General features: G+C 39.0%; 5 protein-coding genes across 10 annotated transcripts; 1 reads left to right on the top strand and 4 right to left on the bottom strand.

Annotated features, from left to right (window-relative positions):
- Window positions 1–13033: 13033 nt before the first annotated feature.
- FGF23 (fibroblast growth factor 23) lies at window positions 13034–16625 on the bottom strand. Its single transcript, XM_042835050.1, has 3 exons — window positions 16349–16625; window positions 14125–14228; window positions 13034–13636 (listed from the first exon to the last, which is right to left on the bottom strand). The coding sequence occupies exons 1-3, from the start codon at window positions 16569–16571 to the stop codon at window positions 13199–13201; spliced, it is 765 nt and encodes a 254-aa protein (XP_042690984.1). The 5' UTR covers window positions 16572–16625; the 3' UTR covers window positions 13034–13198.
- Window positions 16626–36547: 19922 nt separating this feature from the next.
- Window positions 36548–39816, bottom strand: FGF6 (fibroblast growth factor 6). The gene is made up of 3 exons (XM_042835118.1): window positions 39477–39816; window positions 38396–38499; window positions 36548–36724 (listed from the first exon to the last, which is right to left on the bottom strand). The coding sequence occupies exons 1-3, from the start codon at window positions 39814–39816 to the stop codon at window positions 36548–36550; spliced, it is 621 nt and encodes a 206-aa protein (XP_042691052.1).
- A 24392-nt stretch (window positions 39817–64208) lies between these two features.
- Window positions 64209–89671, bottom strand: CUNH12orf4 (chromosome unknown C12orf4 homolog). Of its 3 annotated transcripts, none has more exons than XM_042834959.1 (14): window positions 89566–89671; window positions 86566–86760; window positions 86160–86305; window positions 84609–84790; window positions 81890–81989; window positions 81677–81798; window positions 80732–80838; window positions 79842–80039; window positions 76716–76844; window positions 75523–75591; window positions 73813–74015; window positions 66817–66874; window positions 65462–65529; window positions 64209–64460 (listed from the first exon to the last, which is right to left on the bottom strand). In XM_042834959.1, the coding sequence occupies exons 2-14, from the start codon at window positions 86741–86743 to the stop codon at window positions 64368–64370; spliced, it is 1653 nt and encodes a 550-aa protein (XP_042690893.1). In that variant the 5' UTR covers window positions 86744–86760; window positions 89566–89671; the 3' UTR covers window positions 64209–64367. The 3 variants fall into 3 exon arrangements, 2 of the variants coding, with proteins under 2 accessions (XP_042690893.1, XP_042690894.1); XR_006171480.1 differs by lacking the exon at window positions 64209–64460 and adding an exon at window positions 71041–71153 and having other exon boundaries at window positions 65490–65529; window positions 66817–70392; XM_042834960.1 differs by lacking the exons at window positions 64209–64460; window positions 65462–65529 and adding an exon at window positions 71041–71153.
- A 30-nt stretch (window positions 89672–89701) lies between these two features.
- RAD51AP1 (RAD51 associated protein 1) lies at window positions 89702–98591 on the top strand. Its single transcript, XM_042834962.1, has 8 exons — window positions 89702–89815; window positions 91258–91307; window positions 92698–92836; window positions 93363–93472; window positions 94481–94630; window positions 96033–96179; window positions 97158–97277; window positions 97993–98591. The coding sequence occupies exons 1-8, from the start codon at window positions 89796–89798 to the stop codon at window positions 98118–98120; spliced, it is 864 nt and encodes a 287-aa protein (XP_042690896.1). The 5' UTR covers window positions 89702–89795; the 3' UTR covers window positions 98121–98591.
- Window positions 98592–107526: 8935 nt separating this feature from the next.
- Window positions 107527–242995, bottom strand: FAR2 (fatty acyl-CoA reductase 2). 4 transcript variants are annotated; one of them, XM_042835031.1, is made up of 13 exons: window positions 242937–242995; window positions 200599–200774; window positions 192208–192442; window positions 145680–145855; window positions 142812–142991; window positions 137351–137528; window positions 136699–136743; window positions 134153–134271; window positions 131701–131768; window positions 125389–125560; window positions 118351–118480; window positions 115897–116024; window positions 107527–112852 (listed from the first exon to the last, which is right to left on the bottom strand). In XM_042835031.1, the coding sequence occupies exons 3-13, from the start codon at window positions 192394–192396 to the stop codon at window positions 112690–112692; spliced, it is 1548 nt and encodes a 515-aa protein (XP_042690965.1). In that variant the 5' UTR covers window positions 192397–192442; window positions 200599–200774; window positions 242937–242995; the 3' UTR covers window positions 107527–112689. The 4 variants fall into 4 exon arrangements, with proteins under 4 accessions (XP_042690965.1, XP_042690964.1, XP_042690967.1 ...); XM_042835030.1 differs by lacking the exon at window positions 242937–242995 and adding an exon at window positions 242474–242599; XM_042835033.1 differs by lacking the exon at window positions 200599–200774 and having other exon boundaries at window positions 242937–242993.
- Window positions 242996–288358: the final 45363 nt, after the last annotated feature.

Genomic DNA, 288358 nt, shown 5'->3' with positions numbered 1-288358 from the left:
TGAGCGTGTTGGCACAAAGTTGCCCTCCATATTGGAGGGCAGTGGCTTACCTTTCTAAACAGCTTGATGAAGTGAGCAGAAGTTGGCCTGGATGTCTAAGGGCTGTTGCGGCTTTGTTAATTAACATTCAGGAAGCATGAAAATTTACGGTAGGATAGAAGATAACTGTATTGATATCACACAGTCTTCACAGTGCTAGGGGCTGAAGGGGGACACTGTCTCTCCCCTCAGAGATTTTTAAAATACCAAGCTGTTTTAGTGGAGCAAGATGATGTGGAAATAACAGTAACAAACATTATTAACCCAGCTGCCTTTAGTGGAAATATGGGTGAGCCCATATCGCATGACTGTCTAGAGGCTGTTGAAACTGTATATTCTAGCCATTCGGACCTGAAGCAGGAACCACTGGAAGATGCCAAAGATTCCTGGTATACTGATGGAAGCAGTTTTGTCCGACAAGGGATTCGCAGAGCAGGTTATGCGGTGACAACTGTTGATGGGGTGGTGGAAGCCGAAGCCCTGCCCCAAATACCTCAGCTCAGAAGGCCAGGATAATAGCTCTAACCAGGGCTCTGGAATTGGCAAAGGGGAAAAGGATGAATATATGGACTAATTCAAAATATGTCTTTGGTGTCATCCATGTTATGGAGCTATATGGAAGGAAAAAAGACTATTGTCAGCTCAGGGAAAAGGGATCAGGCATGCTGAAGAGATGCTCAGAGGCAGTACAGCAGCCAGAAAAGGTTGCAATTATGCACTGTTGGTCGCATCAGAAGGGGAACGACCCTAAAGAAAGAGGAAGTACGTTGGCCAATTGTGAAGCTAAACAAGTGGCAGAGGGTGAGGTGTTGGAGGCCTCCTTGATCCCAGATGGTAAAATCCAAGTGGACAGTGAGCCAAGGTACTCAAAAGAGGATTGGAATTTAATAAATGACCTAGAAGAGCAGGTGAAAGAGGAGGGATGCGCTGTCACACCACCAGGGAAGATAGTTATACCAACAGCCATATTACGGGCCTTAGTAATGACAGAACATAGGAAGACCCATTGGGGAGCTGAAGCATTATATAAATTCCTTACCCAACAAGTGGTAGCTCGGAATATGTATACTACTGTTAAGCAAGTAACCCAACAGTGTGAAGTCTGTTTACAAAATAACACTAGGAAAGGTCGTAAGATTCAGCTAGGGCAAATAGGAAGAGGAAATTATCCAGGACAGCAATGACAGATGGATTTTTCTGAACTCCCAAGAAAAGGGGGGTATATAGCAGATATGTGTTAGTCCTAACAGACACCTCTTCAGAATGTCCTGAGGCATACCCTTGCCGAACGAATAAAGCTAGAGAAGTAACAAAAATTTTGTTACAAGAAATAATTCCAAGCTTTGGGGTGCCGGGGGTAATCTCATCAGATCGAGGTCCACATTTTATTGCTGAAGTAGTTCACCAAATTAGCACCTTATTGGGAATTGATTGGCAATTGCATACACATTATAGGCTGCAATCGAGTGGCCAGATGGAAAAGATGAACCATCAGATCAAGCTGCAAATAGTTAAACTCAGTCAAGAGGCCTGGATTCCGTGGCCACAGGCATTGCCCTGGGCACTTTTAAGAATTCGAACAAAACCCCAAGCGAATGAAGTCTGTACGAGATTCTTTATGGGCAGCCATATGCTGTACAGGAAGAGATTTCCATGCAAGTGGGGGACGAAACAATAAACCAATATTTGATCAGCTTAACAAAACAATTAAAGAAAATTGAAAGAGTGGTGTTTGGCACCAGAGCACAAGACCGAGATGGACCAATACATCAGTGATATATTGCCTGGCAACTATGTTTATGTTAAATCCCCATCAGATTCACCTCTGCAGCCGAATTGGGAAGGATCTTATCAAGTATTCCTGATGACTGATACAATGGTTAAGGTGGAAGGAGTGGTACTGTGGATACAGCACACCCGTTTGAAAAAGACTGTTCAACCACAGTGGATCACAGAAGAGAGAGGTCTACTTCGAGTGGTATTGAAAAACTGCAAAATGAATAGGAACTTCAAAGGACTTGTGGTGATGGTATTGAGCATATTCGTAAGAAGGGAAGCACAAGCGTTACATACTATAGATGTTCAAACCAATATGTGGATAACATAGGCAAATCAGACTAAACAAGACTCCTGTCTTGCATTGCAAATGGCATCTGATCCTTTCCAGACATACCCTATTGGGGTACCATAAGGTTTTCAATAGTCTGCATTTCAGGACTATGTAAATGACAGAATGGGATTAACTGGTAATCTCACAATTCTGTGTTAAAGGTTAAGGATAAAAACAGGATCCACGCTTTCCTGCCCTGCATGCAAAGCAGATACTGGGGTAGAGGACACTCTACGAATGGGTGTTATAGTCAGTAGTCTAAATGTTAGCCATACAAACCCGGAAGAATTAGACTTACTGGGGTCAGTGGTTCACGACTCCACTAACAGGAGGGAAATAGGGAATGGAAGCTGTTGCTTTCACTTTGGGGGTTAACGAGCAACAAATGCAGCCCTAATGGCCAAATACTGGAACAAGGATGAGCTGAAACTATGGAGCAACAACTCCTCATTTACGTATGTATCTGAGAGAGGCACCCCCGCAAGGTAGAAACAAACGACGTATGGGATAGTGGTCCACCTGTTGACTTTATCGGTATACCAGGCCACGCTCTATCTCCACATACTAAGAATATCCCAGGATAAGGAATCTCTTAAACAGCATGATCTGGGCTGGTGAGGGACCGCATCGATCAATGTAGGAGCATGCATCAATTAACAGAAACATGTAACAGCCAAATTACATTCTGGAATTACCCTATTAGGGTAATAACAGCCCTCCTTCTTCCAATACTTGCCTCAAAAAATGCTAAGGATTTAGAGAAGTTAGCATGTTGGACAGCAAAGGAGCTGAACCTCGCATCTGTAAGTAATACAGGATTAGTATATGATGTAGGTAATGTACGTCACGCAGTTCTACAGAGCAGAGCCGCTACTGATTTCTTTTACTACTTGCACAGGGCATGGTTATGAAGACTTTAGTGGGGTGTGTTACTTTAAGCTTTCAGACCATTCAGAGTCCATACATAAGAAATTGGAAAAGATAAAGGACAATATGAATCAGATACGAATTGGTACTGGCCCTATATTAGAGGGTCTGGAAGAGTTGTGGGAAAAGCTTACCAGTTGGTTACCTAATTTTTGCATGTTTAAAGCAACTCTTTGTAATTTGTATTATCATAATCATTTCGCTTGTCATAATGTGTGTTGCAATGAGATGTGTATTATGGCTTTGTAAAACATCAGGAACAGTTATAAGGAATGGAAAAGGCATAAGTTAAGATAGAAGGTGGAAAGTGGGAGCTATTTTAATGCCTCACTCTCCCGTAATGGAGTTATCTAGCAAAAGAATTTGCTAGGATAAAGAAAAGGGGGGAATTGAATTAAGGAATGACAGGTTATTGATTAGCTATTGTATTAGGGTGCAAGCTAAGCAGGAATTCGGAGAAAACAGGATAACGGACAGAGTGCTGTGGTAAACTGAATGGAAAGAATGGAAATATCAGGAGGAAGTGCTGAGGCATTGTCAGCAGGAACCAGTTGACTTCTGTTTGTTGAACACAAAACTTGGCTAAAGATGAAGACTTAAAGAGAGGAAGACAACTAACTTCATCCCCACAATCACCAGATGACCCCTGCTATGAACCACGCATGCATCAAGGGGATAAGCAGCATGCAGATGAGTTTCCAGAAAATTAATGAATATCTAATTAAATCCCAGGACATGTTTTGAATATGCATAGGGTTGCTTTACAAGTTTGTACCACTCTTGCTTTTTGGTGTGAGTGTTAGGAGGAATTATCCTCCATATACCCAATGGTACACGTCTCGTTGAATAAACATGCCTGCTTTATAACCTAACTCTGGGTTATAGAGTCTGATTCTGCAAATCAACTACTACTTTCGATGTAAGCTTCTCTATTCACTAAAAAGTAAATTGGTGATTTTGGAAGCCTCTGAAGTAAACTGTAAAAATTTTTTTGTGTAAATGTGCAGAGTTCTTATCTTAAGTCTTGGAATTGATGCTATGATTAAATCTCAGTTATGCTTCAGAATGTAGGGAGTTCATGCACAAGCTGTGTTTTAGGAAGCCAGGCTTAATTTGCAAAAGGTGACAGGAGAGCTAAGATGAGTACAAAGTTCCTTGCATGATAGCACACTTGTTCTTTAGTTTGGGCTCCACTAACATTGTCTGCTTGCAGGTCTGCTGTATGTCTAGCAGTCATCAGGAATGCTGTTTGGCAGAGTCCACTGGTAGTATCCTCTAAAGTGTCAGTTGTTTTTCAAGATATTTGCTTTATTCGCACAGTTCTCCATTGGGTTTATGTTTTCCAGACAGAGCCCTATTCTTGCAGTAGTGTTTTGGTTTGTTTCTTGTTGGCTATTTTTTTTTCCTCATTCATTTATTTATTTGCACAGTTTAGATTAGATGGTTTCTCTATCCAAGTTTTTGTTACTTCATGAGACAGCCTTGGATCCACAGTCCTCATGCCTGGCCTTGAAGTATTTCAAGTCCAGATGTGTTTGTCATGAAGGCCTTAGCAGTGAGCCTTGGACTTCTGTATACAGGGTAATCCCAGACAAATAGCAACAGCTTGGGCACAAGTCATCTGCATGGTATGTGAGCATGGTATTTGCCTGTTATCTGAGTATATGGCAAACCTGTGTGGATTATCTGTATGTGCATCACAAATTTAGCACTATTCATGCAAGTTTCATGTACTGAGATATCTGTAGTGTCACTTGCAGACATCTGTGGGATTCCCTAGCATGTAGAAAGCTGTATTTGAGTCTCTGAATGTCCTACCTGAATACTAGAAGCTTATAGTGCAGCTGTTGGGAGCACAGAGGATAAGAGCAGAGGCCTTAAGAATACAGACTCAGGGTGATACAGGGACCCAAGGATAAAAACATAAAGTGTGAGTAGACAATTACAAAAATACAAAGATTAGATTTTAAAACTGCCTTGAATTTGCATCCCAGATAGGCAAAAATTATGAGGAAGGTTTCTAGGCCCAGTTGGATGAATAATCATCTCAGAGTCACTAACAGTGAGAAGGCTGTATCATACATGAAGTTGTATCTTAGATATGAAATTATGAGAATTTCCATAATAGAACAAGTAACAAAAACGTCTTGAAATATGTATGTATTTAAATTAGAGAGCAAGGAAGGAAATTTTTTAACTGTTACAGGGTGTGGATGGAATAGCCATTAAGAAGTTTAAACCTTATTTCCAAAATGCATTATTTCATTTACAGTAGTATTGAGCACGAGGATAAATAAGGATGGGTAGTGGGAATGAGAATAGGAAACATACCACTTGTAAAGCAAAAAAAAAATTTGAATTTTATAAGCTATCATCAGGGGAAATGACTAATCTTTATTTCAGAATTCTGAAAGCACGTATAAAGTTACAGATCTGTATGCAAGTATTTTAAATATATCTGTCAAACTTAGTGTGGGACTGTATGACTAGAGAATAGGAAATATTTTATTTGAGAACAGAGGACAAAATAATCTTGCTGAACTGAACATTGATAACATTCAGAGCTTTAGAACAAATTCTGAAGAATATAATTACAGACAGAGAAATAAATGAAACCTGAAATATAACTAAATAAGGTTTTACCATAGGTAGTTCACACAGGTAAACTGATGGTTCTTTGATTAAATAATTTACGCCTAGGCAAAGGAACAGTGGTGGAATAAGAACCAAATGAATTTTAACTGAACACTTAATGCAATGCCATGATGGAAATCCTCAACTCGGCTGGAAAAGATGAATGTTACTAAGGAAAAAAATAATAATAATAATAAGTCATGCAAGCAATTTACACACATATAAGTAAGAAGTAGTGTTGGAGATCAAAGTTCTTCTTTGGGCATTTTTTTTTTTTTGTAATGACTTTGAAGAAAAAAATGTAGGAATGTGGAAATGTCAGAAGGCATCACCAACAACTAAGTTGGTCAAAATATCATGTAGAGGAGGAAATAATGAATTTGAGAATAGGATTAAAGGAATGGCATGAAACAAGCTTCTACAGACTGCAAGCTCATACACTTCAAAAGTAATGATGCTACAAGCTGAAAGTTGTTGAAAACAACAAAAGAGGGGAATAATTTGGGGTAGTATAGACCTTTGATGAGTAGTTGGTGGTGTTGCATTTAGATAAGCCAAATCCTGATAGGTGTCTCTGGTCGAGGTAAGGAGTCATTAATGCTATTATATGAGAGGTAATGAGATTGCGCCTGCAAAACTGCGTGTAAATTTTGTCACCTTTGAGGAGTGGGCAATACTTAACTTAGGAAAGCTGTTCTTTCTGAATTGTGCCTTCCTACACATTTTGCTAACTGTAAAAGCTAACAAGTGAAATTCTCTGTTGGGAAGGTAAATCATACGAGCCAAGTTGCCCAATGGGACTGTGAATGGCCCATCCCTGGAAGCATTCAAGGCCAGGTGGGATGGGACTTTGACCAACCTGGTAGAGGGAACTAGATGATCTTAATGGTCCCTTCCAACCCAAACCATTCTATGATTCTGTGATGTAAATTATATGGAATAAAGGGTAGATATCATCCTGATGTCAGCTGGAACGGAGTTAATTTTCTTCGTAGTGTCTGATATGATGCTGTAGGAGAAAAAAACAATGTTGATAACACACTGTTGTTTCTAATTGTTGCTGAGAAAAGCTGCACAGAGCCAAGGAGGTTCCAGTTTTTCAGCTTCTCATACTGTCTTGCCAGCTAGGGAGCTGAGGGATACAAGGAGCTGGGAGGAGAAAAACCAGAACAGCTTACCTAAACTGGTCAAAGGGATATTCCATTCCATATGACATCATGTAACAAAAATGTAAAACTAAGGGGTGTGCACTGCTGTATGAGTAGCAAGAGCGTTCAGAGGAGATTTAGATTTTTCTGTGGGACAGTATCAGTGAGTGGCAGAGAAAGTAAGAAGCAGCACACTCTGTTGAAGAATTCCTTTGCATCTTTCTTCTAAGTCCTATTACATATTAGAAGTCTGCTATAAGGTTTCCCCAGACCCTTCACTTCTCTTGGCTAAATAAGCCTTTCTCACGCCCTAAGCTGGACATCATTCATACTGCTGCTCAAGTATCATTCTTTATTGTCACTATTTACAGACACTTCTAGCAAAAAGTGACGTTTTTGGGGGTTTTTTTCCTACAATTTGTTTGGCCCTGAGATAGGGATGAAGGTTTTAGTTGCTTTTGTTTGCTTGTTTAGTTTTGTTTCATTTAAAGATATTTGCTTTTAGAAAAGCGCAGGAACAGTATAGATTTCCTTGATTGTCCTTTGCCAGTATCAGCCATGCTCTTGCCTTTGGTGCTGTACTAATCACAGGATCACAGAATTGTAGAAGTTGGAAAGAATTTCTAGAGATCATCAAGTCCAACTCCCCCTGCTAGATCAGGTTCCCAATAGCAGGTTACTCAGGAGGGTGTCCATGTCAGTCTTTCATATTCCCAGAGACAGATACTACACAACCTCTTTGGGCAGCCTATCCCAGTGGTCTGCCACTCTGACAGTGAAGTATTTCCCTGCATTAATATGGAACTTCCTGCGATCCAGTTTCTGCCTGTTGCCCCTTGTTCAACTGTTTGCTCGCCACTGAAGATCCTACTTTCACCATCTTGACTCCCGTGCTTTATGTGTTTGTAGACAGAGATGCAACCTCCTCTCAGCCTTATCTTCTTCAGGCTGAAGAGACCTAGCTCTCTCAATTTTTCCTCAGACAGGAGATGCTTCAGGCCCTTAATCACTTCTATCGCCCTCTTTCTAGAAGATCCCTGTCATTTGAACTGGAGAGTCCAAACTTGGACACATTATTCCAGATACAGCCTCACCAGGACAGAACAGAGGAGGAGGATCACTTCCCTCGACCTGCTGGCCACACTCCTTTGAGTGTACCCAGAATTGGCCTTCCTGGCCACAAGGGCACACTGCTGGCTCATGACCAACCTATTGTTCACCAGAATACCCAGCTCCTTCTCTGCAGAATTCCTCTCCAGTTGTCAGCTCCTAACCTGTACTGATGCATTATTCCTCCCCAGATGCAAGACTTTATACTTGCTCTTGTTGAATCTCATCAGGTTCCTCTCTACTCAACTCTCTAGTCTGTCCAGGTCTTGTTGAACAGCAGCACAGCCTTCTGTTGCATCAGGTACTACCCCCCCAGCTTTGCATCATAGTAAACTTTCTGAAGGTGTTCTTTATCACTTCATCCAGGTCATTGATGAAAATGTTGAACAAGGCTGGACCAAGCATCAATCCCTGGAGCATACCTCTAGCTACAGGCCTCCAACTGGACTCTGTGCTACTGATCACAACCCTCTGAGCTCTACCAGTCAGCCAGCTCTCAATCCATCTGTTCTATCCCTCATTTTCTAAGCTTACCTACAATGATGTTATGGGAAACAGTGTCAAAAGCCTTGCTGAAGTCCAGGTATGCAACATCCACCGCTCTCTCCTCACATACCTAGCTGGTCATGACATCATAGGAGGATATCAGTTTAGTAAAGCATGATTTTTCCCTTGTTGAATGCACGCTGGCTGCTACTGATAACCTTCTTTTCTTCACTAACTTGGAGATGATATTCAGAATAAACTGCTCCATCTGCTTTACTGGGAGTGGAGGTGAGGCTATCTGGCTTTCCTCCAGTCCCCAGGCACCTCTTCCATTCTCCATGATCTTTCATAGATTAGATAGAGGGTGGTTCAGAAATCACTTCTGCCAGCTCCTTCAGCCTTCGCGATTGCATCCTGTTGGGGTCCATGAATTTTTGTGTTGAGTTTACCTAGATGATGTCTGTTCAGGTCCTCCTCAATCAAGGGGAAGTCTTTCTTTCAACAGACTTTCTGTCTCGTCTCCAGGGCCTGGGATTCTCAAAAGTCAGTCTTAAAAGAAAAAAGGCATTCATTAGCTCTGCTTTCTCAGTGTCCTGTTAGTAGGGTACCTGCCTCATTCAGCTATGCACTCACATTTTCCCTAGTCTTCATTTTGCTACTGACATTACTGACATACTTTAAGAAGCCTTTGGTGTTGTCCCTGACCTCTCTGACCAGATTTAATTCCAAGTGGGCCTTATCTTTCCTTGTTGCATCCCTGCATGCGCTGACAGCATTCCTGTACTCATCCCAATTGGTCAGACCCCTTTTCTGCATTTCCTAAACTTTTTTCTTCTGTTTGAGATTTTTAATGAGCTCCTTGTGAATCCATATGGGGTCTCCTGCCAGCTTTGCCTGATTTCTTACTCTTAGGGATGCACCGATCTTGAGACTGGAAGAAGTGGTGCTTGAATGTCAAGCAGCTGTCTTGAGCTCCCCTACATTCCAGTGCTCTAATGCATGGGATGCATCCAAGTAGGTCATTGAAAAGGTCAGATCTTCTATGTTAACAAACAACACATCCCTAGTCTGTTCCCCTACTACCTGTGTCAAGAAGTTGTCATCCACACATTCCAGGCATCTCCAAGTCTGTTTCTTCTATGCTGCATGATTGCTCTGCAGCATGCTTCTTTTTATTTCCCTGTGCACAGCTTGAGTGTGCTCAAAAGTTCCCAAGTCAGTACCAAGATTTTAAATGCGGGAAACTAAGTGATAATACTGATTTTTGTATAATGCCTTGACATCTATGAGGTTTCACATATGTTTCAATCCATATTGCATATTTCTGTTGTGCTTCTTCCTCCTTTAAAGGCCATAGATCTAATATTATAGCAATGGGAGGAGAGGGGGATCTTGGAGGAGAGAGAACCCCACCTACCTGATTTCTCCCACTGAAGTCCATTATCTTCATACCATCAAATGCAGCAGTACTAAGTGGTACTTAGTAACATGATGTTTCTCTTGGTAATGAAACCATGGAAGATGCGAAAGATGCTACCGATGGCTTTCATTAACACTGACTGTACTGTACTGAGCACCGTAGGTTACCCATGGTGAGGGAACACTGCAAGGAAATAATCTGTCAGACCCAAGAGCACTTAGTCATTTTGAAGATCTCTGTTAGGTCTTTGTAGGCCTGGGGACCACCATGGGAAAGAAATGTTCTGCAATTTATTTAATCCATGATGTGCCTGCTGCAAAACAAAGCCTGAGTACAGCAATACGAATAGTGTTGGAATACAGCAGTAAAATAAATAGCAGCAACAGTAATTTGCCTAATCCTAAGACCTTGAAGCCAGAATCACTTTTCCTAGCAAGACTGAACTGCTAGACCAGTAGTTTTCCGTTGCTATTTTGTTGATGCCAGTAGATATGACAATCCCTTCCAAATCTGTTTATACCTACTAAGGCTTTGTTTTTCTCATCATATTTCACCTAGTTTTCACAGTTGTGGTGCATGAAACAGCCAGGAACCCTCAATTTTTAAAGCTGAGAATCACAGAGGATAGTAGGACAGACATTTTCAGGAACAAGTAGTACTGTTTGTTCATGCAAGTTCTTCTTGAACAGTAGGCCCAAATGAACAACATAAAATCGACCATTTCTAGAGAAAGAAATATTTATTGGTTCTTTTATTTTAATAGTCACTATAATAGTCAGCACAATTCATTGTTATAAATATTTATAAATATTCTGTAGGACATAAAACCCACTCAAATAAATAAATAAATATTGCAATATTTAAAATGTAATGCTTTCTAACTAGCTGGTGATGGCCAGCATCTCCATTGAAGAAATAATTCTCCTGACACTTTTGATAAAGTTCTTTATAGTTGGAAACGTGTTTTTGATGCAAAATTTACTGTGCATTCATTCAACACACAAGGATTAAATCTCTGAGCAACACTTTTTGTCTTCTTATGCACTGATAGAGATATTATAGAGTTTTAACCTTAGAGATTTTTGTCATCAAAGCTTAATATGGATTGAGACAGAACTTCTCATGATTCAAACTTCCGTAGGTCTGTTGACTTTGTGTCCTAGAGAACTCTGTGGAGCACAGAAAAAAATTCTGCTTCTGTAACTGCAGTAAAAAGTTCTCAAGGAGAGAAAGCCAACAATGGTAAAGGAATTAAATAAAATTATTAAATAGAACATAAAATCATGTGTTCCCACTGTACAGGCAACAAGGTAAAAATTCTTGTGGTATTTTGAATAAGCAAGAAAACACATAGCTATCTCCCTGACCTGCAATTCCCCAATCCATTAGAATAACGTCTTTCCTTTAAAAACTAATTATAAACATGATAATAATAAATAATTTGTGAGACATAACACTTGATCCAATCCTAATCCTGTATGAATTAAGAACCACATTATCTGGCAAAACCTTCATTACAGCAGAATGAGATAGTGTGGTTATTCTAAAGTAACTACTTGGAGGTTGTAGATGAAAAGATATTTTATGTGTGTATATTTATATATGTTTGTGTAGATTATTTAAAATGCTGTCAGCAGGACAGACTTTGCAGTGAATATTCAGCAATTTCCATGAAAACAAACAGAGGGCCTTACTTTTGATATTGTAACACAATTCTGACTTCAGTGGCTTCAGTGAATTACTTCACTAAATAGTAGGAAGAGAAAGACTAGAATCTAGCCTGACATCTTATGGTGTGCTACTTCTATGAAAAAAGCTGGATGAAACACATCATTTTCAGACTGGTGTCAGGCTGTTAAATATGCTATTAAATAAAATGGAAGAAAGTGCACACACACAAAAAACACAAAGATATTTTCACATATCTGCCATGCTGGAATTTTCTCTATCTGTTGATTTCTAATGCTATTGATTTCTGCTGAAGTATATCAAGCACTTTTTCAGAATCACATATGTTTAAAATTCCAGGAATATATGACTACAAGCAGATGAGATAAAGGAGAAGAAGTGCTAAATATGTATACAATATTCAGAATCCTCTATGTAGCTCCATTAAAACCAGTGAAGCTATACTAAATTTAACCATTTTTCACCTAAATTGGAAGGAAAACTCAACTCTGCAAATATCTTATCTTACTTAAAGATTGGTAAACTTCAAATATATACATGGAATTTACAGTTTGGTAACTAACTTACCCACGACAAATGTCAATCTAGATGCCTAGATTTTGTCAACATTTAGAAATCTGATAATATTGAAGTCATTTCACTCTTACAGATATAAAGCATCTGATGTCTGCTTAGAATTAGATAAAAACTTTGATGTCAAACTTAGATGCTCCTTTTCTAAATACATGCTTAATTTTTTACTCATTAGATGTGAGTCTGCATTAACCGTTAGTAATTCGCCTATGAGGCATAATCCGAGGGGATTTTTTTTCTTGGAGAGCACTGGGCAAAATAAACTAGCCTATTTGGCATATACTGATCCTGGTACTTCCCTCTGGGTTAGAAACATGCAAAACTAATGAATGTTTCTATATTGCATTTCCATATTGTTTTGCTATAATTAAGTGAATAGAGAGATGTGACAGAGAACTTGAGAGAACGGTGAGACTCAAATACTCATTTTTCAAACCTCAGCTTGGATTCGATAGGTGTCAGAAATTACTGTCTACACAAGGCCATTTGATCCCTGTCAGCTACTCCAGTTTTCCTTATGCACTGCTTTTTTTTTGGTCACCAGAGTGGTCACTTTCTGACTCCTATGGGCACGAAAAGAGACGGAAGCTCCAATCTCAACACTTAAGAATATATATAGCAAGTTTTATGTGATGATATAACACACTGCTGGTCAGTTAGTCTGCTGTGCTTGCAAGTGAGCTAGTCTCTGCCTCTGCTGGAGTTTCTAATCCTAGAGGGCTCAAGTCTTCTTCCAGACACATCAGTAACATAACACTAGTTCATCATTACATTCAAGTGAATTCTGTTTTTCACTTAGGCATACTAAGGGTATTTCAGACCTTAAAATATTTAGTTTCTATTATACATTTTGAAAATGGATTGTCTTTTCAGTAAAGCAGAGTGCAACATCCTTTTTCAGTAAACCGTCATGCATAAGGACAAAATTTGAAATAATTTTTTTTTTTCCAATGTTCTTCGGGTTTCTAGCAGCCCACCCTGAGGGTTAGAAATCAGATTGAGTGTTTTAGGCACTTCTGTCTGTTATATTCATTCATGTCATCAATTTGCAAGTGGTTGCCATTATCTTGTAATGTAAAAGCGAGGACTAGCATATCTCCTGGCATCCATCATAGCGTGTGGGTCATCTGGGTTGACCACATCGTTCTGATTGACTCTCATGGGTTCTCTGGGCACATGGGAAAAGTCCATTTGCAGTTGCAGCTGAGACTCTAATGCAGAGACCTTTCTCTGTGGGACCAGGATCTGGTGAGGATCCATTGGATCAACATCTGCACTCCTAGTGTTTCTGTGGGGTTCAGGTGTGTTGAATCGAAACAAAGGGATTTCGTTTCTCCTGGACAAAAACTGGGAGTACGGTGGTGGATTCATACCAGGGACGAAAACTTGCTTACTTCTGCCTAAGCTAACCAGAAAGTGGTGCTTGGGAGATTGATACACATCATATCCATTTTCCAGTGTTCTTTGGTTGAACACGCAGTCCTCTTGGCTGAAATAATGCTTAGAGAAGAAAAAAAAAAAAAAGACAAATGTCAACAAAGGGATTTGGTGAAGGACAAACACCTGTTAAAGAAGAAAAGACAGATGAGATCCTGCAGAAGGTGTTTTCTGATCTTCCAGGTCTGCAACTCAGACAACTCATGTTAATCCAATATGGAATTTTCAACAGAGATGTTACTTAGCCAACACTGCTTTCATCAGAGGGCTACATTGTTTGAGCTACTGTGAATCTATACCACAGCAAGATTCAAGATCTCATTGGATCTCTTTCTGCTTTCATATATTCCAGAAGGAACTCAGATGTGCTCTTTATCAGCTCTACAATTCAGAACAATCAAAGAGGAGAGAAAGTTTAACATAAGTGGCAGGTTCTCAGCTTGCCAAAATCTACATCCTACTGCTGTAGTTGTACAGATTTGCCCTAGCTGAGGAAATGGGTTGTATGTAGCAGACTGTGCCTGTGCCTGTTATCTGTAAAAGTAACTCACCGATCCAAAAATGTCTCCTTTCACGTCCATGCATAGGTAGCGTCCACTCTTCACGCCTGTGATTATAACACAGCCAGCACCCTCAGACTTGATCATTAGAGCACCTGTTTGAGAAAGCAAATATGTCAAATCCAGAATCCCATTTGACACCACACTCTTGCCTTACTGGTCCACACACTGACTAGAAATGTCCGTTGATGGATTTGAACCCATCTTCTATGTCATTTAGGACTATTTGCACCCTAGATCACTTTCGATGTGGCTTTGTTTGATCCTTGAAAAGTTCCTAGAGTGGAGATGCCACTACATGTCTTGATGCCTTGTTCCAGTGCTGAACTAACATTCCAAACAATTTTTTTTTCTGACATCCCAATTGAAGACCCAAGCCCACTCTGGGACAGTTTTTCCTATGTTCTGTCCCTGGCCATGACTAGAGGGAGTTTGATTGCCTCATCTTTATGGCTGCCCTATGATATTCACTTTAAACTACATTTTACTACGTTAAATAAGCTTAGCTCCCTCAACCTTTTCCAAAATTGTTTGTGTTCAAGGCCACTGACTATCCTGAAAACTCTCTTTTAGAACAGTTCCAATTTCGCCACATCCATCTCAAAGAGTTTTTTATAGTACTCCAAGACCAGGTTTATTGGTACTAAGTAAAGGCTGAAAAGTAATTTTCCTTGATCTGTGGATCATGGTGGATGGCTTGCCATCTTCTTAAACAGAGTGTGTCCCCTGTAACCCTTAGTCTCTACCCAGGAGGGCTGTACACATCCAGCCTCCTCCCAGCCTGAGCAGCACTTTGGACTTTTTATTTACCTGGAATCTCGGTGGCAGTGGTAGTGTGGTGACCTGGCAGAAATTCAGTCATCCTCTCTTTCATGAACTCATTAACTGTTTGATTTCAACCCCTCCTGTGAGCATTTCAAATATATGTGGATTTTTTTTCATGACAGATATGGCAAAACATGATTTTTTACTGGCTGTTTTCTCTTTTGCATCTCCCTGATTATTGCCCAACATGCCTAAAAACATATTTTATAAAACCCATAGATATACAGGAAAAATAACACTAAGACAGAGCAGAAAATCCTACAAGTGTTTCATCAATTCCTTGAAAGAGAAATAGGGGAACTTGATTATTTTTTCTCTTTGATAAATTAAACTTCTAAAATTGTCTTTTGTTCCTTATATTATTTTGCACAAGTATCACAAGATGTGCTTATTAAATATAATTGTGTGGATGAAGGGCATGTTATGCAGTAGTAATAAAAATGACTTTATGATGCGTAGCTACTTGTGTGCATAGCTACTGCTAAAAGATAAGTAATTTTGGAATCCTATCTAAGAACTCTGTGTCCTAAAAAAATGGCTTACAACAAAACCAAGACAAATTACACCTTTTTATTTTTATTTCAATTATTTATTTCTTTATTTTTTAACTAGCTAATATGTTCAGGCAGGTATCCAGCAAAGAATTCCTGAATTTTCCATGAAAATAAACTATGATAGAACCTTCTAGTTACAAAAGGGAACAATTACTTCTGATGAACTCCAAAGTCTTAGCACTTCACTTATTACAGTCTGGACTTTCACAGTTTCCCCCCATTTTATCAACTGTTGCATGCTTAATTACCCACATTCTATGCACAACTGATTTTCTGCCATGCATCTGCATTAAATACACATATCTATAGATTCTCTTATAAACCAATTTTCAATAAAGAGTGGTACTGATACACTTGGAAGAAAATGACCTAATTTTAGTAGTTAGAATATCTCCACCCCAAAATATTTTATGACCATAATCAGGTTTTCACAACTGCTATGGTGATTTTTTTCAGCGCAATGCTATCACTGCAGTGGAAAGTAGCCCTTTGGGATATGTCATTATCAACTACTAATAAAAAATTCCACAAGAAACTGTGAGTAAAATCATGAAATGAAGGATAATCCAGGTAATTTTTACTTGCAGAGCATCACAGGAACCGCACAACTTTAGTTATCTTCAACAAAGATATTCCTCACCTGTTACATTTCTTTGAAGAAAATTATTTCTTAAACAAAATGAGTGTTATAATTGTGTTTTTGATTCCATAGCTCTGCTCCTCTCTTTGCTTTCCACCCAAGAAGATGGAATTTTCTACAGGTAGTGAGAAAGCAATATTCTAGTTAGCCCTCCCCTGCTCCCATGAAGACAGAGGGTCCGTAATAAGTTACTTACTGTAAATGGTTTGGTAAGGAACACCACTGATGTGGCCATCAGCATTGATTTGGAGATGGAAGCTGTTCCTCTCTGTAGAAGTGTACAAGTGCATCAGCTGATCTCCATTCCGCCAGCTGGGATTCAGCAGTGGAGAGGAGTTGGGGAAGCCAACTGCAGCCTTCAGGATACAGAGCACAAGCAGCATGTACTCCAGGCAGCTGCAGAGACTGGTGTGCGGCATGGTTCTCAGCTCTTAGTGGCTGTTCAGTATCTGAAACTTGATACTCCTTTTGCTTCTCACTTTCCCTTGTTTGTCTGCGTCTGGAGCAAGAATCCTCAGATAAGTTCCCTTCTTTGCAGGGGCTTATGAAGAGCAGGAAAAGTGACATCACACAGGAAAAAAAAACTTGTCCACATCCTTGATTTTTGTCAAAGCAACATTTTAAGTTTTCCAAAACCTCAGGGGAAGGAAAGCACGTAGGATCTCTGGGCAAGGTGTAGGGGGAAAAAATATAAGGTTTCTAAAGACAGCTCACGAAAGCTAATCATATGTTCAAGTGTTATCGGCAAACTTGTGACATCTGAAAATTTCCCATGCCTCTACTGTTAAATCCAGAAAGAGCAATCCACTGTAATTTCTGTGAAGAGAATGACCTGTTAAATGTATCTTTTTTCTTCTTCTTCTTCTCAGATTTAGATTTCTGCCTCCCCTCTTCATTTCTAAATTGCATTCTGATTTTTTGAAAACAGCAAATTAAAGCCAAAAACACAAATTAAAAAAAATTACAGATACATCACAATCTGAGAATAAGTTGTTCTGGGTCTGATTCCTTCATTACGGTGTGAGTTTAGCAGTGAGTTTGTTGGACTGATATCTGTGTTGCCTCATTTAAGCAAGTGAAACTTGATGTGCACACACCTCACTCCAGCTAAGCTCTCCCTTTTATTTCTCCTGTTTGAATCACTTAGATAATTTGGAGTTGACCAAACAGCTGAAGATCAGCTCCAGAACACTTAGAATCTGCAAGTTCCCTTGTTGCATGTTTGGTTAGCAGTCTTTTATTGAGCCACACAGATTAGCATGGCAAGAAGATCTAGGATCTGAATCAAAACTAAAATCATTCCTACTGTCACATTTCTATTGCTTCAGGTATAGCAAACAAGCTTGGAAAAGCTACAAAGGGATGTGAGTAAATTGAAAATTAATAAATGTAAAGTGATGTTAAAATTGTTCCAAGATACCTTATCTGCTTTTCGTTTGTCCTGTCAATGTACAAAAATTTCATCAACAACTTTTCTGACTTAAAACAATATTATTCTGATTATTGTATAAAAGTACTGTACTAATGGGATGCTGGCTATACAGATTAAACAACAGTAATAGGAATAGTTGTGAAAGTAGGCTGTGTTTAGCTGTTTGCTTGTTTGTTTCAGAAATGAGTATTTATGATGAAAAGAGTACTAAACAATAAATGAATCACTTTTTAAGAAGACACCTGGAGATTTTAAGTCTAGTGGTCCTGGATTCACAGGCAGAGATGTTAGTAGGTTACAGGCTTTAGTTAGACACTGCAAAATTCTTTGTTCTATCAATACCTGTGAAGCAGTGTCATCAGCACAGAAATATATTAAAACTTGATAAAACTATGACAGTTGACCTGATATTTTAAAGCTTAAAACTAGCAAAACTCTGCCAAATTCTTCTATTACACCTGTGTAAATCTAGAAACTTGCACCTGTGTAAATGACAACATTCTCCAGCCAAAGTGTATAAGGGTCAATCTGAGCAGATTGACAAAACTGTATTTACTGAGAAGCAATCTAGCCTACAGACATTTCACTGATTGTAGCATCTGAAACATTTTGCCACAATAATTTAAAAGCTATCTAAGAAGGAAAAAACCACCTTTTTTTCTTTTCTGTTTCCTTTTTTAAGTGTATCTATTTAGTTACAAAATTATTCACTATTTTTTTTTCTATCTGGTATCAAACATAAGCTTTTTTTTTTTTTTTTTTTTTTTCTTTTGCTCTCTTTCATTTGACTACTGTAGAAATGTGGATGTGAATATCTCAGAAGCAGTTACAAAGTTTCCACAAGAGGCACATATATTTTTTGTTATTTGTGAATGCAGTTTTTCTCATTCAATATTTCATATACATGATAAAGCCCTTCTGTACTTATCATTACACAGTGTTCTGAACTCTTTCTGAGATCTTAGCTGCATAGAAAGAGTTCTGTGGTGAAATTCAGGCCATTTCTTAGCGTGTGTCAGTTTTGAGAACCTATTTCTCTTTTTTTTTTTTTTTTTTTTGTTAATATCTCAAAGTAGTGAAGAGTACTTCCACGTGCTTAAATTCTTATGCATTTTCAGAAGATTTTCATTGTATCAGCAAAATTCCAGGCAGTTGAGTATAAGCTGCTGGGCTAAAACAAATATATTAAACTCTCTGCTGGAAAAAGAATAGTAATGTGGATTTTACCTTTTCACAAACATTTGTGTTCCGAAGTGCTGTGCTGAAACATGGAAATAGGCTAATCCCTGCTCTGAGGAACCTACACTTTTAAAAGGAATGGAAGTAAAGTGGATGCTCTGAAAATTGCACTGTGAGAACATTTGGAAGCTTGAAGTGTGCTGGTGGGGAAGGACAGGGCTGGCTTATGCCTTAGTAACTAACACAGAGGTTTCTACCATGAGGATGGCCACATTGCTGTGCCTTCCACTTCCCCCTGTAGGGATACCTGACAGCAGCTGGAGAGCAAACAGATACACAGCAACCTTCAAAGGGCTCCTCTGGGATACTCAGTAATTTAAGAGCTGGCATTCAGCTGTTTGTGAAGTATTTTGCCCCCAGGAGTACTGTTGACTTTCACTTCAATTTTTCGTAATACTGGAAACAAGATCAGTATAAATAGAAATGTGCCCTATGAGAATCCTTGCTTTCCTATGCCACTTTTCAGACTCCCAGAGATGAAGTAGAAAACTCAGCTTTATGAATGCTGCTTCTGACTTGCAACTACCTATTCTCTTGTAAAAACCTAAAGTGGTTGGTAGAACTCAAGATGAAGTACAATGTCATAAAGAGCAATTTGCTAGCATAGCAAACTTCCTGCTGTCTTTGAAGGGCATTTGTTTTCCAAATGTAATGCAAGTTTGTATTTGAGAAAAAAGAGAATGAATTGGATAATAATGATGTCCATGAAAAGCGTTTTGTTTCAGATGATCTGCCCGTTTGTAATGTACAATTTCTGTACAGAAAATATATATTAAAATCCAGTAAAATTATCAGTCATTTAGAGTAAAATATACTACAATCACATGTTGCAAAAATTTTAGTTGGAAATAAACTAAAAATTCTTCCCATGAAAGTGATAAACCACTGCAGCAAAAGCCTGAGTGATCTGATCCATCTTGGGAGTTTACCTTATTGTACTCTTGGGCTGCACTAGAAACATCCAGGGACCCCTTTCCATCTATATCTTTCAGTGTTTCCATGACACTGGTTAAAGAAATTTTGCTACTGCATTTATTGACAGTTTCAAATAAAATATTAGAATAATTCTCCATACTTAGAAAGAAAATGAGAATAGATAATAAACTGTGCTCTAACATAGTTTTAAACTTACTTTAGTCTTTTTGATTCACACATTTCACTCTGATGATTCTACAGTCTGGAAGAAGAGAGAGAAATATTTAGGCCAAAGAAATTAAGAGCAAAAAATGCGAAGCGGGAGAGAGGAAGAAAAATCAAAAGGCAAAATATGAAGACAAGGAAAGTAGAAAGGCTTTACGAGCTACTGCAAGACCAATGCACAGTTCTGGACTCTTCCAAAGCAACATAAAGGTCCAACTTTGTGAGCAGCAGGACAAGATAAACAGAAGTATATAATAATGGGGAAAATGGATATTGATAGCACATATGCAAGGAAAGATTAGGTTGGATGGAAACATGGAAAATAGGTGTCTCGAATGCTACTCTAGTCCAGATCTTACATCACATAATGGCTTTTCAGATATATTTGCACCTCTTTGCAGCCACAGTATTTCTTTGTGTTGCCTTCTCGCCCTGTCTGTTGCTGGTGAGAAGAATCTTGTATGACCCACAGTGCCCTTGGGTACAGAGGTTCATCAACTGCTGGGACACTGATCCTGCACCTGGCCCCTGGTGATCTTTGGCCATTTTCACAGCTGGCACAAATTGGTGTCAGCACAAGTTGGTGTCAGCCAGGAGTGGTTGGGAAATGCATTTTGTTTCAAGGAATAAAAGCAGGCTGATTTTATCATCTTTATTGAAGTTTTGGACTAATCAAATTGCTCAGTTTTCTAAAAACAAAGATTTGCTGGCTGACATGCCCTTTAAACAGAGAAATCCAACCTAAGGCGCCTTTTTTTTTTTTTTTTTTTTTTTTTTTTTTTTTTTTTTAAATATTCTTTACTGTTATCCATTCCTTTGCCCTAATCTACATTTTTACATGTCAGAGGCTGACTAACCCATGTATCTGTCCCAAACATGTCTCTGATACAGATGTTGCTTCAATACCACTTGTTCCATGGTTCATTCAGCCATATTCCTCCTCTTTGGTGGAAAGAGACACTTAAAAATGATAAAGATGAAACTTAAAAAATGATAGAGAACTTACATAAAGATGGAAATGAAGTTAATGTCTTCCTGACCTCTGATGATAAGCTCAACAGTAAGCTGAAATTGCATGGAATACAAACATACATTAAAAATGTAATACAAGAGAAATTTCACAGTCATACAAGTGGCTTTTAGATCTGCATGTTGGCTGTTACAGGATTATGGAAGATAACATAAAAATCTGCGGCACAGAATGTCTATACATTAGGTCAAGAATTCCAGAGCGTGACGCATATATGCCCCCTACGTGTCACTGTCATTGCAGAATATTGTTTTCTGGTGAGCTGCTATGGAAGGGCTGCAGCTGAAATTTGCACAAAACAACTGTTTTTCTTTTACTGGCACATCCAGTACTGTTGACCTGTATATCTAGGTAGTGTTGTCTAGAGAAGTGTAGTCTTAATCACTGAGGTTAGCTGCTTCAGAACTGTGCTGGCCAGAACTGCAGCGATAGATCACAAGGTACAGTGGGGTTTCAGGAGGTTCCTTTGCCAGGGGAACCCTGAGAAAGCAGAGCAGCTGGGCAGCTCTCGCGAGAGGCTGACAAAGCATGGGCATTGCCACGGCAGTGGAACAGCATCCACGCCCTTTGCCTTAGAGAAAGCTTCTGGGAGGGCAGTGACATGTCCAGGTACAGTGAGAAGGCAGTGCATGCAGAACCCACAGCATACTGCAGCAGCAGGTGTGGTAGCATGTGTGGCAGGACGTGGAAGTACAGTCCCTCCTCGCTCAGGAAACAAACTTACCTATGGGCAGTCTCCAAGACCACAGATTGACCATGGTCTCCAACAGGCAATGAGCTTGCCCCACAAAGACTGTGGTGACTCAGACAGAGTTCCTTCCCAAGAATGTGGCTGTTCAGGTCTCCGGCTGCAGGGAGTGCCTGAGCCTGCTGCTGCCTGGGGAGGGTAGCAGGAACTCCAATTGTGTGAGGTGTGAGCAGTTGGGAGATCTGCTTAGCATGGTTGCAGAGCTCCAGGAAGAGGGAGAGAGGTGAGCAGGAGATTGAGTGGTGGAGTAACTCCCAGGCATGCCAGAGAGAAATGTGCCAAGGAGACACATGCTTGAAAATGATGTACCACCTGCCCTATCACTGGCAGAGGGGGAGACCGGAGAGATGGGAAGAGTTGGCAGACAGTCCTAGCTTGGCATTGTGTGTGAACCCCTTCCCTACCGACTTTGTTTCCCCATATGCTCCCTGAGAAATAGGTTTGAGGCGCTGGAAATTGAAGAAGAGGTGAGCGAGGAGGCGTGGGAAGGCTTGTCTAAGACATTGCCAAGGGCGAGGCAGTCAACTGCATCTCCAGACATCCTCTGCCAAGAAAGAAAGAAGGGCCATTGTTGCAGGTGATTCCTTCCACATGGGAACAGAGGGCACCATATGCAGACCGGACCTGACTTGTAGGGACGTGTGCTGCCTCCCTGGGGCATGAGTCAAGGACATAACTCCCAGCTCTGGTTCACCCCTCTCATTACTACCCATTACTGATAGTTCAGGCAGGCAGTAGCTCAGATAAGCCTGCAAATTATCAAAAAAGACTTCAGGGCTTTAGGGCAGTTTGTGAGGGAGCGGGAGCACAACTGATATGTTCTTCTACCCCTTCTGGAGCAGCAAGAGACACACAGTGGGCTAGGAAAACCCAGGTAATGAATAAGTGGCTGAGAGACTGGTGTTGCCACAGGAACTTCAGGTTTTTTGACCATGGGACAATTTATTCAGCACCTGGTCTTAATGACTACAGATGGATGTCACTTGTTCTAAGGGGAAAACAGATCCCAGCCAAAGAGCTAGTGGGGCTCAGTGAGAGGGCTTAGGTAAGGGAAGCCTGCTGATGAGCCCTTCTTCATTTAGCTGCAGGAGGTGGTGCACTCACAGGCACTCCTCCTGATAGGAGATTTCAGCCACCTGACTATCTGCTGAGAAAAGCACACAGCGGCTGCAAAGAGATCCAGAAATCTTCTCGAGAATGTGCAAAGAGAGATGTTAACAAGTTGGAACTCAGGCAGAGAAGGTCCACCAGAACTGGACTGGAGAATGTTATGGAAGAGCAGGCTGTTGGATCTGGTATTGTTTATCTTGGAGAAGGCAGTGGGAGAAATAATCTAGATGGAGTTTCATTACTTGAAGAGCAAATACAGAAGAGGGAAATAATATTATTAGTATGTGAAAAATGGGTTGATGGCATATTTACCGCACCCCATTTGGAAGAAGTGTCCCAATACAGAATGTATGTTTAACGCATTTATTTACATTATCATTTTTTAGTGTCCCCTGCATAGAAAACACTGCACCGTGTCCTCTGTCATGTAAGAAGCTTGTGGCAGAGCTGAGCACTGATCCTTGATCTCCCAAATGCTGCTCCACATCTTGTAAACTGTTAACTACTACCTGTTCAATTACAAATCTCCAACATGAACCTTTTCCCAGAATTGTCTTTCTCCTCCATTTATGGAATCAGAACTGTGGATCGTACAGTATTGTAAAAATGCACAGTAATCTCTCATTCTAATGCTACTAATTTCTGAAGACGCATTGTTCTTTAGAGTTGTGGTAATGTATCTCAATCCAGTTTTTCCATTTGATTCTTGTATGATCATGCATGTGTAATTGTGAAGCATGGAGTATCTGCAAACTGCTTTTTCAGCATGAAGCACTAAATTCTTTGCCAAATACATCATCAAAATCTATTAAGTAGAAAAATTGTTTTCTCTGGAGCATTTGATCTAGAATCCTGCTAGGATATGACAATCTTTTAACAGAGAGAAGTACTTCTCTTTTCTGACAATCACTCACTGTAAGTCACTGTGAAAAACAGGTGTCAAGGAGAAGTGTGGACTGAGCCTGATCCTTAGCAGATGACCTGAGAGCTGAGGTGAAACATAATAAGAATAAATCACAAGTATCAGGTCAAGTCCTCACCAACCAGGAACAGTCCAGCAACAGTGGTCAAGATGGGGAGCAAGGCAGACACAGAAATGATGGTTGGGTCCACTCACAAAACAGCATCATGGTGGTAAGAAAGGTCTAGGGTCTAGTAAATAGGTGCATTTGCTCATCAGGATCAGGTCGATTGATGGCTAGGCAGGTCCATAGTTACAGAACTGAGCAGAAGCCAGGCTGTAAAGTCAGCCCATAGTTTAGGGGGTTCTATGGCTGAACTAGAAATGAACTAGAAAAGAATAGTATGTTGAGACAGCTCAGGAAGGGCGTGAACTAATATAGAGCCCCTGGCCATGGATATGGGAAGAAGTTTTAGGTAAGGCTGGTCAAGACCATTAACTGAGATTAAGAACTGATTGGCTGGTTGCAGCCAAAAGGTTGTGATCAACAGTTCTATGTCTGGGTGGAGGCCAGTCACAAGTGGTGTTCACCAGGGGTCAGACTTGGGACTGATTCTCTACAACATCTCTATCAATGACATAGATGATGGAATCAAGTGCACCCTCAACAAGTTTTCAGATGACACCAAGCTGAGTGGCGCAGTCACCTCATTGGAGGGAAGGGAAGCCATCCAGAGGGACCTGGACAGGCTGAATAAGTGGGACCATGTGAACCTAATGAAGTTCAGCAAGTCCAAATGCAACGTGTTGCACCTGGGCTGGGGGCAGTCCCAGATATTTATACAGACTGGAGGAAGATCTCTTTGAGAGCAGCCCTATAGAGAAGGACTTGGGGATCCTGGTGGATGAGAAGCTGTACATGAGCCAGCATGTGCACTTGCAGCCCAGAAGGCCAACTGTGTTCTGGGCTGGATTAAAAAAGAGGTGGCCAGCAGGGAGAGGGAGGTGATTGTCCCCTTCTACTCAGCTCTTGTGAGGCACCATCTGGAGTACTGCGTCCAGGCCTGGGGCCCCCAGCACAAGAAAGATGCAGAACTCTTGGAATGGTTCCAGAGGAGGGCCACTAAGATGATCAGAGGGCTGGAGCACCTCTCCTATGAAGAAAGGTTGAGAGAACTGGGCTTGTTTAGCTTGGAAAGGAGAAGGCTTTGTGGAGACCTCACTGTGGCCTTCCAGTACATAAAGGGAGCTTATAAACAGGATAGGGAACAACTGTTTACATGGGTGGATAGGGATAGGAGAAGGAGGAATGGTTTTAAACTAAGACAGGAGAGATGTAGGTTAGGAAGGTAGGAATTAGGATGAATTTTTTCACACACAGGGTGGTGACACACTGGAACACGTTGCCCAGAGACACTGTGGATGTCCCACCCCTGGAGGCATTCAAGGCCAGGCTGGATGTGGCTCTGGGCAGCCTGGTGTGGTGGTTGGCACTGCTGCAAACAGCAGGGGGGTTGAAACTAGATGATCATTGTGGTCCTTTTCAACCCAGGCCATTCATGATTAAGTCTAATTAATGTCTACAGTCTGGCAACATACTCCTCTCCCAGTGAGGCATACCTCACGCAGTCCTAGGCTCAGGAGTGGCTTAGTTGCTGAGGGTAATCAGTGGGCTTTTCTGCAGCACAGAGCCAGCAAAGGGACAGCATACCGAGAAGGGACATAGTGACTTAGGCCTGGGTGGTGGTGGCAGTAATGATGGAGTTTGGATTGCATTCAATGAGCCTGAGAGATCAGATGGGCCCAACGCATAAAATGGAATTCCTCTAAAGGGCTGGTGCTGTGAGGAGATCAGAGACGATGGAGGGTCTGGTACCTTGGGAGAGTTGTAAGATCAGAGGGCATCTCCATGGCACTTAGTTTGGGAAGGCCTAAGCTCAGGCTACAAAGTCAGTCCACTTAGTGATGCTCATCTCTTCAGCTTTCCTGTTGTGACGAGGTTGGAGATGAGATTTCTGATCCTGCCCATTTCACCAGGTAGTGAGACCATTGAGCAGGCAGACCCAGCCCAGTTCAGGCAACATACGCCAATAAGGCAACCTGGATGTGTACTGTTTGCCTGATTTTCTGAGTTTAGTTGGTCCGTGGCAGGCTCAGGGAACCTTGCTGCTTGGACAAGGTTTTTCTGATCTTTGAGAAACTGGATCAAGATCTCACCTTTGCTTTTTTTCTTATGGTTCTTAATAGATAGGCTCTTCAGAGCATCTGGTTACTCTGAGACTCACTGGCATGATATCAAGATTTAGTGAGAAGGAAAAATGCCTAGAAGTCAGCAAGGTTAGGTTCTTTGGGATTTCACAATTTGCATCTCAACTCTTGTCCTGCTCCTAAGATCAGCATTGGAAACCTGAGAAGAAACTCACAGAGGTTGCACTGAGGACTTAGATTAAATACAGGCAAGCCTGAAATGGTTTCCTACTTTCATTATAGCTCCATAAATAAGCTTGGGTAGGAGAGAGGTCATTCTGTCCTTTTGCTTTCAGACTGTTACAGAATCACTGAATGGTTGGGATTAGAAGAACTTCTGGATGTCATCTGGTCCAATCCCTGCTTAAGCTGGGGCACCTAAATCCAGGACTATGGTCAGGTGACTTTTGAAGATCTCCAAGGAGGTATACTCTACAGCTTCTCTGGACAAGAAATGCCAGCCTGTCACTTCCCAGTAGATTCACTTTTAAAGAAGAAAAAAATCATGTAAACTCTAAAATGTCTCACATATCTACGGTTTAAAATGATGAATTATTTTTCTTTTCATACAACACAGAAAATTTGTACATATTAAATGAAACTTTGTTTTCTGACATAAACTGTCTTGATCTAAAAAAGAAATAAGTGGAAACTGCTAACAAGTAAAATGATTTCAGGTATCACTTCTTTAGTGTCTTCATCTACATATTCTAAGGAAAGTAAATATCTTTTTGGCAAGTTTTTAACTGAAAGCCTGTTTTTATTCATTCAGAAAAGATCTCGTTTGGTTTTTTTTTAATGAGACTCTACTGCAGTACCTGCTGCTATTGTAGAAAAACTGGGCTGGCTCAGCAGTTTCGTAGACAGCTGGTAGTAACTTTTCTATGATGTTGTAATCTTTGCTGGTGAGATAAATCTCTGCTCAGCATATTTCTTAATTGTTGTCTTTTTAATATACTTATTCCTACATGTGTTAGTGACCCCTTTGGCATTTTTGCTTTGTTTCTTTCAAGTTGTGGTTTCTGCAGGCGGCACATTGCCCTCTGGCAGGGAGAGCACCTGCATTTTCCATGCAGTTCCTAGTGTTTCAAAAAGTACCACTGGTAGCAGATGAACAGCAGATAGTGTAATTTGTGATTATTTATGGTTCCACAGCTCTATGTGAAGTAATGTACTCAGTGGGATAAAGGAAGAAAATGATCTCTTAACATGATTTAAAATTGCTGTCTTCAGCAGCAAAAGACTGCTGCTTTCTGTTCTAATCCTCAAGGTGCTCTTTGCTACTAAATATTATTTCCTGCCATTGGTATCTTCTGAAACAGCAGGGGGAAACATTCAGCCTTTTCATTTTGTGTCTTTAAAACTGCTCCTTGTGGCATTGTCTTTGATGGATAGGATCAGACTTCACATTTGCAAAACCTTGTCAAATCATCAAGTTAGAAAATTTTGACAAAAAATAATTTTCACTGTTAATTACATGCCAAATGTTACTAAAAGTCACCATTCAATAACAGATCTGAAAGATAAATACTCTGTTCTATGGCATCCCAGTTAAAATTTTGACTTTTCTGTACATGTGTGCAACAGATGCTGACATGCTGACTGCCTTGAAGCCTAAATCCAGCTCCTGAGGTCCTAGCTACCTTTCCCTCTTGTGACTAGGGTCGTGTACAGAACTTAAATCTGCTTTCTAATGTCGAGCTGCTAAATAACAAATTAGCTATCAGAGGGCAATAATAATAACGGCCAATAAAAAAATGCAGTAATCAGTCTCAGAAGGTTAGACACTTTGCACCTATCTATCTCCAACACGGTAGGTGTTAATGTGGTATGTTGATTTTGGAAAACACTGCTTCTTCCTTATTCTCTGTAAGTGGTCTGGAGTTGCACCGAAGACAAGTAATTAATGTACCTTTGTCCTTCCCTAAATCTCATGTGCCTATAAATGAGATAGCTTTGCGTCCTGGAGTTGTCAAATAGTCAGGGAACTGAATCCTTCAGTTGATTTCTGCAGCAATCTGTGTTGGTAAGTTTCAGTAGAAAAGACATTTTCTGCTAGAGCACAGGCCAGATGTGGGTTATGCCTTCTTGTGATAAGGAGGATGCTGTCAGTTCTGAGTGTGCTTTCGAATTGCATTTTCACCCCTTCAAGTCAGTTTTCTGTGATCGACCCCTTTTGAGTGACCAGCCAGAGGTTAATGAATCATAAGGCTATCACAGAGGCAGTGTCTATAGAGAATTATTCCTGATGCAACCTTCTCTGGTTTTGAAATTCAAGAAAGAGTAGTGCTTTCTGCTTTCACATATACTGCTCACAGTACTTCTGTCAGCTCAGATCATTTCAGGAGCTACTGACAACCCAGGGCCATGAAGCTGATGAAGACAACACCCACAGATGGTGGGACATAAGAGAAGACGAAGCCAGACTGTGTGGACAGATTATGGGTCTTTGCCAGTGGCTTCAGGCCAGGGAACATGGAAGGTAGAATGACCTTCAGTCATGAGAGAAGAGACATGCTGGGAAACTCCTCTGTTCTTGTATGGTTGCAAGGAGAAATATTCCACAGGAGCAGTTGCCTTCTCAGTGACAGGTCAGAGAATAAGGATAGAAGTAAGAAGCTAGAGAGCAAACAGTACAAGGTCCTCTGTAAGGCACTTGATTAATTCTTCTGTTTAAATTGCATTTGCTCTAGTCTGTTAAGAGCAAACTGCATTTGTCTTTGTCCTTCCCTCACAAGCATCCCATGCTTTATAGTTTTGGGAACAGAACCCGAGGTGAGCAGCCAGAGTTCCTTGGGCAGAAATGTAGGTCAAAGTGGTAAGAAGAATAAGGTTACTGCGTCACAGTGTATCCATAGAGACAGATACAGTTCTAAATTCCAAATGACTGGGAGAAGTGAGAAAATTATGTGAATGGAGTAAAGCATAGCCATTTTTTTTCCTTCTATTCATAGAGATGTGGAGCCTAGTCATCGTTTTTTTTTTTTTCTTCTCACCAAAGTTCCCTGAAGATTATTTTCAGTAAGCTGGGAGCACACAATGAGAAGGGAGCACAGGATCAACCTCTTTCTTCCAGGACAAGGAGGCATTCATCTAGCTGTGCCTGGCTAGTGTTATATTTCAAAAGGTAAACTGTGATACAGAAGCAGAAACCAGTCTGTTTCCACACGTAGCCTTTTCCTAGCTTCTGCAGATATTCTCCTTACCAGGAGGATTATGTCTCTGTTTTGCTTGTTTGCCCTTGTCATTTCCAGTCACTGTATGTCAGTTTTGTCGCTTTTCCAGTTCCTGCTTTTGCCTAAAATTACTGCCCTTCAGAGCAGTAAACAAGGCACTACTACAGCAAACAGAAATGCTGGTTAATCCATCTGTGAAACTTAGTCCTTTCCTATGTGACGTTCAGTTCATATGCATAGCAACAATATGAAGAATTTATGATTATTTTTAAACAGAAAGAGCTACTGAAGGATAGTATAGACAGACAAAATATGAAATATAAATTCAGAGGATGGCATTTAGTCATTGCTAAAGTTTGCAGGCTCCTCAGAAGAGTCTTCCTGCAAGAAGAACCTTGGAGATCTGTCCAGTCTGCCATGCCATACTGATTATGGATTGATTAATAGTGTGCTTAAACCACAGAGTGAGCAGCAGATTCTCAGCTATTAGTTTTTAGTAATATCTCAGTGCTAGCTCTCAGACTGGGAGAAGTCTGTATTAATTTAACTAACTGAAGAAATGATTAAATGGCAACACAGAAGAGAGGGAGAGCAAAACTTACCACATCGCTGAAATATGGCAAAACTTACCAAACTACTGGAATGTGCCATTCCTTCTTCCTCCACCCCTCCCAGTTTTAGGGGATAGTGAGTGAAAAATCTTCAGATGGCTGCAGGAAGCTGCCCTCCAAAAGTAGTTCCGAGCAAGAAGAAAAAGTGATTTAATAAGAGAAAAACTATTATTCCATATTCAATGAAGAGGTTTACTCAAGAGCTTCAAAAATAGGAGAGTAGCACTAATACCTCCCTGAGTAAAAAGCACAGGAATTTAGACAGGTGAACATGACAGCTCATCTTCAAAAAAGATTACAGTTCTAATTTCCTTCTTTTCTGTGAAACTTAACAACAAACATAACTCCCTTATGTCTTTCCAGAGAAGAAGTCTGAAGAACAGAAAGGTCTACCACAGTTTTAAGGGTACCAATATGTTCTATGGATCTAGAGATTAATTAAAACAGCAATTTTTTTTTATTATTTTTTTTTTTTTTTTTAATATAGGAGCTGTGTAGCAAGGGGTTAAAAAATGTTAAAAAAGATCTGGAGTCAAAACACTACATATAAAAGTTTATTTTATGAATACATTAACCTATTGTGCACAGCACATGTATAAAAATAGACACAATTTCACAAACAACTGGACAGTTTTATGTTTCTTGTAAATTTACAGTCTTGGTTGTGAGCCTGTATTGAGTCCTAATATGAGGTATATTTTAATGATAAAAAATAATGTGAGAACGTTGGCACTATTTTACTGTGCAAAATCTTGGAATTGAAGTAATTAGTCAGGTATATATAAATTACTCTGCTTTTCCACTGTGTGTGTGGCTGTATCTTTACACGTCTAGAGAAAAGTGAATTTATTTTGATACAAATCATACTGATATCATTAAGCTTGTTAGTGTTCATTGATGGATAGACCTGCAGTTTGTTTAGATTACAGAAAGAGCTGTGTCTCTGGACCAACTGAACAAACTGGCTAACTTGGCTGCAAAAGGGCTGCAGAAAAATGTATAGAAGCTAAAGTGCTAAACCTGGTCTAAATTTGATAACAGTGCTAAAAGCATAAAGGCAGAGAGATGGCTGGGCAGTTATTCCTTATGCCTAGAGGTACTACCATACTATTTCATGAATAGCCTAGTGAGGGGAGAGCACAATGCTGTACATTGGGGAACAGAAAATTGGCTGAAAAATCTTCAAAAGTCAGTTATTAGTTGGAATATAATAGGGATGGATAGGTCAGTTACCAAAAGGTGTGAAGTATGTTGTCAATTCAGAAAAACGGGCACATGGAGAATATTGGCAGATTGATTTTACTAAATTGCTTTGTAATTCTTCAAGAATTTTTTTTCAAGAATTGCTTTAGCAATTCTTTCTAATTGCTTTAGAGGTCTGAAATATTGGTTAGTCATAGTGGATACATTTACTGGTTGGCCTTTCCATGTTGCACAAATAAAGCAGGGAAGTGGTGAAAATATTATTGAAATAATTTTTTTCCAAGATTTGGAATATGCATAGGAATGTCATCTGATAGAAGCACACATTTTGTAGTTGAAGTAGTTATTGAAATCAGTGAATTGCTAAACATTGCATGGAAGCTGCATGCTCCTAATAGACTCCAGTCTAGTGAGAAAGTGGAAAGAATGAATGAAATGCTCAAAACACACCTGAGCAAATATGTCAAGAGACCTGTATGGACTCCACTTGGGTTTTGCATTTAGTCTCGTTGAGAATTACAGTCCAGACTTGAGGCCTTAGCCCATACAAACTGATGTACAGATGACCATCTCAGACTCCTGAGTTACCAGGAGAGATGGAAAATGATACAAGAAACAGGGAGAAAATGATACAAGAAACTAGTTGCTCTCAGGAGAGTCTTGCAAGAGATAAATAAATATGTGGTCTTAAATAAATCTCTGAGTCTGGATTCCAACCAGGACACTGGTGTGTATCAAACCCTGGACTTCTGAAACATTGCAAGAGAAGTGTAAAGGACCCTTCCAAGTTTCCTCCTATAATGGAGTGAAACTGGAAGGAAAGGGATCCTGGATTAATTATTCTCAGATTAGGAAGGCATGGAAAGTTGAATCAACTACCTCACTATTGAAAGTTAAGATAATTAAGCAAGCATAATGTAAAAAGTAACACTGCTGGCGGGAATTAGCTCTGTAGGCTATGAAGGATGGAAATGTGAAGTACATTTACAAATAGTAGGGAAATTAGCTAATGTACTAATTCCTAACTGTTGCTGAATATGTACCCAGTTACCAAGAAACATGCAAACAGGGTATCCATTAGCAGGAGCATTATTACACCATACCAAGATCGGTAGAATTGGCAACAGCAACAGTCCAGTATATGTTGATATCGAATACAAAAATGAATCCAACACTAAAAATGCACAATTCCTATTCCTTATGGTCTTCTGTGGAGAGAACAGAAAAAATAGCACATGGTTTAGAGAAAACCAACAAATCAGGTCCAAATGTAGGAACAAAATGAATCATTCTATACATTCATCTTGCATTTTCACACAAGACTTAACTGAACAAGACACTAAAATGTGAGGAAGAGCACTTACAGTCACCTTTGGTTCTGGTGGTCCAACTGTATGCTTCATTACAGGAGCCAGTTAATAGCTGGTTTTAGGGGCCCTACAGGTAAGTCTTGGTTATATGAGGAAAATAAAGGTATGTTTGCTGGTAGACTAATGTCCCTCAATCAGGGTCAATTTTCCTGTGCACGTGGGGAAATATTCCCAGCAATGCAAATTCAGGACAACAGTGCAGTGGCTGGGATTTACCTAGAAACTGATTCTGATAGTTATTTTTATATGCTGCAATTATTGTTCTGGCTATTGCTGGAGATATACTAGATTGATATAGTGAAGGTTTTTGTGCATTATTTACAGACCCTCAGAGGAAAAGGAGGGATTGATACAAGTTGTGATGATATTGTTAAGCTGGCTGGTGTTCACTGATGGATAGCCCTGCAATTTGTTTAGATAACAGAAAGAGCTGTGTTTCTGGACCAAGAAGGATTTGAAGTTCTGCTGAGCCTTTGTGCCTAACAAACAGAAGTCCTGCTTGGAATCAGTTACTGAGTATGTAACATCCCCCTGGGAAATTTCCGCATATATAGCATACCTCTGGGAAAAGTTCTGCCTATGTAACACAAGTAATGCATACAAGCTGAAGATCTTTTTTGTAAGATCTATCCAGTGCTGATAATAAAATATTCCTGCTCTCTAACTTGAGTTTTAAGAGAGTTTTCTGATTGACTGATCTACAGTATCAATCTAAGATCGTATTAAAATGGCAGTAAAGATTGTTTTGTAACAGAGATGGATTAGGCCTTAAATTATCATGGGATCTCCCCATGGAAAAAGAAGCATTGAAAATGTGCAAAGTCTGAACCATGCAGGCCCGTAGGGGGAATTCATAGCAATGCTTTCAAAGATGTAGCTCATTTCATGACTTTGTGCTAATGCATGCTGAGATGCTTTGAAAGTGACCATTGAAAAAACCTGTCAATAATAGGTTTCTTATTTAACCCTCACTTGGAAAACTGATTCATTTTCATGAGTTTGACTTTACACAGTCACATATCCATGGAACTATTCTTTTCAAAAATGTCTTGCTTAAGAATTTGACAGATTATACCTGCATGCTCACTATAACCTTCATTTTTTGTAAACTCTGCTTGTGAATGGTATTTTTTCCTTCTGTGCCAGCTCAGCAAGTTTATCAGGAATAATCTGAGTGGCAGTTTTTCAGAGTCTCCTATCTACTCTGAGCTGCCTCTGGACTGCTTGCACATGCACAGCAATTTGTCAGTAAATGCCTTGACTCCTCTACTGAATGTAGTCAAGCATTCACTTAAGAAAAGTCTCTATCAAAGTATTCTATCCAGCTAGTTTATGACAGCACAGTGCTGCAATACTGCACTAGATGTATTTGAGGGGCTTGCTGCCAAACTTACACACCTGTCAATAGCATAATTTACTCTGATATTAATCAGGACTCCTGATATTGAAAACTTCTATGGTTTCAGTGTTGGCTTCAAGTGTTGATGTGGCTGGCATTGGTATGTAATATGAACAAAGCAATGGTGTGAAAAGAAACTCAGCAGGGTGAGTGGTTTAGGTTTCCAAATGTCCACCAAAACAGCATCTTGCAGGAGTATGCACTTCTTGAGTTTGGCCCAGAAGGATGCATTTGAAGAGACTTCTTGTGGTGTGTTTCTACAGTTTGTTCTTGTTGACCCATATGTATGAAACAGAGTCAGTGAGTCTGATTCTCATCTTTCATGCCAGCTGTCCCATTACTTAACAGTACTGGCAACAACAAATTACTCCAGACTATGTTGGCTTAAGAGGGAAAAGATTTCATTCTAACCTAATGATTCTGGTGTAATCAGAAACAAACATTTGTGTCAACATTTAGACAACGATTTCTTCTGTCCATACACTTCCTACTTTTTTCAAACTTCATTTCATAGACAACTAGGAATATAACACAAGAATACAGATTGCTAGATAACACTGCTGTAGTCTGCCTATCCACACCTTTAGGAAACAAATTCTAACTTAACAGATATCCTACAAACTTTTCCTTGACACAATCTGCCCTCTGCTTTTTCTCTTAAAATGCATTCATTTTTTCTAACACAAACTGCTGCACACATTGTGGATGAACAAAATGTGCCAATCTAGCTTCCCTCTACATACTGCCAGATCATGGGCTCATATAATTTCTTTTTTCTTCTCATTGAGGTATGATAGAAAAGAACCAACTATTCTTAAAGTAGTAAATAGAAGGGAATTCAAGACAGAGAAATTTCCTACAATAACCCTTTGCTTAATTCAAGAAAATAAATTCAAATTCAAGTGTAAGTCACACAAAACTAGCTGTAAAACTTTGTCGTATTCACAAAAGAATTGTTTTGACAGTTATTCAGAAAGTGTGGCTGTAAATGTACCTTTTGTAGGCATGCTTCTGCACCAATAAAATCTTCTGCACCTATAAAATGAGAGTCTGGTTTGGCTGGTTTACTCCATCTGAGAATCTGTCCCTAAACATTGTTTTTCATACATCTCAGAAGGCTCAAATTCATTATGAATAGACATCCCCTACAAATAGAATGGCATGTCAAGGCTGGACGTAGTTGCATTCTAGCTGGACATGGGAGATATTATATTGCACTCAGATGTTCACTTCTGCAGCAGCATGGTCCATCTATGATGAAAATGCTCATGCTCTGACATTGCACTGAATCTATTTTCAAATTTAGGAGCATATCATCAATACAAGAATCTCAAGGCTACTGGTAACCAGCAATTATAGTGACTATTGACTTAAGGCCTCTAAAAATACCCTTTCAAAAACACAGAGGGGTAGCTTCATTGGTAATATGGAAAAAGATTGTTAAGATACTTAAGAAAGGTTATGCACCATTTGTATAGCTTCTAGGAGAGATTTGGGAAAATTCCACATAGCTTGCCTTGTTATTTTTGAATATGATGATTTTCAAATGATGGAAATAGGAATTATTCCTATTATAAATAGGAATTTATTATTTACTATTATAAATTTCTGTGCAACTATCTGGGAAGATGGGCTTATGTAATTTCTTTCTTCTTCTGTCCTCATTGAGGTATGATAGAAAAGAGCCAATTATACTTGAAGTAGTAAACAGAAGGGAATTCAAGACAGAGAAATTTCCTACAATAACTCTTCGCTGGAAACTTCCACGAATTCCATACAATTTATACATTACATCCTGCAGTTCCATTTTAGTTCTTAAAGACAAAAAGATTAAACTGAAATTAAGAATGCTGCCATTAAGTATTTACTGTTCTATGTGTGTATGTACTTAAGAGCACCTAAGTGTCTAGAGACAGGACGCATCTAGAAATACATTATAAGTATATAATTATTTAGATATACACACACGTCCCGTGTCTATGTTTATATTGAAAGTGTACACTTCTGTATTGGAGGTAGGTCTAAACTTAAATAGCATACAAAATGCTAATTGGGTGGCACTCAATTTCCTCATGATCTCATGTATTTTGCATTTGGGATCAATTTCTGATTTATCCTGTGTTTCTTCCCAATGGAAATTTACTGTAGGTTTTCATTTAATCAGCAAGTTCATGTTAGGATAACCTGCAGAATCTTTTGTGAAACAGAGGAGCTCCAGGGACAGACAGTTTGCTTGTATGGAAATGCCTGTGGAATAAACACCAGCATAATCAAAATCGCGAGGACCTTATGAGACAGAACCCATGTGTACAAGAGGAGGTGCAGGCAGATATTCAGATGGAGCAAACTACTCGAATCTCTGATGAATCAGTCATCTGATGTTTTGGCACATGATATATAAACAGCTCTCAATTACAGTATATTATCTGAGGTAATCAATATTTATTTGTAAATAATAAACAATTGATTAGATAATTATCACAGAAATTCTACGTTTTTCAAATACTTGTTTTCCTCTGCACTCCAAGTTGTATTTTGTTTTGATCAGCAACAAAGGAGTCACACAGCCGTGTAAAATCTGCACAGAGTAGAGGAGAAGCAGAATACATATTCTATATGTTGAATCTAGTACCAAATATTTTCGTCCATATATATATCTATATTATTTTTCAGTGAACAGCATATATATTTTACCTGGGAAATTATTCCATACTTTACCTGGGAAATTATTCCAATGTGCAAAATGAAGCAGTTTGTCTTGGGCTTTAGATCTTCTCCTTTGATCCTGCTCATATTCTTGGTAAAAAGTGGGTCGCTGTCATAGCAGGAGAAACTTTATTTCCTTTCTTCACTCTGCCGTGTTTGCTGAGTGCTATATAAGCACCATGGTAAGCATTTGATTCATATGCATTGTAGTTGTTGGGCAGCAAGGTTTCTTTGAATTTGCACTCATCATGGAAAGCAGCCTATAGAATAGGAAGAGAGAGAAAAAAAAAAAAAAAGAAAAAAGCAGGTATAATTAATATTTCAGAAAGACTCAAATCACATATCTTGCTAATTTTTTTACAGATAGTGAGTTCATTATAAAGTGCAACTGGTGGTGCCATAGTGTCTATATCTAACAACAAATCTCCCCACTCTGTGCTTAATTTGTTGTTAAAAGAACTCGGATGTCACCTGTCTGGATAATGGACTGTGTTATCATGTCCTTTTATCCAATTGCTTTATTTCACACCTCCGCTCTGCAAGAGGCACTGTGATTTATTAAGTGAGACACTACCAGTGCTGTTCTACTTGAACATCTTTGTAATAAAATGATTCAGAGATTATTAGAGCTTAGCTTAAGACATCATGTGAATGCACACTTATTACAGCTTTTAAAAATATGTTTGAGACCGAGTAGAAACTAGAATATACAGATAGATAAGTGGGAGGATAGATAGATAGACAAATATCAAAAGAAGCTCTGGATCCAGATCATGAACTTTTTTAGAAAGTATCATTTAGCACAGCTATTGGTCTTCTGGAACTTCTATGTGCTTGAAATCAAAATTGAGCAAAATAATATTCTCAGATTGAAAACTTAAAATATCACGTTGTTTCTATTTCTGTGAGAAGGAATAAATAATAGCTACCGATCATTCATTATTTGGTATTTTATTAAGCAGTGAAATGGTTTGTATAGATTACAACTGTTTTAAAGGAACTGACTTCGTCGTTTCTTGATCAAAAATAAAATAAAATAAAATTTAAAAGCTTAACTCATTCAGCATCATTCATTACTTTGAGGTGGATTGGTTTTGCTCATTGCCCAGAGTCAGACTTTTTCAAACAAGTTTCCTGACAGACGTCTTTTCTACTAAATTTTGAGACTAAAGATTCAGGTATCAGAGATTAAACTGTATTTAAAAAGCACAGCTAGCACTTTCTAGATGAGAATGATGGTGATTATGTTTCAGTGTGACTTGTGTACCATAGTTAACAGCTATAACTCTTTCTCCACTCTTTGAGAATGATCTCAAAAAACATTCTTAAAATAGCCCCAGATGGATATGTGGGCTTTGTACAGTAGAATTCCCTATTCTTCCTGGTAAGGCTGTTTTGGTAGGAAGAGGAACACTGTCATGATTTTACTAACTACAGCTAGCATAGCTGTAGCATAGCTATACTAACTACAGCTAGCATAGCATAATTCTCTCTCCTACACATACATATACACACATCAGTGCACAGATTCACACACACACTTTACCTCTTAGGGTTTTTTCACAGCACACCTGTAAGCATAACGCACTGCTGGCATGAGTAGGATTCCCTGTTACTAGAAGTTGTTTGCAGTGCCAAGCCCTTAGAAGACACCACCTAATTGATCTGTCCTATTTGCAAAATACATTCAGCTTCCTAGGGCACTCTCTGTACAACCTACTGAAAAACTTTAACAGGCTCTTAACAGCTGCACCACTTGTTGTTCTGAATAACACTTATGACATTAGGCTGGGTTGCCTTATGTAGTTGGAGGGCAGTTTTCTCTGCTTGAAATCAGAGATTTCTCAGAGGAGGAAAAACAAACAAACAAACAACAAAAAAGTTTAAAGCTTTTGTTTAAAGCTTGAAACATTATTCGCATTTATACTCACAGTTCCATACAGCTTCCCCTTGTTGTTCATTCCAATGAAGAGAGCACTTTCCACACCAAACAGGCTTACAACACCTCTTTCTACAGTAGATATTTCAAAGAGGCCTAAAAAATAAGAAGTTCAATAGAAATGTTATCACAGAATTTATAGCTAATTAAAGACAATTCAGATATGATTGATTTATTTTAAATCCCTAGTGAACATACCTTATTTTTTATTATTATTATTTCCCTGACTGTGCATAATAGAAGTACAAATAGAAGTACACATAAATTATCCGGGTTTTTTTGTTGTTGTTGTTGGGGTTTTTTTTTTGTTTTTTTTGTTTTGTTTTGTTTTGTTTTGTTTTGTTTTGTTTTGTTTTGTTTTCTCCTACATACTGAAGGATCTTATAATGATTATTCTGGAATCATATTCTAGTCCTATAGAACCGATTTTGCTCACAGATCTGTCAAATTCTCAAATTCTCCTGGGCTAATATTTAAATTTCTTGCATCTGCTTAGTTTATAATTACAGAGGATGTTATTGATCTCTAGAGAAGTATGGCTTGTATTTGAAGCCCTTTGTGATAGCTACAAGATTTATAGCTACTGCTTTCAGGGACAAATTCAAACCCACAGGGCAAATGCTTTTCTTCTAATCTTACAGTTGCAGAACAGCAGCTATAAGAACAAGCAGATCAGTTGTAACTCTGTATCTCTTCAGTTACAGCGTTTCCCAAGACTAGGATTCCAAAATCATGCGAGCTCAGTGACAGTCTCCTGAATTCAAAAGGCAGATGAGAAGGTGAGTAGTGAGCAAATGCAGTAGAAAGCAAGTTTTCAACCTGGTTTGTCTTCTCTGGTCTGTGCAGTAAAGTACAGCAAAAATAAATTGTATCTAAATTTGTCTAAGCATTTGTAACATGTTTCAACATGGAGGATTCCAATGTCTATTGATCTCAGAGAATTTTAAAGGGCAACAGATGTAGCACAGATTAGTAATATCAAATAATAATATTTGCATTCTATGAATGGTAATTACAAGAGTTCACAGCAATTAAGTGACATATATTCTATTTCATTTCTGGATGCAACTCACTGTATTGGTTTTCATTGTGAACTCCATTTATCCTTCCATCTGGGAGGATTTGAAGATGAAACCCGATGCCCACGTTGCAGTAAAGCCTCCGCTGCCTCTTGATTCCTAGCAAATAGTCATTCTCCCAGTTCACATTTGACTTCTCCCCTGACATCTCAGAAATGGATCTGGATAACAGAGATTGCCATCCTCTTTCCAGCAATGTTCCATTAGTTCTGCTTACAACTGGGTGTGTTGAAGCAATCCCAGCTAGAAAACCCAACAGAATAAAAACAGTCAATGTCCAGTGAATGGTGGCTTCACAAGACATAGTGATGAGAAGTCTTTGTGCAGCGGTCATCTGGTCAACCTCCAGGGCACGTGGTCAGAATTAATGGCACTAAAAATACCGCCCCTCTTATTTTTCTCCCTTCAGCATGGTGGCATAGGCTTATTTTTGGAAAGCAAATGGAGAATGCTGACATGAAACTAAAGCCTAAGAGCCGTCAGGTTGGAAGCAGAGACAGGCCAACAGCACTCAGTTTGGTGGGGACCACGTTTTGGAGATCTTGCACTCCCATGGGTGGCCTCAGTATTGTTCGCTTGACCAATCTTTATAGTGCAGAGGCTGATGCTCCCCACATCATCACTGACATCAACAGAATACCAGAGGTAAGATTGCTATGGTGTAACACTAACCTGCTCTTCTTCTGGGATGGCTGAATTTTGATGAGTGCGGTCATCCAAGACCAGAGGAAGGAGTGAGGTTTCACTGGCTGCAAAAAGCAATGGAATCAAATTGTTTGGGCAGGCAGAGGTCTCGCAGGGACTTCCTTATTTAGAGAAGAGGATGTAAAAACAGTAATGGACCTCACCAGAGAGCAATGAAAACTTTCCAATTTCTTGCTTGGCAGCATGATCACTGTACATCAGAGTAGCTCAATATCTGGGGAGAAGTGGCATGATGTGGCTATTTCTGTTTTTATGCATACCCAGAGAATCCAAGGCACCCCTTACTGTAGTGGTCCAAGCACTAACAGCTTGTCTGTACCTCTGAAAGGACTGCTTGTGGCCCATTACATAGAGGTAAGCAAAGTGAAAGATAGGACTTGCTCCTGCCACTTTTATTCAAACATACTTATGTTTGCAGTGGCAATTCTACTGAGCCAGTAGTGCAGACAGGAGCATTGAACTTGAAGTTATAAGCAGAAGGGGGCATTGCTAATGTTGTTAAGTGTTTGTGTTTTTCACTGAGGTGAATTACAGGTGATCACATTTATTTGGGAATGATGTGTGCATTACACAGTGAATCTTGGATCTAATCTTTTGAATACTCATTCAGTTGTGCAATTATGAGGGCTGCTCTGAAAGTAATACTTCCTTTTTTATTATGTTGGCCCATGATGTCAGAGGTGGACAGTGGTGGTATGGCAGCACAGGTTGAACTTTCCCACCAATATTCCATTACATTTTGTTGCCATGTGACAGATGGCAGGAGAAAGGCAATCTGACAAAATGGCATCTGACATGGAACAGGTTGTCCAGAGATGTGGTGGATGCCCCAGTCTCTGTCTCTGGAGACAATCAAGTTCAGGGTGTCCCAGGCTGTGAGCAACCTGATTTAGCTGTAAATGGCTTTGTTCATTGCAGGGGAGTTGGACTGGATGACCTTTAAAGGTTCCTTCCAACTCAAATGATTTTACGATTCTGTGATTCTGTGATTCTACAGAATCACACATGAAGCATGTAACTGAATTCCTGCTTGCAGAAAAAAAATGCATCTATTGACATTCATTGATGCTTGCTGAACATTTGTGGAGACCAAACAGTGAATATTAACACAGTGAGGTGGTGTGTGGTGTGTTTCAGCAGTGGCAACAGTGATGTGAATGACAAACCATGTGCTGGAAAGCCATGCAGATATTGGCAAGCCCAGCATGTAGGTTCTTGTTCATTGTCGGTGAAAATGCACAACATATGATGGCGACCATGATGAAAAATAGTGTTTTGTATCAAATAGTGTTACTGTGCTTTCTGTATCTCTTGTAGTCTCCAAGAAAACAAATTGAAATCCTTCCTCTCAGAGCTACCTCAGCACATTTGTAAGACAAAGACTTTCATAATGCTTTAAAGAACTAGAGAGAAGGAAATGGCTATTCCTCCCTACTGTTTCACAGTCTCTTTTTGTCAAGATCAAGTGCTCTTTTTTTTTTTTGTAAATTATGAGCATCTTCATTTCCTCTTCTTAAGACTGTCTAACTTAATTGATTACATTTTGCGCTGATGCTGTTTTCATTCTTTGAATTCTATCAGGTGTCTCTGTACATTACAGCGGGGTAATTACAGGGGATTTGGACTAGATGACCTTTACAGGTCCCTTCCAACTCAAAAGATTCTATGATCAGTCATCCATCCTAATTGGTTTTATGGGGCTCATTAATACACTAGGTCAATAAAAACTACTGAGCTTTATGCAAATACTTTTGCTAATATATCTGGCATTTTTTCATAGCACAGAACGTGTGTCATTTGAGATGCCCCAGCATTAGTAATAAGAGTCCCTAGATGTACAATTGAAATGAGCACACCAGGTGTGACACTCAGTTTCACTTTGACAGGAGCGTAATATGAGGCACAAATCTAAGCACTGTGAGTGACAGGGAAGAGATGGCAACCTGGAAGGTGAGAAGTCGGAGTCAGTGATGTACAAAATACTGATTATGCTCTTGAGACGGGATTGTATCAAGCAGAATTTGAGAAACTCTCTGACTTGGTTGAAGCAAGTACTCAAGTTATCTTCTGCCTTTTGTTCACAATGAAAATCTTCATACCACTTTCTCTACCACTTTTTATTTTGTTTCATGATTTTTCAGCTATGCAAAGTTTGTATATAATTTTTAGCAAGGAGGGCCATTGTTTTTTTTTGCAGCCTTTCAGCACAGCTACAGAGCCTATGTGGGAGGTGAAAGCAAATGGGAAACAAGTCTCATGGCCACTGTTTCAGGGGCAGAATATTGACTTCCGATGTTGTTTTATAGTACAGTCTGAAGATCTGCTCATTCCCAAAGCGTGTGACTCCTATAAAGAAAAAGCTTAATCTCTCAGAGACATTACTGTCTTTAAAATTTGTATTGTAATATTTACTTCCAAGTGTTGCTTGCATTCCCCTAAGAAATTTTTGAAGCATAATTTTGCAGTTTACGCATTATTAGTATCCTACAAGCAGCAGAACATAGTGGACACAAGAGTATGCAGAGCTGGTTTTCATCCCAGATTTCCACCACTTTTGTCAGTTTTCTTATAGCAAGGCTAGTACGTAGACTAAAACAGCTTCTCTAAATTGTGCTGACATATCTGCCACCACAGATTCCCACCAAGCCACTCTGTTGGCCCAAATGAAAGGAGCACTTTGTGGGAAGTACCCTCCTGTGTCCTGGTACCTTTGATCTTCCTGAATTTCTCCCTGCAGTAGAACAGAGGAAAAAAGACAAAGACTGGTCATGGCATCTGAAAATCCCCTTGTGCTGATAACATCCCAAAATGTTGAAGGCAAGAAGGTGAGAGGGGCTAAAGTTTTGGGTTAAACACTGTTGTTAGATGATACTACAAAAAACTAGGATAAATTCTTTCGAGTCTCTAGGATGTATTGCTTTTGCATTTAGTCAGTCCAGTTGGGAAGCGACTACTGAGACCTGTTATGACCCAGAGTTGCTAGAGTGGGGCACAGCTTCCTACTTACAATTTCTTGCTAAGCATATGCAGCTGACAGAATACAGTACGGGGAGGATGAAGAAATTACCTGCACTTCTTCCACTTGATCCAGAAATTACACAATAGATAAAAATTTTGATTTCACTGGAATATCTGGCAGTCCTAAGACACGGAGTCTTGATACCTAGCTTAAGACAAAATGATGTGCAGTTGAGAACTGAAGTTTGCATCAGAACATTATGTTGTTCAGCAATTCTGAACTGGAACCAAAATGAGTCCATCCCATACATCTGCAGCCAGCAGGTTTCTGAATTCTGGTGTATTAGCAAAGAGATCCGAATAAGAATTTTTGTGTAAGTTCTAGAGCACCTGATTGCACTAGAAAAGCCTTATATAAAAAAAGATATTTCATTTTGGTTAAGCTTTGTCTTTTTAGTCTGTGAATTAATTATCTCCAGAAAACACACAGGCATCTTTCTGATTTTTCAGATATACATTGTTCTGGCATTGTGAGCCCAGCAAAATTTGGGAGGCATCAAGAAAGACAACAATAGCATTTACAGTAAAATAAATCCTGTGAAGTCCATGCTGGTAGAAATTTACCTCAGCACTCAATCTTTTCTTACTCAAAGTTTCAAGATCCAAGATTGCAGTAGTTGCCACCTAATTAAAGTAACAAGATTTCATTGTCAGTATTTTAGTGCAATATTAAAATAAGCCCCCTTTAGAACACAGCAGCACATATCCACTTTCAGATACTCCAGGAAAAGCCAAGCAGCTGAGCAGTAATGTGATACAGATGCAGAGTGTGTCTTTCAAAAATGCACGATGACCTAGGCTCCTAGGTTCCATTTTCAAATCTCTTAAACGTCTCTGCCTATTTTAAGGCCTGGGAAGAGCAGTCCCTCATTCAAAAGCAGAAAGTCATACTAAATCTGTTCTCTTTGCTGCGCCAAATATCCAGGCTCATGGTGGAAAAGAGGAGAAGGGGGTAGAAATCTGACTGTTGCGGCAGGGCAAGTATTGCGGGCTTTGAACAACTTCCACAAAATTCTCTTAACCCTGATATAAACATGGGGCCATATCATATCATCTTTAGGAAAATGGGGCTTTCTGCAGTTGAGTTGGCCAGCATGAAGAGATTTGTAACAAAAAAACTTTTACAGACAGAACATCTGAATGCTGTATGAAAGCAGGAGAAAAAATAATACAGCAGGGATTATGAAAATGGTCTATCTGAGTATGCAAGAAGTCAATTAACAGCAGTAAAACTAGTATGTTGTTGGCACTAAGATCAGAAGGCCTGCATTGGATTGGACCACAGTGCAGAAGACTTGAACATTGATCACAGTACAATAACAATATTTGTACTACCCTGCATTTGTTATTCCTCTTCTTGTTAGCCCACAAATGAAACAGATGTGTAAACAAACAGATACTACCAATTAATAAAAAAACAACGGACAGCAACCTTGCCTAAGATAGTTAGAGGCTGATGCGAACAAGTTTCTGAAGAAAAGTATTACCTCACTACCACTGCTGACTCCCTGAGCATATATAAAAGATGTGTTCAAAAACCAGATTATCATCACCACACAAAAAGAAACCAAGATATGTACTAAGGATGTAACAGCTGGCCTCCATCATCTTCCATGTCACAGATACCAACACTGGCCAGGCCACTTGGGCGCACAGGTCTTGGTGCATGTGAGACTATGGGTAAGAGAAAATAACTTAGTAAGCAGTTTAAAATGAACATCACCTTCCCGTTTCAAAACAAGGGCTCTAGCTTAGATTTCATGTGCTGATTTCCTCCAGGCAGGTACAAATGACAGAATACCTTCCTGACATTCTTTGGATGGAATTAATTAATAAATTAATTAGAACTTAATTTACGTTTAGTTTATTACATATATGGTCTTTCTTTACAATAGGAACAGGGACACTGCATAAGAAGGGACATTAGATGGCCCATTCAAGTAGCATCATTAATAGAAAAGCAGAAATGACATTTTTTAATTGGTGATTGTAGTGATGTTTTGACCGAGAGACTGACTGTGAAAATCATTCAGATAATTTACAGTAATCAGTGTTGGAGGTTAAAGACAATTTCTGCTACTTGTTAGGTGAATGTAACTTTCATGTTTTATGTTCCATTAGTTCAAACAAGGGCTTGCTTTCTCTTGCACATCAATTCTGTATCTCTTAGTCTGGATCTGGATATATCTCGGTCTGGATCCTCATGTGTCAAAGAAAAAGTCTTAATAATGAAGTTTTCATGCAGATGTGATTTCTTTCCTGTTTTTTGTTTTGTTTTGTTTTTGGGGGGGAGGTAGTGAGGGGATCATTTATTTATTTATTTATTTATTTATTTATGTATTTATGTATTTATTTATTTTTGCATGGTGGGCAACACTGAAAGTCTAAAGCTTGGAATTCAGCTTTGACAGCTGTTACACTTTGTTGCTTAATTTCACAAGGAAATGACCCTGTCTTTGACTTCTCCTGCATTCTTCCCCTACCCTCTTCCAATCCCCCTTGCTGTGTTAGTGAAGAAAAGAGGAGATAGGAAGATACTAGGCTGATCTAGCTGATCAGTGTCAGGAACAATGCATCCCAAGTCCTGACCATAGCTACCTGGGGTGGAAGTGATAGTCCTCAGATTCATGGTACCTAGGAAGTGTGGTTAGATCTTCAAATGAAATACAAGACTTACTCCAAAGTAGAACAGTATTTCTAGTATACATCTGGAACTGCATGTTGGTCCCCAGGAATGGAGGAAAAGTAACATCACTTCATAGTTTGACTATAATCACCATGTCTGAAGACATCAGAATATCATGAGGCAGATAGATGTGTAACCCTTGTCATGTTTCTCATTCACCGGAAAAAGGCAGAATGGGTTAAAGGAGAGTCTGAGTCATGGAAGTGGTCAATACCTCACTGCAAGAGGAGAGAAGAAAAGAGACCAGTCTTAAGAACAGTGTTTCAGAGCTATTTTGGCTGCACAACTGCTCTGTTCAGACACAGGTGGGAAGATGCCTACACATGTACTCTGAGGATCTAAGTTTGCAGTCAGCAAGTGCATGTTAATTTATACATTCAGGAAGCCCAAAAATTGAATCATCTTTCCAGACAGTTGATGTCCTCTCCAGGGTGAGCTGAAGCATTCTCAGGACTTCATCATCTTTGTCGAAAAGATGCATGTAACACATCGAGGCACACATCAACGCTAACATGAAACATCTAACAACTAACATTTACCTTGCAGATGAATCCCTCCCCTGTTGTCAGCAGTTTGATCAGGAATGCAGCAGCAGACGGGTTGCAAACAAAGGTATGTGAGCTGATCACCACCAGGCCAGGTTGTGTTAGATCCAGCTGCATCTGCAGTGATGGTATTTGCTTAGAAATCTCTTGCATTTCTCTCCCAACAGCATATATGTGTCTCTCAATTGAGCTCAGAAATATAATCACTAGACTATAATCTAAAGTCCTGCATACTTGTGTCAGAAGGGTGCCTTAGCCACAGGCTGCAGTATTCAGGATGCTCTGAGATGTTCAAAGGCCACATGCCTTTATTCTTTGCTACAACATTTGTACATTCCCAGCTAAATAAGGGTAGATGGACAGTTGTTGCAGCATCACATTAGCATTTTGCTTCCATCTAGATATATACTTAGAAATTTTTAGAGGGCATCAAAACCCCAAACTGAACTAAGCCACTCATGCAGGGCTTTGCCTGGCTTCTGCTATCAGCTGTATGTGTTTTCCATGATATTAAGTCTCCTAGGGCTACTTACCTAGCAGGAATTCAAGGACACAGATCTCATCAACCACATGCCACATGCTAGGTCATGGTTGTCAGAACTTTTGGCTTGCCTGGGCCACACTGAGTGAAGAGGAGTTGTCAAGCCACACACATGTAGACTGCTTCAAAAATAACACTGCCTAATTATTTCCATGGAAACTAAAACAGATACAGTGAGTACAGTAATAGTATTTGATATAATCAGTTTTCAACTACAAAATGTCAAAACGTTATTTTTCAACATAGTCACCACCACTAGCTATGCATTTTTGCCAGTGATGAACAAGAGGCTGCATGTCATGATCATCAAAACCTATACAAGTGGAGGTGACCCTTGGTCACTGTTTTCACTACTGAAATGCACCACTGTCACCTCACCTTGTTAACAATTTACAGTTTGGTCTCCACAAATGTTGAGCAGGTGTTGATGAATGTCAGTGGGTGCAAATTTTTCTGCATTAAGGAATTTAGTTCTGCACCTTTGCTTCATACACACATGAGACATTATTCTGTCAGAGAACCCCTCTGCTGCCATCTGTCACACAGCAACAAAACAGAATGGAATATTGGAAGGTTCAACCTCTGCTACTATCATGCCAGCATCCACCTCTGTTGTTATGGGCCAACATAATAAAACAAGAAGCATCAATTTCAGATAAGTTTTCATAAAATATATTATATGGTTAATGTATATAAGTAACAAAACTTACTGAAACTGTTAATATTTTTATTAAAACATTAAAAGAAAAAGAGCAAAAAAACCATAAAATTAGTGAGATATTTGATCTTGTTTTTGTGAAACTAATGAATCAGTCTGATTTGATGGCAGTGGCTGAAATTCTTATTGAGTTCTCAAAGTGTTCATCAGAGATTTTTGATGAAATTTTTCTGTTCCTGTGTTCATTCTTCAGAACAGTTGCTAACAAATATACGTACTGTGAGAAAGCAATGACATAAATAGTGTGACAAGAATGTGAATAATGTAAAACAAGAGATATTTTTATCTGGTAAGAGAAGTCTTATAAGTAAAGTACGTAGTATATAGTAAAGTATGTAGTAGAGAGACACGATCAATTTCCTTTGAGTTGAATATATGATTGCAACTCCGTTTGAAAATTTGCAGGTAATTTATTTATGTCAACTGAAAATAGAATCGCAAAAATAGGCCAAAAATTGATGATGATGATTTTTTTTCAGCAACCTTGAAACTTATTCTCAAATTCCTTGATCAGAATGGAAAGCACAATTGCATATGTTTTGCTGTTCACAAGACTGTGTTTAGCCAATGTATCAAAATGCACACAATCATCTGCCACCACTCGAGTTAGCACTGCACTGTGCCCTCCCCATGGGTGCATACTTAGGGCAAAAATTCTGAAATCAATCTGCAGCAGCTGGAGGACTCCAGCTCCCTGTCATTGCTCCTCGCATGACACTGGCAACTTTCTCAAACTAAGTCACCCTACCCACTGTCTTTAACTTGGGTGTTTATTTAGTTTCAACATTCTGAAGCGTTCATATCACGTTATTGCATGTACAGAAAGAGCAGCCATGTTATATCTCGTGCATGGAGGACATTTGAAATGTCAGTCTCCACTAAGCATCTGATTCTCTACACCTCTGACCGAGTCGCAGTCATAGGAACATTAACATTAAAAGGCACCTATGGAGTTCATTGAGTACAGCCTCCTGCTCTAAGCAGTACTAACACCATAGCAAGAGCAGGAGGGGTGATCAAATTCTCCACAATGCCAGGCAGCAGCAAGATGGGAAATAAGCAGCTGAAGAAATCACAACATGGGCTTGAAGGCCATACCGCTTCTAAAGGTAAACAATCTTTCCTTATAACATTCCTCATAAATATCCAAAGTTTGTCAAAAATGTCATAAAGCTTTAGGAGTCAAAATCCGATGGCTATCATCTTGAACTATTTGATGGCTCAAAATCAACATTTGTGCTGAAAGATGGAGCTGCTTATTAAGGCCTAGCAAGCAATGGAAATTTGCCAATTTGCTAACGGTCAGTCAAAAGTCTCAGTGATGAAGGTGATGGTGGAAATAATGAGGTAAAAAAAGCCAGTGTATGATCACTCTGGATTCTATCATGTGTGCTCAGAGAAACATTAGTGTAAATTAATGAATTGGAAAAGAATGAATACCTATGGCAATGTACTGTGTATGTACGCCTTAAGTGTTTAAATGTATAAAATGAATTCTGAGAGTACTTGCTTGTTTATCAAGTCACCCAGGATTGTGAGGGATAAAAGAATGACCACGCAGGAATTAGAGAGTTCTTTTCCCAGATTTTGAATGACATTAGGAATGGGAAGAATTCTTCCCAGGAAGTGAAAACGGAAAGAGAGGAAGATAAAAACTACATCATTTTGAAACAGAAACTGTGATGATGCAGTACTCAAAGATACTAAGGATTATGAAACAAAATCTGCAGTTACGTGTGGAAATTTATCTTAGAAATTGTGGGGAACAAAACAGATTTGCTAAAAGGCCACATTCTTGGTACTGCAGTGTGATGTAGTTGTTCTTCCTCACCGTATCTTCTCACTCAAGTTCAGTTCACTTTCAACCAGGATTCCCAACATCTTTCAAAGAGCACAGCTGCTTCCCCAGCCTGTACTGGTGCGTCACGTCTTGGAAGCGGCAAGGCTGTTTATTTTTTCATGCTGGATTGCATAAATGTTTTTCAGGTTTCATCTGAATGGCAATGCTATCTTCATTGTGTCAACTTTTCCTACGTTTTTTATCAATCTGATGCTAATAATGGATTCTTCTGTTCAAGCGGCATGGTGTTTGTACTCACTAAATGATTATTAATTGGGATTGTCCATGACTGTACTGTACAGTTGAACTGACTGAAGACAACTAAAGACAACGTGGGATTAATAAACTTAGAGTTTAAATCCAATTTATTACCATGGCCATTGTGTATTTTCATGAAGTTTCAAGTCTAGTTTTCAGAAGGAAAACCATCTTTGTGTCAAAATATCTTCCAATTACTGTGCATCAAGTCCTCAGAACTAGCACCATTTTTCAGTGGAGTCCGGGAGACAGTGAAGTGCTGGCTGTAAGTAACGAGTACATCAGTGCCCTCTTTCTAAATATCATGAAGCTTTACAATGTTTTCTGACTTAAGATTATCTCCTTGCCTGCCTTTAAATGGTCGTTTCTGACGCGAGTGGCTGTCATGGTTTTATGATTTTTGTTATCGGTGCTCCACATCATAACATCATGTAGTGCACTGGGAGTTAAAGAATTAATGCTCCAGTTGTGTGAACTACCAATATTTCTGGGTACCTGGCTCTCAGAAGAGAAATACAACTCTCAGAGGACTTTTTGTTTGTGTTTTCCATTCAGAGGGAAAGATAAAACTGCTTGCAAGTCATGAGATGTCCCTTTTTTTTCCCTTCTACTCATCTGCAGTGCATTCTCCCTAGCTGTCTTGCCTTCAGCATCAGAGTAAGGCCTTCAGTTTTGGAGTTTCTCTCTCATTTGTTTAGTTTATTAGTTTCAATCCCAATGAACTTCATTTCTGCTATTCTAATTAGTAAATAAACTTCTTCCCTCATATCACTGCAGCTGGGTTTTGTGGTTTTTTTTTTTTTTGTTTTTTTTTTTTTGTTATTATTATTTATTATTATTCCTTTCCCTCCCTTCCCCTTCTCCCCTCACTCTTTTTGTGTCAGTGTGCCTGCTGTGCTTCTGTCATGGACACAGATAGATCTAGAGATAACTGTGACAGTGGCAAATGTGAATGTAAAATTGATGCTTTATATTTGAGGCTGCAGCCACTTTGCTATTTCTTCCCTAGGAACAATAGTGTAAGGTATTTGTTGTGATGGTTTCTAACATATGGAAGACCAAGATCAGATCCCTAAAATACTCTGAAAGCCACTTATAGCTTTAACAGTGACTGTGGTTAAATATGAAAACTAAGATTTTATTCTATTAAAGAGACAAGAGTCTTATCTTTACCAAGTGATGTTATGGGAACATGTTCTATATCAGCCAGAAGCTCTTGTAGCTGTAAGACCTTCACTTATACACTTTTTGACAGCACAGTTAAGATTGTGTATATTCTTCATTCACGGAATTCTTCTTTGACACTGACAAGGTCAGGGCAGCTCCAGAAGATTAAACATTTGAAGAAGGTATAGGTGAGAAAAATGCAAGAGCTGAGTTAATTTATCTCCTCCAAAGACGAGTCTGACTTGGACAGTGTCAGGTTGTGATTGGAACACGAAACTATGAAATAAAACCACACATCTAGCTCATTTGTATAACAACTGTCCTCTTGTTATCCTTGTTGCTGCTATCATGCTCTTTTCCATACGTATGGCCCAGTACTCTGCCATTGATAATGTGCAACTATTCCAAGCATCCTTTAATATTGTATTCCTAGCAGGATTAAAGAACAGTTTGTTATGATGCGCACTGGACAGGCAGCATGGAGTGGTGTCAAGGCGAACATGCCTCCAGTGCAGAGCTTTGAAATTTCCTTTTTGACCAAGCAGGAAGTGAGCATATGTTCACAGCTGGAATGTGTGTTCAATTCACTTTAGTGAGGTTTCAGCACTGACCTTTTGTTGCATTCCTCCAGCAGCAGTAAAATGCTTCTTCTTAAGTAAACTGGCATATACCATGTGGAAGCTCAGCTGTCTCCTCTAGCCCAGCATTTCTCCCGATGTTACAAAATGTCTGAACACATGCAAATACTGTAACTTACTGTGAAATAACCTATCATGAAAATAGTGCTGTGACAAATAATTGTGCTCGTGGCACAATGAAATCCACCATGAGAAACCAATTTAAGAACTGGCCACAGAGATGAATGTTAATGCATCCTGGACTGCTATAATTTATGACTGTTTGGCTGACACATACAGGAGGTGAAAACCTCTTACTAATCTCCTGCTAACTCTTGTTGCCATCTCAAGCTTGACCCATCCCTACCTCTGTCTGGTTGCTTTGTGTTTGCCACCTTTGTTCTTGTCTTGCTTTGTTTTTCTAAGTGTCTGGCAGGTCTGTCTTGCGTATGATTCCACTGTAAAAATTGAGATGGTTTATGCAGCAAGAAGGTAATTGTGCAAGTACTTATTACTGGATAGAATGCTTCTTATTGAGAATAGTTGCACTTACAGATCTACCTGTGACAGCAAGCATCACCATTAGTGTGATCAGAACACAGGTGGCAATCCAATTGCGTCCTCGTATTTTTCCACGCACACTTTCCCAGATGACTTGGGATTCTTATTATCACCAATTTTGAGATGCATTCAACTTCATACGTGTGGACTTGGCAGAAAGTGCAGAAAATCCCATCTGAGATCCATCTTGCTTAAAATGCCCTAGCTTGAGTACTCAAAAATAGAGAGGTTAGTTGATATTAAGATAGACTGGGGAATGCTTTCCTTTATGTGCATGGCCTGAGGATTCTGAACATCACAACTGAATGTGTCTTTCACCCAGTGATGATCTGATCACCAGCCCATGCAGCATACAGTTTGCACTGACACATTCTTGCTGACTTCTCTTCTGAAAGCTGAAAATGTTGGTGAATGGCAAGGGACAAGGGAAAAAGGGCACTAGCAGGAAGTATCCGAGGGTACTGAGTCCACTGCCTTCCTCTGTTAACTATGTTGCTCTTGACTGAGTTTTCTCCTCGCTCTCATCAACTGAAATATCTTTACCTTCTGCTGCTCATTGCTGCTGCCTTTCACTCAAACACTGGTGGGTAAGTTAATACAAGGCAACTGAAATGTTCAACTAAGCCATCTCTTTCTGCCTACTGAGGTTCAGCGAGCATTTTGATTAACACTTTACCTACTGAACGTAGAGATGTGGGTGGAGGAAGAATTGCAGCTAGAGAATGAAGAGGGTCCAGAGCTCCTTCTAGTTTTCTAGTCTACCTAGCTCAAGCCTCCTCTCCACTTCTGAGAGTTTACTCCAGCCTGTGCCCACACACTGTACTAACAGCATGGTAGCACTTTCTCTAGGGCTGGATCCAGAGCTTTGTAGAGCTGTGCAGCACCACAGGAACATTAGTGATCCCAGAATGACAGCAGCCAGCGTAGTGACTGTGGACACATTGTCTACTTTAGTTACAGGGGAGCTCTCATGGGTGCCTCCAAAGTCCACAGTTTTTCCTGGATTCAGGCCCCTCTGTCAAGTCTGGATTTATAGCCCCCAAACATTTCTGGAGGCACTGAAGAGGAAGGAAGCAGTCAGCCTGGACTATTATTCCCTGGCAGAGATGTCCTACTTTTGTATATATACTTGTTTGTACTTAGTACTGTATCAGTCTCTTTGATGAGGCCCACTCTGGCCTGGAGATGTTCAAATCCAGCTTTCTCCAGAGAATGGCTTGACCACTGTCACGGTTTTATGATTTGTTGTTATTGGTATTGTACATCATAACATCATTTAGTGCACTGGAAGTTAAAGAATGCTCCAATTCTGTGGGCTGTCAATATTTCCAGGAACCTGGTTCTCAGAAAAGAAGAGCACCTGGATGACTTAATTGTTCTGTGTCCAATTTCCATTTGGAGGGGGGGAAAAAAACTGCTCACAAGTCACAAGATGCCCCCTTCTTTTACTGCTTGTCTCTGCTAAGCGTGCTCCCTAGCTGTCTTGCCTTCAGCATTAGAATAAAGCCTTCAGTTTTGAACACTCATAGAATCATAGAATCATAGAATATAGAATCGCAAGGTTGGAAACGACCTGCAAGATCATTTAGTCCAACCACCCTCCCATTCCCAGTACCACAAGCTACTAAATCATATCTCGTAGCTCCATTCTCATTTATTTGGTTTATTATCTTCAATCGCAATTAACTTTACTTCTGCTATTATAATTAGTAGATTAACTTTCCTCCTCAAATGATTGCTGCTGTTATTCGTTTGTTTTTTTTTTTAAGATTTATTTCCCTCTTTGTTCTCTTTCCCTCTTCATGCTCAACTCTGCCCTCTTCCCCCTTCCCCCTTCCCTTATTTGGGCTGGTGGGCCTGTGGCCTGCTGTCCCCTATCACAGACACAGATCTAGAGATAACTCCATGGCAAGCATCCAGGAAAAAGAATAGCAAAAAGAATAGAAGCTGAACTTGGCTGAAATCAGGGATAAAAGAAGTGCCACTCTTGTCACATGTCCCAAAAGCTGGGGAACCTGTGGATGCTGCACATCCTCGCTGCAAGGCAGATGTGTTCCCAGTGAAAGCCCTGCTCATGCACTTCAAAATATACCCAACATGGGCTAGAAGCATGACCAAATGCTGAGTCCATTGTGGATATGAGGACAACACCCTTGCCTGTCATCTCAGCCATGACAATCCCTGTTGCCATAAAATCTGATTATAAGCATAATTTTAAGTCTGAGCATGTAAGTCTAACTGCAGTCAGACAAATACTTGCTTTCTGAATCAGGATCCTACACACTTCTGCAGAGTTGCAGTCATACGTAAATCAGTTCTCCATCTCTTGGTATTTATTGTATGCAGTGGGCATGATCTATTTTAGCTGGAAGACAGATGACTTGTAAGTTACACATCAGCTGAGAAGGCTTTTAGGGATTCAAACTAGGGGGGTGTCAAAGGATTCTGGAGAGCTAGGGGTTGCTGAATCCAACCTGAAAGAACTGAGGCTGCTGCAGCTTCTGGTTCTCATGTCCAGTGAGGCTGTGTGTGCATTCCCAGTAGGCACTCATGCACTGTACACCTACATACATCTCTACACACCTGATCCTATCAATCAACAGAGGCAGAAAACAGTACTCGAGCAAACACAATCAACACAAATTGCCTCATCCTGTTACTTTCTCTGACCAGAATGGAAAATACATGTATGTATATATACGTAGTATGATACATATCCCTTCAGTAGTTGATGTTCTGTTACACAATCTGACTATCCAGTAACATCCTTAACAATCTTTGATCTCTCCAGTGGCTGATACTTGGACTTTAAAGCCACTGAGGTCTGCAAACTCACTTTGCTAGTACTCAGACTTCCTTGCACAGATACCCAAACACATGCACTACAGATCCCTCCAGTAACTGCACTTAGATGTTATAGCTCTTTTAACCCTGGGCCACTTGACAGTGGCTGGCATTTAGACCTCCATGCACACATACGCATGGAATAGAGAGCCCCTCACTCAGAAAAACTGTAACAGAGTTAAATGAGAAGAGAGAAGAGAATACAGAGTACAGGTGCAGGACGTGACCTGATGAGTGTACTGAACACAACGCTAATGCAAATGAAGCATGGAAGAATCTACTCATTTGTTTGCTTTTTCACGACATTTACGCTACCTACACCAATCCGCCGCCCAAAGGAGATTTGGGAAGTATGGGCTAGAATGGTGAGATGTACACATACACTTGTTGGGAAACCATGTGTCTATTGGAGCTTTAATTATGTTGTAACATTAATCTAACATTCTTTTGCTTTATGTCTCAATTTTGCAAGAATGTGTTTCAAAACCCATGGTTTTCAAATGAAATTGAAAGGGGAAATGTTGGCAAAAGATGCCATGAGGCACTGCTGACACTGAGGAAGTGAATCATTCTTCTGAGGCCCAGTTTGGATTTTGAGCTGTTAGATCTGGATGTTATATGCCTTTTCTACATTTTCTTTAGAAGAGCTGCAAACATTTGATGTCACAGAATCACAGAATTGTAGAGGTTGAAAGGAATCTCTAGGTACTATAACTCCAGCCCTGAACTTGTCTTAAGCATGTGGATGAATGGAGGAGACTAACTGCAAAATCAGCTCATGTAATTGTATCCAGCAAAGCTCCACTGAGTGAAGGCCTTGTGCTTTAGCTTCTCAATTTCTGTGATTTCTGAGTAAAAGGCCTTTAGGGAGGAAGAAGCTTAAACAGATTTTGTAGACACTGTCTGATAAGAGTTTTCTCATTCATCACATTGAAAGGCTTCCCTTAGCATTCCTTTAATCATCCTCTTGAACAGTGTTTTATTTTTATTTTTTTATTTTTTATTTTTATTTATTATTTTTTTATTTTAATTTTTATTATTTTTATTTTTATATTTTACTTTTTGTATTTATATTTTATTCTGTTGATCAGCAAAGAATTTTTTTACTTTCACAATATTTTTCTATTTGAGTGAACTGTAGTTAAGTTGGTAGCTCAGAGATAACAGTCATTGCAGAGCAACTGAGCAATCCAAGGTCAAATCTTGCAGTTTTCCAGAGATGGGAGAATGGCTGTTTTAATATGTTGGTCTGGCTGGAAGCCTCTTGCAAAGGTCTTGAAACGCACTGAATACTTACTTTATTGTTCTGGAGTATGTAATGCAGTCTACCATCATAGAACACAGTGCCCAGTAGACACTGCATTAAAACATTTAAAATAATCATCCAGCCAAAAGGGAAAAAGAAGCAATATTCCTTCTCACTCAAGGTGCCTGGTGGACTTGATATGCACCTAGGGCTGGAGAGAAGGCAGTGGGAATGATGAACATCCTCTTAAGTCTCACAAAGAGGAAAAGCTGCTTTATTCTCTGCATGACAGCTAGTACATTCCTAATGTGATTTATAACAGCCACACGATTTAAATCAATTTAAACATTTGTAGAGCCTGATACTGTTCCCTGGAAGTAAAGTTTTTCTCATCAATTACTTCTTGTCTTTCCATAATATGTCCTAATATTACATAGTGGATAGAATGTAGTTTCAGTGCCAAGCCCTGAAGTTTGCTGCCTGTCTTCTATGTGACTGTCTACCATATATATCATTCAATCAGTTGAGTCTTTCAGTTTTACTATTGACTTAGTAGAATAACCAGTGCTAGCCAATGCCAGGTGTTTTAGAAGGACTAGATAATTTGATACATGAAGAGTTCCACTTTCCTGGGTGTTAGGTACTTTAGAAACTGGGTGATTCCCCCCCAAAAAAACTGTGGTAACTAGGACACAAAGTTTTGTTCTCTGTACTGCCATGGTCACTTGTGTGCCATGGGCTAATCATCCAGAGCTTCACTGAGACCTGGTCATGCTGGAGAGTTGGGCAAAGAGAAACTGCCTGGGGTTCAACAAGGGCAAGTGCAGTATCCTAAACCTGGAGAAGAATAACTTGGTACAGGTTAGGGCCTGCGCTGTTGGAAAGGAGTTCTGCAGAGAATGACCTGGGTTTCCTGATGGACAACAGGTTGACCTGATCTTGTGGTCACAAAGGCCCTTCCCTCTAATCTGCACTGATGAGGCCACATCTGGAATACTGCATCGAGTTCTGGGATCTCCAGATCAAGAAAGGGAAATTCTAGAGAGTCCAGTGGAGAGTTACAAAGACGGTCAAAGGCCTGGAGCATCTCCCTTGTGAGGAAGCTGAGAGACTTGGATTGTTTAGCCTGGAGAAAACAGAGACCTTATTGATACATATAAATATCTACAGGGCAGTTGTCAAGTGGATGAAGCCAGGCTCTTATAACTGGTGCCCAGCAACATGACAAGGGACAAAGGGCACAAACTGGAACAGAAGGTGTTCCATCTCATTATAAGAAAAAAATTCTGTGAAGGTGGCAGCATGATAGAACAAGCTGCCCAGAGAGGGTATGGAGTCTCCTTCTCTTGATATATTCAAAACCTGCCTGGACGCTTTCCTTTGCCCTACTCTAGGGAGCCTGCTTTATCAGGGGCTTGGACAGATGATCTCCAGAGTGATCTCTAATCACCAAAATTTTGTGATTGTGAATGGAGCGCTACACCCATCACTTAGCTTTGCCCGCATGTCATCATCTTTGATGGGATTCATTACAGCAGTCAGCTACCAAGTGACTCACAGGCATAGGGACCCAAGACTTTGTCTTTCTTGAGAACTGTGTGTAATGCTCATTATTAAAGGCAGACCTGAATAATCAGTGGGTCAGAAGGGCACATCAACTTCCGTCTGCTGAAAAACATCAGAAATTGACACTGTGCCAAGGGAAGTAAAACATCCTTAAGTGTTATGCAGCACTTTCCTGAATTATTTTGAAGGCTTAGAAATCAAGTGAAACTTGCAGAGGTGAAGCAATTGCCAACAATATTTTTATCTGCAGTTTGTATGTCTTAACAGGAAGGCTCCATAAACAAAGCTGAGCAGGCTACTTATCAACACAAGAGTGGTACGTATCATTTTGCATTTAGTAACATCAGCTTGCAGGACTTACCCATGATTTATGGACTGCTTGAAAGAAAGAACCACTTCCACGGGCAGGAAAAATGACCAAAAATGGCTAAAAATATATCCAAAATAACAACTGGTTGTCAAACAGTGGTTTCCAAAAAGCTAGTCAACAGAAGCATTCACATACTCCCGTGTAGCTGGTCAAGCTCATGTCATCTGACCTACTGCAATTTCCGCTGTTTATTGGTGAACAAGAAAAGATTTACGTCTCAAAAAGGAGGGTTCTTTGGCTTGTGCTGGTAGAGATTTTGCTGCGGAAATAGGCAGGCAGAAAAGTGATAATATGGATGCACACAAGGAGGGGCAGGCCCTTGTTTGTGGAGTGATGCTATTTCTGCCTGGATTTGAAAGTGTTCATTGGAACAAAGTTGAAACAGTCACTATAAATTACTTGTATGAATGAGTACAGAGCATTTTGGAGAATTATAATTTATGCTGGGCAGATGCTGTTATGGTTCAGTTTAAGGCACTTAAAATAAGACTTTTGGGAGACTACCAAACCAGCTTCAAGTCTGGTAACAACTCAGCTCAAGACACTGAATTTATATGTACAGGTTCCATTACTGTGAGGAGGAGAACAGGCCTTGAACTACTATTGAAACCATTAGGTTCAAAGACGGTCTGGTGATAGTTAACACTGCAGCAAACAAAGCAATGTACGTTAGGAAAGAGATGATAATGCCATGTTCACATGACTCTCCTTGTCTGGACCCAAATCAACTCAACTAAAAGACTTGCTACCCAACACTTTGTCTTTCACAGTAAAAACATCTTGAAGGAATGGGTAATTCTTCATGGTAAGCTGATTTGTAAGCATTTAAAACTGGTCAGCATATCAAGTCAACTTGAAAAAAGATGTCTGTCTAGATTCAGCTGGTCACGCATGTCCTTTCCAATGACAGAACAGTAGGAGGGAGAAATCAATCCAATTCTTCCGAGAAATCATAAAGGCAGACATCAAGCTCTATTTTGGTCTCCACTAGGCAGCTTGAGAGTGCTTTATCAAACAATAGCAAAGCTGCAACCTCATGTCATTTTGTAAATTACACAGCGGATGTCCCTTCATTCACATAGAAATGCTTACACATTAAGAGACCGATTTCTAAGTTTTTTACTAATAATGCTTCCATAACTTTTATATATTTTTCTTTGCTCAGTTTTATCCCTGTACATCAAGTCCCTTCTTGGAACATGCAGTGAAAAATCATCTCCTGTTTAATCATGGCACCTACCATGGCTCTTCTGACAAGTTAAGGTATGGTTCAGTAGTCTGCTTTGAGTTCATTTATGGTTTAAAAAACTTCTATGACTTAAAAAGCTACTAGCTTTTCCTTTTTTTTTTTTTTTCTTTCTGTGTTACAGATAATATTTCATTCTAGCTGCTCATATTTATATGTATGCATTACAAATATGACACGAGAAACTTATTTTGTTCTGTGACTTTTTTTCCTTTAGAGGTACAAATACTTGTCCACACTGGAGAACACTACTCAGTCTTTCCCCAAAAGCACCTAAGATTGGTTGACAGCACTGTTTCACACCTATTCTGAAAGCCGAGAAACTGATAAGACAAGATCCATGCATCGTGTACTTCAGTCCATACTGCATTTCCCATTAAAAAAAAAAAAAAAATTCAGTGAAGAAAGTCCCCAGAGGAAGATTATCTCAACATAACTCTTGAGCTGGACTTGACTTGTTAGAGTAACAGGGCAGAACTTACTAGGCCTACTTCACATCTTATATCGACTAGTTTCAAAGGCTTTTATCTTTCAAAATCTTCACGGTGAATGCTGTTTTTAAAAATTATTGTTATATGCAAGATATTCCAGCAGATCTGTGAATTGAAATATAACTGAATCACTTATATTTTCCTAGGATCTGCACTAATCTTCAGGAATTAATCTTAAAAAGAGCTTTACATGTTTCTGATGGATTCCTCTATAGCCTAAAGTCACCACAGCAGCATGGACTGCACAGAGAAAGAAGTCAGTGCATTCCAAACAGGATATGAGATGCTGCAGTTTTGCTGTCCATGTTTAGCTGCTACTTATCTACAGAAATATTTGGGAATGTAAATTTTATTGGGGACGTAAAAGATCTGCTTATAGGTATTCATAAAAAAATGGCTGTCTGAGCTCATTCAGATTATCAGTTAAATTGTTTTTATTAGACACACTCCCAGCCTAGTTATGTGCTGAGTTTTTGATGTGAATCTTGACAAACACTGTCACTGTATAGTTTCCCATTAAGTACAGGAGCCCACCAATTTGAATACTTGCTCAACTTCTCCAAGATCAATGATTTTCAATTTATTTTTCTCTCTGTGGAGATGCTCTTCTACAACTTTATTTACTTTAAGAATATCGATGAAGGTAGCCCTTGGAGGTAGTCTCCAAGCACAGCAAATTTTGCATAGATACTTAGTTTATCACTGTCTTGCTTTTTCTGACTGACAGGAATGATCTCTCAATGCAGCTCCTCATGATGTATTCTTACTTTGTTCCCCCTACTTCTGAACTTTGTGGTAAGATTACAATTTCATGTTTAAACGTAATTTTAGTATAACGTCAAGCCCTCGCACTTACACAAGCAGAAACAAGGTTGTTTGTAATTGCAGTTAACAATACATTCTTCTAATTTTGTGGTCCCATGGGACTGCAATTTTGTGGTCGCTACTGAAACCTGCCACATCCAGAAAGCGGGATGAAATAACAAGTTTATTTTTGTACAACACTAATGGTCTTCCTGATACCACAGTGAAACAAAGACACAAGAAGACAGACATTCCTTTACATTTCTGACTTGGCCTGAATACCAGGCAACAGCATTGTATGTTTGGGTATAGTATAGACAAGAAACAGTACTATTAGTGACATTTAAGACCAATGCTCAAAATACTGTACAAGCATAAATTAAACTTTTCTCTGTCAAGGGGAAAAGCCAGGCATGGAACAAATGAACTGATCAGCTCAATGCTCACATAAATAACAGACCTGGATTAGCCGTGATTTCCTCCTTTAATTTATACTCTCTCTCCATAACTGCCTTCTGTAGCTTTGCTCATTTCTCATACAATGGGAAAAGTTGTGAAATAACATATTCCAGTTGCGCTTCATCAACTTATGTTCTGTTATGCAGAGTGGACTACTGTAGAAGGAAATACTCCAGATCCAATTTCTTATCTCTCTAGGCAGTGATAGCTCCTAACAGTGGAGCTTCTGTAATTACAACAGGGTAAAATCATTCTGGCGAGAACTGTACCTATAAATCTGTTATTGCTCTTCATAGCAAGAACAACTCACTGAATACAAGCCCAGCCACAAACACAATTCAAGACATTTTTTAAGGTATTCAGTAGTGTTAATCTATCAAGGAATGCTGATGTGCATGCACTAACAGAAAATCTGCCTATCAAGTTGTTTTCCTCTTAATATCAAACAGTTTCTTGCGGTGCAAATAGGATTTCTCACAAGGCTTTATTTAAATTGCATTTGTGGTACTACTGATCTGTACAGCTGCAGGATACAGATCAACCAGAAAGGGCAGTTTAGGTCATCTCAGTTCTGTATTCTGATTTTTTATAACAAATGAGACCTAAAGATCACTGTCAACACTTTCCTGTGAACAGGTAAGAACAGCAGCAATAACAGATTTATCAAGAATTCTCATGACAAATTTTGGCAGCTCAATACAATGTTTAAAAGGGACAATGTTCCATACAATTTTAAGCATAACTAATAGTTTCCCTGCACTTCCATCATTTTGCCTTTCCAAAACCTCACCACTAGATTTTTTTTTAATTTGTTTTTATTTTTTAATCAAAGACCAGTTGGTAATTAGGGTGAATTTTACATATTCATATTTCAATACTCCACTGAGAACTGAAATCACAGAGCTTCAAAAAATTAAAAACAGTAAGGCTTATCACAAAAGGTAATTTTTTTCTAAGAAATTTCTTGCATTTTTACAACAAAAATTACCAAATTAAGTAGCATTTCTTGGGATTTTGTCAAAATAGGAGAACATGGATGCAATTTTTGTTAACAGTTTGACAGTATAAGCCAGATGATTTGCTAAAGGATTTATGATGTTCTACAGGTTGTTCGCTGGTAGATAAACTGACTGGAGAGAAAAAAAAACAAACACCCAATTCCATAATCCAGACCTCTTTTATAACACAGAGTAAGTCTTAGAATTGATAAAACAAAGGAGTACTCTGCTGGCACATCTTTCAGAAACAGAACCATGGTTAGAGCACTTCCTTTTCTCACACTGGAGTTTGATTTCAGCTCCCAATCAGCAATGTAAAATGAGCTCAAATAGGATTAATCAAGCTCCTTCTAAATAAGCATACATCCTTATTTTCTAGAAAAGCAAATTAGGTCATTACTTGCATGACTTTTGTTTCGAAGCTGCTGGCACAGCAAATGAAAGCAGTTGATAGTTCAGCAATAGGCATCAGACAGGAGACTTCAGTACCACATGAAGGATTCAATAAAAATACCAAGCTAAGCTAATAAAATACTGAGCTAAGAATTTGTTACTTACACAGTGAATTTATAAATATCATGAACTGATCTATATTACTTCAGTTCTGTAAGGATTCTAAATTGCAACTTCTTCAGAGCAAAATTTTACCTTCTTCACATCTACAAAACTAAGATAGTAAGTCACACTGACAAAAGTCAATAATTTCAAATGTATTTACAGTTTTCAAATGCAGAATCTAACAATCCATAGAAAGAAAGACTGCATATTCAAAGTGAGCTCTATCAGGATTCCCAGTGATTTCCATAGAACAGAACTGTGGACTTCAGAAACCTACCTGAGACCTTCGCTACCTCAGCTGCCTTCTTGTGATGCTAACTCCTCTAGGAACCCTGTAAATATCAGCTTCAGACAGGATTTTCCCTGTGCCTAGTCTCTACTAGACTAGAATTTAAGAATTGCTTCCAGTCACTAGTGTTCAAAAATAAGTCAAAAAGCTTGAGTGTCCCAACATGGGTTAAAAGCAGCTTTTTCTGCAGGGAAGTAGGAGGTTACGAGATTGCTTATTTTTCAGTAAAAATTGAATCCTGTCATAAAGAAAATACCATAAAATAAAGAAGGAGTGATAATTTCAAGAAAGAAAAATTATAGATATATTGATTACTTTTTAATAATTCCAGTGATTTACAAAATGTCTTTCTTGCAGTGAGGGGCCCAAAACTGGACACAGAACTCCAGGTGTGGCCTCACCAGAGCTGAGTACAGGGAGAGAATCACTGCCCTATTCCTGCTGGCAACACCGTTCATGATGCAAGCCAGGATGCCATTGGCCTTGTTGGCCACCCAGGCACAGTGCTGGCTCATATTCAGCCAAGCATCGATCGATACCCTCAGGTCCATTTCCTCTACAATCAATTAGGGCTTCAAGCTGTGCCAGGGGAGATTTAGGCTGGATGTTAGGAAATACTACTTCTCTGGAAGAGTGGTCAGGCACTGGAATGAGCTGCCCAGGGAGGTGGTGAAGTCACTGCCCCTGCAGGTGTTCAAGGAACGTTTAGATTTCGTGTTGAGGGATAAGGTTTAGTGAGAACTATTGGTTGGACTGGATGATCTTGTAGGTCTTTTCCAACCTTGGTGTTTCTGTGATTCCATGAAAATGCAACAGGTTAAAGAGTTCTCTCTTGTTTTTTATTTTATAATGGTTAAGTGCTGAAATGAAGCAGTAAAACGCTTTATTTTGTGGTCACCTTTAAAAGACAACTCTGACAAATGATATCAAAATTATTCAAAGGAGATACCTGACATCATTTTTTCCTCCTTTAACTACCACTGAGAACACTTAGAATGCGTTTTTAAAATCATCACCTGTTCTGCCAAGAGGATCCTACTTCTTCCATAAGCCCTTATTCCTACTATCTATGAAAATTACTTCTGCAGATTCCATAAGACTAGCTGCATTTAATTTCTTTCAGAAAAAGATGAAGAATTCAATATTAATGCATGCTGAAAAAGAATGAAAGAGGTAAAAATGAAATGCTAACATCCAAATACAGGTAGCATTTTATCTTTTATTCTAATAACATTATTCTTGAAATTGCAACAAACTTCAATTCAGGATCATCAGGCTTCAGAGAAGTGAAATTCCAGTACCGATTCTCCAGAACCTTTTCTTCTGTCAACAGGATACAACCTACTTTCGCACAAAATTCAGTGCTTAGAGGTTAGAGTTAATGTAGAGGATACTCGGAAGATTTGGGGTAGCATGTTACTCAGCTGGTAAAACAATTCCTCAGAAATTGTCTGGGGAAAAAAAAGATAAAGTAGTAAGCTTCGTTTTTTTTGCTGTACTTTAGAAGAATGGAATCTCTCTAAACTTTATTTTTGACATTTTAGAGTATCATTTTTCAGAAGGCCAAAAAGATTTTTTATGTAATGCATGCTATAATTCCATTTAATTCAATAAAAAAATGGACCAAAATACTGTTCGTGTATTCATGTGACATATCTGTCCCCAGCAGATTTCTTGTTCCAAGTACTTCTGTCTAGAAGAATGAGAATAGTGCTCTTTGCTATATACAGGACTCCTGCTCCCTGAATTCCAGAATTATATTCTGCTTCATTTACTCTTATCTTCCTCTTGTTCCTTAGTTTATGACTCCTGAACAAATACATGCTATTTCTTTCCTAAGATAACACTGATTTTTTAGACAACTTTCAGCACCACTTTTCATAATGAAAACAAAACACAGAAAATCACCAGCAACAAACAACAAAAACACCTCAGTTGGCCATGCTTGGAAAGATTCCTGTTCCTGAAAATGAGTTTAAGCTCCAAATTAAATCATTTAGGAATCTTCATTACAATTCACTTCAAACATCTAGTCTAACGATTTTGTGGAAGCATAAATGAACTCTCTTCATTGCAATTTTCCAAGATGCTCAACAGTATGACTAACAAAAGCCTAACATTATATAATGCAAGGTTCATCTCATCAGAGAAAATAAGAGCAAATGATATCTTTTTCAAAGTTTATATATATTCACTATTTGGAAAAACAAATTTCCCAGTTTGAATTTTTAGTACTCCCAGGATATTCTAAAGGATACCCCAAAATATAAAACCCTTTTATTCCTATTTTGTAAGCAAGGAATCAAAACAACAATGGACTAGTTTAAACTCAAACAAACACAGCAAAAAACAAACAAACAGGACACAGCAAAGAAATCAAACCTAAGTATACTGACATTTAACTTCTTGTTTGTATCTAACCCAGGGGACTATTGAAACTTGTTTAACCCACCTGTGGTACCAAGAATTGTACAGTCCGAGAAATTCCTCCATCCCATGAGGCCATTTCCATCATGAAACCTAAAATCCAATATTCATAATACATAATTCATAATGGATTACTTATACATGCTTCCCTCTTAATTACACTCTTATCTAGCAATGAGGAGGTTAGGAAGTTTTCATATGCAGTTAGGATTTTAACTGCCTTTACTATTGTCATTGTTATTCATATTCATATCTGACCTGGCTAATCTACTTTGAAACCTTATTTAACTGGAAAATCTAACGAAGAATTGATCAGAAAATTTGTTGAAGAGCAAAAAAAAAACCACTTACAGTACAGAAACAGTGTTTATCAGCAGAAGTGAGAGGTTTCTCCAGACACGACTGCTATGTGTTCTTCCAATAGCTTGCTTTCACTTTAGAAATAACTCTTTCCTTTAGATCAGTTACGATCAACTGTATGCTCAACAGAAGTCTAACATTATACAATGTAAAGTTCATTTCATCAGAGAAAATAAGAGCCAATAATATCTTTTTCAAAGCTTATATATATTCACTATTTGGAAAGACAAACATGCCTGAACTAACTTACAAAGAAAGAACGTGGTGTTTATTGCTCAACTTAAGATTTTGATTTTACGCTAGCATTTCTTAACTGTAACTGATGAACTATAAGGTCCACAGGAATACATTGCTGACAGTTAAGGATTGGATTTGGAAAAATACTATATAATGAAAGTGATTACATGGATACTCCATTGTGAATCACTAAAGGTCACAACAGCACAAAGTTCCTAAAGTATGTAGTAGAGAGAACACTACACTACTTACACTTTAAATGCTCTAAATGATTGCTTGCTGTAAGTATTTAAGCACGGGACACAAGAATGCAATAAGTAATAATACAATTGGAATAGATAGGAAATAAATGCTAAATCTGATGACTTTCCAGCAAAGAGATGAGTTAGCACATAAACTAGCTTTAAAAAAAGAGTGTGGAGTTTACATTGTTTGAGGAAATTAACATAGATAAGACACTGGAAAGTATATTGACAACTGTCAGTTCCTGCCTTCCTTCAGAGATTGCTCAAAAGCAGTAAGGAGTTTTTCTTTCACTAAGTGCAACTCATAAAAATATTTTCAAAACATTTTCAGTCTTCATTCTAAGTGTGAGATTATTTCCTGATGCTTAAAATAGCCCAAGAGTAACATGGTAGTTAATAATCTCAAAGAAAAAATACCAGTATTTTAAGAAACAATAAGTTACTGAAACAACTTTTTTGGAGCAGTGGGAAATATACAGCTTGAGCTAAAATCACCAAATTCAACTCTAGAAGTGAGCTGCAGCATTCACTAACATACCTTTGACACATTTGAACACAAGTTCTGCCCTCTTTAAGCACCATGGAATGGTCATTTCCTAAAATTAAATGAATAATGAAAAGGCTCAACACAAATGGATCAACCAACAACAGCAGCAAGGAAATTCTTTAAAATAATAAATTGCCATAAAAGCATATTTTCCCATCAGGTATTCTAGCAGTATATATACATCAGAAATGAAAATTGTGACTGTCAGATTTGTGGTTCAGGTAGCAAAAAACAGGCTCCTGACCACAGCTTAACAGCAGTAACTGATGGTTACCAGGTATTCCTGATGATTCTGATTTAGGCTTATTGGCATACCCACATACCTCATGTAAAAACCTCCTCTCCTAAAGGTGATTTTTCTGAACAAAAAAAAGCTAACTTCATCTGATGATTTTCAGATTTAATCAGACAGCAATTTCTTACGTCAAGTTAACCAACAAGATAGGATATGAAAGCCCCACTGATAAAAGTTACTGTAATGTGTGGCCACGTGCACCAGTCTAAATCATTTAAGAAACAGTTTTACTATATACAACATTCTTTTCCTGTAAACCATAACATGAATTATACTAAGATGAATTTTCCTAGTTAGAGGCAGAAAGGCCGCCACAGTAAAGAGTCAGAACTTCTCAGAGAAAATGATGTCCATAATAAATAAGATCAATTTGTTCAGATGTGCTCTACAACTAAATCTCTCTCTCTATATGTCTTAATCACATAAACCTCTGCATCTCAAAGTGCTGCTTTTAGGTTATACAGCACATGAATCAAACAGAACAATGCAGACAATACTATTTTCATTTCTAATCTTTATGGAAAAAATAGTTGGCCTTTGTTACAAATTAACTGCCTATGTTTGCTTTCTGTCACAAGCAATGTAGGTGTTTACTGCTAGTTTTGATCACTGTTTTGGCTTGGTTTAAGAACAAATGTCTAAAAAGAAAGGTTCAGTTACTCTAAGAGCAATTCAGAAGTACATTATGTAATCAATAAAAGGACCTGGCCTAAAAAGGACCGATTGAGGCAGCAGGATATGACACTATTCCTTGGACTATTTCAGAGGAACATAGATGCTAAATCTTGTGGGCACTCAGGGAAATAATAGGTTGAACCTAGAACGTCACAGTATGCAAGCCACAAGAACAGACAATGACACAGTAGTGATTCAATTTCAATCCACCTTTAAAAACACGTTCTTGTAATTTTGGCATGTTAGAATTTTTCTCTATATGTAAATTAACAGCAGTGAAAACAAAGGATTGAGCGGGTACTAATTCACAGCACAGCACAAAGGATAGGAAAACATAAAAAAAACCATCACTTTTGATGAGCTTTCATTAGTAACATTCCAGCAAGTAAAAAAAAATGCCCGGGGGTTTTGGTTTGCTGTTTGAGACCACACACCACTCCGTTTTAAGATGAAAAGATCTGTTATCAGATTAACATCACTTCTGTTGGTAAAAATAAAAAAGGTCAACTTCATTGATTAGAAATACATGCTGCAAAGCTGCATCAACAGACTCTTCCCATGTGATTACCGCTTTTTTAAATTTATGAGCACATTTAAGTTTCTGCAGAAAGCCATGTCATAACCAAGTAATGAAAACACTAAATTCCAGAAACTTCTTGTGGAACAAAGCTTTCAGATCCTTTTTCAATGGTTAATTAATTAATGTGGTGAATTAGCAAGGTGTTTACTTGCAATACACAAAACCTTCACACTGTATGAGCAGCTATACACTTCAAGGTGGGAAACTGTAAGAGGTAAAAAATTAAAGGTTAATACACACACTGATAATCTGTCTCAGAGTTGTCCAACCTTTTGGCTTGCCTGAGGCACAATGAACTAAGAGGAACTGTCTTAGGCCACATATACAATATATAATATAGTTAATGTATAGAAGCAACAATTTTTTTTAATATATATCAACTCTGACATTTTTAATTTTATGCTTTTTTTTCTTGTAATTTCATTTCTTTTAGATCTTATCATAAAACATTTAACTTACTGTGCTACTTTCACATAAAAAAAGAAGTTGCCGTTTAATACGCAACTTAGTGAATTTATAGTTTCTGAGAAATGTGCATAAATGTAAGTATTACACACATTCTCTGTAAACTTGCTTTTAGCATGGCTGAATTAGTAAAATGACATATTTGTTTAGGCAAACATTACAAAAACATTAATCAAATACAAACCGTATGGTTTATTGAAAACATACTGCAAATTATATTGTTTGTGAGCTCTTGGAGATGTTGAAAATTACAAAGTTTGTTAGCACTGCACAAGTATTCTGGATATTTCTTCTCCAGCAATCACATTTACACAGTAAATTATTTTATGAAATAACACAAGCCCAATTTTAATAATTAAATAAGAAAACTTACATGCCCACTTAATAATAAAGGACATGCATCTTCACAGGCATACACATGTAGGTAAGCTGAAATACGTTGTAGTTTAACACAGAAGGCAACTAAACACCACACAGCTGTTCACTCATTCCACTCCCCTCCACCCTTGCTCCCATTAGTGAAATGGGAGGAGAGATGGGATCAAAATAGAACTCCTGTGTTGAAATAAAAACTATTTACTAAGACTAAACAGAAGGAAAGTAGGAACAAAAATGTGATGATAGTTATACATGTATCTCTCTGTGTGTATGCATATACAAAGAAATATTTGTAAATCCACAAAGCAATTAGTTACTACCCATCAAATGGAGTCCAGCTAATCCCCAAGCAGCAACTGGCCCCGGTCAACTCTCCACAGCTTTATAGCCTTCTGCATGGTGTCACGTGGTAGGGAATAAACCCTTGCCTAATTCAGCAGTAGATCTTTTGCCAAGCAGCCTGGCCTGGTCCCAATCATGGCCTTGTCAACCAGCAACATTCAAAACACTGGTGTGCTATTCACACTCTCTCAGCTGAAACCAGGACAAAATATTACTACTAGTAATCACTGCACTTTATTTGCCAAGTGGCACATGTGCATCTAATGTGTAACACATCTGGCTCAATTAAACTGAAATTTAATTGACACTGTGCAGCAGGCACAAGAAGCAGAGCTAGCCCTGCACTGCACTCTCCACAACATTTCATTGTCATCTACACAGTCTGTGCTCAAGAGAAGTGCAATCAGCTGTTTAAAAATATCACTAAAACTCACAGTAATGTTAAAGTTTATGATCTTGTTGGACTGCATTACCAGCTGTCCAGGGCTGTATGCAGCCCAGGGGTTCGATAATCTGCTCTACATGTAAAAATTACTGTTCACAAATACTTGCTACACAGCCTATTTGCCTTTTATTTTTACTTAAAAACAAACAAAAAAAGAAAAAAACCAAACGCTTTTGTCTTAACTCATAGAATCATTGAAGTTAGAAAAGATCTTTAAGGTCATTAAGTCCAATTGTCAATTCATCACAACCGTGCTTACTAAGCCACTCCACCACATCTCTGGACAGCCTGTTTCAATACCTCACGACTCTTTCTGAGAAGAAATTTTTTCCAAATACCCAACTGGTGCAACATGAGGCCATTACCTCTCATCCCGTTGCAAGTTACCTGGAAGAAAACAAATTCCCAGCTCACGACAGCTTTCTTTCAGGCAAGTGTAAAGAATGATGAGAAAGTCTTCCCTGAGCTTCCTCTATTCCACAGTGAACAATTCCAGTTCCCTCAGTCTCTCCTGTTAAGACTTGTGCTCCAGAGGCTTCAACAGCTTCACTGCCCTTCTTTGGATACAGTCCACGGTCTTTCTTGTAGTGAGGGTCCCCAAAACTGAACGCTGAACCAGTACTGAGTACAGAGGGGCGATGACCTCCCTAGTCCTGCTGACTACACTGTTTCTAACACAAGCCAGGTTGGCCTCCTTGGTCACCTTGGCATGCTGCTGGCTCATGTTCAGTCAGCTGATAAACAGCACCCGCATACACTTTTCCACCATGCAGCTTTGCAGCCCCAAGCCTTTTGCATGGGGCTTGTTGTGACCAAAAGGCAGGATCCAGGAAGTGGTCTTGTTGAACCTCATACAGTTGAGCCTCAGCTCACTGATCCATCCTATCCAGATCCTCCTGTAGGGCCTTCCTGACCTCAAACAGATTAACACTTACTCCCAGCTTGGTGTCATTTGCAGAATTATTAAGGCTGCACTCAATCCCTTTGTCCAGATCATCAATAAAAATATTAAGCAGGACTGGCCCCAGCACTGACCTGTTGACAGCTGGATTTAAGTCTATTCCTGGACCCAGCCATCCAAGCAGCTTTTTATGCAGTGAAGAGTGTATCTGTCTAAGCCATGAGCTGCCAGCTTCTTCAGAAGAATGCTGTGAGAGACAGTATCAAAGGCTTGACTGAAGCATATGTAGACTGCACGCAGAGGTGAAGGTCACCGAATCATAGAAGATCAGGTTGGTCAAGCAGGACCTACCTTTCGTGACTAGCCCTGATCCCCTGGTTATCCGGCACATGCACGACAGACAGCTGCCCAACAGACAGCTGCCCAACAGCCCTGAAGTGTCCTGTTTTCTTCTGTGTTTCTATACTGATGGCAGCATAAAATGGCCTGCATGTTGAAACTACCAAGGAGCTATGCCAGCTCTAGCCATGTCATTAGAACCATTTAATTCCTCAATTCGGTTTACATTAATTTCAGTGCAATTATCAGACATTAATACCTCTGCTGTCCTAAATTTGATCTCGTCTTCCCCAGATATTAAACTCAGTTTCCTTCCTTTGTTAAAATTAGTGACCAGAACAGAAAAGAAAAAAAAACAATCTTGAATTTCTTGCTATTCTAGACATAAGAAAAATTAAAAGAAAAATTAAAGAAAAATTAAAGAAAAATTTTTCTTTTTTTAAAGAAAAATTAAAGAAAAATTAAAGAAAAATTAAAGAAACCATAACCTTATCTTTTTCTTACAAAAAAAAAAAAAAAAAGAGTAGCTTTTTACAAAGTCCCAATAATAGTGAAATGTGATACACTCCTTACTTCCGTGATGTTATAAACATTACTCATCTACTCAACCAGCCATAAAAGAAAACCTTTCGGAAACACACAAAGCAAACTCGTGATGAATGTCTGTCACAGAGAAGGTGGCACATATCTCTACAGCTGTGCTCTTGGTTAACCACTTTACAAAAATTTTTTTTTTTTTTTTTTTTTTTTTTTAAATGTAGGTGTTAAATGTGGATTCAAAACTGGAGCTGCTGAAGGCACCAAGTTCACGTTAACCTTCAGAGACCTGTTATTCACTCAACAACAAGTCACAGATTTGTGAGTTTCAAATTCAGTCATCTACAAAGCACTGTAATAGGGTATATGCTGCTAACACAGTTCATTCAGTTCAGTCTGGGCTTAACACATGCTTTACCATACAGGCCACTTTCTGCTTAATTCATAAGTACTTAAAAAGTTTAATATCAAAGGTAAAGTGTTTTACCAAAACCTTTTGATAATCCAATGCCACACAAATAGATAATTCTTCAGTTTCACACATTCAGCAATAACACTTTCTGAAAGCACAGCAAACACATGGTCTTGTGTTCTGTTTGTATTTTAAAATACATACATATAAAGCAAGGTAAAAATAGCACAATTGAAGAAAGAAAAAGATGAATAGAGTCACACGGTGACTTGATTAAGAAATAAATGTCTACACATTTCTGAAATGCAGTAACTGTGTCCCAGTAATAACTCAGGCAGCTACCCCTAAAAAGGACACTAATACAAAGATGCAGAAGTGTATTTCTGATATAATATTATCTGTTACTAAGAGTTAACATGTATATAGAAGCATATCCTTTAGAATTTTCACTATTGGATATTTTTAACTTTTGCATTGCTTGAACTTTCACAAATCTTGCAAAAGGTATCTCAGTTTTGTATATGTTCAGATCAAATTTTGTTAAAAAAAAATAAAGAAATCAGCTATTCCATCTGTTGAAAACAATCCAAAGGTGAGCCTTTCTCTTGCTACGAGTCAAGCACTTTTACGGAAGGAATGGCAGTCTTAACATTTGTAAGGTTATTCAAAAAAACCCAAAACAATGATAATTATACATATACAAGGGTAACAGTAACGGCACCATTATCTTTTTTTCTCATTCCTTTAAGTTTCTAAACTTAACTTTTCTAAACTTCCTTAAACATAAGGAAGTGTGGCATGTAGCTGTACTGCCTGTCTGCTAGTTCTGTCCCCACCTCCATTTCCTTTCCTGCCAGCATCTTTTGAATCAGAGAAAAGAAACTGCCAATGGTATTAAACTATAATTTATACACTGTGAAAAAACACGTGAGAGACAAGTTCTATGAATTAGTGTCCCATGGAGGAAAGAATACGGAAGTTCAGTATATGAATCACGTGTTTATCAACAGTATCTTGCAGTATGCTGCTTCTTGACCAGGTGGTACACAGCGGGAACACAAAAGGTAAACAAGGGCAGAAATTGAAGGTATAGATGATTAGGCATGAAGAAGGTGACCAATCAGGGCAGAGGTGAAATCTGGTTACTGCTGCATAGGGCTGAGGTGATAAAGAATGGTGTTTAGGGATACAGAATTAAAAATTCTTTAAAAACCAAGCTAGTTCTACTGTTCCTAAAAAACTTAGTTTTAAGATTTTCTTGATGACAATTAAAATTGGGATCTGATATAACCAATGTATCTTGCAATTTCTAAGCAATAAGTGTTGCCAAACACGTGCCATTACTTCTCTCGTTAATACCTGTGCAGCCTTGCAATGAGCTGGATCAAGAAGGGGTGGGATTAAAAACAAAGAAGTTCAGCAAACCAAAATGCTTTTAACTGCTTCAGTTCCTTAACTCTGGTCACCATATAGATACTTGTGCTATTACAACGATGTGGCAGGAGACTGGGATAAACTTCCTCGTCTGTGTCAAACAGCATGAAATGTGCCTTTAAAAAAAACAAAAAACTGCAAACAACTGCACTCTAGAAGCCAAAAAGAGAACAAATTTACTTACTTCTGACATATCATGTACCAACAAGAGAGGAATACTAATGGTAGTAATGTCATGTGTGCAGCAAACTTTGAGAATGTTTCTAAGTCCCATGATTGCAGGATCCCGAGCAGTTATGTTTCCAGATCTTACATTATCATCCACACAAAGATGAAACGCAACATGAATTTCAGAAAGATTTGAATGGCGAGTGATGTAGAATTCTCCTGCAGAATAACATATAATAAAAAGGCAGAGTATCATGGCAGTGACCTATACTGAAACATACTTATTATGCAATGTAGGAGTAGAGTCAGCTAGTTAAGGCAAAAAGCCAATACCAGTAGACAACACAGATCAGAACACACACATAAGGAGAGAAATAAAAGAAATGAACTGGTCTAAAATCACGGAGTATCGCTGTTTTACGTTCATCCAGCACTCAATTTCCTGCTTTAATGAATTTCACTAGCATCACAGACACCCGGTGTAGTAAGATGTAATAGTGCCAGTACAGGCGGATATGATTTAAATATAGTATGAAACAGAAAAACAAACACAGAGGAGGTATAATACTCAAAATATATTATGTAAGCACTGAATTGCAGACAGATGTGGGAGGCGGAAATACCAAAAATGGATGGGTTAAAATAAAGGATACAAAAAGTCTATGGAAAAAGGGTAATTGGTTATATTACATACATGATACATACTAGAATGCAAAAGCATCAGTGGTTATTAGAATTTAAAATAATTTGCAGCAATGGGAAGATGAGTTACAGAGTTGGTTTTGAGAAGACACCTTGAGGGAAATTTTTCAAATCAGTTTTCATTTATCAAACACAAGCAGCAAGAGGCAGATAAATTCAGGTTTCTTCATGTTACCTTCTGTTGGAGAGCAAAATGTCTAAAGTGGAGTCAACAGAGAAGTAGGTATGTGATAGCCCTACTGTTTCAGTCAACAGATAAGCATCTTTCTTTAAACCTACTTTCACTGGCAAGTCAAGACTGCATCGGGATACTGGAGAATGGGTATATAGTCCTTGCTGAGAGCCAACGAGGAAGTAATCCCCAGCAGTGACCATCTAAGAATAATGATATACAAGTCACTGCAGCAAGATTTTACCAGGATATATCTGTTAAGGATCCAGAGTGGATTTATAATCCACTAACAAGACCTAAAACAACCATGAAAGCAATTTTAACAAGCCCTCATATTCACCTATGGGTTACGGTAGATTTATCTCCTTTCCTCTCAACTGTGCATTTTTCTTCAAGCTACTCTGCAGCCTTCTTTATTAAAAGCACAATATATTAGAAATCTATTTCCTCTTTCAGAGGAATGAATTCTTAAATTCAAAGATCAAAAATCAAATACCTTCTAAAATGCTTTACTGTACCTGAAAGAAAATAATTTGCTAGTATTTAAGCTCCATCTTTTTCCAGGATCCTCAGAGATAGCCTTTTCTCCCCTCAAATTCTGAAAACAAATTTTAAGCATAGAGAAGTTAAGTGATTTGCCCCAACGTCATATGATGTGGTAGCAAAGCTGGGAATAGAAACCAGATGTCCTGACACCCAGTTCTCTGCCTTAGCCACAAGAACGTCCTTCTCCTTTGATTGAGGTCAACTCAGGTTTAGTTTATAATTTATGTTCTGAGTTTAGAGCTAAAAATGTGCATCTATAAAACACAATTTGCTGTAAGAAGAGAGGGGAAATGCAATGGAACTCACCTTGTAAAATATTTGACTGGTTACGTTCAATATTCTTGGATTTATCTTCAATTCCACTATCTTTGCTTCCTGTATATAAATAAATAACACAAACATTAAATATATCATGTATTAATGTATTACCTGCTTTAGCATATAAAATGTATTGAGCTGATGTCTAGCTTAAATTTTCACCATAAAGTTAGAAAAAGTTGGGGGACAAACAGGAAGTGCTCTCACTGGCTTCAATAAATGCTGAACTGAATCCTGAAACAAATCATTAGCTTTCTTCCTCAATCACCCTATTCAGACAAAAAGAAATGTTCTCAAACATAACACTCAAAGTTAACCCCACAACTACATAGTACCTTGCTGTTGCTTTTTAATTACGCATCTATTTTTAAAAAATTTGTTCTTAATACTAAAAAATAAAATTTTAACAGAAACTTGCATGAATCATCACTATAAAAACAGCTTTCAGTATTTTCCTTAGGCTACAGCAATATGCAGGTCTCTAAGAGAACTTGTTTCTCTACTTGTACTCTTACGAATCTATTCACATTACTGATGTATTTAGCCATACAAGTAGTTGTCTGCAAAAAAAACAAAATTTCATGATGTACATGTTGTTAAAGCAGTGCTTGTACTCAGATGATTTCTCTGCCATTTGTAAATATAACTGCAAAGTAAACCATTATTAAGGATTTAGTCAGCATTAAAGAGAATACAAATTCAGTGGATGTACTGTTCAGTTTTAGCACTCATTTATGACGAGGGGAAAAAGTCAAAGCATGTATTTTACAATTTTTAAAGCTTTTCATTTACACAGAAAGAAAAAGAGTTAAGTTATTTATGGAAATAAATTCCATATTGTCATAGGCAGTTTAAATTGCAGAGGAAAACATAATGATCCTACACACTTTGCATATGGATTGTGATGTTAGGCTGATCACAGGTATGATTAGAACCTAGTGACTTTCTTTTTTTTTTTTAAAGGTGTGTATGTAATGACATCAAAAACATCTCATGGACCACATAGGCACGCAGTCTGTTAAGACAAAATTCCACAAAGATTTCTTAACTTATAAACCAGAATATTACATTTTATAGATAATCTAACAGAATAAGAGAAAAACTAAGGTGCCCATAACCACAAATATTCCACTGAGGACTATTATAGAGTAGTAAAGAAAGTAATTTTGGTTGTCACTGACCGTGATGCTTTTTTGACTTATTGCTACGCTGTGCTCTGGCCTTAAGTACAACCTTCTGGACAATTTCAAGTTGTTCTTGAATTCCAGGAAAATGAAAATCTGTGCATTCTTGGCAAACAGTTGCAAAATCTAGGAAAATAAAAGATTTAAATCAATGTCACAGGGCTATGCTAAGTAACATTACATAACTCATTTCTAGTGTTCAAGCAATGCTAGTTACAATGATAAATAAAAAATGAAAAATAAACCCAGACCAAAACAATATCACCAACAAAAAACAAAGCTTTTGAAACAAAAGAATTACTTCAAAAAACAACACTCTTACTGTTCAAATAAAATCATTTATATAAAAAATCCAAAAATAATAGCAGCAACATATGTTTTACTGTGCTTTAAAAACAACCCTTCAATCCGCGATGCTTTATTAAAACATGCACAGAGATCCCTCCAACAGCAACTACTGCTCTCCATTTTGTTTTGTAAAATGACTGCTGTTAATTAAATTCATAAACAGTTCATCTGGAAATTTGGAAATACTGTTCCTCTTCTGTTCCCAAAACTATTTTGGGAATATTTTCAGCTCTCTGAAAGCTAAAGAATACCACCAGCTGAGAAGAGCTGCAAATCCTTTCTCCCAATAAGAAAGTCTGATGTCAGACTTAGAAAAATTAAATTAATAATTAGGTTCATCACATACTGCCCCTGTAAATGGTAATCTAAGCTACAAATCCTAGTTTCTAGCCTTTTCTCCAAACAAGTTAATGACTGCCAGAAAAAGCTATCAGCAAGAAGCTCAGCTAAACAACTTTGACTTGCTTCCTTTTTTGAGGTACCTGCTCCAATCTTCTTTAAGTACGTAATACACTTTGATTATCTAAGGAGCTCCATATATTCCCATGAAGAGCTGTGACAGGAATTGGCAAGATATAAAGAAAATCTTAATATACCTTATGTACTGTCTCCAACATAAAGTGTATTTGAAATGCTTTACTAAATTCTGGTGTCCAAGATCATAGGAAGAAACAGCTCATATTCCAAAAGATTATTTTCTGGGTGCATCAAAATAAAATAACGCTAGGACTGAAACAACAACAACAGAAAGTCTCTCATACTTAAGCTGAAGTTAATTGTAGTCCACTGATTGAGTGTGCTATACGCACTTAAATCTGAGTCACAGAAGCCCTACAGATTCCTAATGTAAGAGGTTTGCACCACAGATACCGAGTAAGTAAAGAGACAACTACTACTCCTTACAACAAAAAGCTGAATGATATCAACATAGTGAAAGATCAGTTTTCCACGTGTAATAAGAATAATACCATCCTTTTCTAATCACACAGAGATTTGAGTCATTATAGCCCATCAAAACCAAAAGCTATTAGATTTGTGATCTTCTGGTTTAAAATAGAAGCAGAAAACCATTGATACACTTTTGTAACCCAGAAATGTAATGTACATACACCACTACCTTTCTATTTAAACAGCATCAATGTACTATGTAAAGGCCTTCTATATAGCATTTTTGCCCACATCGTGAACCTTCAAACCTCCCAGTACATTTATTTCTTAACAGGCCTTCTAGTAAGGAGAATGTTATCAGAGTAGTGCTCTTGTAACAAACAATTTAATAGTTTAAAAGGAAAGTTTCTTCTCAAATGTGCTTATCACTGATCTTCAATCAGTAATAATCACAGAGCATATAAAGAGATGTGGCCAAGCATCAGTTGCTGCCTCAAGTTGTTTGGGGTCTTAGCATAACCAGATGCTCGTTATTGATTTAAAGCAATATATTTGACTAGATTAGAGGAACAGAGACATGAAACATTCATTTCCGCAACATTTTTTAAAAGAATGGTAGTGCGAAAGCTATGGAAATTGCTTAAAGTTAACTTTGCCAAAGTTCCTTTGGATCTAAACGAAATCAAAACATACTAAGCATTATATTTCATAGATTGCTTGGCAGCCCCTTACTTTCTCCTCCTTTCTTCTCTGCTAAGGCTGCAGTACCTAATTTTGTAATTAGTGGCATTATTTAAATGCTGATATTCTCTTGATCACCCAAGATTTATGACAAAACAAATTTTTGCAATTTGTTAATAATTTAAATATGTAAGGACTAATAATAACAATAAAAAAAACTAAGGGAAAACAAGAGCAAGCATGAAATAATACTATGAGAATTAAGCAATTTGGAAATCATATACAGAACAAATCCATCTGGTATTTTTATGGGCACACTTTCCTCTTCTATTTTTTTGATTCCACAGTGTTTTCAGTTTGTATGAAAGCCTACTTTTTTCCTCCCTCCCTTTTCTCAAGAACAGACATGCTAGAAAAATGACAATTAGAATCATAGAATCACAAGGTTGGAAACGACCTATAAGATCATCTAGTCCAACCATCTCCTCATCACCATTGCCACCACTAGCACAAAATTAATACTGGCTACAAGTAAAAAGATGTTTCAAATATAAATTTTTTGGTTTTAAACTTCAAGGAGATGGGAAAGTCTATAATATGGTTCACAGAATGCTTGAGCAATCAAAACTGTAACAAGAACAAACAAGTGTTTAATTCATTTGCTTTCAAACATTCATCATCACCTATTATTGGTGCACTTAAAATGGCTATTAATCAAGCTTTCCAAGAGCAGGCAAATAATACTCCTATTGTTCCTTTTTAATGGAATTTATGGTACTGGAAATATTTAAAGCACATGGCATTTTATCACATTTACTCACCAATTTTAGAACTATTTAACTGTTGTATTTGCAAATATGTTTTGGTACGATAAGTTGACATAAGAGAGTTAGAAGACCCTACTGATCGTTAGCCAATCTACAGCAGGCAAATCAACATTAATGATTCTACTCTAACATCCTCCTAACTAAAAAGCAAAACCTAGGACAGAGATGAAGGAGTTAACAGCATATCAGAGTTCAAGCTACTCAGCAAAACTGTGTCCTATACTGCTTTTCCACTTGTTACTCTTTTGTAGTACCACACACAAAACACTCGGTTCTCTAGCAAATTAATTTGACTGCACTTTTAGTGGGAGAAGACAGCAAGTCTTTCAAGAGTCACATTGACTTTTAATGGCATGTTGCACTCCATTAGAGGACTCACCTCTTTTGATGCCGCTGTACGAACTGATACGGTTATCTACCAATAAAACGAGGCCACAGAGAGATGTTGAATAGAGAGACATTGCAGTTTGAAGTCTGTGAAGCTTTACTCCATTTCGATGATTACGTTTGTGTTTACAGAAATCCAGCATATCAGCCCTCAGTAATCTCAAATTATGCATGGTCTTCAACTGAGCTCCTGTATGGAATACAAACAATTTTAATACAAACAGTAAAGGATGAAACTCAGGATTGTTATCAAAATGCAATGAACCAAAATTTCCACCTAATTTTTGTGAGAAAGACCCATAAGAGAAACATAAACAATCATACACAAAGTTCTTAATCAAATGCATGATCTTATATGCATATCAGCAATTTTAAAAATAAAAATGCAATATTGTAACCAAAAAGGCATATTTATACCTGAAATGAGACTTGTTCCCTGTGATAAAGCTAGAAATGAAAACTATCTGGGAGCAGTTACAACAAACAGCTTAAAAACCTTCAATGCACAAGCAATAATAAAATAATTTTATTTTTTTTTTTAAATCAAACACCTATTATTCTAGGAATTGAATCAACACTCATATTTTTAATTGTTATGTGCTTTGATGTCACCATACTTTTTCTTTAAACTATTCACTTTAGCAGAGTGTATAAAAATTTGCTTTCAGAATGTTTTCCATTAAGTATTTTTCAGACAGCTAGACACTATTTAATATGGTTTATGATGTACTGCCTTTCTCTTACGTATGCAAACAACAAATACAAAACAATCCCAATCTGTATACAATACATTGACAATTAAATACTGTAAATAAGACATACACGTATAATTCTCTAGTCTGTTATTATGTTTTGGCTTTGCTGTCAGTTTGTTTTACTTACCCAAGTGAATAGTAAAACTTTCTTCTAAAAGTCTTTGCTCTTCGTAAATTCTCCCATTTCCTTCTACAGATTCTCTCAATTGACTGGGCTGAACCTTAATTTCATCGCTAAAATAATAAGAAACCTACTGAGAAGTTTATACTAGCTGCTGTACACCAACAATATTTCACAAATGCTATAAAAAAATTTCTCAGCCTGTGGAAATCAAGATACTAAACTTCTTTTGAATGAACTCTTCACATCTGAAGACCTGCACTCCTATCATGCTGCAATGAAGTCATCTGCTTGTCAGCAGGAAAAGAAAGCTTCACTATTAGATTTATATTATCAGTTTTCTTTGTAAAATATTTTGAGACTGAACGACAAAATGATGCAAAAGTGATGCAACAGATGGCAGCAGAGGGGCAGTCTAAATGGTGCCTGACATGGAAGTGTGTATGAAGAAGCATGTCATCCTCCATGTGGAAAAAAATGCACCTGTTGACATTCATTGCTGCTTACTGAAAGTTTATGGAGACTAAGCAGTGGACATTAGCACAATGAGGCAGTACACATTATGTTTCAACAGTGGTGACAGCAGCAGCATGTCACCCCCACTGGTGCAGATTTTTACAAAAGTGGCATGCATACTTTTGTTCATCAGTGGCAAAAATGCACAGCAATGACGGTGACTTCTGAAAAACAGGAGTTTTTTTTGTAGGTGAGAATTCATTCTATCAAATATAACTTCATGTGTATGCTGCTCCCGTGGAAATAAACAAGAGATATTATTTTCTGAAAGATCCATGTATAAGTATATGCATACATAAGCAACTATCTTTCTACCTCCAAGCTTCTAGTTGCCCTATTATAGACATCCTACTCATTACTTCCACATGCACTAGGGACCTACAGTTCTCAGAACTCAACACAGCCTGAGTGAACTGCCACAGGGGAATTAAATACCTGATTGAGCTGTTGTTGGGATTCTTCAGATCCTGATGAAGTTTTATCACCCATTCCTGATACTCCTGCTTCTGGATAGCAGTAGATTGTTTTAATTCATTGGTCCATTTGTTCTCTAAATCCTAACAAGAAGACAGTTATTTGAATGTTTTTAGTTTTCTTTTTAATGCAAATATATACGTGATGTTTTACAATTTGCTGAACTTAGTTTACCTGCTGAGATTCAAAATGCCGAGCTGCTAATGAATTTACATCTTGGTCTGTTAGAGATTTCCCTAGTTCCTGCATCACCTTATCCATTTCTGCTCCTTGTCTGAAAGGGAAGCAAATGCAGATTTATAACAAGTAACACTTTCAATAAACTAGCAGAGGAACAAGCACTGTTGTTGATACTGTCACTGATCAGTTCTATCAGTCAGGTAATCAGTGCTAATCACACAGGCCTAAGGTCGTCAGGGCAATCCCAAACGTAAGCACAGGCTGAGCAATGTGACTGTACTGAGAGCAGCCCTGTGGAGAAGGAATTGAGGGTATCAGTGGAAACAAAAATAAGCTGGTATTACGCACTGGCAGCCCAAAAAGTCAATTGTATCCTGCAACAAAAGATGAGTAGCTAGTGGGTTAAGGGAGGTGATCCACTCCGTCTATTCTGCTCTCATGAGATCCCACCTGCAGTACTGCATTCAGCCTGCAGCATGAGGAGGACACAGACCTGCTAGAACTCAAAAACAGTCAGAGGGGTGGAGCACCTGTCCTCCTTCAAGGAGACTATGAGAGATGGGGTTTTTCAGCCTTGAGAAGAGATGACCTTACAGAGACCTTATAGGGGTCTGCTAGTACTTAAAAGGATCTGCAAGAAATATGGAGAAAGACTCCTGAACAGGGAATAGAGAGACAGAAAAAGAGGTAAAGGTTTTACAAGTGTAGATTGAGATTTAAGGAATAAATTCTTTACTACAAGCATGGTGAAGCTTTGGAACAGTTTACCTAGAGAAGGTGTGGAAGTCTCCACTATGGAAGTATTTAAGGTCAGGCTGGATGGGACTTTAAGCAGTCCAGTGCACTGGAAGGTGCACCTGGTCACTGTCGGGGGAACTAGATGATACATAAGGTCCCTTCCAACCCAAACCATTCTATGACTTTACATAAAACTCAACATAGCTGAAAGATATGTCATGTAGTACTTTAACTACCTGCTTGTTTTGGAATCAGAATCCACACATTTCAAGTCTGCTTGTACATATGTCCAGTTTTTCCATACTAATATCTGGATCACTTTACTATCCTTATCATTAGGAAGGTTTTTACTAATACGTGGTCTGAACTAACTGCTGAAATTCAATTGTAGTGCTTCTTTTCTACTGTTCTACCAGGACACAGAAAAATCTGCAAGACTTATCAGCAGAAACAACACTTTACACAAGGGCAGGGGATCCAGAAGACAAGCATGACCCATATTGAAAAAATCCAATGAGGACTGTACTACAGTACAGTGAATTAAGTGCATTTTATAGTAGCTACTTCGGAGTCAGACACTTAATTCTAACAATTTTAGGGGGGTAGTTCTCTATTTAGTTAACTCTTTTCAGTTAACTATTTTATCCAAAAATAATGGAAAAGTCACTGGACATAAAAGAAAAAAAACTTTAGGTTAGGAGCATACATATTTTCAATTTAAAATAGCTATCATGTTTTGATTTGTTGGTTGTTTTTTTTTCCCAAATAAAAATTAATTGGACAGTCCAGAATATGTAAAATTTCCCAGCTAGCTACTATAATGCAGACATAACCATTGTTTTGAAATAAAATTTCTCAACCCTTTTGGCTTTGCTCCCTCACAAATACAAATGATGCAAACATGTAACCATCAGGAAGTAGGCTAAACACACTTATTTTTAATACCCAGATAAGTTTCCAGCTCTTGCTGTATTCAAAAATGGGCACTGGAGCTAATGAACATGATCCTGCTATCACTGTTCATCCAAATACCTCATCTCTCCCTCATCTTCCAAATTTCCTGGCTTCACTTTGTCTTTTGTATTCACCCTAGTCCTCAGAAATAAATAGATTTACTATAGCAAACTTAAGTTGATGGTCATGAATTCCAAACCACCTCCTGTGTAAACAGGTTACCTGCACTCATAGTTGAGCTGCTTGCAATTACTGCTATTAACACTAAGTGGTCTCTCTTCTTTATAAATAATCAAGACAATCTAAGAATCCACACACACACACAAAAAAATAATTTAAAATATATATATATATATATATGCTTACACACATTACTGGAAATTTTCACCCACAAATTAGAGATATGTAAGATTTATTCTCGAGGTACATTAAAAATAAACCAAAATGCTACATAAATAGCTATACATCATACAAAAGGAGCTTAAAACCAAAAATAGTGCTGCTTACAATGCTAAAACATACTGTTTCGAATATTTTGGTATTTCACAAGCATTGCCAGCATTTGTATCTAGCACTTACAACATCCCGCAGTGCATATTCTCCCCCCTGTGGGCAAAGCAGCCACCTGCAACTTCACAATCTTAGGGAAGTCGGGATCCCACACACACTCACATACTTTCTAGAGTTTCTGAATTGAAGTTCATTCAGTTCCATTCCTCCTTCTTTCATCTGGTGGAACTTCCAATTTCTCATTTAAATTACAAGGGCAAAGCACGGTACGTACTTATACTTCGTTTACCAGACATCCTAAGTTCTTATAATAGAACAAATGGGAATCAACACCATCAAACCTTATATTACTCAGATGACCTTTTCTAATTCTCAGTGACCAAGTAGAATGGAAGATAACTGACCCTAGTAATATAGGCTAAGTATTTATTACATACTTAAAGACAGAAACATAAATCTGGTGGTGTACACCCATATTTGGCATAACAATAAAATAAAACAAAAATAATACCTTTCCTGTAGTTTTTTCAATTCCACATCTCTTTCACTTATTAATTCTGAGATGCTAACAAAATAATTGTGTTCCAGGTTTAACAGGGTCTCAGAAGCTGGAGAATGTATCAGATCATGATAAACATCTGCAAAATCTTCATCCCAGCTGTTTTCTTCAGGTTTTGCATACTCTAACGTTGTCTAAAAATTATAAAAGATACATCCTTAAGGGTTCCAAATGATTTAAAATAAAGATGTCTTATAATGGTGGCACAAAACCAACTGGACATTCATTCTGATGTACATCCTTCAACATACATTAACTACCTCTTTCCTAATTTAAGTCATCTATACTCTGGCTTAACTATTATTATTTTCTCTCTTCCCATATACTCTCTTTTTGAAAGCAACCAACAGCAGAAGCATTTTGATTACAGAGAGGGATAATCAATTTTCAGCCACCAACCCATTGCAAAGAAGAAAATTTAGCACTTTTATTTTATAGTACCTTAAAATAATATCTGTACAATATTTCATCATTTGATGGATTTTAGATTGGGTTCAGAACATCGGCTATGAAAAGAAAAATGTTTTATTACAAAGGAGAACCAATTGTTGATATAATTAGAATGTGATCAACAATGATTTCAGAAAAGCAATTCTTACTGAATAACGAATGACCCAAACATGTCAATTCAGCAAGCTCTTCTACACTGAAACACTCTGTATATTTTTATATACCAGTTTAACCTGACAAATGTAGCTGATATATTGAATAATAAATTAAGGAATATCAAAAGACAATATAATTCTAATCCTCACACAGAGACAAGGTTTTGAATAGTCTGCCTAACCTATTCATTTCTTCAGAGAAAAGAGGGTAAACTCATTGTTTCATCACACCCCTATGCTCCCCAGTAAAAAAAATCCTTCTTAAATGTTCGGCTAATTTCATTTTGTTGGGATGTTCATTAAGGCAAACATTTTGTTTTGCCAATTTTCTTTATAACGGACATATATTCCAGCATTTTCCTGCAATATTCTTCACTCTTCCACAACAAGTTAGGCCCTCAAACTTTTCCACAATAGCTGCAGTTTCTGTCATGCTTTTTTCTCTCCACTAGGACTCCTCCAATTCCTCTGCATTCCTCTTTTTTGAAGTTTAAACACAAAACAAATAACTAAGAGTACAGTACTCATGTGAACTCAGAAAATGAGCTGAAAACCATATACCTCCTCCTTTGGAGTCCTCGTTGATATTTTTGCAATTTACTATCTTCTGATTTGGTTCTAACGCACTGTAACCCATACATCTACTTCTGTTTGACTGTAAATACCTGTCTTACCTTTCTATTTTGATTTTATAGCTCAACTAAATTTTTGCCAGTAATAACATAAATTCAGGAAAAACCTGATAAAGAACTTGCATGATCACTTCAGAATAAAAGGGAAAAATTACAAGAATTGATGAGTAAAAATGAATTTGTGTAATTCTGCACCTTTGCAGAAGTGATTATCTGCGTATACGTGCACATACACTCACAAAACAAGTTCCGAATATTAATCTTACCTCTTTATAAGCTTTAGCCCAAGTATCTGCCAGCTGGTTTATGTCTACTTCTCCTGACTTCACAGCTTCCAGAGCCATTTCAGCTTCTCTATCATAACCCTTTATAGTTTCATCTTCTATAAACTTATTAAGAGATTGCTTCAGGTCTTTTATAACAAGAAGAGAACATCAACAAAACCACATCAGTGGAGTATTAGTAATCAAGTAGGATACAAAGGTTTTTCTGAAAAGCTTTCATTTGGGCATCATACTTGCTCGTACTGACAGCCATAAATGTTTTGCTGTTCTTGTTTTTAATTAAAAAAAAAAAACACGACTTTTTTTTCAGTACTTGTTTCTTAAAGTATCTTGTAAAACATTTATGGACACTGATACTTGACATGAATTTTAAAAAAAAAGTTCTTACCATTTTCTACAAAGCATGGCAGATTGTGCAGAAGCATTAGACGCCCATGCAAATGACTAATATTCTCTTGCACAGGAAATTTGAGAGGCACTGTAAGCACAAAATGTTGATTTCCAGCATTGAGTGTGTACACATAGTCTCTCTCTCCAGCACAGGCCTTTCCTCTATTAGGCTTCATTTTCTTGAGTTCATTTCCTGCAGTAGCAATGAAAACAGCAATAATGACATTCTCATAAAACAAATAAATAAATGCAAATGTCTTCGTTAATAATTTACAATTTCTAGCAAGAAAACTTTTAATCCTGCATTTTTCATTGGTGTTCATTTCAGCTTTGGATTCCAAACACACAGGTAGAAGCTGTAAAATGAACACCAGTTTCCAGAACACTACGTTATTCCAAACTGGGATTGAGCGCATTATGGTACTTACTTTCAAGAATTACAGTATAAACTTTGTGACTAAAAGGCAGAAACGACAGAAGAAAAACACACAAAAAGCTATCTTTAACTGAGAAACTGTAAGTGCAGACAACTATGTCTCAAAAACAGAAATAGTTTGGAGTGCATTAGGATTTTATTGCCTCTTCTCTACCGGTGGTAGAGTTGTGGGGAGGGGAAGACAGCAGCAACTTCTGGAAGAAGCTTACTTACTTCTTTTGAAACTTGCCTAAGGATAAATTGGATTTATTTTTAAAGGAAACCATGAGAAGGAAAAAAAAAAAAAAAAAAAAAAAAAAAAGGAGAAAAGAAAAAAGCAAGAGAACTGTCTACAAGACAAAAATGAACAATGGGAGCTGTCTTGTGTCTTGGCGGTTTTTCTCTCCACAAGGTCTCCTTCATAGATTTACAGTTCTCTTTTTTGAGCATACCCTGCAATGTTGGGCATCTTATTCTAATGGGAACCTCCTCAGTGCTAAAAGCCACTGTCCAAGGAGAAGAAAAGCAGAAAACAAAAAGTTTATTCTCCACAGAAAAATTTATAGGATTAGTCTATAGGGTCATAAACAAGTCCACATGCTGGGAATCGATTAAACAAATGACTTTAATACTGTTTACTGTTTACTCGACAGGCTGGAGGGCTGGGCTCGGGTGAACCTAATGAGGTTCAACACGGCAAAGTGCAAGGTTTTGCATTTGGGCCGGAAGAACCCCAGGCACCCGTACAGGCTGGGAGGAGTGGTCCTTGAGAGCAGCTCGGCAGAGAAGGACCTGGGGGTCCTGATGGACGAGAGACTGAACATGAGCCAGCAGTGCGCTCTGGCAGCTCGAAAGGCAAATGGGATCCTGGGCTCCATCAGGAGAGGGGTGGTCAGCAGGGACAGGGAGGTGATCGTCCCTCTCTACTCGGCTCTTGTGAGGCCCCATCTGGAGTACTGTGTCCAGGTGTGGAGCCCTCAGTACAAGAAAGACATTGAGATTTTGGAAAGGGTCCAGAGGAGGGCGACTAAGATGATCAGGGGGCTGGAGCACCTCCCCTGTGAGGACAGGCTGAGGGAGTTGGGCTTGTTCAGCCTGGAGAAGAGAAGGCTGCGGGGTGACCTCATTGCAGCCTATCAATACCTGAAGGGAACCTACACCCACGAGGGGAGTAAACTCTTCAAAAGGGCTGACAACAGCAGGACTAGGGGAAATGGATCGAAGTTGAAGGAGGGAAGATTTAGGTTGGATGTTAGGGGGAAGTTCTATACAAGGAGAGTGGTTAGGCCCTGGAACGGGCTGCCCAGGGAGGTTGTGGATGCCCCGTCCTTGGATGTGTTTAAGGCCAGGTTGGACAGGGTCCTGGGCAACCTGATCTGAATGTGTGTGTTTGGTGGCCCTGCTAGGCAGGGGGGTTGGAACTACATGATCCTTGAGGTCCCTTCCAACCCGGGTGATTCTGTGATTCTGTGATTCTGTGAATACTGTTTACTCCACCTTGAATGCTGCATTCAATTCAGGAACTCCCAGCACAATAAAGACAGACACCTGTTAGAGCAAATCCAGAGGAAGGCCACAGAAATGATCAGTGAACTGGAGCTCCTTTCCTATGAAGACAGGCTGAGAGTTATTTTCTTGCCTGGAAAACAGAATGCTCCGGGAAGACGTTGCAGCACCCATCCAGTACTTAAAGGGAGCTAAAAGATAAGCTGGGGAAGGACTTTTTATCTGGAGTGATAAGACAAAGGGTAACAGTTTTAAAATAGGAGGTTGAGACACTGGAACAGGTTCCCCAGAGAAGCTATGGATGCTCAATTCCTTAAAGTATTGAAGGCCAGGTTGGATGGCACCTTAGGAAATCTGATTTAGTGGGAGGTGTCCAAACAGTTGGAAGTATCTGATCTTTAAGGTTCTTTTCAATCCAAACCATTCACTGATTCTGTAGAAAACTTAACACATAGTTGAAAGATATATCACCCTGTATTTTATCTACAAGTTCCATGTATGAACGAACATTCCAAGACAACCAAAACTAAATCGAGGCTGGCACATGTCCAGTTGCAGAGAGGGATCTGAACAGCACCACTTAGACATGCAAAAGCAACAAACATCTCTGTACCATTCCTCGAGTAAACTAACTTTAAGAGGGGAAGACAAAGGATGTGAAAAGTTTTCGATCGCCATGCAACAGCGCACTCAGTCTGCATTTGTGTCCTCAAACCCACTGCAGGCTCAAGGTTAACAGGCTCAGAGGAAAGGCAGCAGTAGCTGCGGTTACTGAAAATGCAGAAACAAAGTTGTTGACAGAAGGGAAGAGGAGAAGGGCCTGCAGTAACGTGTTCCCCGGGAGAACAAAGCCCCCCGCCCAGCTCCGAGGCAAGCTCGTTCAGTCACGAGACCGCAAGGCTCAGCTGCGGAGATACGGCACAGGAGGGGCGGCCCGGCCGACAGAGCAGACGAACGCCGCACCGGCTCCGGAGCGGTCTCACCAAGCCGAGGGGCGCTGGCCGACCGGTGACAGGGGCTGGGGCCGGCGCCCTCGTACGAAAGGCAGGAGTGACTTCCACCGCACTCATCTCTCACCTGGATTCCGGACGAGGTATTCGATTTTTCTGTCCGGGAAGCGCCGACGCCAGGACCTCCTCCCTTCCCTTCAATAGCTTCTCATCCGGAAACGCAGATTCGACGCCGTAGAACCGGCTGTCTCCGCTCCGCCTCTCTGTGGCGAATGTGCAATTCTGCTGGAATCAAAAGAGCGGAACAGTGTCGTCAACGGCGCGCGTCTTTCGCGGCCGTCGCCGGCTGCTGCGGCGATGGCGGGGATGGTGCGGAGGTGCGTGATGTAGCTCGGGTCGGGTCCGGTCGCGCCGCGCGGACGGGACGAGGGACATGAGCGCGTGTTGCGCGGTTCGGTGGCCGCCGTGCCTTCCGCTCCTCGGGGCGCGGAGGCGTTGGGAGTGTGCGCCGAACGGTGCCGAGCGGTTTTTCTTCGAAAGCGTCTGGTGCGCTGCATCTGCCTGTCGCTTGCGTGACGTCCACCCCGCTCTCCCCTGTTGTCAGTTCTGCTGGACCTGTTCTTGGAGGCGAGATCTTTTCTGTGGGCTGCTGCAGAGCGAGGCTTGTGGGCGGTTTGGCGACGTTTCTTCTCCAGCTGAAAGCACGGGGCTCTTCCTGCAGAAGGAAAACAAACAAACTGTAACACAACAAGTAGGCAGCAGCCGCCCTTATGTCCATCAGAGAGCTTGTGCGTGAAGGTGGTGGCCCTCAGGTGGGCTCTGAGAGGCAGTCGTAAACCTCATGCAAAGGGGCCCTCTGGGTACAGAAACACCTGCACTGGTAGCAGTGTGGCATGGTAAACCATGTAAAAACTGCATGGAAAACACACCTTGAGCATATGGAAGTGACCAAGGAATTGAATCTCGGAGAAGGTGTGTGTGTGTAAGAATACCGTGCTTCCATAAGGAGAACAACAAAAACACTTATTTAGGAGCTATTCAGGCAAGGAGATGAATGGATTGAGAGCAGTGCTGCGGAGGATTGGGAGTGTTTGTTGGTGAAAGACCCAACGCATGTCAACATTATGCAGTTCAGCCCAGAAAGCCAACTGTACCCTGGGCTGGGTCAAAAGAGGGGTGGCTAGCAGGGCAAGAAAGGTGATTGTTCCCCTGTGCTCTGCACTCATGAGGGCCTGCCTGGAAAACCATGCTGATGCTTAGGGCTCCCAGCAGGAGAAGGATGAAGAGCTGTTGAAGCAAGTCCAGATGAGGGCCGTGAAGATGAGCGGGTCTGGAGCACCTCTCTGTAAGGCATTTTCAGGGGGCTCAGCTTGTTCAGCCTGGGGGACAAGAAGACCCTATAGCAGCCTTCTAGTACCTAAAGGGAACCTACAACAAAACTGGAAAGGGACTCTCAGGAGGACAAGAAGAAACTATTTTAAACTTAATGAGGGTAGGTTTAGTTGAATATTAGGAAGAAATTCTTCACTACGAGGGTGGTGAGGCACTGAAACAGGTTACACAGAGAAGCCGAAGTATGCTAAATGGGCAGCCTGATCTAGTGGGGGTGTCCCTGCACTTGGAAGGGGAGGTTGGAACTATCACTTCCAACCAAGCTATTCTAATACTCTTAGTAACCATGTTTGCAATAGTTACAAGTTACACGTGTATTTGGACATACATTGCTTTTCTCCTTAACTACATGATTTAAACCAAATCAAGAATTAGCTAGTAAGGATTCTCAATATGAAAGGCTTAATACTGTGTTCTTTTGCTACAGGAACAGGAAAATTGTTAATTATTCAGAATTTGGGGATTTTGAAGATGGTGGTAAGTGATGTATTTCTGTACATAACTGAAATGCCAAGCACGAATGCCACAACCTAAAGCATCAGCAGAGTGGTCTTCTTTTTTGTGACTTAGTTAAGTGACAAGGCTATTAATGTTTTCAGTGGATGTAAACTGAGCACATTGTTAAAAATCTTGATTCAACAAGAATATGATTTCTGTAAGCCAGAGCATAACAACAGTTTGCCAGGGATCTGTTGAATGCGCTACGTCTTTTGATTGCAGGAAAATCTGTTTCTCTGTCTGCCTCAGTTTTCAGAGAGAGTTACTTGTTCCATGTCCTCCTTATGATCATTTCACAAGTCTGCATATCAGAATATGAAGGGAGTTATGTAGTTGGTTGTGCACAGATCTAACATTTCTCATGGAGGTCTGTGTCTTAAAGGATTTTGGATAAGGATTTAGCAATCAGATTTTGAATTCTATGGATAACAAAAATAGATTGCAGTCTATTTGTTGTCTTGACAGTCCTCCTTCTAAGCCCTAATGGGTATTGCATAATTTTCCTTTATGAATTTGGATTAACTTTTTTTTTTTTCTTTTTCCTGTGCTATTCGTCAGTTTTTGGTATCCATTGAACATTTTGAAGTGATAGGAAGGGGAAGGAAAAATTAAATGATCTTGAAGATCTCTTGTAAGTCATGTTAGTTAACGCAGAGTCTTAGTTTCGTGAGTTTAAATATGGTTCATAACTTTTCTTATTTTTTTTAAGTGACCACTTGTAATATTAAAAAAAAAAAGTTTTCTTCTGTCTCTTAGATTTTTTCTCTCAGAAGGGACTATGTATCTGTTCCATGGCATTTAGAAAACACATTGTTGTCTTGTTTCCTTATTTTACACTGAACTGCATTGTAATTGGTCAGAAGAAAGAAAGCTTTGATACCTTCAGATATTCTCAGAAAACCGGAGAATGTGTTTTGTATTTGGTGAGAGGCATTATGAGAAGGCTAGAAAATAGGAAGCAGTCTGCATTGCTTGTGAATGGGAGGCCATTAATGCAATTAATTTCCAAAACACCAAGACTCTAAAACTAATGAATGACAGCAATTGCTATTATAATTGATTATTATTATGTATTTCAAAAGGTGAAACTTGCAGCTGTTGAGAAACTCAATACTGAACCATTAGTCACATATTGTTAGTATAAATTGCCTTTAACACAGATGCATAAGAGGTCTTGTTATATTTTCATTTAAATTGCATTGAAGAACAGTAGATTTACACTTGTCTCTTTATTAACAGATTTAATTTCAGAAAGGTTGTGTATTCTGTATTTTCAGTACATGATGAGATTGAGTTGAGTGACTTCTTTTTGACCACATAGAATATACTGAAGAAAATTAATTAAAGCTTGTTAATATTTCTTACATAGATGAAGACTTTGCATGCATAGCTGCACCTTTAACAAAAAAATCCAGAACACAGCCTAAGGAACCAAAAAAGGAGACAAAGAAGAAGCAAAAGCCACGAAAAGAATCAACTCCATTGCAAAAAGAGTCACCTACTGGAAAGTAAGAAAAATTGAAATGTGGTTTACTGCATTTGTAATAGGAGCCTGGACTTACAAAACAGTATTTTTTCTTTTTTTTTCCTATCATTTTATGCATTTGAGAATGAAGACTCAAAGTGTTATTTTAAGAATTAGAATGTTAAGAAAGTACTTTTAAAGGAGAAAGTGTTGTTGTTGTTTTTTACCCTTTATCTTCGTTTAACACTCTGCACTCTGTATTTTCAGGGACAGTCTTTTGTGCATACACGATTTTTATGACTATTATTTTATAGAAGTGGAAGTCGAGATGGATGATGTTTGTCTTGTTTTCTCCTGTAATAATACTTTTAAATATATTGTGCTTTAAATATCAGTAGATACTTTCTTTGAGTCTTTTCTGGAATTAATTTGTGGCATGATGTTTGATAAAGTACATATTGAAATATTAATTTCTGTAGAAATATTGATATTTGAATCTTAGTAAGTCAGAAATAGGTTAGTGACTCTTGTCTTATTATACTTTCATTTTGAATGTTTGTTTTTTTCAGGACATCCTTGGATGATAGTTTCTGTGAAAGGGATTTGAACGTTACCTTGGCCTTGTCCATCAAAGAAAAATCAGCAAATATCCACGAAGTGCAAAATTCAGAAGAACAAGGTTATTGTACAGTTCAGTGCAATACTCTGTTTATATGTGCTGAACTCAACGTGACTTGTTTTATAAAAAAATAGATTGAAAGTCATGTTTTATTCAAGATGTCATGATAAGAAAATGTGAATTTCTAGGTGGTACCTGCCTTCTTATGTTAATAGCTTTTACTAGGAGAAAAATAACTTCTCTATAAGATCTTTTGAATAAGTTGTTTAGAGAGAGATGAAAATTTTATTTTCATTTCTTAATAACTTGCATTTTTATAATGTAATTTTCAAATACTGCTATTCTATATTTTTTGAATTTTATTTTCTGGATACCTAATAGAATAAGAATATTGAATCAGGAGATAGGAGACCTGTTTTTCCAACTGCAGTGTAGACAGTGAACTTTTAGGTGTTTTCATACTCCGTCTTTTCAGAAAAAGCATTTAAATTCACATTTAAATGCATTTTTCTCATTTTTCTTTCTCGTGTTTCCTGTTTTTCAATTATGTGGGGAAAAAGAAAGTGTCCATATTTTAAAATATGCTAAATGTTGAAGAATTTAAAGGTCCTAACATTGGAAAAAAAAAACCTACTGTGAATGAAATAGTTACAGATCACTAAATATTTTCTGGAAGAAACAGCAGACACAGTGTTTTTGGATGATGAGTTTATTTGCTTTTACAAGAAGCAACGCTTATCCTCAATTTTTTAATGTGTCTGGAACTTGTAAGCATCAGATTTGCTGTGCCACTGGAAACTTTTTCATGTTTCTCATTTTATTTTTGCTTTCTGTCCTTTAGTTAGTTTGATTACAGATAAACACTGATCAGTTTTACTACCAGAAAGTACAGTTTGATCAGTTAAAAAAGTGAGAATGTCATAAAAACAGGTACAGATAATATGCTTCTCTAATAGCGTACTTTAGAAAAACAAAAAAGAATTCAGAGCCTCAAGACTCAAATACCTGCTTCTCTTTGAGCAGAGTTACTGGGAATTTGGATTAATTAGACCACCTTCTGTTCTCTAGGTCTCAGTCAGGTTCTAGATGATGACATACCTATGAATGGCTGTAGGCAAAGGACAGCAGCATTTAAAGCTTTCTCTCATCAGAAGTTACTGACCATTGACAGTTGTGACAGAGAGCACGTTACTGACTCTGAACCAGTGACTGTACCAGGTAAGCTGTCAGTAAACACCCTCTGCTTAGATGTGTATTGAATGTGATTACTTACCCTCAGGTTATATGTTCATTGAAACACATACCACCTTTTTATCTTTCCTTCCTCTTTACTGAATTGTTTTAATGCTAGTGATATATGAAGCAGCACTTGGACACTAAATCTAGACACTGGGGCTTATTGATACACATTCCCTAAACTGGCAGAAATCATCCACTTCTCTGTATAAGCTACAGTATGTCAGAAAATCATTTTTCTACCCACGCTGTCTGGGGAAAAATGGTCTCTTGAAAGAGCTACTGTTCATTCATTCATTCATTGAAGAGTAAACTCTTCAAAAGGGCTGACAACAGCAGGACTAGGGGAAATGGATCCAAGTTGAAGGAGGGAAGATTTAGGTTGGATGTTAGGGGGAAGTTCTATACAAGGAGAGTGGTTAGGCCCTGGAACGGGCTGCCCAGGGAGGTTGTGGATGCCCCGTCCTTGGACGTGTTTAAGGCCAGGTTGGACGGGGTCCTGGGCAACCTGATCTGAATGTGTGTGTTTGGTGGCCCTGCTAGGCAGGGGGGTTGGAACTACATGATCCTTGAGGTCCCTTCCAACCCGGGTGATTCTGTGATTCTGTGATTCTTGCAGTTGTATTGCAGAAAAGTATCATATGTTCTTCATCACAGTTCTTTCAGTGTTGGCTTTATCTAAGCTTATTAAAGAACAAAGTAGCCTTCCTTCTTTCCATTATCAACTCTCAAAAAACCTTGCTGCAACTGGTTGTAGGTCAATAAGATTCAGGTAGGATCTAATTACTGAATGTCTGTAGGTCTCTCTCCCTCTTATTCCCCAGTAGTTGACATGTCTTTATCCAGACTTATCCATTACAGAAGGCTTACTGAAAATATTTCAAAAATTATCAGTTAAATAAAGTATTTGGAGAATAGTCCAGATATTCCTGCTTGGAAGTTATTCCTAAGATTCCTAAGATTCCTAGTGCATTTAAAAAAAAAAAAAACTTAAATAATAAATGTGTAAAATCTTTCCTGCAGCTGAAATTTGACATATTTTTCTTCTTCAAATATTTGTGAACAAAATTACGTGAAAATCAGAGGCTGTGACAGTTTACCTTTTTCATCTAGCACACGGGGATTTTTTTTAACTGATAATTAAAAACTGTTAATTGCATTTTGTACCAGTGTTGAAATATTGAAAAAAACAGGGAGAGAAATCTGTAAATGCAGAATATTTTATGACAGCTATTTCTTTCATGTTTCATCACATATATATATTTTACTATATTCTCAATATACCCTGATTCTTTACATTCAACATGAGATTAGAAGACTTTAGCTAGCATAACAGTAAATTCTATTTCCTCTAACAAGTTGAGATCCTTTTTCCTTGCTGTAGATGAGGAATCAGAAAAAGATTCAGATTATAGTGAAGGTAATGATGAAGACTGTGCTATGGAAAAGATGAAAATCAAAGGAAATAAAAAGGAAATAAAGAGGCAGACTGGAAAAGAAAAGACTCCTAAATCTGAGAATAATACTACTGGTAAGCTTCTACTATGAATTTGAAATGCACTTCTTTTAGTATAAAGGTTCCTTTTGTTTTAATCCGTACCTTTCACAAGAAATATTTCATGTTTTTTTGTTTTGATATTCATAATCATTTTTCTTATTTAAAAACCAAGTATCTTAAAAGGGACCTGCAGTGGCAGATAAATTAGGCTGACAAACTGACTCTACAGAGTTAAGGGAAGTGACAAAAAATCTGAAAGAAAAAAAGCTTTAAAATAAATAAACCCTGCTTACAATAAAAACAGACAAAACTGAATAGACAGAGTTCATTTCTTTTTTTAAAAAAAAACAACAGCGTTTAAGAAAAGGCTGAATAATATTGAGTGGTATGAGGACTTAAATACATATGTACAATTTCAGAGCCTGTTCTTGCAGTTGTTGTATGTCATTGCACATGTAAGTCTGTAAACCAAGAACAGCCAAACAAGGCTAGTGCTAAAAACTATTTGGAGAAAATGTTAAATATTCACGTCCTTCAGACTTGAATTTTTCTCTGTATTGCTAACACAATTTAGTTTTATCTAAAAAGTATAGGAAAATTCTTACTGTCATGTTAATCCTGTCTGACTTGGTAATGTGTTTCAATTTCAGGCATGAATTTACATAATTTAGTTTACATTTAGTTGTAATTGTGACAAGGAATGGTTTATTTTATGTAGCTGACAGAAGAACCTTCCCTCTTAGCAGTTCAGATCTGGAATATCCTTAACAAGAAATAGTTGCAGTGCTTATTAACAAACCAGGGTTGAAATTCCAGAGTATAATAAGTGTAACTCTTTAAATATATGTTGTTTGTTGGAAGACTTGATAGTCTATTAACATCTACATTCGTTTCACTCAGTTCAGAGAGGTCTTGCAGTAAAGAGATCTATCATCTTATACAGTGTAATGATTTCTCAGTAAAAATGTCTTTCCAAGCTTTTATTTTTATCTGTATTTACTCCTTCAAAAGTAATGAAAGTAAAATCTGAGCAAACACAAAAGAAGATGTCCACGTCTTCAGAACCAGTTGGAAGGCCTCTACATACATCAAGTCCTGTAACAAACAAGAAACCCAAATGGGTACCACCAGGTACATTAAAGTTTGTAACAGATAGATTTGTTGTCTTATGTTTTTAGAAATGCCCCCTAAAAGCGTGCAAACAAATAAACTGTATTTCAGAACAATGACTGCAGAGCATAGATAAATCGTAAGCAAGAGATTGTATTGTGTCCCTTTCTAGCTTATTAAGAGTTTTCTTTAGCTCTGGTATGTGCTTTGTTGTTTTGTATTCTAAAATAATATTAGGAATATGTTTGAGTGTTTTAACTGCTTTAGTAAGATTAATAGTTAGGAGTTTTAATGTTTTGGGATGTTTAAGCATAGTGCTGCTGACTCCTTATTTTCCTTCATATTCCTTTTCGGCACACATTTCTTTCCTCTTTGTCTCCTTTCTTTTCTCACTTGGCATTATGTTCCATTGTGTGATTGTCTGCCTGAAAATGCACAGTAGGATTTTACCAGTAGTTTTTCTGTGCCTGTCCAATGCCACGTGGTGCTATTGGTCTGATGCGTTACTGGTTACTTAAAAATGTGTGCTATGCCTGCTACTTTGGCTCCCAAATGGATTGGTTCCTCGTGAACATGCTGATTTTCTTGTACTTTCATGGTATATTATTCAGTTCTTCTTGCAGTGCCTTTAGAATACCTTTTTTTTTGCTCTGCTTTGAAAGCTATGAAAAGATTAGATTTATATTATTTTTTTTCTCTGTGTTCTTAAACCTTTTTGTTTTAATGTTATTTTCAGCTGCAACAGGAACAAGTAACAACTCTACGAAGTATGCTTCAGTTAAATCACCTACTCAGTGTCTTAGGCTTGGCCTTTCCAGACTAGCAAGAGTCAAACCTCTGCATCCCAATGCCACCAGCAGATAGGTGGTCAGTGACAAGGTGCCACATGAAGGCCTGTATTGAAGAAAGATTTGGGAATGTATTTTGTGTATAAATAGAGGCTGGAAAACCACTGGGCAACAAAAGCTTCACAACATCATTGGTTTTCTAGGATAGTTGTTTAGTACACTTCTAATATTACAGAGTTTTATTCTGTAAAATGCTAGGCATCCTTAAGTGCTACTGCATAATATTATTTAATCAAGGTCATCTGGGTCACCAACTCATTATGAATTATAATCAAAGATACAGGTTTATAATCTAATTCTCTGCTATGTGAACTCAGCATTAAGATAGTCTAACAGCACTATGTCAATTATGGAATTCACTATCTCAAATAGATTCTTTAATACAAGTGATGTTTTAAATGTATTTCTTGGAAGACTTAAGCCATCACTTTTATGCCCTCTTCTTCACTTTCAGAATTTGTTAATGTTTGCATGTCTTAAATGTGTTTTTAATTGCTTTTTAAATGTATTTCAGATAGAAATTGTATTTAAAATTTGTATTTTGAAAAAAAGTAAAATAAAATATATAGTCTAATGAATCTTAGTAATTGATTTTATTAATTTTGAAGTTAACTTCCAGATTTTGTCTACAGCCCTTCAAATGTGGGAATAACTTAGTGGACGTCAGTAAACATTAGTTAGGCTCAGAAAATTAGGATTTTGGCATGGACTCCTTAGTCTTTGTTGAAAACCATGATGTCTTGTGTGCATGTGGGATTCATAAAACTTGAAGTGACTGGTACTGAGTCGTGAGACTGATTTTTTTTTAGACAGTTTCCCACCTAAGCACATTATGCCATACACTACAGTTGGGCCTGTATTAATTAAAGGATTTCATCATAATTTGCATTCATGTAACTTATGATATCTGACTGCTTAACATATACAGTAGTGTTAAAAGAATGCATGATCCTGTTGCTCAAAGTAGTTATGCAGGCAAAAGCATGGTATTACCTAAGGTAAAAAAAATATATGGTATGACTAATTTTTAACTGCATAGTATATACATGATAAAACAACATAGTAATAAATACATGCATTACATTTAATATGCATTATGAAAATAATATTCATGTTGCCTTATGGAAGGAATGACAGAGTATTCATGGACCAAAGATTGTTTCTCAGAAACAGGGAGATTTGGGCATTGTTTAGTATAAACTCATTTTACCCAAACGGAATCACAAAGCCTTTAGTGAGTGGATGAAGTGGGTCTTACTGAACTGGGCTGAGTGAGTGTAGGGAAGGCACATGCCTTCTGTCTCTAGTACCTGCCTGCCTCATTTGTGAATTATCTTAGCTTGCTAAATTGACTCATGAAAAAAAAATCAACCCACCTTTACAGCAAATTGCCAGCTTGAAACAGCTTCCAAACAAAGGTGAAACAGAAGTACCCAAAGGAAAAGATAAGTGCCTAAGAATAACACTTGTGATAACTAGGAGGTCAGAGTTGTGTTATTCCTCTTTTTGTGTTTACTTAACCAGGCTTTTTCTGAGATGTGTGCTGATTAAGGAGCTGTAGCAGAACAGGAAGGAAACACAGAGAGCCTTGGGCCTTAGGGTGACTCAATGCAGCATCCCAATCCACTACCTTCCCTTTACGCGTCAGTCGTTTTCTTTCTACTTGGAGTAATCATGCTCAACAGTCCCCTATAGTGTCACAGTCGCCTGGTTTCCTTTTCTGCTGAAATAAATCTGTCAAGAATTATTTTGCTTTTCTACTTACTTTTCAGAGTAAGTACGCATTTCATGAGGTTAGATCTTTTCTTGCTGTAGGGAAATTTACATAACAATGATAAGTGTTTTCTCAGTGTGAAGCTTTTGGAAAATTCCTGCAGTTGGTAGATTTATTAAGCCCTATTTTCTCTGACTTTCCATTCATCCCATTTTTATTTTTTTTTCACAAAACATACATTTGAAATTTGTCTCACTCTGGTCTCAGTCTTGGCATCATCTTATTTTAAAAAATTACATGTCTGTCAAAATTGCTAAATCAAAATTCCACACAGGCAATTGGAAAAAAAAAAATCCTTTGAAAGGTTCTTGATTGTATCTTTCCATGCCACTCTATCCAACCTGAAGAAGCCAGGTCCTGCCAGTAGATGGGGTTATTTATATAAAAGCTTATTAAAGGGAATGCTCAGAAATGGCCAAATTACTTGCAATTGTTACAACAATATTTTAAACCATGCTACATAGGTATGTCCATGCATCATTTTTCCAGTTGTTGCACAGCAATGGGTTGTGGAATGCACTTGATTTGAATATCTGAAACTGTCAAAAAGATAACATATCTCTTAGCAAATCAGAGTTCACAGTCTGCAAATTTTAGATTAGAGCAAATTTTGCTCTTTTAGAACTGCATTATGTTATTAAAAAAGCAATAACAAAGCTGTTAAAGGAGAAATATTTTTAAATGTAGACTGTCAACTCCTTCAAAGTCAAAGCTGTCTTGAGTAGATAGCTTGTCTGATCTAGAGATCTCTTGCTTCAGAACAAGTCTTTTTTAGGTGTTGTTTGTGGCTCTGGATATACCACATTCCCAAAGATGGATTCAACAGTACACTCTGTGAAGTGGAATCAACGTAAGTGAACAGTCTTTGCATTGCTGTCTGCAGTTCCTGTTGTCATGAATCAGGGGAGTGTATGTTGGTCATACAGAACGAGGTTGCGTCACAGAAAAACTGCAGAATTTCACCAGCCTGGAAACACTGTACTCCAAATCTCATGCTCTAAGTCTCAATCCAGAACAAGAGCAAAAAAAAAAAATTTGAAAATACCTACAATTCTAGAATAAACGTATGTAATTGCCTTGAATATTTGTAAAGCATATAAAAAGATAGGTATTTCTGCATTAAGATCTGTGGGCAACAACATGGCAATTAATATTGATGCTTCTGCAGAGCAGTTCTTAAGTGCTGATTTAGCAGTACCTTTTAGTACTTCAGTTGTTCTGAAAGTATTTATTTCCATGAAAACTGCAACAGATACAAAGAGCACAATAACACTATTTGATAGAGCCAATTCTTAGCTACAAAACAGTACTTTTCAACATAGCCTTCACCACTGATTATATATTTTTGCTGGTGATAAACAACAGCCTGCATGCCAGACTCCTGAAAATCTGCACCACTGAAGATGAACTACTGTCACAATTGCTGAAACACCACCCACCATCTTACTGTGCTAACATCCACTGCTTGGTCTCCAAAAACATTCAGCAAGCGTCAGTGAATGTCAATGGATGCAATTCTTTTTTGCACAGAGGAATTCAGTGACACACCTTTACCAATCTAGTGGCATTCTATGATGGAGTGACAGAATCAATGGACAAAGGGCCTTTGACATGGTCTCACACCACATCCTTTACTCTCAATTGATAAATATGGGTTTGAAGGGTGGATTATTTGGTAGATAAACTGGTTGGATGGTTGCAACCAGAGGGTTGCTCCATGTACAGGTAGAGGCCAGTGATGAGTGGTGTCCCACAGGGGTCCATCTTGGGACTGATACTCTTTAGCATCTTTATCAATGACATATGTGCTGGGATCAAGTGCACCCTCAGCAAGTTTGCAGACAACACCAAGCTGAATGATGCGGATGATATAACGGAAGGAAAGGATGCCATCCAAAGGGACCTTGACAAACTCAAAAGGTATCGCAATCACAGGTATGTATACAAAGTGGGACTACAGCTATTTGAGAGTAGCCCTGCTGAGGACTTGGGAGGTCCTAGTGGATAAAAAACATAAGTCATCAGTGTGCACTTGCAGTCCAGAAGGCCAACTGTATCCTGTATCAAAAGAGTTGTGGCCAACAGGGCAAAGTGATTGTCCCTCTCTACTCTGCCCTTGTAGGCCCCTCCTGCAGTTGTGCATCTAGTTCTGGGGCCCCCAGCTCAGGAAAGATGTGGAGCTGTTAAGAATGGGCCCAGAGGAGGGCCACAAAGATGATCAAAGTGCTGGAGCACCTCTCCTCTGAAAGCAGGGGGAGCTTGGCTTGTTTGCCTGGGGAAAGTTCTAGGGACACTTCATTACACCCTTCCAGTATTTAAAGGGAAATTATAAACATGAGGGAAATGGTAAAGTGGTAAGTGGTAAGTGGTGATAGAACAAGGGAGAATGGGTTTAAACTAAAGGAGGGGAGATTTAGATTAGATACTGGGAAGTTTTTTCACTCAGAGCATGGTGAGGTGCCGCAACAGGCTGCCCAGAAAGGCAGTGGATGCTCTGTTCCTGGAGATGTTATGGCCAAGCTGAAAGGGCTTCAAAAAAACTTGACCTAGTGTTTGATCTAGAAACCTTGATCTAGTTGGCAACCTTGCCTATGGCAGAGTGATTGGAACTAGATGATATTTGAGGTCCCTTCTAACGCAGGCCATTCTATGATTCATACACACTTGTATGTCAGACTTCATTTTGTCAGACTTCCCCAATGCTGCCATCTGTCACGTGGCAACAAACTTTAACAGAATATTGCCTCTTCTCCCAGGCTCTACTGCCTACCACCTCTGCCCTCTACTGCCCTACCACCATCTGACTGTGATGCCATGATCCAACATAATAAAATAGAAGACATTACTTTTGGAATAGTCCTCATACATTAAGGTTTAGAATTTAGAGTTGATGTTCTTAATAACACGGAGTATTTAAAGAAAAATATTTAAACAGAATAGAAAGCAAGAGCAAGTCTTGGTCTTCCTGATTTGGAGGAACATCAAACCATGCTGAACAGGCTTGCAGCAGAAATGGGTATTGGGATATTCCAGCACCAGAATGAAATCTAAGCTTTTAGATCTGGCTTTCTCATTTGTGTTCACTGATTTTTAGCCTTGTTTAAGTACTCTGTTGCATATTCTACTTTCATTATCTGTACAGAACTAGCATTTATTTTCTGTAGGAGTTTTGCTCACTAATGAGTTTAAAAGAGTGCTAAGTATTTTGTCATTGTTGTCATTTTTGTATTTATGAGGTTTGCATGTTGCACTGAATTTGAATTTTTCTATGTTGTACAAAGTAGAGCTGAGATCATAGAATCATAGAACCATAGAATCATGGAATCACAAGGTTGGAAACAACTTGCAAGATCATCTAGTCCAACCATCTTCTCATTACCACAAACTAAACCATATCTCATAGCTCCTCATCCAGGCACCTCTTAGCTTGAACACTGCTAGGGACGGCGACTCCACCACCTCTCTGGGCAGCCATTCCAGTGTCTGACCACCCTCTGAGACAAAAACTTTTTCCTCATATCTAACCTGAACCTCCTCTGGTACAACTTGCAGGCATTTTCCTGGGTCTTGTTTGTTGCCTGGGAGAAGAGGCCAAACCCCTCCTCATCACAGCCTCCCCTCAGGAAGTTGTAGAGTAATGAGGTCTCCCCTGATCCTCCTCCAGACTAAGAATTGCTTGCGCTGCAGATCCCTCACCAGTATTGTTGCCCTTCTCTGGACACGTTCCAGGGCCTCCATGTCTTTCTTGTAGTGAGGGGCCCAAAACTGAGCACAGTACTCGAGGTGCGGCTTCACCAGTGCTGAGTAAAGGGGGATGATCACCTCCCTGCTCCTGCTGGCCACACTATTTCTAATGCAGGCCAGGATGCCATTGGCCCTCTTGGCCACCTGGTCACACTGTCAGCTCATGTTCAGCCGAGCATCAACCAACACCCCCAGGTCCCTTTCCTCTTCACAGTCATCCAGCCACTCAGCCCCAGGCCTATAGCGCTGAATGGGGTTACTGTGCCCAAACTGCAGGACCCAGCACTTGGCCTTGTTGAACCACATCCCATTCACCTCAGCCCAGCGATCCAGCTTATTGTGTGCTATTTGTGAGTCCATAATCATGGTAGTTCATATATGGAATGCAACCAGACTTACAGCATCAAATTGGGTATCACTTAGAATTGAAATTCAGATTCCCCCCAGTCTCTGATATCTGAGAACAAGATGGAATACAAAGGGGTTTATTTTCTGCAAAATCATGTTGCCCTTTACCACGACACATGTTGTCAACATCATTTGAAATGCAGCGTAATTCCTTCTACTCAAAATGTTAACAAACAAAATTGTTGTCTTAAGACAGTATTATCAATCTGATCTTTTCCCTTATGTTTCTCAATCCTCCATGTGTATGGGAAGCAGCATTTAAAAATATCAGCCTACTGTAGGTGAAAAAGTAGCATCACGGACCAGCAATTCTTAGTGAGCAATCATTTACATTCCCTTAGAATTATCTTGTAAAAAGGGCACAGTGGAAAAATATTTAGCTATCATTAAATAGTAGTCAAATACATGTATTGCTTGCATTATCTGTAATCCATGCCTTTGCAAAAAAAATCCCTTAATGGCTTCAATGACTTTTTGCTTGCAAATATTCAGAGATTACACCATGTTGGGCAGAAGTATTAATCTGCTTGAAGGTAGAAAGTTTTTTGCAGAGGAATCTGGATAGGCAAGATCAATGGGCCATATCAACAAGGATATGGCATTGAACAAAGCTACGTGCTGAGTGCTGCACTGGGATCGCAACAACCCCAGCAGTGATATAGGCTCAGGAAAGTATAGCTGGAAAACTGCTCTAACTTTATGTCATCCAGGCAGAGAAGTTAATATGAATTAACCTAAGCCTGCACAGCAAGTCTAAAGTTCATAAATTCAGGTTGTTTATCTACCATTTTAATTTCTTCTGGTCTCAACTGATTCTTTTTTCTGATAGTCTTATTTGGTGAGAGTGCATTTATTCAAGCAGAGAGGAATTTGCAAGACCTCGCAGTTTGCATGGACACTGGACACCTTGCTCAAAAGCCACTTTTATCACAATATTTTCTTTTTTTGAGAGAGAGTGCATACTGTAGTTGTTGTAATCTCTGATGCATATGCTGAGAGGGGAAGGATGACTGATTTGTGCACTTTTTGTGTTCTTGTTATATAAGAGCCGTATTTGCCTCAGACAGTTCTTGTCATCTCCAGGTAAAAACACTCTGACTTTAAAATCAAACATTGCCAAACACAGTGATTTGGAGGATGGCTAACTAAGCAGCGTGTATTCCTTCCTCACTGGGCTGATGAACATTTAATAGCTAGTAGTTATTTTATCTAATCTCTGTCATTGTCTCTGACATTGTCTTGTCTGTCTCTGTCATCTATCATAATGTTGAAGACTGCAGGTTAACCTTCAAGTCTTATTTTTTTAGAACAAATTTGAGCTTCTTGCTGATGGCTTTAATTCACTGATGCATCTTAATGGAAAATTGATTTTTTTTTCCCTAAAAATTGCATTTACATTAAAAAAAAAAAAAAAAAAAAACCAAAGAAAATTATATTTTAAGGAAAGATTTGATAACAAAATGAAAATGATATCTTTGACGTACGCCCTGAGTTTCATGATTTGAAATTACTTTCATTAAGAAAAGGCACATAATAATGCTATGATTTTATTGCAAAAACCTTTTTGCTATATTGCAAGGAAGTAAATTATTACTAGACAGTATTTCTTTTTTCTCTGCTCTTAATTTTCAAAACTAGTAGGGCTGAAAAACTTGTCTTTAATTTGTGCTCTAGAAAAAAATACAATAAAATAAACAAGCAACAAACAAACAAGCAAACTAATCTGCAATATCCACCTCTTTTCTCACTGGTCTAAGATCTAATAAAAATCTTGCAAAGCCTAGAGTAATAGCAGGATGCTGTTCTGCTGAAAGAGTATTGTTAGTAAGTCGATACCAAATACTAGTAAGAATGTCATTAACTTAAGAAGAATGATGACAATTTATGTTTAATTTGAATAGCAAATTCAAATTAATCCAATTCTGTTTGTATTCTAAATTATGTTAGACAAGATTGGAACAAGGCTACAGTGACTGCAGCAGTAGCAGGAAGCCTAGGCAAAGACACTTCTGCCTGGAGCTCTTCCATGCTAATGGAATGGTTTCCTTGTTCTTTTTCTCCTTGCCCCTACTTTTGCTTTAAGCTACATCTAAAAGTTGTGGACCATCAAGTGGATATTTAGGGCCTGAAAATGTCAACTCAGTTCACTTTCTTATCTTTACAGTAAAGCTGTGAAGAGCCAGCCAACTTTCCTTCTAATCTTGGCCTGCAGACACTCCAAGGCTCACTGAACTCTCCTCTCTTCCTCTTCTCAGATACAGATGTTCTTGTAATAAAGGAATGATATAATGTTTGGAGATGTGTGTGGGGTGAGGAGAGTGAAGCAACCGTGAAGAGAGAGTGAATAGAAGCTGCATAACTTTCAGAAGGATGTAAAAAATGTGAAACTGGGATAGCAAAGGTAGTGAATTTGGATAAAATACAAAAACAGCCAAACTTAGTATTGGCAAAGATGTGCCTTTGAGAAACGTAACAGCAAGGATTTGTCCTACGTCCTAGTTAGTCAAATTCCCTTGTCTGTAGCATTGGATTAGTCCAGCAGAATTTGTGGATCTACAGCTTCCGTGCATATAAACGCACAGACATATATATATGTGCATATCCACACACATTCAAAGACACTTCCACTCACACATTTTTGTATCTATTAAGCCTGTGTAGTTGACAAGACAATAGCTGTATTTGCCAGCACTTTATGTACTAAATGTTGCATAAGACCTCACTGTTCAAAAGAAATGGGGCAGCTGATGATGATCAGTGGACTGTTTGCATGACTGCCTATTTACATGATAGGACAAAAGGCTTCTCTTTCAGCATTACTGGTATGAGCCAAATACCACCTCAGTTTTCCAGTTGTTCTGGGATTTTATTTTTTCAGAGTTGGTCCAATTCATTCTTGTTTTGTTTTTATCTAGTTTTCAAATAAGATAATACATATCTATTTTTTCCCTTTTGGGAAAAATCTGAATGAAAATACATGTATGGTTTGGAAAAAGAGACCAACACAGTAAACATTCAACAATATGATAGTTGGAAAGGAGTCAGTGAAATGACTTCTGAGTAAAATAAAGTTGTTTTTTTTTTTTTACCTTGTAAAACTAGGGTCTTGGGGAATATTATCAGATGAAAACAGTAAATTTTGCAGGAAATTTGGTTGATTATTACCAATATGTTCTTGCTGAAGACCTGTCCCTATCACTTTCTGGGGAGTATTTAGTTCAGATGCTCCCATCCTGTTTGTGGGTATCTGGGTTAATGTCTCACGTCATTACTTTTTAAAAAGTAGAGATTTGTCTCCCCTGCTTATTATTTCCCCTGTCCTGGCCTGTGCAGGAGGTGCTTGTGCTGGCAGCTTCCTGTAGATGGGGCTGTGGTTGCACATAGGCTGGGACCCGGATGGCAGAGTGGTACAGATGAGATGCAGACATGAAGCTTGTGCTGAACTGCAAGTAACCAACTCCTTTAGCAACTGAGATAGACATATACCAAATAACCATAGTTTTAAAATATTCTGTTTTATTAAATGTTTAAAGTAACATAAATATCATATTAACAATTTTATGGCTGAAGTTTTCAGAATTTGTGAATTTACCCTTTTATCTGATCTGTGAGCTCAGAAGCTTACACCTTTACCTTAGAAATTTGTAAGCATGATTTATAAGATTTATAGTTGTCTCATAGCTAACAAAAGAATAGAAATAGCAGATAGAACCATATAAACTTTGGATAGCGGGAAAATATTTGTTTTACTAAGTAAAAGTGGAGTCTGCCAAGATTATTTAAGAACAAGAAACCTTTTATAAGCAGCTTCATGTTAATCTGAACAAAATCATTCAGTTCACAGTTTGATTTTTAGCAATAGAGAAAAATAGGATAGTACTTAATTATTCCCCAATTTTTTTTAAATTGTCTCAAGTAAGTCTGTAATTTCTTTATACCAATATTTAGCACCATATAGTGAAATATTCTTCCTTTTAATTTATGGTGAATATACAGTTTATTACTTACTCAGTACTAGAATAAAGGATCTAATTGTAATAAAAGTTTAAAAATTCACCTTTGTTTTCTGCAGTAGAATGTTAGTGCTGGAAGAGCAGCACCATGCTTTCAACCAAGAAGCTGTAGCATATTTACAAATAAAAGAATGCTCCTCCCCACCCCCCACCTTCTCCCAATTGCTCATACAATGTAATTATTTGATTATTTAATAGTACTACAGGTTAGATCTTCTTTACATTTGAAACGGATAGGTTTTCTTCTTTAATCTTAAACTGATTTAGAATAGAGCATATCAAAGAAGGGAGGCCTGTCATTTCAGTATAAACACCTCTATATTACCCTCTATGTGTGTTGCATGAGAAGACTTGTGTGGAAAGATGTAAACATGCACACACAGCTATAGTGATGTTTTCTTGTAAAATGTAAAATAACAAATCCATTGAGGAGGTGGGCAATGTGCCAACATTAAGTTGAATGTCAGTTGTCTGTTACCCATTTCTACTACAAAGAAATAATGTAGTTTTCTTAATAAAGTTATCGGGGTAAAGAAGGATAGAGGAGAGAAATTTTATTTTTCATAGCAGACATGCTGGAGATAAACAGCCTTGGTTGTCAGTCAAATTGCAGTTTCAATTCTGATTCAGTTAGGGATTTTTTGTTGTTGTTACAGCAATTCAATAAAAAGCAGAGATACTTCTTAATTGCAAGTTTGTACTCATTGTTCTTTGACAATGAAATGATATTTTCATACAGTTACAGCCTACAGAACAGTGTTTACAGAACATGAGTACACTGGGCTCAGCAGTGATACATGCTGTTTCTGTGGCAGCACTGAAGGCTTTCAGCACTGTGAGTGAGTAGCTACATTGCAGGTTCATAGAGTACAAACAGTCATAGATGACTCATCTCATTATGTAGTCTTGTGGCAGATTTTTTCTTTTCTGGCCATGCAGGATGGCCGCTAATACTATTCTCTATGCTGCCTGTTGGTTTCTGGGGAAAGAACTGAACAGGTCGTTAGGGAGCCTTTTAGTTTATCCATCTTATGAGAAGAAGCCAAACTGATCACAAAATGCTGATGGAACTCCTCCCCTGCCCATTGGGAGGCAGAGTCCTCTAGGTTTGGCAGCTCATGCTTCTCTGATTTCTTGCATCTCCCTTTCCTCACTGAGCAGGGGGCGCCATATCTAGCAATTCTGCTATGAGCACTGGCTGTAGAAATGCCCCTTGTAGCTTCTCCCTATCACTGACCATGCTACCTTGATAGAGTGAAAAAAAATCAAAAGCCTGAGTGAGTCCATTTTCAGTCATACAGTTAGTAAAGCCTCTAGCCTTCAGCCATGAGTAGTATTCATTTCTGATCTGTTCACATTAATTGGTGCGCAAATCAGATGTCATCGCAGGACCTCTGATTTAACTAAACAAAAGCCCTAGCTTGCTTTTCTTTTGAGAACAGATGGTGAGTATACATGAGAGAGAGACATGGAATAAGAAAAGAAAAAAGTTGTCAATCAGCATTTTATATATTCTCTGCAAGACTTGGATTTCTTCAGAGTACATATAAGTACACAGAGAAGTACAAGTAAAACATGTCAAAGGTAAGTCACTACTTGAGAACAAATTCTTTTGCTAGGTGCAGCTTTTCATGATTACTGTCAGAAATGGCAGACAAATGCCACTGCCACGTGTGAGTTTCTCCACTGGGATTTCTCTATCATTTTTCTATGTTGTGGTTCAGATGATCACCTGAAAATGTCACAATCCACAGGAAAAAAGATTCAAGTTTCACATGAGTTTATGTCTGTGTTAAAATAAGCTAACAGCTTGATCTCCCTCACAGGCAAGGCCAGAGCACTGGAACCAGCTTCTGGCAACATTGCATAGGCTATGAAAGGTCTCCAGAATAGCATACACCATCTGCAATTGCAATATTTCTGTAACATTCCAGCTGTTTTTCAAGGATGAGCAGCAGCTTTGCAGTAATGATATCTTCAGCAAAATGCTGAAGATTTAAAATGTGATACCACCAATGTTCTGAGTGAAGCCTGAAGTGTTCTTTTACACGTGGAGAAATCTGGTCCAAATGTACTCATAACGAGCAGTTACATATTAGACTTGTTGGAACAATACAGCCTATGCAAATAACTATGAATGCCTACAGGCATATCTGAAGGATGCATGGCATGACTAGCATTGGTGACGGGAAGGCAGGAAACTGTACTCATAGCCCAACAATAGCATGTCTGGTCTACATCAGCCATCTGCTGTAGGTGTAGCACATCTGCAGTATTTGACTTTTCTGTGAGACTCAGTATTTTTCTTACAATGAGTGCAGCTTAAGATCTACGATCCCCTTAGCTGTTGCTTCTCTTGATATGTAAGTCAGGCACTTAAAAAGACTTCTTGGAGATGAGCTAGAATTCTTACTTTTTTTTTTTTTTTAAATGAAGTTTGTTTCAAAACAGTCTGCAGTTTTGTTTTGTTCTGTTTTAAGCCTTTAGTGTAATTAGACTGGAAGCTGGTTGATGATCTGATTATTCACTTGAAGGAATGCAGTCTTTCTAGAGGTATCTCTGTAGTGACCTGCCTCGCTCTACTAAGGTAACCATAGTCCCAGTTAGTTAAGTACAATGCAGCTGACCTTCACCATATAAGCTGTTACAGAAGGAACATACATAAGGTATCTGGGCACCAGCTTGTAAACCTGGTCTTCTTGGCAGTGACATCTTACATAAGCACAATGCACAAAATGCACTGCCAACTTTCTAGCACTGAAAAACAGATAGCTAACAGTTTCATTTTGAAAGTACGTTTTCAAGTCAAGAGCTTAAAAAAATGGTATCTTTGTTAGCTGTGTGCTTAACCTAACTGAACACAGGTCAGAAGGAATGTAATAGGGGCCTTTGCTAGGGAATGCTGGAGTCCTGCCATTTTGGATACCAGGTTTCTGGCTAGGGCATGCTGCAGGCATCATTTGGCAGTTGCTTAAAACTAGACCCATGGGGCATACAAGCATATCTTATCTTGTAATTCCTTGCATCTTTACAGAGACTTCTGAATCAGCTTGGATGCTCAAATAAAAATACACTGTCATCATAACTTGTTCTTGCCTTTGCTACCAAAGCCTTTCGAAGAACGACAGTTTTGTAAATACTATTCTCAGCTCTCAGAAGAGCCACTATGTCATTTTATGAGATGTAGCATTAAGACAGCTAATGTGACACAAGTGTAGGCAAACTGGATGCTGCAGTTGTTTCAAAAACTAACTGTTTTGAAGTCTCATAATCTTATCATACTTATTCAGTGTAATCTGAATAAAATATATTCCAATACTACTTTTGATTTTAAAAATCTGATGGCATGAGTAAATTTGTTGCACTGAAACTGTCATTGCACCAGCTACTTTGAAGAAAGCTCTTTCTCCAATCTTTCCCATAGGAATTCATACTTCACTAGGTGAAACAAATATCTCCAATAGCCATGAGCTTTAATAAGATCCTTGAATTCCTTTCTAAACTGCAAAGTAGAACAATTACTTCCAGAGCACATGATGATTTTTACACAAAGTCAACCTTTGAAACCTTTCTTAACCTCAACAGAAATAAGTTTCAGACTCTCCTGACAAGTGGTAGCAGAATTGTCCTGATTGATTAGATTCCCACCATACATGTCTGTACGTATTTTTCACCAGCTGAAGTGATCAACTGTGAAGTGATTTAGCTGTAGTGAGATTCTGAAGGACAGTATCAGCTTGTTTTTGAGCTACAGGGAGGCAAATGGAATGGAGAAAAGGACCTACTTCTCAAAAACAATAATGAGTTTCAGAATTTTTCTTCAATCTTTTAGGTATTCTTCTCTTTATCCTCAGAGTAAATAGAGCATTTTTTCAAGCTGAAGAAATGTGCCAAGCAAAAGTGATAAATGCAAGAACAAAGCTGTTTAATGGAAGATAACTGCATCCTTAACCAGTGAGAGAAAAAACGCCTCTCCATAACAAAGCAGCATGTGAGTGAGTACAGTTAGCATAGGTACATAAATTCTCTTTGTGTCTTCAGTTATGGCTTGAAAGTATCAGTCCTCAGTAGGATTATAAGACAAGATCTGAAAACTGTTCAGTGTGTTCACTGGCCTAGTGTAACTGATGGTTTTCCCCTCTAGGTTTTGAAAAATGGAAAATGTAAAATTTTTGAATGAGAATAAAGGAATAAATAGCCTCTTAGGAAGACCTCTTAAAGGTTAATTTCCTTGACTGGTTCTTCTCTGATGGCATTATTTTCTTCCAAGGTTCTGCGCTTTAAATGTGCCCCTTTTATGGAGGAGGATGGGATTAAAATAGTCTAAAATAGGTAGTACATGGGAAGACTGCAACTTTGGTTAATCTTTACTCTTGCACAATGAACTTTCAATAAAAGATTCCATCTTCATCTCTTCCTAAAGCTTTATGGTTTTAAGAATCAGTCTGGTCCTATGGAATAAATACCACCATGTATTACAGCCTTGGTTAAAACTAAAAAGGTGAACACATATCAGTGCACAATAAATGCAGGTTGCAGTTGGAGGGAGTGGATTTTTCTGCTACTTTCAGATTTCGATGCCCATAGTTGCTGGTTAGAGGGGATTGGAGGTCCTTCTGGAAGAGGCTGGTGGTTGATGGACAGCTTCAGTGCCTGAGGGTGCTGGATGCCCTGAAGTAGGAAAGGAACTTGTAGCAGAGGCTCACCACAAAGTACCAGATGTTTCGAGCCATCTGTGACCTTGCGATGAAAATGCGCCAGATGATCACGAGGAGGGTGGTGTTAAATGCATACCGGATATTCCTCAGTCTGAGAAAAGACAGAGGCATGTTATGGAGGAAAACAGAAAGAAAAGCTTACCAGCTCAGTTAATTTGCTACCGATAATTTTCTAAGAAATCTTGTTTACAAGTGGCCTTTGGGCTTTTTGCCCCTCCTATATTAGTGAAAATATTAGGCCTAGATGTCCCTACCATCCCACAATCTGTGTTGAAGTTGCAGTGTAGTGAATAGTTAATATAATAGGTGGAATGTCTGTATTCTAAGTCTCTCTTGTTTCGTGTACTCTACTTTTAAACCAAAATAGGCTGAATTCATATTGAGAATTGGTTGTTTTTTTTTTTTAAATGATATTGTAGGGCATGTCAGTGCCTTCTTGATTTGGCATATTAGTTATTTTTGACTACGTAGGATTGGTGATAAGCTGGAGGAGTTTTACAGGAGCTGATGAATACAGTTCTCCTGTCTGAATGAAACTATGTTTTTCATGTTAGGAAATTACTCAGTAATCATAAAAGATCTTAACTTTTGCAGTACTTTAGCAGCTCGAGTACTACATTCGCCCCTGGGACCACCAGCAACACAGATCTGTTGGACTGGGTCCAAAAGAGGGTCATGAGGACGATCAGAGGGCTGGAACAACACCACTGTAAGAAGAGGCTAAGAGAGCTGGGGTTGTTCAGTACGGAGAAAAGGCTAACTGTGGTCTTCCCGTACCTAACGGGGGCCTACAGGACAGATGGGGACAGACTTTTCATCACAGCATGTAGAGATATAACAAGGGAGAGTGACTTTAAACTAAGAGAAGAGAGAATTAGATCAGATATTAGAAAGGAATTTTTTCTCAGAGAGTGGTGAGGCACTAGAACAGGCTGACCAGAGAAACTGTGGATGCCCCATCCCTGGAACTGTTCTGTGTCATGTTAGGTGGGACCCTAGGCAACCTAGTCTAGTGGGAGGTGTCCCTGCCCATGGCAGGGGCATTGGAACTAGATAATCTTTGAGGTCTCTTCCAACCCAAACAATTCTATGATTCTAACACCCTTTACTTTAGCAACAATCTGTTTTTTACTTCTCATAGTGCATAAGAATGGTTTTCTTAAATCAAGCTCCAAGAGAGCTTTTTGCTTGCACATCTTTGAGTAAAAGGGCTTGAGACGATGGGAAAAGCTTTGACTGAAAAGGAGAGGGACAATCTCCTATTGTTCTTTTAGGAGCTCTTAAAACTTCCAGGACTTGAAAATATAAGCTTTGCTCCAATTTTGGAGAAATTTTCTCATTCCGCATCACTCCCTCCTCCCAAAAATTTAGAATCTTCAACTTTAAATTAAATTCAAAATAACATAAACAAAGTTTTTATGCAATTCCTTTCAAATGCTAGGAGCTTCAAGGAGCTTCACAATATCTAAATCTACCCTTGTTTTTTCTACTTTAATTCTGAATTACCAGTATCTTCTGTATTCATTGATTATTCTTATTCATTGCAACTTGTTTATTTGGTCATCTTCTGGGAAGGCATACTGTTTAGTCCTTGCCTGTTAGTGCCATCACAAATTAGCCTCTCTTAAGTGCTGGGGAAGATCATGGAGCAGATCCTCCTGGAAGCTATGCTAAGGCATATAAAAGAAAGGGAGGTGATATGGAATAAAATGCATGGCTTCACTAAGGACAGGTCCTGCCTGACCAACTTTTTATGATGGTGTAACTGCATCAGTAGACAAGGAAAGACCATTCATGTCATCATGTCTAGGCTTTGGTAAGGCCTCTGACACAGTCCTCCATAATATCCTTCTCTCCACATTGGAAAGGCATGGATTTGATTGGTGGATTGCCTGATGGAAGAGGAACCAGTTGTGAGATCATACTTAGAAAGTATGATCAGTGGCTCAGTGTCTGGGTGGAGGTAGATGCAAGTGGTTTCTCTCAGGGGTCAGTACTGGGACCACTTCTTCATCAATTACATTGACAGTGGGATTGAGTGCACCTTCAGCAGGTTTTCAGATGACACCAAACCTTGTGGGGAGGTTGACATGCCCATGGGATGGGATGCCATTTAGAAACTCCTAGACAGGATTGTACAGTGGGCCCTGGTGAACATCATGACATTCAATAAATTCAAGTGGAATGTCTTACTCCTGGGTTGTGGCAAGCCCTGCTATCAGTACAAGCTAGGGGATGTAAGGATGGAGCACAGCCCTGCTGAAAAGAACTTGGGCATACTGGTGGATGGCAAGCTGGACATAAGCCAGCAATATGCCCTTGCAGCTTGGAAAACTGACCATATCCTGGGCTGCATTAAAAAAGCATGGTCAGCAGATCAAGGGAGGTGGTTCTGCCCCTTTACTCTGCACTGGTGAGACCTCACCTGGAGCACAGTGTCCAGATGTGGAATCCTCAACACAGGAGTTACATGGACCTGTAGGAGCTCATCCAGAGTAGGGCCACAAAAATGATCCAAGGGATGGAACACCTTCTCTATGAAGACAGGCTGAGAGAGCTGGGGCTGTTCAGCCTGGAGAAGAGAAAGCTCCAGGGGGACCTAATAGTGGACTTTCAATATCTAATGATGGAGTACAAGAAGGAAGGGACTCTGGACTCTTTACTAGAATCTGTTATGATAGGGCAAGGGGAAACAGTTTCAAACTAAAAGAGAGGAGATTTGGATTGGACTTGAAGAATTTTTTTTACAATAAGGGTGATGAGGCACTGGAATGACTTGTCCAGAAAAGTGATGGAAGCCCTGTTCTTGAAGACATTCAAAGTTAGGCTGGACGGGGCTCAGAGCAAGCTGATCTAGCTGTAGATGTCTCTGTTCATTGCAAGAGAGTTGGACCTGATGATCTTTAAAGGTCCATTCCACCTGAAAAAATTATGTGATTCTGTGATTCTTTTTTTTTTTTACAGGAATAAAAAACAAAGCATTGACAATGCTCTGCCATAAAAATAAATAAGCTACGCTACATTTATCTCCACCTTATTCAACAGTAACACACTGCAAGGTAAAATGAATGATTTTCCTCACAATTCATTTCAGATAGCCAGGAGCTCTGGTCCTTGTCATTGGATATTACTTACTTTCGTAAGTGCTGCTTTGCTGCGGGGATGCCAGACATGTCCTCATTTAGCAAATACTTCTTAGCACCTAGGCAATAGCTTTCAATATATTCTGACCAATGCAGCTGACGAACATCAAAGTTGTATAACTGGGATATAAAGACAAACAGCAGAAGTTAAATGCAAGTATTCAAAACAAGTTCACTTCAAGCACTGACACGATCCAGACCAAGCCATCATTAAGTTTTTAAAGCCACTATGTTTCAAAGAAGACATGGACACTTAAAAACTATATTTCGTAGCTGTCAATTAATGTTTTACCCAGACAGAAATTTCAGAAAAACAAGTAAAAATTCAGTGCTAACTGGCATAAAACAATGAAATCTTTTTCTTTCAGGTAGACACTTTACATAAATACATGTTAACGTGCACCAATCTCCACACAGAATCATGCAAGAAAAACGGCAGTCCACTCAAACAGATCTGAAAGCCTCCCTGCAGTTTTTTGGATTTTTTTTCTTTTTTTTTTTTTTTTTGGTGTCACTAGAGTTAATTGTGAATAAATGAACAGGACATTGAATCAATAGGTGCCTCTGCATCAATTGCAGCTCTGTGTTGTGCTGCATTTACTCTCATCAGCTAGACTGACAGAAATCCATGGAATGGGTTACTATGTTGTTTGGCATCAATAAATCTCATTGCAGAGCTATTTAGTTAATTTCAGCGCTGATACTGGAAAAATTGTTGGCAAGCTTTCAGGTTGTTGTCTGTCTATTAGGACAAAGAAATTATTTGTAAAGAGAAAGTGGTTTTGTTGGAGAGAGATTTTTTTTTTAATGGAGAAGTATTTCTTACATACAAAGCCCTAAAAGGGAAGATACGAAAAAAACAATCCTTTCTTTCACCTTCAAGGCAATCTGAGCCTGTTGGTTTGGTAAAGGAACTTTGATATTAGAACAGCAACAACTTGAGTGAACTGTGTATAATGCAGGTTATGCAGATCCCTGTGTGTCTGTCAGATATGTATAGGGAACTATAGTCTCCATAAAATACCTAACTTGAATACATTGCATGCAATATGGCAGTGGCAACACAGAATGTGGAGAATAATCCATAATCTCATAAGCAACTTGGGAAGTCTGAAACACTGTCTAACTTGCACTGAAGTCCTTGCTGCTGTGCCTTTTTGTTTATCTGCATCAATGCAAGCTTCTGAATTACCAGTTAGGCTCCCTCTACATCTGCTATAGTCACAGCAGTACCACTGCCCTTAGCCATTTGAATTTTCTGCATGCACTATCTGTACAGAGTAGGGAAGAAGCCTTTTGGCTCTTTTCTTGGGAATCTATGTGAGAATCTCATGTGTGACTGGTTTGATGTGAATGTCTAGAAAGCTCTTTGAAAGGAGATACTGAACAAAAGTGCATTCAGGCTTATCTAATCTCTGTATTCCTTCAGTCTTTCAGTTATAACCCCATTCCAAAGGAGTAGTATTTCAAACCTATAAAGACTACAGTAGAGCTTGACATCCTGGAAAGTAATTGCTGTCTGGGGACTTAAATCAAACAGGAACATTTTTCATATTGTTCATGCTAACTCACCATGTGTTAACTAAATTTACTCATGCAGTGCCATTAAGACCAATGTGGATAAAAATGCCAAAATCTTTCAAGTAGTTTCCTTCCAGGCCTCCTACCAAATTCTGTACTGCCAGAAGAGATGAGGGAGAAAATGATACCATAAAGGAGCTTCCTAGTTTTCCGAACATGAGACACTAAGAATAGGATGAGAAACTACTCAGAATGCTACAGTTATCCAATGAAAATTGTATTAAATTAACCACATATATTCGTATTACCACTGATGCTGTCTTTTTGGGGTCCCTGTATAGCACAATGGTTTATATAGACACATCCCCCATGAAAGGGGACGCCTGAAATTTTTAGGGCCCAGAGTTGTTATATGAAAACTAGAATTGACCATTTCTTCTTAGAAAGGGAAATATGTTTTTAAACAAAAAGGAATATATTTCCAACTCCACTAGCTATTCCAGTGTATGCAGCCAACTCAAGAGGGCTGAGTACAGCTGGGTCATTGGGGATATAAACTTATGTCCCCTTTGTGCAGGCTATTTTGTCTGTGGAAACAAATCTAGCTTATTTCTATGCCAAACAGAATAGAAGGTAAAGAGTTGCTATGTTAGCTGAAATGAACAGTGATTGATTTCTCTCAGAAGAAAGAGCAATACATCTCAGGAGAAAACATTCTCCTACATGGAAGTTCCTGATACCTTCCTAAATGGAAGGTTCCTGATAAGTTCTTGAATAAAACATGAAGAAATACTTTGTTTTTTTCAGGTTCAAGTCAGTTACACTAATCTAGGCAGATTCATTTGAGGACTCAACAATATAAAAAAATAATTGCTGCAGATGAACAGAAGTGGAGTTCAGCAGTCCTCACACATGACATACTCACCTTTTTGTCCTCTGTGTTAAGCTGACCCATTAACATATTCATATTATCTGAAGACCAATCCCAGGACTGGGTGGAGAAATACTGCAGGAGCATCATAGACTTGTGTAGTCGATTGATAATCTTCATCATTCTGAAAGAGAGGAGGAGGATCAGAGATGAAGAGAAAGTATGTCTTAATGCAAAAAACTGTACTTTTAGTCTAGGTGTTTCTTCCAGTCCAAGTGCATAAGACTTGCAGTGCTCAATGAGCCTTCCACTGGTATATACAAGGCTGAACACCAACTCAGCAAGATTCTAAAAACTGCTCCAGGGGAGGTCCTGAACCTATCTTTAATGTGAATGCAAACACACATTCTTCAGGACAAGACTGATTAATTTACAGATTTGAACTGAAGTCTGTATCCACTCTACATGGCATGCATATCCATGAACCACTACTAAGTCAGCACAGTAGACTTTGGAACCACAAAAGTATCTTTGTCTCATAAGATGGATACTTCTCTCTTTCTATCACAGAAGAGCTATTCTATTCTCATGTCTGACTTGGCCTGAAGTGAAGACTCTGATTTTGAATTTAGCTTATACTGAGTCACCTCTAATTCAAAGGTGACTGCTTTTGCAGCATGGACAAGTTATGAAGCCTATTACTAAAGTTCAGCATTCAGATAATGGCAATTTTTTTTTATCTTGGGTTTTCTTCCATCTCTCTGTTTTTCATAAAGGCCACAATTCTCCCTGTGTAATAAAGTGGCAATGTGGAGTGATTTTTATGTCCTTCCTTATGCAGGAAGTTCTAATAGCAGCAAACTCCTGGTGGATAAAAATTTTCATAGGCATTTTTGTGGTGAGGGAGAATGGGAGCACACAGATGAACTGTCTCAATGTCTTCGGGAGTCTGAGTGTCCTGGTAATGATGAAAGCCAGTTCAGGGCTGTTAGACAGGAACTTTGGAAATGAAAGTTCAGGTCTCTCAAGTTTCTTGGCTTTTTTTTCTTTTTTTCTTTTTTCATTTTTTAAATAATAAAAGGGAATGACTGTAATGGTGTCCTACCTCACAAGATTATTTGACAAGTGTCTCAGTGGTCATGAGTACAAAAGGCCTATAGGGGGCAGTTGCTTTAAAGTGCTGTGATGTTCAGTGCTTGATCTGTTTGGAGAGAACACCATGTTCTCTCAAACTGGGTAAGGGCAAGAGAAAGCATCAAAAGGCTGATTTCTGTGGAAAACAGAGCTGTTTTCATGAGGAATTTTGAGCTGCCCAGAGGGTAACAAAGTCACTGTGACAAATAAAAAGTGGCAGTCTGTGGAAGAATGGTGCCAGGCTGGCCTCTCCTCCTGCAGATGTGACTGCCACTTAGATAAGCATTAAGCACAGAAAAAAAGACGTGATTCTTCTCAATTCAGAGCAAAGCTGTGCAGCTTACTAAGCGTATTTAAAGCACACATAGAGACTCCTACTCAGAATTAAAGTGGCTTTCATTTTAGAGCAAAACATCAAATTAAGAGAACTTTCATTCTGAATAATTACATGCACATGGATTAAATGCAGTTTATTTAAACTACTTCAAAAGTGCTTCAAATTAATCTCTCTGCCTGTGTGAGCAACAACTGTGGGACAAAACTTTGAATATTTTAATGCCTTAAAAGGAACTCAGGAAACAAAGTATACGATTAGATTGCAAAAATCAGGAACTGACCCTTAAACTGTCTCTCAAAAAGCCATCAGTATCTTTAAAGTGCTTAGGGTTAATGAAATCTGTCAGAAAACAAGCAAAACAAAAAATCCACACACAAAAAAACCCAAACCAACAAAAAAAAAAAACCAACCAACCAACCAAACAAACAAACACAAAGAGAATCAACAGTGTGTCTCTACTTTTGTTTTGAAAATAGGCTGTTACACTGGAAAACAAATACCCTATTCATATGGCCTTCTGTCAATATGAGCCCTACCTATAGAACTACTCAGTGCAACTTATCTAAGCAGCTGAAAGTGTGCATCAAAGAGAGAAATGAAGATATCTAAACAGGCACATATAAAAACTCTGGTATATGCTAACTGGTTCATCTCAAATGTACTTACTAGTATTTACTAGTTTGGATTTAGCATTAGTGCAATGAAAAATATCAATTAAGCAGAAACACGAATTTCTGCAGGTTCTGAGCAGCTATAACAAAGACTCTTTTTAGAATATCTCCTTCTCCATTGTGAATGAAGTAAGAGGGAAAAAGAAAACAGTAGCACCTGTTACTGACAGCCTTATTAGTTACACTTAAAAAATGCACCTTGTCTTCTAGAAGGATGTTTAGAACAATGATTTCTTTATTTACTCCTGTACTGAGCCATGCATGAGCAGAGAGTCTTGGGTGCAACAGACTGCCCCAAGAGACTAGTAATGATATAAAACACATTATTACCTTGGCCATGGGTGGAAACGGAGCGGTAAGAGTAAGCTAAATAAGGCAGTTTTGCTAGACACCTGGCAATTTATATGAAGCGAACCAACATTTAAAGTAAAGCTCTAAGGAGTGGCAATATATAAAAGCTCAAGGCAGATAGAGATGGCTTTTGTACCTGCACTTTCCCAATTCTGGGAGACATAGTACTGCAGTCTATATTAGTGAAGCTCACAGGCTGTACCTGAATTGCAAAACCTTAACCAACTCCCTGATATTCTGTTGCATGTGATAATCCATCACTTTATGATGAGCTGAGTATGGATACAGTAGACAAATAAAGCCTGAATCTTGTTCTTGACAAAGAAGATTCTCCTGCTTGCAAATGTGGCATAACGTCATAAAGGTAATCCAAGAAAATGCCTTGAAGATGGCTTGTTCTTCTATATGTGGGAGTGATAAGTGACAAATAAATTAAGCTTAGGTGCTTTTTTGAATGAGCTGTTGCCATGCACTCTATCACACTGTTGTAGTATGTGGATGAGCTTAAGTAGCGCTGTAGAAAAAAAAAGGAGGATTATTATTAAAAAAAAAAAAAAAGAAAAAGAAATAGAAAAAAAGACTTGGTGACTTCACAGATTCATTGCTCAGTCATGTTTGCTCAGGTCACACATCTGAAAGTTCAGATCCTTCTCAGCATGCTGAAATCTAGTTGAAATTCAAAGCAGGTATTATGGCCAATGTCCACTGACTACCAATAACAATCAGATTTACGAAAAATGTCAATTATAAAATCAGTGCCAAGACTTCACTGCTGCCTGTTTCAGCAGAGTACGGAGACTCCAGCCTATTCCAGCTCAATTTTACTTCATTTCTTGGGCAATTCTTGCCTACTGGATAACTGGAGGATTTTTTTTAATTGACATGTTTCCCTCTGTAGCAGACCATCAGAAAAGAATCAGGGCAGTGCATCAGCCAGGGATTTCCCTGCAAACAGGTGAACCCAGTCTTCTAATAAGAGATGTATTCTCCTGGCTTGGGAAACTCTGAAATGTGTAAATCATAGAATCACAGAATCATAGGGGTTGGAAGATCACCTAGTCTAACTCCCATGCTAAAGCAGGTTCCCTAGAGTGGGTTGCACAGGAAAGCATCCAGGCGGGTTATGAATATCTCCAGATAAGGAGAGTCCACAACCTCTCCGGGCAACTTGTTCCAGTACTCTATCACTGTGAAGAGGTTCTTTCTCATGTTCAGATGTAGCTTCCTGTGTTTCAGTTTGTACTCATTGCCCCTTGTCCTGTTGCTGGACACCAATGAAAGGAGCCTGGCCCCACTGTTTTGACAAGACTTTTAGATATAAATATCAAAAGTCTAAGTATTAAGTATAAATATTTAAATATCTAAGTATTGGTGAGATCTCCTCTCACTCTTCTCCAGGCTGAACAGTCCCAGGTTTCTCAGTCCTTCCTCCTAAGAGGGATGTTCCGCAATCATATTTGTAGCTCTCCACTGGACAAGTTCCCCTGTCCTTCTTGAACTGGGGAGTCCAGTACTGGTCACAGTACTCCAGATTTAGCCTCAGCAGGGTAGATTAGAGTGGAAGAGAACCTCCATTGACCTGTTGGCCATTTTCAGTGCTCTTTTCAATGCACTCCAGGATATTATTGGCCTTCTTGACCACAAGGGCACAGTGCTGGCTCATGGCCAACCTGTTGTCCACCAGGACACCCAAGTCATTCTCTGCAGATCTCCTTTCCAGCAGGTGAACCCATAACCTGCACTGATGCAAGCAGTTATTCCTCCCCTGGTGTAGGACACTGCACTTGCCCTTGTTGAACCTCATAAGGTTTCCTCTCTGCCCAACTCTCAAGCCTGTCCAGATCTCGCTGAATGGATAGCGCAGCCTTCTGGTGTGTCAGCCACTCTTCTCAGCTTTGTATCATCAGCAAAGTTGTTGGGGGTGCACTCTATCCTTTCATCAGGGTCACAGATGAAGATGCTGAACAACACTAGAACCTATACTGACCCCTGGGGAACACCGCTAATTGCAGTCTTACTACTAGACTCTGCGCTGCTGATCACAAACCTTTGGGTTGTCAGTCAGTTAGTTCTCAATCCACCTCACTGTCTACTCATCTACCCCACAATTCCTAAGCTTACTTAAGAGAATGTTATGAGAGACAGTGCCAAAAGCCTTGTTGAAGGTACACTGCATCCACTTTTCTCCTCTCGTCTATGAAGCCAGTGATATATATAGAAAGCTACCAGATTGGTCAAGCATGGTGAATCCATGTGGATTATTCCTGATTACTTTTTTCCACTTTCTTTGAGATGACATCCAGAATAAGTTGTTCTATCACGTTCCCAGGGACAGTGGTGAGATGGACTGGCCTGTAGATTCATGGGTACTCTGTCTTCTCTTTTTCAAGACTGCAGCAACAATGACTTTCTTCCAGTATTCAGACATTTCCTCCATTCTCCAAGATTTTTCAAAGATAAGAGTAGTTCAGCAGTCACTTCTGTCAGTTTCCCCAGAACTTGTGGGTGCATCCCACTGGACCCCAGGGATTTGTGTGTGTCAAGTATGTAGAGCTGATCTCCAGTCAGATTCTTCTCAACCAAGGGGATTTTTTTTTTTTTTTTTGTCTAGACTCCCTCATTCTCTAGACCAGGGTCTGAGATTTCTGAGGGACAATCTTAGCAGTAAAGACTGAAGCAAAGATGATCAGCATCTCCATCTTCTCAGAATCACCTGTTAGTAGGACATCCCCCTCATTAAGCAGTGGACTCACATCTTCCCTAGTATTTCTGTTGCTATTCACGTACACAAAGAAGTCCTTCTTGTTGCCCTTGATCACTCTCGCCAGTTTTAATTCCAAGTGGGCTTTAGCCTTCTTTGTTGCATCCTTGCAGACCCAGACAATGATCCCATATTCTTTACAAATTCTTCCATGTTCTCTAAGCTTTCTTACATTTGAGGTTTTCCACGAGCTCCTTGCTCATCCGTGCAGGTCTCCTGCCACATTCACTTGATTTCTCAGGGATGCAAAGATCTTGAGCTTGAAGGAAACAGTGCTTCAATGTTACCCAACTCTCTTGGGCACCCTTACCTTCTATTGTTCTAACTCACGGGATACTTCCAGTTATCTTGAAGAGGTCAAAGTTGGCTCTTCTGAAGTACAACATTGCAATTCTACTTACTGCTTTGTTTCTTTCATGCAACATCTTGAACTCCACTGTCTCATAGTTGCTGCAGCCAAGGCTTTCCCCGAACTACATATCCCCAGCCAGTTCTTCTTTGTAAGAATAAAGCCTAACAGCAAAACTCTACTTGTTGGCTCCTCTACCACCTGGACCTGGAAGTTATCTTCACTTCAGGAGACTTCTGGATTGTTTGCAGCCAGCCATTGCTGTTTTCCTAGCAGATGTATGAGTGACCGAAGTCTCCCATCAGGATAAGAGCCTGAGAGTGCAGTGCTTCTTGTAGCTGAAGCAAGAAGGCCTTGTCAACAAGCTCCCCTTGGTCACATAGGCTGTAGTAGACCGCAACCAACAGATGTCCTTTATTGGACTAGTCTGTAATTTTTACTCACAAGCTATCATCATGATCATAGCTGTTTCTCAGAGGCAGCTCTTTGCAATTCATTCACTTCATAATATGGAGGGCAACTATCCTGCTCCTCCTGCCCTATTTCTTCTAAAAACTTTGTAGACCTCAGTTGTAGCATACCAATTTTGTGACTCATCCCACCATTTTCTTATGATTGCAATTAGTTTGTATTTTCTCATTGCATTATTCCAGCTCCTCCTGCTTATTTCCCATGCTTTGTGCATTGGTTTAAAGGCACTTCAGCTGCATTACCTTATTCGAGGAGCCTTTCCAGATTCCTGTGGGACATTTTGAGGTTTTCCCTTGTTACTTCCTAAAGCGTCAGCGTTGCTTGCCTCTCTTACTCAGAAGTACATCCCCTTCCTTCATCAAATCTAGTTTAAAGCTCTGCTAGTCAGTTCAGACAGCTTGCTACCCTGAACATTCTTTCCCAGCCTGGTCAATTTCATCCCATCCAACATTGACATGCCTGGTCTTTCAAAGGTACATCTAAGATCAAAGAATCCCAGGTCCTGAACAGGACACTATCCATGCAGACAACCCATTCAACATCTTTCCAAGGGACAAAAAGTGTGTGTTAATATTTTGCAGGACTTGAAGGAGTAGGAGCAGATAGTAATCCTCTGGCTTTATCAGACCTGGTAGTGTCTTCTTGATGTCACAAATGTGGGTGCCCAGTAGGCAACAAAACTCTCTACAGAGATTGTCTGAGTGGCACATGGGTGCTTCTCAGCAAGGAATCCTCAGTTACTATGCACTCTTCACCTTTTTTTGGTGATAGTGGTTCTAACTTTGGTCCTTGGTAGAACCAATTTAATGCAGTTGTCCTTTCTTGGGTCTAGAGCTCAGTTTAAAACCTGTGCTGTGCTCTGGGAACTGGAAAGGTTGGGAATGCTAGATTATCTTTTCTTTTTGAATAATCTCAAGACAAGGCCTAAATTGATGAAAGACCAGTTCTCAAAAGCTAGAGATCTGCTCTCTGTAACAGCAGTGCATGTGGAGATGGTTGAAGGAATGCAGATTCTTACCTGGGCTTTCTTCCTGTGAGCCTCATGTACAGGTCATAGAGTATGGCAGGAGCCTTGTGACTAACAGTTATCCAGTACTGGTTTATTAAGTAGTTGGATGTCAAGTGAGCGTTGGGTGTTCTGAAGGCCTGTTCCAGTGGATTTCTTTTGAATGTGGACATGACATACTGCTCTGTAAAAGAACAGGCATTTTACTTAAAAGCAGGTGCTCAGATGAGTAGGGCACAGTCATAATGACATGCTGCAATAAAGTCCAAATTATGGTGCTTCACGTGTTTAACCTGTAGTTCTGTGAACCGTGTAACCAGGATTTGGACACTATGATCCTATAGTGCCTTCTGGCATTAGTAGAACCACAGAATCATAGAACATCCTGAGTTGGAAGGGACCTACAAGGATCACTGGTTCCAAGTCTTAGCTCTACACAGAACTATCCAAAAATCAAACAGTATTTCTCAGAGCATTGTCCAAATGCTCCTTGAACTCCAGCAAGCTTGGTGCTCTGATCACTGTTCTGGGGAGCCTGTTCCAGTGCACAGTCACCCACTGTGTATTTGTTTTCCCTTACACTCTCCTGATGGCAGCTCCATACCATTCCCTCTAGACTCATCACTATCACTAGAGAGAAGACATAGGTGCCTGCCCCTTCAACTCCCCCTTATGAGGAAGCTGTAGGCTGTGATGAGGTCTCCCCTCAGTTTTCTCTTTTGTAGGCTGATCAAACCAAGGGACCTCAGCCACTCTTTAAATATCTTGTGCTCTAGACCATCTTTACAACCCTTCTTTGGATGCTCTCTAATACTTTTATGTCCTTCTTATATTGTGGCATTACACACTACTTGAGATGAGGTCACTCCAGTGCAAAGTAGAGATAAATCCCTGTATTGCTTATTTAGAAAATACGCTGCATTTAGACTTACCACTGGCAAACCTAAACTTTCCTATCAAAACACAACAATTTAATGGAAGAAAAGCAGGCAGTTGAAATGCCTTAAAGCATTTCAAACCAAGAAGCTACATTTCTGATTTTGCTTGTAGCAGACATAAAGAAACTGGTAAGTTCTAACATCTTTAGATTATTCTCAGATCACTGAAAGCAAACTTTGAACTATTAGCATAAAACAAAGATGGCGTTTTTGATTTCTTATAAAATTTCCAAAAGAACTATAGTTAATATTGCTGAGTCAGGAAAAAGTTGCTTATTTATTATATAGTACAGTCCCACTCCTCAAAAGCCATCATTAAGATTTTCCAAATGACATCTGACTTACAACATCAAGTACTGTAGCTTGCTCTCACATGAGCTATGGATGCACAGAGGCAGCAAGTTCTGTTGCATTATTAACTTGAAAAACTCCCAATAGGGTGGAAATCATTTCATTCACTTTGCATGGTAAAGCGTGAAGTATTCTGGGCCCAGCTCTTGCAATGGTACAGAGACACAGAAATGGCACCTAACTGGAACTAACTGGAGTATTTGCATATTGGAGAGGCTTAATGGAACAACAGTAGTTGAATATAAGACTATCATTGTAGGGACTGACAAACAGATGGTGCTGCTCTTTTTGAGCACCAATGAGCTAACCAAAGAATATGTCCATTTTTTTCCCTTTTTTTTTTTTTTTTTTTAAGTTGAACAATTTGCCCTCCAGTGAGTCTGAGAGTTATGACAGCAATCTGTGCTCATATTATAGTTTACAGTCAAAGCTTATGTTAGAAACAGAAAATCAGATTAGAATTTGAAAGTCACAGAAATATCCAGATCATCTTTAGATAAGCAGATTTCAGTCATATATTCAGACAGTCCTCACAAGCATCTGCAGTCCGCTCATTAATGCAATTTAAGTAGTGATTTTTGCTTTACTTGGTGAAAGCAACTGGAGTAGACTTGATCTGGAGAAGACTTTAGTCACGAAGTTGCAAAGTTGAGACAACAAAGACTTAAAATAGTTCAATTTAATTTGAGTGCAGGTTCACTGTTAATTTTTTTCCCATTATATGGCATGTTTAATGGCTGAAAGCCAGTTCTGAAACTCGTTTTACATTTCACTAGATAGAACTGACTGTCTTCCTTTCTGTTTTATGTAGCCACACTGCAGTGCTGTGGTTATTTTGCAGCCATCTTGTGGAGTGTGATATAGAAATATTTTGTTTTGCAGCATGTTCTCTCATTGAAGCAGGCTGCAAATGAAAACCAGCTGGTCTATGAGAGTAAGAAGAAGGCCCAAGTCCTCTAGTGATGTTGCAGAAGCAGCAGGCTGGCTGGGAACGCGTCCTTTAAATTCTTCTCTCACTGCAGGACAACAGCCTCTTGGCTAAAGCTGCAAACATATCAGAAAACCAACAGGCTGCTTTTTCTTTTTTATTTTTTTTCTTATATGAAAAGTAGAAGTACTAAAACTCTTTCCCTATCACCAGATAGAAATGAAATTTTCTAGAAGAAAACTTCAAATTTACCTTCTGTATTTCCAAGCATACTCACAGGCTTAAAGCAGTATATCCTGAACATACCCAGGCAGACAGTATTTACCTCTAAACTCCACAAGTTTCTGCCTTGAGCCTGGGCAACCCTAGCTTGGCAGCAGCAGCAGGTGGGAACAGGGATTAGTTTTTTTTAATAGAAGTGGGTTCATTTAATATTATGGTAATTGTGCTCAATATATACAGAAACTAACTGAGAGAGAAACAGGTAGGTTGGAAAAAAGCTGCCTTCAAAAAATCACTTGCCCAGTCAGATGAGCCTTTCAGCATACTGCAAGCACATATGAAAAGCTTGGTGAAAATGAATGTGTTGAGACCATGAACCTGCAGGAAGGCATTTGCAGAGCTGAAATGCAGCAAGCAGCTGTGCAACTAGCTTTGGAAAGAGGAGGAGACACAGGCTGCTGATAAATGTATCAGTAGCTTTGTCATAGAAGAGTGACATTTCTCCGTGGCAGATTTAACAGGCAACCAATTCTATCCCCAGTGCTTATGGATCAGGAGAGCAATCCCATAAACTCTGCTTCTTTTTCCCCTCAAGAAAGTTTCTCTTACAGACACTAAACGACAGTTTATGTCTAAGTTCTCACCTACTTATTAACATTTGAGTTCTTCTAGTCTTCTTTGGTCACTTCATTTCCTCATGGAAACCTATCAGTTTCACCGAGAACAACTGATATTTTGGAATTGTGATAATTTTGATACTGTTTGTATGGCTTTGGCTCAATTCAAATCCTGATGTTAATACACCACAAATCAAGTTATCAGCTGTAAGTGATTGTGAATATTTCCTCTTGGAATCACATTAAAGATGTTGCTGCTCTTACCTCTTGGCATTTTTTTTTACTTCTATAGCCAGAATAGCAAGAAGGAACAAGTCAATCTTATATGCAGAAAGTGCAACTCTTGCCATGTCAGACGATTGGCCATGTTCAGAATTCACACAGACCAGCAACGCTTTTCACATTTTGGTTACATAATGCTTCTAGTGGAAAATGCAACTATAGTAAAACAGCAGCAATATTATCACAGAATCACTGAATTGCAGGGGTTGGAAGGGACCTCTAGAGATCATTGAGTCCAACCTCCCTGCAAAGCTGGCTCCCTACAGCAGGTTACACAGGTAAGTGTTCAGGTTAGTCTTCAACATCTCCAGAGGAGACTCCACAACCCCTCTGGGCAGCCTGTTCCCGTGCTCCATCACCCTCTCTATGAAGAAGTTCTTTTGCATATCCGTGCAGAACTTGATATGCTCCAGTTTATGGCTGTTGTCCTCTCCCCACAGACTGCTGAAAGGAGGTTGCCCATGTCCCTTTGTCTTCCATATTCAAGATATTTATAAACATTAATCAGATCCCCACTCAGTTTTCTTTTCTCAAGGCTGAACAGACCCTGGTCACCTAACAACTGACCAGTTCCACCCTTATTGGGGAGATGCTCCAGGCCCTTTATCATCTTTGTGGCTCTCTACAGAACTCTCACCAGGAGATCCTTGTATTTTTTGTACCGGGGAGCCCAGAACTGGGTACAGTACTGCAAGTGACGCCTGATCAGGGTAGAGCAGAGGGGGACAATCACCTTCCTTGACCTGCTGGCCATGCTCCTTTTAATGTAGCCCAGGATGCCATTGGCATTCTTGGCCACCAAGGGCACACTGCTGGCTTGTGGCCAACCTGTTTTCCACCAGGATTCTCAGGTCCTTCCCTGCAAGGCTTCTCTCCAGCAGGTAACCTCCCAACCTGTACTGACAATAGGTTAAAGTTATGCTGTTCTCTTCATGTGAGAAGCATCTCTATTCACAAGCAGATACTGCTGAAAACTTAAAATTCTTGAAGTCAGAAATGAAAGCAATTTTGTTTTAAAATAAACATAAGTGGACAGAGAGGCCAGTCTGAGACTTACTGAAAGGAATTCAGGAAAATGCCAGTTTTGCGTGACATCAAACAGTTAATCCTACCGTATTCTGTATGAACCTCCCACTGTCTGAACACGAGTGCTTTATCTCCTAATTTTGGAATTGGAAAGGGTTCCAATTTCACAAGACTAAAAATGGCTTTTTATTCTAGAACCATTTGTGTTCTGGAGAGAAAATCAGACAAATAGACATTCTGAAACAGATGTGTTATACAGGCAAAAAAATGTGATCGAGAAACACTTCACCTCTAGGAGCTACTAAAATGGGTTTAGGGAATGAGTGGAAGAGTGTGTGGAAGATAGTTTCATTACATAGCTGGTACGAGAATCTAGCAGGGGTGGTGCCCTGCTAGAGTACCAGGGAAAGTCATGGAGCAAATCATCTTGGGTGAGATCACATAGCACAGGGGTGGTGTCCAGGGAATCAGGCCCAGCCAAGCACGGGTTCATGAAAGGCAGGTTGTGCTTGACCAACCTCGTCTCCTTCTACGACTGGGTGACCAGACTGGTAGACAAGGAAAAGGCTGTTGACGTAGTCTACCTAGACTTCAGCAAAGCCTTTGACACGGTCTCTCACAGTAATCTCCTGGGAAAACTGGCTGCCCATGGCCTGGACAGGTGTACCCTTACCCAAAGAAAGGGCACATGTCTCTATCCTTCTTCCCTTATCCCCTTTTCCAGAGGCGTGGATCTGTGGGTCCCTCTGCCCTGCTAGTCACGGAACCTTGCTGAACCAGGCCGTAAACAATTGACACTGCATTTTCTAACAATCTGTGAAGCTTCTCCTGTCTTCTCAGACTGTGACAAACCACAGCATTACATCTAATATTAAAAAAACGGTCAGGAACCTGGAATTTTCACAGAGCACAGCCAACTCTGGACATCTTTGCTGGTAGACCACTTGATCAAATCTCTTAGCAGGACAGTAGTAATGCTTTCAGACTTGTCTTATTCTGAAAATGTAGCTATGGTCCATTTCCCTGCTGACTTAAAGTTTGCCTGTTAAATAATGGAAAGCAAAGGCTGAGAGAAATATCACTGTATTTTAAGTGCAAAGAAGTGAATGATAGTATAATAGAGGCAAATCAGGCCTCTAAAGAGTACATCTCTTTATTGGTGTATTAATTATACATAGTATTTCGCAGTATGCAGCTAGGCCAAATTCTGTTACTTAGCTTGTGTGTCAGTTTACCACTGAAAAGGTGTTACAACGTGTCTTCCTATCTTTCACACCTGCCTCAGAAGCACATCCACTTGAAGAAGAGCCATGAAAATCATTTGAATTCTTTCACTGGCAACATTTACTATCAAAAGGCATATTTATCATTTTGAGGTTTCCCTTCTCAGGTATCTATAACGATATCTATTTAAACTGTTCTGCACAGAGTGAAGAGGAAAGGCTACCGTCTCAATATTCTTGTCTTATGATTTCTGAAGGTTAGAGCTTCCTTTATAAGGATGTAAGATTAGATCTCAAGGTTCCCCATGTGATTTCAAAGCACAAAAAAAAAAAAAAAAAAGACCTCTAAAAACCATCCCAAATCCAACAACCCCCAGCAATCAGAAAAGGAAGATTACCACTTACAGTATGTAGAGTTGTTTCTTCTAGAACCAAAGGACTGGTTCTCTATTCACTTTTCCATCATGTTAATATCTCAGTTCAGCAAAGCATGTACTTTGTGGGGCTGCTATGTGATTATGCTCACACTGAAAATCAAATAAATGCTTTCCTGAGCTGAATGCTCATCACTGGGAACTTTTGCTCCTGGGACCCTCGCTAACTACAGTTGGGCCTCTCACATACAGTTTGAATGACAGAATTTGAATGTTACTTAAATGTAGGAAAGCACCTTTTCAAAGCTTGGCCAAGTAATGCTTTTGATAGTTGACATAATTCTGGTTTTAAATAGATCTTACCCATTTCTCCCCAGAAGAAAGGATTGATTCCGCCTGTTGTACAGTTGTACACCAACATGTTTTTTGGTCTGGAAAAGAGAAAGAAATATTATTTTCACATGTGAAGAAAAGCACCCGAAGATTTATTAATGGAGCAGGAACACTAACAGCCCAAGAAACAATAACATTAGCTCATTAAAAAAATACAGAGGAGGTAATTTTTCATAACTATGAAAATACAGTATAAATTGTGAAGCTTTAAAAAGATTCATTCAGATACTGGAGAGCAAATGAAGCTGTTAAAGACAGATGAGTCTTAAGACGAATCAGCCATAGCTGATCACTTAGCAAAAACTATTAAAACAATAAGGAAAACATGCAAACTAACAACTGTAAGATTTTTTAAGTTTTTTTTTAGCATACTGAATGTTAGCCCAAGCCAACATCAGTGACAAACTATATATTTTCCAATAATTTACTTAATACATATGATCTGTACTGCTTTGAACTCTATTTGCCAAGGTGATGATTAAAAGTCAATCAATTTCAGCAACATCTTCATTTTAGTACCAAATAAAGCTTTCCTGTTTTTTTTTTTGTGTGGAACTAAGCACAGATCGTGGAGTTTTATGTCTTGCTTTGATATAGGTCAAGGATTAGTCAAACGGATTTTTTAATCTAAATCTGCTTTGCCAATGGTGCAAGAAACACTACGAATATAGCAGTTTTTTATTCTACATTAGCAGCTGCAGCCAATATGCTAAAAGAGGTGAAATGTGGCCTTGAATAGGACTCAGCAACTCATTCTTTCTAGGTTGTCTGTGGTGCTCATAGCCTGGATGTGCTGCCTATGTGGAAACTCTTTTCAAAACTTCCATGAATGAAGATACCAGGAGACAGAACTCCTGAAACAGGAAATCTCACACATTAAAATTTGACAACTGCATTTGGCTACTGAGCAGATCTATATATATATTTTAATTAACGCTTTGAAATCATGTCATTTAATTGTTCAATACTACCTGAAATATAGTAGACTTCTAGGGATGATTAAGACTAGCAGATATGTTGAGCTCTGAAATTATGGTCTATAACTTTGAATTACTAAGCAGAAATGCAATGATGTCTTAAACATAAGATGGTCTTTCTGTGCACTTCTGGACTGCAGAACTCAATATTCACAACTTGTGCATGACTAAATCCATTAATATGAGACCATACAAAAATGCAGCTAGTGCTGGGCCACACAACAGTCTCATACAAACTGTGCTGATGCAAAAGCACAGACGTTCACTTACACCAGTGGGTACAGGCTCATTAAAGATGAATAAAGAAAACTTTCGCATCTTTCCAGCATCCAGTAAAGAGGATCTATCTTTTGATGTTTTTCCTTTTTCCACACTCCAGCTGAGTGAGTGTTGTTGGTCAAGTGTAGAGTTCTGTAGGGTTTCTACACTATGTAGTGCAGATTGCAATTCTCTGCTAAGATTCAGAATCTAATTTCTGCTAGTAATGAATGTCATCTGCCCTGAAGGACACTCACTTTCTACTTCTAATTAGATGATTTAAGAAAATTAAAGCCATACACACTATCCTTCGTGACAGCATTTACATGTGAAACTCAGTGAAAACAAATTTACAGAAGGCTCAGGATATTATGTTTTGTCTTACAGCTTACTAACCTTGGGGTCTTGCCCAGCAAGACAAAGCTTTAAATCAAGTTCTGCAACTGCTCATTTAGCCTAACAAATACTTGCACAGGATCAAAATTAAAAAACATGTGTCTTTTGCCAATAAACTGTTACAAATAATGGCATTTCTCTGACTATAGCCAGACCCAGGATGTCTATGGTGCTGATAAACTTTTCAACAGCATATGCTTTTCTTCTTCTTCAGCTTTTTGGACAGGATGTAACGCTCAATCTGGAGGCTTTAATGGGCATGTGTGTAGATCTTAAAACCTTAGTGTAATTTACATATACCCTTCTCGATGAAGCAAAGAATAGGGATTTTATATCATCTTCCCTATCGTATGAGCTTACAATATATTTGAGCAGTATTTTTCAACGAAAATATACAGAGCATTTTTACCAAGAAAACTCTAGAAGCCAACTGAAAAGCAACTCAATATAGCTGCATGAGGAGACAAAAAAAAAAGCTACTAAGATATTGCAGTACAAATTCTAAACTTCATAAAAGTAACTTCCAGGAGAGACCTGTCAAAGGAGCTTACATTTTACTGAGAAACAAGTATGGCCTGCAGACTGAGAGGTTGCCTAACACTGAAATCTGCCTTAAGTACTTCCACTCTGCTCCTCATTCTTGCCAGCTGTGGGCAAGGAAATGTGAATCAGATAATGAGCCAACATGGCTCTTACGCAGGCCTTCAGTTAGCTTCTCTTTAGGTTCTCTTTAAAGTCCAGAGCCAAGCAATATATGCTCCAGCCTGGCAGAAACAGGAGTGCCTTCCCACCTGTGCACAGCAGTGTACCACCCAGCCGCAAGGGTGAGGTTGATGACAACGTCAACTGGAATCATATCAGCCACCGCTTCATTGTTAGCAATGACGGTCCTTAGAATGCCCTTTCCTGCCTGTGGGACAAAGAAAAGCAGTCACTGACAGTAAGCTACTGCAAGATTTCATTGGTTTAGAGCATGGGCAGACCTTAACTTTAACATTTTTCAAGCACCTGCTACAGAAGCTGGCTGGTTTCTGGTAAAACAAACATAGATCTCATGTGCATCTCACTGTTCAGTATTTTCACAGAAAGCCTGAAGCATGATGACATGTGCTGCACACAATGAGAAAATCAATGACTTTTAGTTAACTCAATGTAAAAGGAATGCACTCAATGTAAAATTGAATATACTGAAATAAAATTTCCACTGAAGTTCCATTTTCTTAAATGAACCAGGCAGACAGAGGTCTGAATGTCTTTTAAAGATAGTAGTTGCTTTGGAAATGAAGCTGATAACCATTTTTAAAAGTTTACTGCTTTCCTTTGGATATATTCATACTTTATTCTTTTCCAAAGCTCTGCCTGTTACAGACAAATACACAGGTAAGATGTGGCCCATGCCCTGAAGCTTCCCGGTTTAAAAGGAAACTCAGGAAATTAATATGAAAATACAAAAGAGAAGGCAAGAACTGTAAGATCTTTGCTTTTGCTAGAAGTGCATTTGTCAGGGGCTAGCTCCCCAAAGTACATATTTTTAAACTGAATGCTTACAAAGGAGTTTCCCTAATGACCAATTAGTTTTTGGAGGTTCCACAGGAGAGACATGGCTGGGAGAGACTCAAAGGAACAGCTGGAAATGTGGCAGCCTTAATCAAACAGGACAATTTGTAAATAAAGAAAATTTGTGACGAAATGACAGAACATAGAACAAAGCAATTTAAAAAAGAAATCTCAACAGGAAAGCAAAGCTTGCATTTATCTAGTACAGGGGAAATAAAATGTGATTGAGTTTGATGTAGAAACTGAAAACCTCCTGAAATAAGCTATGAGGATAAGAGCACAACTGAAGAAAAGAAGTAAAAAACCTCTAACAATTTAGTTCAGTGTTAATTTGAGGGAGATACACAGGTAAAAGTACAGATGATATACACCGAAAACCCAAGAACATTTATAAAAATCAGGGCAGAGGAAATTTTATAGCAATTGTTTTTTTTTTGTTTGTTTGTTTGTTTTTTTTCCCAACCTAACTCTTGCAAGTTAGGTTTCACCATGGAACCTGAAAATTTCCTGTTCAATCATGAAATAGTTCTCCAGCTCTGAAAGATCAAGTTTTACTACTAAAACTAAATAGGAAGTGCCTGGTTGTGCAAAACAGTCTCCTGAAATCTAAATGAAAAGAAAGGTGTGATGAAAAAACATTTAAGACCTGATATTACCTTGTAAATCATGTCATTTTTGACTTCACTGTAAAAGGGTCCATCACATCCCCTGTTTGGGAGGTGTTTATGTGGGTTATTTTGTTCTCTTTTTCTTCCTTTATACAATTAGATGGGTTTGTTTTATTTCACAGCTTGCAAGTAGGATACTGCTTATGACACTGATTCGATCTTCATGAGTTAAGGCTCCTGAGCTGTTGCATCTTACTGTTGGTGCAGCTGGCAGAGATACACGCAACCATGCAAGCTTTCCCACATGATTCCAAACACACTCCTCAAACCCATGGTGTGCAGTTAACTTCTGCTGTACTAAACTGAACCACAGTTATGATTAGACATTAAAACCTTAACATGCAACATGACTATGATTGTACTTTTGTTGTTGTTCCTACTGCTGTCTTTTCAAGGGAAATTGCAAGCAATTAAAAAGACCCAAAGCAGCCAGTCAAGCTCTGCTGTAAATTTTCAGCTGCTGTGAATATATGCCCACTAGAGAACACTGTGTGATCAATTATCCCATTTTAATAGGCAGACTAAAGATCTTTTCGAGGTCGGGATTCAAAACCAATAAGTTTGATGGATGTGCTGCAAACATCTATATTCAGAGCAGCTTATGATGATTATTAACACATAAATGAAGTGGATGTTTAGTATATAGTAGAGAGTTTAACTTTAATGTTTTAAATTACTTCCAACATCGGAAAGTTTGGAATTTCTTTATCAGATCAGCTTGATTTCTATTAGTGCTTGCTGACTTTTTTCCTCTTTAGTGAGATGGAAAGTCAGGAAATTGAGATTCTGTTACATGATTCAATCTCTGCCACTTGTGAATTACACCTATTTTCAGGGATGCATTTTATGCCACTCCTCACAAAATTTTCTAAAACCCTGAATACTACAGTCCACACTGCAACATGCATACTCTTTCAAAATGTCCTTTTCTGAGTACAGCTTAGATGTTATGTGCCATGGGCATGTGGATTCATGGCAGGAGCATGACCTCTTTCAACCAAATTCAGGAAGTTTCTATAATCTTTTTTGCACACAGTTTCGCAATGGGGCTTTAGAGTGTCTTTAGTAGCTAGCTCCACTTTAAGAGAACATTAAACAGTAACTAAACATACCGCAACAAATATTCCACTTGTCCCATTGAAGCTGTCAATCCAACCCTGCAAAAAAAGGATGATAGGTTGCTTATACAGGTTTCAGAATGCTGAAAGGGCTATAGTGCTAAGGTTTAAATTGAGAAGGAATGAGAAAACAGTTAAGACAGCTACCAACCCATCTGGGACAGTTGTCAGGAAGCTAACCAGAATGAAAATATGCTTTGCATGATACCTCATACTGTCTACCCATCAACAACACAACCAAACCATGTTTATAGAAGCCACTCCTTTCCTAAAGTAACTCAGCTACAGAAAGAAACTCTGGCTTTAAAGCACTACAGTGTCTTGGTGCTGTCATACTTAATAAAAACCGTCAGCATGTTGCGTATCCAATAACACAGATGCCATTGAGACCAATCCGATTACTTCAACTAATTTCTAAAGAAGGAAAAGATACCATCTCTTTGTTTTAAGTATGTTCCTTCCACTCATAGACAAAAGTATTTCCAGAGATGTTAAACACTTGCTGTTTTACTTCAGCATAGGTCCCCTACCTCTCTCACATGCTTTCCTTAAACTGGAACACTTGTTTCTCAAGAGGATACTGGCAGAGTGTATGCAGCTGCATTAAAGTATTCTCAGTAGGGAATTGCTGTGGATTAATGCTTACTGGAAAAGGCTCGTGCCAACTAGCTCCCACGATGGACGGCCTAATGATAGCGATGTTCAAATTTCCTTTCTCTTGCTGAATTAGGTATTCAGACAAGGCTTTGGTGTAGGTGTAAGTGTTGGGCCAGTCCCCAAGAAGCTTGGGTGTGATGTCTTGAATGATAGATTCATCCAACCACCTATAAAAAACAAGAAGGATGTATACATAGGTAAGAAAAGACCAGTTAAGACAGGAATCCTCTCCTGAAAAGGATAAGTAAGTCAAAGCCATATAACACAAAGCAAGAAGTGACAAGATTTGGATTTAGTTTAATAGGTCTGTAGGATAAAGTTACTTTTGTCTAGGAAGTACAAAATCATCCTGTTGAACATCCTGCTGGGATGTCCAGCTGAGCTACAGATGTCCATGCTATTTCATTGTGAAGCAATCTCATTTGCTTTATGTTTCTCTGCAGTCTGTTTTCTAGCTGTAACTGGTCTACAATTAGTCTGATGGAGCCTTCCAGTCTGGTACTCTGGCTAGATAACAGTCATGCACAGTCAGCAGACTCTGTATATACACCCATGTATAATTCAGGCTATTCTTGATAACCTTGAGTTACTAAACTGAAAAGATTTCAAAAGTTGTAATTGTATACTGCAGCAATAATATTCCACTTGCGCGATTTACAGTGTTAGATGTTCTTTTCTACTGGTTTTCCACTGGCTTGTTCACACAGAAAATTAGGAAATTGCCAGTGTTAGCTACTTTTAATAGAAAAAAAGTAGAGAAAAAAAAAAAAAAACAAAAACAAACATGACATCCACCGAGTAATCTTAGTAAGGTATTCAGGTAGTGATGCATGCACCTTTAAAAATGTGGCCCTTACCACTGCAGTGCTGCAGTGAGAATCTAAGACTCAAAGGCTTCCTCCTGGCACACCAGCAGTGCTTCCCCGGTCCTGCCAGAATTACAGGAACTGGCTGTACTTCCAGAGCCCTCACACACTGCTGCCAATCCAGGACAGATTTCCAACAGCCTGATGCTGCACCACAGAATCAAAGATTAACTCCCATAATCCAATTTGTAATTAAGTCAATGGACTTACAGTTCAGACTAACTGCATGTACTTTTCACAGGGGCATTGCAAGGATACTGTTGTCTGCAGATCCTCATTTCACCTCTCCTTATCTTGAATTTCAAACGGTAATGAGGTGGAGATTGTCGTGCCTGGCAAATTACTTGATCACATCAACTTGGATGTGCAAATACCTGATCATGGCATAGTGCTTTTCAGATGGCTCTGACTATTTACAGCTTATTATACTGCATCAAGATTTTTGTGTGAGAAAACACTGAATCATTGTAACTGTCAAACAGTGTCCAAAGAAGGGTTGATTTCAGTCAATCTTTAAGTTTTAGAACTAGTTAAAAATAATCTGTCATTTTTAGCATCTAGAAATGAAACTTCTTATACAACTGAAAAAAACATCAACCTCTGCAGGCACAAATATTTTCCTTTGAAACCATTATTACCATGTCTCAGAAATAAGGCAGAAAAATTGAGCACAAGAAAAGTTAAACTAAACTGAACTAAACTATAGGGCTATAAGTAGCACACAATACTGGCTCAATTTACAAAGCCTGTTTAGACAATCACAGCCTCTTCAGGGCCACAGCTAAACTGACATTGTCTAAATCTGTCAAGCAATTAATTAATTGTCTTCCAAAAGGAGAAATCTATTTCTGCAGCGCCCGGAGGAAGACTAGAATGAGTCAGGAGCTCAGATAGAGCTGAATATGAGGTTGTTTTTTTGTTTTTGTATAAATACATTACACATATTTAAAACAAGACATACAGGTTAGGAGTCCTCAGAAAGCAAAAACAGGTGTAGAAGAAGCAATTTCTCCTTTCCCTCGTCCTTCCAGACAAGCTTCTGCATTACTTTAAGTGTTCACCACTAGGAGCATGCTTATGTGTGCCCCAAGAGCACTGTCCTACCAGGTGATTTGATCTGCCAGCATTGCAATCACAGACGCGCTGAGCTGACAGTTCAGCAAGGCAAACTGTTTTCAGTCCTTCAGTGACCTACTTTGAAGAATCTGAAATTCTAAATCATAAAGCAACTGCTTTTGCTCACTGCTGCAATTGCTCCATAGAACAAAAGAAATGCTGATAAAAAAATAAGTAGCCTCTTCTTCCACCACAAACAAGCACTAAATAACTCTATCATAGGAAAACATAGTTTACTGCGTTAATCCCTTTCCGTTAATACGACACTCTCTTGTAAGTGGTGACAGACCTACATTTTCTGCAATACAATAATAATAACAGTTTTGCTTCAGCCCACACTTCACTGTGTGCTGTGTTCCTTACCTCAGCATACCCTTCAAAGCTGATTTCCGTCAGCTTCAGATTAAGGCAAACTTTGCTTGATGTGTCAGATTATATGTTTCCCCTAATGGCCTGACAGCACTTAGAAGAATGACTTCTGATTTGCTCAGATTAAACCTGAAGTTTTACATGCAGGTAAAGTATAAAAATATAAGAAAGCAGGGATATAACAGCAGCAAAAGAACAGAAAAAGTAACAGTTGGAATTGTACATGAATTTCACCTGAATACAAAATCATAAGTAGATACCAATTATATGGGCAAAAATAACACTGAACTTAGTTCAGTTGTGGGATCACAGTTTCTGCTGCATTCTCTTCTACTTGAACTTTCTCAATGAGTTAAAAATTCACAGCACTTGTTCTGTACTGCCCTTCTCTTCCTTATCTTACCTCCCAACATCCCAGGGAGCTTCTGCTTCCTGCTCCTCCATGCATCTCCCTCACACATTGCCTTTGATTTTCAATTTCTAAACCAATTACCCTGAAGGCAGTTATTTTCACTGAGGCCCACCTTAATTCAATGCCTTTGAGGGCTGTGATTGTCTTCACACTGAGCCATTATACTTGCACCTGCAAACACTGTAAAGAAACAGATACTATTCTAGCTGAGGGCATGCTGTGAATTTTATCTCAGTAGAAGTACCAGAAGGTGGTTAACTTCTGGAGTAAAAACACAGGAAAAACTGTAAAACAAACCAAAAATCCAAGCAAAAAAGCAAGGAAAAAAAGTCTCTTATAACATGACTAAGAAACAACAACCAAACATACTACAAAGAAAAACACATTGAAGAACTTATTTGAGACCCCAACCTCTGTCACTCAACCCGTCTTTTAAATATCTTTCTCTTTGCTGTGTATACAAACTACAATAAATTAATTCTTACTATCTTATCTGAAGCAGCTGAAGTAGCAACCTCTGGGTTAGCTAGGCAATTCTACATGTTAAAGATTAATGTTCAGAATGCTTTGCTGGAGTCTTTTTATCTGAGCCATCAACACTAATTGTTTCTGAAGTCACAAGTGGTGGTAAGCTTTTAGGAGCAGTGATATATAATATTGACAGTGATGAACTCCATTGGACATTATAAAACCGAGTCACCAGGCAAAAAGTTGCAGCTGAGCTTCGCTGCAGATAAATGTAAGGTAATGTATTTAGGGAAAAGCAGGCTAAACTGTTCTTAGAGGTTGCTGAACTCAGGGCTGGCAGCCACCACTCAGCAAGAGCTCTTGGGAGCACAGCTGAGAGTTCCACGTTAGCCCTGAATAGGGCAAATGCTGCATATACTCCTGTGCTATAACTTCAGGACATGAAATGAAACCATGCGGATGGCACTTTGAAACAGATAAAAGAAAGCTCATCTTCACACTGTAGTTAGTAGAATTTGAGAACTTACTTATTACCAAAGAGGAGTTGCAGAAGCAGAGTACAAGAAATTTCAAAAAGGGATTAAAAAAATTAATGAATTCAAAAATGGAATTAAAAATCATAGGATGCAACACCCTTCTTGCAATGAGGAGTGTTACATCAGATTACAATGAGCTTGCTGCACAGAAGACCAATGGTATCCTGGACTGCACCAGAAGAGGGGTGCCAGCAGCGCAATGGAGGTGATTGTCCCTCTCTACTCTGCCCTCATGAGGCCCCATCTGGAGTGCTGCATCTAGGTCTGCAGTCCCCAACACAAGGAAAGATTCCAGGTTTTTGGAGAGGATCCAGAAGTGCCAGAAAGATCATCAGAGGGCTGGAGCACCTCTTCCAGGAAGACAGGCTGAAGAAGCTGGGTTTGTTCAGTCTGGAGGAGAGAAGGCTCCAGGGACACCTCATTATAGCCTTCCAGTATTTAAAGGGAGATTATAAACAGGAAGAAAATCAGCTTTTTACATGGGTAGATACTAATAGGACAAAGGGGAATGTGCTGGAGGGATTGGAACCTGATGATCCTTGAAGTCCCTTACAACCCAAGTCATTCTATGATTCTGTGATTCATTGGTTCTGGTTTCTGGGAGACTACAAGGGGAATGCATCACTGTGCCCAGGCCTGTGCAGTTACCTTGAAAGCTTTGCCACTGTTGAGGGCAATGTAGTGGGCCAGGCAGTCCAACACTAATGTAATAAGGCATTTCTTACATACTTATCGTGCTCTGATAAATGACAAATAACTATTAACTGGAAGTAAACACATCCAAGACCAGGGTTACTGGAAGAACTGAAAAAGAAAACACTGATTTTTACTAAGTTTTGTGGAGTAGCACTTTGTGAAATTATTTCTTTTGGCAAGACTCAAGAAGAAAGAATTTATACCAGCTCTCTGGGTTGGTAGTTCATAGGTTAGTTGCTTATGTCACACAGATGGAATAACACTGTTAAATAAATGAAAACAAAGTTACATCTGTAGGAAAACTTTAAAGATAAGGCTTCCTGGGACTTTTATCAGCACATTTTGTTATTTTTAGTAATCAGTCTTCATTTTGGCAAATGAAATTTAACATACCTTTTTGTTGTTTCATCAAATTCCTAAATATTCACTGTGATTGAACTATGGTTCTCAACAGAGAACAGTCCTGCTTCTGTGGATGGCCTAGCAGCTTATTTGAAGAGAGTTATCCAGAGGAAAGTAGCCCTTACAGGATGAACTCAGCAGGCTTGGCTGCAGCCCTTGGGGGGTCTGTATCTCTTGGCAACATTTCCAAATTGTTTCTAAAACAACCTATTTCTGACTAATATCTGTATTGCTCCAGCTTAGCATAGCAGAATTTTTGTACTACGTAGAAACAGTGCTGAGAATCTGTAGAGAGAAAAAAGTGATTATAAGGTATACAGAAACTTTCAGATCTCACTAAGCTAGCAACAGGGCTGAGTACTGCAGAAAGCAGCAGCACAACTTCATTCCTGGTAGCAATGCACTCATGTATAATTTAGCGCTGGACTCTAATGAAATCACTATGTCTTTTTAGAAATGGTGTGTGAAAAAATGTAGGAGTAACTGAAATGACAGACTTATCAAGTATGTTTTATGTTGCTTTATAATTCTTTTGTATTTGGGAAAGTATTGGTAAGCTCAGCCAAATGAGTTGTTTCTACTTACTCTACTAAATCAAAAAGCTTCTTGGGTTCAGCTGGAGGTGGGTAGATGATTTCATCTATGCACTTCCGCACACAGTTTGCATAGGCAGTGGAGATGTGGATGAAAGCTTCCAGCTTCTGCATCTGCTGGGCCAGTTCTAGAAGCCTCTGTGTGCCCATTGCATTCAGTTGCAAGGCATGTCTAAAGAGGGCAGGGAAAGAAACAAAATGCATTTCACTGGGAAGAATTTATCAAATCCAAACCCTTCTTCCTGACAAATAAAAAACAAATACGGGAAGGAGTCACAGGTAACAGCACATTTGACCAGAATGTGTTCAAACAAAATCATTATAAATGGTGTAGTAGCTTGACAGCTGCTGGTCACAATGCTGATCTTTTCATTCACAATGTGGTTTTATTTGTTCTCAAAGTTGTTTTTCTAAACTCCAGTCACATTCTTTATCACCTCTGAGGGCTGGCCTAGGTTTCTTTATGGTTTTACCAGTTTGTATGTAGCATATGCTCCCATTGCACTGAAAGGAGTTGAAAGTATCAAACAGCAACATCTAAAATAACCTTCAGAGAGATCCACTGATCTAGCCACAGGATGCAACTGAAATATTTTTACTCAGTTTGAAGTTTCACAGGTAACATTTCAGTAACATGTCTAAATCTGACATACTACTTGCCACCTTCTCTTGGAACAAATATTTCCAATATACATGACCACTGAGTTGCTGCAATTTCTTTGGTCTGCACTCAGCTTTCTCCTTAGGTGGCCATTGCTAAACCAGACACATGCAAGGGTTCAGCAAAGAGTCCTTGAGCCCAGAAATACAGGTTGATACTGAAAGAGGCCACACTGAGAGATAACAAATTGTCAAGGAATGGGGAAAAGATTGATTAAAAAAGAAGACAGAAAGCATCCTGGCTAACAAGTCTGACCTTGAAGGATCCACACTGCATACTTGCTGTATCTCAGTGAAGAAACACTCAACTTTGTTGCACTTTCCCATACAGAATGGAAAAGGCTAAGGAATTTGCAATCTGTTCAGCCCTGAATTAGAAGGTTTCAGCACAACAAACATAAGAGACTATGTATAATGTTGTCCAGTAAAGGGTACGCTAAAGAAATTAATTATACAGTCACTGAAGTGAAACTGCAAATAGTCCAGATGAATGAAGGCAGAAGCTAAGGTTATGATTAATGTTTGGATCACAGTATCTCAACCCAGAGATACCAATTTTAATAACATGGTGCTATTAAGTGATAGTATTTTGTATAGATTTCTATTTTCTCGTTACTTGTCTCTCTTGTAGAATATTAGAATATTTCTACTTTAGTTTCCTTTCACATTAAAGTTGCTTTTTCATGTACATTTCTATTGCACTGTAATCTTTCTAAGATGGGATGAATACAATTGCACTCCAAGTGCAGACTCAGCATGAATTCCTAATGGGAAAGAGTTCCTTTATCCTTGTATGGGAATATTATCCGTGGCTCTTTAGTTTTTTTATTTTTTATAGGTTTTTTTTTTCAATTTATATTAAAACTGCATCTACTAATATTTAAATATAACAGTTTCTCAGATTTCTGCCCTCAATAACTGCATCTGGAGAATTCCCTAATTCCTCCATATTGATGCCAATAATTCATTTAGTCACATCTTTTCTAGTATCTTGATAACACCGCCTTTGTATCACATCGAATTTGCTAGACTTCTCATTCAGACAAGGCTCATTTCCGTCTAACATCTTCAAACATTCTGTCATTTAATCATAGTGAATTTTGCTTGTCTTCATATGGAGATTTTGACAGATCAGATACAATCAGTCTTCATATAGCCTCTACACTGCCTCGAAGCAGAGGACTATTTAAGCTTTTTCTTTTAATTTCCTTCTAGCTATCTCCCTTATTAAAAGTTGTAGTTTCTCTTTGATGTTATATGTCACTGTGGTGCATTTTTGTAGTGTAATCATTCCTCTATCAATTCAAGAACATTTATGGATATTAATGCAGAATAGTGCTTTGCTTGTTACAGCTTGAGATGCTTTTATAAATGGAATTGCTTCCTTTCTGTTGGATTCTCTAATTAGTTGCAAAAAGCAGCTACTTATGGTGGACAGGGTGGCTATCTGTTTAGCCTGCAAAGGAGCAAATGAAGATAGAATATCAATAATTGCGTTTTCTATTCTCATGGCTCTAGGATTTTTCATGAAACTGGGAAGATCTGGCAATCCAAATCAGCCACTTCAGCTTGCTGATCTAAATTATTTGCACAGAAGCACTTACATATCCCATTTATTATGCTTACTTTTTCTTTTTAAATGGAAAGCCTTCTCTGAAAAGGCTGTCCCAAGGGAGCTGTTTCAGAAATTGTGTATCTATTTTGAACAGTTAATTACTCTGAATATTGGGTATTTTAAATCTTGTGAAAGGCTATTTTGTTAAACATAATCTTATTTCCATCTTCAGTTATTCATTGACAAATAAAGGCCATTAACACTAACTAGCTTTAGAGATACACATGACACAATTTCGTTTCAAGCTGTCTCCAGCTAGTTCTGCCAAAACATTTCCCTCTTGTTCTAAAACACTTTTCTCTACACATTTTAGGTCATTATTTACTCTCTTACTATTTTACAATCCAAGCTTGTCATATTTCCTTCTGTTCCCATGGAAATCTGCCAAGTTACTTCACTTCTGAAGTACACACGTACATGACATTTTTAGAGCATTTAGGAAATGTACGATAAGTGCAGGACTACATGCTGCATGAAAATCTAAACAAAGATTATTGCAGCTATTCAAGAGATGTACTGAATACTGTAATATGAACCACTGTGCATTCTGAATAATGATTAGCAAACACAGAAAGCAGAACATACTTCAGGGGTTCATCAAAGCGTACTGTTGCTGCACAGTGGAAGACAATATTGACCCGGGTCAGAAGCTCCTCCTCATCTTCAGCACTGATGGCCAACTTGGGCTGAGTGAGTTCAGCATTAATAGGCTTAATCTTCTCATGGAAATTAGGGCAATCTTCTCGAACCCTGTCAAAGACCTTGAAGCACAGAGATAATGTATAGAATTAGGCTATTGAAATCACTTTGATTAGTAGCCAGTCTGATTATGTCAGGCAATGATATTGACATGAAAGAGAATTCCCCCTCCCCATTCTTTCAGAGACAACATACAAGCAAGATGACAAAATAGTTAATTCACATGTTTCCTTCCAAGGAAAAACTTCACAGGAAAGCAAACAAACAAACAAAAAAAATTGCAGGAGGGAATGCAGTGCCTTGAAGAGATGAATGAATCTTATCTAAACCACTCATTTCTTGGGGCAGCCACTGAAATTTCTGTATCTCCACATCTCCTTGCAACCAGTTTTTATTTGACCTCAGGGACAACCACAAACCACAAAGGAAGCTAAGGAGGAGGAGGGCAAAATTTGGAGTTGGGAAGCCTATAAACTATTTGTTTCATACAATTTCTTCATTGCTCTACAGACAGCTTGAGAATAGAAGATCATGCTCCAGCTCATCCTCTTCCTTAAATGCCATTTTCCAATTTGCACTCTTCATTCATTAAAATAAGTACCATGGGAGTTCTCCTTGATATGCAAAAAAGGGAACAGTGAGAAACCTTACTGCTCAAGTTGCATGACTGGACAAATGTGCAGCTAGCTGGCCTTTCAAGTCATTTTTTTTAATGACTGTTTCATTAGCTCTTTCAAACGCTCATTTTCTTTCCAGTCTTTTGCAGAATGACAAGACTATACATTCCATTCAGTAAAAAGATTCCTACATTTTCATACACTGTTTGCTGGATGACTGGTCCAAAATTAGCATTGACCGAAGAGAGCAGGTACCCTGCAAGATAACTATGAACAGCCTTTCTGAAAGGAATAGGAAACCAGTACTGTTACCACATGAAAAGCATCCGTGTAAAAATGGCAATTTCCTCAGTTCCCATTTTTACTTTGTAAATTAATTACACTTTAATAATTAGCTCTGAGTCACTGATAAGATTCTGGGTGAGGTTCTGCTTGATACCTGAAAACAGGCAGCTACTACAAGTTCCGCTTCGTAACCTTTTATTTGGTTAACCTCAAAGGCAAAGGTGTAGAATCTTGAATTTCAAAGGATTATGTGAATTTGTTACAGTACAATTTGAAAAAATCATTGAATTTTGAATTGAGCAAAACTATGAATGTCTGTTCTAAAGGTTTTGTGTTTCCAGCTAGCATCATTTTCTTTGCACAACTACAACTGAAATAATAGTAACAGTTAAGACCTCCATTTTGGGGGCAGAGAGCCAACAACAACAAGGGCAGAAAGAATAACAAGAATAGAGAGTGAGTGGAATCTGACTCTATATATAGAGTCTAGTTTTCAAAGGATAACCACATTTCAAAGGTAATCAGCCCACAGACAGAAATGACTAAGTGCTGGAACAAATCACTGGTGGAAGCTGCGGGATACCGCTTTTTTATTTATGAACTGCCAAGATAAGCACTGCCAGGAAAGGCAGGAAATAGCTAGGTCTGTTTCAGGGTAAGAAGACGGACCAGCTGACTTTTCAGTAGCTCTGATTTATTTGGTTGTTTCCTCTGCTGCATAACTTACTCACTAGTAATATTGAGTTTGCATATCTCTTTACTATTACTGTCTCGTTTTCCTGGAGATTGTCTTAACTTTGATCTCTCCAGTGCCTATGGAAGAGTTCTCAGAAGATGCAAGACTGAAGTTATCTTTTAAGAATTTTAAGAACAATTGCTTGTTTATTTTATTGCGAAGAGAGTAAAAAACTCCTCTCAGTAAGAATTACTAAGTACCTGTTTTACTCTGGCAAAAATAATGCAAAGGTAAAGAAAGAATATATCAACCCTTCCTCTATTTCAGTCATAGTGTATATAAACAGACGAGTATTTCTGCAGGGCCAACTTGATTCAAATTCAGACTGATATGTTCTGCCTAAACCCATCTCCTCTGCTTGCAGGTAATATCCTCTTCCATTTCTGAGCATTCTGTTAGGTGTTGTCTACTACTACACATTACTCAAAAACTATAGAGATTCACTCCCTCCAATGATTCACTGAATTCCACTAGAGGAGTAAGTCATTTTCTAAATGGAAGCTCACAAATCAGCACACCCTTTGGAAACCTTCTGGATCACAAGAACATTCAGTTCATTAAACAGGAGCAGCTGTTTAATCAAAGTCTATTGCCTCTTTTATGAAATCTGAAGGTTTCAGACTTATCAGTTCTTCACAGGAAAGTGCAAGAAGATTTAAGGACGAGACAAATGCAGCTTATTCTATGCTTCCTCCTGTAGCTCAAGGAATGCCTAACATAAAGATAATGCTGATTCTACAGTTTAGCAATAAAATAATCTCTAAATTCTCATTAATTCATAAAGACAATGTACAATAAATCCCTAATAACTTCATAAGGCCTTAGCATTGTTCTGTCTTTCCTTTTTGGAAGCTGTCTGTCCATCCAAGATAGATTTCAGGGATAGAAGTAGGCTGGTATACTGCACTGATGGGTTTGTATGAAAATTCTACCCAAGTCAGAAATAATGCAGAAACTGTGACAATTATAGTGAGGAAAAAATGTTTGATGGTCTATGTCCAGTACTAAGTAAGTGGAGCAAAATCAGTAATACTGCGTTCTGCCTTCCTGAGTATTCTAACACATTCCAATGGTGACACCACAGCCTTGGACGAAAGGGAATAAATAAATCACTGCAGAAAGACAGCTGCTATTTTCACTTTAATCCTCAAAAAAAGGACTCAGGTTCTGCAGAGTGTTTGTGCTGCTATTAGCAGAGGAGAATTTCACTCTGGAATTTGCTGATTTTTTCTTATTTTATAGTTATACAGTTAGGCAGTTCCCATTTATGAAAGTAATATCTGATTTCAATTTACACTGTCAACCTCTTGTTGTGAAAACAACACTTCCAGAATTAATCTCAATATGATATGAACGTTTTTTAAAAGTCTCTCTTTCCCCACTTCTGCCCACTTAAGCTTTGGCATCTGTAATTCTCTCTGCCCTTAAATTAAAGAATTTATGGTTGAAAGTGATTTCTGCCCATTCTTTCATTCAGGATTTCTTAATACCACAAAAACCTCCCAAGAAAGGATAAACTGCACATCTTTGGAAGGAGCACAGCTGAAAGATAAAAGAACAATCAAACAATGTAAAATACCAAGGGCTTAGCTTCTTCCTTAGGAGACGTTTTCAGTGAAGACAAAATAATTTGAGAAAAACAATTATATAAGTTTGGTAAAAACCAGTGTCTTATGACAGGTTTTTAAAGAAGCCATGGTAGTTCTCCTTTTAGTGGGGCACCACAGTCTTCAGCAAGGAAGAATTAAGAAAGGCCAACTTTCTGCAGCAGGCACTATGCAGCATGGCATTTCATTAAGGAACACATGCAGGAGAGAAAACAGTACTCCTAATTGCTCGGTAATGCTAACGCTTTCCTGAGCTCTCTGCTGATGTGAAAGATGAATCTTCCAAAGCTTTGAATACGTATGCTGTGACCCAGCAGTGCTGAAGATCAGCTACTGCTCTCCATCAACCTACTCAAGATGCCTTACTCTGAGAACACCTGTTGGCATTAACAGCTCTTTTAGGAGCCTATTAAAGGCCAAGTTCATGCTTGCTCACTGGCAGGATCAAGGTCAGGTGTCTAACTAACTGAAGGTGGCTGACCCAGAAAGCACAAAGATTTAAAAAATGGCCTAGAAAGGTTACTTTCTCTTTTCTCCCATGACATGAAAAAATTTTGAGGCATTCAAATTACAGTATATTAACCAGATGTCAGTGTTTTTATTTTTTCTTCTCCCTTTTTCTTGTTTTTCTGAGAAAGATCAGTGCAATATGGTGAATAGTGAGGCCAAGAGTTTAACAGAATACCAGCCTTCTCTAAAAGGATTACCAGAACTTGTTAATTTGCATGATAATATGCAGATTTTACGGCATTACAGTATGAGAACACTTAAAATGGAGGAAAATTAGGCAATTCCACAAACTGCATCATAGATATGAGGTATTGCTGAGAGGATTAAGGTTGAAAGAGATCAATTAAAAACAATAACAGACAACAAGAAGTAAAACAAAGCAGAAAGCTTCCATCTTCTCAGACAGAGAAATAGAAGGGATTGCTTTGCATAATTCAGGAGAATATAAGTATTAATTACTTCTGTAAAAGGAAATATATTTTTGCATTTTTGGCACCAATGAATAAGGGTCTGCATGCTACACTCATGAGTTTACTCCAGTGAAGTGGCCCAGTGATTCACAGCTGCCATGATGGTGGTATTGCTAGGAAAATGTTGCTCATGCAGTCTATATTTCACTGGCCTGAACAGATGGAAGTCAGGAGGTGCCAAATCTGGACTACACAGTGGGTGTAACAGGATGGTCCTGGTGTTATCATGTTACAAGAGAAGGGTTGCTTTCTTCTTTTGTCTGATTCTGGAAATTCGAACCTTCCACTTAGTCAGTGTCATGATGTAGTGGTCAAAGTTCACAATTTGTCCAGGTTCCAGGATATCAAGAAGGATCAACCCTTTCCTATACCAAAGGCAGTGCTCATCACTTTGCCCACTGAGGGCTTTATCTTAAACTTCTTCCTTGATGGAAAATTCACGTTTCCACTCCATGGACTGCTGTACTAACTCCAGTTCATAGTGGTAACATGATGTCTTGTCACTGGTAATGATACAATTTAGGCAATTGTCACCTACTGCCTCGTGTTGATTCAATAGGTCCCGACAAACATGCAGATGATGTTCTTTCTGCTCGTATGAGCATTTGTGGCACCCAGCTGGTGCAATTTTTGTCATATTCCAACACTGCCACCATCATTTCCAAAGCTGAAACCAATATTCAGATTTGTACACAGTTTCCTGGTTGTAATCTGTTGATTCCTGTGGACAAGCAGATCGAGATGCTCTTCGTTTCTTATTGTGACTTCTGCATGTGGCTGTCTGGAATGTGGCTTGTCTTTCTTGTCACTGTTGCCACTGTTGAAACATACATACCATCCACTGTTTCTCACTGTGCCAACATCCACTGTGTAGTCTCCACGGATGTTCAGCAACCATCAATTAATATCAATGGATGCCATTTTTCTGCATGGAGAAATTCAATGACACACCTTTGCTTCATACGCACTTCTATGGCAGACACCATTTTGTCAGACTGCCTCACTGCTGCCATTCATCACACAGCAACAAAATTTAACAGAATACTGGCAGGAAGATTCAACCACATACCACCAACATCCACCTCTGATGTCGTGAGCTAACATAATAAAATAGAAGATATTACTTTTGAAGCATCTCATGTACATAGATTAGCACCCTAGTGCAGAAATTCTTCTCTGATTTCAGTAGTAGCATCTTAAATGGACATGAGTGACCAGCATGAATATAACCACCTGAAGGTAGCAAGGGCATGAAAATAGCTATTCAGAAGCCTAATTTCTGCACTTTCGGTCTGACAAAACAGCTTATCAAATACATCCCGGCTTGCCACTGATGAAAGTCCTCCAACAGGTTCTTGAATGTACATGGTTACTTTTAGAATTGCCACAGCAGCAAATCTGAGAAATAACATAGTTGTTTCCTAACATAGAGTAATTAGCTTGCAATTAATTTTTAGCCTGGTACATTTCTAGCAGTAAGCACAAGGATTGTTCAGTCAAGAAATGTGTGAAAATCCAGCTCAAGTAGCATTAATCAGGATAGTCCCTTTTTTTCCCTTGCACACTCTCTGCCTCAGGAAGTTGCTTCTAAGTATGGTTCTTCTCAAGGCAAGTAAATCATAATTCATCTAATCAGTTAGAAAGTATACAGCAGGGTGCTCCTCATTATAAGAAATCAAAAGCCTTATGCTTCAATCTAGAGTTATTATTTTCCCCTGAGAAGAGCTCATGTAGTGGAAATACAGCAATCATGACCAACTAGTACACAAAAGCTGATTATTTAAAGATAAAGACAACATTAACAAAAACTTTACAGACAGTAAATATGAATATAGCTCAGCTAAGGTTAATGTGATAGCCAGCTATTTAGGATGTGTTTGCATTTTTAAATGGCCAATTACCTTGAAAACTGGCTGCTGACAAAATAGGCTTTTTTCCAGTATAAATATTCAGATTACGTCAGCAAATCTGTAACTAGCTCTTTCCAAGACAGGCATGGTAGACAGGACTATCAGGGACTTGACAGACATGTCTGTAGACTATTGTACCACCATGTAGGTGGGTGGACAAGTCACAGAGAATATGGATCTTTTTAAAATTCACTGTAGACATTTCTTGTACCCCTGAATAAGTAGATAAGTATCACTGTCAGAATTTGATGGCATGTTTGACATTTTACACCGGGAAAGAATTAAGCACAGAGAAGGAGAATTGTAACACTTCAAGCTTTTCCTACAGGATCAGTTTAATACAGTTCTTCCCACACATTTTCCAGAACTGTTTTCCTTCTCATTCCTCCTCCATAGTAGCTATGACCCAGTGATGTGAGGAGAAAGGTGCAAGGAGAGTCAGATATCAAAGGATGACAAGAGCGTGTGGCTGTGTCTTGAGTCTCATCCATTTCCCCTTCTCAGTTTCCGCCACGTAGAATTCACAACCAGTTACACAGAGAATTGATGTATGTACTTGAAAGCATTAATAGGTAAAAGTTATAAAGATACAGGATGTTAATCTGCTTTTCCTTACCTACTGACTAAATTACAGATCTTTGAAGTTTCACTGCCAGATTTACTTGGGCACCATGAAACTTCAGGAGTGTTTGTTGGTCCCCAAAGACCAAACAGCCAGGAGCAAAGGCTGTGCCAAACACAGATGCCTACTTCTTGGAGAGATGACATTATAACATTTCAAAATACCTAAGATCAAGTTGATTTTTAAAAGTCTATGGAGATGGGTGTATCTAAGAGCTAGACAGAACAAAGCTGAGGGGAGACCTTACTGCTCTCTTCAAATATCTCAAAGGTGACTGCAGTGAGAGTGGGGTTGGTCTCTTCTCACTGGTGACAGGTGACAGGATGAGGGAAAATGGCCTCAAGTTGCGCCAGGGTAAGTTTAGGTTGGATATTAGGAAAAACTTCTTTACAGAAAGGGTTGTTAAGCACTGGAGTAGGGTCCCCAGGGAGGTGGTTGAGTCACCATCTCTGGATGTGTTTAAAAACAATTTGGATGTGGTGCTCAAGGACATGATTTAGCAGAGGGGTGTTAGTTAGGGTAGTATGGTTAGGTTGTGGTTGGACTCGATGATCTTTAAGGTCTTTTCCAACCTGAGCAATTCTATGATTCTATGATTCTGAAACATGCTATGTACAGAGATGTGGAATTCTGATGTACCTCTCCTATGAATATATAGAATTCACCCGTATAGTCATGTCACTGGTGTGGTGCAGGCTTTTGGAGAAGTGAGGATCACATGTAGCCAGCAGCTGCAAAGAATACTCTCAGACACAACTCCCTTACACATGAAGAATTGTGGGGAGAACCAGGTCAGTTACAGGTATAGACAAATACATATCTGGCTGACCAGGTATACTTTGCTCAATAGATCACAAAGAAGATAAGATGATGCCGTAAAGCCTTACAAATGAGTGAGCTGCAGTCCTGGCAACAGGGAAGTCACTCTGCCGTTAAGTTCCAGAGAAGTGAGTGATATGAAAAAGAGACTAAATGCAGCATGATGAAATCTTCAGCCAGCTGTGAAACAGCTGACCTAGCACAATGCAATCAGCTGAGAGGCTGTACTCTGCACAGCAGTCATTGTTTATACAAACGGTCATGTCATCTTCATCTGATGACTAGAACTGGCTGAGCTTCACAGCACACCTAGGTTCTGCCTTCTGGTGTTTCCATACAGCAGATGACACAGACACTCACAGTTCATTGTGCTGCTTTTTAGCGAAAACAGACGTCTGCCAAAAAATACAGTGAATGATCCCCTCATCCAGGCAACCTTATCTCAGTTAGACTCTCTAGGTACTCCTCCTTCTGCTGTAACACTGTTCCTAAACAGGACAATCCCATTGGTTGCCCCACATGTATTTCAGACAGCTAGCACATAACCTGTACTAACACATAAAACTGGCATGCAATTCAGAACCTGGTTTCAAGGACAAGTGCACAGATGCTCTAAGTAAATCTGGGAGAGCTGGGATACGTAACCGTGATCATGTACCCCACAAATGCAGCAGGTATGTCAACACAGGGTGAATGTCCTGCACTTCTATGTCCACTTCCTTAAGATCTCTGACCTCTTCCCTTCCTCTTCTAGAGGAGAGATGCCACCATGAAGAACACAACATTAAAATCATAAAATCATTTCAGTTGGAAGGGACCTATGAAAGCCATCTAGTCCAACTCCCTTATAATGAACAGGGACACCTACAGATAGATCAAGTTGCTCAGAGCCCTGGTCAAATCTGTTCATTTAAGTGTAATCATGTGAGTATTTTAACATCGTCATAGAAACATTACATGCAATACGTATAGTAAACAAAAAAAATTTAAAAATAGGACTGGAACATTTTTGGGAGATGACCAGAAGATAATTAAATTTATGAGACTAAAAGCAGGAACATATAGGAAGTGGATGCAATTGTGAAAAAGAGAGTCTAGTGAAGAAGAAAATAGTTGATACTTTCTTAAAGATGATGAAATGATGGCTTAACCATTATAAACTGATTTTCTGTAGTGTTATTATTCCAAGCAAGCAAGAAATTAGAGAGTTACAAATAATTCTTAATTTCCATCCAAAGAAAGTTCAGATTAAAGAATTAAAACTTTCCTTAAGAAGATGGAACCATCTGTCAAAATAGTGTTCAGTTACTTGCAATGCCAAGTGGCTCTACTAGCACTTGTAGCAGAGATACAATGTAATTAATGACTTTGATTATAGAATCATAGAATCAATTGAATTGGAAGGGACCCTTAAAGGTCATCTAGTCCAACCCTCCCAGCTAGATCAGGTTGTTCCATCAATCTTGACCTTGAGTGTCTCCAGGGATGGGGAATCCACTACCTTTCTGGGCAATCTGTTCCAGTCCCTCATCACCCTTATCATAAAAAACTTTCCTCAGATTCAGTCTAAATCTCCCCTGTTTTAGTTTGAAACTATTTCCCCTTGTCTTGTCACAACAGATCCTGCTGAAGAGTCTGTTCCCTTCTTTCTTACTGTTATTTCTTATTATGGCCAATTCTCAGAAGACTCCATGGAAATATTTCAGAAATGGTTGCAGAATCACACATGCAAGCCTGACAGCTGGATTCACATCTCAGAAATTTACTCTCAGTCCAACCTCTCAGCACATTATATAAAATATGGACTGGTTTCTGTATATGAGACCTCCTTCTGACCGTGCTTGGTTTGTCCATAATAAATGCTGCTAAAATTCACCTCTTCCTGGAATGGATATAAATAACTGTAACAAATTATCCTGATATAAAGAAAAGGCAAATTTAGCCTATGAAGTCCATACCAGACTTTTGATACATGTACTCCTTTTTCCAGTATCTGGGGTCTCATAAAGCAGAAGATGTACTCTTACTTCAGAATAAAGACACCAGTGGCTAGGAAGGCCAGTTACTGCCTGCATGTAATAGTAGCACCCTTTTCAGGAGTCAGAGCCACTCACTTCCCAGTACAAAGATCAGAGTGTTGCCGCAGATGGCTCAGCAACACCATGTGAGAATTTTCTTCCTTTCTTTTGCAATCCCAATTGTACACCTGACTATAATGCTTCAACAGCACTGATGGCAAGAGACAAGCCAGCTCATGTTTCACATGATCTGCAAGATTTTTCATGTTTAAGTAAAAGATGAGAATGAATCACAGAGTCATAGAATCACCAAAGTTTGGAAAAAACCTCCAAGATCATCTAGTCCAAACACCTATCACTAATATTTCCCCACTAACCCATGTCCCTTAGTATACATCTACATGTTTCATGAACACCTCCAGGGATGGTGACTCGACAACCTCCTTGGGCAGCCACTTCCAGTGACTGACCACTCTTTCGGAAAACAAAGTTTTCCTTATATCCAGCCTGAATGCAGCTTGCACCTAATATCCAGCCTGGTGCAACTTGACGCCCTTCTCTCTAGTCCTGTCACTAGTTACACAGGAGAAGAGCCAAACATCCACCCTGACACAACCACCTTGCAGGTAGTTGTAGAGATGAGGTCTCCCCTGAGACTGATCTCCTCTAGACTAAACAATCCCAGTTCCCTCAGTTGCTCTTCACAAGACTTGTGCCCCAGACCCCTCACCAGCTTTGATGCCTTTCTCTGCATGTATTCAGGACCTCAATGTCTTTCTTATAGCGAAGAGGCCAAAACCCAGAACACAGTACTCAAGGTGCATCCTCAACAGCATTGAGCATGGGGAGACAATAACATCCCTGCTCCTGCTGGCTACACTATTTCTGATACAAGCCATGATGCCATTGGCCTTCTTGGTCACTGGACACGCTGCTGGCTCATGTTCAGCTGAACGCTGACTAACGTCCCCAAAGGTCCATTTCCTCAACACAGTCTTCCAGCCACTCTGTCACAAGCCTGTAGCATTGCCTGGAATTTTTGTGGTCAAGAGCAGGACCCGGCACTTAGTCTTGTTGAATTTCATCCCACTGGCATCATGCCAGTGATCCAGCCTGTCTAGATCCCTCTGAAGGACTGTCTTTCCCCCAGGAACATTGACACATCCTCCCAACTTGGTGTCATCTGCAAGCTTAGTGAAGGTGCATTCAATGCCCTTGTCCAGGTCATCAATAAAGATATTAAACAGGATAGACCACAACAGTGACCCCTGGGACACACCACTTGTGACCTGTCGCCAGCTGGATCTAACATTCACCACCACTCTCCGGGTGCAGACCTCCAGCCGTTCTTTATCCAGCAAAGAGCGTACCTGTCCAAGCCACAAGCTGTCAGCTTCTCCAAGACAATCTTATGGGAGACAGTGTTAAAGAATTCGCTGAAGTTTGTGTAGACTATGTTAACTGCCTTTCCCTCATCTACCAGGCAGGTCACTTGAACACAGAAGGAGATCGGGTTGGTTAAGCAGGACCTGCCTTTCATGAACCCATGCTTGCTGGGCCTGATCCCTGGCTGCCCCACACATACTGTATGAACTTACTCAAGGTGATCCATTCCATAAACTTCCCTGGCACTAAGGACAAGTTGACAGGTCTACAGTTAGCTGCATACTCCTTATGACCTTTCTTTTAGATGGGAGTTTGGTTTTGCAGTCAGGTAGGAACAATAGAATTTTCTTTCTTTCCCTCTCTCTCCCTTTTTTTTTTTTTTTGGTAGAAGATTCAGATATTTTAGTAAGGAAGAAAACACGCACATTTTAAAAAAGGTCAGGAAAGCCATATAGAGTGACTCTAAGCCAAGCTCAGGTTCTAGCTGTTAGAAGCTGCTGGAGGGTAATTAACTTAACCATCACTTGACCCTGACTTACTATTTTTGGCACTCTTAACAGTTGTTCCAGCTAAAACCATACCGTTAAAAGTTTCTAGTCAAAGGATCTGTGACTCAAGACATCTTTCACAACGACATCCAATTTTCATCTCACAGAAGTCCAAGAATACCACATGTCTACAAAGAGAAAAGCTAGTTTTCTCTGCAAGTGTATTTTCAGATCTCATCCCAACCAATAGAGATCCAAGAGGAGAATTCATGTAAGCTGAAATGCCATTCATGTTTTCTGCATATCCTGCCACTGGCTTCTAGAATTAGATTTAAAATAATTTTAGGCTGACACATGGGAGAAAAGCAAGTAGCTGCACTAATTATGCTTCAGGTGTAACGAGTCACTTGCCCATGTGTCACCAGAATGAGCAACATTTTCTGCTAGTTATTGAACAAACTGTTGTTTGTATGCAAACGTCTACCCATCTGTCTGAGCATGGATTACCACCAGCTAGCCTATGTCCTCTATACCTGAGAAGTTATAAAGTACTTGAATATTTTAATATACTGGTGGAAAATCCTGGCTGAAGGAGTGAAGAGGAAATACCCACAACCAGCTATCTGTACTGAAATGTATCTTTCATGCATTTAATGTTTCACAAACAAGAAATGCACAGTGATCTGCAGATGACTATTTTCATGAAGCTATATATCCAAATTATATATTCAACTGAGGAAGTACAACTTGTCTCTAAATTAAGTTGACACCTGCTCTATTATATTTTGTAGAAGTAGATCATCAGTTTCCCAGATTCCCTGGGAGAAACAGACAAACAGACATTCAAGCAAAAAGAACCCCAGTGCTTAAATAATCTACTCCAAACTACACAGCCTGTGAAGGTAGCAAACATGGGGCATACAGAATTCTGTAGATGGTACTACAAAGTGATGAGGTCCAAGGTAGAAGTCCTGCTGGAACACCAGGATTTGTAATCAGCTAAAGCCTTTGCTGGGAACAAGAAAAGTGATAAATACAGCTCAAGGAGAGCAAGACTGCATGAGCCCAAAACCAGAGTATGAAGGTTACTCTGGTGCTCTGATACGTAGACTGCAGAAGGTATGAAATGGCTTATGCTTAATTGGCACTAGGTAGAAGAGTCAAGGCTGAAATAAAATGTTTCGTCTTAGTGAATGTATATGGCAAACAGTATACTGCCAGTATGAAATGGCTAACTGCAGAGGAGTGTTGGGGTGCAAAGTCTTCTGAAGTCACCTGTAACCAGGCAACCACATAATTACTATTCCACAAAGTAAACACTGCCTAAGTAACAGCACCAGACAAACCAATAATGGGCATGGATGCAACCAAACCAACAGGACCAATTATGGAAAACTTATCATGGGATAGAGTGCTAACTTGAAGGGATTATGGATGGAGAAAGGGAGGTGCAAGAGTGCAGTAAAGGTGGATCTAAAGTAGAAAAACAGGGAAAAAAAGGTACAGAATCATAGAATGCCTTAGATTGGAAGGGACCTTAAAGAGAATTCCTGTCTCACAAGACATGTAGTGGAGCCTCCACCAAGGTTCCTTACATAAGGGGACATATGTAAGATGTGGTAGGCAAGAGTGGAAAAATGAGGAACAGATTTTCATCTTAGTACTAAATAGTGGAAAGTAGACCTGTAATTCAATAATAATTGGGCGTTACTCGTAAGACTTGAGTGATTATTATAGCTTTATGGCTGTATGTGCTTTTGGATTAATTATCATTTAATTACTCTGTTAGTCTTGAAGAAGTGTGCTGCTTAATTAAAAAACATACTTCTTAATTCTGTTATGTCTGAAGCCTCTACCAGATGGGGAAAATCTGACACTCAAAACAACAAATGACCACCACCTTCAGCTTACCACCCTGAAGTATGAGCTCTAGCCATTAATCACTAGGGGCAGCCTTCACCCCATCTCCAGACAGATGCTCAGCATCCCACTCAACCTCTGTCTTTGTCTTTCCACTAAACAATAGCTGTAATCCATAGGATCCAAATAACTTTCACAAAATAAAAATACATCAATCTTTCAGTTCTCTGACTTGCTGTGCTCAGCTCAGGACATGTGACTTTCCCACTTTTGTACAGGAAAATGGCAGAACTGCTGCTGTATTATGAACTTAAGAGTTTGGAGAACTGCTTCATGGTGTCATCCTTGCCTGTGAACCTGAGGAATCCATGATAGTATGAATAAATCTCCACTGAACTCATAACTGTGATAGAAGAAATCTCATATTTTCTTGTCCCTCATCTCCCCCCATGCTTTCCTTTTGCAATATCTTTTCTCTGGTACTACAGTATCACTTCCTTTCAATCTCTTTGGGACCTCAAGTATCACATGCAGCTGGCTAATAGATTTGTGATCCACTGATCATCTACACAGGTACCAAAGCAGGAAAGTAGAAATACTGCTGTGTTACAGCTGTGGAAAATCTGTGGTCTTTGAGGTGGCCTCATGCCTTAAGAATATTTTTTTTTTGTCTTGGACTCTCTGGTAGTATGTAAGTTAATGGCCAAATATCTCTTATTTGTATTCCTCTAGCTTCAAAGGTACGTTGTGTTCCAAAACATTTTTTGCTGCAGAAGTGTTTTTAACTCACCAGTTAGTGGAACTCTGAGGAAAGAAGTAAGGAAACAAGCTGTTTCTCTGAGGAAAGAAAGGAATATTCTAATCCATATAATTTTCTTTATATTGAACATTTTGTTGTAACTCATGCCTTCCAAATGAAAAATATTCTATTTTGGCATCTTCTCTCTAGGGATAATAGCATAGCTATAATCTCCCCTTCATTTATTCAATTCATCACTCAGAGCATTGAAATTTTGTCTAATTTAGATAGAGTAAAATGTACTAAATCAAGAATATCTTCCTTTTTACACTGGAAGAGATGGCTCTCCAAATCACTGTTATCCAAATCACTCTCTCATATCAAAATGTATCTCCTGATAAAGCTCAAGTTGTATAACAGTATCTGATCGTTAGTCTTTGAACTAAGAGAAATAACACCTCAGAACACTGACAGTACTGGAGCCAGCTATGCCATATGAGGTATGAAGAACTGTGCTGTACCATTATAGGAAAAGAGACTTATGAGATCATATCTAAGACTAAAATCTAATTTTGAAAGGATACTGATCTAAATTTAGGGTTGCAGTTTTTCATGGAAATACGCACTTTCTTGAATGTTGTTCCAAAGTCTTTGCCAGTTTAGGATATGATTTTACAAGGCTGAATGCCAAGTATGAAACATTACTGCAGGCTGTTTTGTATGAGTAGCTTTTTGCTCTACAGTTAAATATCAGCTACTGTAGCTAAGAATAGTTCAGAGAACACGCAGTCATTTATTTAAAAAATGGACTTGTTTACTGTAATCCAAAGAGAAGTGCTTAAACAGCAGTACCTGGAAGTGGCACCTGCACAACGTGCTGTACTACTGACAAGCTCAAACAACCCTGTTGTGATTGTTTCAAACATGGAAAGTGAACTAAATCCTTGTTTTTTCAACGGGCTGAATCTTTGATCTACCCGTTGTTTGTGAGGTGGAAATGTTCATGTAAAACATGCCACTTCTTTCACAAATAAAACAGCAGCAGGGATACTGTTCACCATTCCTAATGGAGATGTTTCCTTGCTTCTGTAATTTGCCTTCATAGATCACAGTATCTAGCAAAAGAACAAGAACTAGTCCAAATAGACATTATCTAACACCATGCCATGAACTTTTTAATACAAGCAGAGAAGCAGCAGTAAGCAAAGGCGAAATTAAGTCCCAGATTCATCAGTATTGCTTGCAGTAAACACTAGCGAAGCAATGCGTGGTCTGCTCCGTATTTTGTGGCTGCAGCAGAAAATCTTGGAAAACTGGTTTACCATCTCTACATTAACAACTTTGTTGAAAATATAATCTCACTCTAAGCTGGTTCAGGCTTAACAGACCTTACAAAATTTTTCAGTCAATATAGTAATCAAATGAGTCCTGGAAAAAAAAAAAAAAAGCTAAGTATGTGCCATTTATTAAACTACTTCCACTTACCCTGGAAAAAAAAAGAACCTAACTTTTTAATTCCCAGCTCATGGGATGGTTCAACACTCTGAAAATGAAACACATATACTTTCAGTAGCATCACGTCAAATCACTTGCAAGTAGCTCTTAAGAGATTACTCACAACTGAGCAAATCGCCCACAGTACTACTTTTGTATGGGAAAATCTCTTTAATGGGACAGACTTTAATTCACCTACTTAGACACCTGGTGACAGAAATTCTTTTGTAATGGTCATGGAATTCATTATCAGTACTGGTGACAAAACCATAACCTTTACAGAGTAAGTATATTTTTATTAATATTAATGAACTGAACTGAGAGAACTTAAGACACTGCCCATATAAACTGTGTATATGGTTGGATCTACAAGATCTATTCTGAATTCTTTCCTCATGCAAACTACTGTTTTCCTAGGGAGTCAACAGCAGGATGCATTTGGAAAAGACATGAAGTACGGTCTTCTGTTGCCTCAGTTCCACTCATTTTAGTAATCCACATCACAGGTCAGTCACCTAATGAACAGACTAGTGCTGCTGATTATGATAATATGGTAGGCAATCACAACAGGATTGCTACCAATGGCTTAACAGTACCTATCAGCCACCTCAGATATAGTTATCACTGTTTTATTTGTCTCAAATATCTCTGGAGATACTAAGAATAAAGTAGACTTACACTGACCTTCAACAGAAACTCTATCTTCTTCAAGTAGGTAGAAAGAAATTTTCTGCTTGAGCATAACTCTTTTTTCATTCCACATTTCAAGTTTTCACTCAGTGCTCAATGTTTTGCCCCCCTTGTGGTCAATGACCACATCATATACATCAATATATTCGAAAGAAACATCTTAGAGAATTCTTTTCATAGGAGAGCTATTAAAAACAGTTCCTTTATCAGTTAAGTATATCCTAGGCTTACTTCATGCTTCACTTTCATGTTTATATCATGGCTATCTTTCACATTTCTCTTTCATATTTTGTTACTAAATAACCTGTTGAGCAAGGCCCTTGGAGCCATGCTGCTGGCCTTAGAAAAAATCTAATCTCTTTTAACAAAATATTAAATTTTCACAAGACGAATGGTGTTTTTTGTCACTTCTTATTTTTCGGCATTACAGCTCAGAACCCCTGGTATCTTAGCTATTGTACAGGGCTTAGCTATGCCTTTGGAACTGGAATTGAGCTAGCCTTGCTGTTAGAATAAAAACTAATGAAAAGAAGGTAAAAGGAGCACTGGGCAAATTAAACACATTGTCTGCTGGAGGACAGGAACACAAAACAAGTTGCAGCCAGACAAATTATACAGGAAGACAAGAACTGCTGTGCAGCATAAGACCTATGTTGTATTTGTTCTTAGCCCATATTTGACAACAGGTACAAGGGATGTTTCAACGACAGATCTGAGTACTGTGCATCGGGAAGCTGGGAATCACATCTCAGTTAGGTCTCATTCTGTTTCTCAGTGAGGAAAGGAGTGGTGTAAGTGTATGAATCAGTGACACAATATATTGTTTTATACACATTTTACTCATATTTTTTATTCATAGGAATGTTTTATACAGTGTGATACTGATACAAGTTACAATGATATTGTTAAGCTTGCTAATGTTCCTTGATGGATAGCAATTTAGTTTGTTCAGAAAATGGGAAGAGTCTGTGTCATTACCAGGTAGATAAGGTATGCATGATTAGGTAAAAGGATCCCCTCATGCATCAGTGCTGAGAATTTAGTGTCTCATTTCTAGCACTCCAAACTGAGTCTCAGACAGTTTCTTGATCAACTGGTTTATGGTAATAATTTGGCAACCCAGATGGGACTAAGCTCTTATCCTTGAGGATTCCTGGGATCAAGAAACCTAGGCCAGCACCAAGGTATTCTCGGGAGGATCCTGATCCCCAGACTGAAGAGTCCTGGAGTGAACACAACTGACTAGTGAGTATTAAGGCGTTCTGTTTTGTTTGTTTTTTAATTTTGGTTGCCTTCCCATCAGATGTACTGAAACTTGCATGAGGTAGGCTAAGAACCTAGGTAAGGGGTTAGAATCACTGACTGAAAAATCAGGTTGACATCCTACTAAAATAGGGTTAGAGTCCCCTGGGGTTAAAGTCCCTGTTTGGTTTGGAGAATGAGGGTTAAAGCACCCCCCCTTCAAGGTTAAAGTCCTCGCTTAGAGGTAAATGTTAAATGTAAGCATGGTAATTGTCATCTGGTGTGCTTGTTTGATTGCAATATTAATTGTTTGTTTAATTATTTGTGGTGGTGTTGTACTCACCCACATGCATTATACCTCATATTTAAAATGGCTATCTAAAGTTGAGGGAATTTTGAAAAACCCACTTTTGGACTGCGTTTTAAGTTACTGTAAAGAAATAGCTTCATCCACCAGTGGGACTGAGCAGAAAGGTTATTTGAATATGATGGGTGCCTTCAAGGTGGGTTCTAGGACACAGCAGCAGTGACAGATTTGCAATCATGGAGAGAACTGGTGGGAGCAGGAGGAAAATTTAGAGATACTAGTAGTCCCAAGAGGGAGGCAGGGGCCACAGGATCATGGACCTGGACTCCCTGGAGAAGAGGAGTTGAATGATGAGTCCAAAGGAGGGACTATAGGAACAATGCTGGTGGTAGAGAGGACTCTCAGCTGGCATAGGGTTGTACTACAAGCCCTGCTGAGGCAGGCAGTTGAAACTGACCATCTGTTTGTAGTTAAGATATCCTTTTCAATTACAGACTTTTACAACTGAAAAGCAGCTGCTGGTAGATATTGGGATGATCCTGGATGGGTAGCAAATACGTTTGAAATGATGATTAAAACTTAAGATCTGAATTGGAAAGATGTAGTAGTTATTATGCAGATGTTGTTTGGCAGCACAGAAAAAGTAGGAGGAAGGGGCCTAAATCCCGGGATGGATTTACAGATGGTGGATTTTGAAGAAGAGAGCATGGCAGAAGATTCCCAAAATTCTGGCTAGAGAAGGATCAGTGTGCTTGCTGGAAAAGAAAGAACTTTTGGAAGTGAGATGCAGAGGTATAGGAACCAGATATTCCCATGCTAGCCATGGGAGCTAGGGATTGAAGGGGACTGCATGAATCCTCCCCAGCAGAGCCTCTCATTAAAATAAACTGGGGGAAGATGAAGCTGAAACAGAATTTTTTGCTGACACAGGAGCTACCTGTTCAGTTTTAAATATAAAGAAACATGAATTAAGCTATTAAGCTGTGAAGGTTATTGGTGCAACAGGAAAGTCAGGAACTAGACGTTTCTTTAAGCCTTTGAACTTTAAAATTGGGAAAACATTGGGTGACATACCAGTTTTTGTATTTACCAGGGGCACCACAGCACTTAATTGGTTGAGATTTGTTGGAAAAAATAGAGGCAAAATAAATAAATAAATAAATACAGACAGGTAGAAGTGCTGATATCAGAGTACAGATTTATCCAAACTTCAGTATTACTGCTACAGGAAGCCAAGAGAGCAAAGAAAGGAGTTTCACTTGAAGCAGAAGCTGCAGTGGTGCCGTTTGTATTGGCATGGGAGGTGCCTGGAAAATCAAAGAAAGCTGAGACAGTAAGAATAGACCTAAAGACAGAATCTGTACCAAAAAGACTGAAACAATACCGTATAAAATTAGATGCAAAGATGGGGTTGGTACCTCTCATACAAAAATTCTTAAAACATGGTTTATTAACAGAATGTAAATCTAAGTACAACACCTCAAATTCTGCTTACTAAGAAAGCTGATGAGAAGTCTTACAGACTAGAAAAAGATTTAAGAGCAATTAATTGCCCCAGGATATTCACTCTGTAGTGGCAAATCTGTATACACTGCTAACTGCTCTTACTGAAGAACAGATGTAGTTCACAACTTCAGACCTGAAAGATGCCTTTCTCTGCATCCTGCCTGAATTTGAAAATCAAGAACAGTTTGCATTTGAGTGCAAAAATCCTGAGACAGGAAGAAAAACCCAACACACTTGAACAGCCACGAGGATCTAAGAATGGCCCAACTATTTTTGGAAATAACTAGCCTTTGCTAGTTACCAGAACAGTGGAGGCAGGAAAATAGAGAAGGTACCTTGATATATTGCTAGATGGAATATTTCAAGAAGAACATTTAGGTTTATCAGTTTATTGAATTTTCATATCAAGTGGTTATTATGTGTTGAAGAAAAAGGCTCAAATTGCACAGGAAGCTGTAAATTATTTTGTTTCAAGATCCTGAAAGCATAGAGACAGCTGAGTTCTGACAGAAAAGAAGCCATCTGCCAGTTTTCAGAACCCAGAAATGTCCACAAGCTGAGAAATTTTTTAGGAATGGTAGTATGGTTTCATTTATGGATCGTTAATTATGGACTAATGACAAAGCCTTTATATAATTATTCAAAGTGTCAAAAGGATCTCTGCAAAGGAGTAATGAAAGTGGAAACAATAACACTCAGTTTAAGAGATTATCTAGAGCCGAAGGCTTGGGACTCACTTATGAGAGTCAGGCTTTAGGGGTCCTTACACCATATGTGGAAGGAAATAAGTGTGCAGTAGCCTATTTCTCCAAGTAACTGGATGCAGTGAGCCATGGATGCCCTGAGTGTCTCAAAGCAACCTCAGCAATTGTGCTGCTAATTAGAAGAAGCTCAAATGGACTTATCTAATATCTAATGGATGAGGTCAACGTGATGTTTCTGACCCTTTTCAGTGTCACGAGTTATTATGAAAGATGTATTTTGTTTAAATATTCCTCCTGCTGAGGAATTTCCCAACCCAACTGTACAAAAAAGGCACTTGCTCTGGCTATGAGCAACTGATAACATACAGAAGGATAACTGGACACCCTGTGATTGAGAGATCACATACAATCTGAGCAAACACAATAATAGGCAAGCGTATAAACTGGTCATCCAAGAGGATGATCACCCAATGGCCTGAGGGCATGAGCCACTGTTTGCGTGAATGCTGTCCATGACATGGTGCTGTTGCCCTGGATACCCAACCTCTGGCACTGATAAACTGCAGATGGATAAACATTTGGGCTGATTCAAAATATGCATTTGGAGTAGTGCAGTCACATGGGGCTATATGGATGGAGAAAGGACTGCTGTCTGCACAAGGAACTGAAATTAAACATAAGGAAGAAATTTTAAGGCTTTCAGAGAGCATTAAGAAACCCTAATGTGGTTGCTATTATGTACTGCAAAGCTCATCAGTCAGAACAAACCACTTAAGAGCAAGGGAACAAACTGGACATCACAGAATCACAGAATTGTAGGGGTTGGAAGGGACCTCCAGAGATCATCGAGTCCAACCCCCCTACCAAAGCAGGTTCCCTACAGCAGGTCACACAGGTAGGCGTCCAGGTGAGACTTGAATATCTCCAGAGAAGGAGACTCCACAACCTCCCTGGGCAGCCTGTTCCAGTGCTCCGTCACCTCACTGTAAAGAAGTTCTTGCGCACATTCATGCACAACTTCCTATGCTGCAGCTTATGTCCATTTCCCCTTGTCCTGTCACCATGTACCACTGAAAAGAGACTGGCCTTACCACTATGGCCCCCACACCTCAGATATTTATAAACCTGGATCAGGTCCCCTCTCAGTCATCTTTTCTCAAGGCTAAATAGACCCAGTTCACTCAGCCTTTTTTCATAGGGAAGATGCTCCAGGCCCTTCACCATCTTTGTGGCCCACTGCTGGACATCTTGCCATAAAAAGGGCTGCATAAGAAGGTAAAGATTTAAAGATTTAAAAATAAAACTGATGTGCTAGCCATGATACCAGAAAGTATGGTTCCTTTACAAGAGAAATCTGTCTATGATACACATGATCTAAATTTGACAACAGTGCTAAAAGTGGAAAGGCTTTGGGATGGGTGGTTACTCCACCTGGCCTAATGGTAGTACCATACTCTCTCATAAGTAGCCTAGTGAGGGATTCAATTCAAAAAACCAGCAGAGAGAGGCAGAGAGGCACCTGGAGAACATTGGTAGATTGATTTTACTGAATTACCATACTAGAGGACTAAAATATGTTAGTCCTCATAGACATGAACTGGTCAGCCTGAAACCTTTTCACGTCACACCAATAAAGGCAGAGAATTGGTGAAAATATTATGGAAAGAAATAGTTCAAAGATTTGAAATACCTGTCAGAATATCATCTGATAAAGGCTGATATTTTGTAGCTGAAGTTGTTGAAATCAGTGAGCTGCTACATACCTTTTATAGACGTCAGACAATTATGAAAGCAAACAGTTAAAACACAGCTGAGCAAAATATGTCAAGAGACCTCTATGGATTGAACTTGGGCTTTACATTTAGCCCTGTCGAATTAGAGTCCAGCCTCAAGGTACACAGTGCTAAGCCCATACAAATTGATGTATGGACAACCATATCAGACTCCTGGGCTCCCAGAAAAGATGTGAAAGACGTGAAGGGAGAAAATTATACAAGAAACTATTTAATTGCTTTTGGGGACATCTTGAAGGAGATACATAAATATGTGGTTTTAAATAAATCTCTGATTCTTGATTCACCAGCGCATCCACTCTAACACAAGCAGTCTTCCGTTTATATACATTACTTGTTTGAAATATGCAAAGCATTTTCCAGGCAGCATGTACATATTCAATACTTCCCTCAAAAACAGTAACAAAGGGTTCCATCTCATTGCCTAGATTACACAATACTAACTTTCTCAATTAGCTGATCCGAAGCAAAACTTCCCTTATCTAGTGAATAAAAAGAGTTTAGCATATCATCCTTATCTGCTTGGTACAACGACACAGACTCTTCCCATTTTCTAAACAAACTACAGGGCTATCCATCAGTGAGCATTAACGATATAGTTACAACTTGTATTAATCCCTTCTTCTCTGGCTTTGTTCGTGTGACAATTGGTGGAAAGGTTTCAGGCTGACTAGTTCATGTCTATGAGGACTAACATATTTTAGTCCTTTAGTACGAGGTAATTCATTAAAATCAATCTATCAATATTCTCTAGGTGCCTCTCTGCCTCTCTCTGCTGTTTTTTTGAATTGAACATATTTCAGATCTTTCAGTAGTTGACATAACCACCTTTGTCATATTTTGACTAATAACTGACTTTGTAGATGTTTCCTCAAATTTTCTTTTCCCCAGTGTACAGCATTGTGCTCTTCCCTCAATAGGCACAGAGATGGGGAGGGGGCAAGGAGACATGGGCACAACACAGGGATGGGGGCTGTGGCAGAGAGGTGAGGAGGTGGCACAGAAATGGAGACGTGGCACAGAAATGTGTAAGGTATATGTGATTAGGTGGAAGAATCCCTTCATGCACCTGGATGAGAATGAAGAACGCCTGCTTTCTAACACTCCAAAATGAGTCTTAGAGAGTTTCCTGATAAACCGATTTATAGTAACAATCCCTCATTTGATTGCCTCAATAACAACGTACGCAATTAATTTCAAAATTCAGTTGCTCTTTAGTAACATAGTCTTTCCTGTTTCAGCATTTTTACTTTCACCAAGTTTCCCCTTCTCTGGGCATTGAGTTTATCTTATTTGTTTTTGGCACAGAAGTCTTTGACCACTTTCGTTTCATTTTCCGCTAATTCTGCTGATGCCAGGAATTCAAATATCTATTAGTGCATAAGCAATCTGTTGTCAGGCATACAGAGCTGACTGCTTTCCTAGAGAGCATCTACATTCCAAGGAATTCAATGTTTTCATATTTACACAGCCCATGGAAAGAATATTTTATTAAATAAGATGGTCTCAAAGTTATGAGTGACCATAGAATGATGTTGCTTACATGTTACTGAACCTCACAGATCACACTTGAGGCAGAAGAGACAGAAGGATGAGATCTCCAGATATGTTTTTTGGATTGCAAATGTGTATGTATATATTTTTATTAAGTATTCCATTAATGCCTAAGTATTATGTAGCCTTATTTTCCACTAAATTCTTTATAGAGATGATCCAAATAACTTTTCAGAGGTGGAAACAGATGTTTAGCTTTGAAATGACTAATTCAAGGTCACATAATTTAGCAGTGGGAGAACTGGGAAGAGAACCTATCTATTTCAAAGCCTTTTAGGAGGTAATATTTCTTACTTAACTGTGTCTTTCCTGAAAAGGACTGAGAAGTAACAAAAGCATGACCAAAGCAGACACTGGCAAATGAAAAATATATGTGTACCAGCTTAGGCACAAAATCGGTGGAGTATTTCCTGAAATTCACAGATTAGCACAGAATCAGTGCAGTACCGATTCTGAATCAGCTCTGAAGTAAGAGTACAATGGTGCATAAAAAACACTTACAGACACAATCTTAGATTTTTGAAAGCATCCCTTCGAGAGCTCTTCATATTGCACACTGTAAATGAGCAGACAACGTGCAATTGGATTAGGCTAAATGTGTGTCACTGCTATAAACTACAGGGAGCCAGTGGACTGCTAGAGCTTGTTCCTTCACATTCCCTTGAGTGGAAGGCTACTCTTAGCAATTTATCAAAGGGATAAGCAAAGTTTCAGTTTAGCCACACCTTTGAGCCTCCAGAATAAAAAACAGTTGCAACAGCTGCTCAGCTGCCCCATTCTTTTGCCAAATAACAAATCAAGTATGTTCTGTCAAATAGTTTTGTGGAACCTCCCAAGGAAACTAATCATAAATTTTATTTTGATAAAGTACATTCATATTCATATATTCTGCAACTGATTCCATGCAGAACAAATAGTAATTTAAATACATGAACTGCCATGTGAAAGTGTGAATTCTACTTAAATTATTTGGTTTCTCCTATTGACACATGAGATATGTTTACCTTTGAATCAAAAATAAACAGTGTACAGGCTCAACAAATCAAAACATAACTCCACTTATGTGCACCTACTTCAGGTTACTTTCCATTTAGAATAAGAAATGGCATGCATGGAGAGCTAATACTATGTGAATCTGACTTTTCCATTAAGTTTAAAACTAAATATAGCAGATTTTGCTTTTCAGTTGGGTCTCTAAGGCAACATTTCAAGATAGTATTAGTGGAGGTTAAAGGCTGACTGTCAAAACCATTATTTCCTTTGTTTCCGGTCCATCAATTTGATTTTTTGTACCATCCAGTCTTTCCTACATGCTAGTACAGGGGGAAGGATTTTATTTATATGTGCAAAATAATCAATTATTCACAAAGATCCTCTCTAAACAAAAGACACTCAAAAAGCAGTAGAAGTGATTAAAGGATAATAAATGAAATTAACACATTCAAATTATTTACAAATGTGATATCCAGATTTGCATATATACAAGCTGTACAACATAGATAAAAATCTACTGGAGATAATCTACTATTTTACTAACTACTCTTAACAAGCAGATGGGCTCTCACACTGCTGTTTTCAGGAGAATAAACACTCCAAAATCAAAATGAAATAAGGAAGAGATCAAGAATAAGTATGCAGGTTTTTAAGCTAAGTTTTTAAAACCAAGACAAAAACTAGTACTGAGCTCAGCCCATTAGGATATCTGAACTTTATATAATTAACAGCATTATGAGATGACAAGGATCACGAAGGAACAAACACCAGTGCCACTGCTTTCTGAAGACACACCAAAGAGCATATATAGGACAAGAAACATGGTCCAGCTCTGCAGGCAAACACTGACCAAGGCTGCAGGCTTCATCCCCTGATGGCTTCTTTTTCCACCAAAAAAAAAATTGGTCAGTACAGAGGAAGAGAGGGCATCTGGATATTTGCATGCATGCATGCAGAAAGTCTTGGTTGCAGTGTCTGATGAAATTACAGAGACTCAAAAATATATTACTGCTGCTGTTTTGACTGTTGTCCTACTTTTTCTTTTTGCCTTGGCATGCAGAAATACAAGGAATTACAGAGGTTCCCCTCCTCTACTCAGGTGGAAGGGGTTGAACCTGTTTTCTTCACAGGATATTCACACAAGCCTAGACCATAGTATTTTTTCTCCTACTTTACTTTCCCTGAAATCTCTGTACTGGTAGAAGGCTAGATTAATAATATCCCTCAGACACTAGGGAGGATTTCTAGGAGCTATTTCTTTTTCACCTAACTAACACCGTGCCTCTCTCCTAAGACATGTCAGTCATAAAATAAGGACATACAGGGGCTCTTTTTTTTTATTTTTTTATCAGTTCCAGTTCATCTCATCCTGGACTGAAATATGTTCTTCTCCACAAGTGCCTTGCTCTGCAATTGCACGAGCTCATTCTTTGTACTACACCTAACCTACTTCCATTTAATTGTGTATCAGTCAATACTTTTCTCCGATGGATACCGACCCCTTCTGTACATAATTAATTGAAAAGCTCAAGATTAATCTTCCTGGGCCATGCACAATGACTATAGTTATGGTAATGCCACAGAGACTGCCCAAGGAGTGACTGAACAGTTCCTGGATGGGGGAGGAGTGGAGAAGTGGGACTATGCAAGTCCCATACTGTCCTTCCACCTGGCTCTCCAGAATACTTTCAGCGCACCTATTCTGTAACAATCCAGTGACAAACTGGGCCTAATATCTTCAGAACTGGAGAGAGACAAACCCTGCTTATATGAAAGCGTAGATGCTGCAATGAGCTGAACTTGATCTTGTGAAATGGCTACCTTAAATCCTACAGAGCAAAACATGCACTCCAGTTTTTGCCTTTAGACATTCATAATTCAATTGAAAACACGTATGATGTGACAACTGCCCTCAAACTTGTGCTCTTATTTTTATGGCAGATACCCTGAGCTCTAGCCATTTTCCACCCCTTTCCTTGTACTCTATGTAAGCAGATTTTCTTTCTTTCTTTATGATCTTTACTGAAATAAAGAATTGAAAGGGAGAAAGGATAATATTTATTTTGCAGAAAGCTGATAAAAAGTCTTTCTTTAAAGAATAGTGCTAGACACCAGAAGAAACACGACTGAAAAGATCTGTGCGTACAGAAGGCTGGCTGCAAATGAATGCAGGCTGGCAGAAATGAGAGGGTACCTGCTATTGGCAGGATAATGACAGAATCAGAACATCACTACAGCACAGAAAGCAGAGTCCATATCTTGAGACAGAGCTGATGGAAAGCTGCTCATTATCTGGCTGGTGACTGTTTCTTGATACCACTGTTCCAACCTATTCCCTTCCTGGGCCAAATTAACTGTGAGTTTACCAGTCCTCCCACATGTACTCCCAGTTTTCCCCATCATGCCCACCCACTCAGCAGCTCCCGCAGCCCAGCATTCTGAGGAGCTGCTCCCTGCACCCTCACTTGCATACTTTTTTTTTTTTTTTTTTTTCTGTTCTAGGATGTTCCTCCCTTACAGTCCTTGGTATTGCTTTGTCTTGGGGGTAATAAATGCTATTTTATTACCCACTTCTCTTACAACAGGTGTGTAATGGTGCTGAGGAGGCAGTAGTTGGACTTGAGGAATGTGAGGTGAGGTACTGTTCCCATAACTTAAAGGCAAGGGAAAATGCCTTAAGGGAAGGATGGCCTACTCCACCCATTAAATTGTTAAAGTAGATGTTTTGTTTGTTTGTTTTTCCCTAGAAAATGGAAAAATCTCAGACTTTATCTATCTGTCCGATTCTTTCCTTTCTAAACATCCCAACAACTGAATAAGAAATTGAAATCATAAGGTTTTCCTCAGTCTGACCATTAGAAAACACTGAGACTGCCTTCCCTTCACAGCCAAGTCCAGACTGGAAGAATTAACGGTGCAGTGAGAACACAGGCACAGTGTCTGTACAGGCAAAACAACATGCAACATTAGTAAAATAATATTGTCAGGGTGTTTCTTTTTCTAATGAGGTGTACTTAGAAACCTTTTCTCTTTAAAGTGGCATCATCATATTACCACTACTAGTGTTTAAAGTTGGTTTTTCCATCTTTACACAATGAATTTCAAGCAATCTACATGGGTCTGGGGATTAATCTATCAAATTTTGATACAGCACCATGGTAGCATAACTAAAAATGGCTGTCGTGGTAAATTGTGATGTTGCTTTAATTTTATCACAGTGTGAGTCCCCTTAAGAGACATTCAGTTTCGTTCACCTGAGATAAAGGTGAAACTTTTCCAATCATGTAATCCAAACATGAACATCAAAATATGACGAGGGCTCACTCTCTCCTCAATGAAACTTCATGCAGAAATTAAAATGTTATGGAAAACTATGGTGTTAGAATAGTAGTCGTATAATCAACTGATGTTAGTCAATACTGAAACTACTAGAGAAATAAGTTGTCATTTTGTTTAAAGCCTGCAGAAACATGGTTGATACAAAGTGAATATTACATAGACTCATTTGTTTTATGCATTTTGTTTCTCAGTGTGATACGCTTTGTATTCAGAGATGAGAGTGTATTTGTAATATACATCATAAGACAGGAATATGTCTGTCAGAAATTCCCCTGCAGTTTATTTACAGTTAATGCTTTGCATCAAATGAACATTAATTGCACTCTGCTCTGATAAGATAATAACCTAGCGGCAACACCTTCTCTTTCAAGAACATTATAACCTTGAAACATGTCAGCAGTCTGATGTAAAAACCAAAAACTCTCTACATCATGTAATTTGATGACTGATTATTACCTTTACTACTATAATTTCACATTATGCATACATACATACGGACAGAATGACAGATAGATGGACAGATAAGTAGATACGGATAGAGATATATATAATACTCAAGCCACTTCCTGACAGGCACAAGCAAAAGTTAGAGAACTGTTCTAGGCCCTGAAGTGAGGTTAGCACAGCATATCAAGACATAGATGTAATTGTGCTGGAAAGTTTTCCCAGCTGGATCTCTTGAATGAGGTAGACTGTGGCCCCAGTATGCATGTGTCCTTTTTGGGGAAGCAAACAAATTGAAGGTTTTTTTTTTTTTATCATTCACATGTAGAAATGAAGAAAATCAGGGTAAGAAGATCCTGCTCTCTCCCTATTGAGGTACCATATTTTGATATTGTTGAATATGGGGTTCATCCTGTAGCAGGAAATTACAAACATACTTCAGTTTGTTATTTTATTGAAATTACAATGCTAGCTCAGAATTACTGTATTTTGAAACATGAATATGCATTCTTTTGCTAGGTTGTGAAATACATAAACTCAGAAAGCAAACAATTCAGGGAGGTTAAATAGCCCAAAAGCAAAGAGATGGTATAGAAACTAAAGGAGAAGGACAAAAAGGGATGTGATAAATGAGTTTCTAGTATGGTTAAGTACCTGGAAGAGAGGCATGTGGGAATATAAGAAAAACTGTTCAGAGCAGCAGCTGTGGAGCAAGATAAACATCATGAGAACCAAGGACACCTCCAGAAGAAGAAAGAATGTCTCACGGCTCTGATTGGATAAGCGCCTGTGTGAACAGTTGAAGAGTGCTTTGTAGAATGCTCTGTTGACATGTAAAGGTGGATGGGAAAGTTGTAGGGGTGGATGGGAAAACCAGAAGAAGAAAACTTGTTTAGGTATATAAGTGATGTGAGAACTTCTAATAAACGATTTGGATCGTTCAAATCTGAGTCCGTGCATCAGATGCTGCAGGGGCATGCAGAAAACTTTTCACAAGAAGGAAAGAAAAACGGAAAAAAAATAGTTAATCCTATTTGGAAAAAAAGTCTGATATTCAAGAGTAAAGGATGTATATTGTACTGACAGGGAGTATACAAAGGGGTATGGCATAAAGGACTTAGATTCTTAATTGTCAGCTGGCTGGCTGTTCCTCGACATGCTTTTATTGCATAGGAATTTGATCAGTATTCATGAGAGTAAGCATAAGATATGGTAGCACTGTCTTATGGAAAATGCCTATATATTTCTAAAAATACTGGTATTAGACTTTTTTCCTTAACAGGTAACTGGCTGAACAATTCAGGTAAATCTTCCCCTGCCCACAGTTAAGTTTGAGTATTGCTTTACTAAAACTTCGGAACATATCAGTGAAGATAATGGCTTCATTTTGCTTTGCAAACTAGGCTGTATCAAACATCACTCAACACTTGCCAAGACACCAAGACGCAGGTACCTAGATTAAGGAAACCAAGAGGAACGGACTCTCAGCAAGGTGGATAGTGTAATGTGTGCAGAGCAGGGACAGTATGCCCGCCCTGCCCTTGCTCTGTTGCCTCATTTCACACATGACATACATCCAGCTGCACATGCAACTTAGAGAACTGCCAAATTAAGATATAATTGGGCATCCTCTACCTGAAAACCTTAGCCAGGAGCTGCTTCAAGCATATTGAAGAGTCAGGAAAGCACTTTGGGAAACCCTCTGGGACACACGTACTCAGACTGGCTAGCCCAAACCAAATCAGCAGAGATTGTGAAAGTTGTCTAGCTATAAGCATTTAGGGCAAGTTGCTTTATTTCCCCTTCTCCTGACCATGCAAGTAAGTGAACAAGCAGGTGGAAATCATCAGCTGTATTTGATGAGCAGCATGATCTAGCCTAAATCAAAGATACATGATGTATACTCATTTCTATAATTCTACAAATACTATATGTAACACCACAGGTTGCTGATAGGAAACAACAGCTCTACTACCTCTAAAAAATGAATGTGTTGTTGTTAGCGACAAAAATAAGCTTCAAAATGCAAGCTGATAGAGAAAGGGAAAGAGAAAGCACTACTGGATGTCACCCAAATGTGTTGATGGCTGAGAACAGGAACATCCTGCACCTCAGAGAATTCACCTCTAATTTCTTCCCTTTCTGCAATTGCAACACTGCACTCAAATGGCAAAGAATTTACTTAGTGTTGACTGTAGTCACTGGGATATACATGGAAGGGATGGCTGAACTGGAAATAATGGAAGCTGAAGGAAATATGAAGAAGGAAGTAAGGAGATGACAGCTGTAATGCTCTACGGATCATTAACGGAAAACGGAAGCAGGACTGGACAAAGGCTTTGGGTCATTGTTGATTTGGAAATGTTATGGGGATGCCAGAATATTGGGTGATGCTGTGATCAAAACCTTCTCTGGAGATTTCTGGGGTGAATGGAAACTGGGGAAATGTGTTTTTTGTGATCCTGAAGGTAAAAACCCTGCCTGTCAGAAAAAGATGGAAGTAATAACAGGAAGGATGGAAAGGACAGGAATCTTTCAAGGTTCAAAATGAATGGCTGAAAGGAGGAATTTTGGAAGGCTGACAAAATGATTCCACGCCTCTTGAAGCTGAAGGCCTCAGTGCTGCTAAGAATGGTTACTATCCTCTCACTCAAAGTACTCTGCACATGGAAAAAACTGGATAGAAAAATCTAATTACCATGCCCTAAACTCAGAGATTTCCCACTGATAAAACTCCTTCAAAATCATAAAGCCAGTACATTATCAATTCTGAACTGCAGTAAATTGGATTTATTCTATACTTCTTTGGTATTTAGGCTACAGATACAGTATCCCGATGCCCTACCGGAACTCAGTACCAAAACTAATGCAATGATTTTGAACATGATGAGGTCCAACACCTCATCAGGTTCAAGTTTTGCACCTGGGCCGGAAGAATCCCAAGCATCCATACAGACTGGAAGGAGCAGTCCTTGAGAGCAACCCTGCAGAGAAGGACCTGGGGGGGTCTTGACGGATTTAACATGAGCCAGCAGTGTGCTCTTGCAGCTCGGAAGGCAAATGGTATCCTGGGCTCCACCAAAAGAGGGGTGGCCAGCAGGGACAGGGAGGTAATTGTTCCTCTCTACTCTGCTTTTGTGAGACCCTATTTGGAGTACTGCGTCCAGGTTTGGAGCCCCCAGTACAAGAGAGACAGGGAGCTGTTGGAGAGGGTCCAGAGGAGGGCCACAAAGATGATCAGGGTGCTGGAGCACCTACCCTACAAGCACAGGCTGAGGGAACTGGGCTTGTTCAGCCTGGAGAAAAGAAGGCTGCAGGGTGACCTCATTGCAGCCTTTCAATACCTAAAGGGAGCCTACAAACAGGAGTGGAATCAACTCTTTGAAAGGGTTGATAACCACAGGACAAGGGGAAATGGTTTTAAGTTGAGGGAGGGGTTAGGTTGATTTAGGTTGGATGTCAGGGGAAAATTCTTTACAGAGAGAGTGGTGAGGTACTGGAACAGGCTGCCCAGAGAGGCTGTGGATGCCCCATCCCTGGAGGTGTTCAAGGCCAGACTGGATGGGGCCCTGGGCAGCCTGATCTAGTATTAAATGTGGAGGTTGGTGGCCCTGCATGTGGCAGGGGGGTTGGAGATTCATGATCCTTGAGGTCCCTTCCAACCCTGGCCATTCTGTGATTCTGTGATTTTAATCACAGTTTTTATTTCTGCTCATGTTAGAAAAGAGACAGGCAAAATCATTATACAGAATTTGCAGTAGAAATCAAGATTATATTGGATCAACTGGATATACTGGGATAAAATATTAGAATGTGAATACTATTCCATGCCTTGACCTCTTGCATATCCCTTCTTAGTGTAAATCCATTAAATGGGTTGTATTTAAATAACTAACTACTCAATGCTTGGAAGAGACGCAAAATCAGTATTTTGGCATATATTTATAAAACGATTAAAACACAAAATTAATTATATAAAGGTGGAAAAAAAGAAAGATGGTCATGCATTTTAATACTTGATATGGAATGCTAAGGACTAGTACTTTAAAACTATGGAAACTCAGGAATCAAAATAAGGCTGTAATTTCTTTGAGAAGCCCTGTACAGAGACAATCCCTTCCTTGAAGAACTTATATGATGACAAGATGAAGCAGATGAATAAAATTTTTAAAATGAAGTTGAAGGAGAGATTCTTGTCTGTCAATCCTTTCATCACAACTGCATATTTTCTGCATCTCTTTCTGGATATGTCTAGTCATGTTCTACATCCCTGTCAGAATTCTTATCTACAATACAGATCATCTCTGCAGGCTATTTCAGTATTTCCCCACAGTCTTTATGACAAGAAGCTTCAATAGTTGCATGGACATTTACTTATGCCTCTGTGCCTTTTTTTAACAGCAAGTAACCCCATCTCTCTGCCCTCCCCCCAAAAAAGAAAACAACACAAAAAAAGCCCAAACCAAATTAAAAAAATAACAAAAAATAAATACAAGAAAACACTCTCTGCTTTTTTACTATCTTAGACATAAAAAATGGCAAGAATTATTTTCACAGAAGAATCATTCCTAGATGTCACAGTGAAAAAAGTTCAGATCTTTTCTATATACCATGAAGAGGTGAACCAGGGAATTCTTAATTGTTCACTGTTTCTCAAGCAAAATACAAATCACTGAACGGACGCACTGTTCTCCCAAGATCACGTGTGAAGAGACTGTGTGATACGATAGGCAGTCGAAGAAAACTGTCAGTAATATTTTACAAGAAGTTTTTAGCTCCACCAGTACATTTGCAAAAATGTGGTTAATATCCTTTGAATAGCGTAACTAGAAAGCTGAGTTGCAACTTGAGTATGAAATTTATGAACCAGCTGGCAGGAGCACGTTTGAATAAGCTGTCATATGAATGAGGTCTAAACCACATTCTGGTTATCCTTAACAGTAGAATGTTGAATTATGTGACTAGGTAAAAGCTTCTACCCACAGTATGCAATAAGAAATTTTCATGTTGTTTTTTTTTTTTTAATTTTTTATTTCCCAGTTTGGGTAGAGAGGCTTGCTTGTGGATTTTTAACCAGTTATACCTGCATATAATATCAGAAGCATATGGGCAGTAGCTCATATGATAAAAGTTGAAACCACGTTTTTTGTTGGAGTCAGCAGGAACTGTCGTACAAGTGGCTCATGTCAAACATGATCTGCACTCTGTAAGTAAGTGATCCTTTTAGAAGCTAAAGCTAGGGAAGATTAACCTAGCTCTTATAGATGTCTAGGTTGAAAGTACAAATCAGACCTCATGAAGAAGTTACAATGCTTGCTTTGAGACTGAATAGGTATGGAGCTTGGCATTTGTTTCAGTAAAATGCCTAAACAGGCACTAACAAAAAGATAATGGCAAATTTTCTATTAGGTCTGTGTCTGCCACAGAGTGTCTGTGAGCTACAGACCTGTTCAATCTCTCAATAAAACAAAGAGAATAATATTAATTTATCTTACAGAAGGGGTTTGACTGAAATTGTCATTCAGCTAGTTATTTCAGTAGATGTCCTAAATAAAGAGTAGGAAAGTTCTGGTGTGTAGCTTTCATATTTCTAAATTAAAATATGTACAAAGTCCTTTACAGAATCAGACCTTTCGTTACTCCAGACATCCAGCACATTGTTCACATCTTTTGTTGGAAGCTGTATTTTAGTATTTTTAATGTCACTGCATCTATTTTAAGCTTTTTGCTGCCCACCTGCTTCACTAATACCAATTGCAGTAAGTCCTTTGACTGAAAATACACTGCTAGGATGTGTCTGATGCACCTGGGTGTGCTTGTTCCACTAAGGCTTGTTCAGGAAGCAACCTCTCACACAGAAACAAATTACTGTAGTGTACACTGGAAATAAGCTTTCAAGAGAGTAAAAGCAAAGAGATATACAGAAAGACCAGGGAAAGCTACTGGCCCTCAGAAGGACAGGCTTGTACAATGGCATTGTTCCTCCACTTCTCTCCAGCTCCACAAGTCAGATGTTAACAGTCTTAGCAGCCTGTTATCAGTAGTAGGTATGGAGAATGCAATACAGTCTGGATATTTTTTTTAAAGATATTAAACAGGGCAGGTCCCAGGACAAACCCCAAGGCAATACTAACTACGACTGGGTTCCAGGCAGAGTGTGAGCCATTAATCACTACCTTAGCTGTGTTGGCCAGCCAGTCTTTTACCCCTGAGATAGTAAGTTGAAGAATACAAGATGTAAGGTGTCCATAACATTTCTCAGTTATGGTAACTCAAAAGAGGTTGCAAATAGCATCACTTAGTTTAACCCTTTGCTAACTCAAGGGAAATTTATTGCTTAGTCTAATCTTTTTGTTAACCCAGGCATATTCTAAAAAGGGAGCCCTCTCCAGTCAGTACAAGAGGGGCCCCTAAGAGTGCAATGAAAAAGGGGAGATAAGCAGAATAGGAAATTGCTGAGGCATGCAGGGCAAGAGAAAAGCCCAGAACTGGGACAAAGGTCGGAAGCACACGGCGAGGTAGACGTCTGACTTCATCCCAGAATGACCACCAAATGGGGAGGAAGACATCAAGCCTTCATCCAATGGAAGCTACTGCGCATGCCATAGGTAGGGGGGACAGTATGTAAATGAATTCCCGGAAAAGCAACCAATATGTCAATGGGTCTTGGGTAATATTACTGAATATGTATGACTTGGCTAATAAATGTATCGAGACCCCACTCTCTGGTGTGCAAGGTAGGAGGAGCAATCCCCCTTGCACCCGGTGTGTGACGCAATGCTGAAATAAAATGTATCTGCTCTTTTAACCTTACGTGGGTTAGAGATTTTGATTCTGCAGATCACCCCCATCTTGACTGTAATACCCAATCTGGATATTGGCATACTGTTGGAAACTATGCTGAAAGCACTGCTCCTGTCCAGGCTAATCTCATCCCTTACCCACAAATTCCGTCATTTTATCTCATTTCACAATGAGGTTGGTCACCATTCCCAATCATCTTCTCCTTCACATACTCAAATGTGCTGAAGAAAAATCACCCAGCAGTTGTTCCAGGGACAGAAGTGAAACTGCCTGGTCTACAGCTTTCTGTTTGCCCTTGCCACTTCTGATGACGGATGCAATACTGGCCCTTCTCCATCCATAAGTGTTCTCTAGAATTTAGGAAACCCAGAGGCTTCTCAAATAGATAAAATAAACAACTTTCATACTCTCTTTGCCTCTATGGTAAATAAATTTCCTGCAAAAAAATGTATGCTTAATTAAACGCTAACTTCCTAGATATCACAACAAGGACACAGCTTGCAAACTGTCCTCATGTAAGTGAAAATCCAACATCAGGGAGATAGTGTGTCTTTAAGCACTAATACAGCACACCAAAACTCAGATTTGTTTATTGCTGAAAATATTGTCATGCTTTGTTATAAAGTGCCTTTCTGTTCAGCTCCTGAATTATTTGTGAATGAATTAGAAACTGCTATCGCTTTGCTTCCTGCAGTTTCTCAGTACATTTTATCTGGTTACATGCAATAATATCAAAGGACATTAAAAAAGCATTAGAGATCACATAGTTACATATCAGGAGAAGTACAGCCACGTTCTGTGACAGGCAGGCAGGGACAGAGAAGCATGACGTCCTGCCACATTGACCAAAAGTATTAGATGATATGTGGTGCTAGGTACCATGATATAGGAAAACATCAAGTACCTCTGGGAAGCAGTTGTCTTAAAAGTGGAAGCCTACAGTAATTACTCAAATATTTCTGCTGCTAGGATCAAAAATCAGTTTGATAATTTTTGACAGAGTGAATAAGGCATGCCTAGACTTAAATAAATAAAGAAACAAAAAAAATCACAAGAACACAGACTGACACTTTCTCCATACCATCTCCACATTGAACACAAGTCTGGTCACAGATGATAGGCTCTGGACATTCATCTCCACAATCCAGAATATGAGAGTCAATCACTTACGTTCACAGAGTTAACAAGATTCCCCTCCACACAATCTAAACAGCTTACTCTGAAGTTTTGCCTGCTGTCAAGCTATCACTGATAAAAGAGCTGCTGTGCTGCAGCAGTTTCTCTTTCAAGAAACAAAATTAATTTACAACAGGCTAATGCTGCTTCCTTACCTCTTTCCATCTCCTGTAACAGAAAGCAAAAAGCATAACTCAAGCATCAGATGATTAGCAATAGATTATTTTCCCACTTCGGCTCCGTGGCACAATTCAGAACATTCAAATTTGATTTGCGTTTGCAACAATGCATTCAGAAATTCAGTTTTTAAAGTATTCACTATAACATACTTGGTATCTCTAATAGGTCTGTTAAATGAAATAGAAACAATGAACTGCATTTACTTAGGTAGTTGCAGTGAAAGGTGACATTCAGCCAGGATTTAAGCTCCCTGATCTTTGAGAGGATCAACTCTGAGGTCAGTCTTTTGGTACTTAACCCAGCAGTCAGTAGAGATGGTCTTAAGATAACCTCCTAGCAATCACAGGATTCTGTTGTACAAGGTACTCTTCAACTGTCTTCACTTTTCCATTCACAATGCCAGGGAATGAGAGTGTGGTGCACGTACCTGTGTGGTGGCTCTCCATGAACCTGCCACTTTGCTTAGCAGGAAGCCAAATACTCCAAACTGCACATTTTAGGATGTATCACTGCATACTGAGTGAGAGCTCTCCCTAAACATCACTTCAGGGTCTTGAGGCTCAGAATACTCACCCCATCTCCCCAGCATTTTAATAACATTGTCTGCAGAAGGTATTATCCAGTTAGCATCAGGGGATTTTGACTGGAAAGCCAAATGAGGAAATTAAAGACTCTGCCCCATTATATCTAGGGTTCTCTTTTGTACTGCAATATTTAATTCACAAAAAAACTTTATTCCTTTTCATGGTCTTCTGACATAAGAATGATTTCATCGTTCAGCTACAGTCAGATGGCAGGTAGGAAATGCCTAGTTTAAATTTATGTAAACAGAAAATTTTTCTTTAAAAAAAAAATTGGAAGAAGTAGTTGAGGAAAGAATGTAATAAAATTGACATGAAGAATGAAACACAATACTGTATTTTGTTGAAATAGAAAATTCTGTTTCTTGAGTTGATGACTGATAGCTCCATTACTGACCCACTTAGAAAAAGGTAGGCCTCCATTCCTAACCATGATGTTATTTAAGTTCTGGAAAACTCGAAAAAAAAATTCTTGAAGGTTCTTGAAAACTCCTTTCCGATGCTCCTAAAACCTCAATGAAGATTAGTGTATTTGGCAAACATTTGGATAAGCACGAAAACTTTATTTGAACTTACCGAGATGTGAGAAATTATGAATTCAACAAGGCTATATGACAAGTGCAAGGGTTTCAGTTTTAAAGCAGACAATCCTTTTTCATAATATAAAAGTTATGGTATTGATTCACTCCTAACAGCTCTCTGATTCCAAACTAGTTATTCTATCACCCTAAACTATTCTCCTTTATGTCCAGATGACCAGGCTTTTCAATCAGAGGTTTTTAGGAGGAAGACCTATGTTTGCATACCGATAGGTTTTGAATGTCAGCATTAGGCATAAATAAATAAATAAATAAATAAAATCTATGTATGATAGATAGATAACAGAAAATAATGATGGTTCCTCTCCTTCCTCATCCCTATCCAACATCCTTTTCTCTTTCTCCATTACTTCTTTCCTCCTCTAGATCCTCAATCACACTCTTTCAGATCCTCTGCCATTACACCAGTGTTAATTGCCCGGTCCTCACAATTTTGTTCTGAGGCTTGTCACACTTTTTCCCAACCATTATCATGATAGACTTCGCAGAGCTGCTGTTATCTTTTTACCCCTTTTATCGTTTCTTCAGCATTTCTTCTTAAGTTTTCATACTATTCTAGCCTTTCCTCAGTCCTTTCATCATCTGTACTGCTTTTCTTACAAGATCTCCACTGCTGTCATCATTATGTCATAAACTACGCCTTTACTCTTTTGCTTATGACTCATCTGTCTCTCTCTCTTTCTCCCTGTCTCTTTTATCTTTTCCTTCTGTTTTTGAACTCTTGGGAGCCTTGATGTTCATTGTAATTTCTCATAACCAAAATGTCAAGTCCTTTCTTTAGCTGTAACATCAACTCATTATTTAACTACCTCATTTCTCTGTCCGTGAACATCTAATTTGCATCACAATTCTGTTATTTTCTCTCCAGCTTCATTAAAAAAATAAGAGCTCATGTTCTGAGAATAGTGCATGGATAGTTCATCAGATTTTTTTTCCATGTTTGCTTTCATACATACTTCGAAACTTAGCAATGTAGTCTATGGTCCTGAAAAATGAGTATGAACACAAAAACAAAAACAAAAAAAATGTTTTCAAATATATAACTTGACCAGTGTTTTCAAAGTGATTGTTGAGCTGAGGTATTCAAGACTTTTAAATTAAATATTCCAAAGGGAATTATTTTGTAAAAGGGCATTGAGAAGAGCTATACTCACTAATATACACTGGAAGTTTCTATCAAATGAACTCATTATATACAGAAAATTACAATTATTATTATTTATAATACCGTTATTAGTTACATGCAGGTGTGGATCTAAATCTTTAGCTTTGAATACATTTCTGATCAACTTACACAGTGTGTTGAGAAATCATAAATTATTTAGCAGCATCCATGTATACAAAGAAATAGAAAACTATACTGTGATTATGCAAATGTGAAACAAGCCTATTTTCTCTAGGAATTGTATCAGTCACGCATACATTTTTTCTTCCTCAGCTGATCAAAGCTTGAATTTTGATGCAATGGAGGACATAGTTTCAAGCAGCATCTGTCTTTCCCTTTTTTCATAGTTTCTCCTATGACACCTGAGTATGTAATAAAAGTAATTAAAAAAAAAAAAAAATTCCACCTAGTTGCTTTTCCAGCAATTCTACAGAATACAGTCTGTGCTGACAGCTAGACAAGTGCGAGAGAGAGAAGCTGCAGGAAGCCACATTCTATAGATGTTAAGTGACAATAAGATGAGTCTTTTTGCTTTGCAGCTTCTCAGTTACCCTACTGTTAGGCATGACTTTGCAACACAGACCAGATCAAACAGCAGGCAGATAGGCTTTCAGCTTAGCTGAAAGCTACAGAGTGAGATTCCACACCCTGAGTCATAGTATGTGTTGCATATGCATCAGGTAAGGCACAAGACTGCAGTTTAGCTCCCAAAAAATGCGATGTTATTACACCTGGCTTGTTCCAGATGCCTATGTTCACAAAGAGACTGGAACCAAGGAGCAGCAACACAAGGCCGCAAAGATCCAACAGCAGGAAGTGGCACTGAAGTCATAACAGGGAGACTAATTTGTGAGCTGCTGTAGTGTTGGTTTTTTGTTCAGTGTAGAAGGGTATCTTGCTGTCAGCACCAGATGTCTTGGCCTTTTCTTGTGCTGCACAAAGCAGGCTATTAGCAGATTAAATACAAAGAAGAACCTTACCATCCATCATCAATCACAAAAACAATATGTAAAAGATGAATAAATGTGTGGGAGATGGAGAGGCCGACTTGCTGATAATATGGCATTGGGAAAGAGAAACGGATAGAATAAACAGGGATGTTTTGTAGCTAGGCGTAAGATAAGCCCTCTGCTGTTTATGAAGACTTGTTATGGAACTTGCTTGCTTTCTAGTCAATGGATTGCTAGTGGAAATGTACTGAATACGTGTGTTAGAATATAAAAGCTTAGAAGAATAAGGAAAGATGCAAACACAGCAATAAAGAAGTCTTCCTTGCACGAGAATCCTGTGTCATGTTGCTAACTCACAACATAAGTGAAATGGAACAAGGCAGCAGATGGCTTTATCTTAATAAAGAGGCATAGAATGGTTCAAGACCCTTGCCTGTATTTATGTCAGTTATGTTAGCATCCTTAAGATTTAGCTCCTCTCTACTACGTTTAACTCTTCTCTACCACTACCCTTGAGATAAGTAAGAAATTTCTGTCAAAGTGACAGATTTATTCCCCTCTGGTACACAAATACCAGAACTATGCCTGCTACTCCACTGACAGAATTAAGTAATAGAAAAGAAAGCATCTTCATCTCTGTTGCACGTTTCCACACCTCTTGCTGGGTGAGTAGGATCCTGTTCCATCAACAAAAAAACCTTATTATTCTCTTCCAGGTACTGGTGCATGCACCATTACAGTGGCCATAGCAGATTTAGCTGCTCCCTCTAGAGGAGTATTACTGCACTGGTGTGAGGTGGAGAACCTCAAACGCTTATAGTGATTGATCAAGATGCATGAGTGGACGAGAAGCTGGGCACGAGCCAGCAGTGTGTGCTTGCAGCCCAGAAGGCCAATTGTGTTCAAGGCTGCATTAAAAAAGGGGTGGCCAGCAGGGAGAGGGAGGTGATTGTCCTCCTCTACTCAGCTCTTGTGAGGCACCATCTGGAGTACTGCGTCCAGGCCTGGGGCCCCCAGTACAGGAAGGACACAGAGCTCTTGGAGCAGGACCAGAGGAGGGCCACTAAGATGATCAAAGTCTGGAGCACCTCTCCTATGAGGGAAGTTTGAGGGAACTGGGCTTGTTTAGCTTGTAGAAGAGAAGGCTCCAGGGAGACCTCACTGTGGCCATCCAGTACTTGAAGGGAGCATATAACCGCGGGGGGGGCGCCCCGGGAAACAGCTGTTTACAAGGGTGGATAGTGATAGGACAAGAGGGAATTGTTTTAAACCGAGATAGGGGAAGTTTAGGTTAGATATTAGGTGGAAGTTTTTTCATTCAGAGGGTGGTAACACATGAACAGGTTGCCCAAGCAGGCTGAGGATGCCCCATTCCTAGAAGTGTTCAAAGCCAGACTAGATGTGGCTCTGGGCAGCCTGGTTTGGTTGGTGACCCTGCACACAGCAGTGGGGCTGAAACTAGATGATCTTTGTGGTCCTTCTCAACCCAGGTGATTCTATGATGATTCTATGATGAGCCAGGGATTGGAGAAAGGGATACTTGAGGGAGTTGAGGGAAGAAAAATCTGGCATGAATTTAATAAAATGTAGTTAGACAGTATTAAAAAGCAGCAGTATTTCACAGTATTTCTGGACACATCCTGCTCACCCTTTTCAATAGCCTCACAACATCCCCATCTTCTCTTTGAACTACAAGACTTTTCTACTTTGACTGGTCAATTAGCAGTACTGGATAAGTAGACCTGAAAGACAGACTGGCAGCAGCAAACAGCATCGGTTCACTGAATCCACAGCATGGAACAAGTTCAGCTCTCCCTGGGACACTATGAAAGCTACAAGCAAGTCAGCTTAATCCAGTTATTGCTTCCATGGAATGTCAGACATCACCTCCAAGCACCCCTGCTTATTTGAACATGAAGAGGGATCAGGAACAACAAAGAACACCAGAACATTGCTCCACCTCTGATAAATATACACCTCCCATCAATTAATGAATATAACAGTTGTCAAGCTTTGCCTTGTGATCCTCATCTGTGGACACATCCAGGGTGAGGCCGATAACAAAATGTTGTTTTGTGTGTGTGTGTACAAGCTGTGCTCTGCGTCATACAGACATGGTATTTCTTGAAGCACAGAGTATTTGATTCCCTTAGGGACCTGCTGCTGTCCGTAAATTGATAAGGCCTCCATTTCTCATGCGCTCCTCAGTGCATGCATTCATTTTGGAATTGATGCCAAGATAGTTAATGATCTGTTCATTACACATTTCATATTAATGCAATAACACAACTTCATTTAAAACTAAGATTAAAAGATCTGAAGAAAACTAGTATTATACTGCATTTCAGTACAATATTTTCCAGCAAATACTATGAAAGAATTCTAATTTTTAACTAAATTATACTTCCATAATTTTACTGCTCACATTGGGTTTAGAATTTTAAAAATTCCATACAGTAAACATTTTAAAAGAACACACAAAGGTATTTTCTCCCTTCATACTGCATCACCCTTTCGTTACTTATTTTTTTAATTTGACAGGAGTTATCTTCCAGCATATTCAAATGTATACAATACAAACAAGACAGTTCTCAAACGTGATGCCTCAAAGTTTAAACCCTTAAAGATATAATGATGGAAACCACAAAAAATTCAGAGCTTATACTAATAAATATGTGGAGATTAAAAATGATAGGCAATTTCTTTCAAAATACTGTTATACACTACTACAAATAGAGTCCCCAGAAGGCCTTACCTGAAAAACCTTAGCATTATGCAGTACAACTATTTCCTGTCAATCTGTTTTTCTACTTTCAGCTTGCTTCATACTAATTTCTATTTTTATCTGCTTGTCTAGAATATTTTGAAATGAGAAGCCCATTTTTCTCTAGCCATTTCATGGGAAATTTCCTTTCTGGATATGAAAATCAGTAATTCCAGAGAGTTGAGCCATAATGTAAAAGAATAGTTATTTTCAAACTGAACGCGTGATTAGTCGGTAGGGAAGATTATATACAAAAACAGAATTAAATATTTTCTCCTAAAAACACAAACAAGCACTGTATTGCATTAACTCCAACACAATTTGTGGGGAAAAAGAATAATTATGCAGTAGGGATTAGAAATTACACATACACACGTGTATGGGAACTGCTGAATCACGGCCTGAACCTCTGATTGATCACCTGAGGTGAGCAATGAGTCAGCCATGGGAGCACAGGTGAAGGCAATTCACTTGTGCTGCCGGAAGGGCTGGAGCCTGGCTCCACCTCCCCTAGACCCATTTAAGAGCTGGCTACCAGTGAAGAAGGATCTCTTCTGGAGATCTACTGTGTTGGAGTTTTTTAAGTGAGCCCAGGATATGGGTAAGCTTTCTGTCTATTCTCTTTTTGTTATTTTAATCTGCTTTGCCAAACTCTCTTGTTTATTTTGTAATTATAGCATCTTAGTATTCATTGATTATACACTCAACACAGAATCACAGTATTGCACAATTACAGAAATATAGGTGCTAGAAGGGACCTCTGGAGATCACCTCCAGACTCATCAACCTCCGAGTTCCCTATAGTAGGTAGCACAGGAAAGTGACCAGATGGGTCTTGGATAACTCCAGAGAAAGAGATTCTCTGGGCTGCCTGTTCCAGTGCCTTACACACTCAAATTAAAGATGTCCCTTGTGTTTGTAGAGAACTCCCTGTGTTTCTGTTGGTTCTCCCATTACCCCTTGTTCTACTGCTGCACACCACTGAAAAGAGTCTAGCCTATTCTACTTGATTGCCACACTTTATATACTTATAAACAGATCTCCTCTCATTCTTCTCTTATCCAGGCTGAACCATCTCAGGTCTCTCAGACTTTTCTCATACGGGAGAAAAGGCCCCTAATAATTTTTGTGGCCTTTTGCTGAACTCTTTCTAGAAGATCTTTGTCTTTTTTGACTGAGGAGCCCAGCGCTGGACATATTTTACATGTGGCCTCACCTGGACAGATAGAGGAGAGGGATCACCTGCCTCAATCTGCTGGCTGCACTCCTTTTAATGCACCCCTGGATGCAATTAGCTTTCTTGTTCACAAGGGCACATCACCAATCTGCTGTCTATGAGTATACCTCAATCTTTCTCTATTGAGTTCTTTTCCAGCATGTCAGCCCATGACCTGTACTGGTGCATGTGGTTACTCCGCCCCAGGTGCAGGTTCCTCTCTGCCTGTCTCTGTTTAGGTCTTGCTGAATGGCAGCACAGCCTTCTGGTATGTCAGCCACTCATCTCAGCTTTGTATTGTCAGTTAACTTGCAAAAGGTGAATTCTGACTCTTCCTTCAGCTTGTTGATGAAGATATCGAACAAGTCTGGGCCCAGTATTCACCCTTAGGAAACACTGCTAGTTGCAGGCCTCCAACTAAACTCTGCAGTGTTGATCACAAACCTCTGAGCTCTATCAGTCAGCCAGTTTTCAATCTGTATATAAATATAAAGTAATATTCATTACAAGGATGTTGCCGGATACTGTGTCAAACACCCTGATGGAAGTAAGTACCCCATAAAATGAACCAAAGTCTGGTAAAAGAAGCTGCTGTTCCTTGAGCTTACAGTACAACATTCACATACCATTCTGCTTAGCTGTGGTCTGTTCATGCATTAATTATGCATAACAGTCTTACTACCATGCAATGTGCCTTTATATCAATAACAGACAATACAGTTATAGTAATAAAAGTAAAAAGGTACTCTTTGAGAAACTATTCAGGGCTTAAACCCTTGAAGAATTGTACAATTTTGGTCCAAGGCATTGTGTAGTAAGATTTATCTGCAGAAGACATAACTAGGTATGCAGAGGAAAAATAAAACCTCAATGCTTTGGTCCTCTTGGTCTTTCTTCAATAGGAGATAGATGCTTTCTCACAAATCCCAGTTGTTATCTTATTGTTTAATTTTTAAAAGAACAGCATCAAAATACGTCCTCTTCCTTAGACGACCTGGATGAATTGTGCTCATACCCCTACAGTTTTTTCTTTAAAATCTGTGGAAACCCAGCTTAGGCACTTGCCTCCTCCTTCTACTCATTTGAAAATCAATGAAACAATCTGGCAAAGGTTCAAGAAGATGCGCCAAGTACTGTTTTCATTGATATGACTAAAAATACTGCTATGCACTAGGAAAAAAAGGGTATGTCTCTTACAGCTGCAACAATAAAAGAGCTACTCAAGAACTTCACCTAGAGCTACCAACACAAAGATGTGCTGACAAACTGAAAAAATAAGACTGTATTTATAAAGAATATGCAAACTCGGCTTCTAGAAATCCTGAAAAATAGCTTGGTTCCTCATTTTTTTACTGGTTAAAAACAAACAAAAGAAAACAAACCATCAAAATGAAAAAAAAAATAAACAAGCATGTCGAATTTGGGATTTTGCTCTTTAAGGATGAGAACTCGCATTATCCCCATTGCTGGTGACAGAAGTTGTATAAGCAGCTGAAAAATATTCATTGAAAGGATAAGTAATGAGAAACTGTGTGTCTGACAGACTTGCAAAAAGCAACCAGTATGATGGTTTCCATTAAGAGCACTTATGAATGCTAAGGTCTGCTGAAAAAACACACACAAAAATTAAACTCTGTTGTTGAGCATATTTAAGGTTTTTCTAGCTGACTCTTTGGATGCCTCAAAACAATGGGGAAAAAAAAAAAAAAAAAAAGTCTTCTCTCAGCTTTACTTGTCTCTTAGTATTGATAAACCTGATTTATCTTCAGCTCCACTAGAAGTAGGAATACTTTTCCAGTAAAGTCCTGCTGAGTGTTTTTGACCAATGCTCTAAAGATATGTTGGCCTGTCTTGGATTAACTCCAATGATTTCTTGCCTACTAAAGCTAGGTCTGTTCCATTGTCTCATTTCATGTGGTCTGTGTACAAATTCTCACCAGCAGGAAGCATTAGCTTGAATTCTGGCATTTGTCACAGCTGGACGAGTCTGAACAAGTTCAAGACCTTCCCATTGGCATAAGCTGTAGAAGAGCAAGAGTCTACCAAGATACTAGGTCTACCAGTGTCTGTCTCCTTAACAGATCTTTACATTTGATGCAACAAAAGGCTTTAGTGTTCTTTTAACAGGAGAGATGTGGCTCTTCTTATTGGGGTGGCAAGCTAAAAGATTATTGAAACATGATGCATAGGTCGAAGTCATATATGTCTATTCTTCATCTCACAGCACTGACTTAGCCCATGCATTCTACTGCATGCGAATTTGGAAAACATTTTTTTCAAATGTGACAGTATTTTACCATTTTCTAAGTGAGATGAAACTAGCTGGCAGTTGAAGATGAAGATGACAGATGTCCTACAGAACTGCAACAAAGCACAGCACACTACATGTTGTCCTTAGGCCTTGTCTTATGAAATAAGTTTAACTAATAAGTACAAGGAATAGGGTTTGATGTATTCACACTTAGTTTTACGTTTGAATTCTAGATTTTGAATGTTAAGCTTTGAAAGTGGGGAACTAAGAATTCATGAAAACAAAATGCCACTTTTCTTACAGAGACATTTGCTAATGTAGCATGTTTTTGAAAAACATCATTCTCAACAGACAGCAATGCAGAAAAAGGAAGAAAAAGAATTACATCACTACAGTGTAAAATCCTGCATCAACTATCAGACTGAGACAGATGCAGGTTCGTTTGTGCACAATGTTCATGTTTTTTTCAGACACAACAAAAATATACACAGGTTACAGCAGAAGATGGTATTTGTTCTTCAGTAGAATGCACACCTGCTTTACTCAGCTTAAATTAATTTCAGACTAAGTTATTGAATAAAATATAGAAGATTACCTTGCATTTCAACATGTTGGCCACTCTCTCTTGCATTGACTGTCCAGCTTTTGGTCTTACAAGTATATAAACTGCTTTTACTTCAGGGCTGGAGCGCAGAAGCTTTTCCACCAGCACTTTGCCCATGAAACCTGTAGCTCCTGTGATAAGTACAGTCTTTCCATTGTAATAAGCTGAGACTGAAGACATGGTGCTTCCTACTTCTGTTCTTCCTTTAGCTTCCTGCAGGAGGTACCTGAGAAGATACAGAAATAAGGTTTTAAGGCTTTCCAGATTAAACCGCTAAGTCATTAAGGAACTACAGTGCAAGAACTTGTTCCAGTTTGTCAGCTATAGCAACTCATCTTAGATCAGTCAAAGGTAATTTTAAAATCAGTTTTCTTTTTCAAGATGTTGTCATGAACAGAATACACACACACAAAAGATTAATCTGGGAAATTTACAGATCTTAAGTTCAGCCTTTATATTACACTGCAGTTGCACTCAGAGTTCACAAGTTCAAACATGGCTTCTTGTGGTGAAGACTTCTAGCAGGAGATGCTTAACTACAATGTTGAAGAGCACTTATACATTATGAAATGGAAGCCAAATATATGCACTATCCTTACAGGACAAAACAGAAACAGATCTCCTTTCAACTAATGTGAGCTCTAATGCTGTTCTTCCAGTGCTACTCCACTGAGCCAATTTTTTGCCAGCCATCACTTTCCAACATCCTCAGTTTTTTTCAGTGGTCTTGGCTTGGAATATATCCATGGCAAAAACTCTTTTTCTTGGAATATACAGCACAATTACTTGCCCTGCAAGACTGCAGAGCTATGTGTAGGTCACCACTTCTTTTGTTGGATGTTAAGGCCAAAATTAATCCCATGTAACTCTAAGGAGCACAGATGTCATGTTTCTTGATAATCCACAAAGAGTTTAGGTTGCTTGAAATTACCTCTGGAGATCCTTCGCCCTTTCCACAAGGGAGCTGGCATGACTAGACTCCCACACGAAGTGTCCCAGTTAAATATTTTATTTAGATACAATATTTTCAGGCCAGCATGTCCCCAGCCATTCTGAAAGCTATAAAATGACGAATGAGGCTGAAATTAGACTTGCTAGCGGAACCCTCTCTCTGTCGGGCTAACAGGTGGAACCCCCCAAACACCTTTGAAGTGCTGCAGAATTGACAGCATGCTCAAGATGCTTCAATTACAAGGGAAACGTTCACATAAAATACAAATAAATTGAAAAAATATTTAAAAAATTCCTTTGAAACAAACCTACTAAACCTACAAATTTTGAAACAGAAGCAAAAAGAGCTCAAGTGCTCAAAAGCCATGAAAATATCCAGCTCCCCCTCAAATCCTTTCAAATACGCAGAAACAGAAATTTATCATTTGTTGCATTTTTGCTTTCTGCTAAGATTCCTTGTTATCATCACCTCTTCTGCCTTTCTGAGAGAAAGGAAACCACGTAAAGACAGTAAAAACAGACTAACTTATAAAACAGAATCATTAAGTCATAGAATTGTTTGGGTTGGTGGAGACCTTCAAGACAATCTAGTTTCAACCCCCCTGCTATAGGCAAGGGTAGCTCCCACCAGACCAGGTTGTTGAAAGCCCCTTCCAACCTGGACTTGAACAGAACTGTCCGTAGAAGAACCCCTGCAAGGTGTACATTGTTCAGTGCAACAGCTCAGGGAGATGCTTAAATGGACTGTGATCTCAAAGGCATTATCACTCCTGACAGTGAAAAATGAATCAGAGGCTTTGGTACTTACAGTCTTTATCTACTATTATCATCATCCATTATCTGATGCACCTACCCAGATCTGACCACCCTGCCAGTATTCACAGTAACTGTACTGCTACATGGAAACACTAAGTGCGTATTTCCAATGGACTACAGTCCAGGCACATCAACGAGGGATACAAACCGCAAGATACATGTGAGAAAGATCTCAGTGCTATCATGAACTGCAGTACTTATCATCAAACGAAACACCCAAATTTATTTTGAAAGAAATCTGTAACAAATCATCAAGTGTATCATATAATTTGAGAAAGTAGGTCAAGCAGAAAAACATCTGAAGGACACTATTTTACAAAATTAATATCTGTGAGTATTCTGGCTCTGTGAATTCAGGTATTAGCCTACTTTCAGATATGACCTACATCACAGCTTAAATGAATCTAGGAGGCTTGTCCAGGCCTATTATAAACCTGCTCTTATCTAAGACCTGGTCACTTGGGAATTTGGACAAACAGGTTAAACTATTAGATAATTAATTTATAATAAAATGTCACATCTTATTCTGACTGGGGAAAACTGAGTAATGCTGTAAGACAAATTTGCAGAACCTAGAAGTGTGTGAAAGACTATGTGTTAGTTCAGCTGGATGAAGATGAAGATGAGAAAATGCTTAAGAGTACGATAGGTGCCTGGCAAAGCAGATATATTAATGGCAGAAGTCCTCAGTCACTAGAAGCCATAAGAAATCTTCTGAATATAAGGAAACATTTAGAAGCATTTAGACCATCCCCAGTTAGCGGATTCTTGCTTTGATCTGACTTTCAGAAGATCACATCCTACTTAGCTTCACCTAATATTCTGCTAGACAAAAATAGTACATTTATGAAGTACTCTGCATGGCAGACTTGAGGATTAACACTATATTTAGCAGTAGTTACTTTTTTCCAATCTTCAGCAGTTTAGAACATTTGCAAATTCTATTACAATATGTCACTGCTATGCATTATGATTGCAGGCTCCTGCTGAAATAGTTGTTTAGAGTTCTGAATATGAAAATAAACTTATTTTGTTGTTTCATTTGTGTTCTCTGAGTTATCCAAGTAGGGTTCTATTTGTATTGGCAAGACACTAGGTGCTTTCTAGAAGAATAATAGAAGAAAAAAAAATAACACTACTTTAAAATGTCCCTAAAATCACATCTGCAGCCAGATTTCCTTAAGTATTTCTTGCAATCCTCTTGTAATTTAAGACCACCTCAAATGTTTCTCTTCAAAAATGCCGGAAAAAAATCTTCAAAATAATTTTGATGCGGTGGGAATGGAAGTACCAAACATCATCAAAATGCATTCCTAAAGCAATCTGCTCTTTCTCTTCATTATTGCCTAATCCTCCAGGGTTAGAAGAAAAAGTAAGAAATCATACACTTTCTATTCTCTATAATAATAAAACAGTTGAAGTCAAGCAGCATATATTTAGCAGAGCCAGTTTCAGTGTGGGATTAGATTGCTCTGGGCTTCATCCACAGCAAAAAGACATGAGAAATGTCATGGTATTTGCTTATCATGGGATCAGATTTATGTATCCTCCACTTCTTTTTCTCTTTCTTCAGCTAAATTTAGAAAAAATACAATAATCTTGCACCCAGTTGACTCCATGCTAATGATCTTCAAAGAGAATTGTACATATGCTTATCTGCTTGAATCAAATTGATGTTTTGTGATCATGACAAATAAAAGGAAAAATGCTGCAAAACCACTGTGTTCAGACAGATCCCTGAATTTCCACATTCCTAACAAATTTTAAAAGGTTATTAATAGTTCCCAAATTCAAGAGCAGATTCCAGGTTATATTCAGGATATTCCATTACAGAAACTGCTACAATGTTTTCCTTTCAACTACGGGAATATTGTTTAATTTTATTTTTTCAGATTTTTAAAAATGTATTTTAAAAAAGTGATTTCATAACGGAATTTGTTCTTTTCTAATTTAATGGATATTGTCTGGTCTTTATGAAGAAAATGCAGAAGTAACAAAAATCTTCAGAAATTTGAGGATTTTCACGTTAAAAGACGTGATTCAAGTAATGCCTGCTGAACATTTAGATATCTATTTTGAAGTACAAAGAACCGTATACATTCCTTTTTGATTTTTTTTATTTTTTTTTTAATTAATCAAATAAAGAAAACCTATGTTTTCTGTAGAAGCTCAAACTTCATTACTGGGGAAAAAAAAATAATAATTCAAAACCAAGTATTATCAATGCCCCAACCACTTAAGCAAATAGGAATTAAGCATCTGCTAAGAGAAAACTGTAGTAAGACTGAACAACGATCAGGAGTTCCAGCGGGCTGAGCCCTATGGAGCTGAAGGAAGAGAAAGACTATTTCAGAGCCTGGAATTCCTGTTTTTTCATAAACTGGATGGAGATGACAAAGCCACCGAAAAAAAGAAAAGCCCACACACAGACTTCCTGAAGTCCAATTCTAATGTTCAATTACTGACAACTTTTAACAGTTCAGGTGCTAATCTGAGCAGGAAAATAATCACTGGTGTGTCATGTGAATTACCGAACACAACATCTTTAAAGCAGTCCACATTTCACTGCTGCTGACTCATCTCCAGTTGTATTCTGAAAAAAAGCCACCTTTTGGACATTCAGTCAGGAATCATGCCGAGCACCTCTACTGACACAAGTACAAAAGCTGCTTTAAGAGTAAAGCTCTGATACAGATGCCCGTGACTGTTCTCTCCAGACCAGACATAAAGGATAATCTACAGCACTGCATTACAAACAAAGCCATGGTCTTGTGCCAGGGGCATATGCCAAAGCACAAGCGAGCAATACAAAAAGTGGGCGTCCTACCAACCCAATACTTTGGCCCTGCAAAAGAAAACCCACACATCCTCATCAGAAGCATAAAGCAAAATTTTTTTTCCCCCAAGCAGATGAAACAGAGCTGATATTTAAGAAAACTAATACACTGTCCCCTCGTTCCACATACTTTGATGCCAAATCTGCATTCATCTTACAGTGGTGTAATGCCAGAAGTTAGACTGTTACCAAAGCCACAGCAAAGGGAAGATGAATGCATATCTGAACCTCCCTCGCTGCTGTTACTACTACTGCCCAAAGCAGGTCCGTGACTGCAGGATGTCAACAAGAGATGGTAAAATGAAGCACAAGCAGTGAGGGATGAGTACATCAGGGCAAGTTAATGTCTCACTGCAGTTTGCACAGTTGCTAAGATTTCTATACCCTACTCAGCTGGGACAGTGGTGATTTCAAAAGCTGATCTACTGAGATATTTGCCATTTCAATTTAAGAGCACAAAACAAAAAGGAAAGAAAAAAAAGGAGAGAGATCTAGTTCAGTGCAAGCGTAAAGGACTGAAGGTGTATTAACACGTCTAGATCCACAAATGTTCTCTCTGGCATCTCCTTCTACTTAGTCTAGTCTAGATGAGTTTTCTTATACCTGATGCACTTTCACAACTTTGCCTAGGGATGTAATTTCTGTAAACAAGAGGGTCAGAATATCCATATGATTTTTTTTTAAAACATGATATAAGATATAATGAACCAGCTTTAAATAAAAATGTAGACAGCAAGATTTCCTTAAGACAAAAGAAATATTTAGCCATTTCTAAATATAAATTGATAATCTTGGATGCAAATGTCCAATCACATATACGATAGTTTTCTTTAATTAGGATTCTAGTGGATTTCTGATTTCTATTCTGAAGCATGCAGAGAAATGAAGATTCTTCTGTTATTTCAGCAAACTTATACAGCTGAGGTCAGAAGCATCAGTATAAAGTGGTTACAGAATATTTCAATCTCATAAGCTTGCTTCCTCAACCTACTACTGCTTTATGAGCTTAAAATGGACTCAATACTAGCGATGTCTGAACACCGTATCTTCATGTAACTGCTTTTTTTCTCTGTCAGGAAGTGCAACAGAGATTCCACAAACTAAGCGCATCATCACAATAAAACTAATTCTTTCTAATGCGGGTGCTTTGCCTGAAAACATCTATCTATAGCTTCTTGTTAGCAAATCATCAACAAATAAATCATCCTAAGTGTAGTGGTTACAACCTGACCTTTTAACTTTGGTGGTCAGTGGAGGTAGATATTTGGACAACAGTTTTTTTCCAACATTAATGCATACACAAAAATTGCATGAAGCAAACCAATACAGTTCAAGGAGTGTGTGTGCACAGAAGCAACAGAAATAATAATGAGTTGAACATCTGCACACCAAGTCCTATAGAGCAAAGTCCTATCTGAAACAAGGCATCATTCCAACCTATTGATTCATCCAGTAACAGTCTTCATAAAAGCATAACTAGATAAACATGAGAGCCTATACTAATGATTTCATACTACAGTATATATCTATCTGTTTTCAAAACTAAAGATAGCATAATCAAATGATCTTTCCATAATGAAACATGAAAGACAAGTACCAGAGTTTCATTTGCACATATTTAACCTCACTGGTGCACCGAAACTCATTAGGATAAAAAAATTTTTTTTTTTTAATTTCTTGCTTCTCTCACTCCTCCCTATTGCCCATGCTTAGAGCATTTGATGGCACCTTGCAATCCACCAGACAAGAGAACTGGTCCTGTTTATTCCGTCCAGCTACTGAAATCAGACAGAAAGCATCTGTTCCTCTTATATACAAAACTCTCCTGTCAAGTGAAGGTTCTCAGGCAGCAAGGCAGGATCAGGACCTTTGAGAACAGGAAAAAAACACAACCAAAGGAGTCCATAAAGAAGTTTACACCCCTCAATGCACAGCATTAAGCTGGCAAGCCAGAAAACTGGTGTTCAGTGACAAGCTTTGCAGCAGGTCCTGCCTCAGCACGGGAGGAGCAATTGTGGAACTGTCTGAATCTCAGCTACAGTGCAAGACACCTTTGCTGCCACAGTCCTGGGCACTAAAACAACCTCAGACAGACAGCATACATGCCCATACTGAGGCAGCTACTTCAGCAGAGCTGCAACTGTTTCCAGGCAAGGCAGGATGCTGCTGTTATTTTCATGGAACAAATGCCACTAGATGACAAGTATCTTATTTTCCCTATAGAAACACACAGAACCCAAAGCAAGGACAAACTAGCCAGCCTTTCACTCGTGTGCAGTGTGAGGAGGGCAGAGGAGACACCAGAATGGAGCTTGCCTGCTTCTGGAGAGAGAGTGAGGAAAGGCAACAGAAAGATAATGTAGAATGTAAAACACACCAATATTCTGTTACACGTTGTTGCTGTGCAACAGATGGCAGCAGGGGGGCTGTCTGACAAAATCGCATCTGACATGGAAGTGCATATGAAAAAAAGGTGTGGAACTGAGTTCTTCCATGGAGAAAAAATTGCATCCACAGACATTCAGTGATGCTTGCTGAATGTTTACAGGGACCAAGCAGTTGATGTGAGCACAATTAGGTGGTGGGAGGTGAATTTCTGCAATGATAACAACAAAAATGAGTCACTTTGACTGGTGCAGATTTTTATGAAAGCAGCAAGCAGGCTTTTGTTCACTGTCAGCAAAAATGCATAGTCACTGGTGGTGACTATGTTGAAAAATAGTGTTTTGTAGCTGAGAATATGCTCTATCAAACAGTGTTATTGTGCTCTTTGCAGCTGTTGTCATTTCCATGGAAATAAACAGGAGACGTTACCTTCAGAACAGTGTATGTAACACAGCTTTCATCAAAATAATTGCTGTGATACTATAATTTCATTAGTATCATATGCATATGTAAACAAGAATTTTTTAAAAAAGGAAAAGAAATAAAGAAAAAGCGATCTGTTTCCATCTGAAGTTTTTTTGCACTTATCTACAGTTATTTTACTTTTTTTACCATACAGTTGTTCATTTCATATACTGTTCAAAATATGGATTCCAGGAAGGCGCTGATAATGACACACTGAAGAAATCAAACTAAAAGATCAAAATATTTTGCAAACCAGATTTTCTCACAGACTGTAAGGCAAATGCACTCCTTAAATTTAATGACTTGGTTTCTGTAAAAGATCGGCAGTGCGTTCTGTAGATTTCTCTCCCCACAGTTCTTGAAGAATCACAAACATTTACTCTTCAGATAAAGGAGAAAGTGCAGGAAGTGAAAACTAAAGAGAATCCCTTGGAGTTACTGAAAGCTGCATTAAGGAGCTCTGCTCAGAACATCAGAAACTGAATAATGAGGCAGCAGAGAGCTCTAGAGTGCCACGAGGCTTTCAAATACATTTCTTCAAAATGAAGACAGGAAAATGCAATGAGATGATGTTTCTTGGTTGGCATATACTGTCACGGAGAAAATTTTTTCTTCTTTTCCATATACAGGGACTGACTTCTACGCTCCTGTTCTCCAACATTTAGATGAGAAGCTGATGAGAGATGACAAGGCACATTTAGAAAAGTTCAAGAAATTCAGTACTGAATAAAACATAAGGACATAAGGACAATGGTCAGGCTGCACTTAGTCATCTTAGACTTCCTCTGTGCTTTGAATACCTACATGGTGGATGTCAACTGGATAGGGCCAGGCTCTTTTCGGTAGTGCCCAGTGACAGGACAAGAGACAATAGGCACAAACTGTATCACAAGAAGTTTCATCTGAACATGAGAGAAAAAAATATTTACTTTGAGGGTGACAGAACACTGGAACAAGCTGCCCAGAGAGGTTGTGGAGTCTTCTCTGGAAGAATTCAAAATCCGCCTGGACACTTTCAGAAACTGTGCAAGGCACTCTAGGGAATCTGCCTCAGCAGGAGGTTGGACAAGCTGATCTACAGAGGTCTCTTTCAACTCCTCTGATTCTGTGAAATGCAAGAAAGGAATGGAAAATAATTAATTCAAGGATAATATGGTTCCAGATCTTCTAAATGTTCAAGAACATTTTAAGCTTATTTTAAAAACACTTGAAGAAACCTGTTGCAATCAGTACCAGGTTTGACTTAGTGCATGTACTTTCCTGCATCACAAAACACCTTTTGCTCCTTTAGCTCTCCATTCAAAATTCATATCCTCCTGCTCTAAATAAAATTTATTCTTTTGTTTTGTTAACTTTTCAATGACTAACAGTTAGAATCTTATTTATCTGATAAAAAATACATGTGGAAAACTACATCTATGTGTTAACTTCCCATGGCACATGAGATTCATACCCCTGTGGAAAAGTAGAGCCAGTCTCAGGCTCATCAGGAGAGTCCTCATCCCTCAAGCAGGAAAGTGCTTGCAATCAAGGTTTCTAGGCTCCTGAGCTAATTAACGTTCCTCTGTCCTGACTACACCACTCTAAGCAGTGAACATTATACTAGTAAATCTTTGTGTGGTACAGAGAGCTACAGGAATACATGAACGAAGACACGCACCATATTTCAGATGAAGTCAGACATGCTCCTAGATTTTTTTCTGCAATGCCTCATCTACCTATGTGCTTGGCCTTAGAGCTTCCATCCCAAAGCAGCAGCTTTCCCTCAGCACTCTTCTCCTAACATAGACATAGCTAATCATGTTTTAGAAAGCTAGTAAGAAAACATACCAGAGTTGCAAAATCTCAAAATAACTGGAATTCACAAATTTCTTGCATTTTGAAAATATAAAATGCTGCAGTAGATGCTGTGCTACTGCGAACAAGTGATCTCAAGCTTACATAAGTACAACACAAGCTTACAACAAGTACAGAGTGTTGGTGACTTCTTCATTTCTTTTTGTTTGAGGAACTTTTTCCTCTCTTATAAAGATCAGAAATTATGTTCCAAGGTAAAATAGTTCCAAGGTAAAATAGACTATAGAAGCATTAACATTTGATCAAATATCTCAAAAGAAACAGTGTGCCACTAAGGAGCATTCTAAATTGAAGGATTTATCCATACAATTCAAGAAAAAAAATGAATTATGATTCATTTCCTATTTATAGAATTTCTTACTGTATTTTCCAGGAAATTATGCACTTTTTGACTTTTATATAGCGATAAGATCTTGGAGACAAAGCTGGCAGGTTATAAATGTCAAGTAAGCTTTAGTAATTCAGAAACTGAAATGTGATGTACTTGTTGTAGTTTCATTGCATTAAAACACCCACAGCAGGCTCATCCTATATTACATCTCTCTATCTCACGTACTTTAATTTTGAGATTCAGAACATGCTCAACAGACTTTTGTTAATTAATTTGTACCAAGAAAAACACAAAAAACCTGTATTTTAAGTCAGTTCTATTAGGCTCCAGATCTTCAGTACACACTTAAGTTCCACGCAGGCTCTGTCCTCAGCTCAAAACACATAAATGCTGAAAAAAATTACTTTCTGCAACAACTTCTCTTAATAACATACGATAAAGAGGCTACCATCATCAAGGCATTTCACATATAAGTTGAGAGACTGAAAAGACTGAATGCAATCTGGTAATATTTTGTACTCAAAACTAAAGTAGCACAAAAAAACATTTCTAAAGAGTGGATGACCCGCTTTTTACAAATCAGTCAGGCCTTCTTCAGTGGGTTTTTGTTTGTTTGTTTTTAAGAAGTTTAGAAAGCTCCAGGATCCAAATTCATGTTAGAACGCCAGGATTTACAAGGACTGAGGGAAATTAAGTATTTCACAGAACAAACAGATCATCATCAGAAATTATGAAAATGAAAACTGGTAAGAGAAAACTGAACTAAAAGACAAATGATGAACTGGAAGAGAAAACAAATAAAAACACTTTTGCAGTGCCACTCCTCCAGCTGGCTGCGGGATAGAGAGTGACAAACTCTTGACAGTTACCCAGGTGTCAACAGCTCCACAAAAGGTATTAGAGCCACTAACCTCTACACAGCACAGAGATGATCTCTGGTCATATCTGACCTCTTAGATCAATTTTACACCATAGGAATTATTATTTTTTTTAATAGCAAATCGATTCTTTTAAATTTGCAAGACATGAAGTTTAACTGTGAAGCATATTTTGAGCCCATTATAAACCCTAATTGCAACATTTTTCAGTTCTAACCAAAGACAAAAACAACCAACACACTACTTTTCACGGGAGAAAATAATCACTAATCATTTTGAATTCCTGGTATCATGCCATAGCTGAATGCAGAGATTTTGGCAACAGCTTCAGGACTAATTTATTTTTTAGAAAAAAAACTTGCCCTTTCAACTTGTTCAGGCCAGACTCTTGTGGCTCAAGTTGTGAGTTGAACTCGTTTACAAAGCACCTTGACAAAGATCTGTGCTAACACCACTGAGGGTGATGTTAGACAGCAATTGGATGGAGAAGCAGAGGCAAAAAGCAAGGCAGGAAAAGCAAGAATTTGCTTATCCTATATTACTGCCAAATCCTTTCCACTGAATCTCCAGCATCTTGGCAGGACCATTTCATCTACCTTTTTTTTTATTGAGATACCCCCCATTTCAGAATTTAGCAGTTCTAGCAGTAACAAGCAACTTTCCCTGGTATTTGCATTAAGTCTCAAATTAAGAATTTCAAGCCGTCTCCCTGTGGCTTCTTTGCCAATGCTCTGAAATTCCTTTTCAAAGCCATCCTTTTCTTTCTCCTTTCTTATACTTCAGTCCAACCTGCAGTGTTGTCTTCTGAACTGAGAAACTTATAATAGGAACAGATCCTCCACAGCCACCAAGGAAGAAGGAATAATTCAAAAACCCTAGTAGTCACCATCAACCTTAACTTGCCACTTCTTTGAGACAGACTCAGAAGAGGAGATGAAAACAGAAGTAACAGTGGAGGATCACTAGGAGGGAACATCTCAGTCCATCAAGGTATAGAAGGTCTGGCATCACATACTGAGGAAGTATGTAGAAAAATGGCTTACCTGGAAAAAAAAAAATAATCAGGAGAAGCTTATCTACATGTAATTAGTCAAGTCAGGAAAGTCAGCCAAACTTTCCAGCAACATGGGGAAATATCAGAGAACTGAGACCAGCCAATCTCTCCTCTTATTTGCCATAACGTTTGCAGGAAGCAGAAAAGCCATTACTTACTATGAATTGAAATGTCTCCAAGACGCGTTGGACACACTCAATCAGAGCATACCATATAATGTGAGAATTGCAACAGCTACAGACAAGTCAACATAACAGCCAGGATGAGGCAACATAACTGATTTTTTATTTGACAGCCTTTTCTAGAAGGTATAGCCTATTCATTGCATGACAGGTTTAACATTTTTTGTTAATTTGCAAACAAAGGGAAAGATTAGTCATTTATCAGAAAACAATATTATATTTCAAGTTTCTGTCTACAAGCAGAACTGCTATGCACAGAACGCAATCTATTAAGACAATTTAGTTCTCTTTTCCTAATGCCTAAGAAAAAGAGCCCCTTTATTCCAGAGCTCAATATATCATCATTTTCACTGAAATAACCTAATACAATGCTTTCATGTTCTTATCCATGAAGACTTTCCATATCAAGCAGAAGAGATTTCAGGCTGCAGTTCCTTTCTGTTCTCCATCTTAATGCAAAACCAATCAGCCCAGTAACAAAACCAAGAACAGTGCAAACCCAGATGGGAGAAAGGCATGAACAACCTCAAAAAAGACAGAAGGCCAAGTCTTTACTCAGGATCTTCTGTTTGTGCTACTCAGTGGTGCAGAGCAGGATGATGTTGCTCAGAGACCAAGGAAGGGGTCATGCTTCCTATGGGGTACTCTAAACTTGGCTGGACATTGGTCCACTGTTTTGAAGGACAAATTCTAATCTACAGGCAGTTCATTGTTAAGCATCCATCATAACATCTCATGTTAGGAATCATTTTAGTCCATAGGCTAAAGAAAATAATAATCAAATGCCAATTTGATATATTTGCAATACGATACCAGGAGTAAGCCAGGAGTAATTGTTTTCTGTTATTGTGACTCATAGAGCACGTGTTTTAGAGACTGCCAATGAAGAGGGAAATTCATATAAGCTACTTTGAAGGCCTCTTCTCTATCAAAATTATAAAAATGTCATTCCAACGAAGTACCACCCCAAATTAATAAATATTCCTTTCACAGGAGTATTAATTGCAGGGTGACAGCTGATGGCTGAATGGAACGCACATTTCTTTTTCTATCTACACACACAGCTTCCTCAGCTTTTTATATATCAAATGCAAATACTACAACATGTCATAACACAGATGAAACAATAACTTTTCTGAAGCTACATTTACTTCAGAAAGCCAGTTTGGAGATGACTTGTTATTTTCACTCATTTTTTTGCCTTAGTTTACCAACATACTTTTGCTTATTTTATGTAAATAATTAAGCTTTTTTCCCCCCAGCAAAAATTCTGAAACTATGTTTTTCTTGGAGTCATGGTCATTTAGAATCAACTGAGATCATCTGGTTATATCTTGTATATTTTGACATTGTTCTGCAACCACTTTTATTGCCATGATGCTAAATGACAGCTACAGCTTAAGCACTTTGCACTTCCATTACCACTGTCACTTGGGTCTCTCGATAGACTATATCTGCCAAGAGACACACACTCATGCTAATAATCCTGGTAAATGCTGGGACTTCAACTCTGCTAGATTTCTTTTGATGCACAGGAAGAGACATTAGTGTGATTAACTAGGACAGAAGTGCTCAGGCACTGACCCCAGCTCACAGCAAGGGCAATTCTGAACTGTCCTTCTCAGCACTCACCAAAAGCACTGGAAGATGATTTCACAATGTCAAGTTTGTATTTTAAAAACAAAACAAAAAAACAACTCTTTTAAAAATGAACATTTTTCATAACTCTTCCTTCTGCAACAAGATTATGTTTGTTTTTTTTTTAATTCATAACCAGTATAAGCAGTGAAGTTTGCAGAATTCCCTGAGGGAATGAAATGCTACATTTTAAATCATCCCTATTTATTTCCCCTCCTCCTCATTTCATCTCATATCACTACTTCATACATGTTCTGCTAAGAAATTTTTCTTCATATATCTTTCCCAACCAAATCTTTTAGTTATGCTTTCCTTAAAACTTTCTAGTTTGCTGACTGCTACCACAGAGAAATGAGACACAGGCAGCATCATGACCTTTCCTCATGGGAGGGCATCATTATGTCTTTGCCTAAACAGATAAAAATTAGCTTAGGTTCATCTCCGCTTTGCTTCTTGTTTTCAGTCACCCGGGCACTTCTCCAGGAGATTAGGATAAAAAGTCTTTACTTTGGAAATAAAAAGCTTCAGAAGGCCTTTAAATCCAATTAAGGTTTCCTGCAAATTAAAGTTCAGATAAAATTCTCCATTTTATAAGGTTCTTCAGATCAACTTCATATGTTCCTATATTTAAAATATATTTTATATTGCACATTTTTAGACAATATATTAAAGAAAGTCTCTTTATTTAATTTTCTTTCTTTCTCGTTTTCTTATTTTCCACTCTCTTTTCCATTTTTGTTTACATGGCCTCCATATTGCATTCCAGTGTAATGGCAATGTTTCAAAAAATGTGAGGACATAACAACAAATCTTGTCCAGTTTGAGGAGAATAACTGAGGTTATTTGCAGAAAATATCAAACTCTAGTGAATTAAAACAGAGAAAAGGATATTTCTCTTTTTTTTTTTTTTTTTTTTTAATTTGTTTATTTCTTGTTAATTATTGAAGTCCTAATGATGATATGTAGATACTTGGATAGCAAATTATAACTTCAGTAGAGGAAACATTCAAAATTTCTGTTAAGACCACAGAAAATATAAATTTACAGTCTTAACTTGCAAATTCTGCTTTCAGGCATTCCAGGTGCCAGTCCTGCCAGTCTCCCACCACAGTGTCTCAGGGAACAAAGTATCACCCCTGTTGGAGGAAGATGGCATAAGGGATACAAGCACCGCAGAACTACACATCTCCATGAGACTGGATGGATACCTCTGAGAGGGCTGAATCAAGTTCATTGATGCCATCAATGAGAAAGCAGTCCAATGTTTTGGATAGATTACGCACATTGACAGCCTAGAATTTGGGGAAGGTAACAAATACTGAAAGTGTAGTCATTGCATAACGTGATGGCTGCAGCCTGTGAGGATTTGATCAAACACAACAGAAAACATTCAAAATGCAGTGGGCACAAAAATAGGGAAAGAAGCTGCTTACCCTCAGAATTGTATGCAAGGTATGCAAGGATCTCCAGAGACATACCCTTGCATCCACTGACAGCCCTTAAATGAGGTCTGGGAAGGGATAGATCCTATCCTGGCTCCACCCCTTCTGTTCACATCCTGGGTTGGCCCCGCCTTCCTACCCATGCTCAGTCACTAGTTTAAGCTATGACTTAGCACTTCCATTACACATGAACAGTAAAAAGGCAAATGTCAAGATCACCTTCAGGATGGGCAAAAAGAAGGATACAAGGAAGTGCAGTCCAGTCAGTTTAACCTCAGTGGCCAGGAAGACAATGAAACAAACACTTTTGGAAGCTGTTTGCAGGCACATAAAGAGAAGGAAGGTGACTGGAAAGAGCCAACCACCAGCAAATCATGCCTGATCAAACAGATCACCTTCCGTATGGAGATGATCAGTCTCATGAATAAAGAACAACAGGTGTCTTCTGCCTTGGCTGCAGCAAGGCTTTCAGCACAGTTTCCCTTAATCTTGTAGATAAATTAAGAGATACCCCAAGAAAATAAGTGGACTACAGACCAGGGGACACCTAGAAACTCCCTCTTGTCTCTTTCTGTTTTATGAAGTTATGCAACTTCTCTATATATTTTTTCTTTAAGCAAATAATACTTTAAGCAAACATCTAGTTTCTCAGTAAAACAAATTGTGGATTTGGGCAACAGATTTCCATGGAGCCTAATGACTATTTTAGTCAGGGAAACTTTCCTGAGATGTCTTAGTCTCCTGTCTCAACCTGTTCCCCAGGAAACAATTCCTTTTCACTAAGCACTGACAGCTTAATGATAGGCTTATGAAAACCCAAATGAAATATTCTTATCTTCTCAACATCAAGAAAGCCTCCAAATAACTACTGAATGACTCAGATAAGGGAGCGTTTCAGCACGGAGACTGATTCAGAAGGAAAAAGCCTTTGCCTTCACTATCTGAAAGCTATGGCCTGTGACTTGGCTTGTTCTGCCCCTTTCACCCTGAGTAGCTATTTACATCCTTCTGGTGTGCCATTTTATTCAAATGATAACCTAAAGTGTCCTCTGACTGCTCCAGTCACATTTCCATGCAAGTTTCCACAGAAATCTGGGAAGGGTGATGGCTCCTTTACACTCACAGCCAGTGCTCCTCCTTATCTTGGCCACTGTACCTAAAGCTTTACTTGCTCCCTCAATGTCAGCCAGACACTTCTCCCTACTTCTTCCTCTTCCCCTCTTCCCTCTGCTCCTTCCCCAAATTAAAGAGCACAATCTGATGGAAAGAGATTTGATCTCCTTGTGAAATACTGCTCTCTCTCCTCATGGAATTTATGCAGAAGTAAAACTGTTGGCCCTTAACTTTTAGGTTCTTCAGATGCATGAATAGGGTGACCATATTATACCACTCTACTGGCACAAAAAGAGCCATGACATGAGAAAGGAAAAGCAAATCAGGTAACAAAGGAGAACTTCCTGGCAACAAATTCCAGGGTTCAACTACGAAAAACACTTTGAGGCTCAGGACATGTGAGAAAGGTTTTCTCCCCAATTCCACTTGGGCTTCTCACTGAGAAGTGGGAACAAAGAACCATATTTTCTCCTCATTTAGCAGGTGTGTTAAAAAGAAAAGATCTTTTACTGAGATGGAAAAAGAACAAATGGGATTTGAAAGTAAAGAAATCTTTCCTATAAAGGTAATAATATCAACACAATTGCTAGTCTGACCTTTAACTGCTAACTGAATCAGTTTTTTTTCTCACCTACAGAAGACTGGAAATTAATTTTGCAAGGGACATTTCAGATGGATTATATGTATATAAAATAACAGGTTAAACTAAAAACTAAAAATGCATGTAACAAACAAACAAACAAAAAACCAACAGACTAGCAAAAAACAATTGTTCAGCAAGTTCTTTTTCCGGAGTAGCCCTGGAAAAAATTTTCATGGAAAAATATTTTATAGAATTTTTATGGAAAAATCTTGAGCAGTAAAATGTAAGTAAAAGCATATTTTGTGTTTGGTTCATGAAATATTTATTGCTTTTCCCTGTTGTTCTCTGTCTTCCCAGCAGCAGTCACACTTCTGCTGTCCCAGGCTTCTCCCTGCTCTTCTGTAGATCTCTTTCCATCTTCCTGGATTGCTCATTCCCTTAGCTCCATGAGATTCCATTTTTAAAATAAACACAGAGAAATTACTGCTTCTGTAGAGCATTGACAGCAGCAGCTGTACAGGAGTTTCAGTGAAATGTTGCTTTCTGGGTCATCAATGGTGAACAATTTTTTTTTTTGTCTTTCTTCATAAAGTTGAACTAGAAAACACACAACATTCACAAGTAGGAAATCTTCCAGGCACAGAACTATTCATTTCTCAGCAAACGATGACTGCTGAGAAATGGTATTGTGACAAATTATAGAAGGTGAATTTCCAGGTAGGCTCCAGAAGATTTTAATTGAATTAAATTGCAGAATATGCATCTTTATTAAGAACTACAACAGCATACACTAGAAGGAAACTTACACAAATATTATTTCCTGTCACTCCATAGTTTCATCTTTTCAATCTCTGACATTCCCACATATTTCTCAGGAATTTCATAGTTAAGGAACAGAGGAACATACTACTTCTACCTACTACAATCTACTTTCAGAATGACTGAAGGTGCAAGACAGGTTTCTGTATTTATTACAGCATGTTCTATCAATCAATTTAACATCACAGTATGGCCTTCAAGTACAAAATGGTCTCTTCTAAACTAGATCCTGCACCTTGACTCAAATCAAATTCATTGCATGTTTTAGGGAAAACTTTATAGAAATCCTTTATTTCACGTTTTAAAATTCATGTGAATTTTAAAAAGCTTTTCTCTCTTTTGTTCTTTTCTAACCCAAACAAACTAGTTTGCAACTCACTACATTCCTGTAAGGTATAGAAGTATTGGTGTAGTTAGTTTTGATTTAGGCAGTATGAAATTAAGGAACTTGATCAAAGATGCACAAATGTAGTCCAGGATATGTCTAGAAATCAAACAGGAGAAAATGAAGCAGAGAAGATCTGCTATCATGAATTTCAGTCGTCCACAGGATCTGTTCAGTGCTTAGTAGTTCAGGCTGGAATACGGATACATCTGTTTCAGGGTACATTCCCATTGATTTATTAGCAACATTGTCAAAAAAGAAACTTCTACAAAACATGCAAGAAATTCCTGGCTGCTGCTCCAACTACAAATGAATTCTCCTTCTTAGTTGCTTAGCAAAAATAGAGAAACAGAAAAGAGCTACCTGGGTGGCTGAAGACCGCAGGATTGTTGAGTAACAACCTGACAGAAACTGAGTTCAGATTGTGCTGTGCAACAGAAAGAAACCAGAGGAAAAAGTGCAAGAAGAATTCGAACAAAACAGAAGTTAACATACTCTGTTTTTGTTCCCAAATTGCAGCTGAAAATAGGTCCAGAGAAGACATCTGAAATTAGAAAAGACAAAAATTTCCAGAACTGGCAGTAGAATCAGCTCCACACTATTTCAGAAAGGGCAACCTCTCACATCTCTGAATTTAGGAATAGGTTTTTTGTCATTAGTTGTTATATTAATAAAAGATGAAACTCATTATTTTTTCCCATAAATCTCCAAATGCCCAGTGTCCTTTTTCCCCCATCTGCATAGTGGAAGGAGCCCAGCTGTGACCGTACAGGATTTGATTCCCTTAAAGCTTCTATTTGAAGAATAAAGATTTCCTACTAAGAAAAATCTTAACTTGCACTTTCCAGCTACTGTGAATGCAGGCTTGTTGTTCAGAATCCAGCTAGAGGACAATGGGAAGATCTGTGAATGTGTGATAGGAGGGTATGGCAGTGCAGAAAATGAAGATATTCTGGACAGAGATTGAGGGCAACATCCTGTGGGGAGAACTCAGTGTGAAAAAGGGAGCCTTTGGAGAAAAAAAAAAAGTCAGGAGTTAAATTGATACTTTATTAAGGAGGATCTCCAGAGCAAGCTGGAGAAGGAACATATTTGCAGTGAGAAGTAGAGGACAAGGAAGAGTTAACAAGGTAGAAAGTTCAGCATCCCAGCTGTATATTTTGGGAAACTGTGAATAGAGGGCAGAAGCCTACAAAGTGCTCGAAGATGAAAAGGAGAGACGACTGTGAGTGCGGCAAGAGGTTGTTGAGGACTAAATAAAGCTTTGGGGTTGAGAGAGTCAAGTCATTCGTCTCTGAGGAGTCTTCAGAAAAACAACATTTTCCTAGGCATTTGAAATACCAATTTTCTAATCAGACTAGTTTTTCAAAGACCAGTTAGAGAGCCTATCCTGCAAAGTTAATATGCTCAAAAGGCATCATTAAGCATGTAGGCTCCTATCACTTTGAATCTTTTCAGAGGGAGAAAAACAGGAACAGGGTGACACTGTGACTCATGATTTTCCAATATTAGCTATGAAATTCTGTAGCTGTAGAGGCTGAGACTTGCATACTCTACTACTTCTAACTCCAAAACTGAAATAGCACAAATTATCAGTACAGCTGGACAGACTATGTACTTACTTGTTCTTTCCCTAAACCCACACTTAGTTTAGGAAGGTAATAACAGAGATTGGTGTTCTGTTTCAACCTAATTACAGCCCAAGACAAGATTTCCTCACCTGTCCTGCTGGTGAAGATGCCACAGCTAGAGAGCATTATATTTAGTTAAACCCAGGCATCTAAAATAACATTCTGTCTGCATCTCTTCCTACTCCAGAAAGCTGCAGGTATACTCCCAGACATTTGGTACACCAAGATTTCATTAACTGCAAAGTGGAAGAGACAACAGAGAGAAAATACAAGTTGTCCAATTGTATTTTCCTTGATACACAAGGCTCAGAAGCCAGATGTTATTGTGCTGATCCCAGAGGGGCTGTTGCTATTAGTTGAAGGTGTTGTAGAGGAGGTGATCCCAGGCTTTCCCATGACATGCCTTCTCATCCATAGCTGAACCTAGGAACACTCACCAAGCATTCAGAAAAGCTTACATTTTGAAATCAGAATTTGTTGGACAAACATACCTGGCAGATTTTCTGAATAACTTCAAACTACTTTCACGTGTGTACTGAAGGTAGAAATGGAAAAAAAAAAACCTTTTTCTGTTACTCCCATTTTCAAGAATGAGAAAGGAAGATCTGGGAAATCACAAGCTAGAGAGCCTCAATTCTGTTCCTGAGAAGATCATGCAGCAGATCCTCCTGGAAGCTGTGTTAAAGCACGTGCAAGAGGAGGAGTGATGCAACACAGCCAGCACAGCTTCACCAAGGCAGATTGTGCCTGACCAGTCTGGTAGCTTTCTGTGACTGATGTCATCTACCTAGACTTCCACAAGGCTTCTGACATGGTCCCACGCCACGTTCTTATCTCTAAATTGGAAATATGTGGATGTGAAAGGTGAACTATTCAGCAGATAAAGAATTGGTCACAGACAGAGGACTGTGGTCAACAGCTGGAGACTGGTGATAAGTTTTATCTCCCCCAGAGGTCAGTCTTGGAACTGGTGCTCTTCAACATCTTTATTAATTATACATAGAGAGAGTGGGATTGAGCGTATATCCTCAGCAAGTTTGCTGTTGACACTAAGTTGAGTGGTGCAGTTGGTACAACAAAAGGAAGAGATGCTATCCAAAGGAAACTGGACAAGCTTGAGAAGTGATCCATGTGAACCTAATGAGATTCAATACCCAAGGGTGCTGCATTTGGGTTGGGGCAGATATACATATAGATGGGGAGAACTCATTCAAAGCAACTTTGCAGAGAAATAGGGTTCTGGTGGATGAAAAGCTTGATAGGAGCCTGGAGTGCATGCTTGCAGTCTGGAAAGCTAACTATATCCTGGGGTGCATCAAAAGAGAGGAGGCCCTCAGGATGAGGGAGGTGATTGTTCCTCTACTCTGCCCTCATGAGGCCCCATCTGAAGAACTGCGTCCAGCCTAGGGCCCCAACACAACAGAGCTGTGGAGCAGATCCAGAAGAGGAGGTGGTAAAGAGGTAGAACAGCTTTCCTGTGAAGAAAGGTTGAGGAAGCTGGGCTTGATCAGTTTGGAAAAGAGAAGGCCCAGAGAAACCTGGCTGCAGCCTTCCAGAAATAGGAAGAAGCTTATAAACAGGAAGGAGACCAACTTTTTACAAGGACATGTAGTGATAGCACAAAGGAGAATGGTTTTAAACTAAAAGAGGGTAGATATTAGGAAGAAGTTTTTTATTCAGAGGGTGGTGGGACACTGGAACAGGCTGCCCCGAGAAACTGTGGATGCCCCATCCCTGAAGGTGTTCAAGGACAGGTTGGGTGGGGCCCTAGGCAGCCTGATCTAGTGAGTGGCAATCCCCTCTTCTTCCTTCCATGGCAGCAGGGTTCAAACTAGATGATTTTTAAGGTCCCTTCCAATCCAAGCAATTCTATGATTCTTTATTTTTAAAAATGTTTTAAATTTTTTTGCAATATTAAGATCCATTTAAGCCTTTATATGAGAAAAGTTAGATAGGAAGGTCTTTGAAAATGCTGACACAATATAAATGCCAAATCTTCAAGCAACATATTTGTACCTTGCTCTACAATTCTCAAATTGAGCAACTGCCCTATCATCTTACAGAAGTGTTCCATCTCATTTCCTAAGATACCTAAGGAACTCCATAGGCCAGGTGGGCACACAGCAATACACACAGCAGTCTTAAATTCAAGACTCTCCAAGTACAACAACAAAAGTACTTGCTATATTTCACATTGATTAAAAGGTATGGGACATTCCCATCCTCAAAAATGTTGACTCCTCTGACACAGAAGTTAGTCACCAAATATGGCATATCATTCATTATCTATTCAAACAGGCTTTCCAAATTTGTGTAAAGGAACATCTATTCATGCAAGACAGATCTTCAAATGCATTCATTTATCTGGCTGCCCTAACAGCTACATTGTCATCCATCACTTACCATCAAAGCTGCAAGAGACCAGGAAAGAAAAATGGTGTTATCTTGCACCTCTGCATGGACAATACTCAACTGCAAATACTAGCAATACCTTCTCCCAGGTTCTTCTGAATGACAGTAACACAAACGTTGTAGCTCAGATGAAGTCAGTGAAAGGTCTGCTTCTCTCAACAGAAACAAATTCAACAAAATTCGTACCATAGCTCACAGCCACATGAGGCTTGTCACCACTGTGAACTTCTCTTAATTCTTTTGCAACTGCCTAGAAAAAAAGGTGTTAATTTGCATGTTTTCAGTTGCAAATCATCTGACAAGGAGGTGATTCAAAATCTTCATTTCCCAAGACATTTCATGGGGCATTTGAAGGCATTACTTCCTTCTCTTTGCAGAGGCCCTCCATGATCCACAGTTAACTGAAAATCACTGCACGTGCACCAGGAGCTCACTCTTGCTGAAGTCATCTTCTGTCACCTTGCACAGAGACACACTCATTATTGCTGAGCACTATGTTCCTCAGCATTCTGATCTCACAGAAAGAGGCTGAATTGCTACCATCCTCTGCAAGGAACCAAATGCTGTCTCATTGTGAGAGGTTGAAAGCCCTGTGTAACCACCTGTGAGAATACTGAAATAAACATTACTAGACAGTTTTTAAATCAAAAAACTTGGAATAGAAACATAATCATTTAATCTGTCCTCTTTCTGCTGGCAACCCTGCTTCCTCCTGCAGCATGAGTATCTAAACTTGTTGCTTGCCAGGGCTGCATTGAGTGAGGAGGGATTGTTTTAGGCTGCATATAAAATACAAAATATAGTTAATATACATAAGTGACAAAAATTATATTACAAATTATTAAAACATAAAAAAAAAAAAAGAAGAAGACAACAAAACAGAACTAGTGGGACATTTTTACCTTATTTTTAAGAAACTAATGCAATGGACTGGTCTGATGAAAGCAGTTGCAAGCCTTAGTTCCCAAGGTGCTTGTCAGAGATTTTTGATCTAATTTTACTCTTTCTGTTTCATCCTTGAAAATAGCTACTCACAAATGTATTACTGCCAGAAAGTAATGACATGTATAAAATGTGATTGTGAAGAAAGAGATATCTTTCTCTGGTAAGACTGGTTCTATAGAAGTCTAGTAAAGAGACATAATAATTTTTTTTTTTATTTGAATGTCTGATTACAACTCTTTTCATTCAACTTGAAAATCTGTATATAATTTATGTTGACTGAAAATAGAGTCAAGTATAGAAAAGGAGAATAATGATTTGGAGATCTTGAAAGATATTCTCAAATTCCTTTATCAAAATAGAAAGGAAGGCCACCTATTTTTTTGCTATTCATAGGACTGCGTTTAGCCAACACATCAAAATGCATAAAATTATTTGTCATAACTTGAGTTTGCTATAATTTAATTTTGAATGCTGTTATGGTTTGAAACAGCAGAGATAAATCAATTTTCACCTTAAAGACATTTGTTTAACTCATTTAAACAAGTGATCAAATTCACCAAAAATGCTAGATCTGTCAGCCAGTTTTCATCTCCAAGTTATGTCACACATTTTCCTTTTGATTCCATACATGACCTGATTTCATTTTGCAAATCATAAAACCTTTTTATCATGTTAGCCCAACTTAGCCACCTTACTTCAGAAAAGTCAATTATATTTCCTGATTCAGTCCCTTAGACTTCATTAAATTCTCAACTTTGATGACAAGGTACCACGCGGGTTTCATTTCAACTTGAGCGAGGGTGGTGACTGCAAGAGGCGGTCAGTCCTGCACTGTGCCTGCCCCTTCACAGTGTTCACTTGTCAGCTACATACTCCGTGCTCAAGCTACACACAATTGACTCATGAAAAATATCACTAAAAATCACATAATAACGTTAAAAGTTTATGATCTTGTGGGACCACATTACTAGCTGCCCAGGGCTGCATGCAGCCTGCAGGCTAAACATGCTTGTACCTGCAATTTTCCTCATTCTCTCATTCTTTTGTAGCTATTGGGCTTTTTTTTTTTTTTTTTTCCCCATCAGCCTGACTGGAAATGTAGTGCGGTGTGGAACAGAAGCAGCGGGAAGTACCCAGGAACATTGGATGACAGCAAAACCCAGCCCACCACACAGCAAGGTGAGCCTGCAGCCTTCTGGCAGAGGAAGAATATTCCAAAGCATTCCTAAATACTCAAATTTTCTATTCTAATATATATATATATTTATATATATATTCTGGAACATAGGAAAGAAGAAGACAGATGAAAACCAACCTTTTCAACTGAATCAACAGATTGCAGAGCAGGATATATTTATTTTCAAAACAGTAAAATACAACCAGCCCACCAAATTTCACATGTACTATCCTTAACAGCACTCCTGTGCAGTATTCTTTTGTTATGCAGAAAAAGCACCAAATACTTTGCTGTTTTTAATCAAAAACAAGATGCCAGTGTAAGAAAAAGAAACAAAACCTTAAAGATCATCCCTTCTCTCATTAACACAAAAATCACTACAGGGTATTAATTTTCTTGCCCAATGTCATCAGTACTCATCAAAGCAAAACAGCTTGCTTTCTGTAGAGCTATGTTTATCAGACCCTTACCTTTATAATCCAACATCATCAGCCAAGATGAGGAAGATAGGCCTGAGTCTGGCTATAACAAGCACAGAGCACATCTGCAGTTTAAAGCACAGAACCTCAACAATGTCCAATCCAGCTGGAACCCAGCTACCTTCTAGAACTGGGAGCAATACAGCCAGTTCTAGGCAGTTCTACACTTCACCTCACTAACTTTGGTCCTCCAACCAAAGTGCCAGCTGGCAATCTGAGTGAAATTTTAAGAGTGTAATTTACAACATCCTACAGCACTGCTATGAGTGAGCACAAATACCAGCCTGATGACAGGCTGCTCTTTGCACTGCCTTCCTCATGCAGCACTAACATACTCCTAGCTGCCATGGCTTTTTTGCTATTGGTCTTGTAGTCACCTCCTTACCATGAGGGACAGCATTCATCTCAGCCACCACTGCCACCACAAGAACAGATTTGGAGCAAACTAATCCCTCTGGTTTGCCTGAATTCAAACATAACAGGGCAGACTTCAGTGGATTTGGATACAACCACAAAAATTTTTTACCTATATAAAAAGTACCATAGAAAGAAATCAAGCAGATGCAATTTGAGGAGAACATAAGTTTGAATATGTACATCCTTTAGAGCTGCAAAACAATTTGATCTGCTGGCAGCATCTGACTATTCTATTTTACATTAAAAGAAATGGGCCTTTGCAACAGGGAGACAATTACATTTTCTTGACAAGGAAAGCTCTGTAGATCCTTAAATTTCCTCTTATTTTAGTCAAACAACATTGCGTATACAAAATTATGCCACCCCATCAAAACAAACTCCATGCTTCTACCATCTCCTGGGCGTCCTTCCTATTCAACTGCAACATCAAAGAGCAAATCTTCACAGTTAAAAATAGATACACACAAAAATCCCACATGCTTCTAGATTCTACTGGAATTCTGCCATTCAAATTAATAAGGTTCTTATTCCTCTTCTCCTTTCATTGTTGGGATAGATTTTTGTCACCAATTCAAAGTTTAAATAATGAAAATTTACTTGGCTTAACCATTTACTTGAATCTGGGAAGTCTTCTGGTAAATACATGTGTAAATTCTGCCCACCAAGAAGTCTTTCCATATGGTTACTAGTGCTTGTAGTGGCAGTGGCACAGGAGATAAGCTGCTCACAAGGAAAACAAATGTAGGTTGGGCAGGAGAAATACGGTTTGAAAATTTCTTCTAGTATTAGCCAGTGATTCTACATTATTTAGAGGATGCTTAAAAACCTGACTGCCTGAAAGTTTGTTTTTAGATAAAAGTACTTTTAGATAAAAGTTAGATAATTCTTCTAACAAAATGAAATTTAGAAAATTTATTTCATTTCTGGAAAAGGGAGAGCTCTTATACCTAAAGAGCTGCAGTCCTCTCAGTAGCAGTGTGAATTGTGTCACTGCATCAAGCCTAAGATTATCTGATGATGGGATTGAGTGCACCCTTAGTAAGTTTGCAGATGACACTAAGTTAGGAGGTGGTGATCTGCCTGAGGGTAGGGAAGCCCTTCAGAGAGATCTAGATAAGCTGGATTGATGAGCTGAGGTGAATGGGATGAGGTTCAGCAAGGTCAAGTGCCGGGTCCTGCTCTTTGGCCACAACAACCCCATGCAGCGCTACAGGCTTCATCCAGGCTGAATGACTGGATGAACGTGAAGAGGAAAGGGACCTGGGGGTGCTGGTTGAAGCTTGGCTGAACATGAGCCGACAGTGTGCCCAGGTGGCCAAGAGGGCCAATGGCATCCTGGCCTGCATTAGAAATAGCGTGGCCAGCAGGAGCAGGGATCCTGTACTCAACATGCCCTGTATTCAGCACTGGTGGGGCCGCACCTTGAGTACTTTGAGACATTGAAGACCTGGAACATGTCCAGAGAAGGGTGAAGAAACTGGTGAGGGGTCTGGAGCACAAATGTTATGAGGAGAGCTGAGGGAGCTGGGATTGCTTAGTCTGGAGAAGAGGAGGCTCAGGAGAGATCTTATTGCACTCTACAACTTCCTGAAGGGAGGCTGTGATGAGGAGGGGTTTGGCCTCATACATCTTCCCTTCTAGGCACTTCACCATCTTTCTAGCCCTAAATATAGGCCTCCCATCTATTAGTTCTTATTTGACACAGGCTTCCACAAGGCAGCTGCCATAAGAAGAGGCACACTGCCAAAGGAGACAAATGGAAAAAGAAAATGCCAGAAGTAAGTTCCTTAGCTGTACTGCTGCCATATGTCATCATGCCTCAAACACAGCCAGTGAGCAAATATTAGATCAGGTTCATCCCTTTACGCAACATGTGGAAACAGTGCAAAGAACAATTGTGGAACTGCCCTGAAACATGCCAACAAGGCACAGAACTGAGCAAGGCTTGCTTGGACTACACGTATCTTACCGTATTTGTTACATCCTCAGGTGTTTCACAAGTATACCAAATTACATTAGGAACTATATCTACTGTAGAGGTGTACATTGCTGCTCTCACAGAAAAGAGACAGACATAAAAGCAATTTTTTTCCTACAGCAATCCCAAGATGGGTGGATGTTGCATTGCCTCCTACTACAGGTGGACTGAATCCATGCATCAGTATCTCTGTAACATTTATAGTACTCAGCCCAATCACAACAGCCTTACCTTCTCATAGCACAGTGATGAGCTGTGGCTTCCTGAAAAATGTATCTAAGTTAATTTTTTCCATTTACGGAGAAGGAGGATAAGAAGCCACTGCATCCCATGTAGATATTGGTTGCTGTTAAAATAGCTACTCTGAAGCCTCTGCCTTGAGGCACAACTATTGTCTTCATCTATACTAACTTGTCTCCATACTAAAACATGACTCCACGCATGTCATGCCCTTGACAAACAGAAGACACTGTGCCAAGTGTAGCATGATTAGCTTCAAATTTTGTAAGCAACCAGTATGATAATAACTAAGATGCAGACTAATAGTTTGAGGTTGATGATGGATGCAATGATAGTGGCTGATAAAAGGGTAGAGTCCACACACGACAAATAGCAATGCATTTCAGAAGGTGGAGGATAGTAAGTTGAAGGGTTTATTGCTTTGTTGTTGCTGTTGTCTGACGTAAGGAGGAAAAGAGAGTATAAGATTATGGCTAGTTTGCAGGATTGTTTCTTCTAATTTACACCCCATGCAACCTTCATTCTTAATTATAGTAAGACTGTAAGTAGAATGATCTAATGGGAAAGGAAGAAGAAAAATCATTGACAGGAAAAGTTTCTATACAAACATATCTACCATTATTTACAAAATAAATAAAAATAGAAAGAGAACACTGGCAAGATATGACAGTACAGTATACACCGGACACAGTAAGCATCAGAATGTTTTCCCCACCCATTAGGGAGACCTTTAACTTCTAGTCTTTTCTGCAAGGAAGGAGGATAAAACCCAACTCCAACTTGTGCTATTTTTTCAATGATTTAAGGATCTTCTCTTCTTCTAGTTTGGTATTCTCTGTGAATTTGGTCTTTAGTACCATACAAATGGAGTTAACATACACAGTATTACCTGATTCATAAGGTATTACCTGATTCATAATTATTTAGAACTGTACATTTATAGGAGTGAAAGTATCCTTTCCAGTGGTGAAAAGCTGCGGATCTCAACTCAGCTAAGAATCCATATGCGTGGCAGTAATTCGAAATCTGTTTTTCTTCAGAGAAACTATGTTTTTCAGTCTGTTATCTATTTTGCAAAGTTTATTTGTTTGCTGCACAGTTAAGAAAAAACTCCTGTTTTCATAATTCACGTAGGAAAGTTGCAGCCACACGCCCACAACCCCATCACTTAAATGTGTTATCCAAAGCCATAACTGTTCTTGACAACAACTTGACTGCTTAAAGCAGTAGGCAGAAGGATGTTTTAGCAGTAAAAGTACAAATATATGGAAGGAAATTTATTCCATTAGATCTACTTAACATCTTATACCAGAAACAACAATTTAGACATTACTTTTTATGCGTACCACTCTGACACACCCTGTGTGACACGGTATTTAGCAAGCTTTTATAATGGCTACTAGGAAAAAAAAAAAAATCATACCTGCAAGTATCTTTTTTTGATAGCAGGGAAGTGTATAAAAATGAGAAATGTGTTTAATATCTGTTATTCTATAGAAAGAGCCACAAGGTAGCAATCTACAATACACAGGCTTCCACCTATCTTCAGACATTGCAGGGGAAAGCAGGAGAAAAGCTTTCTGTAAATCCCATTTATAAAAAGTAGGTTATTACCTAAAAAGCCAGTCACAGCACATTTCTTTTCATTTCTCCAATACCATTACGTGCCTCTACTCCTTACACACTGGCAGATATTAGGAATCATATGAAGAGTTATTTTTAAGAAAGATTTATGACTTGCTAACTACTTCTAATAAAACCTCTCACTTTTCTACCATATTTCTATGAAAACTCTCAAAACAATATTCAACAAATGCTTCCCTGATTGGCTGCTTTTTTGGCTTTACCTTTAACAGAATTGATCTAGCTACCACAGATAGGAACTTCTGAAGTTTAGCTGGTAAGACTTAGAAAAGTAATCTTTCATTTTCCTTTTCAGCTGCTAGGGAGACATGGCAGTGACCAAAACCAGATTTGTTTTATGAACAACCTGCACATTAATGACAATAAAATTTAAGGCAGCAAAGAACTGCAGTGTTCCTGATGGCTTGATATCTTCCAACAGGAGCTTTCTCCTACCCTCACCTTCAGAAAGCATTCTTATAAAGCTGTTTAATGTGAAGCCTCTCATTCAGTGCCTGAACAGGTGTTAAGCACTGTGGGTCTAGATCTAGGCTCAAGGCACGAAGTGTAACAATACTTTAAGAAATGGAAGGCAGCCCTTTAGCGCTCATGGGGAAATTTGATCAAGGTTCTCTGGAAAATAAACAAATATTTAATATTTGTTACCATAAATAATCAGACTACTTAACTGTATCATGATAAAAAAAATATCTGAGCAGGAAGAGTCAAACAGTAAAATCCTCAAGGTAATATTCTGAAAAACTGAAGATGAAATTTAAGGAAAACAATGCATCTTGTATTTTAGAATGTGGAAAGCTGGAGTTTGAAAGCTTTAAGGTCATATAATCAAAGGCTTTTTATTCCTGAAATTATATGCTAATAAACTGAAAGATGCAAGCGCGTTAGAACTTGTACATGAATGTGTCAGGAAGCTGTGGCCATTACAACTGTCTTTTCCTCCACTAGACTGCAAATAACCATACTTCTATTTCCTATTTTTAAAAATTATTTTAAAATTGTTTTTAATATCTAATGCTAGCCATAATATTTCATATGGATTTGTCATTCCTACATACTCTAAGGATGAGCCTCATGAAGTTTTCATGCCAGGATTTATAAATAAAGACCAATATGGAGATATTCTGATTTTCCTATTTTAACAGTGTAAGGAGCAATGTAAGATAAAACCAGAATCTAACATGGAAAAAAATCCCAACCCTGCTATCATTAAATACAAACAGTTATCTGTTCAGGCACTCTGAGACTGAGGTCACAAGCTTGGTATATTATCAATACTGAAACATAAAATGAAATTTTGATGCTGCTTCTGTTATCACATGTGATTTTCTTCTCTTTAATCTGTCATGCTGGGATACTGCATGCATATTAAGAACTGCTGCTTTTCACCAGAAAGGCAAACTACTGCGTTCAGCAGAAAATAGGAATACTTACTGCATAATGCTTAGGACCAAGAAATGTAGGATATTCCTTCTCTTATTTTCTTAATCCTTTCTATGGTGAAAATATTCCAAAATCCAGTAAAAGAGGGCAAACATTCTTGTCAATCATATCTTATGCTCACCTGTACAAAATATTCCTGAGTAAGGCAAGTATCATAAATGACAACATAATAAAATGAAAAATATTGCACACACCTTGCCTAGTTTATTCATCACTTCTGACTTTCACAGCAAGTATATTTCTACCCCTGAGACCTGCTAGAGAGTGAATCATGTGAAAGGATAAATGGGGAAATTAAGGTTTCGTGATGATTAAGAAGAGACAGAGCAGTACACCCCATATTTCATGACTTTTGCTGAAGGACAAAAGTAGTACATAAGCCTGAATGTATAGTTACATTCACATTGCATTAAGTGAAACATTTTCACTTAATTCTGAGGACCATTAGTCCTAACATCCGTACAATTCTGATCCCAAATTTTTTGGAGTTTTAAGATAGGGTGACAACACCTACAACACCAAAAACAAACCTGGCAGGGCTTTTAATAACTGCAAGCACCACCCTCCTACAGATCTTAAACATCTCTTTCCTGAGTTGTGTAACATACGCTAGCGCTGTCTGCCCTGTCTTTGACAAGGAATTACTAGCTATCCACACATAGGAGCATAGTAAGTACAACAAACCAGACCATTTGCAAAACATTTTTAATGGGAATTTCTCTTTGCTATGTACATAAATGCATTGGCTTAGGCCATAAAACACAGTGTGTAGGTACATGACTAAGTGTCAGAACTGTTTGAAAAGTTTAGATCTAAAGGTAACATTTTGAATTATAGTGACTTTGCAGCTAAAGTAGTAGTTTTTAATTCTCACTGGCACTTATTAGGAGCAGTCCTTGGTTGAATAAAATGCATGATGAGGAATCATCTGATGTTTATGAATGCAGAAATCATTCAGAGATAAAAATTAGAAAGACAGCATGACAAACCAGTTTATTGCAAGTTTTTTCAATCCAAAACAAAACAAAGAAGAAAACAGAGAATTTTCCTGAGAAATTTTTTCAGGTCCTTCTCAGTTCTACTTATAAGTAAAACAAGTAGGTAGGAGGCATTACTTTCAGAGCTACCTAATTCCATGGAAATTAGAACAGATACAAAGAGTATAACAACACTTTGACAGAGCAAATTCTCAGCTACAAAACACTGTTTTACAGTGCAGTCACCACAGTTCGCTATGCATTCTCACCAGCGACGAACTGTATGCTGTGCTCACAAACAACTGCAGAGCTGATCCACTGCCGCTATTACCTTGGCCAAAATGCATCATTCATCACTCACTGTACTCACATCCATTGTTTGGTCTCCATAAACATTCAGCAAGTGTTGATGAATTTCAATGGGTGCCATTTTTTTCTGCATGGAAGAATTCAGTGACACCTTTGCTTCATATCAGACACTGTTTTGTCAGACTGCCCCTGCCACCTGTTGCATGGCAACAAAATCTAATGGAATACTGGCAGGAAGATTCAACCTCTACTGCCATATCACCAATATCTGCCTCTGATATTGTGGGCCAAAGTAATAAAATAGAAGGCATTACCTTTGGAACTGCCCTCATACAAAGTTCTATTTCTGTTTCCAGAAAACACAAAGTTTCCAATTTCTGAAAGATAAACAAAGCATTTGGAGACTATGTAAAATAAATTTTTAGACGTAGCTGCAAAAGATCTGTTCAGTTGTCTAAAGGAAAGTCTGTGAGACAGTTACAATCCTAATATTATTAGGTTTTTAGTTGTTCTCATTAATCACAGAAATAATGCAGTAGTACTTCAAATACAGTTAAGAATTATGTAGAGGATACTGACCTTATAAATTTGAAAGTAAGCCTCTGCCAGGTTTTGTGAATATTTTACAGTCCAGTGAAGTTTGAATTCAAAACCTACAGATAGAGTGGAAGAGACATCTACAGTTCCCCTCTATTTTCTTATTTTCTTCAAAGCAGATTTCAGAGCTAAGTATATGGTTTTTCAAAGAGCTGCTTGAGTTGAAAGGGACCTCTAAAGGTCATCTAATCCAACTCCCCTCCAATGAACAGGGACATTTACAGGTAGATCAGGCTGCTCACAGTCCCCTCCAGCTGGACCATTAATGTGTCCAGGGATGGGGCACCCACCACCTCTCTGGACAACCTGTTCCAGTGATTCACTATCATTATTGAAAATAAATTTTTCCCTTAACATCCAATCTAAGCATCCCCTCTTCTAGTTTGAAACCATTTCCCAATGGTTCTTACCACAACAGACCCTTCTCAGAAGTCTGTCCTTTTCTTTCTTTTAGCCCCCCCCTTTAGACACAGAAAGGAAAAGCTCAGCTCTCTCATATGTTTGTGTCAGCTGGTGAGCAGTGGAAATTTGGTATTCGCCATCACAGCAGGACTACCCTCCAGAAGTTGCACTTCTAGCCAAACCTCAAAAGAAGAATCTTATCTTGGCACTGCCAGCCCCTCATAAGTCCTCTGCTTCCTACCCATTGCTTTCAGGTTGGCCTCAGCCCCAAAAGATGCTAATGACCGGAACACAAGTGAGGCTCTCAGCCCATGCAATCCGTTCTTTGTGTCAGAGTTGTACTCCAACACAGCTGCAAAGATCTGCAGCCATCTAAGAGAATATCAATTCATTTTCCAATAGGATCTTCCCAGCGCTGGTCAACTGGTGGGAGCGTTCGCTCAGTCTGTTTTGCTTTGGAGAGAAACACTCAGTGAAAGCTGGTTGCTTTTAAATTTAATCTACAACAATGCTTGTGGTACACAAAGTTTACTAATTCAACAGGCATAAGCCAAAGTTGTTGTCAAGCTTTTGTTTGATCACTCTGAAGCGTGTTTGGCATGCATGTGTAAAAGCCTGGAACAAAGGTGCTTTTGCTTTAATGCTAGGCAAGGTGAAGAAGAAGAAAAAAAGCAAGCTTTATCCAAAACTAGGCTTATTTGCAAAAGGACAGTTTGGTATTAATTAGTGCTTCCACAATTCAAGGCAGGACAGTCAATGGTCTGCTTGTAAAAGATGTATTTTTGTATGGTTTTTTTAACAATTATTTTGTGGTTTTACTTAGGCATGTTTTGACAATGATTAAAGAAATTAAGTCTATATATACGTATATATATATATGAAATAGTTTTTGAGACATCTTCCAAACATTACAACAGCCAGATTGACAAATCAAGCAATGTAATTTAATCCAAGCATGCAACTGACTATACGCCACATAACAGCCTGCCAGTTATTAGAAAAAAAATCCAAAAAAGCAAAAAAACCCCAAAAATCTTCATCAAGATAACTGGCTCCACTGGAAAAATATAACAGAAGTAAGAGGAAGATTAAGCAGCAGGAAGTTACAGCAGCAAGTCTGGTGAAGAAGGCCTTAGGACACAAATGTTAGGCTATTTCCAATCGTACCTTGAAAATCTAAGCTCAGTACTCATAGATCTAAAACTCACACATAAAAAGGACAGTAAGAAAAATTCATATAAGGATAAAGCCTCTGGCCTGTCAAAATGGGTCTCTGACTGGAGTAGTAATGAGAGGAACTCACGGAGTGTCAGCTGCTGCATCAAAATCATGGCTTACTGTGTTGACGTATAATTTCAAGGCACTCTAAATGTACCTTATATTAAGATATAATTAGCAGCTGTTAACTGCTATTTATTAGAAAATAAAGTTAAATACCTGGCCCTTCACACCTGAGACCAAATCAAGTTCATTTGCTTTGAAATGTTAACTACCTGAACCAAATCCACTAAAAGGTATTCAGACCTATAATTTCTAAATCTGAAGTCTACAGACAATTAATTGTCACAAAACCGAGTAAAATTTCTTAAATTTCCCTTTCCATCTTTGGAAAGGTTCAAAAGACAAGCTCGAAGTGTAAGCTTAGGATAACAAAGGGTTAAGAAAGACTGATGAAATAAAACTGACGCTCATGTGTGAACCAGATGGAAACATCCCCTTTCTTCTACTACCTAGTACTAGATATCCAGGTCTAAGATGCAAAAGAGTATTTGACTGCATGTCACCAAATAAAATAAAATTTAAATGGAGAAAAAAAAAAAATTGGTGTGATTTACAGTATTAGCCTTAAGCTTATATGAACAAGACAAATAATTACTTACACTGTGCTCAAAGGAAACAACAGGTTTTCCTAAACAAAACAAATCTGAACAATCAAAATGAAAACTATACAGAGAAAAGCTCAGCTGTCCCAAGTGATGATCTCACCAGGTCAGTATTTTGCACCAAGCAGTAAACCAAGGATGAGGAGTTGCATTTTCTGACAGATTTTGTACTCACAGCCTAACAATACATTTATTGCAGAAATTATTACAAGATTTCAGAGACTTCATCCTAAATAAAAACTAGAAATTTGCTTTGCATATAAACAAAATGAATCGAGAGGTTACACTCATGGAAAGTTGTGCTACAGCTGTCAGTAGATACCAACCTAGACGACATACATTGTTTTCAGCTATAGCTATGTATTTGTTACACTTTATTGTAATATTGCTATCCTTAGCAACACCAGGACAACTCCTGCAGCAGATCTTCTTTTTTTTTTTTTTCCCCCTCAGTAACTATTTCCTGGATTTTGTGATACCATGTGAATTTCCGTTTTTACAGCCTTGATCACCACAGTGAGAAGAGTATAGATAATGAAATCAAACAGATTTGCTCGTTTGTCCTATTTTTAATTATTCAATTATTCTTTTTTGTAGAAGTGATTTATGTTTCACAAAGAGATGCACCTGATGAAAACATTTACACTTGAGGAGAGCAGGATTTAAGGAGAATCACCCTTGAAGCCAAATCTGTATGTCTGTATGAATGTCTGTAAGTCAAAGCGAGGAAGGGTTCAAAGGTTGTGCGTTCCCAACTCATCTGCTCAGTTCCTGTGCTTCATTAAATAAAAGAATCTTACAGCAAGGAACTTAAAAAGAGACTGTTTACTGCCTGGTTGTATTTATACAGAATTTGATACACTTCTTTTAGCTAGAAAATGAAGTATTTTCAATAACTGTAAAAAACTCTGTACAGCTACAGGTGTCATCAGTACGTTAATGAAAGCAATTACTTGAGTCACTTAATAAAATCCCATCCAGCAATGTAGTGCATTTCCCTTCTACTAGGCAGAATACAGGAGCTCTTACATACTGGCTGATTTGAAGCACTGAAAATCTATCCATTTAACTAACGAGCAGGAGAGTACACACCCTTTTCTGAGCTGTTTAAATTATTCAGGGTCACTATATAAGCCAGCTGCCTTTACAGTTACCAGTTTTAATAAGGCTATCGGCTCATAAGGAAATGGAAAGAAAGTTTTGCCTTCAAACTCTGCCCGGTAGCAGTTCCGCAAGTTGTTACAGTAGCAGTATGCAGTGACTCCATTTCCTCATAGAAGGTTGCAGAAATGCCCAGTTGCTAAGTGGATAGGGTCCACTTTTATATATGGTTTTGCATAATATTTTTTGCCTGCAAAGTTTGTGTCGTAGTTTCTAATCTCATGGTGGCATTTTTATAAAGTTTTCATTGGGATCAGTGTTCCAAATAGGGAGTTGACTACTAGCATGCTGTAGGTACTAAGTCCATGCCAACCCCTGTGATAACTAGTTTGCATCCAGCTTGAATACAGGATTTACAAGCACTGGTGTGTTCCTGATGTCTTCAAATGTCCACACAGCACTGCTGCTACTCGCACACCAATCATCCTTGTTTCAAATACGTTCAGATTTGAAAAAAACATCTGTGCAAAGTGATGCTCTCAGATTGTAAAGCGCTACCCACACGATGCACATGGTCTTCTCTCCAGAGACACAAGTGATTTTACTTCTTTACAAGTTTTTATGACATAAAAGCAGTCTCCTTCTTCCTCATAACCCAGAATGCCAAGTATGGAAAGAGAACTACCACTGGGGCAATTCTGCTCTGGCAGTTTCAGGAGAGGAGCAAGTAAGTTACAGTCTGAGGCTTGTGTGATTGTGTTCTGCATAACTCTTAAAAAAAAAAAAAAGAGGAATGGGATCACATTAACTTCAGTTAGGCCACTTCAGTACAAGCATCCCCAGAGCCCTATTTCTCTTATCTTCGCATAGACAAAGGTCCTTCAGGAAACTGTATTCATATTTCATCTTGCAAACCTTTCATGTTTCAAATAAAAACCAGTCCAAAGTCTAAGCACAAAGTGAGAATTTAAATAATACAAATCAGCAGGCAACATATTACAAGACAAACAGGAACAATAAATACAGATAATGTTACCATTCATGTGGAAGCTACTTGTTAATCACCTGTTTCCACAAACCCTGGTGTGGTTTACAAGCCAGACTACTTTGAGGTATACCAAAACAGCAGATCAAATCCAAGGAATTCACAAGAGAACCACAAAGCCCTAAACAGGTTTCTGCATTCGCTTTCATAACAATGATGCTTCAACTTCGGGATCAAATTGGGATTTTACACTATTGCACTCTTACCTTCGCTGCTGTCTCTTTATAATTTAATTTTATAAAGTCTCTTGCAATGTGTACTAGCTAGAAACAGAAGCAAGTTTATATAATACCATTGCTAGGAGTATGGAAGTTTACGTCTGTAATCTAACAACCAGATTCTTTGGTAGAGGTAACTCTCATGTAGCTTATGCAATGTGGTAGACAACAGGCACACAGGAGACAATAATGCAGAACAACCTAAACAGCAGAGGGACAGCACAAATCAGCCAGTAAACACAGCCAAATGCAGGCTAAGGCTTGCTGAGGCTCAGACAGAGCTGCTCAGAGCTTTGACTTGCTGAAAAACACCAGATATAGCCCTGGACTACCATGACCAAGACACTATTGTACCCAAAGCATTTACTCTCTAGTTACTACTTCTATTTCTGAATCGAAAACATGAAAACACATACATACACACACACACACACACACACAGACATACACACACCCCTCCACAAAATATACTTTTATGATTTCCCATATTGAATTACTTTTTTGCCCCAAATTTGTGTCCTTGGAGATCTAGACTAGATCATAATTATACTCTTGCGAAAATTTATCTGGCAGAGGCACATCAAGATTCCTTCCTGTAAAACTCCTACAGCAAAGCATGATGCTTAAGATAAGCTGTAACAAGCATACTAAATCCTGATAGTGGAAAAACCCTGTGCACATGTAGGAACAACTTCTACCAATTCATGATAGAAATTTTCTAAAAAGAAAACTATTCCTTGAAGTAAATAAACAGTAACATTAAATGATCAAAGTTTGTGCAGGAATTAATACAAGCATTTCATTTGAAACTAGGTTGTTCTGTTTTGTGATAAACACAGATAAGATTTACCACATATAGCTTGAACGGCAACTTTTCTAATTAGCTGTGATTCAGAGGGAAGTTTTGTGATAGCAATACCAACCACAGAAAGAAAAATCCACGTCTGCCCAGAGCATTAATTTGATATATTATCTCTTTTTAAATGCACTGCATTCTACCAGAATAGGGTGCACTAAATCAAAGCAATGCCTACTTTAATCACATAGGTGTAGCTTGGAAAACTACTTCATGAAAAAACACAGAACAAGGAAATAAAAGACCATAACCATACGTTAAGTAAGGTTTTGTTTGTTTTAGTTACTTGAGCATTGTTTCCCAAATCTGCTAGCGTCAGCTAAAGCCAAAAGTTCAAATCCAGGCTTTTCTAAACTATCCCCTGAATTCAGTACAATTTTTTAAAAATTACTTTTACAATCCTTTTCTCTACACAGTTATGACAACGTAAGTGAGATCTGAATCCTCTAATGTGATCTGACTCCCAGATATCTCCGGGCTGCAGGATCTCTTTGTTCAGGCATCAAGTGAAAGAAATAAAACAGGTTTGGGACAGATATCAGAAGTAACACAGTCACATTTACATGGCCCTGACGCAATTGGCATTGATGTTAATCTGGAAACTCAAAGGATGACCAACAAATGAATGCAAAACCTTTTCCAAGCAGTCCCATGGGAGGGATGGCATTCAGGGTGCACTCCATGACACTGCCACTCACTTGTGCAAAGTCTGACCCAATTCTGTCTGTCTCCACTCCTATCTTGGATTACTGATAAAACCATACTCTCAATTATCCTGGCTTTAAGTTGTCTATTTTTTCCTTCATCCCTTACCACCTGCAATTAAATATTGCAGCATTTGTCAGTCAGTGCTGCAGAACTAATAGGAATCAACATAACTGAAAACAAACCTATCATCATAAACACTGATCTATGAAAATAGATCTATCGTGATCCTGACATCTGATTTTACCTCCTGATGCACTTTGGAAAAGAGAAGGAATGGATAAGTAGATATAATTCTTAATAAATAACCTTAACTCAAGTGAAATAAAAACTACTTAGATTCCTATGATCATGTAAACATTGTTTTTCCCACTTGAGCCAAAAGCGCAGGAATCTGAAAAACGCTAAGTGACATAAAACCACGTAATAACACATGGAATTAAGGAATTCTTGAGCAGAGACAGAATTCAAGCAGATGATAGGGAGAAAAATCTTTCTACTAGAGGGGCTTCTACTGTTCATCATTCCATGCCCACTACTGCACACATACAAATGTCACAACCACACAAAATTCTTCCTCCACATTACTAGAGGCCCTGCTATCCTGGGCAGACTGACTCAAACAGACTTCTGAGAATCACAGAAAAGTTTGCTGAAGGGCCCTCTGGAGATGATCACCTCGGCATTCTGCTTGAAAATGGTCTGTCACCAGTGCTAGATTGGGTCATCCACAATTTGGACTGGTGAGCCTTGGAAGTTTCCAAGGAGAAATTCCACTAACATGTTATCCAGGAAGGTAGAAGTCTTCACTTCCTGCTGAAAAATTTATAGCTGTTTTACACAGGCACAAAGTTTATTCTTGCTGAATTTCATGAAATTGTTGTTACAGAGGTCAGGCATCTCAAAGACCAGATGAATTTCTACTACTTGATTTATTAAACTCTCTCCTGCCTTTATAACACAATCTACAAATTTTTATAATGGACATTCTATCTTACTATCTAGATAATTGTCAGATACAAAGTACTGACTGATCCCTCACAGGCCACTTGTTGGTGACAACAACGAAACAAGAGAGCAACTGATGGCTACCTTTTGAATCCAAATATCCAGGCAATTTTCAGTCTATCCGACAAATGTATACTTTCAATTAATATTCCAAACCTTCCTTAGTGAATACATCCCACTGAAGTCAGGGAATGCTATATCCACTGATGCCCCCTCATCTGCATGGTCAGTGCAAAAGGCACTCAGATTGCTCAAGCATGATTTGTTCTTGGCACACCTGACTTGACTGTTCCCAATGACAATCCCATCCTTCACATTTGAAAAAAAGTTACAGGCAGATGTGATTCACAATATTTCTAGAGGTGGTGATAAGGCTGACTGCCCTGTAGATCCTCAGCTTCACCTTCTTACTCTTCTTAACAATGAATGAAATTATAGCTTTTTTCTAACCTTCAGAGATCTCCCTGGCATCTTGTTTCATAAGAAAAGCTGCACTGCAATTCCATCACCCATGTCTCAGCATCCTAAGATAAATCCTATCCATCCTGATGAATTTGAATACAATCAGCTTTTCTAAGTATTTCTCAAGGACAAAGTATCCTCCATTTGCTGTACAACACTTCTAGATTATGTTTCTTTAGATAATCTTTGTTTCTGTACAAAAATCACATTTGGAACAGAAATGTATTGCACCTCTCACTCACTGTGCCACACTGCAAAAAAGGTCATCTCTTCCTGGCACATTCAGTTCCATACCAGTTGGGCTCTGAGAAAATGGTATTTATCCTCACCTCATCCTCTTACAACATCAAAGCACTCTTACCTCAGTCTTAATGGGCAATCATCTAGCAATAAGTATCTTTCACAAGCAGCCAGTGATACTGGAAAAAAAAGAAGCAAAATCTCTCTCTAGTTCACTAGAGCAATAATGCATGTTAAGGGAGAGCAGAGAGTCTAGAAATACCCACAAGCGAGAAGAAAACTTTTGATCATACCCTTAACAGTATCTTCAAATGAAGAAACATAGTAGCGCACCATTTTAACATATGAGCTCATACTTGCCTACCAGGAATAAAATTACTAGGCTACATTTAGATTCTGCAAAGATGTAGCTTCTCTAAGGGAAGGAAGGAAATTCACTGAGAGTCCCCTTCACTGTCCTAATAAACCTGTAAGGAAAGCTTCCTGAATGTTCACTACACAACTGCTACGTATCCTTTTAAACCTAATTTATGAGGGACTTCAATCGGTTGAAGGCACATCACTAGTAGCTTCTGAGTCAAGATATTAGAGGACCCAGATATTCACTATGACATTGCCTTCCAGATGTCTAAAAACAAATTCCATCTGTTCTGTTACCAATAATCAGTACTAAGTTAGAACAAGAGACACCAAGCCCTTTACACAGTATAAGGTGCTAGTCCTTACACTATGTTTTAATACAACACATTTATACTGTGTTAAAGTGCATAGTTATTGGTCACAGTGAAATAGAAAACAGATGCAAAGCACCATCTTTCTCTTCACTGAGGATATAGCAGACCTCTGTATCTGTGACTTGAAATCTACCATGTCTACCTGGTTTCCAGAGATTATTACTCGCATCCTTTGCTCCGCTCCCTTTGTTTTTGAGTATTACTATTGCAGCACTAGACAAGAAATATGGGCATACAAAGAAAGGACAAATGAAATAGACAAACATATTAACTAATACATTCTGGCAGAAAACCTTCTCAAGATGATGCAGACGACTTTGTTTGTGACCCAGCATACTTTGTTCTTATGAATCCAACAGAACAGTGAGATATATTAGGATAAACGTGAAAATTACACAAAGAAAAGAACATACATGCCCCGGCTAAAACTACATCAAGTATTTTTTGTAATACATTAGATGGCTGATGTAAACAATGAAGAAACATTCAACTCAAGGTACTGTCTCCTACAGATGCTGGTTTACAACCTCATGTATTGGAAGATAAAGACGACACTTTATTTTTCAGTCACATTTGTTCAGAAATCGCTTTTTAAATAAGACATTTTTGCATCATACCTTACAGAAAACACAAAAGCTACTTATGAGACACTAGTGAAAATTGTCATTTTGTGTAATATGAAGAGCACCTGATTACTTCACTTCATTTTTCAGAATAAGAGCTGCATAGAATCACAGAATGGTTTGAGTAGGAGAACAACTTAAGGATTGTCTAATGCCAGCTTCCCTGCCACAGGCAGGGTCGCCAACCACTAGATGAGGCTGCCCAGAGCCCCATCCAGCCTGGCCTTGAACGCCTCCAGGAATGGAGCATCCACATATTCTCTCAACAATCTGTTCAGGTGCCTCGTCACTCTCTGAGTAAAGATATTTTCCTAACATCTAACCTAAATTGTCCCTGTTTCAGTTTAAAGCCATTCCCTCTTGTCACACTTTGAGAGTGTAAGATGTTGGCTACCACCCCACGTGTAAGCTCTCTTCAAGTACTGACGGGCTACAATGAGGTCTCCCCAAAGTCTTCTCCCTCTAAGCTAAACCAGACCAACTTCCTTAACCTTTCTACACAGAAGTGTTCCAGCCCCTTGGTCTTCTTTGTGGCCCTCCTCTGAACCTGCTCCAATAGCTCCACATCATTGTTATGCTGGGGCCCCAGGCACAGAGGCAGTACTCGAGATGGAGCCTCAGAAAGGCAGAGCAGAGGAGGAACATCCTTGCCCTGCTGACCACCCTTCTTTTGATGCAGTCCAGGACACTACTGGCCTTCTAGGCTGCAAGTTCACACAGCAGGCTCACGACCAGCTTTTCATCCGCCACATTGCAATGAGAATTAAATGTTAGTGAGAACTACACTCCTTGTTTTTTGTTAAATAAAATTTTGCATCAGATGGTAATAACTTCCTCACTTTCAAGGACTCAGTCAATGATGAAAACTCTGGCAATGAAATGTTACCCTTTTACTCTTCAACATGACTATTCATATCTTAAGGTGAACTATGGAGAGTTATATATGTGCTAGCCTACAGCCTTTAATAACGAGAGTTCAAAACTGTATTCAACTTCAAGAGTAAAGCAGAAACAGTCACAAAGAAATCCATCCTCCCTCACTATTATCTAGACAGTCAGGTCTGAGGGAAGTCTAGTCTTGCAGAAAGGATGACAGAAAGGTGTTCAGAGTTAAATATACAGCTATATACTATTTGAAAGAACTACAGTAATATAACAATAACAGGCAAAGGCCTTCTCTGAGAGGAACTAGACAACTATGACCTCCCCACATACTTGCACTGCTGCAGTATGAGCAGCTAAAGCAGATTTATATAGTTACTGCCTTGCTGCCAAACCAGAGTTTACTTTTGCACGTGTGCTTGGTTTACCAGTATCATTGCTGATTAGAGTCCAGAGATTTCATACTTAAATACAGGATGTTATTTCATCATCTTGGAAGCGTGCAGTTTTATCTGATCCCCGACATGCATGCCAAAAAAAGTTCATCAGCAGTAAGCAGCGTCTAATCAGTTCTTGAAAACCCCTGAGCTTGACAAAGCTTTAGGCTTTCCAGTGAAAGACTATTCAGCTTTACCCTCTGTAAAAAAAAAAAAACAGGATTGCTTGAATCTCACTTTGTATATGGCCCAGTACAAAAATTCACTAGAAAAACTGGACCAAACATTCAGTGTCTTATGTACGGGAAACAGTATTACCCCAGAAGAGAAAGCATTTCTCTGCCTATCAACTAACTAGCAAACAGCAGTGCACAGGATTTGAGTCACATGCCTGTGAAGCATTGGTTTTAGTATAAATATAAAACAGCTTCAGAACATGGTGAACATGGGCTAAATTCTATTCACAGTTCCTTCATACATAGATAGCTGTTACCAGACATCACATAGCAATGATCAGCGATAGGCCAAAGTGAAGGTGAAGCCACACACCTCAGACAAAATCAGTCTTTAAGAACACAGACTCCCCATCTTTTCTGTGAGCTAGATATTAGAATGAGGCAAAAGAACAAAACAAAATGCCTGAGAGAAAACACATTGGTTAGGAAATATGGGAAATGAAAAAAATATTAGCCAAAACAGACATCAAGATCCAACACCTCCCATCAAATCAATATACTACTTAGGATTTTCAGCATTCCCAAAAACTTTGAATTGAGGCATATGCAACAAACCAATGGCTGCTTTGAGAATATGTGGGAAAGGCAGTAGCCACTGAACAGAATCATAAGAATGAAGACAACTCAGAAATACAACTAAACATGGTTTTACGGTTAAAAGCACTAGTTACCTGCAGAACTCTGAAAGTTTTTCAACAAATTCACAGGTTTGCTACTGTATTTATGCACAAGATTTAATGACTGAGTTGATGTGTACAACAGAGCATGGCACAAACAGCCTGATATCTGTGCACTCCAAGCCCTCTTTGAAAGTGTTGCCAAGACAATTTCATTTAAAAGGCAGAGGGTTTCACTGGCACTTTGTGCCACACCAGTTGGGTATAAATACATTCAGCTTGTTCTGGAGTATCTAATAGAGATAAAAGCAATGGGCACTTGAAAGAGGTCACCAGTAGAAGACAGAGTCATTCAACATCTATAACATCTTGATCTGGCATCTCATTTCCTTGCAAATGGCAAACTGAAGGACTCCGCGGGAAAACAACAAAGCAATAGTGTACGTACATTACTGGGAAAAGATCATGGGGCAAAGAGCTATACCCTGAAAAGACCAGCAGTAGTCCACAGAAATGGATTTAGCGAGTGCAACATTAGACTATGGGACTATCAGATCCCTGGGTTTGCATAAACAGAGATCTTGTCAAAAAAAAAAAAAAAAAAAAAAAAAAAAAAAAAAAAAAAAAAAAGCAAATTCTGCAGCATCAGAAGTAAAGCAGTGAGGCTGCATATATGTGAAGTAAAGGATGTCTAAAGGTATAATTCTGTCACATTCCATTTAGAAATGTGACTATGTGAAAGTCTGAGTGCCCTGGTAATGACCTGCAAACACAGCTTCTCCAAAAATTTTTTCGGTCCAACAAAGAACTCAGGGACTTCAGGGCACTGACATTCAACTCAGTAACCAAAGGAAATCTAGAAGCCTGTGATGCTCCCACAGCATAAAGCCAGAAGCAATGAAGTAGCTGATGTCACTGCATGCAGTAGAATTTTTGCTAAGGACTGCTTGTGTAACAAAGCTTCACCCTCAAAAATTGTCCTCTAAGTTATTTTTAAACAGAATTGAATCATATAATCCATTTCAGATCGGCTGATAACCAAAATCAGTCCTGTTCACAGTATGAACAACATCAGAAAGCACTTTATGTTGGAAATGCAAATTCTCTCCCCCTACAGAGAACAAATACTTCTCTAGCTCCCCATGAGAAATACAGACATATCATGAAGGAACTTCAGAAGAAACGTATTTGGTTTTATACTTAAAGATTTTTAATGCTAATTCCAAATAAGACTATACGTTGGTGAATAAGCAATGACAGGTGGTAAAAGCAGATGGTTTTGAAAAGATTTGCAGAAGTCCCTGGCTCTGCTCTTCTACTGACTCAGCTTGATGCTGGCAGAAAAAGTGATTCCCCATCTCTTCTCTCCCTGTCTCACTAAAGAAAATCAGCAACTGCTGACCTCACCGGCTGCCACAAAGCCAGGACAGGATCAGCAGAGCATACTTGTTCATTTTCTTCATCCCACCTCCAGACCTCTTCGGCCTCACTACAGAAGCCCTGCCTGTTTTAAGCCACTGATGAAAGCTAGCTAACCATCACAGAATCATAAAGGTTGCAGAATACCACTAAGATCATCCAGGCCAACCATCAACCCACCATTATGCCCACTAATGATGTCACTCCGTGCCACATCTACACATTTCTCAAACACCTCTATGGATGGTGACCCCATTGCCTCATTGGGCAACCTGTACCTCACCACTCTTTTTGTGAAGAAATTTCACCTAATCAACCTGAATCTTCCCTGGTGCAACTTAAACACATAACTTCTTGTCCTATTGCTAGTTAGCTGGGAAAAGAGGCCAATCCCTACCTTGCTACAATCTCTTTTCAGGTAGTTGTAGAGAGCAATTAAGTCTCCACTGAGCCTTGTCTTCACCAGACTAAACACCAATTCCCTTAACAGCTCCTCATAAGACTTGTGCTCCAGCCCCTTCACCAGCTTTGTCGCCCCCTCTCTAGGCATGCTCCAGGACTTCAGTGTCCTTGCAGCCAGAAGCTGAAAAGAGATGTGAAACATTGTCTACATCACATCTTTGCACGGAACTAGTTTGATATAATCTCAGTATAACCCTTACTTTCATTTTCTGTTTTATTAAACAGTATAACTGTATTATTTTTGAGAACTTTTCCCTTACTGACCACCTAAGGTTTGAGGTTGCTTTTTTGTTTGTTTTTTAAAAAGTAACAACACTGCAATCACTTTACACTTTCATGATTTTGCTCACAATATCAAGGCAACTTCTGAAGGAATATTATAGAGACAGTACTGACACTACAATGTATCCATATAGAATGCCCCTTGCATAAGAAAAAGCCCTCCTAAATAAGCTACTGCAAAATAAATCTACATTCTTTACAGGACCAGAAATGAAATCAGGAAATCTCTTTCCTTCAGGCAACAGGTTTTGCAGCTATTTTCAGAAAAGCAAAACAAAACAAAAAAGGGAGTTTTCAGTGCAGCTCAGCAGAAAACAATTGAGCTAAACACAAGAGCTTATTCATAAATAAGCACAACACATCTTTTTCTGTAAGAATGGAGAAAACCCAGTATCCTACATGGTTTCCAGTCACTTGTAACTGCCTAAACACAGGTACGCACACAGCAAAACACATCTACAAGCAACTCTTACGAAAGACAGCTAATAAAAGCTTAGAACTCAACACAGTCACAGACAAATTACAGGTATTTTTGCTAAACCTTTAATATGCCTCATTCTTTAACAAAAAGTAACATAACCAAGAATTTGAGGGTGGGGGGATTTCCAGCCTCCAGTAATTAGCAATACAAAATTAATTATATGCCTACATACAGAAGATTCTACTACTATTTCACTATGTAAACGCCTAATTAACTGTAACTTTGACACTGTAGTCTAAGTATATCATTCAAAGACAACTACATTTTCTAAAGAAAGCTTGAAAGCAATACTTAGATCAGATTTTTTAATTTTATTTTTTTTAAAAAAAAAAAAAAAGCCTGTCTATTTTGGAAGGTATTAAAAACACGAGTTACAGGCTTTGGTGTGATAACAAATGAAAATGAACTTTTGCCAGCTGTAGGTGGGTTATCAGGGAGGGCTTTGATGCTACAATGCATGGTTACCCATGGCAGTACTGCACAATAATCCATCTCAACTGACTCACAGAAGACCAAAAGTTCTGAGGAAACAACAAATTCAGGCAACACTGCCCCATGACTGGTTCTGTGGCCTTGATCATCCTGTACCAAGAAATAATCATCATAGCAACAATTCATAAGTCTGAGCCTCATTAGCCCAGTACAGCAAAGTACAGAACAGCAAAGACATACTGCAGCTAAAGAAGTCTGCAATTTAAATATAGGATAAGTGGGTTTGCAAGCAACAGCAGCAGAACTGACTCAAAACCTACATTCAGAGATCTGCATCTGGAGCACAGGAAGGCAATGTTTTTAGCATGCTACGGTGAGGCTCTACTGCCTTCAAGGGCACAGCTATTTACAAAACCCTTTTGTCCTTTGAGTTTCCTCTTTTACTAGCTTCACCAGGCCCTCACAGGGTGTAGCTACACAAGTGGACAATGGTTAACAAATTCTCTCTTCATCCTCTTAATAGGCCAGATGCGAGCAAAACCCAATCAGGAAAGCATACAGAATCGTTAAATGGGACAGGGCAAGTTCATTACACTATAGTACAATCATCTCTAGTCTGGGATTCCTCTTATGAGGAACACTGAGAGGACTGGCCCGCGCTTTCCAACAGCACGTCTCCATTGACTTTCAGTCAGACACTGAATCAGTGCCAGAATGCATCCAGCCAACAGCAACAAGAATGGATTTGCGTGCGGCCACAAACGATAGTACCAGCACAAGTGAAAGACGAGGAACTTGCAGCCAGAGGCAATGTGGGCAGGTTGACCCTCCAGCAGCAGCTTACATTTGTGGTAAATTAAAATGACCACAGAATTACACTGTTTGCCTTACTGAGAGGCATATCTTGCTGACCTTCAACACCAGCTTCACTTTTGTACAGATGAAGAACACACGCCCAAGGCAAGAACTACCTTTATAGAACAGCTTGTTGTACCAGGGAAGTCAGCATGCTTTGATCAGCGCTTACTTCTAAGTATGTTTATAGATACCTGATTCTTTGAACTGCCTACTACTAACAGCTTAGATAGCATTAGTTTCATTGGATGATCAAACTGGCATTTCTTAAGACTATTTCTTGGTCCCAAAAGCTTTGGGGATAAGAAAATTTGTAGTTTTAAATAGTAAAAATGGGATAATAATGCAGTTACAGAACAATGCTAACATTATCCCCAACATTTCCCTATTAACACAGCAAAGCAAAATAACACTATTAGCAATATTCCCCAGGTAAGAAAAGCACTCAGTGGCTTCCTCATCTCCGCAGCATTACCCTTTGTCTTCTACAAACTACTCATATCTGTGATATCAACAATAAAATTTAGTTTCTCTTCCCCTTCCCCATTTTAAAAGCTGTTGGCTATTTTTTCCCCTTTTTCATTATTCCCTCATTCACGTAATTTTAATGTATCAAAGGGATGGATCGTCTGCCTTTAGAAAAAATAATCTTAACTGGTAAGAATTAGTAATTTTGCAGGTGGAAAGGAAAAATTTCAAAAGTTTCTTACAGCGTAACATCGCAGACTGACCTGTTGGAATTACACTCTGTTTTAGGAACTGAAGATAGAAGCGTCAGAGTTTACTGAAGATATCAACTACTCATTCATGTTCCTCCGCTGTACCATGCCAATCAAATGCCTTTGGTCACATAATCCATATTTACTAATACAAACCTCCCACTCTCTCATCACCAATGTTCTCCATGCCAGCAGTCCTACATCGGAACAATATCCTCCACCCAGCCAGCTCTGATAAGCCGTGTCTGCCAAATCTGAACTGACTTCAGAGAAACCATTAGAAGTTTATAAAGCTGCTAATTTTATGCTTGTTAGCAGGTAATTCCCTACTTACTACCTTTCCATCAGTCTCTCTCTAGCTGTTTTTTCTCTCTTTTTTTTCCCCTTTCCCCCCCCCCCCCCAAATAACTCTCTACAGGTTTTCCTTACTCAGGCTGATACACTATTTTCAAGCTGTTTAAGCACTCTTAAAAAATGCTTTTCCCTATGACTCATCTAAACAAACCTTAATAGGGATTAGAACTGGAACCCAAATTGGCAGAAATTAGGAACTTGTAGCTTTGTTACAGTATCAGATGTGATGTATCCTTAAACATCCTCTAAATATAAAGAAAGGCTGGCTTATATCTGCTATTGCTTCATGTTTAATTCAGATACCTTTGAACGAGTGCAGCTCTCCCCATCCCATCCACCTCCAAATTTTCCATGTTTTATAGAGAATAGAGACAAATACCCCAAAACACAGAGGGAAAGTTTTAAATTGTTGTTTCTACAAAATTACAGTGGAAGATTAAGGCACTGGAGATTTAGGTAAAAATAAGGATTCTACAGCTCCACTAAAAAAACTATCTATAGTTTTCAAAACTGTGTAATTACTTTAAAGTGAAGATGAGCATATTACACAGTCATGAACAAAACGTGAATTTTTCCTATTTAAGAACATTACAGATAAGCAGAAAAAACGATGATGGTTTTGATAAAGTAGATGCAAATGAAAACAAACTCCAGTAGCATCTTTCTCAACTGACATAAGCTTCTTATCAAGTGGAGAGAATGCATGCACATGCAGGAAGTTGTGCTCTGAAGCAACATGGGCATTGGGATTCTGATAGGCTACCTTTGGGATTACTGCATATTTCAATTTTACTCTTACGCTAATTTAAATTTGAGTGAACTACAGCAGATATGGACTTGGGAGTAGATTTCTCCAGCCTATTAATAAATTTCACTGATGTTAAAAATAAGGTCCAAAATATTTCTTTTGACTGAATCTGTGCTGAGATATTTCTGGGCGAATCAACTTCTGTTTCACTGCAAGGTAATGTTGTGCCATTAGTTATTTGTCTCTCTAGTAATGGCCTTAAAAGGCACCGAGGCAAACATGTAAAAAGTAAACTGTTCTGAGTAATAACATAACTGCAAAGAGCTGTAGGAGATGAGGTCACATGTCTCTAGTATCTAGAAACCTGGGGAGATCCTCCCAGGATCCTGCAATGAAATTTGGGTTAAATCTTCATGGTATGCGGATGGGCAGCAGGGATATCCAGTAATTTCCCAATCAAGAAACAAAACAGCAGTAAGTTTCAGAACAAGACCTCTTCATACAGTTAGAAGTCTATCACTGTCTAACACTATACTCTCACTGTCTAACACTATACTCTTTTCTTTTTTTTCCCCTCAAATGTAGGGCCTAATAACAGGAAAACTAAAACGGCAAGCCTCCCATTAAACTGCATTAGAGTTTCTCTATTTATTTATTTACCGACAGCACTGCGTTCCAAAACAGCCCTATGCAGAGCAAACCTCGCTGTGAAACAGCGCAGGAACCGTTTGCCTCACTCCTCATCCGTAGGGCTGCGCCCCGGCTTCAACTTCCCCAGCGAGAAGCGAGAGCTACGTAGAGGCTCGGGCCTCCGCTCCACCGCGGCACCACACAGCACCAGGGGCTGCCCGGGGGCCCGCGCTTCCCGCCAAGCGTGGCCCAGAACGGCCCGGCTCCCGCAGCGGCGGGGGCTGCAGCCGGCCCGGCCCCGCTCCCCCCGGCCGACTCCCGTTCCCGAGTCACGTCAGCCCTTCACAGCCTGGCCTCCTCATCTTCTCCCCACCCTATTTCTTTTCCTTATTACTATTATTTTTAACATTTCTGCTTCCTTCTCGTGCCCCTGGCGGCTCGTTACCTTCGGTTCCCGCTTCTCCAACCAATTCCCGTCTGCAAACCGCTGCCCCCACCTTCCCTAACACGTAAGCAACTCCCGGCAAAGAAAAGGAGGCGGTGGAGAAAGGAGGAAAAAAAAAAAAAAAAAAAAAATTATAAAAAATTATAAATCTCTCCTCCCCTTCTGGGTTTTATACTATATATCCGGCCGAGGGAGGGAGGAGCAGACTCTGGGCCGTCTTTTCCTTCACCGCCTCTCAGAGCTAGGGTGGAGGGCTCAGGCCGCCGGGGCTCCGCTCCTCCACAGTGGGAATCTACTGGGTGTGGGCGAGGAGACATCCCAGGCCCCACATTCAGGCCACCCTGTCTCTAGCCTCCACAGCCCACGGCGTCGCCTCCTCTCCGCGCCCGCAACCCGCCCGCAATGCCACCAGGCATCAGTAGACAGTACAAGCAAAGGCTCTCCCCGCAGCTCCTCTCCTTACCGGGATGGCGGGGCTCCGCTGCCAGCTCCGAGCTGCCCGTGGCGCACGAGGTGAGCAGCAGCTCCTCAGCGCCTCCCCGAGCCCCTTCCTGTCTTCTACTCTTGTCCTCCTCCCACCCGGCAGTGGCGCGGTGCTGGGATGGGGTCCTAAAGGCTAGAGAAAATCACGGGGGAGGGGTAAATCCAACTGTTCCTACACCGGCCTCTGAAGTACAAAGAACGGTGTTCCCTTGTCTGCTTAAAGTCCATCTATTTGGCTCTGCATTTAAAATGATGAGGAAGAATGTCGTGGTGCGTTTGTCATTCAACTTGCGTTGCAGCTATTAAGAAGAAAAAATGAAGAGATGTACAACCTACCTACTCAACCACAAATGCTGGTTTTCTCATTCCAGCTACTAAAGATATGTATCAGAAAGATCTTTTCAACCCGATTTGTGAATAAGCAAGAAGTGATGCTTTTATATGGATCATCACGCAGCGTGTACAAGCGTTAATTAATTTAACAAGAGTGTGTTTGTCTATTTACCATCATCAATTTATTAGCACTGAAAAAAAAAAGCCCCAGAAACATTAGGTAAGGTGATCACTACTGACTGAATGAGTACCAGCACTAAGCAGACCTCCAGAGGGAGAGGGATTACATCCTGCACTCACAGCTGCAGTTCTTTTGTCTCTAATGCCATTCTTGAGATGTTTAAAGGCTGCAGGTGCCTGCCATTTGTCAGAAAGCTTCCTGAGTATGTGTTTGCATGCCTGGGTGTTACTAGTTAAGCTTTAAAACTAGCTGGATTCTCTAAAGGGTTTTCACCTCATTCTGCCTAGCATCTATGCAATGTGCATTTTGCTACTCTTACTATAATGTTGAGCTGTAATCTAAGTATAAGGCTCTTCAGGCCAACCTGAATCATAAAAAGTTCCAGTTACCCAAGCTGTATGTCAACAGCTCTCTATTATTTACAGAGCTAGAGTAAGGATATTTGTGTGGCATTAGATAGTTCAGCTTATTCATCTCATGCAAAGATATAGGTTATAGGGCACACTGACTTCATCACCTACATAAATGGAAGATACCATCTTGCTATTTGTGAAAACAGCAGTCTCATGGTGGGTTAGAACACTTAACATGACAGTTGAAGTTCTAGCTTTCATTTAAAAATTTCCTTACAAAGAATCCACAAGTTCAAGCAAAGATGTTTTAAATTCATTCATTGGAAGTATAGTGGGAGGAAACTTACAAGGAAAGAAACCACTGAAAGTAGTTCTTAACCAAGGAAGTTATATTTGCTGAAAGTGACTGATAACATTTCAAATAATTATGGGTAAACAGGGTTTTGGTTGCCTACATCTCATTTAATGTAAATATCTATCTCAGTGGACTGCAGAAACCTCTGTCTAACTGAAAAATCCATACTTAAACTTCCAGCTTAACACAAAATGGGGATCAAGAGTAGCTTTTTCCAGTAACAGTGATCTTGCAGTTTGAAAAATAACCAGAAACAATGCTTCTGGGAAGCACAGAATTAGAAATATTGCTCGTGCTATCTTCCAGCATACTGAACAGAGAGCTTGATTAGCATCAGTTCTTGCAAAAATTCTTCCAAGAGGAAGACAAATTACATTCAAATTACAAATCTATTGAAATTTCTTTGTGAAGTTTGGGAAAAGTGAGCAAGCTTGATTAAGATTTACCAACTAAAACCAGTTGCAACATTGAGCCAGCGTCATGTCAGATGCAGCTCATGATAGCTTCCATGAAAAGCTGAGGGGATAATGTGATTAACAAGATGAAGAAACAGTCAAGAATCATTATGCATTGCCAACCTGAGCCACTGCCCTTTGAATCAAAAAATGGAAGGTTGCAAAACAGCTCGCTGTCACTGGCAGGGGAAGACCAAAGGCCTGGCTGAAAAGATGCTTTTTAACTGGTTGAAGTAGTACATCACAAATGCTTAAAAGCAATAGAAAATATGAACTTTCCAGGGTACTCTGCCCTGAAGTACAAATAGGAGGTTAGTGCCCACTGTTCTTTCTTAGTCAACCCTCTCAAATCCATTGTTCTTGAACTGATACAAAGTCTTGTTTGCGAATGAAGTACAAGTTTTCCCAAGCCTAAATTTGAAACAAAGCTTGCGAAAGATTGCACAAACCTGAACTTCTATCTTAAGCTGCATAAGGAAGGCACATGGGTAGGAAAAATGAATTTTTACATCAAACAGTCATTAAACTATGACACAAAACTGCTTAAGGATAGTTGCCTGACAAAGATCCACAAAGCTAGTACCAGAAGTGTAAGAAGAGCAAGTCCCACGCTTCCTTTGGCAGTGTACCCTGACTCTAACAAAGGGCTGGGGGGCAGGAGCAGGGGATAGAGATGTTGACCATCTGAAACACGTAACTGAGTATTGCTGGAACAACTGGTCTCAGTATAAAACCTTACCTTAATGGATGATGAACTAAGGAATGTTACAAATCCTTCATAAAAATTAGAGAAGAAGTTCAATTAGGGCAGTTTAATTCTTACAAGTCAGTCAATATTCTTAGTATGACAGTTACAAATCTGTACCAGACACAATGCTGCCTTACTGTAACCTGAAGCTGAACATCCTGTGGCAATGATTTTGGTTTTTTTTACCCTCACTTCATATGTTGAGTTCAGGTGTAGGATTTAGTAGTGAAAAATTTTGTTTTGAATAGCCTACAAGTTGAAAAAGTTTTCCTCTTGCAGATTTAGCAGTACAAATTCTTTCCTTGAAAAAAAAGCCAAACTCAAGAAACTTCATTTTCATTAAGCTTCATTTACATACCTTCATATCATTAAAAAGTTGGAGACAAGTGTCAACAAAGGCTTATGGGTACAAAAAAAAAAAAAAAAGAAAAAAAGGAAGCAAGACCTGGGCAGTAAGAAAACAGATGAGGTTTAATAGAAGCAAGTGTACAGTCTTGCACCTGGGAAGGAATAATAAGTGTCAGTACATGTTGGGGCATAACCTGCTGTTATTTCCTGTAAGTTCCTGGTTGCCGACAGGTTGGCTCCAGTGGCCAAGAAGGCCAATGGGATCCTGGGGTGCATTAAAAGGTCTGTGGCCAACACATCAAGGGAGGTGATCCTTCCCCTCTACTCCACCCTGGTCAGGCCTCAGCTGGAGTACTATATCCAGTTCTGGGCTCCCTGGTACAAAAAAAGACCAGGATCTCCTTGAAATGGTCCAGCATAGGGCCTCAAAGATTATAAAGGACCTGGAGCATCTCCCCTATGAGGAATGGATACCAACCTGGATCTGTTTAGCCTTGAGAAAAGAAGACTGGGAGGGGATCTGAGTAATGTTTATAAATATCTTAAGTTGGGAGACAAAGGGACATGGGCAACCTCTTCTCAGTGGTCTGTTGGGAAAAGAACAAGGGGAAATGGCCATAAGCTAGAGCATAGGAAGTTCTGCACCAATGTGCAAAGGAACTTTTTCATGGTAAGGGTGATGGAGCACTGGAAAAGGCTGCCCAGGGGTTGGAGTCTCCTTATCTGGAGATATTCAAGACCTGTCTGGATGTCTACCTGTGTAGCCTGCTGTAGGGAGCCTGCTTTGGCGGGGGGGGGGAGGTTGGACTTGATGACCTCTAGAGATCCCTTCCAACCCCTGCAATTCTGTGATTCTGTGAAAACTTTAATACCTGACAAGGCACCTCGGGTCATTCAGTCCATTAGTTAAGGGATGATAATCCCTTTAGCAAGGACAGAGATTTGTCTCAATGCAACTGAAGTGGTTAATCTGCTCATTTATATGAAAAGAGTTTTAATGCAATTTTTTAAGAAATTAAATTGTTTCATAGTCAAGTAAGTGCCTTAATTGCACTTGTGGTGTATCTTCCTCTAATCAGTTTTGAAGCTACTGTATGACTCATCATATACTCTGATGCCTTTTAGTAGGTGAAGCATTAAAGAACTTCACCACTGTTAAGCATCAATAACAACTTCACCACTGTTAAGCATAAATAACTCTGTATGATGAACTTGTTTGAACATCCAAAACTGGCTTACGTATCCTGAGTCTTAAAAGACTTGGTAGAACATTTGTGATCCATTCTTGCTGGAATGGAAAAAAAAAAAATTGCTTAATAAGTTTTGATTTTGTTTGTTTTAAATACAAACTGGCTTAGCCTGAAGAAATAATATAAGATCCCAGAAGATAAACAAACTAAAAAAAAAAATCTGGATTGTTAATCTTAACAATTTACCATAAATCATTGCAGTGAGATATCAAAGAAAATGTACAATAGCCACTTTAGTATTACTGTTTATTTTTCAACTAGAATTACTTAGGCTGTCTGGCTGCTGAAAATATTTCCATTCTTTTTTCTTTCTTGTGCTTAGCCTTCTTCACCATCTTCTCTCTTGAGCTTGCAATTTTCCTGTCTTATTTCAACAGAGAAAAATGCTTTTATTTTACTGACAACTTAGGGAAATATAATTGGATTGTTCTGGAAAGTTTGAGTCCTTCTCAGGTTGAATAAAGTGTTCTACACATAAACACGGAGCCCAGAAAACCAGCAAAAATAAGGTTCTTCAACCCTTAGTAGAAAGATTTGATGTCTTTCACACCAAAAAGTAGTAACATTTGCCTTTCTACTCATTAATATTGTCTCGCTCCAATTTATAGGAGGGAGATGAGGTTCTTTTAATATCTGTATATCCAGTGTGAGATTAAGAAACAACAGTTCAGATGTTGGTCCAACCAGTTTACTATAAATCCTAATCAGGGAGACAGGGAAGGGAAAGAGGGCGATAGAAAAGACAGGAAAGAAGCAAGAATTGCGTGAAGCGGGGATAGCCACAACCAGGATCCAGCAGCAGTCCTGTTGCACGACGTTTGAAGGTCAGAGGCAAAAACAGCAGGGGGGAGAGCAGCAGCGTGGCCAGCCTTGGGCAGCAAGCAGGTAGCTGGTGGCAGACACAGAGCCAATCCAGGAGGAAGCAGCAGGACTCAGGTAGCAGGCCCAGGAGAGTCCGTCAGCATGCAGGAATTCCGTAGTGAGGAATCTGATGGCAGACAGCTTTGTTCTTCTTCAGCATTGTGGTAGAGTGCAGAGCAAGTCCAGCAGGGAGAGAACGCAGAACAAGTCCAGGAGGAAGAGAGGCAGGTCGTGAGGTTTCTCATGTCAGACACCCCTTCTTCATGAGGGATTTGTTGCCAGAAAACCTAAACCTCGTGATTGCAGGTCCCCATTTTATCCTTCTTTTTCTGACTATGTGACATCCCTGGTCACCAAGAGTCATGTGAGTACCCCCTGAGATGGCCATCTTCCTTGAGATAAGTCCACACAAAAGACTGCTTCATAGCCACTAAGCTGCAGCTTATTTCGCTTTCGTTGCCCCTGGCCTTGTCTATCTGTGACCTTCAGACAAAGGATTTCACAACTCTTGCCCAGGACTTGTCCATCAAAATTCTCCAGACAAAGGATTTCTCAACCGTTGCCCAGGACTTGCTTGGACTTGTTCATCTGTGTCCCCAGCAAACTTTGAGACAATGATGTAAAACAATAATATCTTACAAATATCTGCATGAATACTATTTGCTGCATCTGAATTCTTCTTTCTTACCTTGCTAGAAGGGGTATCTACGTGGAAGAGACCTTAGCCACAATGAGAACATCAGAGAAAGAAATGTAAACTACTTTTCTCTTCCGAGTTCATTTCTGCAAGGGTAAGAAGGTAGATCCTCAGTTCAGATGAAGGTTTCTCCAAACTGCAGCTTAAGTTGCAGTGGTTTGCAACTTAAGAATAACCATGATGACTTTTGACTCAGACAGAAAAACCTCTCTGCTTTATCTGGGAAAATCCCCACTTAAGGTCATGATTAAGGTAGATGCTGTCTTGGATTAGATCCTGTTGTCATTTCCCTAAGTATGCCCTATTCATACCTGGACAGAGTATTCAGCTTAAAACATTGTACGTTGGCAGATTTAGCTACCTCAGTGGGAGTTCCACTATCTGCTAGTTAGTAGAAGGAAAAATTCTGAGTGTACATTATGTCCAGCAGTCCAAACAACTTTTTACTCTTTGAGATTAAATGAGAAAGGATAAGATGTCCTTTCAAAATAAAATCTGAGAAGAAGAACTGGTTAAACAAACTTATCTTGTATATAAGAGTATAGCAGGTATATAAGCTCGTCTGCTGGACAGAGCAAAGAGTGACAGACTTTACAGGATACAAAGATAGTTGTATTTGGACAAAACAACAAATTCAGAATCCAGATTACAAAGTATATGTAAACAAAGGAAATGAAGGGAGGTACCTGCTTGGAGGGATGAGTGTGTGATAGGCAAACCGAGGAGATTGTGAACCCCGAATACCTCAGCCAATGGGGAAAGGGGGAAGGTCTCACTAGCATTGGGGTAGAGGGATAAAAGAGGGGCTGTGTCCCTCATTACTTTGAGAGACACCTCAGGGGTATGCTCCAGTGGACTCTCCCTTTATTTGAATATAGAAAGGTGAAGACTCTCTTCTGTCTCTTTCTGGGATAAAGATGATTGAGCAAATCTATTGGAGCAGAAATTTTCCCAACAACTTTCATGACGCATGCTGCTAGCAAAGGCTCTTCTACTCACAGTCAGAAGATAGCCAAGGAACATCTCAAGTACCATGAGAGACAATTCAGACAGGATTTAGTGTCATACTGTAAAACCTTTCCTATTTATTGAATACAGACATCTCATATCATTCTGCTTCACATAATGCTCATGGCACAACTCCCTGGGCATGAGAGAGACCCACAGAACAAAAGCTTCATAGTCTGTGCAAAGCAACCTTTATTCTTCTCCAAGTCAAAGAAAAAAAAAAAAAAAAGATAATATTTCTCATTTTATATTTGCTTGAGAAAGCAATGCTTATAATAATAATCAATATTCTGGAATTTAGATGAATAATTTATAAGATTGGTTAGAAATAATTTTCCAGAGGACATTTTATGCTTAATTTTGAGGACTTTCTTTTAATTAAAAAGACTCATTTGATACTGTCATGAATACTCAATGACAGTCATTTTGAAAATGCTGTTTAAGAGAATGCTGTGTGCCGGTCTTTATTTCATGCTTCCAGCAATTTATGTTTTAATGCCACCTTCCTCTCTGATGTCAAAATAATTTTCCTCAAGGTCTCTTGCATAATACAGAACATGAAGAAAGATCCAGAGTTTGGGGCAGTTCCAATCAGAGCTCCCAACAGAAGCTTCTCTTTCTGTGGCAGGGATGCTGGAAGAACATCATCTCCATTTAAGGCCAAAATTTACCTGAGGTTAATTGATATAACCTTGTCTCCTCCTTTTTACTACTGAGCACAATACAAAAAGAAGTAATCAAGGCAACCAGCAAGATGACTGGCAGTGCAAAAATGCAAATTACAGGAACTGGCGCTATTGTCACAGTGATATTACTGAGGTAAAACCATCTTACACTGCAACATCCAGGAAATCTGAACATAATGTACAGTGCTGTGCGGTTCCTCATGTGCACACCATTCATCATGGACAGGTTAGCTTTTCCAAACAGCTGCAGAAAACCTTTTTCTAGCAAGCATTTAAATAATCATGCTTGAAAGTAATAGATCTTAGTGTTCAAATTATTTTGTTTTGTTTTGTTTTTGTTGAAATATTGTTTCACTGTTAAATTGCCCCATCTTGTGTTATGTATTTTGTAAATAACTATGTTGGACCATCAGTTTTCTTCTTTTCTTACTTTCCTGATACATCTCAGTAATAACCCCACTTTAATGCATTTTGTTCCCAAGAATAACCTAACAGCAGCAGTTGATGAAAGAAGCCTGCATAATTGTGCTTGAAAAATTAGCATTTAGCTGAACTGAAGAGAGAAGATTTTGATGAAAAACAGCTGACCATATCTTAATACCATGAGTCTTAAGAAGTTGTTAGATGACCAGAGAAAAGATAGATGTGGAAAGTTGAAAAGAAGACATCATGAAGTTACTGTTACAGGTGAATTTGCTTTCTAGCTAGTAAATTCTCACATCAATCAAATAAAGCAAAGCTCTCTGAAAAGTGTCAAATATTTATCTCTTTGTCAGTGTGACATTCTCAGATCATACACTTGTTTGGAAACAGATTCAGCTGTTTAAGAGTTTTGTGTGTGTTGAGCAGCCAGCTGGCTGACATCTCTCCAGACAGGTAATGGGACTGAGTAGAGGTCATTATTTGGGATTTTCACCTTCTCCTATTTTTTTTGAAAACTTGTAGGAATATCAGAATTTTTCAGTTTCTACTACACTTCAGCAAATTTGATCTGAGAAGGAAAATGGCCAAATGATTTCATATTTTTTTTTACTTTTTTTTTTTAACCTTTTTTTTTTTTTTTTTTTTTTACTATTCCAGAAACTGGAATAATAAAATCAAATTCCTTATTAATTATGAAACAACTCAAAAGTATGGTGAATCATGTCAATCAGAAAGATGTCAGCAATTTGACATTTGGGAAATATTGGAGTTGATCCAAAAATAAATTTCAAAATTTAAAAATATATATATATATTTTTTTCAAAACATGGATTGTTCAGTCCTCAACCTTCAGAGGTTCCAAGATACACTGAAGCTGGCAGAGTTTAGTGGACAAGATGATAGTGGGTCTATAGTTGGACTAGATGATGTTAGTGTTTTTTTCCAACTTTTATGATTCAATGATTCTATGACTATTTAAAAAATCCAGCAACTCCCCAGTAATTTTTACTAGACCAATCTACATTCATAATCATTTAATCTACATTCATAAATGTATTTCTAGGTGACTGGGCTCATACTTTCTTAAAGCCTGTGCATGCAATTTCTGTCTTGATTTGTCAAACAAAATTATACACATATATGCCCCTTAATGCTTTGTGTGTACTTTCCATATGCTTATTGTCTTAAGAAATAATCAATCTGAATTTTATTGAAAGTATGTAAAACACAAATATTACATACGTGTTTTGTTTTTTTTTAATGTTAAGAAGGATGAGAATGAACAGCATAAGAACAACATGGAGTGCAAATACCATCAGTTTCCTGTTAAGAGGACTGCAAATACTTTGAAACGCTGAGCAATTCCTGCTAAAGGAAAAACCTTGAACATCAATTGGACATTATTTTCTTCCAGGAAACTGTGTCTTTAAAAATTTGCAACTCGACCTATGGCATTTCTTTGAGGTTGAAGTTGCCTGGTTATCACTGCAATACTGAAAGGAAACTCCTGAGAAAAACTGATTTTAGGTAATATATAATACTACATTTATCTTGCACTTACATTTTGATAATGTACTGCTTATTGAGATGAAGATTCTGGAATACATCTAGAAGGATCACCTTCTCCAAGAGCACATCTATAAAACAGTCTGCAGAGAGATAATTTTGCTGTCCTGAAGAATCTAGCTGTGGGTGCAAGCTTATAAGAATAAACAAATAAATAAAAATAATAACATCTTCTAACTAGTAGGTCTATTCCTTTGAAAATGGCAGAAAATTATGTCTTTAGTAATTTTAATTTGCCAAAGGCTCCTATTTATAGCTGCCCAACTTTTTCAACACAAGGAACAGGCTTGAAATTTCTTTTATATAATTCTTGATTAGCAACCAAAAGTTCAGTGATTGCTTATTTTCTTTATGGCTTACAACATCCAATTCTGCTATTAGTGAAAGACTGATTACAGACTACAGTACAGATTAACCCACATGCTCTTGTTATTTCCTGTCAATTGGCACCCCTAAGCTGCGTAAGTAGCTAACCAACCTATTTAGCAAGTCAGTTTACTCTCTGAACTTTTCTTGTTACTCTGGATTTGGAAAAGGTGTATTTATTGCTGCTGCAGTAAGGCTCAGGGTTGCAGCATGGCCAGTGTGCACACACTGCATAAGCCAATCTAATCTGTTTTTAGACTACTTTTATTACCACGTCCTATCAGTACTAAACAAGAGTGTATCTGCTATTCCTCAAAGTTCGTGCAACCATCACTGTGCCCCACCCAGTACATTCCAAGTGAATGCAGCTAACTGAAGGCAGTGGAAAATCTGTTTGTTTTTGAGTTATTTTTTAGACAAACCCTAAAATTCCAATGAATGAAGTAAGAAACATTTGAAAACTAATGAGTCAAATTCCAAACAAGCGATTTATTGCCACATATGAAAAAAAAAACCCACAAGCTTTAAAACATCATTCTGAAAATTATATGTACTGAGTTATCTTTTTTCTTTGCTCGGGCATGGAATGGAATTAAGGAACTTAGGTGATGTTACTTACTTTCTTTTTCATTGCACAAGGATTCCTTATTTTGTATTTTCCCTATTTTTTTTTTTTGCCAGTAATTTATTAGCCCATGCTCTAAGGGAAGATTAGGGACTCAAAGGAGAAATTTAAAAAATTAATCTGACAACTAAAGTAAGATATTTACAAATCTTTTCACCTGTCCAATGGACTTAATTGAATATTTATGAATAAGGAAAACCATAGAAATGCAGTTAATTGTCCAATTATTTCAAGAAAATCAGACCTCACAAGATCAGATGAGTGTACTGTGATGCATTTGAAATTTGCTGCTGTTTTTCACCAGTGTCAGCATTGCATAATTATACTGAATAAAATATCTGAGCACTGCAAGGAATTAATGAAATACATTTTTAGGTCAATTTATGACTAAGCAAATAATGCTGCTGTGCACATCTGAAGTGCCTTACATCGTACACTGCCAACTCACTTCACGTATCATGATTGCTGCTAGCCAGAAACAGGTTCCTTGTTGCACAAGTTTTAATTCTGCTTTTTAAACTGTCATGGTTTTATGATTTTTGTTATTGATATCCCACATCGTAGAATCATAGAATCATAGAATCACCAAGGTTGGAAAAGACCTCCAAGATCATCCAGTCCAACCATCCACCCATCAACTAATGTTGCCCACTAAACCATGATCCCCAGCAGAACATCTAAACATTTCTTGAACACCTGCAGGGATGGTGACCTGAACATCTCCCTGTGGAAGAGGGATGATCATTCGTTCGGAGAAGTTTTTCTTAACATCCAAGCTGAATCTCCCCTGGTGCAACTTCAGGCCATTCCCTCTAGTCCTATAGCTAGTTACTTGGGAGCAAAGGCTGACCACCTCATCACAACCTCCAGGTCTTTTTCCTTTTCAGTGTTCCCAAACTCCCCAAGCATGTAGCATTGCCTTGGGTTGTTGTAGCCAAAGTGCAGAATGCAGCACTTGGTCTTGTTGAGCCCATTGGCCTCAGACCAGTGATCCAGCCTATCCAAATCCCTCTGAGGATAGGCTTTCCTATCTTCAGGCAGATCAACACTTCATAACATCATGTAGTGCACTGGGAGTTAAAGAGTTAATGCTGCAGATCTGTGGATTGTCGATTGTATACCTATCTCCGAAGAGAAGAAATGTATTACAGCTCCCAGAAAACCCTGCTGTTCCATTTCCTTTTTCCACTGGGAAAGATCAAACTGACTGGAAATCATGAGACTGCCTCCCTTTGCTCCCGGGCCAATCAGAGTAAGAACCTCGGTTTTCAGAAACTCTCATTTTTTTGATTTATTAGCTTAAATCTCAATTAACTTGTTTGTTTGTTTGTTTGTTTGTTTCACGATTATAATTAGTAAACTAAGTTTGTTTTCCTCCTCAGATCATATCTGCTGCTTTTTTTTTTTTTCCCTTTTGTTCCCTTTCCTCCCTTTTTTGAGCCAGTAGGCCTTCATGTCCCCATCATGGATACAGATCTAGAAATAAGACCATAGACATTAAAATACTTGAACTGTAATACTTCATTCAATGTTTTTCAAATAGAGGCCCAAAGGTGGAATTGGTTATTTCCCAATTGGCTGATCTGTACATACAATTTCCATGCAACAGAAGCATGTGGACAGTTTTCAGCTTTAACGCTTGTTTGATTATGTGCTCATATTATTTTGGTTTTTACCAAAACCAGTGTAATCTAAAAATCATATTAATATTTCATAAAAATGTGAGTTGATAACACCCCAATATTTTCCGTGTTTCATAAATGAAATTGAGCTTCAGAAGCCCTGAAGAAGTTAATCTAAATATTCATTCTGGGGTATTTATTTAAAAGGATGGATTTTTCCCATCCCAGAATACAATTCTATATATGTTACAGGAATAAAATTACTGTGAGGCGACACCTAGTGAAACTTTGCAGAAAACTGCAGACATTCACTGTATTTCCTGAACACATAAAATGCTCCATTCTCTGTATATGAGGGTCATGCTGTTCATTATTCCCTACTTCTATCTAGTCTGTAATATGGAATACCAGATATTCCTTACCCTGGTTAATAATCCAAGTAAAGTACAAAATCAACTTGTTCACACAATTAATTAAACTAGTGGCCTGCCAAATATCAGGACTATGACCCTGAACTTCAGGAGAATGAAATTTCATCTTTTTAAAGCATTATTAGATGAGATTCCCTGAAAAACTGCACTTAGGGACATAAGAATGGAACAGAGCTGGCAGGACGCCTTTCTGAGAGCACAAGAGTTCTTCATCCCTCCGCATAACAAATCAAGCAGAGGATGCAGGAGACTGACATGGCTGAGCAAGGGCCTGCTGGTCAAACTGAGGAGTAAGAAGACCTGGAAACTAAGATTTTCTTCATAGTGTCTGGTATGATGCTGTTTTGGCAAAAAACAGTGAAGAAAACAATGTAGTGTTATCATATCTATGTTTTAGTTGTTGTTGAGCAGGGCTGCACAAAACCAGGGATGTTTCAGTTTTTCCAGCTTTTCATACTGTGCCAGTGAAGCGGTTAGGAGAGCACAGGGACAAGGGTGGGGCCAGAACCAGGACAGCTGGCTTAAACTAGGGGACATTCCATACCATGTGTGAAAAAACAATAAAACTGAGTGTAGTTTTCCAGAGGAGCTGCTATTGTCTGGGGACACGCTGGACATCTGTCAGCAAGTGGTGAGCAATTGTGTTATGCATTACTTGTTTTGTGTGTATATAATAATAATGATGATGATAAGTCATGATAATCATTACTCTTATTTCTCTTTCTTCCTTTTCTGTCTTTTTTTTTTTTTTTTTTTTTTTTTCCCTTTTCTGGTTCTCTCCTCTGTACCACTGGGAGTAGGGGGTGGAGGGGGTGAGGAGGAGTGAGTGAAAGGACTGTATTCTATTTACCTGTCTGCTGGGTTAAATCACAACAGTCCTTGTAGTGACCTACATGGGGTTCGAAGGGTTGAGATAATAACAAGCTTAGTTGTTCAAGTATAATTGTTATGAATGGCATAGTATCTTAATAGCTGCTGTTTACAATGCTGCTCTTTTCATTCACGATGTAGTTTTATTTGCTTTCAAGGTTGTTTTTCTTAATTCAGTCTGAAATAAACTTAACAGAGAATGAGTGGCAAAAACACCCATTGTGACCAGAGCAGAGGTCTCAGAAGGGGGTACTTTATGGACCCAAAGGGTACAGGTGAGCTTTTGGTATCTTTCAGTATAGTTGCTTTGGATATTATGTAGCTGACTACATTCCCTGGTTTCTCAGAAAACCCTTCTGCCATGAGATTTCTATGAGTAGAAGAACAGCAGGTGCCAGTTGCCACTACAACAGTGTACTGCCAGCAATACTGCGCCAAACAGGACTCCCTAACTCCAATCCATGAGTTGATCCATCATCTGGGAAACCAATAAGTATTCTGTAAGACTCACTCAGCATTCAGTAGTCCCATATGGTCAATGGAGTTCAGAGGCTAACAGTGGACTATCACGGCCTGAATGAAGTCATGCCATCACTGAGTCAGCACTCAGACATGATAGAATTTCAGTACAACCTGGAGTCAAAGGCAGCCAAGTGATAACTGATGTTGCCAATGTGTTTTTCTCAATTCCTTTGGTGGCAGAATGCAGTCCACAGTTTGCTTTTACTTCAAGTGATGTCCAGTACAGCTGGAATTGACTACCCTAGGAGTTGAAACACAGCCATATCAATTGCCATGGTCTCATTCAGACTGCACTAGTATAACGGGAAGCTCTTGAACATCTACAATACATTGGCAATATCATTATGTGAAGCAACACAGCAAATTAAGTTTTTGAGAAAGGGAAAAAAATAATTCAAATCCTTCTTAAAAAAACATTTGTCACAAGGCAAAGTATTGTCAAGTGACTTACACAGGAGATCAAGTTCTTTGGAATAAAATGGCAAGATGGATATCATGAAATCCCTATGGGTATGATCAACGAAATAATTGCTGTGTTCCCACCATCTGACAAAAGGAAACATGAACTTTCTTAGGTGTTCTGGGCTTTTGCATATTCAAGATTACAGCCTGATCACAAACCTTCTCTATCAAGTGACCCAGAAGAAGAATGATTTCACGTAGGGTACTGGACAACAACAAGCCTTTGAACAAATTAATCAGGAGGTAATTAATGTAGCAGCCCTCGGGCCAGTCCAGGCAGGGCAAGACATAAAAAAAGTGCTCTACACTGTAGCTAAGGCGAATGGCTCTACCTGGAGCCTCCAGCAGAGAGCACCAGAGGAGACTCAAGGTTGACCCCTAGAGTTTTGGAGTCAGTGATACAGAGAATCCAAGGCCCACTACACTCCAACTGAAAAAGAGATATTGACAACATACGAAGGGATTCTGAGCTGCTTTGGAAGTGGTTGGTACTGAAGCACAGCTCTTCTTGACATCACAACTGCCTGTGCTGGGCTGGATGTTCAAAGGGAAGGTCCACTCCACACATCGTGCAACTGTTGCTACACCAAGTAAGTGGATCATGCTGAACAGTAACAGGCTCAAATAGGGTTATCTCAGTCATCGAGGAGTTTCGGAAGTGATCATGACTTGGCCTGAAAGCAAAGATTCTGGAATATCACCAGAGGAAGTGATGTGTGCTGAAGAGGCCTCAGTGTGTAATAAAGTAGAGAATGAAAAACAGTATGTTTTATTAACTGGTGGATCCTGTTGTATTGTGAGAGAATGTCAGCGGTGGAAGGCTGCTCTATGGAGCCATATATGACAAGCTGCAGAAACTGCTGATGGAGGGGATGAATAGAGCCAATTTACAGAAGTGAAGGTCATCCAGCTGGCTCCAGATATTGCTGAATGAAAGAAGTGGCCAGTACTCTAGCTCTGTGATGGATGGGGGCAGATGCCTTGTGGGGTGATTACAGGAATGGAAGCAAAGCAACTGGCAGTGCAGAGGAAAATCCATCTGTGCTGCTGCACTGTGGAAAGATTGCTTCTTGGATAGATAACATGATTGTAAAAGTACATCATGTAGAAACCTACCCAGTCAAAACAACCAGCAGATGGATCACGCTCCTAGCATTGAAGTGACTCAGGTAGATCTGGACTGGCAACATAAGGATGAATTATTTCTGGCTCGATGGACCCATAATATATTTTGAAGGAAGAGATGCAACATATAGATGGGTTTGTGTCATGGTTATCTCTAGCTCTATCTGTGTCCATGACAGGGGAACAGCAAGCCCACAGGCCCACTGTCCCCAAAAGGGGGAGGGAGGGAGAGGAGAAAGGGAATAAAAAGGGAAAAAAAGCAAAACAAAACAAGCAATGGCAATGATCTGAGGATGAAAATTACTAATAATAAAAACAAAAAAAACCCACAAGTTAATTGGGAATTAAGCTATTAAATAAATTAGGGAGAGTTTCTGAAAAGCAAGGTTCTTACTCCCCTCTGCCAGGGATCAAAGAGAGATAGGCTTGTTACTTCTGGTCAGTTTCATCTTTCCCACTGACTAGAAAACAGAAACAGAACAGCAAAGTTTTCTGGGAGCTGTAGTACATCTCTTTAGTGCACTACATGTTGTGAGATGTGGAATACTGATAACAGAAATCATAAAACCATGACAGTGTGAGACCAAGGTGTGGACTTGATCCCAGACTCCATTACACAAGTTACGCATGAATGTGAAAAACATGCACAGCAACTAAGAAAGCCAAGCAAATAAAGCCTCTTTGGTATGGAGGACAATGGCTGAAATATAAATATGGGTAGGCCTGCTAGATAATTATATCATGCTCCCAAAATCCTGCCTTGTGTCTTATTTTCAGCTGGGGTGGAATTGTTTTGTTAGGAGTGTGTGGTAGAATGCTATGTTTTGGTTCTAGGAGAAAAATAATGTTGATAACACACAAATGTTTATAGTTGCCAAGGCCGTTTGCAGCGAAGGGTCCAAGGAGCTGGGAGGGAACAGAGTTAGGACAGCTGACTTAAATTGTCAAAAGGGACATATGACATCAAGTGGAAGGTGTTTTGAAGAGGGTGAAAGTTCATCTCACTCTCTTCTGCTGCTTGGGGGGCTAACTAGGCATTGGTCAGGGAGTGGTAAGCAATCGTTTGTGCATCACTTGTTATATACATATATATACATATATGTGTCATAAGTACTATCATTTTTCTCTGTTTTAGTAAATAGTTTTATCTCAACCCACAAGTTCTACTTTTTTTTTTTTTTTTTTAAATTCTCTCCCCCATTCCACTGGGAAGTGGGGGGAGTGGCCGAACTACTGTGTAGTGCTGAGTCACCCGGTGGATTAAACAACAACACCATGGCAAAAATCATGTGCTTACAGTGGTGAAAGTAACTGCCAGATGGCTGGAAACATATATTGAGCATCGTGCCACCACCCTAAATACTATTCCGGGTCTTGAAAAGCAAGTCTTATGGTGACATTGTACTCCAGAAGGATTTGAGTCTGATGATGGAACCCATTTCCAAAACAGCATCCTAAATATCTGGGCCAAAGAGTATGGCACTGAGTGGGTATGTCACATCCTCTGTCATGCATCAGCCTCTGAGGAAACTGAACAATACAAGGGATTGTTAAAGACTACATAGAGAGCAGTGAGTGCTGGAATATTTGAATGTTCATATACTGGGACACACATTTAGCAAAAGCCACCTGGTCATTCAACATTCAGGGCTCTGCCAGTTGAGCTGATCCTGCATGCATTTGCTCTGAAGAACTGTATCAGGAATAATCACCTAGGAATGAAATACAACAGAGAGCATGAGTGCCTAGGATGGTTTGCACTGTAAGGCAGTAATGATACAAATTGTGGATATTGTGAGGAAGCAGCTGTTAAGGAGATCAGTATATATAATTTATTTTTAAAATCTCTATAATTTACCACTTTCCTGTGTGCTGGAAATGCTCCCTAATGGCTATTACAGCAACATTTTTGGAGTATAGATACAGCCACAATTTTTTTTGAGAATCAAAGTGACTGAGATCCTAGCACAACCTGATGGTAATCTTATGAAGATCCAGTGGCTGCTTTTGAAGTTATCTCAGTAAGATAAACTGTCATACCTCCTCCTCTGCTGGCCTCTGCATACCTCCTTCCCAGCTGAGGATCCTACATGTGAACCCCGCGTGTTTCTTGGAAAAAATGTAAAAGAATACAACAGAGAAGCATGAGTTCTTCCACAGGTATTAGTGTTATATCTTATTTATAAGGCTTCATAAGATCTGAGAAAAATTTATTTGCGGTCTGAACTTAGGCAACTGCCATTTGAGCAGCCTTACCCTACACTCTGGCTGGGGATTTCAGACATACCATCTCTCAGTGCTGTATAAATAAAACACAGTAGTCTCCTGTGTTTAAATGGCCTACACAATTCCTTGTGTGATGTGTACAAATACATACATATAATATTATATACATATGTGCATTATACATATTTTTCTCTCTGTGGACACAGATGCTAATGTTTATGTTAGCTGGTCTAAATTTTCTGCTGCCATTTATCAGGAAGTAAGCACTAAGTTGAATGTGGCAGAAGTTCCAACTTGAGCCAAAGATTATTTTCCAAAGAAAATACTGCTAACAATAGAATTGTTAGAACATCCAGAGACTGGATCTTCTAAATGCACAGCCAGATTCAGAAGATGTTCCCTCTAATGTGGAGCAAGCACACTAATTGGCTTCTGCATATCATCCTAACACCATTTCTATTTGTATACATAAGACTTTACTTTTTTTCTAAAAAGGCTTGAGGTGAAGGATTTCAGCAATGCACGAAGTTTAATGTTGCATGGCACAGTCTGATGTTCACAGGTTTATATTGGCCAATATTTATTGAATTTTGTTGAAGAACTGTATTTTATTTACATTCTGGCTGGGATTTTGAGATCCCTTAGCCAGACACCCACAAATACCTTACTACTTAAAGTACAGGTTGTACAGAGAGAAAAAAAAGAAGCAAAAAAAAAAAGCAATATGCAGCCTGTCAAAACCACATTAAAGGAACAGGCTGTTTCTGAGCTCAAAAAGATCCAAAGAGCTCCGTGATCTTGTGATTCTGGCAGCACTCGGGGGCTTTTCAGCATCTGCTCAGCCTTGGTCACTTAGTACAGGCTGTAGGAGAAAATCCATTCAGCTTTCAAAAGTGTTCAGGAACAAACAGTGGAGAAAACAGATCAAGATTATGGCTGGGGCAAGATCCCTCCTTGATAAATGCACATTCAGTGTTTGACTCATAAAGTGGCTAGAAGCCATTCACGTCTGGGAGTCTCTTACGAAGAAAAATAATAGCAAAACAACAATGGGAAAACAGTCTTAAAACCTTTCACTTATTTCTTAAAATAACTTTCTCCTCTGTGCCCACTCTCCTGCCCTCCTTCTTATTTTTGGCAGAGAACTAACTGTAGCGAGTAACTAAAGAGGGACTTTCATGCTAGGACAAACATGCAGAAATGAAAACATTTTACTTTTTTCTTTGCCAGTATGTACATTTCTCAGTAAATATTATTAAAGATGCTGACACTAACAACAGAGCTTCTTCTCTTGGTAGCCAAATATCTTTTTCTGTTTTCCTTCTGCAGTTGAAGAAGTCATAAACAATCTTTGTCTGATCATAGTTCTACAAATGTAGCAATTATTTCCTAATCAATTTCAGAGGTAAGTCTTAATTTTTCATTTACCCCTGAAAGGTGAGAAAGCGTTGATGGTGTATAAACAGAAGACAGCAATGGTTAGATGTTGGTCACTAAAATATGTTGTATAGAAAGGAAAACATTTTTTAAAACTTGGCCGTGGCATTTTCATTTGTTGATTCTTATTTCATTTGTTTTGAAACCACAGACCTTGGAACAAAAGTACAGTTTCAGAAGACTTTTAAGAGTAGCGTACAAGGTAAAAATCCTTTTCAGAAAGAATTTTGCCTGGACAGAGAAATCAGGAGTAGTCCTGGTCACTTATGTCAGAACTCTTCAGAATCTTCAGTCACCTCAAAATGTTTTCTTTGTTTTCTTTGTTTTCATAATGTTATAACAGATCCCAACCTTCAAGTTTAGCGTGCTGCATTTTTTTTTTAATGATGGGAAATTGTCTTTACATAACAGCATCACTAGCCCTAATTTTGTGAATATCATTCTGCATAATCAAGATTTATATTTATAAAAATGTTTATTCTTCCTCTTTTCTGTTAGGAAAGGAAAATTATATTTTGTAATTAGGCAGTGGCAACAAACAAGACGTGTAATTACGTTATTGATGTGTGAATTCAGAATAAGAAGTTTTGTGACTCTGCTTGGGAAAAATTGTCTTATGCTTGCACAGTAGGTGACTGTTAACTTGCCAGTTGCTTGCCTGTCCAAATAACAAGACTTACCATATTAGTTCATTATGGGTCAGTTTCACACCTCAACATTGGGCATTTAAGCTTTAGTTGAGTTTCATTAAAGTCTCTGACAGTGAAGCATCAGTGATCCCTAGTTTTTCCATATGATATTCTCATGCCTGAATTTCTCTTCAAAATAAGTTTGTATAAGATTGAGGGAAGACATGAGATTAGGTAAACTGAAATATACGTAAAAGGAAAAAGTATATAGGAAAAAAAATCTTAATTTCTCCCATTTCTAAAGTCTCTCATAATGAACTACTTATATATGCATGTATGCATGTGTTTATTCACAGCATCAGATAAAATCTTTCCTTCACTTATTTTCACAATTTGCTTTATCAAAATACTAATTAATTCACTCAGAGAGACTGAAGTGTTTTCCAAACCTTCCTGGTATAGTAAGCCACCCAAGAAAGGTGTCCTTCTAATCTGGTTTTCAAGAGCAGAGAACGTCTTGCAAGAGAGGTGACAGTAGGTGGATGTCTTGTCCACAGTGACAATAAAATTGTTGAGTTCAAAAGTTTTGCTGTAAAGACAAAAAAGATCAACAGAATTGCCACCCAGAACTTAAAGAAGCAAATGTTAAGCTACTCAGGGAGATAGTTAGCAGTACCTGCTGGGAATCAGCTCTAGAGAATCTAGGTCTCCATGACAGCTGGCTGCTTTTCAAGGACCGCCCAGGAGCCCAGGAACAGGCAATGCCATTGTCCGGCAAGTCAAGCAAGAGATGAAGAAGAATAGCCTGGCTGAATAGGGAACTCAACCTGGAAATAGGGCAGAAAACATGCGACCTCTGGCAGTAAGGTCAGGTTCACAGGGAGTGTAAAGAGCTGCAGTTCACAACTGCATGGAGAAAGAAAGAAAATCCAAAGCCCAGCTTGAGTGGACAATGGCCACTGTGCTGTCAGACAACACAAAACTCGTTTTCAAGTACATCAACAGCAAGAAAAGATCAAAGAAAAATATTGGAACTAATATTTGGAGTGGATGGTGCCTATCAAGTAAGGAGGAGAAAAGGTAGAAACATTTAAAACATTTTTTTCTTCTATTATAAATGGTAGCGAGAGTTTTTGGATTGTCCAACCCTCAGTGTTTGCAGACCGTGACTGAGGGAGCACTTGCTTCCCATCTGTGATCACCAGAATTCTGAAGGACCAGTTGCATAGCTCAGCATTCTTAAGCCTATGGAGTGCTGTAGAAATCAGAAGATGTTAAAAGCTGGACACCTCTTAACCAGGAATACTGGGAGTCTGGGAAGGTCTTTGATGGCTGGAAGCCAGCCAGTATTATCCCAGTGCCCAAGAATGGTGTGAGAGAGGATCCAAGAAACTATAGACCTACTATTCTAACCTCAGTCACTGGGAAAGTTTGGAGAAGGTTGTCCTGGGTACTACTGAAAGGCATTTTAAGAAAAAAAGTCAGACATGGAATGGATACACAGAGGGAATGTTCTGCCTTAGTCATTTCATCTCTTTCTATAATAAAGTCAACTGTTGGTAGATGGAGGGAAAGTGATGGACATAATAACTGTGGATTTTGGTAAGGCCTTTGATATTGTTCTTTGCAGTGTTCTTCTGGATACACTGTCCAACTGGGAGATAAACAAGTTCATCCTATTCTGGGTGGTGAAGTAGCTTCGTGGTAGAGATAAAAGGGCTGTAGTGAATGAGTTTAGGTCTGAGTACTGGCTGTTGTCTTGTCACTAACAGTAATCTCCAGTGCTCAAATTCTAGGGCCAGTCCTGTTCAATATTTTTCTCAATGATCTGCATGCAGAAGCATAGTTCACCCTCTGCAACTTCACTGGTGATATTAAACTGGAAGGTGCCACTGCCACACTAGAGGTATGAGAGGCCTTGCAGAAGGATCTGGGAAACTGGAGCAAGGGAAAATCTTCAGTGGCCTGATGTTTCACAAGCATAAATGCTGTGTGCTGCACCTGGGATGGAGCAATTCCATACACAGGCACAGAATAGGAGATGAGTAGCTGGTGAACAGCTCAGCAGAAAGGGACTGGGGATGCTTGTGACAGCAGACTCAGCATGAGCCAGTAGAGTGCCCTGGCAGCCCATTGGCAAAATATATTTTTGGGTGAGTTAAAAACAACCTAGGCAGCTGGTTAAGAGTGATGCTTCTAGTATACTTAGTGTGGGTGTAGCCTCATCTTGAATATTGTGTGTGGTTCTGGTTTCCAAAACAAACAAAAAAAAAGGCTGTTGAGGTCCTTGAAATCACCCAGAGGAGGCATCAAATCTGGTAACAGGTCTGAAAGGCATGTTCTGTGAGGAGAGGCTGAGGACACCAGGCTGTCCAGTCTGGAGAAGAGGAGGCTGAGAGGCAACTTCACTGCTCACTACAGCTCCCTGGGGAAGAGAAGTGTAGGGAGGTGTTGGGCTCTGCACCTAGACATGAATAGCAGGAGGGAAATGGCAGAGCTGCACTAGGTGAAGGTCAGATTGGGCATTAAGAAAAATATCTTTATCATGAGTGTGGTCGAACACTAGAATAGGCTTTCTAGCAAGATAATTGATGCCCCGTACCTGTCAGTGTTCAAGGGGTATTTGAATAATGCCCTCAATAACATACTTTAACTTTTGGTTAGCCCTAAAGTGTTCAGGCACTCAACTATTCAATTAAAATGTTTTGTTTCTTTACGGCTGAATTAAATTTTATATTCTGTAATACAGCAGAGAAACTGTCATACTTATTTGTCACTTATTTGTGAACACCAAAAATATGGTTTCTATCCATTTTTATGTTGGGGTCAGGTGGCCAGAATATGAGTAAGGAAATAAAACAGAGTCAATTCATGCAAGACAGCCTTGAATCTGTAACTACTGCAACTTGTTGATCATATCATGGTGTCTAATGAAACCACAAAAGATATGGAAAAAAATTCCAGTTTATCACAATAGGAAGATACTATTCTGCAATAAAAGTCTTACATGGAGTTTGGTGACCCTGCTTGCAGCAGGATCTTGATGATCCTTGAGGTCCCTTCCAACCCAAGCCATTCTATGATTCTATGATTCTATGATTCTATGATTCTATGATTCTATGATTCTATGATTCTCATGTTAAATACAATAGTACAATTTTGGATCATTTGACCCTCTGTCTGTCAAAATTTTAAATTCTTACTCTAAGCATTCTATTCCCATCAGGAATACACTTTGCTCATGACTAGAATTAGATATTTAAAGGGTTTGCAATGTCCTCCTTAGTTGATTCATTAGTTCACACCAGATTACCAGATCACCAGATGTTAGTGTAGCACTGGATATCAGGGACTTGAATGGAAATATACTAAATCAATGAAAACCAGCTGGTTTCCTTACTGTGTTCAGGCACTTTACTTTGCTAGCCATCTGACTGGGCCCAAGTGAATGAAGAAGTCAAAAAGCCTGTTAACCCCAGCAGGGATGCTTAGGCATGCCATAGAAAATATTTAACAATTTCTGTTTAGAAAAGAATTAGGATTTTGTCTTTTCATTCTAGAATGCAAAATTCTGAAAATCTGAAATTATATATGGTCTGGGGTCTTCTTTACATCTATGACTTTGATTTAAGGAAGGAAAACAGCATGAATTCCAATTCTTTCAGCATTTTGGAAAGAGCTAGTTTTCTAAGGATTTTTGGATTTAGAACAAGTCCCCACAGGCTTTCTACCTTTGTGAAGTACCCATAAATATTGCCTTTTATCTCTAAAATGCTTCTTTTAACAATGTAGCTAATGCTAAAAAATGGCATCTCCTTTTAAAAAAAAGCTATGAGATGTCATCTTGAACTGCACTATCAAGAAGAAGCATGAGAAAACAGAGTGCCAGCCTCTCTGTAAAATGAGTGTACTGTACAGAACTAAATTTAACACACACAAACAAACAAGAAAGCACGGGTTTCATAACAATATACAGTGAGCACCACTTGCTTTAAATCCCAGCTTTTCTACAATATAACTTCAATCTATGAAGATCACTGATCACTAAAACATCTTTGTACTTATTCCTATTTTGAGGTAAAATCTCAAAAGGTCCTTAACATTAAAATTCCTGGACAGAGCCTGTTATGCAATAACTGCGCAGAGTTTTGGTCCTTTGGGTGTGCTGCTACCTTGAATAAGCATATTGAAGCTTGTTTAATTTTTTGCTTAACCAAGTGAGGTTTAGAACATTATCTGGAGTCTGCATAAAAACAGGTGCTGGTTAACTGTTATTTATAGTTGCTCTGTGTGGCAATGTACTTGTTTTGTTTTGTTTTGTTTTTTTTCAAAAGCCTTTACAACTTTTTTTTCCATTAAATTTTATAAATTTTATAAATTTAATTTTGTAAATATTCCAGAATGTATTTTCTCACCTAACAGCAATGCATTTGAAGTTTTCCTGTGAAATATCAATAATTAGAAAATAGCTGTTTCATTTTAAACACACCGCTTTTAATAGAACACAACCATTGCAGCTGTTCATGTGTACCACTGCATACCCTTGGATCAGTTTATATGGATTTCCATTTGTGTGTCTCTCAAAAGGGCCAGTTCTGCCCTCCCTCCACTCATAAAGAAAATAATTTTTCTTGTGGGATATTTTTCCAGATCTTCATGAGCCCACTGTAGACACCAGAAGCACAGTGGGAGCCATGACAAAGCCACAGCCACTGTGAGTTTGACACAGAAGGAAGCACATAGTAGCCCTCTGTTTGATCCTTCTGCACTGTTCATTTGATGGTTATCTTAGCAGTAAATCAGAGTGGAGTGAACTGGGTGAGTGGGTGAGCGGTGGTAGTAGTCCCAGGATTCCAAAGAGGATTTTGCTCTGGCTGTATGTGTTATCCTATGCAGTGCTGATACGCCCAGAGAGAAGGACGCTGCAGACAGCATAACAACTGCTGGTGGAACTTTCCCAGTTTGCTCCCTTTATAAACCTCTCAACCTGATCTGCAAATTCACAACCAGAAGTATGGGATGGCTTCAGTATTAGTCTGGCCATCTAGCTCTTTTAGAAGCCTCAGACAAGTCTTTAAGTCATGCATGAACTTTGGGCCAGTCTTCTGCATGGGAGTAGCTTCACATACAGCATACGGCCTTCCTCTGCTGGCTTGATGCACCAAGTGTACTGAGAACAGACAGGAACATCAGCCCTGTGCTTGCAGTCAGCATATCAGACATGTATATGTAGTTTCAACATTTGAGTTGAAGTTTCTCAGCTGAGTTTCCAATGTCTTGCAATGTGACCAACACAAGTAATGTGCAGGAAGTTTGCCCTCTAGCATTTAGTTGCTGTAAACACATGAACATTTACAGCCACCATGCATAGATACTGGTTTCCTTTTAAACTACATTGCAGTTTACTTGTACTTCAATATATTTCTGGTGACTTTCATCCTGGTGAAAAATATACTTCTAGACAACTACCACAGGAGAGTTCCCACTTTTAAACTTTCCAGATATAAATGCACACGTGCATTGGATTCATGTACAAGGGCCTTTATTTTTTGCTCTCTTCCCTTAAGGATTAGTGACAGCTTGTTCAAATCAGTCTGGGAATAAACAGTTTTATTTTGAACCACTCCTAGTGTCTACTATGAACAGGTTTTGTATGAGATCCCACTGAAGACTGTTCTCCCTGTCTTTCCTTTCATATCACCCTTCTTCTGATCTACAGTGTTTCCTGATTTTTCCTGGCTTGAACTCTTCAGAAGGTAAGTTTGGATTATGCTGTCTAAGAAGTGCTTAATGGAATCTTACAAATTGATTTTAACTATTACATTTCCTTGGTCTGAACAATATTTCTGCTCTGAGCAAAGTAGATACTATTTACCTTATTCCCCTGGTATCCCCATTATAAAGAAATAAACACATTGATCGCTTGGAAGCAGCTGAACAAAGCAGGAAAAAGAGCCAGAAGTGCAACAGCCAGCTCCACTCTTCAATTTGTTCATAAGATAAGGGAGCTCAGTAATGCCTAAAGCTCTGGACCAGAACACCTGCTGTAAAGCTTATCTCCACAGAGTGACATCCCAAAACAGTCCCTCGTCCAAAGGCATGAACACTTTGGAAAGAGATATTTGTTTAAAAACTAGAAGACAAAATGCAGAAAATATAGGAATATGAACACATTTTTCTCTTTTTCTTTTTTTTTTTTTCTTTATAAAAAACTTCTAACACAGGAGCTTTTTCATTTCTTTCTAAGTCACTTTTTCTCCAGCCTCAGAAAAACAAGTTCTATTTATTAGTATGAACTTGTCCCAAGATCTGGTTTTGCCAAGTCTTCAGCATTAGAAATCCCCTAAAAATCCTTTCTTTCTCATCCATCCTCCTAGGCTTCCTCTCCCACAGCATACACAAGGCATTTCCTTCAGGTTTGCTCTGAGCTCAGAGTTTCCTCAGGGTGTTCAGCCTCAAAACTTGAGAAACATTGCAACACATTAGTCACCCCCATCGCCACAGTTCCCGAATACATCAGCAAGGCAGACTTCCAGCTGATGCAATTCATCGATGTTACCCTGCTCAGTTTCACCAAGGATCTGATACGCAATGCCCACCTCAGCAGGGGATGATTCCATGACCCCTTGCTGGCCTAGTTCTGTTAGTACCTTGAGAGGCACTACAACCAGAATAGATGCGAGAAAAACCCATACCTGGTGTTTAGAGTCCTCTAAGTGTTACATTTTTGCTTAGACTCAGAAACAGATGAAAAAGTGTGAAAGTATGCAACAAAGTATGCATACAGAATAATATTAATAATAATTACATGAAAGAGCTCTATATTAGATATAATTCACCAGAAGAAATATATTATTTTTTATAGCAAAATCTGTAGCAAAAATTAATGAACTCTGTGATTTACATCTGATCTACATGTCCCAGTAGGCTTTAGGCTTTTTTTTTTTTTTTTTTTTTTTATTACAGACCACTTACTTTGAGGTCTATAGCAAAAAAATATTACATTTCTGGAAAATTATACTAATGAGAACACTAATGAGTTCTCTGAAGTCTCAGGCCTTGAGTAAAACTTGAAAGAGGACTGCCTGCTTTGTAGGTCCACAGTGAGGCCGATAATGGGGGCCAGATCCTTCATCTCAAATTATTGGTAAAGGGTTTCATACAGTGACAGTGCTCACATTCTTCTAAGTAACAAGACCTTCACATTCATACTGCTCACCAAAAGATAACCATGATACTATGGCAGAACACCCACTAGCTCTGATGTCACCTAAACCAGCACAACTGAAGAATAAAATCAGATGAGATACATAAGAAAGAGTACAGTGAAATGAGAATCATGTGCTAAGAAGACTATTCAGCTTCCTAAGTGAAATAGTGTTATTTTCTACTCTTATTTTCATCACTGGATGTGAAGGGAAACATTTGTCTAAATATTTTTCCAGAGAAGTTGCATTTTGTTTTCCACTTTCATAGAATGTTTGAATGGATTTTCCTCAGCCTTTCTCCTCAGAAACCATTGGCTGAGTTCAGTAATGGAAAATTTCAGCCTAGAAAGAAGAACCTTTCAGAATCAGAAGCAAGGGACTTAGACCAGAAGCTGTTTTGCAGCTTTAACCACAGTACTACGTCAGCTTCCACGTGGATGCTATGATACAGACATAACATTGTTTTACACATGCAGTCTTTGAAGAGGAGGCAATCACTCTTAGTTATTTTACTGACCAGTATCGTGAGAAAAGCATAAGATGCACACATCCAGGACATGGTATTGGCCTGATTTAATTAACTTACTCACTCAGTTGTTCTCAGGAAATGCCTGAGAATGTTTCATACAGGAGATGTGGTCAGAATGGCTGGACACAGCACACCTCTTCTTTGTGATGTGGCTTTGTAGGACTTGTGTGTCCTTTGTATTGCATAACCCTGTGAATTCCTACGGCAAAATGGACGTAGATGATTACTAAACTGTAAGCATATGCAGCAGCACCATACAAGATACTTCTAATATTGTAATAACACAAAGGTCAGAGCCTTGGTGACAGTTATTTCTCACAGCTCTTAGTCCGCTGTAACCACATGATGACACTCAGGGTGGAAAAGTGTGTGTCCAAGAAAAGAAGCTTCATAAATATGCATGGAGTTAATTTCTCTGCAGGAATACCAATGTTTATTCTCAGTATGGGAATGGATCAAGATCTAACCAGCAGATACAGGCAGCAGTGTGACTGGGAGACCTCCTAGTTATATGATACTGTGCATATTAACCTTTCTGTTTGGATTTTATGATCTGTGAAACACCTATCACAATGTGTGAAACTGGGCTTTCCAACATAGCCTTAGATTATAGCTCACACAGAGCATATATGCTCATTCTTATGAAATAACTTTATAGACTAATTGTGCAAAAATAAGTGGCCACAGTGCAGCAGTTACTGTGCTCTTCCATCCCTTGTGCCAGTTGTTGCTACCTTAGAGCACAAGCAGCAGTTCAGGAGAAGCAAATTTTTTGCTTTTGCAGTTTATAGCAAAAACAGCTTACCTAAGTAACCTAAAGATGCACTTGTACATCTGTCCGTGTGTACTCAGTGGTCAGAGGTCGTGGGACAAGAAGATGTCAAGATACTATTTAGTTTTTCAGGAAGTAGAAAGCAGCTACTCTGAAACTTTTGGTCTGCAGTGAAAAATGTTTCTTCTTCACTTTACACTTCAATAGGAAAAATATCTTACTGTTCCTGGAAGAATAGGAGAGGAAATAATTCTTGCACAATAGTTAACAAAAATAGTCAGGAAAAATAAAATGAATGTTCCTAACTGTAGCCACCCGTGATCATTCTATCTTTCTCACTTCCAGTAGAGAGCGCTCCTGCTTCAAAAATTCCCCAACCAAGAGTTTCTGTCATCAAAAGTTGCCTTTAAAGTAGGTCTTCTAGTTAGGTGGTCCAGTCCAGTCGTTAAATTCTTAACAAGTTAGGAGGCAGAATGATTAAACAAAAACTCATTTCTTATTTTCCCTGCTATACAAATCAGGAGTGCTGCAGACATTAAAGATCAAGAGACAGAAGTTGTGTAGAAACTGTTCTCTTTGGAGGCTCTCATAACACAGATCCTGGACAGAACCTCACCACTAGATTAAAACCACTTTTCACAGTTTTGTTCTTTCTCCCTTTTAAAGGGAGGAGATAAACAGACTGTTTGCATTTGCATTTTAAAGTCTATTCATACAAAAGCATTCCACTATGAATATAGGATTGGAAAGATAAGCTGAATCTGATATGTATAGGTCTTTCACAAATAGGTGCATTTTGAACAACTCAAAGCACAGACAAGAACAGGATAGGTTTTTCTGCTGTTATACTGCAAACAGTGACTCAATGCGAGCTATTCTGTGCTGGAAGAAGAGGTGCTTGACCTTCACAGCTGTTTCTCCTGATAGCCTCCTTCCCATAGGACTTTCCAGACAGAAGGCAACAGAACATTTCTGGGGTGTTACGGTTTAATCTGGCAGGCAGTTAAACACCACACAGTCATTCATTCACTCCCCTTCCCAGTAGGATTGGGGAGAGAATCTATTTAAAAAAAAAAAAAAAAAAAAAAAAGAAAGTAGAACACGTGGATTGAGATGTAAACTATTTACTAAGAAAAGGAAGATAAAAAAAAATAATAGTAATGATAATCTTATATATTTAGATATGTCTCAACATGGGAAACCTGGCCTGGACATGGACAACACTGACAGATTGAGAGCTCTTTCTCAATTCCGTGGGTCATAGTGCAAGGCCATTCTTAGTTGGTAGAGCAATTCGTCTGGTTAATTCTGATAATGAATGAGACTCCGGCCTCCAGAGTGCTCTCAAGGGAGCCTGCAAGCTCTGGTGGCTGTTCAGGCTGCTCTTCCATTATTCCTTATTACTAGAGGTGTTTGTATGATGGTGAAGTTGAAATAGTTAATGCACTGGTCCCACCATCCCTTATGCCACATGTATATATATATACAAGTACAAAACAAGTGATGCACAATGCAGCTTCTGACCACTGACCCAGGCAGCAAGTGCCTTCCCCCAAAAAACTCCCCTGTGCTTTTCAACTTCTTTGCTCATGATATCACATAGTATGAATCTTTGGCCAGTTTGTCAATTGTTCTGATTTTGTCCTCACCCTCAAAGGTGCCCCTTCAGTCCCCCTTCTATAGTATGAGAAGCTGAAAAACTAAATGTACTTGGCTCTGTACAGTGCTGCTCAAAAAGTAAAACATCGGTGTGTTAACAACACTGTTTTTCTCCTAAAGCAAAATATAACATCATATCACACACTATGAAGAAAGTCAACTTGGTCCCAGCTGAAACCAGGACATGGGGGGAGACACCAGTGTCTGCCTAAAAGGTAGTCTCTGTTACCCTCTTTTTATGACAACTCATTGCCATTCCTGCTTTCACTTCTATTCTTCTCTTCATGGTTTCTGTGGGTCATTAAAACTGCTCTCAAAAGTTGGGCAATCTTTCCACCACAGCGCATGATGACCTAAAGCTTGTGGTCCAGCTTCTTCTTGGCAGTCCATATGGATACATTTTACTAGTGTTCGGACTTGAACGATTTTAAAAGAAGATCATGGCAATAACAACAGGTTTCTGGAATTACAGTTTTGTCTGAGCAGTATCAATATTTGAGAATCTCACAGCTAAACACGTCTGCATCTGTCTCAGAGTAGAGACAGTCGATCCTTCAGGCATTGGGGAATTCTCCCTATATGAGACTCAGCTGCAAAATAAGGAGAAACAAAATTCTCCCTCAACTTCAGATGCATGCTGCTGCATTTACAACTGACACTCCTGGCTATGATTTCTATTAGCATTTAGCAACAGCTGTGCCCCCAGCTGGGAGCTTTCACTTTCTATTTTTAAAATCAGTAAAATCAGAAACATATGGGGCCTATAATTTACCATATATTCTTAATAATAAAATCCACTCAGCAACATATCGAGGTGAAATTTTATCCTGGAGATGTTTTGTTCTATAGGATACGTTTTATCAAGGCTTAATTTACCTGATTATAATAGGTGTATGATTCTCTCTTCAATTTACTAATGAGAAACACCATGCAGCATATCGCACAAAGAACCTATGCCATACTGTGGGTGTTCCCCAGCACTAGACTCAGAAGCCAGTAAGTGACAGTAGTGTCTCACTTTAGTGCATAAACAGTAATTATACATGACAGCCAGCTACCTTCAGGGTACCTTCTTGTTCTATGCTATAATGATAGTAATTGATGGCAATATGTTTGAATTCTTTTGTATGTTTATGCATTTAAGTAGACTGTACATTTAAGTGCATCTATGTTTTAAGCAAAGCTATATTTTCAGGAGGCAACTATTTACAACTGAAAAAAAACCCCAAAATTAAATAAGTGAATGAGGAAAAGAAAGAACTTAAGTGGTATCTGATGAAGGATGAGAAGAAAACTCAGATGACAAAGATAGGGGATGTAAATTTTTGCTTTCTACAAACAGGAATAAAAATCTTCGGGAAATACATAGTTGGTTCATACTGGTCTGTTTCTCCCCTTATCCCTCAAAATCAAGTCCTTTTTTCTTCATTTCAGTATAGATCTAAGCTAAATGACCTACAGTTTAATCTGAGTGTCCACCGGAACTAGGCCTACTCCTAATCTAAGATGCTCTAATCTTTGAATTGGTAGGTTTAGGGAATATTTTTTTGTTGAAATCAGCTACACTGATGTATAGTTGGTGTGAATGTGTGGATGGAAAAACACTCAGCGCAAGGTCTCAGAAAAAACTGAGGATTTCACTAAGGTACTTTTCAAATACTTTTATATAAGCTGTTAAACTAATTACACATCAACCCTTTTGGCGCCCCAGTGTGTATAAACCTTTTTTTTTCCCCCCCAAGGACCTTTTTATGTCTATTGTATTCCACATGCAAGCTTAAGAGATCACTCAGAACTTTCTGTGTTTTATTTCATGTATGATTAGAAAGCCAAGAGTTCCTGTTTTTCACCCATTTTATTTTATTATGATTTTCTGGATTCATAGAACTTTAAAGATTTCCTCGAGGGGCTGTTGATCCTCCTTCAAACTGCTAGTGCAGATGAAGCACAAGTTCCCATGGTGCCTCTAACCTGTGAAGACACCAGCTCCTGCATGGACTTCTCTGATATTCTCTCTGCAGTTTCTGTGGAAATAAACTATTAGCTTTCCTCCTTTAGGAGGTATTATGTAAATTAAAAACTAGCCAAGTCTTCAGCACTTGTGTACCCAAACTTATCACCTGAAGCATCACTCATAAACTACAACTCCCTGCGACTGGAGTCACCCAATTTAATGACTAACTCAATAAACAGTTCAACAACTGTTTATGTTATGTTGCACAGTAGTGACTATATTACACTAAATTATATTATAAATATTACTGCTTCTGCCTGGGACAGGGAATAAGGAAAGAGATAGTAAATATCCTGCTTACCTATCTGAGTAGAAGCTGTTGCTTGCCATATCTGATTTGTATTTTCATACAGTACAGTGCTTATGACTAGAATACATTTTCAGAATGACCATTTGAGGACGTTAAAACCTAAGCATGTGTGGAATGATTGCTTTGATTGAGCATCTTGAGAATGAATGAGATGGGGAATGAGTTCTGATTAGAGGACTAGGATGACATTCTGACATGACAGCCAGGGACAGTTCACTTGGCTGCAGATAGCTTATGCATCTAGAGAATCCAGGATATAAAGCAAAAACGACAACGCCTTTAAACAGCTCTAAATTTGTGTGAAATGAAATAATGTCAGATAAAGGCCTGAATCTTGCTGGCAAACATTAGGAATGGAACAAAACCAGAGGGAACACTGTGGGCAAAACTACTGAGCTGAAGATCCTGACACTTTGGTGCCAGAATGATTTTGGTAGTGCAAACTGCCTCTCTTGTGAAGCTTCCACAAATGAATTGGTTCAACACAAAGGTTGAATGATATTAAATAAAAATCCGTATAGCATCATATCTGGCTTCTGCTCTGTCACCACAATTTGTTGGTTTTATTTTGTTGGTTTTTTTTTAAGCTTTCACCTTTCGCATCCAGCCAGTTATTCCACCATCAATTACTACTGATTAGGGCAATATCTATTGACAAGGGTAGTGCTTATCCTCCACAAACATCAACTGAACTTGCAAACAAGGTTCTGGAGAACCAAGCAAATGCTTTAGCTTTTTTTTCCTTTAGGTCGTTCCCTCTAGCATTACCCAGCATTGATATAATCTGCTCACTTAAAAGATAGATTCGGAAATTGGAAAGCAGCACAGCTAATAATGTTCCTTGATTGAGCCTGCACTGGCAGAGGGATAGACAAGAATACCTAATGGAGCTTTTTCATCTCTGATTTCTGAATTCCCCATTGCTTTCAGGAAATGTTAGCAGTTATTTCTGTTTGTCTGTTCAGATAGTTACTTTATTTACTCTATATCTCTTGGTTACTCTGGGAGGAAAAGTCCAAAACATATGATGCAAGCATGAAAACATGGAGCCAAATGAGGATAGCTGAAAATTTTTTTGTAAGGTATTTCAGAAAATAATAACTCCTGGTGGAACTCCTGCTCTTTAGGTGGTCTGGCTGATCTCATTGAAAAAATTATGCACATGGTTTAGAAACAGAGATTTTATCCATGTAAAATGTCTTCCATATCAAGACAACAAGCTGGTTTTCAGACCTCAAATGTAGTTGCACTCTCACAGACAGACATGCCAGAAAATTGCAGGATTTTTATTAGTTAGGGTAGGAAAGTGAAGGATTAACTGTTGGACTAAGAGTTCTAGTCCTGGGACAGTTTGTGTATTGGTTTCATTTCTCTGATGAACACAAACCCTCTAGGAGAAAACAAACAAGTAATTTTTACTTTTTTTGACCCAAGGTAGAAGTTCAGCTCAAGTTCACAGATTCATGGAATCTTAGAACCTTTTGAGGCAGAAGGGACCTTTTGAGGTCATCTAGTCCAAATCTCCTGCAATAAACAGGGACATCCACAGATAAATCAGGCTGCTCAGAGCCCTGTCTGGCCTGGCCTTGAATGTCTCCAAGGATGAGGTTTCTATCTCTCCTCTGAGCAACTTGTTCCAGTGCCTCACCACCCTTATTGTAAAAAATATTTTCCTTATGTCCAGTCTGAATCTCCCCTTGTCATATCACTGCAGACCCTGCTAAAGATTCTGTCCCCTTCTTTCTCATATTCCCCCTTTAGATATCGGAAGGCCTCTAATAAGTCTCCTTGGAGCCTTCTCTTCTCTAGGCTGAACAACTGCAGCTCTCTCAGCATGTCTTTGTAGGAAAGGTTCTCCATTGCTTGGATCACCGCTGGGACCCTAGCATTGAAACAGTGTCTGTGTTGCCATCCTCTGTGTCATGTTTCTAGTAATGTTTCAGGAATGAAGAAAAGACACAGAATCTCACCCATTTCATAAAATACAACTTTAAATTGAATAAACTCTCTGTTAAAACAAAAGGATGAAACAAGACTGTATACTGGTTGTCCAAACTGTCAGAAGTTTTGATACAAAAGAAAGACACCAGACAAATGCATCCCCTTCTTATCTCATCATTCACAGGGAGAGGTTACCACTGATGAAGCAGTGAATGATCAGACTAATTGCTGAGGCTGAGCAAAACTGTGGATGTGTATATCTGCAGCACGCGAGGGAGCAGGCAACAGAAAGAACTGAGTGGCTTCCGTCAGACTGGCACAGATAGATGGCACAAAGCCTTTCTGTCATACTAGAACAGCTTCAGTACAGCTCAGTGGTCTTACCTCTCCTGCTCCTTCCACGATGCAGTGAAAATAAACCCATTGTCCCGCTGAGGCTGAAATGCTGAGCAATTATTTTTCTTTCATATTCTGTTTCCAAGCTGACCATGTTTCTGTGCCAGGGATAATGTGGGTAACATTCACTGTGAAAAACTGGCAACAGATGATTTTCTAGGAGGCTTCTCTGCTCACTGGCAAAGAGAAAATACATCCTTCACCTCACCACACATGCCCACCAGAGTAACAAAGAACAGAGCAGTGACTTTGCCAGACATAAACTTGCCAGGTCAGCCCTCTGAAGTGTCTGCAAGTCCCAGGAGCACCCAAAGCATTGTCTTGGACACCACATACACCCTAACTTGCAAGATGCATCTGGGCTTGGAAACACAGACCTCCCAGTGAGACTATAAGCTTGCAGTTTTGAGACCCTGTCCTAGAAGGAAACTTCTTCTGGGCTCAAGTCCATCAGGAGCCATTAAAAACATGATGGCTACCTCAGAAGGGAGCACTGTCAATGTCACCAGCTGGCTAAAGACTAGAAAACTTGAAAGGAATGTCTTTGTTTCTCTACCTCTGTCTTTGATCATGGTAACATCTCTCAAAGCCTGTGAAGATAGCTCTGCAAAACAGAGCTCTACCTCTCGGATCAGAGACTGAAGAGTGATGGAGATGTTCTGCTCTAAACACACTTAGAAACTTTAGACAAGAGAGAATATTAGGTTATTTGGTTTCCCACCTCTCCATGTGAGTCAGTCAGATCTAAATGGTTCCTGAGAGGTGACAGAGAACCTCAAGTTAAGCATTTACCAGAAAGCAGCAAGCAAGTTCCCCTATACCTTTCCCCTCCTCAAATCTGTTCGTTAATGTAAATTTTCAAGAGTTATCCTTTTAAGAAATGAAGGGGAGAAAAGGAACAGAGAATATGATTGTGCCTCACAGCCAATTTGAGAGAGGAGCTGAGTTGGTTTTGGCATAATGCCAGTTTGCTGGCTCAAATTTCACCTGTAAAGCCCTGTAGACATTAAAAAACCATTCATTATCCACCCAAACACAAAAACCTCATTATACTCTATTTTTTTCAATCCTGTTCAGTATGCATGAACTGTTCCTGCAGAAGGACAATATTTCTTGATTCCTTCAGATTACTTGCTGATCACAGGAGCACATGGGGTTTTGTTTTCAATGAAATTAAGTTTTTTTTTTTACTGGAATTCTCAAAATGATCATGTTCATATTCCTGGTTCCTCTTTAGAGAGCTCAGTTACAAGCATGAGCCCAACGTCTGCTCATCTTTTCTAATTCCTGGGATGTTCACACCCAAAAGTCGAGCAATGTGTTGATCATAGTTTTATGAATCCAACTAGAAGATGGTAGCACCTGAGGGAGGGGGATATGCCTGTGTGTAACAAATCTGGTGCTGACCCTCAAAGCATACTGAATTTCTTCTGTAACACATCTTCTGCTGGTTTTTTTTTTTAAACAAAAAAATTTTAAAAATTTGCATTCTGTATGTTATAAATGTATGTTGGATTTAATGATGAATATAAGCATTGCTATTGAAAGACTTAGCTGAACCATGTAGTTAGATTTATTTTAATTCTACCTATGTTTTGGCTTCAAGAGGAAATACATTGCAGCTATTCTTAGCCAAGACATCACAGCTGCAAGTAGTGAATTAGAAGGATATCTTGCTCAGGCACTATGCTGGATGTGCTCCGTGCCATTTAAGTCTGAAACAAGGATCCTTGTGCTCTGAAGAGGACAAGTCCACCAGATTATCCACAGGAGTGTGCATTCAAGAATCTCAATGAATAGTTGACTTTCAGTCCAATGGCAACTATGACATTTCTACCCAAGTGACGTTATTGCAAAATGCCAACGCTGCTCTGCTCTGTGGCTGCTATATAAAACGTGATGCTAATAAGGAAGTGTGCAGATTATGGCAGTGGTTGTGCTCTGAGGCCAGGGTTCCCAAAGTATGCTGTGTCCTTATCCTGTGAGTAGCCAAATGCCTCCTCCTGCTTATGCATGTATGTAAGAGCTGCTGCTTGTTCTGGTACCAGCACCAATTATTTTTAGGAATCATTGTTCTTAGGCAAGTGACAGCTATTCCCTGAGGACCCAAAGGTAATTTACAGTCTCACTTTTTTCTGACAGAGGTTACTTCAGCTTGCATACACTGTTCTGTACAGCCCTCATTTCACAGGCACTGGCACTGAGAAATGTTTAACAATGTACCTAAATGCAGCATTGATTCCCACAAAGTGAAAACACACATTAATATAAGAATAAAGGGGTAATGCTGTCTTTTCTTGTCTAAAGACACCCTAAGCTAAAGTTGGCTTTCTGTACACAGATTGTTTGGAAGAAACAAGTGTGGTAGGGTCAGAGGGATACAATATTGATAGAATGATCATCTATTATTTGGAATTCTAAGTCCCAAACTGGACTTTCAAATGATTTTTTAATCTCACTGTGTTAATGTCCATGTATTGCAAAGCCCAGGGCCTGTGTTCTAAGCAATTATTTTGGTCAGACAATTCCAACTCCCCCTTTGTTCCAGTTATTGCACAGAAATGCAGCCAGGAATGTCATCCATTCTGAGCAGGATCTTTTGAGCAGAGTCCACTTCTGTGTGAACTTCCTGGAATTGAACTTCTGGAATAGCTGTTGGCTCAATCTGGTGTAGAGAATCCCAGAACCAGTGAGAAGCTGTGATGCACTGCTAAATGAATTACCAGCCCTGCAGTGATGTATAGCAGGACAAGAGCTAGGTAAGTGAATCTTTTGCCAGTAACTGTGGGACTTGGCAAAACTGTTGCAAAACCAGCCTCAGGAGACAACGGAGTTTATGAAGGACTCTGTATTCTTTGTGCTTGCAAAGAAAACAAAGAAACCACCATTCCCAGGCTATCTTGGATTTACAGTTACTCAAAAACTTCTATCTGTGCTGGGAAGATCACGGAACAGACCCTCCTGGAAGCTATGCTAAGGCACATGGAATGGAGGGAGGTAATACGAGACAACCAGCATGGCTTCACCAAGGGCAAGTTCTTTCTAATCAAACCAGCGGACTTCTGTGACATAGAAGTCTTAAATGCACAAGGGAAGAGACATTGTTATCAACTATCTGGACTTCAGGAAAGTCTTTGACATGGTACCTGAAAACATCCTTCAGTTCAATTTGGAAGAATATGTGTTTGATAGGTGGATTGTTTGATGGACAAAGAACTGGTTGTGAGATATTACCCAGATGGTGGTATTCAGTAGCTCAGTGTCCAGATAACAAGTGGTGTCCCTCAGGGGTCTGTACTAGGGTCAATGCGCTTTAATATCTTCATCAACGACACTGACAGTGGGAGAGAGAGCACACTCAGCAAGTCTGCAGATGACACCAATCTGTGTGATGTGGTCAACAGTGGGTCCAGGAGAATTTCAAGAGATAAATTCAAGTACAAGGTCTTGCATGTGGGTCACAGAATACCCCACAGTCAATACAAGATGGGAGATGTGAGGTTAGAGCACAACTCTGCAGAAAAGGTCTTGAGTGTACTGGTGGATGGTAAGCTGAACATGAGCAAGCAATGTGCCATCGCAGCCCAGGAAGCCAATCCATCCTGGACTGCATCAAGAGACATGGTCAGCGGATTGAGGGAGGTCCTCAATCCTGCCCCTCTACTCAGTGCTGAAGAGACCTTACCTGAAGTACTGTGTCCTCTCAAGAGAGATATGGACCTGTTGGAACACATCCAGAGGGGGACCAGAAAAATGACCCAAGGGATGGAACACCTTTCCTACAAAGACAGGCTGAGAGCTGCAGCTGTTCAGCCTAGAGAAGAGAAGGCTCTGGTGAGACCTGTTGGTGTTATTCCTATATCTAAAAGGGGAATATGAGAAAGAAGGGTACAGAATATTTAGCAGTGTCTGTGGTGATAGGACAAGGGGACATTTAGACTGGATATAATGAAGAAGTCCTTTACAATAAGGGTGGTGAGGCACTGCCCAGAGGGGTGGTGGAAGACCCATCCTTTGAGACATTCAAGGACAGGATAGACAGGAGTCTGAACAGCCTGATCTAGCTGTAGATGTCCGTGTTCATTGCAGGGGAATTGGTTTAGATGACCTCAAGGGGTCCCTTCCATCTCAAAATGTTCTATGAATCTATATATCTATGATTCTATGAAAGCAAAACTGTGTTTAGAGGCAAAGATTAAAATCTACCAAAGCGAATGGGAAACTTTTGATTTGCCTTCCTTAGCTTTTGGTCAGTGCCTCTCCAACTTGGTGGTGGGACTCTTGTTAAAGAATATCATGGCAAATCTTTGCAGATACACACATCACATCCGCAGACTAAGCCAAACGCTCTTCAATCCCATGTTTATATCTCAAAGAGGCATTAAGGTAAACAGCAAGGAAAATCTTGAATGGTGAGAGATGTACAGAATTGGCTCCCCTCTGGATACTTCCAGAGGTATTTTTCCTCCATAGCTTTCTTATTCTCCCACAGCTGGGTTTTATCTGTTTTTCCGCTTGTTCCCTGGAATTTGTGTGTGTGTGTGTGTATGTGTGCAGGTTCCCATGCTGTACACTTACAATACTATTATTTAACAGGATGAGAAGAGAATTCCTATTTTTAGTTCCAGCATATACAATGGGCATAAAAGCATATAAATGTCTAGGGACAAGTTGTTTTGTCCTAAGTGATCAAGCAGAAAAAAAAGGATGTGGCAAAAGAAAAACCTTAGAAAGGATACTCAGGTGGTTAAGGCATTAGTCTGTTAACTCTGGAGATGCTTGTACTTTTTCTGGCTCTCCTACAGCCTCCTTTCGCTCGTCATGGGTTAATATTCCTCATTTATCTTCCTGTAATATGGAAATAATACTAACCAATCTAACAACAGTGCAATGCAATGAGAATAGATTAATTACTGTGTGAACAATTTTCAAACACATTAGTGATTACTGCCATAACAAAGTCCTCTGTGTAAACAAACGCCTCTGGGAAAATGAGAGATGGGATTTAAAGTCTGTTTTGAGGTAAGCTCTTATACCAGTACTCCCACCACAGGCAGCACACCCATACCAAAGGAAAGAATATTACAAATGCACAGTGTCATGCTAAAAGATCTTGAAAATCAGCCAAATCTGTAAAACACTAAGGAGACTTAATGCAATACTTACATATCCTGGGGATAATTCTCAGGAATGCTGAGTACCCTCTGCTCCCCACTGACTTCAATTTGTGGGCACTCAGCAAATTCAGATGTAAAATAATCATTTGGTGAACAAAAGGTATTTGAATGAACCCTTATCCCCCAGTCTGCATATTGTTACGAATGTAGACATGCTTACAACAAGAAGTTCAACGAAGATCAACTGCTGTGCTAACTGTACATGAGGCTCATAATATGAAGACTCGCATCTAAAAGTACCAGCTGAAATGACACATTGCCTCTTCTTTCCCTGTCTGATTTTTCCTCCCAACTGTGAAATTGTCCTTGTGTGTCAGAAAAACAGCCAAGAAGGGAAAACAAGTGAATATTTTTCCATTAATATCTTGTGTATCTAGGATGGCCTTGGGTCTCCCTATCCTTCAGTATGCATGTCTAAATCCCAAGAAATACTGCAGTACCAGAGCAGACTCCAAAAGCCACTGCAGACAGGTATCCTCCTCCCCTGTACCACCGTTAGGCACCACTGAAGCACTAGGTTCAGAGTAGAGCCCAGCATAACCGATTTCCACTCACTCAAAAGCAGTATGACAGCCAGGTGTTTGATCCTTTCTCAGAAAAGCATATGACTTGTTTCTGCTTGAAAATGGAGCTTAATTCTTCTCTGGTCTGAGACAGATTTTTTGATTCAGTTAACAGTAACACCTAGGTTTTGGGGATGCAGTTGAACCAGTGCTTCCCTGTTGGAAAACACTTTGCCTTTGAGGATGTTAGCATCCAGACCCACACTCAGTACATAACCATAGTTAAATACTTCCTTTGAGGGCAAGTGGAAGTAGATTTTTATAGGTGCAGAAGAAGTATCAAAGTGTGATATTGTGAACTGCTAGCCAGGGAAGCAGTGTATGACTGGACTTGGCCACACAGGGGCTGGTGGACCTGTGAGCCAGGCTGACAGCACAGTGGGGTGCAATGTATCACCACTCCCCTTACCAGCAGAGCATCCAGCCAAACCCAGGAAGATCAAAACCTGAAAAACAAATTAAAGCAAATTCCAGCCTGAAATGCACACAAAGCTCGTGCCCAATATGCGAGCCCCCATCCTTCATCTATGCATCATGGAACATTTGCTCGTAGTGGTATGCTCCAAGAAAGCAGCAAACTCAAAGGGAAATACCTGAGGGACAGTCAACACTGTACTCCCTGTTTGCCAACCAGGCCACACTCCTTCAGACTTGGCTGTTTCACCACTCCTCGCTGATGACCAGCTTGCCTCAGACCCACCTCAGAGCTCCTTGTTTGCTTTGGCGGGGCCTGCAACCCCAGGCAACCCAGCCTGGTGTTTGAGCCTTCCCCAGCACAGTGCAGAACAGAGAACATGTGTTTTTTGATTTCAAAGATATTGCTTAAAATAACTCCATCTCTATAAAGTTGAAAGTGGAACCCCCTTTTTCCTCTCCCTCCTCTCTTTGTGCAATGGTGTCTCCCATGAGGATCCAGAGACAGATGTGCCGTGAGGATCTGGTTATCATTCCTCCTTCCCACATCTGTCTCTGCATCGCTGAACAACGGCAAGTGTCTGTGAGAAGATGAGGGGAAGAAAAACACTGGCTGAAAAACATCCCCTACCTCCTTTCCCCCTCCCTGTCATCCTGTGCTCTCTTCAAACACGTTTTTAAACATAACAGGTTTGGTCTGGTTTCCTGGATGGCACATCTTCATGTCTAGCTGGGCTCCATCCATTACTTCATGAGACAGGGTAGGATCGAGGTACCAAAATTGATGGAACATTTTGAGCAAGGGCAGTGGGTGAAAAGACCCTCCCAGGATAGCAGTGGAAATGCGACAAGGGGGCACTTATATATTTTAAAGTCACTGAATAAATCTGTTGCAAGAAGGAAAAGGTAATTTATAGTCTAGAGAGATAATTTGGCATTCCTTCTTGTTTGTCCTACCAAAATGATGAAATGACTCATTTCATTTTATTTTTATTTTATTTTGAATTTATTTCTTATTTTGCATTCAGTACCCCAATTTATCCATGTTTCTTTTCTCCTCTTTCTCTCTCACTTTTTTTTTTTTTGTGTGTGTGTGTGTGTGTGTGTGTGTGTGTGTGTGTGTGCGTGTGTGGTTTGGAGAAGGGTGATTTAAAATGCCTGCCTTACTCAGAGTTCAGAAGCAACTAAGTTACTTCCACTTCTGGAGGGTCCAATATTTTATTCCAAATTGGCATAAGATCTGTTCAGTTATTCTTAGCCTTGCTGACACCTTTTTGCTTTTGTTACATTAATGCATGGATGTGAAGAGGGAATGGACTCAGTTCTGGATCCTGTTCCACTGAACTGCTAATTCACATTAAGAAATGTCAAGTCTAATAGAGTACTGCCTTATGTTGAGGCCAAGAGGAAAAGGAATTCATCCGAAAACTCACTTTCCAGGAGTATTTAACCCCTTCAAATGCCATTAGACTGTATATATGTTACAGCAACAGCTCTTTTATGGAGGAACCCAGATAAAATGTCTCATTACTCATCTTTCAGCTTCAGTGTTCCAAAGCTCAGATAATAGCTCTGTTACAGCTCCTACTGCTGCATGATCTCCACTTGTATCAGGCTGCTGTCTGCTGAAGGCAAATGAACTTCCATATTATGGTGTAGGATTTGTGCTTAAATATGTGTTACAGGGCACTCTACACAAAATGAAGAAAGGCAGGAAGATACAAAGATGCTCTTATAGCTGAGGAAGAGGAAATTTCCTTCTTAGGGAAAAATAGAAGTGTGAGGAGCTACTATGTAGAGGGAGGTAATCTTTGCTAATTGTACTGCAGTGCAGTGTGCGCTAAAGAAAACAGGTAGTCTAGGAGTATGGTTTCCCAAGAGTGTCTGTCTGATACATATGAAGTTACTAAGTATAGGAAAGAAAGATGAAGGTTGCTTAGAAAGCTCTCAAGGAGATGGAAAAATAGATTAGCATTTTCTAGCTGAAGGTCTAAACATCTGTTCATCTTGTGCAGGAACAAGAAGTATAGGGAGTTGAAGAAAATTTGCTTTTGCTAAAACAGAGGAATACAAATCATGGTATTTGGCCATATCACAAACTTGAAGTTCATTTGAACATTTTTGGAAAACAAAACTCTTGGCACAGCTTCAAGGGATGGAGTAAATAATTTATTTTTTAATCTGTCTCTATTCCTGTCAAATTATGAAACTCCTTACTATGAGAACTGCAGGATGTGATGAAAAAAACAAAGCAAAAATCCTACTGCCAAGGTTGAAGTGGCTCTACTCAAAGCTTACTGCTATCTGTTTGTCTTCTGCAAGGGAAGAGTCTCAGGCAGGCTAGTGAGCATGGATATACAACTAACAGTGTCTTGCAGTGCCCAAATTAACTTTTTAAAATGCAAAAAGACTGCAAAAGGAAATGAATAAAAACCAATAAAAGTCTCCTGTCTCTGTATTTTATACCCTTTCAGGATGTCCACTTCCACAAATAAAATTTGTCATTGAAATAAAAATGTTTCATTTTCAAATCTTTTCTTGAAGAGGAGCTGCCTTAGTTGTAGATTTTCCTTCTAAACATTATTCTATTTACTTCCTGAGTGATACAGCATGTATGATGTAGGCTAATGTTTTAATATGTTTCTATGGACATGAAAACATAAGAGTTCTTGAATTTTTTATTTTTATTTTTTTTAAGAAAGCTGCATATGATCTTTTCTAAGGTTTTTCTGAGCAGTGGATATCTCAAAACATAGAGCTAGCACTGTCATTGGCAAAAGTACATGTAAGAGACTTGCTTTTCTTCAGAAGCAAGGTGAAGGCAGGAGAGAAACTACACTGATGGAGGTGAGACTGCAGAGATGTTACTGGGCAGCAAAGAGATAAGTCCCCGGGCCCATGGAGCCCTTGTTCAGCACAACCCTTTTCTAACACCATGTGAGACTGGCAAGCATAGTCCTCCAGGAGGGGAACTCCCTCTGTGTTGGCTGGGAGAAGAAATTCAGTTCTTTGCTCTGCATCCTTCGAGAAAACAAGAATCTCTCAGTTTGCTTTTATGAGAAGATTTCACATTTTGTTCCAGCTGGAGGGGAAAAGAGAGAGAAGAAAACACACACTTTCCTTCACCGGGTGAGAGTTGTCTGCACACACAGGCTGGGCCCCACGCTGTGGGTTATTTCACCAGGATTTGCATATGCTCTGCTTCCCACCCAACTGAGAAAGCACAGGCCCTTGGGAAAGCAGCATGTCTTGTGTTAAAAGACCTCAAAGGCAGACAAAACACGGTGTCTGGCTGAGCAGATTTAGTTCTGCCTTGTTTTGCTCAGGTAATAGTAAGGTAATAGTAAGTCTTAACTTGCCAAAAGTAGTCATTGCCTGCAGAGCACCTTCAGTGCATAATTCAGCTGTGATGTCTTGTGAAAGCTGGGTCCTTCACCACCAGTTATTGATTACATGAATTTCAAAGAGAGCACACAATCAGAAATCACAGAAAAATCCCAAGGTGTAAATTGTTTAAGGATCTGGACTATCTGGAGAAAGATTAGTTGAGGCCATTACAGGAAAGGGATGCCAGGTCTTTTGCCAGGTCAACTTTCTAGGAAGGTCTGGGATTGCAATCTATCCCGTGAAGGGAACAAGAGCAAAACAGCAGTTCAAATTTTACTGTACCTTTTTTGTCCATAGATGTGAAGCTCCAGGTGAGGTCTCTCTGCTTAAAGCAACAAGGGACTATGCAGGTGTTGGGATGGGAGCCAGAGTTCCAGCTGCCTGCACAGCCCCTCCAGCTTTGAATGTCAGAATCTGTTTTGGAGATGGATATCCACCTCCTGCACCAATAACCAGAGTGGGAACCAAAGTGAACATCAACTATATAGGATGAGAGGAAGTAGTAATGTCCAACAAACTGCATGATGTCTCTGATTGTCCTTAACATGTGGCTATGAGAAAAATACCTTGTAAGCAGCATGTTGTGCCACTCCTGTCCCTACCTGTCCCCGCATCCCCAGGGTAGGAAGAGAGCGCCTGTTGCAGTGTTTTGCAGTGTTGGGGCTGTACTCACGAGTGAGTGGCTGGGTGGTTTCATCCGCACCAGCTCAGGCTCTAGCAAGATTTTATTTAAGCTCCTGTACTGTTTTGCCTGCTGTTATCTGGCAACTTGCTGAGGCCTGCAGCAGGGGTGGGGAGTCAAGCAGGGTAGACAATGGGATTCAGAGCAATAATGATCATGATAAGAAGAACCAACATTGAATGCAATTCCCATTCCTCATTACTATGCTACTGTAGCTATGGTTTGGCTCTCCTCCTGGCCTTGGCAAACATGATCCACTTCATCTCCTGCTTCTCCTGTTGGCTGGGCTCCCATCCTCCTCTTGGCTCCTGCAGCCAAAATCCTGGCTGGCTGGCTGCAGTAATCCCACATAATATTTCATGCAAATTTATATGAAGCCTATTACAAAGCTCAGCGAGGAGACACTGTTTCTTTTTCTTGATACAATCAATCATTTGTAGCTCTGCTCCAAGGACCAGCCTGTCTCACATGTAATGGCTCCTTTCTCTCAAAGAGGCTGAGAAAGTGTGATACTCAGAGCGGGCAGCAAGAGACAGTTTTCCCCACTTTTCCCTTTAGCCCTATTTGAAACCATGATAACTTGCAGAGACCACTGACCTGCCTTCCTCCGTCCTGCTTTGGGCGACAAACATTCTTGTCCTAATGCCATCCTCACTTAACCTGAGCACAGCTGCTCAGCTGTCCTACCTCTACACAGGCTGGATGCTTGCTCTCCAGCTGCTCCCTTCCTCAGCCCACTGGTGGGGGTGCATTACGGATTTGCTCTTGTTT

Source organism: Centrocercus urophasianus, unplaced genomic scaffold (assembly GCF_019232065.1).
Source record: "Centrocercus urophasianus isolate 14NV4802_14NV808 unplaced genomic scaffold, USGS_Curo_1.0 seq_5, whole genome shotgun sequence".
In the NCBI taxonomy this organism is placed as follows: Eukaryota; Metazoa; Chordata; class Aves; order Galliformes; family Phasianidae; genus Centrocercus; species Centrocercus urophasianus.
The sequence above is the reverse complement of the archived record's forward strand: the minus strand, read 5'-3'. Positions and strand labels throughout refer to the sequence as shown.

Coding starts and splice junctions, on each gene's coding strand:
- FGF23 (XM_042835050.1), bottom strand. CDS start 16,571: ATGCCGCACACCAGTCTCTGCAGCTGCCTGGAGTACATGCTGCTTGTG. Junction 14,229..16,348: donor TCCTTACCAAACCATTTACA/GTAAGTAACTTA, acceptor TTTCTCAAACAG/GTGCTCTAATGATCAAGTCT. Junction 13,637..14,124: donor AAGGAGACATTTTTGGATCG/GTGAGTTACTTT, acceptor TTCTTCTCTAAG/CATTATTTCAGCCAAGAGGA.
- FGF6 (XM_042835118.1), bottom strand. CDS start 39,816: ATGACCGCTGCACAAAGACTTCTCATCACTATGTCTTGTGAAGCCACC. Junction 38,500..39,476: donor TCACAATGAAAACCAATACA/GTGAGTTGCATC, acceptor CTTATTTTTTAG/GCCTCTTTGAAATATCTACT. Junction 36,725..38,395: donor AGGGGAAGCTGTATGGAACT/GTGAGTATAAAT, acceptor CCTATTCTATAG/GCTGCTTTCCATGATGAGTG.
- CUNH12orf4 (XM_042834959.1), bottom strand. CDS start 86,743: ATGAAGCCTAATAGAGGAAAGGCCTGTGCTGGAGAGAGAGACTATGTG. Junction 86,306..86,565: donor GCCATGCTTTGTAGAAAATG/GTAAGAACTTTT, acceptor TTGTTATAAAAG/ACCTGAAGCAATCTCTTAAT. Junction 80,839..81,676: donor CCCAACAACAGCTCAATCAG/GTATTTAATTCC, acceptor TTATTATTTTAG/CGATGAAATTAAGGTTCAGC.
- RAD51AP1 (XM_042834962.1), top strand. CDS start 89,796: ATGGCGGGGATGGTGCGGAG. Junction 91,308..92,697: donor TGGGGATTTTGAAGATGGTG/GTAAGTGATGTA, acceptor TTTCTTACATAG/ATGAAGACTTTGCATGCATA. Junction 93,473..94,480: donor GCAAAATTCAGAAGAACAAG/GTTATTGTACAG, acceptor TCTGTTCTCTAG/GTCTCAGTCAGGTTCTAGAT.
- FAR2 (XM_042835031.1), bottom strand. CDS start 192,396: ATGTCTTCAGTCTCAGCTTATTACAATGGAAAGACTGTACTTATCACA. Junction 137,529..142,811: donor AAGCTTTTTGATTTAGTAGA/GTAAGTAGAAAC, acceptor TGTTTTTTATAG/GTGGTTGGATGAATCTATCA. Junction 136,744..137,350: donor GTTGGCACGAGCCTTTTCCA/GTAAGCATTAAT, acceptor CTTTTTTTGCAG/GGTTGGATTGACAGCTTCAA.